This window comes from Neltuma alba, unplaced genomic scaffold (genome assembly GCF_004799145.2).
Source record: "Neltuma alba isolate B1F8T4 unplaced genomic scaffold, ASM479914v2 tig00005084_pilon, whole genome shotgun sequence".
NCBI lineage: Eukaryota > Viridiplantae > Streptophyta > Magnoliopsida > Fabales > Fabaceae > Neltuma > Neltuma alba.
The window spans coordinates 383,692-611,504 of NW_021633971.1; the positions used below are offsets into that span (position 1 = coordinate 383,692).

A 227,813-nucleotide genomic window follows, 5' to 3' on the forward strand; every position below is an offset into this window, starting at 1 on the left:
CGAACATTGCATGCATCCATCAAAAAGCATTCTTGGGTTGCGGGTGAAAGAGGACAAATTAAAAAGTAGCCTGCACAGTAAACCAGAGTGCAACTTGCTTCCCCCTTCGTTTTAGTGAATTTGGGTGTGGAACATGCAGCGTACAAACGGCAGGAACAGTATCGAGCAGCTGTTCGGGCGAGTGCAAATCTGCTTATTTTGTCAGTTGCACTAAAATTGAGTTGTGGAGTTTCTTGCGCGAATATATATAGATTGAACTTATGGGAGGAATAGTCAATAGGAACAAGCCCTCCAGCCTTCTTTTGGTAGGAAGTGTATATAATACTCCTCCGGTCCTTAATATAGGACCCAATTGTTGAGTTGATTTTGATCCTAAATATAAAACCCATTTCTCATATTTATCAATTTTCTCTAAATTAGCCCTATAGATATTTCCTCAACCATAATCAAGTAGAAGAGGGAGAGAGGTATTAAGAAATATGATCATGGTGTTTTAGGAAAAACATGTCACATTTTTTATAATTAACTAACTTACCTAACTTCCTTAATCTAATCAAATTAGTTAAATAGGCCTTATATTAAGAACCGGAAGAGTACGTAGTATGTCATCGAGATACGACCGACGGACTACTCTATATATAGCTACATTACAAGGGACAAAATGAAGTAAAGATTTTCTAATGTATATACACACTACCTTCGGTCATAAATATAATAACTAGTTGACTAATTTGAGTATATTAAAAAAATAAGTTAAGTTAGTTATTTGTAATAAATAGGTGTTATCTTTCTTAAAATATCATTGCTAATCAAATATATTGACCAGAACTACCATTATTAGAAGAAGTACCTTAGAAAAAAAATACGTCAATATAAGAGATAAAGTGGATTGGGATCTTATATTTAAGATCAGAATAAAAATCAAATAAGCTCTTATATTAAGGATAGGAGATACTCCTCCGATCTTTAATATAAGACCCATTTAACTAATTTGATTAGATTAAGGAAGTTAGGTAAATTAGTTAATTATAAGAAATGTGACACATTTTTCCTAAAATACCGTAATCATCTTTCTTAATACCCCTATTTCTCTTTTACTTGATTATAGTTGAGGGAGTATCTATAGGGATAATTTAGATAAAAGTGATAAATATGAGAAATAGATCTTATATTTAGGACCAAAACTAACTCAACAATTGGGTCCTATATTAAGGACCGGAAGAGTAGTATATATGAACTACTCTTGATGCTAAATAACACTGAGTAAGATTGACAGCCAGTTTGAAATAGCTTATAAATAGATTTTTAATCATAATTTACAAGATACAAAATAAGCATGTAAAATGAGTTTTGTCTTGACTTACATGAAAAGTACTCATCACTAATTTCAACCGTAATGCTAAACAGGGACCAAATGTTCACCGGGACAGTTCTAACGAAGAAGAACACTAGAGGCCACACAAGTACGATGTTAATTAATTTGAAGGCTTATGACAAGAGTTGCTGCTACTTTATATGTGCGTATCGTGAGAGATTTATGTGGGAGGGGGCAGCCTGGGGCGATTAGATTATATTCTCATTTGGTTTTGTTGCGACTTGAGCTGCAGCCGTTCCTGTCGCGTCCCTCTTATATATATATATATATATATATATATATATATATATATATATATATATATATTCTCCGCCTTTTTCTTTTTCCATAGCCTATGCTACTTTCACTTTCCGCTTCACAATTTTATTCTCCCCAACCCACACCCCCTTTTCCCATCTCCTCATCTCACCCACATGCATCACGACTTTAATAAATCACACAGTAAATTAAACTCCCCAGCACTCTATCGGTTCTTTTTGACATAAATAAAATATTTTGTTTCATTAAACTTACTATTTTTTTTACTTGTTATTACTCACTAACCATTATCGTAAAAATCAGATTAATTTCGCTAATCCCTGAGAACCTTATCTATCTCAAATTATATTCCTAAACAAGCTGCTGTACATGTTTGGAATTTTACATTATATCAGACTGCACTCCTTAGCAGCTGTCTCAGCGCTAACGGCTTACACGACAAAACTGGTGAATATTATCATCAATCTGTCCATGTATAAATAAAGTTGCCAACAGATTATATTATTATAGCGCGATTTTTCAAATATTTTTTTTACACGGTTCTATTATTCCTTTGAAGTTAGTAAATTTTGACACAAAAGTTCAGAATTTTTCAAAATTATCCCAAATGAGATTCATTAAACGTGTGCAGAGTCAATGTCGTCGAGAAGTTAGGAAATATGAAAACAAAGGATATTTAAGGAAAAAAATAATAGTATTTTAGACAAATTATTGAGGCTATTGTGATAATTAAAGACCGCGAAAAAGGGTTTTATAATGACAGGAAGGGAGTAATGGATAACACAACAAACGACAATACGTCATAAAGATACTGACAGCCAGGGAAAAAAAAAAAGGTCATAAAGAAACTATGCATAAAACTAGCCGTAATATCAATATAAAGCTATAAACGAAAATTATAACAAATTTAACAGAACAGCAAGTATAAGTACGTACGTACCATACTGGAGAATCAATGACGGCGAGCGCATTGCGGGTCGCAGTCAGAGAAGAATTATCAGACTAAATTCAGCGAGCATGCAATGCACAGTCAGAAACACATCAATGGAAGATTATGGAAGATACTTTAATTATTAGAAGAACTGATGCATGTATGCATGTAGCCATGTATCCAAATTTCGCCATAAGTGCCAAAGAGTCATGTGTGTGTAAAAAGACTATGCTGCCCTTGGAGTGAATATAGGCAGCTAGTGGGCAACACATGGAACCACCACTATAATCCCCAACCCTCAAAGCTTTTCACACTTGCCTGCTTTTGACACCCAACCTCTAGAAAGTGGCTGTCTTTCCTATCTCTCGGCACTCCATAGCTTTTTCTCGTTCCTCTTAATCCATGGACACAGCTCAGTGGGCACAGGTACACCCAAAGGCCTTTTTCTCTGTTTTTCTTCGCATATCAAAATTTCTTCTGTGAATAATCTCAATGAAAGATTTGCTTCGGGTTTTGCAATTTCTTTCGATTATTAATTCCCGAGTTCTGATGAGTGAGGTTTACTTTTTTCATCCACTTTTCAACTCTCAAGAGACCATATGCATGTTGCCAGGCTCGTCAGTCCCCCACTAAATTCAATTTTTGCTGCTAGGTTTGTGTCTTTTTAATTTAAGATCTTCACCTCATATATCAATTTTTTCCCTGTTATTGAAAGTACTGCACCTTCCTCTTTCTTCCCTTTTTTCTTCCTTTCCACCATCTGATAAAAGGACCCGAGAAAAAGCTAATAAATCTGTTTGTATTGTTGCTACGTACCTGTTGTGCGTGTAAATCCCTTTGTGAAGGAGCAGCGTCCTTGTTTGATCGTCTTGTTGGTTTCCTCTTTTGGGTTATATGTATAGGTTCTAAATTCTGGATGAATATATTTCAGGGGATTGGAGTGGTTAAACAGCCCGGGGTGGAAGGCTCAATTCCGAAGCCTCCTACGACAGAAAGAAAGGCGAGGCCTCAGAAAGATCAAGCTCTGAACTGCCCGCGGTGCAACTCAACCAACACTAAATTCTGCTACTACAATAACTATAGCCTCTCTCAGCCCAGATACTTCTGCAAGACTTGTAGAAGGTACTGGACCGAAGGTGGGTCCCTGAGAAATGTTCCCGTGGGTGGAGGCTCCCGAAAGAACAAGAGACCTTCAACTTCTTCATCTTCATCCTCAAAGAAGCTTCCTGATCTGAACCCCAAGATCCAGCAAGGCCAAGATCTTAACTTAGCATGCCCACCACCAGCACCCGAGGACTACAACAATAGCATATCAAAATTTATCGAGGTTCCTTTTAATACTGAAGACAAGAGTATAGCTTCTCATCACGATCAGTTATCCTCGATGGAGCTTCTGAGAACTGGAATTCCGTCGTCAAGGACTCTGTGTTCTTTGATGCCTATGTCGGCGTCGGATTCTTCCGGTTCAGCAATGTATAATTCGAGTGGATTTCCTAGTTTGCAAGATCTTAAGCCTCCTCCAGGGCTTAGTTTCAGTCTTGAAGGGTTTGCAAATGGGTACGGGGGTATTTCTGGAATGCACGAGGGAAGTAGTGGCGATGGCGGTGCGAGGTTGTTGTTCCCTACTGAGGATTTGAAGCAAGTTCCAAGTAGTACTGATCATTATGAGCAGAATAGAAGCCATGCGGATTCAACGGGGTTTTGGAATGGCATGTTAGGTGGAGGATCGTGGTAAAAATATTATTATTGCAGAAGAGAGTTATAAAGAAAAGCAAAAAAGCCAAGGGGGGGTTTGGTCTTCTAGCTGCTGCTTCATCATCTTCTTCTTCCTTTTCTTTTCCCCTAAAAATTTGGTGATCGACTGTTTGAATTAATTGATCAGATTCCGGACCACTAACATGAATAGGGTATATGACTTCTGTTTATGGCTACGTTCTTAAATCCATTTCATTTCTGGTGAAGATCTTCTTATAATTAATTTTTCTTTCCCTACTTTCACCTGTTTTAATTTTTGCATTTTGACCCAGAAGTTTGTGATCAAGTGGTTGCATATATGCTGAAACTCGAATTCTTTTCAGGATATACCTAGCTTCAAGATGTCATAAACTTTGTCATAAGTTTTGAGCTTAATTTACCTTACAAGTAGTATAACTATGTTTAGCTCTGGATAATGTTGTATATACCAGATATCCTTTCACAATTTGCCTCAACAGTTGCACCATGTGATGAGCATAAGCCCAAAGGGAGAGCCCAATCCCAAAAGACTAGCCTATTGGGAGGGAGAGCCCCTTGAACTTATAAACCCCACAACACTTGTGAGATTCCCCAATGTGGGACTCATAACAGAGCACCCCTCTCGAGAGCCGACGTCCCCGGCGGCTCCACTCTACGGCACTTCACTCGGTCTTCTTACCGGTCAGAACCCTCCGCAGGTAGCCCTTTCCGGTTGGTTAACTCTCAATGAAAGCACCATTGTGATGAGCATAAGCCCAAGGGGAGAGCCCAATCCCAAAAGACTAGCCTATTGGGAGGGAGAGCCCCTTGAACTTATAAACCCCACAACACTTGTGAGATTCCCCAATGTGGGACTCATAACAGAGCACTCCTCTCGAGAGCCGACGTCCCCGGCGGCTCCACTCTACGGCACTTCACTCGGCCTTCTTACCGGTCAGAACCCTCCGTAGGTAGCCCTTTCCACGCTCACCGCACCACGAGAGGGGTGCTCTGTTATGAGTCCCACATTGGGGAATCTCACAAGTGTTGTGGGGTTTATAAGTTCAAGGGGCTCTCCCTCCCAATAGGCTAGTCTTTTGGGATGGGCTCTCCCTTTGGGCTTATGCTCATCACAATGGTGCTTTCATTGAGAGTTAACCAACCGGAAAGGGCTACCTGCGGAGGGTTCTGACCGGTAAGAAGACCGAGTGAAGTGCCGTAGAGTGGAGCCGCCGGGGACGTCGGCTCTCGAGAGGGGTGCTCTGTTATGAGTCCCACATTGGGGAATCTCACAAGTGTTGTGGGGTTTATAAGTTCAAGGGGCTCTCCCTCCCAATAGGCTAGTCTTTTGGGATTGGGCTCTCCCCTTGGGCTTATGCTCATCACACACCATGGTTTGCCCTATCAGCACGTCATCGTACGCACATAAACTACTGTCGTTCTTTGTTGTCGGGTGCGAAGATACAGCAGTCGGTCATATGTAAGCGAGAGATTTCGGTCAAGTCACGATCTGCAAGTTAATCGTTCTAATAAGGTAACTAAACGATTTCGTAAATGGGATATTTCATGTATATATGTGGTTGAATTTGGTGTGTATGATATTTATGGGTTTAAAAATTAAAACCTCGAACATAAAGTGAGTCTGGAATGATGGGTGTCAAATCCTTTACAGCAAAAGTGGTCTCCCTATCTGTCCTTTTTTCTTTTCTTTTCACCCCCTCGTTATTATTTATTTTTGCTTGCCAACTGGTCAGAAGTATTGTCAGATCTTAATCAGTAACGTCTTGTTCTTACAGATTCTTTCCGCCCATTAAAGCAGTCTTCACGAATTAGCCACTAGGACATATCTAAATAAGAATGGCTATTAAATTAGTAATTAAGCATATACTCCATTACTTTCAAACCCGGCTAGCTAGCATGCATATAGCACCTTGACAAATTAGAGAGAGCATGCATATTCGGAAGCCAATTGTACTGGTATTCTTCTTGCTGATTGCTTTCCTTTGAGAGCGATTACTAATCGAAATGGGGTGAACAAGACGGGTGACAGAAATGTGAAAGCCAATGCGAGGCAGAACTTTAAATTTGAAGAAAGTGGGTTTCCATGTGTTGCTTGACCTACATGGTATAGATGTTGCTTTTTTCTGTTGTTGGGAGGGTCATTCAACCACATTTTGCTGCATTTGCGTAGATTATCATTAATTTCGATTCACTCCATATCCCCCACATGGGGGGCTTCCTTCTCCTTTTTCTTTCTTATGTTGAAAGAAAGCTAATTAAAGAAGTTCGAGCTTGACTCTCTAGTCCCCTCTTTTTCCACCTATGGGGCCCCACAAACATTCCTCTTGGTCCCCGTGCAAGAATAATATCCTCCACTCTGCAAATCCTCCGTCCTCCATACATATATGTAATTATTATACGGATATAGATAGACTTTATTCCCTTTGTGCTCTTATTATAATATACTAGATAGAGTAAACAATAGGGATTGTGGCTTGATTGGCTGGGTTAATTTACTCGGATCTAACGTGGTAAGCAATAAGCATATATTTAAACCATGGGTTGGAGCTTCGCATCGTGAAGGTCTTTTTCTTGCCAAACTCATCCATCTACTCCATTATTCTTGACTATCCATCAGAAAAATACCCACATATATTGTGAAATATTCCGAGATCTGATAGGTGATTATCACCTTCATCTCTCTGCATAACATGACGCTTTCGGACTTGACCTGTGATCACCTTTAGAACGCGTACTGTGAACCTCAGTGACAAAGTGGGGACAACGAGCGAAAGGTGATATTTACGCATAAAAAAATGTTTGGCGAGGGATCGAATTTTTTAGATCGATGAAACGGTGATTTCATATTTTGTTGGTTAAAGTCTGCACTAATGCAATATGATTGATTTAGAAATGAAAACCTACAAGCTGAAAGTGTTCCCTAGCTACAATATTTAAAGTTTGAAAAGTACGGTCTATATATTGACGATATGTATTCTACGCATTCCACTGCCAAGGGAATTTACTCATTCCTTATTACGCCAAATCATAGAGATGGAATTGGTGCATGTAGACCTAGAGGAGGATGTTTTTCTCAAACTGTGGTGCCTCCAGTAGTGACCGTATAAACTAGGGTTTCAAGTTTCAACGCGGAAGGGGAGGGGTTAATTAAGAAGGAAGGACGAGAAGGGTAATTATGAAGAGATAGAGAGGGGCGGGACCATAAACGTCATTGGGATCAGCTTCGCACCATCTGTTTCGCTACATTTGGCAACACTTTAATAAGTGATCGAAGTGCGCAATATACTGATGGGCTTTTAGTGTTGGGGTCTGTGGGGTTTACGTACTCCCTCTAATAATTCCTCGTCCTCCTCCAACCTCTTAAATTAATTCTGCCGCTGCTATGTTCTTCTTAGATGATCGTGTATATTTCTGTTGCTTTGAAAATGCATTATGACGTGAGATAACAATAGTGAAGCGACACCTGGAGCCTTCTGGGGTTTAATCATCACCTGAAGCTAATGGGGTCACTGTGTCATGCATATATTCAAAATTTCGTTAATCATCACTTACCACTCGTAAATTTTTTTCATTTTAAGCAGAAAAGACTATTTTCACAGGTAAAAAATTGTACATGGGAAGGAAAAAATCAATGACTTGTGGGAAGGCGTTAACAAATATGGTGCCGTTACTGAATAATGCTGCTCCCCCGGTTTCAGACCTTCATTAGACAAAAACTTTCGTTTCAAGACACTGAATGCTGAATATGAACAAGACTTCCCAACTCTGAACTAATTATCACTCTAATTTAGGACCATCACTTTTAGTTGTATGTATATATCCATGCTTCTGATCATGACATGCAGCACATGACGTTCTTTTTGTGCTAATTTTTTTAATTTTAAAACTTTGCTCATCGAATTTCATCCTGCCCCGATAATTTATTATATATTTTTCTTATGCTTCAAGTGTCATCAATTCAAGTGATATAATATGCCACTTATTTTGGAGGCTAAAACTGCTCGATGCCGAATAAAAACTTGTAAATGCAACAGAAGTTTTCTATTAATATTTATTTCCGAAAAAACGTTTTCCACCATATTAATATTCGCCAATCTTCGCTGAACGTCATTTGACGGGCAACTCTTCAATATATTATACGTTGGTTGGTTTAATATTAACATGCTACTCCTCCGGTCCTAAATATAAGACTATTATGCACAATAGTATAAGGGTCTTACATTTAGGATAGGAGGAGTATTTGCAAACATTATTCCTCATTGATTAGGCCACTTGGCATGGATTGAATTTGCACCTCTGGCCTGTTCTGTTTGCAACTTTCATTTTGATCTGTACGCAGATTCGTGACCGGATCGTCAGGTATTCCATGACAATCAATATTCACAGCTGGTCGCATCCTTGTGAATTGTCACCTTTACGGTCGCCTGTATATATCAACCTCAGCTTAATAAATATTACTTCCGATCTTAAATATAAGAATTAGTTAATTAATTTGAGTAAATCAAAGAAATAAATTAAATTAATTTTTTATAATAAATAGATGTTATTTTTTCTAAAATATCCTTACTAATCAAGTTTATTGGTTATAACTATCATTATTAGAAGGATTATCCTTAAAAAAATTGAAAAATTATGATAGACAAAATATACTGGGATCTTATATTTAGAATCAAAATAAAAATTAAACGGGGTCTTATATTAAAGACCTGATGTAGTATCTATTTTCCTGCTGATTATATATATACACAAATAGTACCAATAAATTTTTATTGATAGCAACAAATATACACTCATGAGGGAGATAAACAAACAAACAGATATTTTGGCCAGCTCGATCCGTGGAAGAACAGTCTCTCTGCGTGGCCGTTAATGCTTTTACACTGAGCACATGCGGAGACACCCTTGCCTATGACTATGATTTACTGATAATCCCCAGAGGGAAAAAAAAAGAGGGGGAAAAAGCCCGAGCGGCTTGACTTATGCTAACACGTGTGTACGTATTTTAAAGTCAAACGACATATGAGTATTTTGTTTATTGAAAAAAACCATGAATCAGTTACTGATGACTTTCTTTAATATTGCGTATCTAGGTGTTGCTACCTTCGATGTTTGCCGTAAGAACTAAAAAACTAATTTGAAGAACTTAAAAAAATTTAGTTAAATTAGTTAATTATAATAAATATATGTTAATTTTTTTAAATTATCTCTTCAATCATGTGCGTTAGTTGAAAATATACTTTGCTAAAAACTCCTTCCAATCAATAGAGATGTTTTAAACAAAACATTATATATTGGAGAGATAAAGTGAATTGATATTTTATATTTATGATTAAATTTAATCTTCAACTGGTTTTTATATTAAAAATTTTAGGTAGTATAATAGTAAGGTCAAAGTTTGATCCCCTCCAAGAACTGGCTATGCAGATAAAATATCGGGACAGCAACATGAAACAAATGACAAAAACAAGATGCTGAAGCAAAGGGTGGATCTAATTAATAACGGGATGAGTGCTGGAGAACTCAGCCATCCTGAAATTACATCATAAGTGAATGAACATATTTATAAGGGAAAATTACAATCAAATTCTGAGAAAAAAATTAGTTGCAAAAAAAATCTCAAAAGTTGTTATTATTTATTATGAAACTTGTTATTATAAACTGTTGAGGCTGTTATTAAGACTTATTAGTAATTATTTTTTCTTTCTTGTGATTTGATTCTAATTCTCCTTGTTTATAATTCAGTTCGAGAATAACTAGTTTTAGTACGCTTGCCCCTCTGATCTTTCCACGGAGGAACTTCGTTGACAAACTGAAGCATGAGGAACTCAATTATTTATCAACAAATAAATTCATAGAGATCTCTTGCTGATATATACATACTAACTCCATTATTTAATATAAGAGCTGGTTTGATTTTTAATTTGATATTAAATTTAAGACCTCATTTCACTTTATCTTTCATATTTATCTATTTTTTCCAAGATAGCCTCTGTAGTAATTGCACTTGTTAAATGTTTTGTTAAATAGTAGTTCCAGGATATACTTGATTAGCAATGATATTTAATAAAAGACAGCATCTATATATTACAAACAATTAACTTAACTATTTTTTTAATCTAGTCAAATTAGTCAACAGCTACCTCTAGTCTTTGATATAAGAGCTAGCTTGACTTTCAATCTGGTCATAAATAGAAGACTCAAATTCACTTTGTTTCTCATACTTATCTATTTTTTTCCAAAGTAGTTATTGTAATAGTTACACATGTTAAATATTTTATCAAATGGTAATTCTAACTAATATAGATAATAAGCAAGGGTGAGAATTCGACTCATATTTATTACAAATAACCATAGTATTAAAAACTGGACCAGACCGGCCAGAAACCAGCCGCTTGTCCAATCCGGTTGACTTCCTAAACTGGTAAAAATATGAATTGGTAGGACCCGGCATAAACCGGAATGACTCGGTAATAACTCGGCTAACCCACTAAGTTAGGCGGGTTGCTCGGGTTAACTTTTTTGCTCACCGAAAAGAATGGAGGGTGTTGCAAACAATGAGAGAAAGAAGAGTGAGAGGAAGAATACGAAAGAAAGAGGCAAAGAGCAAGTGGCAAGAGTGAATGCGTTTACATTTGAAAAGAACGGCACACGCTGTGGCATTACCATAGTGGATTCTGATGATGGAAGTGAAGACTGAAGAGTTAGCGCTGATCGGTGAATGGAAGAGGTGACCTCCATGGCTAGACGCAGATCTTCTTTTGTGTGAGAGGTTTGCGTTTAACTCCCAACGTAAAGAAATGGTGACTTAGAAGCTAGAAGAACGATGATTTGACAATAGAGTGTAAGTGAAGTGATGAAATGACACTAGGAAGAAAGAAAATTTGACAACGGATAAGGAAGAGTAGGTGAATGAGAGAGAAATAACAAGGAAAATACATTTTATATACTAATAATAAAATAATTTAAAATTATAGTTTTATTAGTAAATATTTTTTACACATTTTAATTTAATCACATGATTTTAATGATTACCGGTTTGACTCCGGGTTAATTCTGATCCGACCTACTAACCCTTAACCCACTATTTTGATCGGTTCACTAACCAGTCTGATTTTTCATACCTTGCAAATAACTAACTTAACAAACTTTTTTAATCTAATCAAATTATTCAACTAGTTATTATATTAAAAATCAGAAGTGGTACTTTTTATATTAAGGATAAGAGGCAGTAGATGTCATACTACACAAAATACAAAGCATGATGTTCCATCTATAAATTTATAAAAGTGCATACAAATATTACTGCACGCCAACCACTAAACAGTGTGATGTTATTTTCATCATCTCTTTTCTCTTCGTTTTTTAATCGTTTGAATTTGATTTCTGAATTTTCGCGCATAAAGTTCTATTTAGATCAAGATGCCGTTCCGCTCTATAGTTTTCTCGGGCCGAGCCTCGTGGATAATGTTTACTTTTTATGACATGCAAGCGAAGAAAATATAGTTAATGCATGTGTTACGGTCTCTAAACATGGTAGAAATTCAGCCCGCAGAGCCTCCATGTGTTTTTCATCCTTGTTGGGGAAATCTGGATAATAGTCTCTGTTAAAAAAGATATAAATTTAAATGAGTGCAATTATAATTTCTGAGTATAACTTTTCTTTTGTTGTGTGCAGTATATTATCAATGATGTGCGACAATTACAAATACAAAAGTCATTTACATACAACAAAAGATATGTTACGTACAACCAAAAAAAATTACACTCATAGATCATAGTTGTATACGTTTAAATTTAGGTCATTTTAGTTCATTAAGTTTTCAAAATGAGTTTTTTTCCAAATTTTTCTCAATTTTATAAACACAAATTTGAAATAAACAAAAAACCAAGTATCAAACTGACTATTTGTATTTTTTGTGTGCCTTCAACTAATTGTTTGTATTTGTAATTGTAAGAACGAAAAATGTTTTCTTTTTGCTTTCGGCCAATGATATTTTTTTGCAATGAGTGTTTTTCTAAATGTTGACAAGTGCCAGCCGAAGACTCAAACGCGGCGGTAAACGCATCATCAATCTCCTTCTCTCTTCAGGAGCTTGTTGTCTGTCCGTCCGACCGACTGTAACAATCCTCATGTCTGATGCTTACTGGAGATACAGCGACTCACGGCAGATGCCGTCGTCGATGCCTTCGATGGCCGGAAAGCGCTCGCGCACGGACTATGGTATGGGAATTGCTTGCCTCATGATGGAATATAGGGTTTTTAGATGCTGTGCATTATTTTAATTGAATTGCCTTTCGATTAGTCGCTGAAATGGCTAAAATTTGAGTTTTTACCAGTTGCTGATAGGCCATGTCAGAAGTAGAACGCATTGTTTTGCTAATGCTATTCGGTTTTCGAAGAATAATTGTTTTCCCCCTAATTCATAGTTTTGGGTTTTTTTTTGGGGGGGGGGGGGGGCGTTCGATGATATAGGCGTAGACGAGCTACAAGGTTTACGACTGAATAAAAAATGAAGAATGGAGATATTGCCTAATTTCGCGGGATCATGTATGTAAGGAGACATGGCAAAGTTGGAAATGGATAGCTTGGTTTGAGATCCAATTGAAATTCCAATGGAGGGCGATCTGATGGTCTAATAGACCTAGTGTCTGTTTAAATGATTCTAAACATTGAGAAGTCCCAGAAAAAAAAATAAAATCCCCATTCAATGTCCGTTTGTTCTTCTTGGTTCTGCTCAAGTTATGGTTATTTGCTTGGGAACTCTAGGGGAAAAGAGGCTGTTAATGATTAAATTGTCAGATTGGTCTTACTGTTTTGGGAAGTTCTAAGTCTGCGTTAGATTGTTTTCACCCAGATTCATAATCTTCAACAGATGTTTGAAATTTATATTATCCTATTTTTATCTTAGTAAATGAAACTTTTCTCATGTCACCAGTCACAATGCAAATGATTGTTTTCTCTCTTTTTCTGGTCTCCGTCTGATTGTTAATTACAAATATTGCTTGCCTTTGAAGATGTCTCTGGTGTTCATGACATGGCCAATTACTTTCCCCGTGATGATGATAGAGGCCGGCTCCAAGTAATTAGAGATACAGAATCCCTTGAAGCATCCTATGAGCGTTATCTTCATAGCGCGGTACTGTTTGTCCCTACCAATGATCGTTCCTACGCGGTTGAGAATATATGTCTTAATCTCTCGTGCCCCTGACTGGCATGTTAGCCTTTTTTTTTTTTGGGCACCAAGCACGTTAACTTTTAGGCACATAGGATGTATTAATTCTGTTTTGTGTTGATGCATATGGAAGCAATATAAATCTGTTCAATTTAATATTCTTGTTTTTTAACTTTTAACTGCTGGATAAAAAAAAGAAGGGAAAATCGCAATTAAAGACCCTGGAATTTGAAAAATGCAGATAGAGACCCGTGACAACTTCACTATGGCTTTTAACAATAATAACAAAACTCATAGTGAAGTTGTCACGGGTCTCTATCTGTGTTTTTCAAATTACAGGGTCTTTCTTTGCGATTTCTCCAAAAAATAATCCCCCATCGAAGAATATTTTAGATCTGAATGCCTGATGGGGAGATCTGGAGAAGGTGGGGGGTAAATAATTGAAGGAATTTTTCTCATAGAAATTCTTCAACAATTTTTATCCTGTTCTAATTATTGTGTAATAATCACAAGAATACAGCATTAAACCTTGCCCAGGCATGTTTAATCTCAGGGGAAGTCTGGTATACCAAAGGGGCCTATGAGGTTTATGTCTAACATTGTGTACATGTTTCAGCAAGTTTCCTCTTATGGTGCTGGGCAGCCTCCCAGAACCATTGGCGGGGTGGTTTCCAATCGTCCTGTTGATGATTCATATGCCCATAGTATTGGGGGAGTAGACCCAACAACAACTGCAAAAGACAAAACCCTGGGAATAAGCACTGGAAGGGCCGAGCGTCTGCTTCCACCTGATGCTACCAATACACTGTATGTGGAGGGCTTACCTTCCAACTGCACAAGACGAGAAGTAGCTCGTATCCTTTTATGTGATTCCTCTTATGTTGATTCTTTTTAATTGCATATTTGCACTGCCGACTTTGCACCACTTTTGTTCCTCTCATGTGCAATGCCTATTACAAAAATTTACCCATATTGTCTAATACCGAATATGGAATCATTTGTAAAGAAGTAGGTGTAACGAGTGATGTTAAAATGATGGTGTTAAATACTCTTTCTGGCTTCTTAACTTATATGTATAGACATTTTTCGTCCTTTTGTTGGCTACAAAGAAGTTAGACTTGTTAGCAAGGAATCAAGACAAGTAAGTTTAATTGTTAAATAGAAAATATATATCTATTGCATTTGATTGACTTTTGAATGGGATCACATGCAGCCTGGGGGTGATCCACTGGTACTTTGTTTTGTTGATTTTGTGAGTCCCGCCCATGCAGCAACTGCTATGGATGCCCTGCAGGGTAAGATCTGTTTTTCCATGATTCTAGAAATGACACCAATGAGCATCTGCCAGTCCAATGTCATGCATTTTTCCTTATTGCGCTGATGATAAAGAAATAGCACTCATCTGTAGTAGTAGTAGTAGTAGTTGTTGTTGTTGTTCTTTTTTGGGGGATATCACCAAAATAAGAGTGCAAAGGAATGATTTACATATGGAACTTCTTTATACTACCTTTCCTCTTTTGATTGCCAAGAGTATGAGACTGGTTGGAATGATGTATGCACATTTGGTTTTATGGTAGTAGAGACGAGCATCTATCGATCATTTCATGGGATGGATTGGGTCTAGGATGTGATTGCTTCTTGCGACAGCACAGTTGAGTAAAGGAATTACTCTAAGGTGCCTCAATTAGATTGGAGCTATTTTGCTTCTCCATTTTGTTGTTCACTTTGTTTGGCCATTGGGAGTTGGTTTGACTGAGATGAAAGTGGGACTGAAGCTTGGAAGGTTGCTTTATGGCTTACATGATGAATGTGATTCGCTTAACATTTCTGTTCCCAATGGTAAAGCCGACATCAATTTTCATTGATTTCTCGGGTTATATATTTGCGCGCACATATCGCTTTTAGCCCCAAATGCCAGCTGGGCAGATATTTCCAAATCATGGAAGCATTCACCTTCTTGGCCTAGTGCAACACCTCTTGTTTGTGTGGATTACGAAAAAGGAAATATACTGTTACTTGAAATAGAAGCCCATTTAACCATAGATACCTCTAGTTTAGAAGGCAGATCTGATTCTCCGTATCCTGCCAACTACTGACTAGACGGGAGTGTGGATAATATCCACTAAAACATCGTTTCTTGTTTCAGTGTCGCGTCTTCCTGAGGCTTGAGGATACACTTGTGCCGAAATTTGCATGTTCTGAAATTTGCTTGTTTCAATGTGTCTAAAGGTAGAGATAGTCCAATTGTGGGGAACTATTTAAGGTGGCTCTCCTTCTGCCTCTTTTCTCGTGTGAATTTTTAGCCCCTTTTGTAATGAGTGAGGAACTCGTATTTACGCATATGTTAGATATAGGGTTTAAACATTTTTCAAGTGTATTTCAGGATTAATATGTCTTAGACTGAGGTAAGATAACGCACGTCTAATGCATTCTGTCTTCTGACACCCGTAATTCGCCGTTGACGTGGCTAGTTGTTCAGCGTAAAACAGTGGGCCTTAATTTTGCAGGTTACAAATTTGACGAGCTTGACCGCAACTCGGTCAATTTAAGGTTTCAGTTTGCTCGCTATCCTGGTGCAAGGTCAGGTGGCGGGCACCGTGGCAAGCGTTGAACTATTTGTCGGCTGCTGATTAATTCTATTGTTTCGTTCCATGGACTTCTATTAATGACGGTCGTTTGGTGCTGACTCAAAGCTTCGTTTATGAATGGTAAATCGTACTGAATCATGGAGCGGCAATTCTTAGTAGGACTCGCTCATCAGATGTTAGAGACCCCTCTTTTATCTCAAGAATTACAGCCGCATTCGTTAAGACAAGCTGAATCTTGCGCCTATCCTATGCTGAGTGTACATTTGTTTGAGGAAATTGTCTAACTTATTAAGAATAAATTACCTCAGATTGTCTGTGTTCCCTAGATTCTCTCGTTATTGAAGGTGGATTTTTACTTTGGGTGTTAATTAGATGCATACTTTTCATGCTTCTTTGAGCCTTCTAGAATATCAAATAATGTCTACTAATTGTTTATATACCTAAAAAGACAAACAAATTGCGGCTAACAAGTATATTGCTTACATGTATTATAAACAATATAGATGCTCTAGCGAAAAACTTTCAACTTCTACGTATCTTTCCTTGTGCGTATGTACTCTGGGTGTCAAACAAGTATATTCCTTCTGCGTATACCCTGAGAGAAAAATATGTGCATGCTTCTCACAGCTAGCTCTGCCATTCAGGCTTGAATGATAGGGTAAAGGTAGCGTGGGTCGATTTGAATTCAGGATGCAATCTATTTTTCTGCTTAATAATGTCAGGTTATAATTCGTAGTTCATATTTAATGTCTGTATATATGCTTTTATGATCTATTTTTTTAAATAAGTGTTTACAGACATTCTTGGGAACATTTTCCTCAGATTGTAATTTGACTTTTGACCTCTTAATTTGTGTTTTTAAGTTATAGATTTAGATATTTGGCTTGTACTTATGGATCTTGCAGTGTTACAGCAGTAACTGGTTTGTTCCCATCGACAGTGGTGACCTTGACTTTACTGACATTGAGAAATTATGATTATTAATTTAATTTAAGGACATTATTTTGTCATTATGACCAGAATGGTAGAAATGTTGAAGGGTGATTATTAGCCATTTTTGGCATGTAACATTTTACAACTGATGCATTCAGTTATTTAGTCGTTGACATTAGCCTCAAGTCTGAAGCAGCTTCTGCGCCTGTTGTCACTTAACTATAAACAATTACTGGCCATTTTGGTCGTCCTTGCAGAATACTTTATGAATTGAGAATTTTAGGTTTTTTTAATCTGGGTTTAGGTTGGTGAAGATTGCCAAGTCATTGATCCGTACAACAGGGTTTGCAGGTGATTTTGTCTGCTCTATTTAAGTAATGTGCTTGGATGGGTAAAAACAATGCTGTATTTGGAGAAAGGAGATCTAGGCTTGACCTCTTTAGTTGATTATGTGCTTCATTGATGAGTACATTCCTCCTGTGACATAAGTTGGTTTTGCCATCATGTGGGAAGTAGATTCACAACTTCTGCTTCAAAGTATAGCACATGAAGTCGCTGTGTTGGTGGCTTAGCTATTGGCTTCTTTCTTCATTTGTGGCAACCATGGGCATGTCGGTCAAATTTCAAGGTATTCACTATAAATCAGGGGGTCAGACGGACCATGGGCATTGGCTTCAAAGTATAGCTACTGCCTCTAATACAGAGTTCTTTTGTTGCTCGTGGTCAGACGGACCAGAACTTTTCAAGGTATTCACTATAAATCAGGGGTTCATCCTAAACTAGACCATAGTCATATTGTGGCCACTTTGGTATTATCTTGTGGATTCCAATTGTACTGAAGTCCGGAATATCGTAGATGTTTACATGCAGTAGTAATATTTGGCTATAGGATAAATGAGATGTTTGGGATATGCTCGTACCCAGAAGGCAGTTTCTTAGATTTTTGAGCTTCATTTTTATGCTCCACATATGTCTTCAAACAGAAATTTTGTATAAACGATCATTTTGGTTCCTATGTTTCTATCGATAAACGAGCCCATAAATTTTCCAAGAAACAACCGCTGATTCACCGCTTTATTCAGATCGAGTTAGTTCTTGTTTCTGTCAAAGCTATATTATAAATGCCTACAGAAAAATACTTTATCCATGGAAATGCAAGACTTGTATGCTTGATGTTGATGGTGTTTTGTGTAAATTGTGTTGGTATCAAGGAATATATGGGGGCTGACTGTATTTGGTGGATACTAAGGTGCAAAGTGCAAATTAAAAAAAAAAGGGTCAAAAACTGAAATCAGTGGAATATAGGGTAGGCATTACAATGTGAATTTATCATATGTATATATAGTCTTGCTTAAAATGAAGAAATAATTAGCTGTATTTTGTATGGAAGAAATATTATCAATGAACACATAATATTGACAAAAAAGTTAACATTTTATAAAACTCATAACAAGTCATTTCATTCACAACTCATCAATATCATTCATCTATCAACGTATGTGCAGTGCTTGTCAAAACAAAACATGTATAGCTAATAAAAAACATTACTACCTCTGGTTTTTAATATAAGACCCTGTTTGAATTTTATTTTAGTTCTAAATATAAGATCCAATTCACTTTGTTTCTCATATTTATATATTTTTTTCCAAAGTAGCCTTTCTAATAATGATAGTTCTAGTCAATATACTTGATTAGCAAGGATATTTTAGAAAAGACAATACCTATTTAGGACAAATAACTAACTCAACTTACTTCCTTAATCTCCTCAAATTAGTCAATTGGGTCTTATAATTAGGACCGAAAGTAGTATTACTATAAAACATAATGTCCATATTAAAACAAAACATGTATAGTTAATTATAAACATACACATCTGAGTTGCAATGAGTTAAAATTTATAGACTAAACTGTAATCCAGTGAAAACTTTAAAAATTGAGATGTATTAAATTAAAATTTAGGAATTGAGTTATGAAGGAATCAAAACTATATAGGGATAGATTAATTTAGTGGTATTTAATTTATTAACGGGCAATATATCTTTGCAATTGCACGAGAGAGTTCAATGGGATAGCAAAATCGAACAATGGTAACACGTAACACATTATAACAAATTCTGGTCCCGCCACTCTAGTTAATCTTAGAGTCCAGTTCTTTTAGCTAGTTTCTCTTGTTTTCCTTCGTATATATAAAAAAAAACACTATTATAACAAAATTTATTAATTTTATTTTTATAAAATAACATGTTATTTTCATAATTCATGGGATTTGATTGAATGCACAAAATTCTGAAAGAAAATTCAAAGAGGCCCTTGAGTGTCATAAGGAAAAAGTAAGTGAATAATAAATATATGGTAATTATATCATCACATCAGATTCCGTGTTATCTTCTTTTTTCTTTTTTTTTCTTTTTGGCCAACGATTCTGTGTTATCATTATATACTAATAAATAATTAAATAATTAATAATGGAGTTATAATTCATCACTTTATTAGGAAGCTACGACCGTTATAAATGTAATTATATGGAATTACGCTTTTAATAAATAATGCATGTACAGCTAGATCCAAGCTGTAAATAATAAATTAAAATTGATTCGATAGCTAATCTTTTAGATATACAAAAGATTTGTCTAATAATAATGATACAATAAAGAGCCGGTAAATATATTATTATTGATATTGATTACAGTTATCTTATGCAATCGTAACTGAAAAGGAAAAGCGGGATATTCAACGAACTTCTACCTTATCCGATGTATAAGCAATATGATATTGGCAACTTTGTAGGCCGGGTTCATTCTATTTATTTCGCCATGCCACATTCACAGCTCCTGACAAAACTTCCTATTTATTAGTTTACGATATATCATACTTGGCGCTTCAGAGCAGCATCTCTGATCTGAGTTGAAGCCATGGATACGGCGAAAACTGTCGAGGATGGTGAGCGGAAAAAGACCCCGGAGGAGGTTGCCGATGAGTGTCCGATCAGACAAGTTGAACTCACAGTGCCCAAAACAGATGATCCGACCATGCCTGTTCTCACTTTCAGAATGTGGGTGCTTGGTATCGTTTCTTGTGTATTGCTGTCGTTCGTGAACCAGTTCTTCTGGTACAGAAAGCAACCTTTGAGTGTGAGTTCAGTCTGTATTCAGATTGCCGTCGTTCCGATAGGCCACCTGATGGCAAAAACGTTGCCTGCTCGTTCGGTGTTCAAGGATACACGTTTTGAGTTCTCTTTGAACCCAGGGCCTTTCAATATTAAGGAGCATGTTCTCATCACCATCTTTGCCAATTGTGGTGCTGGGTCTGTCTATGCTACTCATATCTTAACCGCTGTCAAGCTTCTTTATAAAAGAAAGCTTACTTTTCTTCCGGCCTTGCTTGTAATGCTCACCACTCAGGTACCATTCTAACTCGTTCTCAAATTAAAAAATAAATGATGGAGTTGATGAACTAGTTGCTAATCTTTCGCTGTCATTCTTTCCTTCATTCCTTTCTTTTTATTTTTCTACTCTATCATATCCAGTATTCCTCATGCAATCAGTATTTGCGGATCAAATCGTCTTCACTCGCATAGAGAATGACTTTTCGTGTTATAGGTGCTAGGGTTTGGCTGGGCAGGACTGTTCAGGAAATTTCTGGTCGAGCCAGCGGAAATGTGGTGGCCATCTAATCTGGTTCAAGTCTCATTATTCAGGTTTCTTTTTACGTTATGTGTGTGTGTGTGTGTGTGCGTGCCGCATGCACAACACTAGAACCAAGCTGATGTAATGTGCATGTAAATTAAATGCAGGGCTCTGCATGAGACGGGGGGAAGACCCAGGGGCAGTGCAACCCGAACTCAGTTTTTCCTCATTGTGATGATCTCTAGCTTCGCTTACTATCTGCTTCCAGGCTATCTTTTCTCAATGCTGACCTCCTTCTCTTGGGTGTGTTGGCTTGCCCCCAAGTCAGTCCTCGTCCAACAATTAGGTTCTGGTTTAGAGGGTCTAGGAATTGGCTCTTTTGGGGTCGATTGGTCTACCATTTCTGCCTACCTTGGCAGCCCACTTGTGAGCCCTTGGTTCGCTACTGCTAATGTTGCTGTGGGCTTCGTTCTCGTTATGTATGTCATGACACCCCTATCCTACTGGTTCAATGTCTATAACGCTAAAAACTTCCCCATATTCTCTAATCAGCTTTTCACCGGAAATGGCTCCATATATGACATCTCAAGTATCGTTGATTCCAATTTTCATCTTGATCGGAATGCTTATTCCACTATTGGGCCACTCTATCTCAGCACCTTCTTTGCAATGACTTATGGCATGGGATTTGCTACACTTTCTGCAACTCTTACGCATGTTCTACTCTTCAATGGAAGGTATGTTATAATATGATCACCGCTTTAATTTCTGAGTGTCAGATCCCGGAAAGATGGAGCTGATGATTTGCACTAATTTCGCTATGCAGAGAAATCTGGCAGCAAAGCAGAAAAGCATTCAAAGAGAGTAAAACAATGGACATACACACGAGACTCATGAAGAAGTACAAATCAGTACCCACTTGGTGGTTTCTCATCATCTTAGCGGTGAACCTAGCTCTAATCTTCTTTTCTGTCCAGTATTATAACGAGTCGCTTCAGTTGCCTTGGTGGGGTGTATTGCTAGCCTCCGCACTTGCCGTTTTCTTCACTCTCCCGATTGGTATAATCTCAGCCACTACAAATCAGGTGTGTGTATATCACTTCCATGCATCGCCAATGTTATATATTGATGTCACGCCATAAGCCCTCTAATTTCGAAAAATATATCATCAAAATAAGAATACCATGCATGTGAGAAGTAAACTTGTTTATACGAAATGTCTCCTGTAAGTTAATCGATCTCTTCCTGCTGAGCAGCAACCAGGTTTAAACATTATAACGGAGTACATCATTGGCTACATGTACCCAGAGCGCCCAGTGGCTAACATGTGCTTCAAGGTGTATGGGTACATTAGCATGACTCAAGCATTAACCTTTTTAGCGGACTTCAAACTTGGTCACTACATGAAGATTCCCCCCAGAACAATGTTCATGGCCCAGGTCAATTCTGCTTCCTCTGTATCTTTAAAATTATATATGAACCATAACATCACGATATACGTCATACAACAAAATAATGCTGAGCTTTCTATAATCAGAAGCTAAGCATGGCCAATATTAATTGCAGGTCGTAGGAACAATCTTATCAGTCTTCGTGTACACAATTACAGCGTGGTGGTTAATGGGGTCCATTCCTAACCTCTGTGACACGTCGAAGTTACCAGAAGACAGCCCTTGGACATGCCCAATGGACCGTGTGTTCTTCGACGCCTCTGTTATCTGGGGTCTGGTCGGCCCGCGCAGGATCTTCGGAGACCTTGGTGAATATGGCAATGTGAACTGGTTCTTCCTAGGTGGAGCCATAGCTCCCCTTCTGGTGTGGCTCGCTCACAAGGCATACCCGGGTCAGAAATGGATAAGGCTAATTCACATGCCTGTGCTGTTAGGCGCCACGTCACTGATGCCCCCGGCGACTGCAGTGAACTTCACCAGCTGGGTGATTGTCGGGTTTCTGACGGGCTTTGTTGCATACAGATACAGACCCGATTGGTGGAGACGCTGTAATTATGTGCTGTCTGGGGGTCTGGATGCTGGCACTGCTTTTATGACCATCTTATTGTTTCTTTCTTTGGGATCAAAGGGCATTGGGGTTGACTGGTGGGGAAACAACGTTGAAGGCTGCCCTTTGGCTGCTTGCCCTACTGCCAAAGGCATTGTTGTCGACGGCTGCCCCGTTCTCTGATCGCCTTCTCACACAATACCTTTGTTATTTTTCCAGTCATTTACCTGTATATTTGTTCTATTCTTATCTCTCTGGGATTTTTCATCCTTTCATCAGCTTAGTTTCAGCTGGAATCCACTTTACGTTGTTCTGTTAGAAAAGTAATGGCATGGCCAAGAGAGAGTCCACTAGATTACGTTTGGATCATTGACTAACATTAGAACGTACAGAACAAGAATTAAGAGTTGAAATAAAACCTGTAATTTGCAAAGTTAAAAGAGAATAAAATAATGCTTCAGTCTTATTATAAACAGTTTTTCTTCCATTTGCAAGTTTTGAATTTAAATTTGGAAGGAAAATGACGAGATGTTTACAATGTGGCCAACTCATTGGATTAATTAGAAAAATTGAGTGGGTGTGGCTGGTTGAGGGTGATGTGGATATTATGAGTCCACCGTATGAGGAGCAATACAATCGGATCTGTGAAAGACTCAACTAATTTGGTAGATGATGGCTCACACAATTAAGCAGCATGAGCTATTTGTGTAATCCTCAAGTTGACAGCTTCAAAAGTGATAAATGAAAGTAGCTAATATAGTTTGGTTCTTATTATTGGCTTCGGGGTCTCTTTCTGATGCCATTCGTGTTCACTCCTCCTACTGCTCTCGCCACCATGCAAATGCACTGCTTCTTCCTCTTTTGGTAATTGTTGCTCACACCCACTGGTAATTACCTTCTTCTTCTTCATTATTTGTTCCTTCCACCGCCTCCTCTCTCTGCCCTCAGTTATTTATTTGGTAGCGTATTTCAATTCCCCCAACCAAGTACATATCACGCGCTACTTAAACATTTCCATTTCTCTTATTTTATTTTGCTCTCTCTTAGCATCTGCTATATATATAATTAATAACATCAATTTTATTGAAGGGTGAAAGGTTCTTCTGAGGAGTAAATAAATTGAATCCCGCGTAGATTTTGGTTAAGGCTGAGACATGAGTTTTAATTAATGGAGTTATCAAGCTGCCGATTGGATTGATCTTCGTTAGAGTAAAATGGCCAAGGGTCAAAGTTTTGGCATTAATTAGGTTACTTCCTTTGGGTATCCTAGGCCACAGATTTTCCTCCGCCTAGCTGGAACCGGGAAATTGGTTGGGCCGGCCGCTGGCCTATATGGGCACGGAGTCCAAACACCCTCCCTTTTATTATGTGTAAATTAAATTTATTATTTTATTATTTTTCCCTAAACATTCACCTGAGCCTCCCGCCAGGGCAAGAACACCAACATTAACATGCACTTAAATCAGCTCGGCAGTTAAATTAAATATCTCATTTACTATTGATTCAGCTAAAGTTCTGCGATAATAGGACGGATTTTATAATACAAGTAGATTAGATATTTAAGATTTGTTTATCTAATCAATATAAACCTTCCTCTACTCTAGATTGAAAAAAACCCTGAGGAGTCTTCATCTACAAATACTTTTAAGTCCAAGATTAAAGTATGAGTTAAATGATTAAATATTAGATTATAATTGTAGTTGATTGTATGAAGCGATGATACTTCATGGCGTGAATGCTTATAAAATAAATATAATGGACAATAACAGAGGTGAGAATACGTAATATAATTCTTAATATTAAAATTTTATATTTAAAGTTAAATTCAACCTCAACTCATTTATGTACGAAGGGTAGAGAGAGTAGACGAGTAGCATATAAAAGGTAAGAAAAAGGGGGAAATTCATATCCTCAGTTTATTGAATGTGGTCATAAAAAATGCAAGTTAAGGAGCCAGCCTACCTGATGTTGCCCATCTTCAACTCAGTCACACTGACCATTAGAGTAAAGTTGGCAGCCAATAGATCTGATTACCCATTTTTCTCCACCTCCTCTTCATTAATGAGCTAGAAGAGAGCTTCGCAGGAAATATACCCAAATTTGGCAAGAAGATTGAAAACTTGAACAAACATCTCCTTATCACCAGTCGATGCAGGGCATTTAGGTTCAAAAAAGGAAGCAATACTCGTGTATCCACTCTAATTTTAACAATTAAATGTAAAATATTCAAAATATAGTAAATTTATCTATGATAACTCTTCTCCCTGCACAAGAAGATCCAAGGGGACTTGTCCGTATTAGGCAATTACCCCCAAGTTCAGAAGGAGGTCATTTTCGTCTAGGCGCTTCCACGCCCGTCTGCTGTTTTTGGCGTCTCTTTTGCAGTTACGAGAGGATTTCCCGTAGTCCTTATTATCCCCTTCCCTATTTTCAGAGCATCACCCGTTTTTCATTATAAGCCTTTTGCTCCCATTTGCCAATCAGTTGATCCACCGACTTCATTTAGTGACACCCACTGTCATAACAGCAAGTTGGTAGCCGGTAGGATTGAATTGCGCATCTCTAGATAAGGATCCTATCATCATCAATCAAATTTGGTTTTAGGAAAGATTTGCCCATCAGCCTGTCTGTGATTCTACCATAAAAAGTTAGAAGTTTCTTAAAACATGTCTATATTACTAATTTATAATATTTACCTCTTCACAGTTATTTTAAATTTTTAAACACAATTTTTTCTTTCAAATGAATTACCAATCATAAATTTTTTTGTGACGTAATAAATATAAAAAATTTGATATAAGTATTTTCTTAAGAAGAAATATGAGGAGTATAATAACAATATGGAGCTATGCGATTTCGTTAGAAAAATCAACACTCAAGGCGTTTAGGCATGCTGTATGGTTTGATTACATTACTCCTGCAAGTTAAATTAAATCACTCTATTTTTTTATTTTCGTTAGCTCGGCTATCAGATTTTGTCATTTTCATTCTTGCTTCCTTTTAATCTTTTATAGTTGCATGCCATTATTTATCAAATTAATGATTTCGCATCACTAAGTATTATTTTGACTTGTATAAAATATTCTTATAAATAATTTTAAGCAGAACCTGACTTTGCTTTGATGAGTCCACATGTACATTGGTATCCTACCAAGTACCAACGACTTCAGCTCCTATGATATTAAATGCCTCGTACTCTTTGTTGGATTTTCTCCGCTCCCTGTTGCTACTCTGTCCCATAATTATTTTGCAGCTCCATATCTTGAGTTCCAGTAATTTAGATAGAAATTAAATTATGATTTTAAAAATAATTTTTTAGTATACAAAATAAAGACATGAAGAAGTTTGTTTTGATTTATAAAAAAAATATTTTTAGAAAGTATTTTTAAACAAATCCAAACACCTTTTTAGATTTTATTCTCAAGTCGTGTAATTTTTGTTGTTGTTAAAAAAGGTTGCTATTTTAATAAAGAAAATAATTACTAACAATTTTTCATTTAAACCAACTATATCTCAAAATCAGAGTTGGTTGTCTTGACTAAAAATATAGATTAGATTATATTAGTTTATAACACTTCAACAATGCTGAAGGATATGGAAAATATATTAAACTACAAGAAGTGGCTTTCCCTTTCTACCTAGCTCCAGCTTTGTCTGTATTCCAGTCTGAATTGCACATGAGCTTTGCATTTAATGATGTTCTTTAGGTGAGCTGCCATAAGATTTTGGGGCAAGGTAACAGAGCCTATTCTCTGCACTCTGCAGCCATGGCTAGCAAAAGTGATGTTGAGGGAAAGCAGAGTGGTCACTCGGACTCGGAGGAAGCAAACGAAGACTGTCCAATACGACAAGTGGACCTCACAGTGCCCAAAACGGATGACCCCAGCTTGCCTCTTCTCACATTCAGAATGTGGGTTCTGGGTATTGCTTCCTGTGTGATTCTGTCTTTCGTGAACCAATTCTTTTGGTACAGAACACAGCCTTTGACTGTCACTTCGATTTCCGCTCAGATTGCCGTGGTTCCATTGGGCCATCTCATGGCCAGGACGCTGCCTAAACGCATCTTCTTCAAGGATACGAGGTTTCAGTTCTCGCTTAATCCTGGCCCTTTCAACATTAAGGAACATGTTCTCATAACCATATTTGCTAATTCTGGCGCTGGAACCGTCTATGCTACTCATATTTTGACTGCTGTCAAGCTTTACTATGCAAGGAGCCTCACCTTCTTTCCGTCCCTGCTCGTTATGTTCACCACTCAGGTTCTCTTCTGTCCTCAATATCTCCTCTTTGAGAATTCTGATCTTTCTAACTTGGATGAAGGCATGTTCGGGATGCTGTTACCAACGAAATGAATATGCCATTTGTAATTCCTATTGCTTGTTTCTTAATAAGACGCTAATTTGTGAGAATCAATGGTCTCACCCTCACGTGCTTGGAAAATAAGGTGCAGAGAAAAGAAACTTGATTTCGAAATAACCGTTATGATTAGTTAAAACCCTGTCTTTCTAATACCTATGTTAAAACTCATACTGTACAAGTATTGCTAATGCCTTGATTTATGCCTCCTATTCTTGTTCAATCCCAGGTTCTGGGGTTTGGATGGGCAGGGATCTTTCGAAAGTTTCTGGTTGAACCTGGGGAAATGTGGTGGCCCTCTAATCTGGTTCAGGTCTCTTTGTTCAGGTCGGAGAAGTGCATCTTTTCTTTTATAATGATACATGTTTTAATTTTTAGCTTCTTAAATTTGTTCCCATTAATCAAAAGCAATTCAAACTTCAAAGACTAGAGACATATATCTTTTAGGGAACAAAACTATATTTACTTGTTGGATTCAACTAAACTGTGCTTTGAGACTAATTCGAGTAAAACAATGCAGTGCCCTACATGAGAAGGAAAGAAGACCTAAAGGTGGCACAACCCGTACTCAATTTTTCCTGCTTGTCATGATCTCTGGCTTCGCTTACTACGTCCTTCCTGGCTATCTTTTCTCAATGTTGACATCATTCTCTTGGATGTGTTGGCTTTCCCCCAAGTCTATCCTGGTTCAGCAAATCGGTTCTGGCTTGAGAGGTCTTGGGATTGGTTCATTTGGCTTGGATTGGTCCACTATTGCTTCTTATCTTGGTAGTCCTCTCGCTAGCCCATGGTTTGCTACAGCTAATGTTATTGTTGGATTCGTTCTCGTTATGTATGTAATGACTCCCGTAGCTTACTTTCAAAATGCCTATAATGCGAAGAACTTCCCAATATTTTCTAGCAAGCTTTTTGCTGGCAACGGTTCTATATATGACATTTCAAGCATCGTTAACTCTAATTTCCATCTTGATCGAGTTGCTTATGAGAAGGCAGGGCCTATTCATCTCAGTACCTTCTTTGCAATGACTTATGGTCTTGGATTTGCCACACTTTCTGCCACTCTTGTGCATGTTTTCCTCTTCAATGGAAGGTAATTGCCACTTCAAGCACGCGCTTATATTGTTAATATCTATCTTTGCATGAATAATTCATTCTCATACACCTCGCTATAGACTCAATTTTATTTTGCTGCGGCATATGGCTCAACTCAAACATGCCAGCTTTTCTTTCTACCAGCTACTTGTTCATCTCTGTCGTGGTTTTCCCGCATCCATTTTTATTGATTGACTGTGACAAGGTGTTCTCTTACTAAAGACTGAAATACTTTTCAACTTTTATTAGACATGACATGGTGTTTCAAGACTTAAGTTCAAAATTGAAATAAAGATATTTCCTTCTAAATGTAGCACAAATAGTGAAGAAAATGCAATTTGATTGTTTTGAAATGGATCCGTTGGCTAAAAACCCACCAAAATCAAAGCCCCATGATAGTTAAGCTACAAGTTTTACGAAAGCTTAATTTCATTTTTACCCGTCTCATGCAGTGATATATGGAAGCAAAGCAAAAGGGCCTTCACGGGCACAAGGAAAATGGACATACACACAAGACTTATGAAGAAGTACAAATCGGTGCCCACTTGGTGGTTTCTTATCATCCTAGTGCTGAACATAGCTCTCATTATCTATGCTTGTGAGCACTACAATGAATCACTTCAACTACCGTGGTGGGGCGTATTACTTGCCTGCGGAATTGCCATCTTCTTCACTCTCCCCATTGGTGTTATTACTGCCACTACAAATCAGGTACCTGAACAGATTATTTACAAAAGTTCCTGGATTCACTTTCACATCTAAATTTGAGGAAAACTCTTCTAAGAGTTAATTTATTTCTGACGAACAGCAACCAGGTTTGAACATTATAACAGAGTACATCATTGGTTATATGTACCCTGAGCGTCCTGTGGCTAACATGTGCTTCAAGGTTTATGGGTACATTAGCATGGCTCAAGCACTAACTTTTTTGGCTGACTTCAAACTTGGTCATTATATGAAGATTCCACCGAGAACAATGTTCATGGCCCAGGTTAGTTATATTTTTGTTGAACATGCATAGCATGGTATTTTTTTTTTCCCTTTGTGCCAGAGACTGAACTTTGCATTATTTGCAGGTCGTAGGAACAGTCATAGCAGTATTTGTATACACATTAACTGCATGGTGGCTGATGGCAACCGTACCAGACCTTTGTGTTACCGCCGATGAAGATAGCCCTTGGACATGTCCTATGGACCGTGTGTTCTTTGATGCATCTGTCATTTGGGGGCTTGTTGGGCCCCGCAGAATATTTGGAAACCTGGGTGAATATGGCGGCGTGAATTGGTTCTTCCTGGGTGGAGCTGTAGCTCCCTTTCTTGTTGGCTTGCTCACAAGGCATTCCCAGGTCAAACATGGATAAGTCAGATCCACATGCCTGTCTTGTTGGGTGCCACATCAATGATGCCCCCTGCAACGGCAGTTAATTTCACCAGTTGGATAATTGCAGGATTTCTGTCTGGGTTTGTTGCTTACAGATACAGACAAGATTGGTGGAAACGCTACAATTATGTTTTGTCTGGTGGCCTCGATGCTGGAACAGCCTTCATGACCATCTTACTATTTCTTGCTTTGGGGTCTAAGGATATTAGCCTTAACTGGTGGGGAAATAATCTCGAAGGTTGTCCCTTGGCTTCTTGCCCTACTGCCAAAGGCATCGTTGCTCATGGTTGCCCTCTTCATTGATCACCGCAACATTCATCAAGCTGCTTGTACTTTGTATGATCGGTGCCGTTTAGCTTTGATTTTATCAGAAAAGAAGTGTTACAGTATTAGCTTTTTCCTCTTCTCAAAACCAAAACGGGTATGCCGTTGCGATGTATGGCATCCGTCCTATTGCATGGGCAGCAAAACTTGAAAAGGGGACTGGTTAGTTTAGGTTTTACTATGGAAAGTTAGAAACCTTTCAGATGCATTTTAGACTTGTTCAACATGAAACCTCAGCTCAGGGACACGAATTTTGTTGCTTCTAAAACGACAATCTTTAATTTGTGTTAAATGCGGCAATGGCATAATACTTGTATAAGAGAACTAATACGGAAAAAACCATTCCGTACTGGATTTATGTATGGTTATTATCCTGTGAAACATTTTGAATTCAAAATTAAATACTACATTTGCTACTTAATATAAAATCTGCCTAACTAAAAAAATAGTTGAATCGATTATTTGTTAAAAATATATATAAATTTTTCTAAAATATCTTTTTAAATTATTTGGTTTGAAACTATCTTTTGATGTAAACTTCTTTAACATATGCTGTTAATAGAATTAGTTTAATAAATAATGAGAACCAAATAAATTAGAATATTATATTTTTACGTATCATGTCCACTATTTTTTTTTATTCTTTTCATTTTATCAATGGGTTTTCCTTATAAGCAATGCATTAGAGTGGCAAACCTAACCAAAAGAAGAATGTCTCTATTTAGCTTGTTCTCTACTTCCCTCCATTTATTATCTCTACCGTTAGATTAACATCTAATAGATGAGATTTAATACACTATGGTAGTATTATTATAATATTAAATAATAAAAAATTCATATGAATAAATTTAATCTATATAAATATATATTATCATAATCATGATAAAAATAAAAGAATTATAAGATATTTTAATAAAAATTTACAGATTATATATGCATATTAATTTCTAACGCGTGAATATATATTTTTGTTTAATTAATATTATGATAATATTATTGTAGTGCATTAAATCTCAATTATTGAGTGGTGATTTAATAGTAAAAATAATAAATAGAGGGGAAGTTAAAAAGAAATTAAGAGATTTCTTTTTCGCCCCGGCCCCGCGAGCCGTGGCTCACTGGTCTAGATTTTAACGGCATGCCGCGGCATACTTGGCGCGGAAGGTCTTGGGAGTGACAATTTCAAAGGTCTTACATCAGCCGAAGCATAAAACCCCACTGGGACCCGAATCAGCTAGTTGGCGCCGAAGGTCATCTCAAGTTCCTCAGGTTGAAAAGACGAACAAGTAAAGAGCCAAATATTGGTTTTAAGGGTAAGAAGCTCAGATCGGATGTGATGATTCGATGCAAGACTCTGGCTTCAGTGCTCAAATTCTCTGTTGACCTCAGAACCTTGCTCGCAAACTCCGGTGAGCTCAGCACTTCGGGAATTCCTTCTAATTGTTTCAGTCCCCCCTCAAATATTTGGTTTTTATTATCCCGTAACTGCAGTTAAAGTTGTCATGTTCATTTTTCCAAAATTGCAGCTAAACTTGCTAGATGGCATTCAAGTAGTTTACTTCGGCCTGAAACTCCAGAAACTTGTATAGATTCAGATGTTCTGCCGGACGGCAAGCGGGACAACTTATATATTGTTGACGATAATAATCTTCTTTGTCCCAGTTTGAAGTCCAAAACTGGTCTTTATGTTCTGGATCTGATGGACAGTGGCTCCATCGAAGTGGACCGGACGCTGTACAATAAATTGCTCAAGAGATGTACACAACTGGGGAGGCTTGAACTGGGAAGACTAGTGCATTCCCACATTCTTGGTTCCAAGTTCAGGGATGATATTGTTATTCAAAATTCTGTTATTTACATGTATGCAAGGTGTAAGAATTTGGAAGATGCTCGCAAGGTGTTTGATAAAATGACTTCCAAAGATATGGTCACTTGGACTTCCTTGATCACTGGGTATGCCCAAAATGAACGTGCTGAAGATGCACTTGTGCTGTTCCCTCAGATGCTCCGCGATGGGTTGAAACCAAATGAATTTACATTGTCAAGCGTCGTAAAGTCTGCTGCTCTTTTGCCTAGCTACAGGGACGGGAGGCAAATTCATGCATGTTGTCTCAAGCACGGTTGTCACTTCAATGTGTATGTGGGGAGTTCACTTGTTGATATGTATGCTAGATGTGGCTACTTGTCTGAAGCACGGCAAATTTTTGATAAACTAGTGAACAAGAATGAGGTTTCTTGGAATGCTTTAATAGCTGGTTATGCAAGGAAAGATGAAGGAGAGGAAGCTCTGTCGCTGTTTCTCAAGATGCAAAGGGAAGGTTTTAAACCAACTGAATTTACTTATTCCTCTCTTTTTTGTTCCTGTTCTGCTTTGGGATCTTTGGAGCAAGGTAAATGGCTTCATGCTCATATGATGAAATCGGGCAGAAAGCTTGTTGGCTTTGCAGGGAACACTCTTCTTCACATGTATGCAAAAGCAGGCAGCATTGAGGATGCCGAAAAAGTGTTTGCTCAATTGGTAAAGGTTGATTTGGTGTCTTGGAATTCAATGCTCTTCGGATATGCCCAGCATGGGCTGGGAAAGGAAGCTGTGCAGGAGTTTGAAGAAATGATAAGGGTTGGGTTTGAACCCAATGACATATCATTCCTCTGCGTTCTTACTGCTTGTAGCCGAGCTGGACTTTTGAACGATGGTAAATATTATTTCAAATTAATGAACAAGTATAAAGTGGAGCCAAAAGTCTCACATTATGTGACAATGGTTGATCTTCTTGGTCGAGCTGGTTTTCTTGATGAAGCCAAGAGATTCATTGAAGAGGAAATGCCAATTGAACCCACTGCAGCCATCTGGGGAGCTTTGCTTGGTGCTTCTAAAATGCATAAGAACTTGGGAATGGGTGCTTATGCTGCTGAACGCATCTTTGAGCTTGATCCTTCTGACTCAGGGCCTCACATTTTGCTTGCTAATATGTATGCCTCTGCTGGTAGGTGGAGTGATGCAGCACGAATCAGAAAGGTAATGAGAGAGAGCGGGGTAAAGAAAGAACCAGCTTGTAGTTGGGTTGAGATTGGGAATTCTGTCCATATATTTGTGGCTGATGATAATGCCCATCCCCAGAAAGAGAAGATCCATGAAATGTGGGAGGAGTTGAGTCAGAAAATTAAGGAGATTGGCTATGTTCCAGACACTAGTCATGTGCTTCTGTTTGTTGACCAGCAGGAGAAGGAAGCGAAATTACAGTACCATAGTGAGAAGCTAGCTTTGGCATTTGCCCTTCTGAATACTTATCCTGGATCCACTATACGTATCATGAAGAATATTAGGGTTTGTGGTGACTGCCATTCAGCAATCAAGTACGTGTCGCGGGTAGTGAAGAGAGAAATCATATTGAGAGACAAAAATCGATTCCATCACTTTCGTGATGGCTCCTGCTCATGCGGGGACTACTGGTAGCGCTAATTATGATTTCAATATCCCAAAGGTGTTTGCAAAGATTAATCATAAGAGAAAGCTAAGTGAAGAAGAAATGCATTGGCAAGTGATATATGCCCAGCTGCCTTTCGAGGCTGAAGGTGAGATTATGGTATGAATCTATTTCAATACCTTATTCTGTGACAAATTTAGATATGTTATCTGCTTGTACTTGATTATCCTTAGACGCGTATACAAGAGAGTTTTTTTTTTTTTAAAAAAAAAAAAACTTCCGTACATAATTGAAGTGTAGGAGAAAGAAGATAGGTCCGAAAGGGAGGATAAGACATCACCCACTCCTTTTATTCGGAACACACAAGGAAAAAGAGACGTCTATTCCTTCTCTAGATCAATTTGGGAAAATGGAGATGAGGTGGAACCGTTGAGGATAATTTTAGACAAGGCACTCGGATACTATGAGTGCTTAATTCTTTTTTAATAAGTTAGATCCATTGCTTCTATGTATTGTCATGGACTTACGGTTGCATTTTGTTTTAAACTTGTCAAGATCTACAGTCCTTATCATCAGGTCATGCACAGAACAGACTGGGATCAAAGCGAACAGCAAAGAACATGAAATTGAGTAGCTTCGTGAAGGTACGACGCTCTTCTCAGTCTTCATGCTAGAGCTTGTAAAGGATGATCTGCATGTTGTAGCTGCGCCTCTGTAAAACAGAGTTTTTGCGTTCTTGTATATCTCTGCGTCTAAGGTTGTCAGGCCAGCCTTCACAGGTATCAGGAGAGGCAGCTCTACATACGACAGGTCTATGTGTTCGTTGGTGACCAGACGGGCAAAACATTATAGAACAACGTCAGCAACTTCAGATGCTAAAAGCAAAGGCATATTCAAATCTTTCTTCATGCACAAAGCTGTTTCTATGATAAATTCAAGTCTGATTTTTCATATTTGTGGAATCACCATTTAAATCTAATTAAAATATAATAGTAGTGATAATATAGATTTAAACATGTGAGTAATCATTTTCCATTAACATAATGGTGTTAAGATTTAGGAAAATTTGTTCAGATAATATTAAAAGTTAAAAGATTGATTTGAAACTTAATAAAGTTAAAAGAGTAAAGCAAAACACATCAAAATTGACGGATTAAAGGCAGGCCTTTATCATAATTTTAAGTTATTTTAACATAAAGATATAAATTGAATGCAACTTATTTCCTCAAATTTTGTATAGACATCACATAAAAGGGATAAAGAAAGAAAATGGGGAAAGAATGACAAAATTTTCAATGAAAAATTCAAAAATTATTTCAATCCTTCTCGGTCTCAGGTTGGCGGTAGCAGACAGAAAAAATAGTTGGAATGACAGGGAGTCACCACCTGCCACGTGGTGATCACATCTACGCTTGACGCGTGGTAGCATTGCTTTGCTTGTTCAATAGTCCGATTCCGATAGAGTGAGTCCTTATGTTATGCGGTCCAGAAAATGGCGAGCAGTTAAAAGTTTCGCCTTTCGCATTCTCTTATTCGGGGCCGTGGAAGTAATTAGATTTCAACCGAAGGAGAAAGTGAGAATCAGGACCGCCCACTGTGATATCAGAATCCGAGGAGACTCCATATACCCAGCCTCGCCTTGTGAGTGAACCTGATTACTCCCAAGTATCGTAGACTGTTTGGCGCATGAATTGCGTGCTTCTTGGAATGGAGAGCTTACCTGTGGAAATATGTATGAAGATATTTTGTTTCTTGGACTACCAACATCTTGTCGTTGCTCAACAAGGTTAGTGGGTACTATTGCAAACTCTGTTCCCTCGTGATTTGCCGATTGCTTTGTTTTCTCGTTGGGAATATGAAAAATTTTCGCCCCATTATGTGTTTCCGAAGCACCGGGCATCCGAAATAGTTTATTCATCATTCTGTTTATTCTGTGTGTCATCTGAGTTAAGGTTATTAGATCTGAAATGGGTATATTCTTCAATTATACCGCCCGCATTTCCTTTTCTGATTTATATCTGTCGGATCCTCCGTTTGCCGACATAGATGACCTTCCGCAATCTGTAAAATTAGTATTTTTCTGTTCAGTTCATGGCCGATTCTGAATTTTGACCACGAAAACTGATACACTTGGATCAGAAACAAATTGTTCGGAATGGAATGAAGGATCTTATAAACGTGGACTGTTGACCCTTTGAAGATTGATCCCGAAGCAACATGGCATATTGTCCAATCTGTTTCGCATGGTTCCTTCCTAATCCTCTGGTTCACACAGATTCGAATTGTCATGCTGTCATCAAGTATCTTGATGCAAACCAAAAAAAAAAAAAAGGTTGTAGCTGCATGATCTTGAACGCCAAATTTAACAGAACCTTGAATGGCAAGAAGATTTGTTTCCCAAGTCGTAACTCTTGATCATGTCTCTTGTGTACGACAAAATCAAGCGTTTGTTAATTAGCCACTGGTGGTCTTATTATGTGGATATTTAGTAATAAAAGCCATTCATCGCATATACCGTGTAACGATTCCCATTCAGTTTTGAGGATTCAGAGTTTCGTTGCGTTATTTTGATAAATCATAAATTTGACACTTGGGTGTACAGTGTGTAGGAAATGGAAGTTTTTGGCTTCAGATAATGGTCTCTGGTCTAACCTTTTTAAGGAGAGATGGGGAGAAGATCGTGCAGCTTTCTATGCTCCTAATGGTTCAAAATCATGGAAAGATGTTTTTGAGGTTCAAGATCGTTGTGATCGAGTTGGAGTGTAAGTAAATTAGACTCTAATTTATTTTCTTCTCTTTCCCTTTAACGTAAGGCAGACAGACATTGATGTTTGATTAATATGCAGTTCCATTTGTGATGCTGACATATTAAAAAATAACCCTTCTAGGCTTCTACTAAATGAATATTTCCAGCTGAATCTTGGTGAGCATCATTAAATCTAGGACGCAACAAAACAAGTAATATCCCAAAAGTTGTGTCAGAACATTTTAGCATGCCAGGGTAGAATTTAGTGTGTGGCAAAACAATCCTGGAAGTGTGTTCTAAAGGGAGCGTGTGATTTTAATTTTCGTTGTTCACAAAACAGGGGTTTGAAGATTATAAGAGAGGGGTGTTACTACTATCTTGTTCACCAAGGTGAGATACAGAAATGTCTGGGTTCAAGAAGAGACAAGGAAGAAGGAAGAAGCCTCATCTGCCATAGTAATGGTTTAGAAAGAGAATTCACGGGAGAACCTGGTTCTTGTTTAGGAATTTTGGACAAAATTCTGTTTTTCATTGGGGATTTGGAAGTTGCCTCTGCAGATGCAAAACGTAGCCGTCTGACATGATCAGCCCTAAATGTCAAGTGAAGTTGAATGTCCAATTTCTATGTATGTATAAATGCACGTATGTCCAATTTCTATGTATAAATGTCCAATTTACGGGGGTTTTTTTTTTGTTCCAATAAATGCACGTATGTATCTGTATCGTGTCTCCTTTTGTGTATTCAGCCGTTTATTCGATACCAGTTTCTCAATTTGTATCAAAGCAGGTAGTTTAAAGGGCTCTTGAATTCGAAAATTGTTGCGCATATAAAAAAATGAAAGTAAAATATTTAATGTTATTTTTATTTTAACGATAATTTGGATTTGCGTTAAAAACTTGTATGAAACTTCCCTAAATAAGAGAAACAGACAGATATATTTTCCCGCAGGCTTTCAAAGATGGGAAATCATTACATGCTATAATAGCTCCATGTCATGTGGGTGATTTGATAACGTTACTTTCGGCGAAGACTTGACGGGTGATCTATTATTTTGTTTCTTATGTTTTGAATTTAAGAAAAGTAAGCGGGAAAATAAAATATCTTTTAATTTTATTTGCCACTGTTTTCGTTTTTTTTTAAAATAAAGAATATTAATAAAATATAAAAATAACAAATAATCTCATTTAATTGCTTATATCCAACAATTTTCGTTCACACATGCATTGACCTGGACCACCCCCACAGCGTACTATCCCTTTTTTTTTTTTTTTTCCTTTTTCCGTTTTGTTGAAGTAGTAATACCATTTGAGTAAAACCAAAACAGATTATTTACACCAGCTTGCTGATCATTCGAGCTTATCAAAATTAAAATTACCATGACATGAAATGCTGCGTCAAATCCCAGAAGGTTGAGCAGATTCTGTAAACAGCACGAATGCTGCTTCAAATTACCATTGCAGCACATTTATTTTGAAAGGCTGAACTCCTCATGTTATTCTAACAAAATACAACCGACATTTTGGAGGGAACAATGAAGATCGAGAAGATAAATTGACTGAATGCAAGTCCAATTCCATTACAAAAAGGGGAAAAAGAAGAGAGAAATAGTATGCCATGTACACCATTAACCCCGCCCCCAAAGAATAAAATTAAACTACAAAACGGAGAATTCTCCTCAAGCAGTAGCCAATAGACATCTAATATACTACAACAATTATAAAAAAGCACTTGCGAAATTCTTCAACTTACCCTTTTTCCTTCCTCCCCTTCCTTTGCCGGGGAGATAACCATTCTTTCAAGGTGTGCCGTCGTCAAGTCACACTGTCTCTGACATGGAAACTACAATACGTTAAATGTAGCGGCTGATGACCGAGGCCCTCCTAAAAACTTCATTGTAACTTCTGTTAAATATTCAATGGCTCAGACTCTGTGTTCCTATCCTTCAATGCCCAGTCTTCTGTTTCTGTTCCAAACACAAGTAATCAACCCCCAGCGGCCAAAAACTTTCTATGCAGAGATTATACATGATTCTATAGGAAGCACGTTTTGTTTGACAAAAACTAAACAAAAAACAGTAGTCATCGAAAAAGAAAAGGAAAAGAAAAAAGTTGCGTGGAAATAGAACTTTTTTATGTGCAGATTCTTTTCTTCGTTGATGGCCTTTTTGTATTTTTGGGTTCGAATCCTATTGATACTAGTCCACGCAGAAAAATTTCAGTTCGCCTTGTGAGCGCAGCAGAATCAAGAAGAGGCCTGGTTTGGTGTTTTTCTGTTCCCCCCCGGGGGGGGGGGGGTTGGGGAATGGGGGGATCACAGGATTTGGCATGGGACTCTGTAGGTAAATACCGCAGCAGAGTTGATTAATCGTAAATCCTGGAATCCCTAGCACAGCAATTCTAAAACATAAAATAAGAAGACCATTATACCGAAAAATAAAAATAACAAGAAGGTCGTGTGGGGGAATTTTACTTGGCTTATCTGCAATCAGCATCAATCGCCTCTGAAGTATGCAAGCCACGAAAAGGAAAATTGAGCACATGCCAAACATGACAGTAATAGGGAATGCATTAACCTGCACAGACAACCGAAATAATTAGTCAGATACTCACTACACACTCAGATGGAAGGATTTCGTTTCTATGCATCTTTTTCTTCTCCTTTTTTTTTTTTTTTTGCCTTGTTTGCTTTTTAAACGGGGTGAAAGTAAAGACTAAAAAGGGAAGGAGGGAGAGAGGAGGGAGGATGGTTTTTCCAAACATGGAGCTATAGCTTTGTGGAGTTCAATGGGATAATGCCTGCCATTGGGTTTAAAAATTCTAACGTAAAACATTCCCAGCTCAAACCATACAATAAAATGAAATGTAAAATAGAATGTTGAGATCCAGCAATCTGTATCCACATGTACCGATATACAATATTAAGATCAAGCATTTTATCTAAGTGGATAGCGCAACGTACATTGTACAGCACAACACACACAAATATGTTGAGAGGAATGCGGAAAAAGTTCATAATGGTGCTCCTGGCCTCCTCGGGAATGTACTGAGATCTCATCTTCATAATGGACGGCCAAAATATGCCTACACAAGCTTCGAAAGTACAGAAGCCAAGAAGCTGAATGCAGCCTGAGAATGAGATGCTTCCGCCTTTCTCTTTGGAAGGAGCTACCAAGGACTGATAAACATTAACCAAGTCAAAATAACAGAATAAAAATGCATATAAAAAAAGACTCAAATCCTTTTTCAAGAAAATAAGGAATATACTGAAACCATAGCTTACAGAGGTCAGAATGGGAAGTAGCAGAGAGGCAGAAGATATTGCAAAAACAATCTGCATGTAGCTCTCTACTCTGGGTGATGTATGAGCCATCAACCGGGATGCAATTGAGCTTCCCAACATTGAAGCTAACATGAATGTTGCAAAAATAAAGCCATGGGGAATTTCTTCATCATTTGGGCTCAAAGCAGGAGTCCATAGGAACACAAAGGTATACATGGAGCCTTCAAAGAGAGACTGCAAAGCACCCAGCAATGCAATTTTTTCATCTGAAATGCAAAAACAGAACAAAAATGAAGATATGCAGGAAGCAAGAGAATGCAAGAAAATAAAATATGATCATGACATTGACAACAGAATAAGGATAGGCAAAGAATATATTTGTTTCCCCAATGTCATTCCATATTGCTTTAGACGAAAGCAACAGCTATAGGTTACAAAATAATTTTCCTCCTCTAAGGCCAGGTGCCCTGCAATTAGTTATGCATTGCTGACTAGCAGTAGATCAATCATTGAAAGGGGAGAAGCTTTTCCCTTAAACATCCCAGGTTCTTTAGTTTAAATTCTGGTCAGACAGCAGCTTCAGCACCTCAGAGATGTTTGGTTATGGTATGTTTCATCATAGTCATGGTAGGTTGAACAGATTGTCGGTCCAGTCCATATGCAGATAACATATAGATAACTTCACCGGAGTACTTTTGTGGAATTGACATTAACAAAAATGAGAATGTATGAAGTATGAACTTTACCAGAAGCAATGGCCACGGCAGCAGCCCTGAACTGGGTCAGCAAGTCCTTGCTCTCAGAAGAATCCCCATAATTTTCCGCCCATGATGATAGTATGACAGCCATACCAATTGCAAGAAAGCATGAAGCAGCATCAAAGGGAGCCACAGGTCCTAGAGCCAAAGTATCAACAAGGACATTTCCAAACAGCCCAGACAGGATAGCAACAAGACCATTTCCAAGAAATATAGCCTTTGAGAATGTTATTGATAGCCATTGTTGTTCAAATCCCCTCTGATAAAAATTTCAGGAATAGGTAGGGCATTATCATTTGGAATTAATATCTTCCCAGATTATATATTTGTAAGTGAAAAACTAACTTAAACGCAGCAAAGATATCAATGTTTCAGAGATTCAGATGGCGTCAAGATTCAAAAAGTCCTGTTTCATAGTTTAAGATTGTTTCGTAAGCAGAATCAATACACAAAATCATATCCATATGGCACTTAACAGAAGTAACAATGGACTGTTATAGTCCAAAGGTTGGCATTTATAGAAACCAAATCAGCTCGTTTATATTTTGCAATAACAACTTCAGAGTTTCACTTAATGTAATAAATATTATACAAAGCAATCATAATTTGAAATTCCAACCTTGAACCCTTATGTTAACATTTGAGAACAAAAAACTATTCTGCACTAGTGCCTTAAAACAAAAAACTATATTAATATTAATATAGTTACAAGATATCAGTGCTAGAGTACTTTGTGACTAATAATAACACGTCCAGAAGTAATTTCTTTTCCTAATCAAAAGCAGTCAAATCTTTAAAAGTCACCTTGTTATGCTCAGCCACGAGCCAGGACTCAAATGCTGAAAACAGGAGTGAGGTGGCAATGCCTCCCAAAATTCGGCCCACCATCAAGATTTTGTATTGAGGAGAATGCTTCGTAATGCAACTCAAGATATAGGTTATGCAGTAAGTAACACAAGCCCTCTTCCGTCCCCTAGTTATAAAAAAATAGCATGATATATTGAAAGTGCCATGAAACTAATGCACAAAATGAGACAAAGCAACCGAGGATTAAAAAAAGAAGAAGCATCTCACTGTTTGTCAGCAAGAGATCCCACAATCGTTCCAAACAGCATGGATGAACCAAAACCCGCAATGAAAAGTTGGCCTATCTCTCCTTTCCCATATCCATACGTACTGTAGAGGTAGTAGACATATGGACCTTGCAACCAGTCTCCAGCTATTGTCATAGAAACAGCAAACTCTTAGATTTTTTTTTTCCTGAAACCAGTAATCAAACAAAAATCTCTCTTTCTACAATATTTCATAAGCAGCTGTTGACAAACCAGGAACAAACCCATGCCACAATTCTAGTAACAACTTCTATAGGTTAATATAGTCCAAAAATAATTGTTATCTAAAACGTATGTTTTCCAATGAAAGTTGCAATTAAAAGTTGAACTAACTCAAGAAATATCATGCTAGCCAGCTCTTTTCAAAAGCCAACATTTAACATAGAAAGAGAGACTGATCCAGTTTGAATAATTTGAGTAGAAGCTCGGGGGCTGTCATCATAATTCGAAAAATCAGTGACGAAGTTTAGTTAGATATGATTTTCAATATACATAAATAAAAACTTCCGAACAAAGATGTGTCTTAGTGGAGTGAACTGTATACATCTATTTCGTACCTTAAATAAAATTATTTTAGAAAACAGAGTAGCATAACAATGCCGTCGCAAGCAATCAAGAGTACGCATGGCATCACTTCTCCATTCAGATACTGAGATCAATTAAGGATCCATCTCAGATGTTTAACTTCTCGCTTGTTTCTTTGTCACAATTAAGAGAAAGTAAGCCGGCTATAAATGCTAAGCAACATTTAAAAGTTTATTGGTAGCAAACCATCTAACGCCTTCTTTTGGCGAAACATCTAACGCTAGTCATTTGATAAACTGACAGTTCGCATTTGTTTTTGGCACTCGGTTTCGTTTGAACCAAGCGCTCACGCAATTGTGTGAACACCGAAAACACAGCGCTAGCATGTTCATGAAATCACGTCCAGATCAAGCGGCAAAAGCACAAGAATGTAAATGAATTCTGATCTCAAGAAAATGAGCAGTTTCCATTAGCGTTCAACTCAGTGAACAAGAAAATGCCAAGAGACTAGATCTAAAGCCACCGGATACGCATAAACACATACAAGGTCATGCAATAAGAACATTCAGGCAAGATCTGACAGTGGAAGAACAGAAGCACAGATCTAAGGTAGAGAGATGGCAAATATACCCATCATGAGCGAATAAACAAGGAGGTAGTTGTTCTTGAAGGAATTGAAAGCCGAAGAGGTATTAATTCGATCTTTGTTGGTCTTGCTGAGCTCAAGAGCTGCCACCACCGCGCCCAATGACCCAAACACCAGATAGTAAAACAGCTCCATTTTGTTTCAGCTGATGATTACAGAGTGCGATGCGAGAACAGAGAATCAGGCAAAGAGAAAAAGCGCGGGTGAGACCCCGAGAACTCAGAGTAAGATTTCGGAGCGAGAGAGGACATACATATATATAGCGGTTCCAGCTCAAGACGACGCTATGATTCCATGCGACGGTGGGAATTTATTATAGTATATGGACCCAATCCTTTCTGTGGTAATAATAAATGGGCTCTCCAATTCTAGCGTCCTAAATGGCAGACGCACAGTTGTATGTATGTACCTACGGCTTTGTTATTTGGTTTCTCCAAAGTCCTAAGCGCCACACTGCTTAAATGATTCGTCCTGTCCCATAAAACGCGTGGGAGGAGTGTGTGTGTGTGTGTGTTAACAATTTTAATTAGCTTAGAGTAATTCAATCATCCTTTGGGCGATATTTTTGGCCAATTTTTTTTGGGCAATTGGTTCTACCTTTTTAGCACAGTTTGTATTTGAATCACTTAGATGGAAAGAAAGCACGATAGTGAGTCCCAGCTAACGTACTAAAACACCAATTACACCTGTGCTGATTTTATTTGATGATAAGAATAAATTCTAAAAAGAATTATTTATTCTAATGTAGCCGTTATTATTACTTACTGACAAAAAACGATGATGGGGAAAAAAAGAAAAACTGAAGATTTGTGGTGTGGGGACGGAGTTACCAATCTCCGTTGAGGAATGAGGGGTTACGTAGGATGCTTCAGAAGCAAGGCAGAGCGTTAGAACTAAGAAGCTTGAATCGGGCTAGAGGGACGGTGCACATGAACATGGGGTGAAGGAAATCCCGAGTTAACGGATGGAGAGATATTGATTCAGATTATCGATTTGTGTGTATATACTACCTCTAGTTTTTAATATAAGACTTTGTTTGACTTTTATTTTGATTCTAAACATAGGACCACAATCATTTTGTCTCTTATATTTATGTATTTTTTCCTAAAGTAATCTTTCCAGTAATGGTAATTCTAACCAATAAACTTGATTAGTAAAGATATTTTAAGAAATTGTTACAAATAGCTAACTTAACTTTTTTCTTTAATTCTCAAATTAGTTAACTAACTCTTATAATGAGGACAAGAAATAATAATTAAAATTAAATTTATGATGAATTTTCTGTCTGAAGTAAGGTTTCAGATCCTTTAAAAATATAACTAATGAAAATGAAATATTATGCAGGTTATCAAATTAAACGACGTTCTCGACACTCATTCAAAATAATAATAATAATAGAGGGGCGTAGTGCATAACCACCCAGGCCTCTCAACTCGTGTCGGTGGTCTTATACGCAGGGCCCCACGTAGTATTCCATGCGGATTGCGTATGACCGTACCCCATTCATCTTGCCTCTCGGGAGTACATTCCATTTCTAATTCCATGCTCTTTCATTTGAGAAGTGAGGACCCTCTTACTGTCTTCCATCTCTCATGATCTTAATGCATTCACCCCAGTTAAACAAGCTTTTATCGTTGATTCCCGGCATAAAAACATTTATAAAATTTAATAAAATATTTATAATTAATCTTTAAGAATACCCCATCTCTTCTTTTGAGGTTTTAAATTTAATCCTCTCTCCCTAATAAGCTGTATCAATCAAACGCTAACTTAAAAATTTGTCAAAAATTTTAATATTTGGCAAACTTTCTTGATTTTAATTTTAATCTCGATCGAGGGAGTATCTTTCTCCGCAATGATCTCTCCGCTTTTATTTTATTTTATATTGGCAAGAAAGTCTGAAGTCGAGTCAGCATCCAAACTTATTCGGTCCATGCCACCTTTGGCGGCATCAATCAGTAGTTAAATTAGTTTCAATTCATTCGTTCGTTTGAAGATGAGGGGACATTGACCTCACCATGCTCTGTGTTCTCACCAATTGACGGAGCTTACTTTTAGGTACTGCAGGCTGACTAAAGGTGTGCTATCTCTCCTATTTAGTATTTACATTCGAATTTTTTTCAGTGCAACAGGTAAAGCAAAGGAATGTCATTTGTCTTGATTTACGGGAGGTTAGAGCCGCCACGTACGTCTCTGTTCCATGATGTCCGTCAATTAATAGTATCTTATCATGGGGATAAGATGCCATAGATTGATGTGTCTTTGAGAACAAATCGCGTCCCTTTTCTTTCCTTTGTTCTTAATATTATTTTCTGGGGGAAAAAAGCAATGACATATGTAACACTTAGTTCCCAGTGGTCGGGGACCAACCAAAGAAAAAAAGAAGAAGAAATTATGCTATTTTAACTGAATCACATTAGTTATACTGGGGCAGTGAAATTCAGATGGAATATATTTTTATGGGAACGTCAAACACCAGCAGGAACGGTGATAAACTATAATTTGGAAATTAGGTGAATATGCGTTAAATTGTTGTGGCAGGTTTGGCAGGAAATTCAACTCTCAAGACGGATGGGAATCCACAATGTAAGGCTCACAATTGCCTGAGAAGCGAATTCGACTTATTTAAAATTCCGCAAAAATTTTGCTTATACACTTCGGGTATATTCATCAAATTCACCTTCAAGTTTGGAGGCTTCACACAGAATGCTGGACGAATCGGCGGGTCAGCCCATGTTATGGATTAGGAGGGATTAATGAAGTTGGTACACTTGTTTGCAGAGGAATGCATGATGTTCATTTTCTTTTTGTCGTATTGTTAATTAAGACACCACAAATATGTATTTGCGACCTTTGATGGGTGTTTGTAGGATGATAAAATAATGAGTGGATATAGATTCCATTGAAGAAAGAGCAGGGAGGGCAAGCAAATGGGAAAGCAGCGGAAGGTGGGTAATGGTGCAATACGGGGATAGTGGCCCTCCAACACAGCCTTGTGAGGACGCAGCAAGTCATCATCATGGCCGACACTGGTTTCATTTATTCAAAGGGAATCTGTAATTGGCCCTCCGTTTATGAGTATTCACCGCTGTCATTGACTGGTCCACTGTAAGTATTTTTTTAAAAAAAGAAAAGGGGAAAAAAAAAAAAACCTCCCTTAGTATTCATGTTTCATGCCGACTTTTTGCCCGCAGGAGTCACCATTTTTGTTTTTAAAAAAAGTTTTTTGGGTCGGTTGACGTTCAACCTTACCGAGTTGAATCACTATGTTCAGCTTGGCAATCACGAGGATTTTGCTTCTGCAATATCTGCTGCAGGGAATATAAGGCTGGATAAATGTCAAAGAAAACAGAGAATTTTGAGGTTGCTTCACTCGCAGCAGCTCATGAGATGCCATTTGAATTACCCCTTCACAATCATCTGCAGATACAAAATTCACGTCAAATTGCTGTAGGGGGCCTCTTGTGTCCTGATAGGCTTCTTCTCTACATTTTCTTCCTTGTTTGTTTCTTGTAACTTTGTTTTTATTTCCTGCATATTATGTGTTAACCTCTTCGTTTAAAGACATTGTTACGTCAGATGCCCTCCCAGCCACAGACAGAGTCATACTGAACTCAGAATGTGAATGCAATCCTGAGTTTTGGGTGTCAACATCCGGCGGCTGTATTGTATTGCTGGGCTGAAGCTTGCAATATGAGCCGCCGATATCGGCGGCGACGATTGATAAGGTTGGGAGATATTGGGCCGCAATTACGAAGCCGCAGAAGTCCATGAACTCTGACGTAGCCATATATCATGGATCAAGAATGAACACTGAAGAGGAGTGGGATGGGTTAGGGGGCAGAATGATATCGGGGAGAGCTTTATTTTCAAATAATAATAATAATAGTGTTTACATAGAAATATAAGGGAGGGAATGATATCTGTAGCAATTAATGAACATAACATAAAACGAAGTTTTGCTCTCTTTATTACTTTAATTTTCAACTATAAAAATGATGCAATGAGGTTTTAAAATAAAATAATAAAGTTATTATGTCATGTTATTTTTATATTTATATATCACTTAATACATCTTCATATAAACATGTACTAGCTAAACCTGTTTACTTTAACGAGCTTGGTTCTAGGTTTGAGTTTGGTATTTTTATTAGACAGAACAGGTTAAACAAAGTTTTAATTAGGTCGTGACTCCTTAATAGGCCTCTCAGTTTTATCTTTACTTTTTTTTTTTAAATTCCATTCCCATTTTATTTCGTATTCCACTCAGTGTCCTATCATGCAGGGTCAAAAGCCTTGTCACTTCTAGCCTGTAGGTGCTGAAATGCAATTTTCCATTTCTCAATCGTTTTCCAATGCTTCGGCTGAATATATTGCAATTACAAAAAACAGTTTTCCGAACCGTTTCCTTCTCGGGGGGAGTCTCATTTCTCTTTCGCCAAACATTACCAGCTTCTTGCTGCGCCTATTATCAGGGATAAAGCATGAAATATATAATATGATACACCATTTATGACTCATTCTTGTTTTTAAAACTATACTCAATACTCTTCCAGTTCTTAATATATAATTCAATTCTTAAGTTGGTTTTAGTCCTAAATATAAGATCAATTTCTCATATTTATCAATTTTCTCTAAATTATCTCTATGGATACTTCTCAACCATAATCAAGTAGAAGAGGGAGATGAAGTATTAAGAAAGATGATTATGGTGTTTTAGAAAAAATATATCACTTTTTTTATAATTAACTAACTTATCTAATTTTTTTAATCTAATCAAATTAGTTAAATAGGTCTAAGGATCGGAAGAGTTCATAAAAAAGACATATCATCAAATGAGATTATGGAAAACAATGTACAGACGCCCAACCCAATAACTCCGAACTGATTAACCAAACCTTTCTCTCTGTGGTCCTATGCTCAGATCCGTGGGCCTTCTTTCTCTATGGGCCCAGAATGATCGTCTTTTCTCCTACTTCCTATACGCAAAAGCCCATAGAGATTTCGGAACTCCCTCATCGTGTGAACACTCTCCTGACATGCTCCTCCGTTGGGTACCAATTCCCCGCTATTCCGGCATGAACCGCCGTCACCCGACCTCTGTCCCCTCCTCTCATCGCCGCCGTTCCTTTGGAGGGCCGTGATGACGGTTTTCAAGGCTCTGCTGGGTGAACTCCGGTTCGAGATCATGATCTCACCGATCTCGGCCGGGCTCATCCTGGCGCCGGCTTGGAAAACCTCTTGCACCTGAGGAAAAAGCTTGTGATCCTTCACCCCCAAATAACTACTGGCCAAAACCCTGAAGGCGGAGAAATCGCATAAGGGGAAGTGTATGTGAACGTCAATCCTTCCTGGCCTAAGCACCGCCGGATCGATTTCAACTTTCTCGTTCATCGTAAACACCATCACCCGCTCCTCCCCACAGCACGATATAATTCCGTCCATGAAGTTTAAAATACCTGATAGACTCACAGCTTTTGATTTCAATGCAAGGAATCTATCGAGTGCTTCGATGACAATCACCGATTTACTCGTTGTTTGCAGCAATAGCATCTTCAAATCGGAGTCGTCCGAGACTTTGGAGATATCAATATCGTATACGTCGTAACACAGGAACCTTGCCATTGCCGCGATGAAACTAGATTTTCCCGTCCCTGACGCCCCGTAGAGAAGGTAGCTTCGTTTCCAAACACGGCCCAACCGATTATAGTAGTGCTTGGACTTGAGAAACAATTCGAGATCGGATTTGACCTTGTTCTTCAGCTCGGCATCCATCACCACCGTGTTGAAGCTCGCCGGGTGGGTGAATGGAACCGTTCGCCACCGCGAGTTCTCGTCACTTCCAGAGTTCACGCATAATTTAATCTCTTTTCTCTTCTGTTCGATTTCATCCGCCACCGTGAGGATGTGCTGGAAGTACTGACGGAAAATTCTGCGTTTGTCTTTCTTCTTGATTCTGAGTACCAGTGCAGAATTAACATCTCCTTCGGTTTTTTCCTTTGTCCAGGAAACTCTGGCTCCGAGAAAAGTGTCGCCCACCGTGTGGTTAGCACCTAGATGAAGGAAAATTTCACTAGGTTTGGAACCAGAGTAGAGTTTAGTGAAATCAGAGTCTTCTACGGAAGGCAGTGAGTTTAGGTACGTGATAGTTTTCTGGTACAGTTGATTTTCCTGGTAATGCTCGTTGTAGAGTGGGATTTTGAAGGACTGGTGAACATGGAGGTGGTTTTCAAGGGTATACCACCATCTCTGAAGAATGTATACTAGGGAAGTTTTGCGGAAGAAACGAAGGATTAGAAGGAGGGAGAAGAAACTGGAAGAGATGAAGGTAACCCAAATCATATTGATTGAAACAAGGCTAAGAAAATCTGCAAGAGCTTGTAAAATTAAATGCTACTCCATGACCATGCATGTGGATTGGACGAGTCAGAGAGACTTAAAAGCCGACAAGCAAGATAGGAAGATGGGGGCGTCCAACGGCGGACGGTCTTATGGATTTTGAAGAGAGACAGTGGGGGCGCTTGGCAGATTTAACAGGTCAATGCAAATTTTATTCTTTGTGCTTTTAGCTGTGAATATGTGACTAGTAGATGTCTTTGAATCGGAGAATAGATAATTAGGCGTTTGATTTTCAAGATTTCTGACTCTTGGCGGCCGATTAGTCTTTTTTTTTTTTTTTAATCCTGTGATATAAATGCTCTGCTTAGTTCTTGTCCTCCGCGTTTCTCTTAATTCTTAAGTTTGTTTTATACGTTTCATCCTTTTATCTTTCTGGCGGATGAGTTGATTAGCGATGATGTGTAATGCTATGGAAGTCATGTGATTCATAAAGATAAAGGCCAACCTCTGAGGAAATGATAGATTAGTGGCTGCCTGTTTTTGATTAAATTACGTAGCAAATGGCAAGAATAATACCGAGTCATCCGTTTTTGTTCTATCCACGACCACGAGCCTTTGTTTTCCTTCTCTTGCTTGACCAATCATAAATTTTATATATTCGTTGAAGTATCTGCATGTGGCCGTGGAGCGAAAAATATTAACATTTTTACATTACTAATTACATGGTAGATGTTACAACTTTTGAACAAATATGATATCACTTAAGTTTATATTTATTCAGTCCACATATTCATTCGTAGCATGACATTTGATCTGTTCAAAGTTAATTGAGAGGATCCAAATGTAAAGCTGACTATATGCAAGCATGCAAGTACTTATTTGATTCTGCGAAAATTTGTTTTATAAATAAATTTATACTTTAAATTTGCTAAGTGATTCAGGTCCCAAAAAAAACTGTTAAGTGATAACTTCAAATTATAAAACTTGAAAATTATAAAAGTATATTTATCTTACACTCTGAATTTAAAATAAATCATATTAAAAATATAAAAATCAAATATTAATCTAATTTTAATCTGGTTAATTTGCTAAAGCGAATGATTCATATTAGATTCCCTGCTCATCCCGATCACATGAATCACAAGCTATAGTTGTTGCCCCAAATTTAAGTTTTTCATAAACATGTATCGTATTTTGGCCAAAAAAAATAAACATGGATCGTAAAGATGCTTTAATCCTACACGATGCCCAAAGAAAAGATAAAAGAAAAAAATAAGATAAATATCCTTTTTGCTTGGGTAAAGTCAATTGGAATTAGGGAATCGTGACGACTCAAGACTAGAAAAGGGAATAAATAATAAATTAACATTGCATTCAAGACCCGTTTGTCGTATTTGAAAAACTGCCGGTTTTGGGGTGCTAGTTGATTTTCATGGTCAACCAAAAACTTTTAAAAGAAAAAAACTGCCCGAAATTGCATCTGTTCGCTATTTTTCGTCACCACTGCTGCAGGAGAAAATTTTTCGTTTGACGACATAAATCAGAGGGTGCTAGCAAACAGTCGGAATCATTCTTGTTTATGAACAGTAATAATAATGCGTTTGAATCAGCATCAAGAGTTTCTCAACGAAGAAAAAAAGAAGTTTTTGTCTAGCTCCAAAAATACTTTTAAAAAACATTTGTTCACCAGTAGAGAGACTCTTTCACATATTTTTAAAATTTTATTTCTACCCAAACATCTCCTAAAAGCTGCCATAAAATGTTAGTGGCCACAGGAAAATCGTCCACGAGGATTGCCTCAACCAAGCGTTGCGGACTACCATGACCTACTAGATTGCAATATACACGGGAAAAAAAACAAAAACGCAGTTGTTTTGCCCCTCTAATATTTTATCTGTGGATCGCGTGCAACCATATTGTTCGTCCATATGACCTACTGGCTTTTTGATAATAACGCTCGGATATTTATTTCTATTCCAATTGGTCACCTCACAAAATCCAAATCAGAAAATAAATAAAAAAAACAGCAGATAGCTTTCACTCGCTCAGTTCTCTAACTCCCTTTTCTTCATCAGTACGAAATAAGTTTGATCCATTATTCTTTTATTTCCTTGGAAAGGTTTTCTTTTAGTAATGATGGAGCCACGAGGTAAGAATCATTGAACACAGAAACGGGGAAAAAGGAAGGTGGCATGGGCATCGTTAAGGGTCCTACCTTCTTCACTGTAGAAATATATTTGAGATGAAAAAAAAGAAAAAGAAAAAAGGAAGTACAATACTTGGGTGCAGCGTCGTGTGCTTCATACGGACGAACGCAATATCGATAGCTTGCAACTTTCGAGGGCCAAGGTTAATCATCACCTTCCGCGAATGGGGTGGACCAGCAAGACTATCCAAGAAAGAGGACAGAAACAAGGATCACCGACCCCCATCGCTTTAAGAAAGAGAACCAAACCAAAGGCCTGCCCATCTCACTGCCAGGAATATCCCACGGGTCTCAATCATTGACGGCTGCTGGCAGCTTGCTTATTGCATCATCTTGAATCTTAAATTTACTCTGTTAAAATTGTTGGGTAGGTCACCGTTAGATTCAAGTCCAAGCAACTTACATCATGAATTTAATCATCTATGTAATATCAACACAACTCGTATATTGAAAAATGACACTGTTCTTGTCTGATTGAACTTCTTTTTCCTAATACATATTTAGCCAGTACCATAGGAGAAAGGATGTGGACACATATGAAACCGGAACAATATTGGATTATTATGGGCAAACCACAGAATTTGGACTAACTATGCCGTCACGGTTAAAAGACTATATGCTAAATGGATGCACCAGAACACAAGGTAAGTATGTTACGGATCCTGTGCATCTGATTGGAGGTTAATAATTTGAGAAACCACAAGCTTAGAGAGTTCATTGATTGCAGCTTGAAACTGATAATCACCTGACTCCCTGCGTCCTGGCCTTCTTGGTGACTGTACATTTAATCCACTGTATTCACCAGCAGCAACCTTTGTTTTCTGTGAAGTGGTGAGAGCCTTCTCCAAATCCGACTGTGACAAACACCTTGGTTCCTGAAACATGAAAAGAAGAAATATTCGAAGTTTAAAGAATGACTTATCCTGACACAGCCATTGAGATAACTAATCTGTTTTCAATTTCACAGCAACAATGACACACCAAATGCACTGTTCTGAGCCACCATCGTGAATCTGTAGCAATAAACAGAAGCACAGACTAGGCATTCAGATATTCAGAATCGACTCCAAATAATTTTTTGGAGGCGAGAGAGAAAGGAGGAAAACTGCAGATAACGGCTTTTTGACCAAAATACTATGCACAGTAAACAATATTACTCAGATGCTACATAATCAAAATTATTTACCTAAATACTACATCCAAACTCATTCTTTGGGAGATGAAGTTTGGAAACATAAAGAACTCGTCTTCATCATGTTTTTTTAAAATTTCTTTTTCATGAAAATGGTACTAGGCTACTCCTGCCACCTATTTAAATAGGCTGCCATCTATCGCTCTCTCTCTCTCCATTCTTCTCCAAAAGCTTCCCTCCACTCTCTGCACTTTCCCTCCCAGTCTATGGGGACCCACATATATAGCACTCCTCCAATCCTAAATACAAGACTTTTTTTATAGTGTAAATTATACTACAAAAGATATCTTATATTTAAGACCGGAGTAGTATCATATTACCATTTTCAATACTTATACATAGTATTCCTCCAATCCTATTAAGATTTAGTTAACTAATTTAAAAAGATTAAGAATATTAGTTAAATTAGTTAATATGATATATTTTTATTTAAAATACTCTAAGCATCTTTCTTAACTTCCTCCTTCCTTCTCTTACTTAATTATTGTAGGAAAAATATCAATAGAGTTAATTTGGCAAAAAAAATTATATGTGAAATAAGTCTTATATAAGGCCAATATCAACTCTCTAATTAACTCCTATGTTCAAGACAGGAAGAATATAATTTATGCAAAAACTAAAATTAAATAAAACAATTTATGCAAAAACCAAAATTTATAATTTATGCAAAAACTAAAATTAAATAAATGATTTATGCAAAAACTAAAATTAAATAAATGATTTATGCAAAAACTAAAATTAAATGAAATAATAATTTATTATTAGAGAGTTGATATTGGCCCTATATAACGTATTTCACATGTTTATCAGTTTTTTGTTCAAATTAAGCCTATTGATATTTTTCTCAACAATAATTAAGTAGGAGAAAAAAAGAGAAAATAAAAAAAAATACTTAGAGTATTTTAAATAAAAATATATCATATTAACTAATTTAACTAATATTCTTAATCTATTTAAATTAGTTAACTAAATCTTAATAGGATTGGAGGAATACTGTGTATAAGTATTGAAAATAGTAATATGATACTACTCGGTTCCTAAATATAAAACTTCTTTTGTAATATAATTTATATTATAAAAAAAATTTTATATTTAGAATTGGAGGAGTAGTATGTATGTGGGTCTCCACAGACTGGGAAGGAAAGTGTAGGGAGTGACGGGAGGCTTTTGGAGAAGAATGGACAGAGAGAGAGAGATAGATGGCAGCCTATTTAAATAGGTGGAAAGAGTAGCCTAGCACCATTTTCACGAAAAAGAAAATTTAAAAAAAAATGAAGAATATTTTTTTAAAAAATTTTAAAAAAGAACGAGTTCTTCACTTTTCCAAACTTCATCACCTAGAGAACAAGTTTGGATGTAGTATTTAGGTAAATAATTTTGTTTCTGTGGCATCTGGGTAATATTGTTTACTGTGCGTAGTATTTTGGTCAAAAAGCCTGCAGATAACCACTCAAACGCCATATCATCTGGAAATTTTTTCCCAACCAAAATGTTGATGAACCCTTAAAAAGACATACGACAAGCAGAAGCAATAGTCAAATCAGACACAAATAATTGCTTTCCACAGACCAAGAACGCAATTCAAGCATGCAAAAATATATCTCTGGGCTCATATAAAAATTTTCCAATAATCAAAGTCAAAATGTAGCTTTTCGGTTTTAAACAAATTTTGACACTACTAAAGAAGAAATACAGTCAAGGCAGCCCCATCGTGCTATTCACTACTGCAGAAGCAGAAAATTTAAAGGAGGTAAGGTAGAAGAGAATAATGAACAAACTCACAGGAGCATTTCTCCCTTGCTTTTCTTTATCCAGCAGCTCCCTAATCGGAAAATAGGCAGCCTTCTTACAGAGGTCAAACAGATCTGAACCAGTATATCCCTCACACAAGGCAGCTATATGATCTAAGTCAATGTTGCGTTCCACTCTCTCACCCTTTAAGATAACCTTCAATATCTCAGCCCTCTCCTTTTGGTCTGGTAGTCCAATTTCAAAGGCTTGAGGAAAACGCCGTAATATGGCCTCATCAAGTTCTGAGGGACGATTGGTTGCTGCAAGGACCATAATTCGAGCATTCACTACAGAAGGGGAAAATATATAACGGTCAAACCTGAGAAAACTACATCTACATAGCTAATATTGTCAAGCTTCAACTTAGTTTTAATGTTTAGTCCTTGAGAAAATTACATGATATGCTTGCAAACTTACCATCGGTGGTAAATCCATCCCATAAAGTCATGAACTCAGTTTTCATGTTTGACATTGCCTCATGATCTGTTGTACTACGCTGACCCAAAAAGCTGTCAACTTCATCAACGAATATGATAGCAGGCTGGAGCTTATAAGCCAGACTAAATACAGCAGCCACTGCCCCACCCCAAGAAAAAAAAAAAGACACCAGAATATCAATGATCAAACAAATAAAAGAGTCGCACTCCAAATGGAGAAAATAAGCTCATTTCACTGCAACTAAAGCTTATAAAAGTAAGTACAATGAATCTAATCATAACCGCAAGGTTAGGGAAATGAAAGTATAGTTCTAGCATTGAGCAGAACTATTCTAGTCAAATTTAATCATGATAGTCTCCTAAAACTTACGGGTTGCCATGAGTCACATCTTATGCATTTTTTAGCAATGAGAGAAACAAGACTCCATGACATTTGACTCATAAGCAACAACACATAAAAAGTATGACAGTTTCAATAATCTGATGCCAAGCTCATAAACAAGTAGAAAATAAGCAGCATGAAGACTGTCAACAAACGTATACATAATGAGCAATTACCAAGTTTCTGAGCATCACCAAACCATTTGCTCATCAGGTTCGATATCTTTACATTAATGAAAGCTGATCCAGACTCCTTTGCAATAGCTTTAGCAAGCATGGTTTTCCCAGTACCAGGGAGTCCATACAAGAGGACTCCCTTTTGTGGGCCAAGAAGTTTGCCATGAGAAAACAGTTCAGGTCGTTTAAGCGGCAGGATAACAAGCTCAAACAAAGCTTGCTTGATCGTTTGCAGTCCCCCGATAGAGTCAAACTTCACATCAATGTGGTCGGGATTAATAACATCACAGGCTATGACATCCTGTACACAGCAGAGGGGGCAATTTTAGATTAGATTTTGCATTTATCATACGCAAATTTACACAATTTTTATCTACTTGAAGTTCATCCAAACTAGAAGAGCAGAGTTCCAAAACCCCATGATTTTGGTTTCTTCTATATTGAATCACAAAACCAAAACTCTATCAATTGTCCACTGCAGAAGCCAAACATAAAACAGAAAATCTAAGAAAATGAAACGGCACCTCGTAAGCGTTTGTTTGAATGAGAGGACGACCAAGACGCTTTGCTATGTCTTTCTTGTGTTGAAGAGCTTTCTTTGATGTCTCACGATTGGGGTCGAGGTGTCGAAGCCCAGCGAACAAAACCAAGCAACTGAGCGCCGCACTGGCCGCGTACAAGAACAAATCTTGGACGAACTTCGTCTCGGACGAACCCGCCATCAGTCTATGTCCAACAACAAATTATTACGGTGATCGGACGAAGCATTCGACGTTGGAAGCCCACGTTTGCCTCGGGACTAAAACTCCGGCTCCGAAAGAATGCGAATGCCTAAAAATAAAATGATGACATAGTGAGGCCAGCCGGGTGATGGCGAAAAGACGCGAGCAATTCTCGATTCCTTACATTTCAGGAAAGAACCGGGAGAGAGATGCCTTGCATTCAGACGGTTGAAGTGAAACCCAGGAAAAGGGCCGCGATTCCGCCCAGAAGACCGGCGGCTTTTAAGTCAATCCAGATGACTAGGCCCAATAAGGGTAGGATGGGTAGAAGACCATCATGTATTGGTGATTAAAAAAACTAAAAGCCCGTTTCCAAAACCCATCGCTCGGGGCTTTGCAAGAGGATTGGAAGCTGGTCTATTTTCCCGGGTCGTAAAGGAAGTGGTCATATTCAACAACATTCGGTGAACACCTCTTTTAATTTGTAATGACATGTATGAAGATAAAAGATCGTATGCATGTCGCTGAAAAGGGTCATAATCAGAAATCCCGTACCCCTTCAGTTTAATTGGTTGGGCTGGCAAGTGGGGAGGAAACCCTATCTAGATATTGACTCTTCTTTTGTGGGGAGGAGTGGGTTTCGCTCTATTCAAACATTCTGGTGGTAGCGTGATGATCAGAATAATGATTGCGGAAGGGAGAAAAAAAATGCCGAGGGAATCACATCTCATCCAACTAAAAGGAGGGGACGGATGTCACTGAGCACCAAGAGAATACCATTTTGTCTCTGCTCCATCGCTCGAACACATTCTCACTCAATAACTGCTTCGGCCTTTGCGTTATCTCTTCAGGATGCCCCCAGCTTTCCGACTACTTGTTCACTTCTCCGTTCACAAAAACCAGCCAAAGCATCTCACCCACATCCTCACACTACGCCACAAGAAAATGCGAATTTCTTCATTTAGCTATCCATTTTTAATTTAACAGCCTAGATTTTATTTTTACTTCATCATTATCCATCTTGATTTTTTTAGTTTTCTTCCTTGAAAGATTGTTTCGGTTTTATGCATTACTTTTTACAAAAGAACTGATAAAACATTAAAAATGATTAAAAAGACCATATAAGAAACATTTGAACTGTGGAAATCGATCATTATTGAAGCGAATGATAATTACATCAACGAAGTTAAATAATAATGATGTGAGAGGACGACATTCCGTCATTACTCTTCTTTAATTTTAAGAGAGAGGGCGACAGAGAGAGAGAGAGAGAGAGAGGCAGAAGCTTATCCAAAAAGAATAATTTTGATTGAAATAGAATGATGAATGATGAAATTACGTGCACGTAATACACAAGTCTCCAAATAATATGTGCTCTGACATTTCGGTGCTGTGTTGCGTTATTTTCTGGCAGCAGAAGAGGTCAGTCCCCATTTGAAAGAGGTTTCTTGCCACAAATACTCGCCGCTCCTATATGAATCTGATCCACACGATACGCAACTAAATTAATAGCAGCTAATTTGTGTGTGTTTTGTGTGCGTGTTTCTGGCTTGTAAGAGAAACTTATTAGTTAACTACAAGTCTTTGGTAAAAGATTTCGTCAACAGAACAGGCCAGGCTTCCATTAAGAATGCAACTCATGTATAACGGTATGTTCCTCTGCTTAGGTTTTATAGCCTTCAAGAGCAAATGCAGCAGCATATGTTAATACATATTTTGCGGTCTTAAACATCCAGCACGTCAGAGAATCAAGTTTCTGTTCATAGTATTAGCATCATTAGCGCTTAGCCGCCCAAAATTACTGCGTCACTACTTCCTGTTAAAACACGTTGGACGAAAATGAGCTCTCACTGTTGTTGATTATATGTATGAAAGCTAAGACAAACACTAGATTCCCCCTACTGGGTCTGGCTAATACACAAATACCTCGTCACTTGCTTTAGGAGCAAAAGCCACCGTGACTTCAATTAATATAAGAGTTGGTAATACTGATTACACAGCCTTGCATGAGAATATACCAATTGAAGTGACCTCACCTTTATTATTAATATTATATGCGTCACTAATTCACTATCAACTCTATGCACGACACACGCTAGAACAAAAGTAGATACCCGAGCGTGAACTCTAGTTTGTTTGCAATAGGAATGGCATCAATCTATAGCCATCAAGTAGCAAAATTTCCACCCGCTAATGCATTTTTTTAAGTTATATTTTTAACGTTAGATTTGAAAAAAAAAAAAATCATAAATAGTATTTTTCAAAAAAAATTGTAAATATTTAGATAGAATCAAAACTATAATTTTACAAGTATTTTTGCGAAATAAATATGTGAAAAAATTTATCTTAAAACAAAAATTCCTCCAAGATTTGCTGGGGATTGCCCGTCAACAATCAACAGTAAAGAGCAAGAAAAATATATTATAATGAGTTAATAACATGAAAAGAATCTGATGGTATCAGCTAACATCGTTCTCACTCCTTCGTTGGCACACCGTCATAAATATTCATATTCCATCACATCGCCTCTCACTTGACTTATGCCATAATTACCCTTTTGTTTATTTCCGTAAATCAGTTTCCATCACTATTATTCTTTTTAGTAACGTTAATTGCATCCTATTTTGTTAATGTGTACCATCTTAATTAACCCCAATCGCTCTCTTATAAATACCCATCCTCATAAGGCACGGAATTTTTTTTTTAATAGAGCGTTTTTTTTTTTTTTGTGAATGAAAGCTGTATTCCACCAAAATCATAAAGCACGGAAATTTTAATAAATCACACACACCCACAGAGAGTATCTCAGTCACCACTCACCAGATCTGCTTCATAAATAAAACCATCACATTGATGAACAACAATTTGATGCATATGTCAAATTGTCAACCTTGCAGAGAAAGTGAGCTGGTCCTAGGTCGAGGATTTAAGCCAAACCACCATAATGTCCGTTACCGGCTTGCCGTTAATGCAAACTTCGCAGTCCCACGTTATGTGTCGTTCATTCTCTTGCCTTCGGTGTCCTACGCGATTTATCGCAGTTGACCTTTCAGGTGTCTTTGTGATCACTCTTTTACCTTTTGGATCTTTTCATATTAATGGCGCCATGTTCTGGCCACACGCCTTTGCTAGGCCAAAGAGGACGAACTTCGAAGGGAAGGGAACTCGACCAAGAAAGGCCTTTATTTCCAACCACATTAAAACAAGCGCCTGCTTGCTTTCTCCCTCTACCTCTCTTCTTATCTCTCCTCTCCCTGAGTCAACCAAACCAAAAGGGGTGTGATTTTTGATCTGTAACTGTACTTGAACATGTTTAACAAATTGTGGGGCTTTGGCTGGAAAGTTGCTCGGGGCACAAGTGTGGTACAAAAAGCATGGTTTTTTGGTCGTACCACCTCATTCTAGTTCTTGTAGGAGTCCATTCGGTTTCCGTCTGTTGCAATGGTTGATACAACTGTCAGGATTTGACCCGAATCTTGCCAGTTCAGTCTTGCTTTCAGCTGATTCCTGATTCGATTTCTGAGACCCCATCTGTGGGTATTTTGAATTCTCACGACTTTTTTGTCCCTTTTAACTGCTCCCGGTGATCAGATTTCAAGTTTCAGTTCACCTTCTGGTTTTGCCCTGTCGCATACCAGAAGCCATCTATTTGCTTATTTACAATTACTCATGGCATTTGGAGGCATCAGATGCTTGGATTGGAGAAGTTGATGAACTCACTTTTTCATTTTTGTGGTGGAGAATTTTTTTCCATCAACAACTGAAGCCTAGGTGTTTGTCAAAAAGCTTAAATCTACTGTCAGCATAAAAGAAATTGCGGCAAGCTAGGTGGGTTATATATTTGATCACTGACTCATGCTGCGATTTTGTTCTCCCGAACTTTTTCCTTGTTAAATCAGATGCTAATTCCTTTTTCCTGCTTTTCCGTGGGACAACCGAGCTAATGTCTTTCTAAAATGTTATTCAATCTAAGATACATCTCAAACATTATTTCTCATTACCTTATTATCCAATATGATTCAAAATTACGAGTTTCCCATTTTTGGTTGGATAGTGTTTGAATGTAAAATCTTGAAGTGAAGGATTCGAGAGTTCTGCTTACTATTTACTTATTCCCGCCCTTCCCGATTATATCACTTTCCTCATTTTCTTTTCTCTACTACAATGATTGATTCACTCAGAGTAGACTATTTGGAGAGTCCAATGGGTACTCTGAACAATGATGAACGCAGAGAGATTGAGAATTTGAACGCTGAAGAAATGGAAGGAGTTCGAATAGTTCCGGAGGATGTGAGTAGAATAGCACCATGGACAAGACAGATCACACTTCGAGGGCTTATAGCTAGCATACTCATTGGAATAATTTATAGTGTGATCGTGATGAAGTTGAATCTCACAACCGGGCTAGTCCCCAATCTCAACGTATCAGCTGCTCTTCTTGGCTTTGTCTTCATCCGAACATGGGCTAAACTGCTTGAAAAGGCTAAAATTGTTTCAACACCATTCACTAAACAGGAGAATACCATCATTCAGACTTGTGCTGTGGCATGCTATAGCATCGCAGTAGGAGGTGGATTTTTTTTTTTCCTCCTGATTTTTTTAATGTCTAATTAGAACTATTCCCCTTAATATCAGTAATGTTCTGAACTTTATTCCTCCAATTGCAGGTGGTTTTGGGTCTTACCTTTTGGGTCTGAACAGGAAGACTTATGAACAAGTAGGGGTCGAAACCGAAGGGAATACTCCTGGGAGCACCAAGGAACCTGGGATTGGTTGGATGACTGGTTTTCTCTTTGTGACAAGCTTCGTTGGGCTTTTGGCTTTGGTTCCTCTTAGAAAGGTGTTTCTTATTAGTAATTCCTCTTAAGCTTTCACGACTTAATCAAATACCCTTTTTTATTCACAGGTTGTAAGTTTATGCAATTTATGCAAACAGGTATTGATAATAGACTACAAATTAATGTATCCAAGTGGAACTGCCACTGCTGTTCTTATAAACGGCTTCCATACCACTAAAAGGGATGAGCTGGCCAAGTAAGGCTTTCTTTTGTTTTATTTTCGAGTTAATCAAGGTGAAAGATATTTATGATCTGATCCTAGCTCGACTTCTTTTGCAGGAAGCAGGTACATGGTTTCATGAAATACTTCTCTTTGAGTTTTTTCTGGGCTCTCTTTCAGTGGTTCTATTCAGGTGGAGATCAATGTGGATTTGTTCAGTTTCCTACATTTGGATTGAAAGCCTGGCGTAACTCGTGAGTGTTTGCATCTTGCCTCTGCTGTGTTAGTCTTCTTTATGAAAGAGTTTGCAGGGCCGTCAATGATAAAATAAGTTTGGATTTTGCAGATTCTACTTTGATTTTAGTATGACTTACATTGGAGCTGGGATGATTTGTTCGCATCTCGTCAACTTATCTTTGCTTCTTGGTGCTGTGCTTTCATGGGGTATCATGTGGCCGTTGATCAGGGGACTAAAAGGAGAGTGGTTTCCTAAAAATTTATCAGAAAGCAGTATGAAGAGTCTTAATGGTTATAAGGTCTTGAAGTGAACTGAAATTTATGACTATAAAAAGATGACATTTTCCTGTGATTCAAGCCTTATGTCCCCTCTCTTCACTTGCTGCAGGTTTTCATTTCCATTGCCTTGATCCTTGGTGATGGGCTTTACAACTTCTTCAAAATAATTTATTTCACCGCCGCAAATATCATTCTCAGAATGAAAAGGAGGAACATTAAAGAAGGTAAATAAATGGCCTCTTGGTCTTCTTTTTTTTTTTTTTTTGTGTCGTAAAGCATTCCATGTCGAGAAACATTTTTTGTGCACATAATCAACTAATGGTTATTGACCTTTTCATGCCAACCAAAGGTGATCTAATATAAACAGTGGACTATGATGTGTGCGAATATCACGTTAACATTCAACGATGAGTTGATTTCTTTGTGACTGCAGCATCCGACAACCAGAGGATGCCCCTTGATGATCTTCGACAGAATGAAGTGTTCATTAGAGAAAGCATTCCTATCTGGCTGGCATGTGCAGGATACACATTGTTCGCCATTGTTTCTATCATTATAATCCCATTGATGTTCCCAGAGTTAAAGTGGTATTACATAGTGGTGGCCTATCTGCTTGCACCTTCTCTTAGCTTCTGTAATGCCTATGGTGCTGGCTTAACCGACATGAACATGGCCTATAACTATGGGAAAGTGGCTCTATTTGTGCTGGCAGCCTTGGCCGGCAAAGAGAATGGAGTGGTTGCTGGACTTGTGGGTTGTGGCCTGATTAAATCCATTGTTTCCATCTCATCTGATTTGATGCATGATTTCAAGACTGGCCATCTCACCTTCACTTCCCCTCGTGCAATGCTTCTGACACAGGCTATAGGGACGGCAATAGGATGTGTGGTAGCTCCTCTCACATTCTTCCTCTTCTACAAGGCTTTTGATGTGGGAAATCCAGATGGTGAGTACAAGGCCCCATATGCCCTTGTATACAGAAACATGGCAATCTTGGGTGTCCAAGGCTTTTCAGCCCTGCCCCATCATTGCTTGCAGCTGTGTTACGGGGCTTTCGCGTTTGCAATAGCAGCCAACTTGGTGAGAGATCTGAACCCTAGAAATATTGGGAAATGGGTTCCTCTTCCAATGGCAATGGCGGTGCCATTTTTAGTTGGGGCTTACTTTGCAATAGACATGTGCGTGGGCAGTTTGGTTGTGTATGTTTGGCACTCACTAAACAGCAGGGAAGCTGGGTTGATGATCCCTGCAGTTGCTTCTGGATTGATTTGTGGAGATGGGCTGTGGATTCTGCCTTCATCTATTCTTGCTTTGCTTAAGATTCGTCCTCCAATCTGCATGAGCTTCTTGCCCTCTAGCTAGAAAGAGATGGAATTGCCTGGACCTTCGTTGCATATGGCATTTAGCTTATAGAGATTCAGTTCTTAGTCAATTGCGAATCTAGAATGATGTGTAGACAGGTTGAAATGGCCCAAGTAGATGGATATCAATAAAACTGTAACAGCAAAGCAAATCAAATGAACTATAATTAGTTATCTATTTATTTTTGTGGGATGTCTGAAGCTTCAGAGAGTGAGCAAGAGACTAAGGAGGAAAAAACTAAAGATCCAATAATGGAGGTTTTAAAGAGAAATCAATAATTAAATTTCATATAACTGCTGAACGCGATCATTGAGAAGAGGCAATGTTAACTATATTGTGCTCCGGTTTAATTAATTTCGCAACAACAGATGTCTCATCGGAAAACCTAAAAATTTGGAGCTGTGCTGCTTTCGGTTATGTGCCCCCCGGACATTAGATTTGTCATATGATTCGTCACGACGTTCTACTTTCTGAAAATCATTACACTCTTCCCTTTAATGGGAAAAAGAACTGTCACTATGTCAGCATCTTTTTTTTTAATTCATTTTCAATATATCTGAATTTATTTTATTTATTTATTTTTCACGATTACTTCCGTTGTTACGTATGAAAGTCAGTAAAGATAAGGTTGGCATTAAAAAAAAAAGTCAGTAAAGATAAGAGTATAATTGGAATGATAATAATTGTATTACATCAACCTTTAAAACAAGAAGAACTATTTTTCCCGAAGGTAGCAATAATTAAAAGCAGAAATAAAAGCATAAATGAATGTAGTTATTGAAGAAAAACGAAGATAAGGGTGATGGTATGCTGCATAAGTTATTTAACTTGAAAACTCAGGTTTGTTAAACCGATTTAAAAATATTTAATTAAACCGTCCGTTACTTCAGGCAAAAAAATAAAAAATAAAAAATAAACCGTCCGTTACGCTCAAATTAATTAATTTAATAGTCAACTTAAGCTTTTGGCCAAAAAGTAATCAGCTTAAGCATATGATATGAGGACGGGTTGGGACGAGGAGGGTATTAAATAATACTCCTTCGGTCTTTAATATAAGACCGTTCCTTGTTATAAGAGACATTTGATATTTATGGCATGTTCCTATATATAAGAGACACTTACAAGTTGTCTCTACTTTTTTTTGTTGATTTACTATTTACCCATATTTATCTCCAACTCACACTCTCTCTCCCTCCCACTTCTTTTTCTTTTAATAATTTAATTGTTCTCTCATGCTCTCTCTCCTTATTAATGAGGGTATTTTTGGAAAAAAATTATACTTTTTACACATTAATTGTTCTTAACTAATTTTAACTGTTTTTTTGATCAACGTACTTCGGTTATTTGTCTCTTATAATAAGGAACGGAGGGAGTAGTAAACAATGTTTATGGAAATTGACAAGTCACACAATTCGCGGTGACCACAACAGTTGGGCCATCACGTTGAATTCCACCATAAAATTAATCTCCAAAAGCAAAGAAATTAGATAACATAATTTGATCATTTTGCTTTATTATAAAAAAAAATAATATGAGCTGACTTCTTGCAAAAAGAAGAAGAAGAGAAGAATTTAGAGTACTAATTAGTACTCTTTCGGTCCTTAATATAATACTCATTTAACTAATTTGATTAGATTAGGAAGTAAGTAAGTTAGTTAATTATAAGAAATGTAACACGTTTTTCCTAAAATACCATGATCATCTTTTTTAATACCCCTTCTTCCTCTTCTACTTAATTATGATTGAGAGAGTATCATAGGAGTAATTTAGAGAGAAATGATAAATATAAAAAATGGGTTTTATATTTAACACAAAACCAACTTAATAATTGAGTCCTATATTAAGAAGAGGAAGAGTATTAATAACATTAAGCTCTTTATGTGTATTATGTCAAGCTTTTCAATCCTATTTTTTTAATACTATAAATTTATAATTTAATAATAATATTTTATTAATTGATACAAGTTCTTCCTACTTTCATTAATATGAACGTACCAATGCCAAAGTATATTTGCAACAGATGGCACTACTTGGAGAAGAAAGAGAAAAAGGAGGCTATGACATCCATGTGAGATTCAAAATGCCTCGAAATGAGCCCCTTGGTTCATTTCCAAACCTTTGGGCTGAGACATTTGAGCGCGGAGGGTAGGTGTAACCAGCCCACTGTTTTTTGTGGTAGTTAAAGGGTCAAGGGTGGTCCATATTTCTTTTTATTTTATTTTGTAATCAACAATGTACAAATGGGTTGGATGTAACAGAAAGAATTAGTCTTCATAATGTGACGAATCAAAGTTTAAATTTCTGTTAGAAAAGGAGCTCACATTTAGTGTCCAACAGTATCTCGAATAAGATTGTCTTCAATAAAAGAATACTTATGTTTTAGTTAAAAAAAATGCATTTCACTTAATGCAACGTCCAAAAAGTAAAACATAATTGTTCTTTGCGCCTGTATCCCAAAAAAAAGAAGTGAAACATGATTCTATCTATATATTTCAGGGGAAAAAATAACGTTTCATAACAAAATATAAAACTTATATATATTACGCATATGTACATCATTGAACCAATAGCTAATGTTAAAAATGTTCATTCTTTGTGACGATACAAACGAAAAGCATGAATTACAATAATATGTGGTCCTCAAGAGAACGGAATTTATTAAACGTGGTTTTATATTATTTTCAATTTTCAATAACTACAACATAATTATTTCCTTAAAAAATTCAATAAAAACACTCTCATTCTAGAAAGTGCCAGACTGCCTTCCTTTCAGTTCCTCACCTACCAACTATAGAAATAATAATAATTTTGTTTGTGGAATTCAATGTTACCGAAACGAGTTTGCAACTCTTCTAATGACAAAACCACCCTTCTGGCAGAATCACGACGACGGTTCATATGGTAATTTAAAGAAATGTTCAGGGGTATTTTGTGATAATCAAAATCGAACCACATATAAATAAAGCCACGCGCGGCCGGCCCGACATTACAGCGTGAGCGTGGCAGTATTTGACATCGCAATCGGGCGTGGGAAAGGAAGCTCCGAATCTGGGAAAAGCCTTCTCCCTGGTAGGCTCTTAACTAGAGTTTTGACCACAAATCTCCTCTAACAGAAATTTCAATGTTTAATTTGATTTCGGTAAAATTTCGAGGTTTTTCGTTGATCGGCTTCGACCTTCTGCTTTTAGTGATTCCCCTTTTGGGATCCCTCTTTTCTTGATCCTTTTTATCATCGTTCTTCGCGAATGGAATTTTGTTGACGTGACTAAAGACTTTACCGGCTCCTATGTATGTATCTCATTTTTGTGGCAGGTGGCAGAGTTAAAAATGGCTTCGGAGAAAAAAGTTTTCCTGTACGAAGAAGTGGCAAAGCACAATCAGATCAAAGATTGTTGGCTTATCATATCTGGGAAGGTCAGTTCTTCTTATCATTTGATGTTTTCCATGATGGTTTGTTTTCTGATTTGATTAACGCTGTGAGAAACGGTCGGAAGCTCAGGGTTCAGTCTGGTAGTTGCCGATTATTCTTGCAATTTGCTTTTTTTGAAGATTTTCGCATAATGAATGGCTTGGACATATACATATTAAATTATTTGTTGTCTGATGTATCCCATATTTTTATATAGTTCTGATTTCCTTTCACGTCTGGTCGTCTGCTGGCCATAGGGTTGTTTCTTTGATAGATTTGGTTATCGTTTGAAATTTTGATTCAGTGCTGCCTCTCTTTAAGCTAAAACTCAACATTGGGATTTAAAATACTTCATTTGTCTCACGTGGTGGCGTTTAATCCTATGATATTTGAACGACGTGCATGTCTTGTTGACTTATTTATCTTTCTACATTATGCGAGCTTTAGTTTTTTGGCTCGTAGGTTGGACAAGATAGGATGGAAATGATCACTTTTTCCTGCGACATGTTGCATTTGGCATTCTTGTTCAGTATTCTAGATTGAAATAACATCTCTCATTTCATTTGGTAAAATTTGCGCTGTGTTTTTATCTGCCACTGCAATTTCATAGTTAAAAAATTGACTGTAAGTGGGCTTCTGTCTATGCCCTGACTCATGCCTGCAATAGATGCTTAACAAATAAGGCTCTTGTGCCGATATTGATTCCCTTAGAATATTAACTTTACCATAGCTGCAGCACCTTTTTTCAAGTTTAAATGAATGTCTATGGTATAAAATTCTGTCTCTATTTGTACCTAGCTAATCAAAGGTTATAATAGATACTACCTCCGGCCCTTAATATAAAAGCTGATTGATTAATTTGAGTAGATTAAAGAAGTTAGTTAAGTTAGTTATTTGTAATAAATATGTGTTATCTTTTCTAAAATATTCTTACTAATCAGGTGTATTAGCTACAACTATTATTACAAAGACTATTTTGAAAAAAAATTGATAAATATGAGAGATAAAGTAGATTGGGGTCTCATATTTAAAATCAAAATAAAAGTCAAATAAAGTTTTATAATTAGGACCGGAGGCGAAGGTAGTGTTATTTAGTAGCTTTCACCGGACTCTTGGCTTTAGTTCAAGTGATTGTATGAATTAGTCTAAAACATAGTTTGCTGCCTTATAGAAACATGTCAATATGATATGTTGTGGACTTACAATTATTTGTCTCTTACAGAACATGCTAGTTTGATATGCACGTACATGTCTTGCATTAGAATCTCACTTTTCCATCATGGGCTGGAGTTTTCTGTTCTGGTTGTCAACGTCATTGTTTGATTACTGTTATCTGAGATGTTTTAAAAAGCTACTTAAGGACATGTACTAAGAACACAATCGTCGAGTGGGTGAAACGACGTTGGGTTGAGTGGGACAATACTCAACACCCTTTACATAAAAATCTCGAGTTTGAATGTTGTTAATGGAAAAAAACTGTTAGGAAATCTTTTTTTCATTTTGGACCAAATCCAACTCGAATTAATGGATCATGACTATAAAAAAGACCTCATCAAACCGATAGGGCACGACTGTCTCGTTTAGATGTTTTACTTGTATATGCGGTGGGTGAAATAGATTATTTTGCTTGTATGACGATAAACAACTATCCCTTAGATGTTTTATATGGTTTGATCATATTAGGTCTATGATGTCACCCCTTTCATGGAAGATCATCCTGGAGGTGATGATGTTCTGTTATCTTCCACAGGTATACTCATCGATTGCATTATCTACGGACGGTTGATGAATGTGCCAAAGATTATCATATTTATTTATCGTTGCCCACTTTGCAATTGACAGGAAAAGATGCAACCAACGATTTTGAAGATGTGGGACACAGTGATTCGGCTAGAGAAATGATGGCAAAATACTGTATTGGGGAGATTGATGCAACAACCATCCCCAAGAAGCGAAAGTACCTTCCACCTCAGCAACCTTCTTACAATCCCGACAAGACCAATGATTTTGTGATCAAGATTCTGCAGTTCCTTCTCCCTCTCCTGATATTGGGGTTAGCCTTCGCTGTCCGACAATACACCAAGAAAGATTAGAGAGACCCTTTTCGTTGATTTGAACTTTGGGAAGGTTTAGTTTGCTGTCTCCATTCAGCCGTTTAAAAATTGTGGTTAGCTTCTCTCTTGTATGGGCATTGGAACTGGATTGTTCATTTAGTAATTGTTTTCCGTCTTTAGTACGCAGCCGTATTGATAGTCAGCGACTGCAAGGTATCGTGATCTTCGTTGACATGAAAAAACCGTTTCCTCTCTTTACAAAATCTAGAGATATAACAAAACCAAACCGTTTTAAAATTACTGGCAGATTGTTTTGGAAGAAAATGTACAACCAAGTCGTTTCAAAAATGATTTCGTGAAGTCGCGTATTTTTTTCTCTGCAACTGAACAATTTGGTCTTGTCCGTCGCTTGTCGGAATCTCGAGGTTCACATCTCCCAGGTTTGAACATGGAAGTATCGTCATGAACAATAAACGAGAAAAGAATACCTTAATGTGCTGCTACCACATTATTTTGGATACTTATGATGAAATATAATTTTTATAATAATTTTAGAATATGCAAAGTAAATATTTAAGAAGAATTACTTCAATTTATATAAAAGTACCTTTTAAAGGTTTTTGTTGTTGTTAAAATTAAGATGAAGAGCAAAGTAGGATGAAAACACACACACCTAACTAACTTCCATCCCTACTGGCTCATTAACGGCAACCAGGGCTAGATAAAGCACCAAAGCTCAAAGTTGAATCATTTGCAATGCTCTTTTTTTGTTCTTCCTACTAGAGAGACTAAAATAAATAAGATCTTTAAAAAATATTGTAAATCATTTTAATGATCATCCGAATGCAATCACCGGAATGTTGTCTCTATTTTGTCATGAAGGGTTACCACCAAGTTATGTGCATCATCAAGCAGTTTCCAAACATCCAATTGTCCTGCCATGCCATTGCATTCCCTGATGATCTCATCCATGCTGCTATATTTCTCAATAATCAATTTCCTCTTTTGCAACACTGAAGCTGCTATTGCATAAAGCAATAAATCCTCTGTTGGGGGAGCACGCTGCCTTATTCTGCTCCATGCAGACTTCCCAATACCTGCCCTGATTGCCGCTTGGTCTGCCCACATCACTTCCCAGAGGCAAAGAGCCTGTTCGAATGTCAATTCCCTTCTGAACAATACCACCACCATCCGATAAACAAAAAAACAATCCCCAGCCTGGAGTTTCTCCAAGTGCCTATATAGGTGGGAATCCTTGAACTTGATAATTTTAGCAACAATATTAAGTTGCCTCCTTATACCTACCTCATCAAGCCTAAAATTCTGCCGTGCCTTTTTCATGAATCCAACAAAACACCAAAAAGCCATGTGATCCTCAGATATAACAGTTATGATAGGAGACAACAGATCACTCATGCCTTGACAATAGCCAATCTCAGGGTCATATAGCGCATATGCCTCAAGGATAGCAACTAGTCGAGCAGCGTGGAATACTCTGCAGGGCTCTAGGTGACCATAATCCTTCAAGCCTACCGCCTCAGCAGATCGTTGTGCCCTACTCTCCGAAACCACAGCCTGAGAGGGGGAGTAAGGCATCCATTCTGCATTAGCACGCACTGCATCAAGTCTAATGATACGCTGCCATGTCGCAAAATCTTCCTTACTTTTAAGTTTTGATGAGACTTCCGTTTGGGGTGAAGAATCCTTCTTGGAAACTATCTTGGGATCATTCTCCTCTTGACAAGGCCCAGAGGGGAAATTCTGAATTACTTCAGGACCTTCTGATGAATCTGAATAAGATGAATCAGTATCCAGTGTAGAGGCACCAGCATTGTTGATAGTGGCAACATCATCTCTGTCAACCAATGCACTGGATCGATCATCTGAGAACTCAACATCAGGGCTCTTCTCCTCACTAGAAAGGGATTCCCTTGCACTAACAACATCCTCAGAACTAAGAGAGGCAGAGTCATGAATGACAACCCCACTATCTCCTTCACTGCTGACTCCACCAGTTTCATTTACCTTGAAGCTCCCATTATTCTGATTTAGGAACTTCTGGCATCGCCTGCGGATCTTTTGATATTCATTTCTGCGTTTAAAAGGTTTGGAATTAATACTACACATAATTAGCTGGGACAAGAAGATAACAAAATGAGCTCTGAGAGCAGAGAAGCCCACACAACCAAGCAAGAAAGAATCATATAACACATTTAGATATCAGATTTGTACACCTACCTATTTTGACTTGTTATAACATCTCTTTCTTCTTTGGTGCTGTCCAAGTCATAGCTGTTTAAATGAATAAACAATCACCACCCATAATGAAGTTTGTCTAATCAAATTAATTCATTTAGAAAAGAATATGAAATAGAGAATAAAGACTCCAGTAATCCAAATCTAGGGAAAGAATAATCGATGTCCTCCCAAACATGCAATATGGAGAAAAGCACCAAAATTGAGCAGCTATGTAACAAAAATGTATGATCGATTTCAAGCATACAAGTACAGATGCAGTGATAGCTATCAGGAAGGGAACTAGGAAGAAAGCATACTTACACTCCAAGTAGAAATGGCCAAACTTCAGCCCTAATAGTGGGATCAACACCCTGCAAAACCATCGTAATTAATTCCAAATGGTGAAACAGAAACATGAGAATCATAGCTTCAAGGTCAAGTGCATCTTGTGTAGATACAATGATAGACAAAAAAGTAAACTTACTCCACTGCGAACTCTTTTCAAGAACTTAGCTCCACCATCACGGAGTCTTCCATCTTGCGTAAACAAGCTTTTCCACTGCTGTGGTGAAAGTGCATGTTTTCTTTTCCTGCGTGACCATGGTGATTTGAGGCGACCGCTGAAAATTTCCAAGAAACAATTATTCATTACTTCCTGCCATGCGCATGAGGGAGCTTGAAAATAGACAATAATAGCCAAAAATGATAGGAATAAAAAAAAAAAAATCAGAAGAATGAGAAAGCATAAACGAAAATCTCTTCTTCCTTCCATGTTAAAAGTAATGAGCATTACACAATGATAAATATCAGATGTTTCATGATTTTGTAAAATACTTTATTCCTACTTCCAAAGTGCTATAGCACTTCGCGTGTAAAACCAGATGCGCTCAATCTACAAAAGTTAAAACTGAAATAGTGTTAGCCAAATTAACGATTGTCGATCAGAATAGCCTGTTGAAGCCCCATGTAGAAGTGCAATTCAGTACTGCGTTCAATAACAAATTGTTTCTCTGTGTCTTGTCCGACCTCAATTTTAAGCCACCTAACTAGACTTCAGAAATCAAGATGGGAGTTTCCAACATGAGAATATAAGTAGACGAAAAGCTATAAAATTGGGATTCTTAAACTGAATATCAACATCCACCGTATGTTTGCTTGCTAATAAGGCCCACAATCTAGCATCCTGAACGCCCCATACCACTTGACAGGCCATCACTATAGTTCCCATAATGAAGTTAAAATGTGTCCAAGACATTCAACAACACTATCCCAACGGCTAATTCTTACACAAGCCATAAGATTTGACAAGAGCGATGGGGGTAGGCTATGAAACTAAAGGAGAGAAGAAAGGCTCCAACTCAAATTTTCTACGGAACACAGCCAACAGAAATATCTTTCTCCATGTCCCTCTCTCTTTCTCTCCTTTTTCTCATTATGCACTTAGAATGAAAAATGAATCTGACAAGCAATTATATCTGAATAAGACCAGCAGACCACAGCATCATCTATGAGAGAGTAAGGGTTAGATGGTAATGCTGCAGGGCAAAGACAGAATACTAAGAATATGGAAATCGAAGCAACGGTAGATGCATGCTGATTCAGCTAGGCTGATGGGGCTACTAAGGTTTGGAATACTTAGATGGAGATCTGTCCCGGAACAAACAGAAACTACATAGAAATCTAAGGTCAAACAAATCTTAGTCTTCGAAATAGGAAAAATGCGAGAGCAAGAGGAGAGAAGAACTCACCGATCAGAGGGTGAACAAGAAGAAGCTGGTGAGGAGGAACTAACAACAAATAGAACCGAACGCAAATGGATCCACGAGGAAGATGATGATGGCGACGACGATGAAGAAGGAGAGGAATTTGAAGGCGACGAAGATGAATTGAGACTTCTTCTAAGGGGATTCATCTATATATTCCTTATATACAGAACTTTCTAGTGCAACAAAATCGTAACGGAAAACAATATCATCTATGTCTGACTGAACGCGTCTAGGGTTTTTGGACGCTCTAATGCTGTCATTTTCAGTTCATCGGGTTTTTACCTACTGGCACCGTAGAAAATCACAGCGATGAGAGCCACCCCAGCCAAGGCCGTGACCACCACCGCCGAGGTGGAGGTCGTGGTAGGCACTGCCATTAACCAGAAACTGCGGCCGCCGCCGACGGAAATGATGGGAGCGTCGCTGTTGGTGTTCAAATGAGCGGATGCGAACATGGAGGAGGAGGAGGAGATCAAAATTACTAGAGTGCCCGTCTTACTCCTCGTCGTTCGTCTTATTCTTCGTCTTTAGCCAGTGGAATTTTCTTCCCCTTTTATTGTTTGTTGAGAAACAAACCTTAAAGCCAATTGATTGTGGTTCCTTGTGCTCTCCCACTTTGATTCTGTGAAAGAAGAGGAAGAAATGTTGGTCGCTCCCAGCGCAGAGAGGATGAGGGAAACTGGGAAAGCACTGAATTAGAAGATTGGCCCAGATTTCCAGCATTTGTAGAGCTTTGCCATGTGCCTTGCCCTTAGGCTTTGTTTGGTTCAACGGAGGGGAGAGGAGGTTAATTAAAGAAGGGGAAGGGAGGGGAGGGAAAAAGAGGTTATGGTTTTGTTTGGTTAGAGGGGACAGGAGAGGAAGAGAAATTTCTTATTTGGTTCATAAGAGGAGGAAAAGGGAGGTAATTATAAATTGATAAATATGTCTTTATCTCTATATTTAGACTAATTTATTTTTTTATTACAATATTTATGTCAAAATTATTATTTCTTAATTTATCAATTTAAAAAAAAACAATTACCTCATTTACATGTGATAAAAAATGATAAAACTAAAAAAATTAGAAAATATGATAAAAAATTTAATATTCTATCTCATTAATTTTATAAATATATGTATTAATATATATGATATGTATATATTATATAATTATAACCGCACATTATGTTATGATATGTATATATTAATATATATGGATGTTATCTGAAATTATAATACACACGCTATGATATATAATTATAATACACACATGTTATGATATGTATATATTAATATATATAATATGCATATATTATAATATTATAATTATCAAATATTATTAGTGGCTAAAAAGAAAAAAAAGTGAAAAAAAAGATTTTTAATAAGACAGACAAATTTCGAATATTAAAATGTTAGTATAGATAATTTGATCAATATTAGACATAATATTTCTCTCCCCTCCAAAAAACCCCAAATTTGGATGGGAGGGGAGCACTAACGCTATGTTTGGCTTGACGGAGGGAAGGGGAGGGGAGGGATTTTAATCAAGGGAAGGGGAGGGGAGGAAAGGGGAGGGTAGCTACAAAGGAAAGGGGAGGGGAGGGAGGGGGAGGGGAGGGAGGGATTTTAATGATCTCCTGTTTGGATTGATTGGAGGGGAGGGGAGGGAGCAATTTTAATAATACCTTATTTTGTTCTAAAAAAATTGACTATTTTAGCCTCATAAAATTTAAATGAATTTTCTCACTTTTTATTTTGTTAAGATATAACTATATATATAATACAATTCACTAATTTTGATTTACAAGATACAGTCACACACTTATAGAATATCAAGACAAAAAGTCACAAGTGATAGATTTCAATCAGATAAAAGACCTTGAAGGTGAAAGAAAATACCAACGGCCTCTTAGAATTAGAAGAAGAGAAAAAAAGTTTACAAATGCTCACTAATTTTGGAGATAATTATCTTAATAACCTCTTATTAGATGCTCAAAAGAACTCTATTATGTAGAAATGTTTATGATTGATTAGAGGTTAACAAATCGAAAGGGCATATAAGGAATTAAAATATAATCTCTTACCTCCCCTCCAAAAAACCCCACTTTTGAGAGGAGAACCCCTCACCTCTTTAAAAAACATCTTAACCAAACGAGGGGAGGGGAGCTCCTCCCCTCCCCTCCTAAAAAATTATACCAGCCAAACAAGGAGAGGGGAGCAACTTCCCTCCCCTCCCCTCCGAAAACCCCGTACCAAACATAGCGTAAAAGACAAATTTCTTCCCTCCCCTCCCTTCTATTTTTTCCAACCAAACACACTTATCTCCCCTCCCCTCTCCCCAAAAACCCTCCAACCAAACAGAGTCTTAGTTACTTGTTCACCTGACTTATACGACGTCGCTCGTCCCCCACATCAAATAACTAATCTATTCACTAAACCGCCCAATGGCCGCTCTCTTCCATTTATAATGTGCACTGAGCGGTTGTCCACGGATCCCCCCCCCCCAAACAAAAAAAATAAATATACAGATAAATTATCTTCACATTTATGGTCTTTAAAATCGATGATATGGAATAATTTGGAATTAGAAAGTGAATCTACACTAAAATATAACCCATCAATTTTAAATGTTTTAGTCAATGAACTGGCTGCATAAGATTTACATCGAGTTTCAATAAATAATTTTGGAGGTGATTATTGAGCATGTGATTATTTTACGGGTAGCAGTTTTCAAAAACACAGAATAATCTATACCATTAAAATGTGAAGGAGTTGAGATTGGAATGGGGTCACAATTGAGAGTAATCATATTCCATACAATGCACCGTCCGTCACTACACACACACACACACTCAATTGTTTTATAATTTGATATTACTATAAAAGGAATGAGGAAATTCGGGATCACACCAAGGAAGAATTGTATTATTACGTGAATTTGGACGTGAGCATGTGCCTAAACATTTTGCGTCTTTCCTCCCCACTTTTGTATACCATTTTGGTCCTTTTTAATTGTTACTCAGAAGAAGAGATTTTGATCTTTTTTATTTGTTACTTGTACTTTTTTTAGTGCTTCATTTCTAATTCCACCCTTATTAATTGAAGGAAACAAATGTAAAAATGAAAAAAATGAAAATGAGTAAAAATATATATACTTACTATTTAATAAGAATAAAAATAAAAGATTTTATGTATCTAATGCTCTTCTTGATATGCGAGAAACTACTACAAATAACAATTAAAAAGCACTAGAGTAGTATATGATTTGTGATGTGTTCGTAACAAATTCCGAGCACCAGTCCACATGTAATTTTTTTTAAAGTAAATTAACAGGATCTCATAAGAACACTGAAATACTCATCCGCAGATGATAATAATATATAATAATTATTACGTGAGATCTTAATCAATATGTTCCGTGAGGTAATAGAGCATACCACTGTTTATTCAGGCTCCCAAAAACAAAGGGGAGATGTTGCGGGAGATTGGGAGGAGCCACCTGCCACTTAAAAGTCAAATCCCAATGTTCACATTGCTGAGAAGTGAGAACGAGATAAATTCGAGTACTGATAGTTAATTCGCAGGCATACAGAGGGATTTAAAAGAGAAGCATATGGTCTGCGCTGCTTTAAATTACTCCATAATAATTAGTTATTAACGATATTACTTGGTCAGGCAAGATTTAAGTATTGCATAAATTACCGGTCATGTGGCTGTGGACGTAGACATGCTGTAAATATCATTTCGGAGAACAGGACTTAGAGTTCAGTGGTTAAAAAAATTAAATAAATAAAAGTCCAAAACTAGAATTTCGGTTCCTTCGCTTTGATTTAATCAGTGTGAAACGGGAGTGCCACTACAAATATTATAAGTTTTTGGAGATATTTCTGTCATGTGTTAGGCAGTATGAACTATGAATCCTAATTATAAGTGACACGCGTACCAGGTCAATGGTCAATCTAACGCCGCTAGGTCGATCATTTTCCCAACTTCTAGAAAAATAGAAGAGGGAAAAATCCAACCAACTGTGCCTGTGAGGGTCCAAGTTCATTTAAGCCTAGTTTGAATCTATTTTGTCTACATATGCGTAGGCATTTTCTTCCCGTATAAAAACTTATCGGTTAATTACTCGTGGTAGCATTTAGGAGATGTTTAGATGGAATCAAAATTATGATTTTAAAAGTGATTTTACAGTTTACGAAGTAAATATGTAGAGGAATTTGTCTTGTTTTGTGAAAAAATACTTGTAAGAAACACTTGTGAATGCTTCCAAACACCTTTTTAAGACATTTGCTTGTTGACACCAATCCTAACCAGTAGAAGGTAAAAATACAGTCAAAATGGATTGATCACTCCATTATGGCGAGACAGTAATGAGAAAGCCAATTGCCTAACATTGCATATTTTCAGTCAACATGGAACTTTAACCTACATAAAGAAAATTGCAAGTTCCGTCTTTTCTAATCCGGCTTCAATCCGCTTCTGCAAGATGCTGCAGACGGTAACGCAATTAGATATAATTAAAAGATTAATCCAGATCTCAAATTCTTCAATTTATACGAGGATTTTTTAGGCTTTCCCAAAAATGACTCGGTGAGATTCTTTGAACCGCCAACACATTAATCTTGTTGATTAAATTAATTAAGAAAAGATAAATTAACTTAAAGAGAACCTCAACGCTGCTGTGTTGATAACCGCTAACAGCAAACGAACAACTGACCCCACCCGGCCTTGTGTAGGCAGATATCTAAAAGTATCAGTCAACAAAAACAGGCGCAATGGTTTTGAAAACAGAGAAAGAATAATGCTAATGGTAGAAAAGTGGAACTCGCGCTGGAAAGCCCCTCACATGCAGTGTCATCTATCTTGTCTTTGATCCGACGGCAACATGCTGTTATATCATCGTCTGTATGCGAATGATTCTTTTTTTTTTTTTGGGTCAACTAATGTTCTCTTGGTTTAATTTAAGCTCTTTGCATATGCCATAGAGGGAAGTACTATTAGTGATCTCCATTCTCATCCCTAAAAAGTGGACAGGTTACTGGAGAGGATGTGGATATATTTTTGTCGTTCATATTCTTGTGGGCTCCCATGGAAACACTCTTCACTTTTCAGCGACTTCAGTTTCTCAATTAGAGAGAAATTAAAGACAAGGGAGGTGTGGTGCTTGGCTTTCACATCAACTGCCACTTTAAGATCCGACAACGGCGACATATGAACATTGGTTCGTACATTTTATCAAACATATTATGTGCATAGGTTGCATTGATTCAGCACTTTCGTTTGGATTGATCCAAACCCTTCAACTGTTCACCAGAGTCATCATCATGAAGAGGCAGCTTTAGGTATAGCATGAATTACTTTTCTCTATACACAAATCTTTAGACAGGGTATTAATTTACCAACCTGCTTCCAGCTAGTACAGCGATCCTTCAGAAAAAGCACACCAGTTGAGTCGGGCATAGGCGTTAGCATGCAAGGTAGATACCTTTATTGAAATAGATTACAAAAGGATTAACACAGAGAGAGAGAGAGAGAGTTGCAAAGACATTAAAACAATGGTCTGAGTAAGGCCCATGTGTTGAACTTTTTGCATATTTCATGCAATTTAGGTCCTTGTCATGATCTATCACAATGATGAAAGAGATATCAGAGAGAATGAACAATGGATCCAAAGAGAGCTGTGTCTTCTATGGGACAATTGGACAAAACCACCATCACCATGCCGTGTTATTCTAAAGAACCGCCTCAATAATGTCGAGTGATTGCCGTCAAATCTGCTTATGATGAAATGTTTCTTTTGGCCCGCTTTACCAATTCTAACAATTGATGATTGGTACTCGCCCTGCTCAAGCCTTTTGAATATTAATTGGATTATATTTTATATATATAAACTTTCTAAACTTTCGAGTCTTGAATTAAAAATTATTACAAGAGTCTTGTGTATAGTAATTTATTATCTTGTCCATGTCATTTTTCTAGCTTTGAGCTGCAAAGTTAATTTATTCACTCTCAACGAGCAACATGGTTAGTCTATTCATTCTATTTTATAACACAGTTAAAGGGCAAAGAATTAAGCTCTCTTAATACTGGAGAACTTTTTTTTACTAGTAGTAATCATTCCCAGTATTGTTAACAATAATGAATTGTAAACAGGGGAAGACAGTACCCATTTTAAGTAACAAAAAGGATCCTGCTGTGCCCCTACATCAGATAAGCCACTAATTGGAGGAGATGGGCCAACGTAGGTTGCGGAGCCACGGTGTGCTTAACAGGGAAGAGGAAAATGACACAGAAGCCAAAGTCACCTAAATAACATAACACACCCGCAAAAAGAGATCGATCAGTGTATAACTACAAAAGTATGAAAGACGAGGCAAACAGTAAAGTGCAATGCATTCCCCTCAATTTCTTGATTGGGAGTGGATGTTCTTTGGAGTGGTTTTCAAGTAAGGCATCGAAACCGCAAAAGACGGTCAATTTGGCCCCACATAGAGCATGCATGCACCCAATGCCCAGCTCTTGTATTCTCCATAATATTTTATCCCTCCAAACCGGTTCAGAGAAGGCCGGTACCCTAACGTGACCCATGTCTGTTTATTTCTCTCCTCATATATTTCCTTCTATCTCCTCTTAACTTTAGACTATAATTTCTTCTCGATTTTAGAAGTATCATTCAAGTTCCCAAGAAATAAATGGATCGTCGACATCCGATTGAAACAGAAGCTTCTCCCCCATCATGTTAGTTCGCGTACTCTGTCCAAACTTACACGACAGCCCTCCTTTGAAAAGGAAAAAAGGAATAGAACAAACAGGGCCCATACATGAGAGTTAATATGATTAAGAATAATGGCAGACCAAGCTCGCTTGAAGTCGAACTCTGCAGTTAATGCCGTCGTTGGGTTTCATCGGCTCCAGTGACGGGGCTCTTGTTAAAAGGAAAGAACCCTGCGGTTACCCGTGCCTTACATATACTAACGGGAGAATTATAATGAAATCCCAAACAAAAAAAATAATTAAAAAACAAGTCTTAGAAATTGTTATTTTTACTGTAAGACTTGTCATTATAGGTTGTTGAGATTGTTATTAGAACTTTTTAATAATTATTTCTCTTATGTGGGACTTGATTGTAATTCTTCCTATCCTAATTCACATGTAACACTCCACTTATATCAAACTCCACAACTTAATTATATGGCCGCTAAAGCCGGTATATATGTAGAGGCCGTCCTCTTTTATTATTTTTCTTCTTCTTCTTCCTCTTTTTTTTTTTTTTTAAAGAAAAATTGAAACACGCCGACACCAGAAGATCCTGTCAAGCAAGAATCTCCTATATTCTCAAATATGTGCTGGTAGTTTATTGAAAACATAATGTTTAATGTATGTGTATGATTTGTCAGTTTGCGAATAAGGAGGGTGCTATAGATCTCATCTGCGTTGAAATTAAACCAAGACCGGCGTTAGTTATTGACCCGACCAGCAGCAAGTTTTTGTAAATTGATGAGAAAAAGGGCACCCAGCTACGTCCAAGATGAGTGATGCAACAGTACATGATCCTAATTATGGCTGCATATATGCTTGCTGATTATTCGGATATATTGAAGCTGAGGCGTGGGCAGCAAATGAGATGACACGTGGGTCCTACTCCTTGAAGAGCTTGGAAGCAGCTCCTTTGTCCAGATACCACTTGATCTCCCCTCTTCTCGGTGACACCAATTGAACGGGCAGCTTGTCCGGCTTCTCCTCATCATCCTCCAGCGCAATCCGAACGGCGCTCGCCTTGCCGGCGCCCGCCACCACAATGGATATGTTCGACGCAGAATTGATGACGGGCAGCGTGTAAGTGATTCTCTCCGGCGGTGGTTTTGGGGAGTCGGTGAGGTAGGACACCCATTTCTGATCCTCCCTCAGAAGACGGTGCCCCGGGAACAGAGACGCCACGTGGCCATCGGGGCCCATGCCCAGCAGTATCAGGTCAAACCTCGGAATCCCCTCCTCCGACGAAGCTAACACGTTGCTCTTCACCAATCGTCGAAGATTTGTCTCGCAAACATCCGCTGCTCCGTCCGGTGGCAGGGCGTCATCGATGGCGTAAACTTGCGTCCCAGGAATTGGCACCTCCCAACACCACAGGTTTCAATTAAATCCAGCAAAAATTATCAAATTAAAGCCTGTGAAAACCACAGGTACATATGTATATACTCTCTACCTTGGAGATGAATCCATCGTAAGCAAGCTTGTAGTTACTTTCTAAGTGAGTCTTGGGTACCACTCTCTCATCCACCCAAAACACATGCCACTTGGACCACTCAATGGATTCCGCAAACGGAGCTTCAACCAATTTCCTGAAATTCCAACTTGAATAGATATAGCATGCAGTGTAAAAAAATTTTATGCGGATACATACATACTTGCGCTCATATATATTTCTTTTTAATAAAGACTGAAATTCACTTATATATATTTCTATTCAACATCCAATAAAATAATCAAGTAAGACCCTGACAGTTACGGTTAACGAAACGTCTCTGTACATGATGGGCATTTTGCACCAATAACATGAATTGAAGAGGATCACGGAGTGATGACTCGCCTGAGGTACTTGATCAGAGAGCCGCCGGACAAAGCGACGGTGAAAGCGCCTCTTTCTTTGATATACTTACTGGAGAGCTGAGCAACATCGTAAGCCAAAGAGACGGCAAGGTGATCCTTTGTAAACACCTCCACATTGGTATACCCTTTCTCCCACTTCAACGACGCCGTTATTGGGCTGGAGAATCTCTTTTGCCTCACCCTAATTGCAGCAACCCCTTTATCATACCTCAGAGGTTGATAAAGGAGCTTCTGATGAGCAAGTTGGTTGGGAAGCAACGACGTCGTCGGGGATACGGGATTTACCTTCTTCTGAGCACACAATAGGCTGCTCTGCGGACTGCTGAAAGTTGCGGAGAATGCCATTGTTACGGGGTGATTTCACTCTTACGAAGGCTAGGCGTTTCATTTGGATGCTCGTTACTCGTATTTATTTCGGGTGTTTCGATTCTTATGTTGGTCTTAGAAGCAAAGCACAAATTTGGATACTTTTGCCAGCCATGGAGGCAAGAACATGTTTTTTTTTTCAAAAAAAAGAAAGAAAGAAAGCAAGAACATGTTATTCACGTACGCACAGATCCATTCATGCTTTAGTTAAAACCTTACCTTGCAGACTAAATAAAGACCCAAAAGCTTCTATTCATTGCCTTTTAAAAATGTTGAAACATATCTGCATTTAGATTTGAGCCAAGTCTCTATGATATTCGCCTTGCCTTTGTCTACTTTTACGGATATCCTGTTGTAATTATCATCATATTTTATTGGAATAAAAAACATACTAACAATATCATAAAATTTAATAACTTTTTAATTTTATTAGTATTTAATATATTTTAAAAAAATACCAATAAATACAATAATAAATAAATAATAAAAATTATATATTCATATAAAAAAATTTAATCATGTAACTTATAAAAAAAAATCTTTTTACTTCTTTATCATAGGAGGACCCCCTATTTACATTATATATTCATGTGGTCAAGAGTTCTTTCACTCTGTATTAGGAGGGGTTATTTCTTAGATCAAGTAAATTATAAAATTGTATATTTATATAACTTTTGATTGCTTATAGAAGAGTATCTCAGGCCTTATTTGGAATGCCTTATAAATAAATTTTTAATCATAGTTTACGAAGTACAGAGTAAATATATTATAAGAGTTTTATCTCGATTTACATAAAATATGTTTATAAGTCATTTCTATTGTGACATCAAACCGGACTTGAGGATGATAAAGGAAGCTGGATCAGCGGTTTTCAGCAAAGACTTGGGACTGGATCTCCAACAACTGCAGAGCTACAAGTTATTCGTGCAGGTTTCCATTAAGAGATGAAATTCAGAAGCTGAGATCGCTAGTTTACTCAGGATGAGAGATCGAGATTCATCACTCTTTCAGAGAAACTATGAGATATAAAGGCTTCTTCTCATGGGTTATCAAAGGACCAAGTCAAACAGAATTATGTATCGATATATATAGGCATGCGTCTGACAGGGCGCATTGGAATTTGGAGACACGGTTTCTGCGTTTCCAAACATGGCATAATCTCATTGAACTTATTTACCCAGCAAGGTGAAAATCATTATCTTAAATATAAGACATGATATTTTTATTATTTAATAGTATCATTAATTTTATTTCCTGTTTAGAAATAAAAGTATTTTTACTCGGAAAATAATCATGGGTTTTTATCCTGTCGTTATATGATCTACGCGTGCTAATTGAATTTTATTTGTTTTTCCCTCTATACTAGTTTTTTTAGTCCCATTTGTTCATGCAGAATGCAAATGTCTATCATATGTTGGAAATGAAAGAAATGTCAATAAAAATCGCGCCAATTATAATTATATAAGATTTTCCGGCTTCTATCTCTTTTTCCTTTTTTTTTTTTTTTTGGGTGGATTTAAAAGCGTCCATTTATATATCGCAAGATTCAAACTTTCTCAGGATATCAACGGTGAAACTGAGTCTGTTGACTCCAATCATTCAACTCCGCGGGGGGGGGGGGGGGGAAAGAAGATACAGATATAACAGTATTAGATGGTAATTAAGAAATCATAATTTTATTCGTTATCGCTTGTGTAGGTTGAAATTATCCGGGATCCACTTGCACTAATCATAGGTTTAAAAAAAAAAAAATCTCATTGTTTCACACTTGCTTGGAGTCGAACATAAAGAAAGCAGCGCGCACACTCGTATCGGAAGGCCATAGGTAAAAGGTCCTGCATCTCCATGAACATTCTACTTGTACAGCTTTGAGGCAGCACCCTTGTCCAAGAACCACTTGAGCTCTCCCTCCGGCGACACCATCTGAACTGGAAGCTTTGGATAAGTCTCCTCTTTCTCGATCGCCGTGTAAACCGCATCCGCCTTGCCAGCCCCGGTGACCACCATGGCTATGTTGGAAGCTGAATTGATCACCGGCAACGTCAAGGTTATCCTCTCCGGCGGTGGTTTTGGGGCGTCCTTCACGTAGGTCACCCACTTCGTGCTCTCGTTCACCACCGGGTGATTTGGAAACAGAGCACCCACTTGCCCATCAGGCCCCATGTCCAGCAATATCAGATCAAACTTCGGGAATTTAGTCTGCGTTGACGATGCTATCACGTTCCCCGCCACCAAACGCCGCAGCGTTGTCTCGTACACGTCTGCTACTCCTTCTGCCGGAAGAGCGTCATCAATGGAGTACACATTATAAGGTGGAATTGGCACCTGTCAACACAAGTTTTCATGTCATCATGACACAGTGTATAAGCTGCAAATTAAAAACAAGCATATTAATCTACTTATTTTATTCTAAGATCCAATAACAAAATTATATAACATACCTTGGAGATGAATCCATCATAAGCAAGCTTGTAGTTGCTGTCAACGTGAGTCTTGGGCACCACCCTCTCGTCCACCCAGAAAATTTGCCACTTGGACCATGGGATTGTATTCACATACGGAGGCTCCACCAGTTTCCTGAAATTTGGTCAATTCAGAATGCGTCACTTCACGAAAAAATTTCTTTGCTTTGGGGAAACTTAGAAGATTGAATTGAACAGAGACATGCACGTGACAGGGCAAGAGACAGACCTGAGATACTTGACAGAGTTGCCAGACAAGACGACGGTGAAGTAGCCTCTGTCTTGGATAAACTGTTGGGAGAGATCGGCGACGTATTTGGCCAGAGAAACTGCGAGATACTCTTTAGTGAAGACCTCGACGTTACCGTCCACGGATGCCTTCACAACCAGTCCAGGCATATTTCGCCTGGGGCCCACTGGAGAAACGCCATTGTTGGACCTGAGAGGGCGAATGAGGGATTTGTGGCCAATTTGAGGCGAAGAGAGGAAGGCCATGGGTGGGGACTGCGGCTTAGACACCGATCTGGTTTGAGGATTGCACCAGGAGCCGGAGGCGACGGAGACTGCGGCAGAGGTGGCCATGTTGGTCTCACACTTCCACTCTTGCTACGTAGGATTGATGGAAATTATAAGATGTGCTGCGTTGTGGTTTGCTTCTTCTTCGCCTCTATTTATACTATTACTTGTATCACTTTGTTACCCCCACAAGCAAGGTATCGGTGCTTGAGAAAATACTTGAAGCAAATCATTTCTTTATAATGCAGTCTTCGGCGTGAAAATTGAATAATGAGAATCAAAATTAGATTCAATAATAACAATAATGTACAACTACAAATTGAAAATTTCAGTTAAGGGGTGTTTGGGAACCCTCTATGTATTTACTTCATAAACCGTAAAAACACTTCTGAAAATATGATTTGGTTTCCATCTAAATACCCTCTAAGAGGAACTGTGAGATAAAAGATACAACGTCAGATTGAAATTGTTTGGTTCATCATTATATTCTTAAAAGTAAAAATCAAACTCGTGTCGGCAAAGAAGTTAGCAAATCTTCTTTGCCGAGCAGCAAACGAAAGTCGTCATCTCCGCCTAAAAAGCCAAAATGTTTATATACCCTGCAGTTCAAGGGACAGGCAGACAAAACGATACTAATACAACAACTTATTTAATTTTTATTTTGATCTTAAATATAAGACATCAATCTATTTTGTCTGTCACATTTTTTTTAAGATAGTCCTTATGATAATAGTAGTTATAAACAATACACTTGATTAACAAGAATATTTTAGAAAAAAAATAATACATATTTATTACAAATAACTAACTTAACAAATTTTTTTAATATAATCAAATTAGTCAACTAGTTTTTATATTAAGGGCTTAACTGAAACAAATTATTTATGTCGCTACAATCACAAAAATCACACTCATTTCGCTTCGTAGTATTCACCTTAAGCTATGAAAATTTTAGCTATTTTTCAAAATTTTACGCTGAGATATGACTATTTGAAATTTATTGTTCAGGAATTTTTTTAAAAAAATTCCGTGTTAAAATTAAAAACAAGTTGTAAACTGTCATATTTTACTGTAAAATGTTAAAAATTAATTATAAAATCATTATATTTTTCCAGTAAAAAATTATACTTTTCTGACTATAAATATAAGACTTATTTTATGATATAATTTACACTACAAAATATATTTTATATTTAGAACTGAATAATTAAAATCATTATATTTAGATGTATGGATGAAATAAGTTTGTGAAACAATATGCGTTCAAATTTAGAATATGAGTTGCAAATTGACATGTTTATGTTTCAACGTGGAGTGGCAAAACAAAACCAAATTCATCTATCTCTCCAATTTATCTATCTCAGTTCCAAAAAATTATGATTGGGCCCAAAGGGCTCTCCTAACCGGCTAATGCCCGTTACCAAACGCGGAGCAAGGCATAGTCTGGAAATTCCCTTCTTTTTTTTTTTCCCCCCGTCAACCCAAAAAACCCTAACCTAAAAACTGGTGTGCAGGAGCAGCCAAACGTCATTAGCGGTTCGGCGGAAGTTGATAGAGAAGTGACAGGGAAAATCGAAGAAAATGCAGATCTTCGTCAAAACCTTAACGGGGAAGACCATCACCCTCGAGGTCGAGTCCAGCGATACCATTGATAATGTGAAGGCTAAGATTCAGGACAAGGAAGGTGCGTTTCTTCGTATATCCCCTGAAGAATACAATTGGTTGTGATTTTCTTTTTCTATTCATGAGTGGTTCCTGGTCATGACTTATACGTCGTTGTTCAGGTATTCCACCGGACCAGCAAAGGTTGATTTTTGCCGGGAAGCAACTGGAGGATGGCCGTACTCTTGCCGATTATAACATCCAGAAAGGTTAGTCTACTAATTTGGATGCTTTTCTCTTATCTTCTTTCAATATTCCTATAACTGTTTGGGCTATTGCCAGGAAGTGAGAAGAAAAATAAGGGAAATCCAGATTGATTTGTGATTCTAAGTTAACCGGTTCCTCTATTTTGCAGAGTCGACCTTGCATCTTGTTTTGAGGCTTCGTGGTGGTATTATCGAGCCATCTTTGATGGCATTGGCCAGGAAATATAATCAGGACAAGATGATATGTCGCAAGTAAGTTCATTCAGTGTAGCTTTTATAGGCCTTTTGAATTACAGTATTTACTTTAAGGATCGGCGAAATTAATTTTGGCGGTGTCCAATGTCGTTCTCATGCTACGGATTGTGATGTATGTTTATGATGACCTTCCCAGCGTAATCCTTTAATTGACTAATGAGCTTAACTATCATATTCGTACTCTCTGGATATAAATATCGTGTACTGTGACTGCACTTTTTGAAATCAATGATATATTGCAAATTGAACGTATAAATTATGTTTATCCCGAGAAAAATATTTGTTGAATTTATGACTGTTATGAAGTCAGTTTTTTTAATGGAGAATAGGGCCGGGGGTGTGCTTGGTCGAAAGTAATTACTATATAATCAACAGTTTTATGCACTGCCCAGCTTTTGTATGCTCATTTGGGTCGCTCGTTCACATTTAACAATCATCAAGTGCTGTTCATGATAAGATCATGGTTCAATTCTAGGAAGGAGTGTGATTTTACTGACATATCACATTTTGTTTTGCAGGTGTTATGCTCGTTTGCACCCCCGTGCCGTCAACTGCAGGAAGAAGAAGTGTGGACACAGCAACCAGGTATGCCATTTTGACTTATGGTTAGAGTATGTCAGCTGTGTGACAGTGTTTATCTTTCAAAGGGCGTGCTTTTTATGTATCGTCTAATGATGAATATGCTGTTTTATTTCTTTAATTACAGCTGAGGCCGAAGAAGAAGATCAAGTAAACTTTTACAATTGGAAGAAGGAACCTGGGTGTTAGTGGATTGCTGATGTATTTTGGGATCCAGAAAGCTTCATTTTATTGTCACAATTGTAGGCTTGATAAACTACATCTGTTGTTTTTAGAACCGCATTAGCAGTGTTTCTCTTGGTCGGTTGTTAATTTTTGATCTTTTGCTGGAGACGCATTTTTATCAATGGACTATCATGTCTCTGACTTATGCGATGACACTATCTATTTGATTTTTACGATGTGTCTTTTTTGCCCCTTAATCATTTGACCCCCAAGTTCTGCCGTGGGGAAGGAGCGAAGTCCTAAGCTATGCGCAAAGCCATAACTCATCCTTAACGAGACCAGAGGAGCATGCCACTCTGCTGTTTGTTTGGACAGAGCAATCAGCATTGATAATCCCCAGTTTCTGTGTCAGCCTTCATTAATTATTATTCAAAACCAAAAAGTCAACGTCGATGTTAACCAGGCTAGCGGTGTGACGCCTGCCATGTGAACTTTTGCAGCTTGTTATCCTTTCTTCCTCCGTTCTCCTCACGCACGCAGAATGTATCTCATTCCCGCTACATTTGCCAGAATTATTAGTTTAACGATACCTGATGCGATACGTTGTTGCCTGAGATTCCCAATCTCCCCCCCCCCCTTTTGGGCGTAAGATATTCCCTATCTTTTGTTTGCTTTTTTTTTTTTTTGACCAGACCAATCTTTTGTTTGCTACCAACATAATCAACCACTGCAATTACCCTCTTTGTCAGGCACTTGCATGTCACGTAACATTGCAGGACGGCCACAAAACAACGAAACTTCGTGTCTGAAGAGCTAAAAAGAAGTATAATTCAGGCCCAAAAAAAAGGTTGGGTCAGAGAAATTGATTGTCCAATACCATCATTCCAAAGCCCATTGGAGTGAGAGCCCAGAGCCCAAAACATAAAAGTAAAGCAGATGACAGCTGTGGGATTTGAACCCACGCCCTTTCGGACCAGAGCCTAAATCTGGCGCCTTAGACCACTCGGCCAAACTGTCATTTGGCTTTTGTGCACGTTAAGTAGTAATACTTTAGACGACACATCTGTTTTATCAACCTTCCTTGCCTTCCACTTTACAGGATCTCCCCTGCCCTATCTCGTAGTAAACAAACCCAAGGGTTTATTACTCTAACTCATAGTTATAAGATTAAATTTTATTATGATCCATATATTAATATGTTTTCCGATATAGATATTTATTTACGAGTAAGTCATTCAAATAAATTGAAATATGAATAAAAATATTTTATGCCTGAAAGATAAAAATGAAAAATTAGATCGTTATTATAAGTTTATTTGAGTAAAGTTTTACTACTCTTATTATCTGAATTGAATAGTTGATCAAAGTATGTCACTCTAATTTCGTTGGCCAAAAAGAACTAATTCGTTTCATACTTTGAGCATGTTAGCTACTCCTCTGGTCCTATTTATAAGATAAAGAGGAACTTTTTTTTTTTGTCTTATTTATAAATCACTTTATTAAATTTTCAGTATAAATATACTATTTTGTTATTCATTTATTATAGTGTAGGTAATTATTTCTTTTGAAAAGTATATATATTAAATATGGATAAAATTAAAAAATTGTTATATTTTAATAGAGTTAATTCATTTTAAGGCTTTTTCCTAAACTGTCTAAAATATGCTGGAAGTTCTTTATAAATAGGCGCAGAGTAGTACGTCCTAAAGATCACACGCAATCACTTTATACAACCTTATCAGCTCAAGTGATAAACTAGAACAGATCTGGTAAAAGAAGACGTAGTTGGATGGGATCATGGGACAGAGGTTGAAAAGGAATGCAAACATGAGCATAGATGACATGGTTCAGGCCAAAAAAAAAAAAAAACATAGATGACATGGTACATACTTTGTTCTTCTCAATCTATAAACAGCTAAATGAGACTATCTCAAATCTAGATCCTATATCTATCAGCTCAAGGTCTACAAAACTTCATCTTTGATCATCCTGGCCACTTCAATGTGAGTTTCAATGTTGTTCTTGGGCCAGAATGCTTTCAAACATTGGCTGCAGAAGACCAAACCAATGGCTTGATCCTTCTTCAAGGGAATATGCACAACTACGGTTCAATTCATCAATTCCAGAAATCTAACCACTGCGAACTGCTGCAAGATTGGTCTAAGAGACCACTCGGATCAACACTATGCCATTTTTCAATCGATCCCAATTCTCTTTTGTCATCATTCTTGGCATTCTCTGAACCTTCATTTGAGAAATTTGGTTTTGCTTCAGAGATCCAGTTGTTTTGTTCGCTGCCTGAAGCACCATCCTCTGTGCTATTTTCCATCCCGGCCGTGTTTTCCCTTTTACTACCATCATCACACGTCTCCACCAAATCTCTTAGCTTTTGTACCTGTTAATCATAAATACGTGACATAGTTATATATGGCGTTGGAAATTGCACAAGTACTCCATATAAAAGACGCATATTAATTACCTCAGCTTGCAAGGATTCCCTCTCTTTCTTTATCGACTCAAACAGAGATGCTAAATTGTCATACTCATCTCTGAGTTTTCTATACTCTTGTTCCATCCGTTTTGATTTCCATCTGGCTCTTCTATTTTGGAACCATATCGCAACTTGGCGCGGCTGCAAACCAAGATCTCTTGCTAGTTGCATCTTCTTTCTTGGCTCAAGCTTTGACTCTGATTCAAATATGCATTCAAGTGATCGAATTTGTTCATCACTAAACCTTCTCTTGTTTTCTATGTTGCTTTTCTTTTTCGGATTCTCAGGTGCCTTTGAGCCGGTGAAGCTTCCAATATCGTGTTCCCTTGATGCTTGAATATACTCACCACCCTTCTTCATCATTGAACCGGGGATAGCTGAAAAAAGAAGTATTTGGAATTCTATGGACGAAGTAGGAATAAAATCTCATGAAAGATTTAAAAGTCCGGCGAAGAGCATAGGCTGCAGAATATATAGTTGGCGATTTCTATTAAGCTGCTGGAACTTGTAATTAAAGGCTCATATCGGCCAATGAAATTAGGTAACTTGTGGTGCTTTTATTCTCGTTCACTGTAGAAACAATTATCCTTGGTTTTCTTCTTGTAGATTTCCTATAGGGCCGTACTCTTTTATTGGAACAAGGAACTGCCCATTCATCACCCCAAGGAAGCACACGTGTTTCTTTTCCTAAGATAAATGGAAAATATCTACGCCTTCTGCTGCAGCAAAAGAAATTAACATCATTAGTCTTTCTTAGGGTTTTTCCTTGTCCTGTGATATTTTTAACGTTGTGCGTTTGACATTCCCTAGTTCTCTCACCTTCTACACATTCATGGTAAGATCCTTGAGGCTTCATAACATTTTGTTTCAGAAGTACTTCTGTTGGGGGGTTTTTTTTTTTTTGGGGGGTGGGGGCTTAAAAGGAATAATCATTATGGCTATTCAGGTCATTAATTGCACAATAACCGCCATAAACTGCCTGTGATTGGAGTAAATTGTCACGTTGCCTGATTTGAAGTTCCAGCTGAATTCGATTTTTTTTTTTTAAGTATGGAAGAAACTGATGCTTATAAAAAGGATAGACCTTTCTTCCATTTTGCTGTTTGAATCTGCTGACAAGAAGTTCTCATGCTTGGTCAAACTTATCATGCATGGCTTAGTATTGAAGTGAGGACCGCAGTCATAAAGATGGAAAGCAAGTTCATACATGCCAGCTTCCTGACGTCAGATTCACTTCGAAGATGTAGACAAATTAAGAACTTCAATGCAATTATTTAAGGGGGAAAATGGGATGTGGCTCCACAGGTGAAAACTGCAGTGATTTCACTTCAAGCGCCGTTGGTATGGCAACTTTATTAGGTAGGAACGAAGCCATACGAGTGCTGCCAGCAAGAAGATGGGGTCAAAAAATTGCAGAAATAAAGCTATGATGTTACCGTAGTAAACTTTGTTGGCTTGGCGTTTGTGGAGTGGAGAAGGAGATAAGATGAGAGGAATCATATAATAATGAAGAGCACAGCTTCCACGACACACAAGGAAAAGGAGGTGAAAGAGGCTCAATTGAAGTCGCCTAATACAGACAGAACACTGTGGAGGTGTGGGGTTAAATGACAGAGCCAATAAATTGCTCGTTTTGTCTTGGAGCAGGGGCCAAGGATGATATGGGCACAAGTCCTGGTCAGATTAGGCTCGAACGTGGGGGAGGGTTAGCCTTATGTCAAGCTCTGCTGCACGGACGATTAAGAAATTAATAACAACATGTGTGTCTGCTTGTGGACGTTGGTGCGATGAATGAGGAGGGGCGGGTGAAGTGTCCCTTCGTCCCCATCAAGGAGGGGACTGCCTATTAATGTTTTCTTTTTGGTTTTTTTGGCCAAAGACTGCCTATTAATGTTAGGAGGCCAAAATTTGCACGCCAAGGAAAGCCTTTCTGAAAGCATTCCTCATAACTCAATAAATCAGAGTCCAAGGAGACCTAATGGAAAAGGTGGCGGGTCAGGGTGATCAGTAGCATTAGTGTCCACGTCCAGGAAACTGGGGCTTCTCTTTTCATCAAGGGGAGGGCTACAGGCCCCTGTATTATCATCGTAGGGTAGGGAAAGGCAGGGCGAAGGCTATATATGAACAGAGTAAAAGAAGATGGAAGGGTAGTCCCACAAGCCACGCCACCAATTGGAAGGCAAGCCAAGTAAGAGAGTTGGGCTCCTCAAAGTCGTACCAAAATGACTTGACTTTGATTCCTCTTCCCAATAATTCATGGGTGTTTCGTTTCATCACTTCGATTCTTTTCATCATTGTTCTTCCATTTTTTCCTTTCCTTCTCTTGCCAGTTTTTCTGCCTTCCCATATACCCTTTTTCTTTTTCTTTTCATATTTTTCCCAACGCTGCCATAAACAACTCGCCCATCCAACTACTATTCCTTGTCTATATCATCAATCAGTTTCCAGTAAAATAGCTGATTCATGCAGCGAAACTTCAAAACTTCGCTTGTCAGGGGTTATGTGAACTTTGTTTCATTTCTTTTTTTTTTGGTTCTCCACCCGATTCACTAGAGCTTTGCCCTGACTACGTCCGGATCTGACCCGCGTCGCGTACCTGGGTATGGTGGGTGAGTCTTCCAGCGGGGGTTTTCTGCATCCATGAGGAATCAAACTCGAGACCTCACTTAAGCGGAACCGAGCCGCTTAACACTCGGACCAACCCCTGTTGTTGGTTGTTTCATTTCTTTTTGTTGGTGAGACTATAAATATTTGTGTTGGACTTTCTTTCTCTGATGTGACATATTAGTTGCACTTTCATTCATAGAAACGTGCCTAGGTTTTCCGCAGGATCATATTAAAAACGAACGGGCTTATTTATGGGCTCCAACGATACCATATGTGGGCCAGACACTGGGCTTCACATCATTTTTCTTTTTAGGCTTATCTGTACTTCTGTTATTGTATGCACATCAAGGTTGAACTGAGTTGGCGAGTTTGACAACAATACCCGCTTCTCTGGTCGTTATATAAAGTGATGAATGAATCGCACCGCTCGTAATTTACGGGGCAAGAAAAAGAAAAGAAAAGGAAAGAAAGATGATAAGAGTTTTCCACACAGACATTAATTATTCCTGAGCACATGGAAAGACACAAATCAACGAATCATAATAACTCAAACATACGTATCCGAAATCTAACGGTAAAGGCTGACCACTTTCATTTCTCACACGCACTCACCGCCCATCATTCATGTGTCATAATTAAAAGAGAAAGACACGTAATAAGGGGCGGCTTTAACCCTCACCCAACCCCCTCTAGTTGGTTTCCAGAAAACGCCATGGCCTCTCCTTCTCTCTCTCGCGCGCGCTCTGTGCGTGCGCGTCGTCTCTTTTACTTTATGGTAAAACCAAATGATTGCGTTCATCATTCCCATTCGCATTCATTAATATTTAACAGAGTCCCCTCATCAGACCCCCTTTAGGGAAGCTTTCAAGTTTTGGGGGGAATGTTGTCTGGTCCAAGCAGATCTCTCCCACTGACTTTCACGTCTCATCCGCAGATTCTCTGCTAGTGTCTCCTCGGACCAGGCTTCATTCCCCTCAATCACTGCTTCCAGACTCCTCTCTCCAGCCTCGTTCTCTTCATATCTCCAGGTGAGTTTCAAGTAATTACGATCCATTCATTTCTCACCCATATATCCTCTCTTTTATTCTTTTTCATTTTCTCGTGGATCTTCCTTCACTTTCTCGGGAAGTGATGAAAATTTCTTCTGCTGTATTTGACGGAAGACAAAAAGGCGGCCATCTAGTACTTTGCATTCTCGATTTATTGCTGCTGCTAATCATGCTTCTTTGATGGCCATTCAGCCTGTACTTGAGTCTTGAGCTTGCTAGGCCGTGTTTTCTTTTTACAAAATATATGTGTGTGTATATATTCTCTGGTTTTTTAACTAGGGTTTTCATAAAAACGACCTCTTCTGACTGCTGAAAGTCTGAAACCTAACCATATCATAAAAAGCACTACTCGCACTGCTTGTCCTCTGCATGCCAGCAAGAAATTATCTCCTGAATCTCCCACAAACTCACATGAACTAAAGATTTATATATTGAATTGAGTTTAGCTCTCTGAGGCCGGGTCAAGCGGTGTTCTCAGTCTTTCCAGCTTCCGTCTCAGCTTTACCAATATATATAAGCGGCTTTTAATTGTTTCCTCCAAATAAGCCTGTTCAAGTGGAAGGCATGGACCTGACAGACGGATGGAGAAAGGTATGGGTCGTCATTGAGGCATTAATTGGACGGAGGATGACAAAATAAGCTCTGTAGAATTAGATTCTTCTTTTATTGCAATCTTTTCTCTTTATTGAAAGCACACTTCTTTCTATTGTCTTTTGAAATTCTTCCTTTTGATTCCATCCTTCTTTATTATATATTCTCACCCCACCCCCCGGGGTCAAAAATAATTATAAAATACAATATATAGAGAGAAATTTTATTAACTTGATTCATTTTTTAATTATGCGTACACTTTGAGAATATAGGATATATATAGCTTAAGCTTTCCGCAACACTGCTGCATATATTCCCAGTCTAACTCGAATCAATGCCATAGATATTGACATTGTCAGCGTGTGTGTGTCCCGGCATGTGAGAGAGTCGGAATTGGTTGAAGATGAAGAAGAGGTCTTGTGCTTCTTTGGAGACTGTGCAGAATACATCAGAGCATATTGATTTGTTATAATATATCCTTAGTGGGTTGCAGGCGAGCAGCAACGTAACCGGCGGACAATAGGAAGCCACCAAATCCTCGTAATTGTGCGTCCCCACCTATTTATGTACACGGGGGGTAGGGAATTTATCATTGGAAATGTAGGTTTAATTTCATTATATATGTGATCACAATATAATACTACCTCCAATTATTAATATAAAAACTAATTTGACATTTAATTTGATCGTAAATATAAGATCCCAATTTATTTTAATTATCTAAACAGTTCTTTACATATGTTGAAGCTTCTATTAAATAGTAATTTTAACTAATATATATTATTAACAAAAATATTATATGAAAGATAACACCTATTGTTATAAATAACTAACCTAATAAACTTATTTAATTTGCTAAAGTGAGTTAACTAACTTTTATATTAAAGACTGAAAATAATATATATGTATTGCCTTCCCCTCGGCAAAAAATATGTGTGTGTTGCCTTCTAATGAAATGGATAATTAACTTGCGGCTGGCACGTGTCTAACCATTAAAAATGCATGTAATCGTCATCGCGTAGTTGACGTAAACTTGATCATGAACGAAGAAGGTACACACATATATATATATATATATATATCTGTATATATACAATGAATACAACGGGGAATTGATATCAACGATGATCTGTTGTAATTCGTTGTCTTATACTAGAAATCTATATGCCTCTCAAGCCAAAAAAAAAAACAGAGAGAGAGAGAGAGAAATCTATATGCCTTGCTTGATAGTTGGAAGTGAATGAATGTAGTAAATATTTGCCGGCTGCCGAAAACGAAGCAGATCAATCTGCTTCGTGTGATAGGAAATTAAAGAAAGCAACATGTGCCTGCAGCTTTCAGGTTTTATTTGAACGCCCAAATATCCAGCGAGTAAGCGAGCAAAATCCCCACATGTTGAAACAGCAGGTCCTAATAATAAGAAGCTGAAGAAATGTCAGCGTGGCCTCATGTATAATTTTACATAATCCTATTTTGCGAGGGTCACTGTTATTATTTATTAATAAGGAATTAGAAGGATAACGGTAGTCCGAGAATGAAGGATGGTTACGGCGACAACAGAGCGTCACGTCTGTCATTTGGCGCCTTCTGGCGCTTCTGCTATTTGGGTCGTCTTCTTCCCTGCTCCCCGCCACTCGCCCTCCTTCCTTCCCTGATCCATGTTCTTAGCATTGCTCGACCTCTGCATCCTCTCCTTTGTCTCCGCCCTCATCCTCCTCTCCCTCCTCTCCCTTTGCTTCATCTTCCACCTCCGTCTCAAATCCAAGTCCCTCCTCCACCTCCAAGATTTTAACTCCCTCTGGACCGTCCGCTTCCTCCTCGTCCTCTTCATCTTCTTCTGGGCCTTATCCCAGCTCCTCCTTCCCCTCCGCCTCTTCTCCTTCCTCTCCCCTATCCCCCTCCCCCGGCAGGCCGAACTCTGTCGCCTCCACATCGTCCTCTCCCTCGGCTTCTTCCAGCCTGCCTTCCTCGTCACCCTCCTCTTCCTCCTCAACGCCTCCATTCGCAAGAAGACACCTAACGATTCCTGGGCCATCTCCTTCGTCCTCCTCACCTGCCTTCCCATCTCCCTCGTCCACCTCCTCTTCATCCTTCTCAGGCCGTACGAGCTCCGCTTGCCCCTCTCTTTCCATCAGACTTCCGTCGTTCGGACCATTGACGACTCCGGCATCGAGACGGTGCTCTGTGCTTACCCCTTGTTGAATAGCATTGTGTTTGCCGCTTTTGGGGTTTCCTACGGCCTGTGGTTCTTGTGCTCCACGTGGAAGGTGCTGTCGCTGGTGATTAATAAGGGCCTGAGGATTCGGATTTACGGGCTGGCGTTCGCCGTTCTGGGGTCCCTGACGGTGCAGATTGTGTTTCTCGGAGTGATGGCGCTGTGGAACCCCGACGAGGATTTGTACTCCGTGGCGACACTGGTGGTGTTCTTGAGCGCGCTTTGCTCTGCTACGGCGGGGGAGGGCATCTTGGTGATCAAGCCGATTTCCGACGCATTGGACGCCGGAGGGAAGTGTTGCCAGATTCCCAGTGAGGGCGGCCAGTCAAGGAGGTCAACGGCGGGCGTGGGATCGACTTCTGTGTAGAAAGGGGGGAGGGTAGGGTGGTAAATTCATTTCAACAGAAGGAGGGTGTTGCTTTAATTTTTTTTCTTCATTTCAAAGGCCAACTTTTAGACGAAGGAATCAGAGAGTTTGCTTTTGTGGTCGTCGCTAATGTTAAGTTGATACTAATTTGGCGTCTTTCTGCGGACTCCTTTTTGTCTTAGGGAGTGTTTGGATAAAAACCAAACCATGGTTTCAGAAGTGCTTTTACGGATTACGAAGTAAATATGTGGAGGAGGTTACCTCGTTTTGCGGAAAAGTGCTTCTGAAACCACGGTTTTGGAGCACCCAAACAGAGCCTTAGTCACGAAAGTAAATTTACCAAATAATCACACAATTAATGATTGTGAGGATGTTGTGAAAAGGGTAATTCTCAACCTCCCCGCACAATGCATCAATTGGATACATGGGCCGCCACTTGAGCCTAGTGCCGGGCTGTTACATTGAATTGCCCCATAAGTATAACCCGCTGTCAACCCAAGCCTGCTGTCGGATCCGCGCTCCGACTTCTAAAAAATTCTAATTCATTTTAGATGATCGTTTTTACATAGCACGTGAGATGAGCTTATTTAATTACCATCATAAAAATATTTATGGTTTCTTTTTTTCTTTGGCCTCAGTTAAATTTCAAATTAATTCACAACTTCTAAATCTAATATTATTCGTGATGATAAATATATTACTGGGGCCATTCATGAGCACGCAAAACATAAAACATATTTTCAACCATTCTCCAGTCTATTGTGTGCGGAACAGAAGTCATGTGCTAACAAGTTACAGCCCTCTCTCAGACTAGCCCGTAACATATGTGTTATGAGAGATTTGTGCTTTATAAGGGAGGTGGAATGTTCACACAAAGCATTTGGTAGTTTGATTGATAGTGGTAGAAGCAGGCGTAATCTAGATACTGGATGATGTGTTTTGGTTGATTTTATTTGTTGTTGTTTTTGCTGCTGTGTGATGTACTTGAACTCTATCTGCTTAGTTGTTTTAATGAAATCATCTGCTGGCAAAAAGAAAAAGAAGGTAGAGATACCAAACATTCCGATTTCTTAAAATATATGTAAGGCGGTCTAACTCTTTACAGTGCAAAAAAATACTAAAACAACTATTTATAGTTTAAAAAAAATCAAAACTACCAAAGTTTTTGGCAAACGATGCAGAATACATGCAGGAAGTAGGCGCCCCTTCAAGTTTCGAGCCTCCGTCTCTGGTAATATTCAAACTCACCGCCGTCGGCCTCTCCAGGCTCCAAGGTCACAAGCCTCAGCCTCTTCCGGTTTGTTTTTCTCACTTCCTTTTATTCGTATATATTTGTTCAGAGAGAGGAAAAAAAACTTTTTTTGGGGGGGGGGGTAACTATTAAAATTGAAATTGAGTTTTAAAGGTTACGTTTGTCCATAGAGAAGGAAGGAGACGCGGTGAGGATCCACGGTGTGTGGAGAAGCAATAATTTCAACACGGTTGCTTTGCTTTAAAAGCAGATACGAAACTCACCAAACCTTTGAATCAGATGCCCCATCTTTCGAAATATGAAATATCCATCCAAGCTAGGTCCCGCTCACACATCATCCCATATATAAATATACAGGTTGTGCTTTCGGCATGAACAAACAAATTCATTTCTGGAGTTATATATATAAAAACCTTTCATTTGGTTGTTTAGGATATAAAAAAGAATGGGCATGCACCAGAGTAGGCCACAGCAATCCTCAAAACCAGCTCATGACGCCCCCTTATCCTTACATTGCGGTCCATTTAGTTGTCCGCACTCTGTTAACTATGCCTAACTTAAAGCCAAAGGGGACACATGTTTGCCTGCAATCGCAATTTACCTGCCTCCCTTCCTTCCCCCTTTTTTGTGCAGCTCTGGTGAATGAATAATGATTCACCATTTTCGCTCAACTTTGTATCGTCAATTCCACACATTACGTTCATCATTCAGATCTTTATAACACTACTTTGTTTATCCATATATATGTATATTAAATTCATTGCCCATATTCTCTGGTCCTATGTGTTTTCCTGCACAGAGACAACTAAACGAAACGATTATGAAGGGCCGTGCATCCGCGGGTCCTCCTATGTAAAGTTGTAAATATCATCCTTCATTCAGGGAGTTTAAGCCAAACATCCCTTATTGGTCATTGAGACTGATTTTTCCCTTTTTATTTGTGACCTCATATTAATTGAAAAAACTGAGTAAATGCCAAAATTTTATGCCCTAATTAATAAATTTTGTTGCCCAGAAAATATTAGTGCTCTAATTATAAATTTTACATCATGCCAGTACTATAATCTAGGTGTTCTTCACCAATAAGGTGTTCTTCATGAATTTTTCCCATGAATATGTCTGTGACTGGTGTATGGCCCCAATATGTGAGTTGTCTTGTCACTTGAGCCTTCGAAGATTCCCCGAATGTTTCGATCTCGGAAGCTGATGCGCACTCTGTGAAATTAAGAATTAAGATTAGGAATAAGAATTAAAAAAAAATGCTACGGAGACGCGCAGAGATCATTTGACCATAGTTATTATGCGGCTGGAGTGGGATGGGCTCCCCCACCAGTCCAGCTTCATTTGACCTTTCGTCCAGTAATAAATACTCTTTTTATTTTATTTATAAATGACTTTTAATAGATTTTTCTTCCAGAAATAAATAAAGTGCTCATCTTATTTGCATTCTCTCTTATGAGATTATTCAAATTAAATCAATACAAATGATATTTGCATTCTCTCTTTCCAGTTTCCATTGAAGATTTTTTTTTTCACTTTATTTTTTTAACAATTGGACTACTTTTTTTTTTTTTTAGAATGATGTGATATGAGATCAATTTGTATTTGAGTTGAACTGAGCCCCAGAAAATATATGTAATAATTAATTTACTTTGAATAGCGAAAAAAGAAAAGCAAAAAGAAAAAGAAAAAGTTAAACTCACTGTGATTTAATGAATAAACTTAAATTATCCTGTGTGCTGTTTTGATTGGGCTTCAGCCTATTTTCCCGCAAGCTCGACTCATTAAAAAGAAAAATGAAATCAAACACGACAAAATCTTTTAGAAATTGCACACCTGGCAATTTGCCGGTCCATATCCTGAGTGTCGCTTCGGCATTTTAACCCTTATGTTTGTGGGATCCCACTAGTTATTCCGGAATGCGCAGTAGCGTGTGAAATTCCAGTTGTATTTGAAAAAGTGCTTACGCATTCAAAATTCTGGTTCCATACAGAGCTATAACTTGCTGGGGAAGGCTAATGAGAAAACCCTGGAATATTATTTGAGGAGGATGCACCCTGTGCTATTTAAATAACCCAGCCTCAGCCTCCTCCAAATCGTGCCATACACTGTTATGAGGGTATTGTCCGAAACTCACATATCATGAGCAATATCCCCAGATCTCTCACAGACTCTTGTCTCGCCCTCTTCATCCTCGCCATCTCTGCCCCCGATCCCTGGCCTTTCTCTAGCTAGCTCGCGTCTCCATGGGTGCGGATATGAAGATCGTCAACTTTCACGTCCACATGCCTCACCTCCTCCACTTTCATCACCACGACAAGAAGCACGCCAGACACACCCCAAAGGGATGCTTGGCCGTCCTGGTGGGACAAGGAGCCCAGCAGCAGAGATTTGTGATCCCTGTCATGTACTTCAATCACCCTCTCTTCATTCACTTGCTGCAGGAAGCCGAGCAAGAATATGGGTTCCATCAGAAGGGCCTCCTCACCATTCCCTGCCCCGTCGACGACTTTCGTACTGTTCAGGATCTGATTCATCAGGAGGAACAGCATCACCATCATGCCTGGTGCTTTAAAACTTGATGATTCTCTTGTATCAAATAACACTCGTGTTCATGTATGATGTAATTTTACTGTAAGAGAATTCCGCAGCTGCCGCTGATAATTATAGTCGGTGATGGTAGCTTGCTCATCATGACAATGACGAAAAAATTGGACTGCAACCTTGTATAATTTTTCTTCTTCTGGATTACTTGTTTCGATTGATGACGAGTTACGAATGAGAAATCATAATGTGGCGTTCTGCTAATGAAATGATTTGTTTACTGTTTGCTGCTCGATATATCTTCTGTTCATCAGTGATCCTGTTAATTAAAATGTGAACAAATTAAAACGGGAGAGGTAATTGCCTGGACAAAAGGGTGAGGCGTGGGGGACAAGGTTTGGGTGAGGGAGGGCACATATGCTTTCCCCAAGAGTCTCTTTCGGGTGCTGAAAAAAGCTCTCACTTGCAAAACTCGGAATTTTTAGTGATTCTGTTCATTATTGGTGGGCACCCCAGGAGATGATAGAAACGAGAATATATGCCAATACGGCCGGGGGCCCATATACAGAGTTATGGTGATGATCTTCTCCTCTACTTTCCTCCTGCCTTTCATTTTTCCTAGTTTGAATAATTATTACGAAATTTCGATCAAGCTAGCTAGTTTAGTGAATGACGAGGAGCTTGCCGATTATTAATGAATTCTTATTCACAAACAAGCAGTTAGGGGAGCCTTTCTTCATATGGCCGAGTCTTGGTCTACTGCCGCGTTAATCATGATATTAATTACATTATATTCATGCCAGGATCGAAGGTTTTATTATTTATCTAATGCGGATCGCCGAATGAATGAAGTGGAATATATAAATGATGAGGACAACATATGCAATAACATTAGCACATAATGGTTGGGAAGACTTTGATGGCATATTGGTTGCGTTGACTTTTGAGACGTGACAGTCTCCCAAAGCGCAATTGGTGGGGTGAGGTGCGGAAGCGGAACAGGAGGCGTGTGAACACAGGAGAGGACAGGAACATATATATATATATATATATATATATATTATGTGATGAATTAGGTTGCGTGAGAATAACTAAATAAGAACGAGCAACTCCCTTGAAAGCCGCAAAAGACATAGGAATGAATATGATGATGCGGCTGTTAAAAGGAAAAAAAGGGAATATGATGATGTGTAACTGAGCCAACAAAGACAGGCGGATTAATTACGAGTATGACGGTCACATTTTCAGGTTCATTTATATCCGCACATCCATTCAGCCAATTTCTTCAAACTAATAATTAAGACTAGTCTTTAAACGAACAATGCACCACATTTAGCACGTTCAAAAGAAAGGGGGCGGAGGGTTTCTTTGTTTAATACATTTTCTTCTGCAAACCTGATGTGTTACAGCTGTGCAAGTTGGCTGGGATTTCGTAAGGTTGCTGTTCGTAGCTGCGTGCGTATTTCTCTGCCTCGACCTTGCTTACCCATTCCTTCAAACCATGAGCTGGTCATCACTGTAGTCTATAGACGCGTTTTTTTATGATCCATTACACAAATTTTGACAAACATCGCGTGCGCGTAGGAACTAGGAACTGCATGTGCTCTCACGTGTAAAATCGGAGCCCCATTTTAGTTGGCCCACCCAAATCACGTGCCTAGCCCTCCACATCAAAGCTGTTTCCCCACTTTTAATTACACATATTTCCCTTTCAAAATCAAATGGGGATCGGAGGTGACCAACTCCTGCCGATTTTGATTTCTCTGCTTCATAACAGTTTCTTTGTTGTGAAAAATAAAAAACCAATAAAAAAATTATTAAAAAAACGTGTTCTTTTATTACATGTTCTGGAAGCACAAAAATTAAAAGTTGTATACAAATTCATTTTTTTCTCCTTCCATTTTACTACTTTATACATGTTTTTGTCAACTCAATAATTCAAACAGGTTTTTTTTTATTTTTTTTAATTTCAAAACTTGTTTTAAAAAATCACCCTACAGAATTCTTACTAGAACATAAAAATCAAATAAGCCCAACATTTTTCTATAATTAATCACGCAGCATTCTGTCGCTGTCTTTTGTTTGCACTGCGAACAGTGATGTCGTGCAAAAACTTCTTGTATCCAACAAAGCTGAGTTTTCCGTCCGATTCTCGGATCCAGTTGCCTGGTAAAGAGCATGATGAAGCACCCACATTCATCTCCTGAAACAATATTCCGAAGGTCAATGTGGTTAAAACTTAAAAACAACACAAGACCATAGGTGAACGGTCTCTTTCGAGTCAATGTGCAAACCTTTGCCAACCCCTCAACTGAAATGACTACGTTTCCTGCTTGTTCGAAATGCTCGAATGCTGTTTTTGAGATTCTGTCCCACTCTTCATGAACCTCAAGCTGGTACACACTGATTGCAGCAGCACAAAACTCTTCGAAGTCCATTTTTATGGAGGCAGGTGAATCCATCTTAATTCAAAAAGTATACAATTCAGTGTCTTCTACTATTACCAAATCTTGATAGGAAGAAAAGACATGCAATGTGCGATGCTGAAAGTAGAAGGGCAACAAAAAAAAGTCCAAATGGACAAGGCTAATTACGTCTAAATTGCAGAGCAAAGATGTCTCACCAAGTTTAAAATGTCCGGGGCTTCCTTCATGATACCAGTTGCATTTTTCATCAGAGCCTGCAATTTTCTTTGATTTCAAATGATAGACTGTAGGAATAGTAGCAGATAAAATCGGCTATAAAGTTTAGACAACATGACACAACTGGACTAAACTAGATTAGTTAACGGAAGTCTGCGGATGAGAATAGAATATTCACACCATTCAGGTCAACAAAACAAAAACAAAAACAGTATTGTAAATCAAGAAATTAAACACATTCGAAATGCCATGATGAAAAGGAATAAAACTGAAATGAGCATGCACTAACCGCTCGAAAATTGTCAAGCGAAACGCGACCATTTTTTGGTCCCAAGAGGCTAAACTGTGCTCTAAGGTATATAAGCTCATCTTCTGTCAACGCTTTAGAGAGAGCCTGAATAAAAAAAAAAAAAGAAACCATCACGTTTGTTACTTCATCCCCCCCCCCCCAAAAAAAAATTCCGATAATTCTGTGGTTTGTGGAAATGGAAGAATGTACAATGCAATAATAGCATTGAAAGGCGGTATGGCTAATAATGAGTACCTTACCTTGAGTGCTGCACGTCTTAGAGGCGTGGCATGCAAATATGATTTGACTTGCTTGTAGATAAAAATGTCTAATGGAATGGCTTGATTTTCATTTTTCAACCACGGGTGAGCTGCAAATAGGGAGGCGATTCTTCATCATAAAAAATCACAGAAAAGGTTTTTGTTTTTTTGTTTTTTTTGGGGGGGGGGGGGCTCTCAATTTCAACGAATCACTTCTTAAATAAACCAGGGCCCGAGCGAGCAGGACATTCTCAAGGAACATACTTAATGCTTGGGCAGCGGTCATCCTTTTCCTGAGATCCTTGTTCAAGAGTCTCTTTACAAAGTCTTTAGCCTCTGGTGATACAGACGGCCAAGGTGAATCATCGAAGTTAGGATTAGCTTTTAGCACAGACCGAAAGATTCCTGATTCAGAGCGTGCCCAGAATGGTCTGCTTCCACATAATAATATGTATGTTATAACCCCAATACTCCATAAATCTGCTTCAACACTGTAAGATCTATGGAGCACTTCAGGTGCAACATAGTAGGCACTGCCAACAACATCGCTCAGACGTTCACCTGGATATTTAATTACAAGAAGTAGATTGTCAAGACTGTAAGATGGAGAACAAAAAACCAAGAAGGCAATGACCGCAGAACAGCATAAACGAAAAACGTCTTGGAAAATTGCCTCCTCCTTTTGAAGAATGGAGACAACTCTATGACAAGAAATAATAAGCACCATGACATATTTCAGAGGAATTTGATTACTATCGGAGGTCAATCAGTTGTTACCTGGTCTCACGAAATCAGATAGACCGAAGTCTATAAGCTTCATCTGAGAATCATCATCTTTTGAGACAAAGAGAAAATTCTGCGGAACAGGCAAAGTGTATAGGATGACAAATTACAATGCAGATTTGAGAGCCAATAGACAATTATACAATGAGGAAAAGATTGTTTATCCATTTAAAGGCTTGACTGACTGATTCCATTTTGTTCAAAAGCATCATACCTCTGGTTTTAGATCACGATGAACAACTCCTTGAAGATGACAATAGGCTATTACGTTTAGAGCTTGAAAAAGAATAGTTTTAGCATCTTCTTCTGTGTATCTTCCCCCTCTAGACAAACACATCAAAATCAAATAAGACCAATTAGACTAATGAAACTTCGACTAGAAATTATCAATGGCAAAGAAAGGTCCAGTTGATGCAAATGAAGCATATCCTCCAATTTTACCTTGAGAGAATTCTGTCAAGTAGTTCGCCTCCATCGCACAATCTGGTGAGAACAAGAACACGTTATCACCTCAGAATAAATAGCTGGTTTTATAAATGCATAGATGTCATGTCTAGACTACTGTTGAGATCATGATTATGTATCGGCACATACTCCATCACTATGTAGACGTTATTGGCATCCTCAAATGCATCATGAAACTTGACTACATTTTTATGACCAGACAAGGCCTTCAACATTTTCACCTCCCTCCGTACATCTTCAATTGCTACGGCTGTTGTCATCTGCCAATTGGGAATCCGACAGTCAATAATTACAATCAACTATAACGACCAAAAATGATCAGGTGGGGGGGGGGGTTAGCTCGGAGATGATCTCCATTCTCTGTTCTCACACTATTATTAGCTTGGAAAATGATATTAACATGAATTGGCCAAACAACCAGAAATGCAACGCCTTAGCCCAGAAAACAGCCTTGGATCTCATCCATACGTTTGGGACGACCTCGAAGCACATCTACCATACCACAGGGGTTCCATAATGGGATCTAGATACCTATGAATACATAATACAAGGACTAAGGATGACCCGAGCACAGAAGTTCTACGTGATTTTTCCAATGTGTATTTTGTTTTTCAGGAATGAATCACCACGAATTTCCGTATTTAACAAGAAGTAAGCAAAAGACCCGTTCACCGCTAAGGGTGGCCAATTATACAAGAAAACAGTGCCAAAACAATCATGGGGAAAACAAGAGTCAGCAAAAATACCAGGCCTTACTGAAAACGTTTGGTTTGATCTCCATAGCTAATGCCAGTTTATGATCGAACGCAGTCTCACCTTAGCTTTGGATATTATTTTCACAGCCACAGACTGCCCCTTGAGCGCTCCCTTTTTTGCTTTGGCCAGGTGAGTATGACCAAAGTGTCCTCGACCGATTTCTTTTCCCAGCTCATACTTGGAGTCAATATTCTTGGCAAACCCAAAGCTCTTATCCAGCCGACTCTCACCCCCTGTTCTTTCCTCTGGCTCCTCCGGTATGTAGCCCTCCTTAGGCCGAGCCTTCCCCTGCCGTTTCAGCATTGCCGCCATGATCGGCTTCACGGGCGACGGAGGCGGCAGAGGCCATCGAAATTTCCTGCCGGGAGTCCCACCCGGAGACGGCAGCACTCCAGGCGGAAGGGGGCTGTTAAAGGGACTGGTAGAGTAGGAGTTGGCGTAACTATGGCGGGCAGGGGTAGCATCGGTGGCTCCGGAGACCGAATGGACAGAAGAGCGGGGCGATGCAGCGGAATGTGGAGGTTTCTGGTGAGGGTCGGGGTGGGAGGTTTCATTGTTGACGGCGGAAAGATTTTTGCTGCAGCAATGGCCCATGGGTGGCGTGCTAAGAAGCAAAAGAGAGAGAGCGTGGCTGGTGAAATGAGAAGAGGTTGGTGGAGAAGACAAGAGTTGAAAACTTGAAATGTTCGTACTTTTCAAAGTCAGAGGATGGAGATAACTCCTCCCCGCAATGAAACTCGATGCATTTAAAAGTCATCTTCTCTCCCAATTTCTTGGATGCACCCTCCTCCCTGCATTAGCTTATCAATTACACAGTTACGTACCTATGCATTATTTTTCTTCTTCCTTTTCTCCTTTTCTGGCTCTTGACTTGTTTGTACCTTACTTTATTTCTGTTTTTTTTTTTCCCCAGGTGATGATGGAACCATTGATACCGTCTGACTTTATTTCAACCCCGCTTTAACATGCCTTATTTTATTTCAATTCCCTTTAATGCAAACATTATGCAATCTCTCTTATTTTTTCCCCCGCAATGAAATCAATTCTTACATCCATGTACACGATTTTGTCAAAGAAAACACGATTAGGATTTTAAGTAAATTGGACTGGCTTTTAGTGTACGGTCTAATAAAATCATAGGAAATAAAACAGTTGTCGGGAAAACAATATTCTTGGATACTGCTTCCTGTAAATATGCGCCGTCTTTTCTTTTTTTTTTTTTTCCGGTACAAGAAAGGGGATCGAACCCCTACCCACACACCCCACACACACCCACCCATACCACTAAACCAAACGGTTCGGTGGTAATATGCGCCGTCTTTGGGCATGTTTTATCATGTGGTAATAATAATATTACCTCCACTACTAATTATAAGAGTTAATTAACTAATTTGAGAAAATTAAAAAAAATTAAATTAGTTATTTGTAATACATGATTGTTATCTTTTTTAAAATATCTTTACTAATCAAATGTATTGGGTAAAATTACTCTTATTAGAAAGACTACTTTGAAAAAAAATATATAAATATGAAAAATAAAATAGATTGAGATCTTATATTTGAAATGAAAATAAAAATCAAATAAAATCTTATATTAAAAACTGGAGATAGTGTCATATTTCTGGAATGATAGGTAGATGTGGAATGTGATGTGAGGACACGGACGACGCAAGGAATAAGGTGTCGCCAAAAGTGTCTTCGAAAGTGGAGGAACAATGTTTAGAATTATTAGACCTGACTTGGTCCAAAAGACGAATAAAAAACCAAAATTGTTGAGGAGGCGCCAAGCCATGAAATAAATCTTAATTGTCGGCATGATGAGCTGTACTCTTTATTTGCCTCCGTGATTTAGGGTGTGTTTGGATGACTTCAAACCGTGGTTTGGAAAAGTGATTCTGGAGAATAGATTCTGTGGAGAATAGATTCTGTGGAGAATAGATTCTGAGAAAAAGTGATTCTGAGAAGTGAGAGTGTTTGGATAGTTATTACCAGAAGTGCTTTTGACATGTGGAAATGACCAAAAAGGGTATAAGTTAATATGATAATTATATAAGGGATAGATTTTATGATTTATTTTGATTTGAAGAAATAAAATTGTTAATGAAATAATTTTACTAACATAATTAATAATATATAAGATAATATAATTAATACATAATTAATATGTGTACATATATTTATAAAACATAATATTAAATGTTTATAGAAAAATGATTTTTTTTAGAACAGAAAAATATTAATTTTGTTTAAAGATTGTAAACGTGAAATCCCATAACATTTTTTCATAACTACTTTTTGTAATAACATACTACATGTATAATAACCTCTGATGTTTAATACAATTAATTAATTAATTGTCACCACACATATATATTCATAAAATATTAGAGTGAAAAATATTTTTAGAGAAGATGAATTATTTTGTTGCAAAATAGAATAAACACGTCTTAAAATAATTTATTAATTATTCAAGTAAGTAATAATTAGCTTGAGAATATAAGGCATAATATTAATAAGAGAAATATAAATAAAGAAGTGTCATAATCATTAAGATGATGCATCGATACAAAGCATTTGTAATAGGTTTTGTTTTTAACTACATATTACAATCTATGATAAAAGGAAATAAATAAGACATGACTACTATCCTCGTATTGAATTAACAAGTTCGTCTCTTATGCTGTCACGAACCTGAGCCATGTAAGATGAAGATTGAATTGATGAATGTATACGTGAAAATCTAACCCCATCATCATCATCTTCTGCATAAGTACCTTCTTCTTCCAACTGAACGAATCAAGGATCAGTAATAGATGTCGTTCTAATAAAATTATGTATAGCCATCGTTGCACAAACGATTTTAACTTGTGTTTCAAAATCATAAGATGGCATGTTTTGTAAGATTGCGAATTTTTTTTTCCAAACTCCGAAAGTTCTTTCAATTGTACTCCTTAAACTTGAATGGAAATAATTAAAGATTTCATTGTCATTTTCAAACCCAGATGTCCTTCGAAAATCAGGCAAATGGTAACGCTCCCGTCTGTATGGGCCGAGATATCCATTCGGTGTTGGGTATCCAGCATCCACCAAATAATATTTTCCTATATAAAAAATGAAATTATTGTAAATTATGTTTCTATTGTTAAGCTAAATATAAAAAAAATATAGGAAATAAAAAAATACCTTCAGGTGGATGGGGAAAGTTCATTGAAGGAGTTGTGAGGGCATGATCAAATATCCGAGCATCATGTGCGCTACCTTCCCATCCGGCCAAGACAAAAGTAAAACACATGTCCCAATCACAAACCGCCATGACATTTTGTGACACTGTTCCTTTCCTAGAGATAAATTTAGTTTGATCTGTTGCACTGACAACGCAGGAAACATGTGTGCCATCAATTGCTCCAATAGCATGTTTAAAAAAAGGCCAGTATTTACCAAACCGAATTTTTGTATGAACATGCCGGAATGTTGGATCTTTTGGTTTGATATTAGACATGGCAAGTCTACAGCATGCCATTAGGACATTATGAAAATGTCTGCTAATTGTCTCCCCTGAATGTTGAAATCTTTCTTGCTGCATTCTGCTACTAAGTGCATGCCCAACGGTATGTAAAAACATTGCAACTGATTCATGTATCCCTATATTTTTAGTTTCTTTTAGACCATGTTGTTGCAATTGTTCCACCAGATTTAAGAACACATCCCGTTCCATCCTAAACATGTTATAACAACGACTGGGTTGCCATCTAAAACATCCCTTACCCATATGCAGCCTGTATAAGCACTTGTATGCCGAGGCTCCTTACACAAGTTCAAAGTAGCGTATGCACCAACCAATGCTGCAACTTTGTTAACTCTTTTTTTCCGTCCCTTAGCATGCTCTTCCACATGTTTAATTTCATCATCCATATTCGTTTTATCCTGTGCACATACACATAAAGTTTAGAATTCCTACGTAGAAATTACGAAACATTTATAAAAGTTACAGAGTTGTCTGATTCATATAACAATCCACTGGTCACATAAAACATACACATATGGAACTGTCTAATATAATAAACAAGTCATAAATCCCTAGTAAAATGCTCTAAAATGAGTAGAAGCTGTTCCTTCTGATCCTTTAGAGCTGCATACATTTCTCGTGCATCCTGCCGTTCCATAAGGAGTTGTGTGCACCGTCTAAAGAAATCAGGATCACTGACAACTTCAGGAACTGTTTTCAGGTGAGACAGGACTCCCCTAATTGAAACCTCATAAGCACGCGCTTCTTCTTCCAACCTTCTAGCTTCTGCTCGTGAAATGACCTCATTTCCACGCTCGGCCTCAGAAATATTTGTTTCAGCAATCTTGCTAATTGCATCCGCTATTTTCATAGAGGGAGATGTGCGTTTCTTCTTGACTTCACTCTTCCTTCTGACCCCCAGTGAGCTACTAGGTCGACTCCTACCTCTGCTTGTACCCCCACCACTGGTATCCTGCCTCAATTCAGTGTTGCCTCCACTACCTCCACTATTATCATTGAAGTTCACTGTGTTAAATTCCCCACTTATACCAGTTGGTGCACCTAAAATTTCATCACTATCTCCGGACCCTTCTTCCAAATCTTCATTCGGTGTTCCTTCACTTGGAAGTGTCATGGAAGAAGGTGCCCATGCTTGTGGTCCAGTTGCAGCCACACTTCCAAATAGTTGAGTCAATTCATCCCTAAATTGAAGTCCTCTTTCTCTGAATTTTTCGTAGTTTGGAACTTCCTGCACATTAGACACCAATAATATCATAAAATATTCCAAAAACAGTAAATATACACAAAATATTAACAAGTAGAGAAAATGTAAAATCAAAAGGTTCAATAATTACCCTTATTTTTCTCTCCCACCAATCATCAGTTGCACTGACAGTATTCCTTTCAGTATCCCATCCCAATCCTGTCTCACGAAGCAGCCTATCCCATGTCTGCCACTCCTTTCGTAGGGAATCATATTTATTCTTAAATTGAGATTTTTCATACACTCTTCCAGTTTTGGCAGTAAAGTTATCACTAAGAATATCCCAAGCTTTCTTTGTTAAGCTAGTACCTTTTCTTTCCCCTTGTTGCACAAGTTCAATGCAGAGGTCAATAAACACTTTTGTGGTTCGTAGGTCCCAGGAAGCTTTCACCGTATTCTTACGCATTATGCTATAGCACAATTATAGCTCTTCAGTCATCACAGGTTGATCAACTCAAAATCAATTGAAATAACACAAGAAAATTGTAATTTTAAATGGCCAGAAAAAATACACCCTTCCTATTCGGAACTTCATTATCTATTTTTGTTTAAAAATACTAACTTTTAAAACGTCAAAACTAACTAAATAATTATATATTTTTTCCTTTTCTTAACTATTGTACAAAGATGATTGAAAGACAAAATAATAAGATAAATCATATTTGAACCATCATGCACCATAAATCATATTGTACTCAACTTTTACAACAACTGTGTATTACAAATAATTTTCGAAAAAATTCGTTCATGTGTGTAATTAATACAAATATTCATGATGAATGTAATTATTGATTTGTCAACTGAAAATATAAAACACCAGCAATATAAACCTCTAACCAAAATACAAATCACTTCTTTCAATATATACACGGATTTGAGTTGTGATTCTATTTGTCCTGGCTCTCAAAAATTAGCCATAAATTTATCAAAGTCATTAATACAATAATTCACGACAACACATTCCTGCCTCACATTCCAAAAATAAAAGCAATGTCCCAATATATTGTTCGACTTCACAGGCTTCTTCTGGGCGAATTTGGACAGGAAAAAGGGATCCCACGCCAAGCAACCAGAGCAAAACGAATTTGCATTTTATATACCCAGTGGAATTCAATTCGCAGGCTTTCTCGTCTCCAAAACAATATCACCAAATATATTCCCTGCCTCCAGAACCACATTTCGTTTCATACAAAAATCAAGCAATAAACCAGCAATCAAATTTTCGGTTTACCAAAAGTGGGAGGAAAATACTGAAGCCAATCGTTCAAAATCAAGCAATAAACCAGCAAGCAAGCAATAATATCTCATTCCTTCGATCAACATGCCAGTCATCAACAATTTCAAAAGCAAAAGTGGGAGGAAAATACTGAAGCCAATCGTTCGGTTTAACAGGGAAAATACTGAAGCCAGCGATAAATTTTTTTTTTTCACCGGAGATAGCTTACCTGACCAACGGCGACCTCACCAACCCGAGGACGAGTTGCCACGATCGGGCCTTCCACTGAGCTTTGCCCCTATCGACTTCGATGCGGAGGTGCAGCACTCAGAAGATGAGTGAAGATCGAAGGCCTGACTGGGCGAACTACCGAGGTAAGAGATCGGAGCAGGGCCGGCGAAAGAAGGGGAAGAGCTCAGCTGATGAAGCTCAGAGACGAGCTGAGTGAAGATCGACGGCGAGCAGCGACGGCGAAGTGAAGATCGACGGTGAAGTGGAAGATCGACGGTGGAATTCGGAGCAGCTCCACGAGAAGAGCGAACCGGCGAGTAGAGAAAGAGGCGAGCTTCCTCTGATGAAGGTGCGAGCAGAGCGAGCTTCCTCTGAGGATGAAGGCGCGAGCGAAGCGGATGGCGCGACGAAGCGAGAAGAGCCTGAGGATGAAGGCGCGAGCGAAGCGGATGGCGCGACGAGAAAGCGAGAGAAGAGCCTGAGGATGAAGGAGCGGGCGAAGCGGATGAAGGAGCGGGCGAAGTGTCGGTCAGGGTATTTTGGGATCAGAGGTTGCCTTCAATTATTAGAGCCAGGAAGCGAAAAATTTTGGCTTATGCTGAAACCATGGTTTCACCGGTGGAAACCATGGTTTCAGCCAGGACCACGGTTTGCAGCTGGAGCAGGCCTGTTTGGATGACTTCAGGAGCAAACCATGGTTTCAGCTTCCAAACCATGGTTTGCTTGGTCATCCAAACGCAGCCTAATCATCCATCGTATGCGAATGCATACTGTAATAAATTCTATATGATTATTTTGTAACTCGCAATTAATATGGTCATTCTTAATCAATACTTGCGCCACACATGGAAAAAAAAAAAACTGTTGGAATGAGTTGTTTTTAATAAACGGGTTTTGATTACAATTTCATTTTAAATTTGTCACTCATAGTAGATAAGGGGTGTGGGTTCTTCCATGACCCGGGTAATGAATGGCATTTTATTTAATTTAAAATAAATTTATGGAATGATGTGCCAACCATAAAAGACTTTGTTTGGTTGGAGTGGAGGGTGGGGGAGGGGAGGGGAGGGAAATGAGTCCCTCCCCTTATTTAGTTAACAATTTTGAAGGGAAGAAAGCCGAAATATCTCCTCTCTCTCTTTTCCTTTCTTCTCTCATTTTAACTTCCCAAATTAGAAGTTTTTAGAGGGGAGTTAAATTTTGGACCATCACACTCTTGTGGTTTTTTTAATATTCTACTCCTATTCAAAAATATATTATTATAATATTTATTTCAAATAAAAAATATATTATCCTAGGTAAAAAATATATATAATATAAATTATTATAATTAAAAATATTATAACAAGAATCAATTAAAAATAAAAAATTATAATATTATAAAATTAATTATTTTTTATAAATATATTATTTATTAAGTATATTTTAAAGCTGAAAAAAAGATAGCCTAAAGAGAATAAAATTTTATTTTTCTTAAAGCATATAAAATTTGTTAATTTGATTATTTCAAATATATTATTATATTAATAGAATAAAAAATTACTGTACCAATTTTTTTAATGCACATATTAACATCATAAGATTGAATTTTCATTAAATTATATATTTAAATTAAGATATAAATTAATTTATATAATATATCAATAAAAAATATAAACTAATATGTAAGAGTAAAATGATAAATTGATTATTACTATCCCTCCCCTTCCTTGTTTGAATCAAATAAAGGATCATTAAATATCTTTCCCTCCCTTTCTTTTTAATCAAACCAAACAAGGTGATGATAAAACCTCCTCTTCTCTCTCCTCTCTTCCCCTCCCCCCTCAAACCAAACAGGCTCTAAGAATGGTTCACAAAATGAATTAATTAATTATTTTGAGGTGTGAAATGGCGAGGTCTCCATGGCCGTACGCACGCCTAATGGGGAATGGGGCAATGCACAACATGGTTTGCGCCCCATTTTTATTTGAGAAACTCGGAAGTTGGCTTTTCAAATTTAATATTTTTACGTTTTCGGTTGTTTTTAAACTTGTATTAACTATAAACTTGATAATTTAATTCAAAGAGTTTACTGTTTTTGCTTTTGTAGTTTATAAAATCATGTTAAATCCGATGCCAAATTTTATAAAAATTTCTTTATTGAATATGATAAATTATGAAATTCGATAAAATTAATTTTTATTATTTAGATTTAAAATATATTTAAATGAAATTATTATTTTTTATATTTTAATTATTTAATCATATATTTTTAATACTAATTTATTAATAAAAATAAATTCTTATAAATTTATAATTGGAGTTTACGACTCAAATTTATGTTCTTGTATCTTGAGCTCGCGACAACCTCAATCCATTCCCGCCTTGCAAATCTGGACGCGTCTTATGTGTCCCATATCTCCACACCTTTCATTTGTTTGTCCTCGTTCTCACCGCGTCCTGGCCCGTTTTATTTTTAAATTTTATTTTTTATTAATCTCTAACAGCGGAAGCAAAGAACGGACGCCCCGGTTCCCATCACCTCCTTGAGTTCATCGACTCCTTCGGACGCCTGACTGGTGATTTGCTGTCTCCCACAACGATATTTCTACTGTCTCGTCCTTTCATCAATAAAAGAAATTCACAAACCTATCATGCGTATATTCATAGATAATTCTCCTTTATGCTTGCAAAATCTAAGTCAATTACAATTAGGTCATAAAAATATTGATAACAAATGAACAGTTGTCATATAAGATACTTTTAATATGTTTCACACAATCAAGAAAAATTTAAATTTTATTAATTTTCATTTAAAATTTAATAACTTTTCAACTTTATAAACAACGTCAGCACAATAATAAATTAAGAATAAAAATTGTATATCTATGTAAAAAATTCCCGGAGTGTTCTATGAATAGGATTAAAAAATATTTTTTCTTTCTGTCCTATAAATAAAATGAGAAGAACATTGCTTTGAAACTTGTTATACTCTATTTTTAGTGAAATTTTTAAAATTTTTTTAATGTGCCAAGTATAAAGCGTCCAAGCCAATACTTTGATTGCTAATGCTAATACGCGGCAGTCTTCTGTCTTCTTTATAAGTTACTGTTAACAGGTTTCATATAGATCAATAAAAATTTTAAACTTTATTAACTTTTATTTAAAATTTAATAACTTCTTAATTTTATCCCTATTCAATACTCCTCCGATCCTAAATATAAGACTCTTTTTGTAGTGTAAATTACACTGCAAAAATGGTCTTATATTTAGAACCGGAAGAGTATATAATATACCTTATAAAAATAAAATCAACATGATAATAAATAAAAATTAAGTTGTATATTATATAAATTTTTTTTCTTTTTATTCTGTGAATATGACAAAAAATTTTGTTCTTCCTCTTCTTTATAAATAGAACAAGGAGGGCATATAATGAGCAACAAACCTCAAACACCTCTCCGCCCCAAGTAGTTTCAAATTCCGCCTCCCGCTATGCCTCAGCCTTCCGTTGGTGCTGTTTATCAACCTTCACTTCCTGACACAGGACCACAGTACATTCCATGCATCATATTCTAGTGCCTCATTAAGAAAAAAGAAAAAATAGTCACAAAAACCATTAAAATAGAAAAATTACAAATAGAGAACCATAATAGTATAAGTACGAGTCTAGACAATAATAGTATAAGCTTTTGATAATAATTTTATGAACCGAATTTTGTGTGTAATTTTTTTATTTCGGCAGTCTTTTTTAATGATTTAAAAAAAAAACATGTCCATTACTGTAAAAATACCTAATAATTTCTCATTATTAGGCTTAGAGTGCACACCAATTCCGTGGTCACTAGTAGGGTTACATTCAGGTTTTCTGTGAAATTAACTATTTATAAAAAGTATAGATTGGCCTTTCTAAAACATTTTTTAAATTTTTTTTTATTGTGAAACCATCTTTTAATGTAAACTGTTCTAACGTGATTAATATAGATAATTTAAAGAAAATACTTTTTTCAACTTTTAATATAAAACCCATTTCATAATGCAACTTGTACTACAAGCAAGTCTTAAATATCAAAGAAGTAATAAGCATGAAAGATAATATAAATTGAATTCTTATATTTAATACAAAACAGAATCCAATTGTATCAAAAGACTTGATTTCGCTTGGCTCTTATATTAGAAAAAGGATGGCCGTTTCTTTATCTGTACTCATGAATCCCAAATAGTTACAGTATCAAAAATTTGGATAAAAAAAACGAAGTCCGGTGTTCAGCGGCTGAAAAAACCACGTCATCCTCCGACGTGCGGGTTAATTACACATGAATCCCTCCAAAACCTTTTATCCTCCAAATCCCCCGCCTTTCTTCTTATCCCCCTCCCAATTCCATTCTGCATTGCCAGTGCCCTACTTTCGAAAGTTCCCAATTTTAGGGCTTTGCTAATGTTTTTCCCTTGAAAAATTCAGGGATTTTATTTTTGGGCGATACAGATTGGGTGAAGACGCGGATCAGTGTCTTCGATTTTTCACTCAATGGAGGGCACGGCCAGTGTTGCCACTGCCACCACCACTCGTGGCTCGTCTCTCCAGATGCCATCGTCCCGGCAGGAGTGGCGTGCTGTTGCGGAGCATCATTTAGCTCGAAACCCTGACGACAAGGTACTGATTTGGCAGCGGCTTTATTTTACGCATTTTTATTTGCTGGTCGCGATGTCGGAAATAATGAAAATCCAAGGTGTGGAATTCGGAGCTTAGCCATTGCCGGAGATCGAGAGAACGACAGCATTCGATCTCCAAGTCAATGCGTGTCTCTGAGATGTAACAAAACTTTCACCGTGCAAATCGGGGCTAGGGTTAGTATCGTCAGCTTGCGCACTTTATGTCCCCGTTAGTATCATTTTTTTAAGTTGAAGTGGTATTGGGTTTTCTGGGCACAAAGCCTGAGGCTAATGGATATCATGAGTAGTGTTTAGGTGGACAATGTGGTCCTTGTGCATCCCTCGTGCTTGTCTCTGAAGCAAGCATCTTGTCTTAGATGACTCAAGTCTATTTAAGATTTAATTGTATTTCTTTTCACATATCTGGACTGAAGCGAAATGCGTAATGTGATTCTGTTTCTAGATTTTATTTCTAAAACGTTCTATCTTTCGGATAGTGCATGGTTGTCTATAGTTTCAATATTTGGTTTGTTGAAACCTCACATTGTCCATCCTTCTCAACCGCTCAAGTTTTAGAGTCTTATTTGCTGTTACTGCGGTCCACCCCCTACCCATTAATTGTGCATATATTAGGAATTTAGCTCTTGACTTCTATAACTGAGAGCAGTGAAAGCAAATTGTTTGAGGCTGTTCAATCTCTATGTTGGAGCTATATTGTTTATTCATATATTCATTTAAAGAGTGCTGGCATTCCAGTTTTGGTGGAGGGGGCTACTTGTTTTCCCTATTCTGTTTTTATTTGTTGTTAAATGGACATATGCTATTTTGCAGGAGTTAGAACAGACAAAGTTAGGGCAATCAGATGAAAGAACTATATACGAGGTAAGGTTGATGTTGATGGTAACGGAAGCGTCTTTTCAGTTTCGGGGATTTAGGAACTGAAGATATTTTTTCTTTTTCAAGGTGCAGCAAGGAAGAGAGCCTCTTGATGTTGATTTCTGTTCAGTGACAGTGGATGGGACATTAGACAATGATATATTGCAGCAACGAATTCAGGATGTTGCTAGACAAAGAGAGGAGCTAGAAAACATCGAGATTGAGCTGAGAGCTCAAATTATTGCAAGAAATGAGATAATTGAAATGCAAAACAACTTTGATGTTCAACTCAAGGAACATTCTAACGCTGCCAGCAAGCTTCAGGTGTAAATTAAATATTCAGACTCTAAAATTTAGTTTGCTTTATTTAATTTAACGCAAAAAATCTGTTATTCTCCTTGTCTTGTGATTAATTTTTTTTTAATTGTCTATTTGTACCTTTTTTGGATAGCATCAAGTTGTCATTTGTGCTGGATCATTTGTTGATACTGCAGATTTTTGTGTTTGCAATTGTGAAGGGAATAAAACGAGAATTTTGTGCTGATAATCTAATTTATCTGAGGCTACCCGTTGTAAATTTTTAGGACGCCAATTTTTATTATGTTCTAAGCTTGTAAATTTGGCTTTGCAGGAGCAACTCCGTGAAAGGGGTCATGCAGTACATGAGCTGGAAAGGAAAATGGAAGAGAAAGACAGAGAACTGCATGCTATTAAATTAGACAATGAAGCGGTTTGTTGAATGGCTCTTTGTTATTAAAAAAATGTTTTTTAAAGGCTAATGTTAACCCTACTAATTGATTTATTTGATATTCTTATTTATTATTCTTTCAGGCCTGGGCAAAACAGGACCTTCTCCGGGAGCAAAGCAAAGAACTTGCAACTTTCAGGTTTTTCTTTAACCATGCACATGCTGCATTAGCATTGGTAATATGGGCAAGTATGATGAGGGTGTATCACGTATGTGTATGAATGTACTTCAACTTTGAAGCAAAACAATTATCTCTACTGCATTACATTGTTGCCCAAATATTTTTCTCCCTCAAATTGTATGAATTGGATGCTCGATAGGCCGCGAATCTTTTTGTTTTCAACATGATTCTATGAGTAAGCACTTCTGCAGAAGGGAGCGTGATCACTCAGAAGCTGAACGAGCACAGCATTTACAGCAAATACATGACCTTCAAGAACATATTCAAGAAAAAGAGAGGCAGCTGATGGAATTGCAGGAACAAGTATGTATACTTGAACTTTGTGTGTAATCTTCCGTGATGGCTCTATGTTGATAGTCTTGTGTTGCAGACATGTTTCTAATATATACATATCAAATTAAATGTCCTGTTTGGTATTGTCCTAATTCCAAATACTGTAAAGCATTTCCCTTTTGGCGGTGTGAGCTATACCCCTTCAACAATGACTATATGTGATTTTATTTTTTCTAGAACTTCATTTGAAAATACAACGTCTTTTTGGGTTTACATGTGCTGATAAGGGTTCTATCTTTCAGCACAGGGTTGCTCAGGAGACCATTATGTACAAAGATGAGCAATTGAGAGAGGCTCATGCTTGGATTGCTCGTGTTCGTGAGGTGGATGCTTATCAAGCAACGACAAACCAGACATTACAGGCTGAATTGCGAGAACGGAATGAGCAATATAATCAACTCTGGATGGGTATTATCAAAGACAGGTTGTTTTCCCATCCTTTCTCTTGTGCAGGGATTCAATTTTTGTTTGTCCTGTAAACAGAAACATATATTGTGTTGCATATGCAAGTGCGTGGCAACTATTTTTTTATGCGTGCATATTTATTTTTAATCTTTGTGCTTCAGTTGTGAAGATTCGTTGCTTGATCTATATTATCCTCACCCTAAGTTTTGGTGTTATAAAATCATAATTCTTAATTTCGTCTCTATAAACCTTTTGTGGGCCCTTCTTAGTACTGTAATTATTGTAATATTGTTTTATGTTTTATTAACAGTGGGTTTTGCTTCATTTTGCTTACTTTTTGGGTGGGTTGGTGATCTTAGTTTGCGGAGATGGAGAGAGATTCATTTGCACGCCATACAGCAACTTCAACTTGAGGGGCGGCCGAGGCAAGAGAGAGGAGTGGAACCTACAATGATAAGAATTCGTCTCAGTTTGGACAGGACAATGGAACCCAATTTGATACAAATGGAGGCAACACCTCTAATGAAAACAACGGCCTTCTTCCAAATGAGAATTCAGACGGTGTTCAACCTTTTGCATCTAATGGAAATGCAGCAATTCAGGTAAGGTGCTTTAATTAATAGTTTAGTAGTTAAACATCTAGCTATGAACATGTTTTCATTTTCTGAAAATGAATTTTTAATATTTATGTTTAATGAATTATATTATTCTTACTGTGTGTTAGGGAGATCTGAGTAAAGCTCTGAGAGATTGTTGTAGCTTTTTAGTCACTGTTATATAACGTCAGTGGCAGATTGTCATTAGGAATTGAATTCCTGAGCGGTGGCATTATACAGTTAAATTCTATTCATTTAATCTGCATGGTCTGTGAATGTAAAAAGAAATTTAATGGCAAAGTATAGCTGATTGGGATATGAGTTCATTTGGCAAGACCAATTTTGGAACAGGGTATTTACCTTCCTTCACTGGATGGGATTAATAGACTTGATGGTGATGTGACTCTGCTTTTACGGAACCAACTTGCAATACTAGGGGTGAGGGGAGTCTCTTATTTGATTGCTAAGATCTTGTCATTGAGGAAGTAGTAATGTAGAACTGCAGATGCATGGTGCATAGATGAAGTTATTAAGGTGGTGATATAGAATGCCTGTCATTGATGGGGAAGTATGTTCTATGATACTTAGAAAACCTTGGTGTAGTTTAGGTATTTGCTATCAAGATGTTCAATAGAATAGTAGCATGTGGAGAAACTTATTTTAAGGAGTCAATATTGTAATGCTAAGTCATAAAAAATTTCCACATATACGTTTATTATAGAATTGTGATGATCAGGTTGTTATACTTGATGACTTTTGTATGCCCTGTGAATATTTTCCCTATAGATTGAACATTTAAACATGATGAAAAATTGACTACATGTTTGTGATTTTTAGACCGATCATATTCCTGGTGTCCCTATTGCTCCATCATCTCTTCTTGGGATGCCTTCCTACCTCTCACCTGGTCAAGTGGCTGCGTTGCATCCATTTGTCCTGCATCAGCAAGGAGTGTCCCACTCAGTTGCACCACAGGTTGGACATTTTCACTCAGTACAGTCACAGTATCACCTATTCATGCAACAGCAGGATTTCATATTCATCATTCCATATGTATCATATCATCAGAGTATTCCAATATTCACACTATCTCACCATATTGACCCATGATTGGTGATAATTATTGGGAGAACGCTACTTGTTCCAGGATGCATCAGAGGGTTCACAAGTCCCATCCAGGATGATCCTTCCTCATCTCAAGCTGATCAAAATTCCTTGAGATTGGATGCAAAGTATATTATGAGAATTCTATTATGGACAAGTTCTGAAACTATTTGGATGTACATATCCGCCAAGGGGAGGAACCACAAGCTATGATGAAACATCTTCTGGGGAGACACAGGTTTTGAAACTTTATATGATGCTTATTGATTTTTTACCTCCCTTGATTATGTCTGTGATGCTGAATATAGCTTAATTTTTCCTTGGTTTTTCAGTCGACCGACAAAGATCAGCCTGTAGCTTCCCAACGAGATCAGAGCCTGCAACAAATTTCTTCCCATTTCCATAATGCCTTAAAACTGAATTCATTTGAACAGAACAGTGAAATCAAGGTTTATTGCTTCTTCCTGTATGAACACTACTTATTCGGATGGTCAAAACATTATTCTGATAGTCTGTCTTATATTGCTTGTCCTTTTGTGAAGTTTTCTAGAGGAGCTTTTCCTGTATTTACAGGAAAGCAAATATCTTAACATTATATTTTTGCAATTCTGAGGAATCTTTTGGTTGTCATTGCCGTATGATGCATGCAAAATAAAAGTACGCAGGTACTAAATGCATCTTCTATGTGAAAACTAACTTTTTATAGGTGCAGGACCAGAATGTTGTGGCTTCCACAAATTGCGGACCAGGGGATCAAATTTTAGTGGCTGAGCAAACAAACTCTGCTGCAATTGCATCATCCCACATAATCCATCTAGTTAAACACGGTGAGATGGCAACAGATGTTTCTTCTGATTTGGTGTCGCCTGAAGCATATGCCTCAAGTGGGCAGACAAATTTGACAGAAATTATAAGGACTTCTGAGGTTACTCTTCTTGATGAAAGAACACTATTAGCTTGTATTGTACGCACTATTCCTGCTGGTGGACGGATTCGAATTAGTTCAACGGTTAGTAATTCTTAACAATATTCTTAGGCTCCTCTATGGTATGGCTGTTTTGGATTTGAAACTGATAGAGTTGATATGTAATGCCTTTGAAACACAGCTTCCTAACAGATTGGGCAAGATGCTTGCACCTCTACACTGGCATGATTACAAGAAGAAGTACGGAAAGCTCGATGATTTTGTGGCCAGCCATCCTGAAGTGAGTATTAAGTTAGAATCTGTATGCATAGCGTCCATTCAAGTAATGTAATTGCTTTGTAATCTAATGATGTTTTTTGTCCCCCCCCCCAAAACAGTTATTTATGATTGATGGAGACTATATTCAGCTTCGTGAAGGAGCACAGAAAATGGTAGTGGCAACTGCTGCTGTTGCCAAAGTTTTTGCAGCAGCTGCATCATCATCATCATCATCATCATCTCCTTATTCGTCATATTTGCCTACTGTAGCAGTTACACCAATGGCCCAGTCTCATCGCCTAAAGAAAGTTCATTCAAGTGATTCCAAGAATGTTAAAACTGACAAGTCTGTGAAAGATTTTGCTCTAATTTCTCGAAATGTGACTGATGAAGCCCTAAAGCACGAGCAAACAAATGGTGTGAGTTTCAGTGTCACTGGTGGGCTTGCAAATGCAAAACTTTTGGGTAAATCTAAGGATTCTCAGAACATGAATGGCCCTGAAAATCGACCTGTCGAATCTTCTGTGCTTTCAACTGGCGGCAGTAGGGGAAGCCTTGACAGATCTAGTGTAGGCAGTGACCAAACTTCAGGCCCTACAAATGGGAGGATAACTTCAACCTATCCTGGAAAACAGCAGATCAGGTAACACTTCTACGGTCGGTGTGATGATATCTGTCATTATGCTTTTGTGCGTTGGTGTCCAACATTAAATAACTGTTTGAAAAGGGAATCTTGCTCACTTTATTTATTTTTTTATAGGTCTGTTGCTGGGCATGCTCCTCAAAGATAGCGAGTTGCCTTACTTGAATGCTACATTGTAAGTTTATTTTTGCTAGATGTGGTAATGCTTCAGTAAGACGAAAAAATTAGATTAGGTCTATATTCACTTTTGATTCACTAGATCTTGCTATAATATGTATGGCCATCAAGATGTCCTCTTTAGCCACAAGTATGGATATGTTATGTTTCTTATTCATGCAATAAGAAGTTGATTTTTGTTTCCTGTTGGTTATGGGGTCTCGTCAGTTGAATTTTTTCTGCTTTACGTGGGCAAAAGACCTTTTTCACTTTGGTGATATTTTCTTAATATTTGTAAATTAGCTATCTAACTCCTACATTTAAGATTAGAGAGAGTATTTTCTATTCTTAGGAATGAATCATGCTAAACAGGTTTTTTTTTTTTTTTTTCCTTTTTTACTCTTTTGTAATCAATTGTATAATCTTCAAATTTTGTCTGATAAAAAGAGTTGGAAAAAAATGGCAAATATGTCCTTGCAAATTGAATGTCCTGGTATTCCTAGAGCTGAGTCACCTTTTTCCTCTTGATTTTGCGCCATTTTTCCCATACGTATCTGAACTGTATTTAGATCGTATTACATTCGTAATTCTGATCATAGTTTATGTTTACAGGAAACTGAGGAGCAAGTTATCCTTTTGATATCAAAAGGGGGTTGCGTATAGAAAGATTGATGATGAATTGATGATTGTGGGGTTTGCGGGAGATTGTTTCCGAAGAATTTCCTTGCAATCTTCTGCGTCCTGAGCAACTGTGATTTAAATTGTCATCGCTTCGCTCATTTTTTGTGCGTTAATTTATTACTCCCTGCTGTTTCGAATTGTTAAAATTTTCATCAATATGCGGGCCTCATTTGCAATCCCTTGCTGTGCATTTGCATCTGATAGATCGTGGCCGCTAGTCTTGTGACTGCTTAGAAGGATCAAAACGTTGTTCATGTTTTCGGTTTACAAGCTCTCCCTCTCATTATACTGGTATTTCTTAAAATTCTGGAAGCACCCACGTAAAACAAATGCCCTAGATAATGGCAAATAAGGAGAAAACGTCCTAGCTCACGTTCTGTTCACTGGCATGAAGTGCGTGCTTGTTTGGAAAGGATAGATTAATTGTGATTTACAAAATATAAAATATATGAAGAGTGTTATCTTGATTTATGTGAATGTGTTTATAAGTGTTTATATTAAGTGCCTGTTTGGGATAGTGGTGGAAATTTTCTATAAGCACTTTTTATGTAAGTCGAGACAGAATTCTTTTCACATATTTGTTTTTTATTTTGTAAGTCACTATTAAACAACTACTTATAAACTATTTATAAGTTATTCCAAATGGGTTCTAAGTAGTTTCTAACAAGCACTAATTTTGGTTATTTGTTATTTCTTTGACTTATAGTCTATAGTATATTATTTTAATTTTTGTATTGTTAAATCAGATGTTCAAGTTGATATTTGGTTGTTTTTTAAGATATTATAGTATTATTAGTAGTAATAGTAGTAAATATTATAATAATAATTCTGGTTGTTATTACAAGCATATGGTTAAATCTGTTGTTGTAAGTTGCGATCGGCTTCAAGTATCCACCGAATAATCGGTGACTAGAAAATATGACAAACGAGTGGGGCGAAAGGATGGATGATAATATTTTGAATGAAGATAGAAAAAAGAAGAAAAATATTTATATACTCTTTTGGCGTTTAATGTAAAAGATATTTAATTAATGTAAAGATATTATAAATTATATAATTCAACTAAAATTAAAATGGCTTTTGCAAAATACTTTCACATAATATTAAATCGTGTATTAGTTTATATATTGGATAAATTAATTTAAAAAATAATAAATACGAGATAGAAAGTTAATTAAAGTTTTATATTTAAAAATAAAATAAATTTTACATTTTTTTGTAAACAAAACTTTATAAGTAACTTCCATATGAAAAAAGATAAAATTTATTGAAAGCCCATCATACTCATGTCAATCAATATATCCGCATTATATGAAGTTGCCAAGATTACAAGTTGTTACAGGCTCCTTCTGACTCTGAGCCCCAAACTAATAGTTTAGGACTTGTTTTAGTTTTGCTTGAGAAGCCGTCGGTAATGGCAATTTAGTTTTGGACCCATAAAGTTACCAGTATGATCAGCACAAAATTACTTTACAAGCATGTCATATGAATAAGTAATTTGTGAGAGTTAAATTTAAAGTTAAAATGGTGTACGGATGCTCCACTTATTATGTACAGTAAATATGTAATTTCATTGCAAACAGTTATACCTATAAATATTATAATATGCGAACCGGTTTTGTCATATACCAGAATCGGACACGCCTCTAACTTGCTGCGTTCTCCTGCGCAAGTCGACAGGAGGGGTTTTATCGACGTTGGAAGACGGTGTCGTTTGGCATTGTACGGAGTCGCTTTGCTAACTAGAAACAGGAAGGGAAAACAAGAGAGGAAGGACGGTACAATGGGGTATGTTCTGAGAGTGAGATTGGCGTCCTTCTTCACGGGCGCCGCATCGGCGTCATTTGCCGGTCTCTACATCCTTCACAGGGATTACAAGATTGCGCAGGAATCCTTTACTCAACAGGTGCCTTCACCTCCTTCTCTTCCCCCTTCGTCAAAAACCCCATCAATTATTTGTCCTTTGCATTAGGGTATTCCCTTGTATTCCTCTGGAGTTGGATGCCTCTGAGTAATAATACGTTGTTTCTGTTGCATTTAAGAAGATGTCTGACATCATTCGCGATGTCCATTTCTTATGGCCGGCGTTGATTAGATTCTCTTGTATTGCTTTGGTTTGTGTGCGAGGAATCAAGCTGTTAAGATGGTGATATCTGTTTATTTATTAATATTGGTCGGGAAATGATGCAAGGTTATCACAATTGGCTTGTGATATTTATGTGGCTATGGCTGCACAAATGTGATATCTTATAGCCATTTGTTGGTAGAATGCCCACCATTTCAGACCCATCTTAATAGTCGTGCAGCCCTAGTAAAGGGAACGATTGCTTTATATTTCTTCAAATTGAGATGTTACGTTGAATTGTTGCCATTTGATCGATGATGCCACAAAATCTGAGTACCCTTTTTTTTTCAATTTTATTTTTACACCTTCCTACTTGATTTCCTGATAATTGCTAGGCCTGTACATGTTGATCTTAAAGATTGAGAACTTCAAATTGAGACATTGCATGGGATTTTTGCCTGTTTGACTGCCGATACCATTAAGTCAGCCTACCTTTTCTACGTGTTCTTACTTGTTTTCGTGATAATATTGTTCATTGTAACTTCGTAATATCTTCAAGTTGTGTGGTCTATGGCTTTCTTGAATCTTGATTAGCCTGAGGTGGTGATTGAATTATGTTGCCTTTGACAAGCAGAAGAAGCTAGATTTCTACTTATGGCTTTTGATTGGATGATATAAGTAATATAGTCATTTTGGTATGTTATTTTCATGCCCCTTGTTGTGGGTGGTAAGTGCCTTACTTTAGGATGGAAATTAGCAATTTTGTGACAGTACAAGCAAGATTTAGGCATTTAGCCATAATCAAGAGTTGATAGGAGATGATGACAACATAACTAAATGGTGTTTTGGTGTCTTTTTTTCAAGTGTTGTCAATATTGAGATCTTACTCTTACATAGAATTGGCTGAGAGATCAGAAAGATAAGCTTCGGTTGTAAGATGACCAAAATGATAAATAAGCCCAGTATTATCAATCTCTCCTAAAAAATTGACGAGTCATAACTTGCAAGAGTTACAAAATGGCATGCGTTAAAATAATTCTCAGGCCTATAATGTGATGATATCCCCACACGTTAGAATTAGGTGTAACATTGTCGGATTGTCAAGACTTAATCAGACAACCAGACGATCAATATTTTAATCCTAGTGCCATCTTGTTTGATTTTAATCATTCCAGTTAAAGGTTCTTGCCTCAGTGCCTTAAGCACTAAGGCTAGGCACCATACACCTTCAACACCTCTCTCTCAATTTCACTGACGCACCAAAAGGTGCTTGCTTTTTGCTCTGTTTCCATGAATGGTCATGTGGCTTTGGCAGCTTACTCATGTGAACAATGCCTCGACATTTCCATCCAACCCTTTATAACATGGTAATATAGTAATGTTGACTCAAGTACTATTAAGGCTATTACCTTTCTAGGCTTTAGAGAAAAAAAACCATAAAGCAACATGTGACACAAACCATTACGAATGTTGTCATCGGAAGGGTCCTTGGCCAAAAAGCAACATTGGTAATGTCATTGAGGAAGAAGGCAAGACGAATTGATCCAGCAGTGTTTAAAAATTTATATGTAAAATGTTATTTTGAATTACCCGTCAACATATGTGTGCCTTTCTGGAACCTTTTGCCCAAGCGATTTCACAAGTCTAGTGCCTTGAGGTTGCTTCTCACCTGTGAGGAAAAAAGCAAGGAACAGAAAACCGGATCGGACATTAAACCGGTTGAGATAGTGGGTCAAGGGTTATTGGTCGAACCGAGGTTGAACCGGGGTCGGACCAGTCATATTAAAATAATATAATTAATTCATAATATTAAAATAAAACAAAATTCATAAATAATAATCACTAAAAAAAGATGAGAAGCTACAAAAGTAGTTTAAATATTTAATAGTACCAAGCAAACATTAATGAAATGTATATCTTAACTAGAGAAAATCAAAATCATCACTAAGATCATTTGCATGGGCTGAGATGTCAACAGCTAGACAAGAAAAAACAGGAGCAACAACATCATCTTGTAAAGGTGGAGGGTCAGCAATGTTCATATCTTCATCACCTATATAAGACAGTGACCAACATTAATGATTATACAAATAACTATATATTAGTATAAGAATAGAGTCTTAATTAAATATATAAACCTTCATTAGCACTCTTAAGAGTTGTTGAATTAGTAGTGCCGTCATTGTTAAGGACGCTTTCCAATGTATCCACATCTCTATCATCAAACTCTGGAGTGGGATCTTCTTCAGCCATCCAAAAATCCACCATATCAATGTTTTCATAGTCAATTGGATCATAACTTTTGCTCTTCTTCAATGTACTCCTTTAATGACAAACAAAATTTTAAATAAATATAAATCAATTAAAAAAAAACTAAAGTTATTCACTGTTTTCAAGATTACCTATGTTTCAATCACAGATTATAGTTGGTGAAAACTAAATCATTCAGTCTTTTATGTTCTAATCTGTTTTTTCTTTTCGTATGAATTCTTTCAAATAAGCTCTAATTTCTCTCACAACCAGAAGAAGCAGAAGTTTGACTAAGAATACGCATTGCAACACGCTGCAATTCTGAAACTGAACAACCATAATATGTCCACCATTCATCTACATAATAAAATATATTTAGTATCCAATACTATATAGAATTAGTGAATAATCATGAATATAATAAATAATAATAATACTTACAGGGGTCTAGTTTTTGAGCGGCTTTTTGACATGAAGGCCTGCTAAAAGATTCTTTGCCTTCGCGATAAGTAGTCGCTTGTTTCATCACTAGGAAGCCATCAATATCTTTATCTGAGTAAGACTCAACCACATCAATTAAAGGCATCATTAATTTTGACTTGCTAGGACAATCTGGACCATATGTAATTGCAGGATTCAACAAATATGATGCCGCATGAAGATTGGTCTTCAGATGTCTATCTCATCGAGTTTGAATGATTCTTGTGTAAGGCTTATACAATTCCTTGTTCAAAAAAGTGGGGTGGGTGGGGTTGTATTTTCTCGAAACAGCTGGGAGAGATGTGTAGTTTGCTAGAGAAGAGTATGATTCTCTATTGCAGATACTCCTCACGGTCCATTTGTAGACATTGGATAATGTCTGATGGAAGTAACTTTAGGGATGATATTCAGGATGAAGGGTAGCTTAATTTTGCCTCTTCTGCATTTGATGTGAATTAGGCTTGTTGTATTCTGTCCAAATAACCTTATTTATGTCTATCCGTTGCGATTTCTTGGATATTGACATATATTTAATTAAATTGGTCCGTTTTCTCCTTCCTTCCTTTTATTCCTACGAGGAAGGCAATGGCCGCATTGGGGGTGTTTTGGTCTAGCATTGTACTTGTTTGACTCTTCTATCCACTAGCAGTGCAGCTTCAGTTAGTGACCTTTTGTATTTCCAGATGAAAGGTGTCCACGACTCGTTAGACCGACGAATTTCTTCTCTTGAAAAATTGAAACACACGGAAGCTTTGGAACCAGCGGAAGCATCAGAATAGCAGCGTTAGCAGAGTTGAAGTCATTTATGTAGTTGATTGTTGTGGAACCTACACTGGATGGACTCATTATGCAAACTGGTTTCTCACTGTTTTCCTATCGTCCGGAATAAGTGCAATGTAACTCTTTCTTGTGGCACTTGAGATAATTCATCGTTAACGGAAAGAGCAAGGATTCATTCTGTATCCACTTGAAATTTGGAACCATTTTTAATGTTGTGTTTTGATTGTGTAGTTTCGTGCTTCCTTGTTCTTCTTGCGAGAACGTGTTTTGATATCCCTAGTGTGGAGGGTTGGCTTTCAACAACCGTGTTAATTTTTGGCAATTTATGGCTATCATCTAATAACGATTTTATGTTTGGTTGCTGATTTGCTGAATTGATTCCAGTAATTTGTCTGTCCCCCACCCGCCAACCCCCAAAAAAAAAACGCGGCTTCACCCTTGGCCTCCCATTACTTTATGCTCAAAGGATTAAAAATCGTAAAATTTCATTTGCTCCGTTACAGTTGGTTCTCAGAAATTTCGCTTTTTTTTTGGGGGGGGGGGGGATTTAATGTACAGAAGCAAGATTAAAACATGGTTCCGAATCCAAATCGGAAGCCCAAAACACTTTCTAGCAAATGTAATCATCACTGTAGTGTATAATTAAAATAATAAATAAAATATAGCACAATCACCAAAAAAAATACATTATAAAATGAGTTTTATATTTAAATACTATATTTATAGAATTGTTTATGATTGTTGAGAAATTTCAAATTTTTATGTTCACAGGGCAACATTGCACGTATCGAGGCTGACTAGTCTAGTAAGAGGAGATCGTTAAGTCAGTGCAACACGGGGGTAAATCGAGGATTGCTGGGAATTTACTCGTCTGATTGTGATATAGCTTTTGTCCCCTTTTTTTTTTTGGGTTTCTGTCGTATGTTTATAAAAATGATTTGGAAAGAAACGGGTTATGGATGGATATGAGGACTGATAATGTCCAAAGATAACTGGAGAGAACACAAACCTCCCTCATGGGAATAGTCTTTTAATTAAAAATAAAATAAAATAGATCGCGAATAAATTCACTGTAGGCAAAATAACAAGCATGTATTGGAAATGGAAATATGTGAAATGCGACTGTGTAGTAGACTGGAATGGGGAGGATTAAATGCACTTGCATAGGAATAAGGGAAAGAACGAAAAGTTGGTGGGGACGAAAGGTGGTCCCGTAAGATAAAAATGGTGATCCATATCTGTTTGGGTGGATTGAGGGGCGAGGTGGGCCCACATCTTAAATCATGGACTAACACAGAAATGCAGAACGACAGAAGCGACAGATAAAGTAACGAAATGAAATGCAAGGAATGGAATTGGCAAATCCTTGTTTCCGTGGCGGTGGCAGCCCTGCGCCATTGAATCCACCCCATACACATAATCCCCTTTCTTTGCACTAAAATACCCACAGCCTACTTGTATATCTCAATTGAAAGAGAGAGACTGAGGCGGGCAAAAAAAAAGAAGCACGAAGCTTATTTTGTTTGTTTATGCTTATTTCGCCTGTGACTGGGAAAGCAGGTGTGTTAAGGAGTCAAGAAGAATAATTACGAAGTGGAAACCCGAAGCAATAATATCAATATGGGAACATGTTGATAGCGACGCCAATTTCAATTCTTCTATTTCATGTCATGTGCATTTGTCCCCCTCCCCCCGGAATAAGAAGAAGATTGCCATAGATGTCTTCCTCCCATACCTGCAATGGCTGATTTTTAAGCTTTGATTTCGTACTAATGGTGTACTACAAAGTTAAAGCGGACGGATTTTTCACAGCGATAGAGGTGGATGTGGGTTGGACTTTCCTGAGAAGTTTGGTCACAGCTTTTGGAGCTCGTTACAGCATTGAAGGCTGCAACAATATTACCTTTGCGCATCATATTTTTTGGCCATTCCAAGAGACGCAGACACTGTGTATGGTACTTCACTTTGGTGTAACTGCAAGCTGCAAAGGATATCCTTTACAGGAATTAAAAGAAATCAATGGAAATAAATCGCTGGTCTTCTCTGCCCTCGTTCATAATGTTGAAATTCTTTTTTAAAAAATAAATAAACTCAATGAAGTGAATGGCTTTAATATTTATAATATATGCGCGCATAAAATAATTCGTCCATAATGATACAGGTATCAAAGCCTTTTTGCGTTAGTACCAGTACTACCGGCTGCCGCAACGTTACGCATTGGAAACGGTGGCCAAGGAAAGGAAAGAGTGGCCAAATCCAAGGCCTCTCTCTGTCCTGCTTCTTTGCTATCTTCCTCATAAAAATACAAAGAAGATAGAGGAGTGAGGATCTGGAGCCTTACAAGCAGAAAATGATAGATACCACAATGATGATGAGAGAGAAGGCGGGGTTAACTTTTTACTAATTTGTCTGCTAGTGTGTGGTGCGAATGTTGGAAGTATGGAAGCAAATCAAAGGCCGAGAATGGCGGCAACCCATTACTCAATCATAAATCTCACAGCAACCTCACCCCACATTTCTCTGTTATAACTTATAACAACTGCTGCTAGGAGATAGACATAAAGAGAGGAGAGAGATAATGTGTGTGTCATTTGGTGTAATACTCCCATAACAACTGTTAGATAGACATCCAATTCCAAGGGCCACAGAACAGGGGACATCTTGCTTACCTGAAAAGCTGGCTCTAGTTTAGAGCTCTGCGTGTTTGTGGGTGGGAGGGATTCTTCCGGATGACAAAGTGGTTTCATTAGTTTTTTTTCCTTTTCTAAATTTCTTTGTTTTTTTTCCTGTATGAGATATGGGTGAATTTGGCGTTTGGGACGAGGAAGCGGCAAAAAATAGCAGTAATGGTGGTGTTGGGGTGGGTATGAAGGTGCAGAAGCAGAACTTCGAAGCATTTTCTAGTAAGACCATGATGATGATGGCTCCTCCTCCTCATAATCATCACGATCCTCTGCTATATGGTCCGTCCTTCGCTGCTGCCGGTGATGGTGATGGTGATGGTCCTACAACTTGTAAGTCCCTGACTAATTATGCAAATCATTTTGGTAATGGTGCTTCTGCTTCTGCTTCTGGTGCTGCGCATGTTAGACCCTTGCAGCCTTTTCACGTTTCTGCTTCAACCGCCTTCAAATCCTCAGGTTTGTGTTCTTTTGTATTTTCTTTCAAGTCAATGCTCTGCAAATTTTGTGATTCGGAATTTCTTGCTAATATACACTGGCGTCCTTCGTTGTATAATATATAAAGAGAGGGTCAGAAGAGAGAGAGAGAGAGAGAGCAAAAAGACACTGAAAATATAACACTTGGGTGATGGTTGTGTTTATAGCAGGAGGGGCGATGGCGGCTTCATTGGGATTTCCTTTCACAACAGCACAGTGGAAGGAGCTTGAAAGACAAGCTATGATATACAAGTACATGACGGCTGCTATACCTGTTCCTCCTCAGCTGCTTATCCCCGTGCCTGCTTCTCGCTCTCACTGTATGTCTCCCTTGCTCATCCTTCATCATGTGCTCTTCCCTTTTTTCCCCTGTTCTAATACCTCACTCTTACACAGAGCCAGAGGAACATATCTCCCCATTGCCTTTTATGCCTTTTCAAGTTTTATGTGTGCTCTCTCTCATCAAAAGATCATGTCTTTAGCTAACCCCCCCCCCCCCAAAAAAAAAAAAGAGTAGTTTTTGCATATATGGCCTCTCTTGAAAGCATATGCCTGTGTCTGAAACAACCTCTCAACTTATTTCATGATGTGTTGCTTTCGTTCTTGAAGCAAGTGACGTGGGTTGAGTCTGCACTTTTTTTCTATTCACCCTTTTGTTGAAATTTGTAATTTAATATTCGTGGCTTGTTCTTGCTAGCAGTGGATACTGGTTTCAATCTAAGGTTTTCAAGCAGCAGTGATGCAGAGCCAGGGAGGTGCAGAAGAACAGATGGGAAAAAATGGAGATGTTCAAGAGACGTAGCCCCTAACCACAAGTATTGCGAGCGTCATATGCACAGAGGTCGTCCCCGTTCAAGAAAGCATGTGGAAACTCGAGGCACCACCAACAATAATCAGCAAATCAACAGAACTAGCCAAGATTATCTTTCTTTGCCTGCTCCTACCATGACTATCTCTAACTCTACAATCCGTACGCATGGATCTTCATCTCCGTTTCTTGCCTCTACTACGGCCAGTCAGCCGTACTTTGAATCTTCCCTTTCTCTTGATAAGCTTGGCGTCAAAGCTGCAAATTTTGATTCCCTTGCTTCTGTTCCAAGGTGACTAGAATTTTGGACTTTACTATTATGTCTGTCTTTATTGTTGGCTTCTTGATGCATCTCTCCCCTGGGGTTTCCATCAATTATTTCTGCTGAGTTTGTCGGACTCCACATTAACCGAGGCTTTAGATCATCAGAACTCAGAAGCCTCAGATTTTCATGAGAGCTGTGAATATCTGATAAAAGTCATTTTCTTTTGTCTCTAATCCATCCTTTGGTAATGAGAATTAAACTAAAGGGCTTCGTTTGGCAGGTCAAAATAGGTTGATGGGGTAGTGTATTTGTATTTTCTGGGAGGAGGTAGTTTTCTTTCCCCGCTAACTATGTTTCTATGGTGACCATGCTCATCCATTTTCTTTCTTCTTTTTGGGTCTGAAGACAGTCACATTAAAAGCTGGTGTGATATTGTTCAGTTCCAATAGATTTGACCCTTTCTAATTTGGTGAATCTGAAAATGTGCATAATGAAGAGGCGGGGACCGGATGCTGAAAGGAGACCATAATACCATGGATCTACAATGGCATCCTCTGATACAGAACAAACTTGCATTGAATACGGGAGTTTCTGTAACGACGACGCCTCAATTTCAATCACTCGTTCCAAAGGCCCTCTATGTGCGAATTCGTATGATGGTTTCAGTTCTGAACGGGACCTACACAACAAGCGCCCCGCTTTGCACCTCAATCCTCTAGCAGTTCCTATAGAAAATCCTCGGTCTGTAAAACCAAGAGCTTCCATTGATGCTTGGTCCAGTGCAGAAATCAATGCCCACAAAAGGAGCTCCGTTGCATCACATAACAAGATATCACTTTCTTCTCTTGATTTGTCAGTTGGCGGTGGCGGGGAGGAAGACATGGGTTCCGTTCGTGTGGGCTTGGGCCAAATGGATCACTCTGCAAATTGGGCCGCCTGTTCAACTCCTGGGGGTCCACTAGCGGAAGTGCTGAGGCCCAGCAAGGTGGCGACCACCGCCCATGAGAGCCCAATGGCAACAGTGGCGTCGTCGCCATCTGGGGTGCTGCAGAAGACGCTGGCTTCGTTTTCTGATAGCAGCAGCAGTAGCAGCCCCAGGCGAAGGGCTGGGTCTTCCAGGGCCAGTTCTGATATGCCCTTGCTCTGCTTTAATCACACCAACCTACCTTCTTAATTCCTTCTGAGAGCCTTGTTTCGGTTTAAAGTTTAAACTTTGGATTTGGATTTCGGGTATATGTAGGATTGTTTTCTAAGGTGGTCTGTACATCAAAAAATATCGGAACACCGGTGTTTCTGTTCTCCGGAATACCACTTGTTTTTGCAGCATTTTATCTTTTGTCTTTGTAAAGCTGCGCTGCGATTTATATATTTTCCATTTGTATCATTTTCTTTCCGTGTTGCGTCGCTGAAATATATCCAGCAACTTTAGCCGTTCCCGAACCCAGAAAAGAAATAGAGCAATCAGCTCGTCGAAAGGGAAGTAATTTGCAAGCGCTTGTTAACAATCCTCACCCTCTTTTTCGACTAATCACATCCGTTTATCCATTAGCATTTATTACATTTTCCCATACTGCTATTTATTTCCATCTCCGAACCTTTTCATAAAATAAGTTCATATACTTTGCTCCTTCTTGTTGTCTTTATTTTCTCATACGTAAAGGCAAGCATTAAGCTTGAAAAATTTACCAACATACCAATGAGTTGAAGTTCAACCATGCTTGTATCATTAAGTTGTGAGTATTTGTCATTCTAATTAAAAGAATGAAAATATACCAAGCAGAATGAAAATACATCAGAGGATGATGGTCCCGAAAAGGAAACACCTTTTGAATTTTAATCCCTGTCAATATTACAAAACTGTTGCATCCATTCAATATTTACCGAACAATCAAATATTTTATTGGGCAAAAAGTTGGAAAAAGCAAACTCTTTTTTTTTTTTTTTTGTGGTTGAGAAAATTGCTTGAAAGTTCTCATTTCACAATTTACGACCGAAAGGTGTCTGGTGCACTCAATTATTTGAGCAAGTATAACTTATTTTTAATGGGTGTAATTTGTGGGTAACATATTTTCAGCTATTGTATATAATTAAGTCACAAAAAATTGGTGCTGTCCCGTGCAAGTATAACTTGGTGCTGTCCCGTGCGTTGCACGGGGAGCAATTACTTTAAATGAGAACCTCACCCAAAATAATGTCTCTTTCTTTCACCTATGTGAATTGATTTCGTCTTTTGCGTAGATCCTTACAATTGGACAGAGAATATAGAAAAACCCCATCAGTTAATTTTGATATATTGTTTCAAATGCCAAATCAACAAAAACAGGTAAAATGAGAAGAGGAATGAGAAATACTTCTTGAGGTTTGGACAAAGCTTCTTGACTTGGAAAAGATAACAACACTTGCACTTGCATTGAAGAAGGCCCTTGGATTGAATGAAGGTCAAGTCTGTGGGACCATAATTGTTGACATGAAGTAGAAGCATTTTGTCTTCCGTTCTTTGATAGTGATCCTTATTCACTTGCAAACATTTCATACATCTCCCTCTCTCTGCTATGTCCCTTGATCCTACTGATCACATGTTCAAGGATGGAGAACCTAGAGAGAGTTGGTAGCCACAACACTGAATCTGGTTGGGAAAAAGATGAAATTTTGGCAGCATGAGAAAAAACGATAGCTGAAATATTGCTGAAATGAGGAAATATAAAATGGACATAGAGGATTACAATATAAATGTACAATCGCTATTATCTCGTAGATTCGCTGCCCTCTTTAATCTCCATACTCGTGAAAAAGAAGGGGGAATGTCATGAAGTGGAAACATCCACCATCCTTTTTCAAACGAACCTGAAGGCAAATGCTGCAGGTATGAAGGTCAAGATATAATGTAAGAAGAAGAGGAAAAATAATCATCAAAGAAAGAAGCCAAAAGCACTGCAAGCTGACTTTATCCGTCATATCCTCAGCGATTTCTCTCTACTGTCACATCCTTGCCTGAAAAGAATCACCGCGGATTCCTCTCATCTCTGCCTCCCAACTATCATGGCCATCGTGATCATGGCTTCTTCGTCGTCGCCAAGGCTGCTAGATCTCCCTACCATCCTTACTGAGAAATGAAAAAGAAGAATGCGATGGAATAGAGAGGGTGAGGACCAATGTGTAGCCCTCACTTCTGTCACTCACCTTCCTATAGCCATGATCTCCTCGTCTCTGCTTCCCCAGTGTCATCGCCATTCTCATCAGTGCCTCTCCGCTGTTGTCGTGGTCACCAGATCTCCCCACCATCTTCAATGTTTAGCTCCTCATTAGTAAAGACGTAGACTGAAGAAGAAGAGACCAACGAAGAAAATATGAGTGAGGCGGTTTGAAAAAGAAATTGACGGTTGGAGGCTGAGAAAAAGGATATGGGAGGAGTTGAGAAGTGAGCCGTACGAGAAAGAGAGAATGTGTGATGCCGAAGAAATAGAAAGGACAAGACAGTGTTGACAAGATTCATAAATGGGGAAGATTCAAATTTCAAAATATAAGAAATGAGGCGGGATTTGAAATTCAAAATATAGTCTTTGCACGCAGCCATTTATATGAGCCATATGACACAGAGCCGATAGGCTATTATTAAGCCAAAAATTCCTTATGAACAGTAAAATGAGTCTGAAGCCAAAGAATAAGCCATTTGAGCCGTGGCTTGAGTGGAATAGTATTAAAAGATATATTGATTAAGCATAGATTACATGCAAATGAAAGAGAGTTACACAATGAAAATAAGTTCCGCCTAGCTATTTAAACAAATTTCATCTACTGTTGACAATAACTTTCATAACGAGATATTTCTCAACAATTTTTCCAACTTTTTATAGCATGTTTTTGAGAACTAAGTTAAAAAAAAAAAGCATTAAAGCCTTGTCAGGAGCCCCACCAAAATGCACTGTTCGGTGCATGGTTTTGCAAACGAGGTTGGGAGCAACGGAGCCATTGCGAACCTTTAATGCTTAAGCTCAATTCTGCTTGCATGCCAGATGCTGCACCATAAGTGCATATTCTTCCGGTCCTAAATATAAAAATCTTATATTTAGAATGAGAGGAATATAATACAGGAATATAATGATATTTGATCTGTGTCCTTGCTGTTTAGAGCCTTAAAGTTTTGAGGTCAGGGACGCAGGAAGCTATAGATAGATCATCGTTTGAGCAAATCACGTTTTTCTTTGGTGATTGCGCTTGCACATGGCTCGACGAGAAAGCTTATAAAACAGAAGACGGATAAGTAAATACTCGTGAAAAATATTGAAATTAACTAGGCTTTGGATTTAGAGGTGCTTTGATTCTGATCCCACGACACGCCCAAGGAAATGCAGGTCTAGAGTTAGATGAAACCCGGTAACACATATTTCATCTTGGGATCTGTGAACAAAATATGATACCTTTATATGCGAGTACATTCTAGTAAATTCGAAATGGGATACTCCTACATGAGAAGTGCCTCCATTGTCAAGGGTCGAAACCATCACAAGAATTAGGAGCTGGGAACGAAAGGCATTTCCTAATGGATCCCATTTCATCCTCCTCGGAGGTTGAGTTCCTGAGGGCGCTTTGTGAGCGAGACCGAGCCTTCGCAGATGCAGTGGCTGCCATATAGTTTGGCATCAAAGTATTGGGCTTCACACGAGGCGTAGTCCTAGCTGAATGCATCTCAACATGCTTCATCTTCGTCGACGGTGATGTCATTGCCATTGGGATCTCGTAGTGGGCTTTGCTGGGCGAAATTCTCGGTGGTTTAATAAACTCAGGTTTATCAGTGGGAACATGATCAGAGTAAGGACTGTATGTATCGATTTCAACTATTTTGATGGGGTCTCTTTGATCACACAAAGCTCTGCCTCTGTTCCCTCTATACCTTCTCCTCCACCTTGGACCGTCTCTGTCCTCTACCTCTTCCTCGCTGGTGCATGTTTCCCGACCAGTTGTCCATATCTGCAACCAAAATTCATGGGAACAAGCTGGCTAGTGTGGAGCATTTGAGAATTTTGAATAAGAAAAGGAACTAGAAACGAACCTGATGGGAGAAGGCATCAGCCAGGGAAATATCACGTCTCAAGGCAGCTTGCCTTGTTCTTTGTAGAACAGCTCGAATGTTATCTACTGTTCGTGGGTGGTCATCCCAGCGCATCCGCACTTCCTCTGTCCCACTCTCGTCTGTGGAATCTGTGGCTCTTTCATGTTGTGAGAGACGCTTGGCTCGCTGTTGGCATACTCGTGTTTGAGCTCGAATAAGAGCTTGCATGCACTCCAGTGTTAGTTTAGCTCGTTTTCGCACGTTATGACCTCTCACTAATGCTTGCAGCTTCACCAATCCCTTAAGTGCCCCAAGAGCTCTCCTGGCCTAAACATTCATAACCACAACTACATGAATCTTAGTCATATCAAATGAATGTATGTTCCGGAAGATAGTTGCAAACGGCTTTGTTCTCTCATTACCAGATAGCCTCTGAAAGCTGTTTGGATTACGATGGCTGCCTTGCGTTGTCTGACAAAGAAGGAGGGCTTAGAAAGGCGAACGACCTCCACAGCCGCTTGAGCGGTTGCTAACGCTGCCTCAGCAGCTGCTGTGGTTGCCATGGCCACTGCAATCGCATGTCTTTGCTCTGCATCACAACTTGTTGCCATCACATCGGCTGTACTTGTTATTATGGTTCTTTCTAAGCAATGCTGCGCTGTTGTCTCTTGGCCGAAGGGGTTTCTGAACATCCATGTTCTTTTTCCCCTCTTCTGCACATTAAAGAAAAATACACCTTGTTTACACATCTCGGAATTTTCTTTCATCCTCTGGTCAATGAGAACAACGAACTCATATTATAGAGTAGAAACTAGGTTCAAATGAAGTCTGTGTTCGTGGGGGTACCTTTTCCTCCTCCTCCTGTTCGTGCTCTTCTCTTGTCCTGTTGCTTTTCTTGTCCTTTTCTTTGGTAGGAGACCTGAAAGCCCTTCTCACAGCTGCCAACCAAGAGCTTCCTCCTGCCTTCCCCATGAAAATGAAAATATGCACTGCACCAAAGCCTCTTTCAATTGCCGTGTAAAAAAATATCTGTTGCAGCATGTGAAGTTAAACATGGAAGTGTTGTATTTGAGTAGGTGGTATCTGTAAATGCAAAATGCACGGAGAAATAAATGAGGAGGGGGAAAGAAATCCATGGCCGTGCTGTCATTTTAAATAAAATCATGCTTGTCTGAATTCTGGAAGCGAGGGATAATGATATATGGCTAGTCCATGCATTTTGGGAACAGTTCTGCATTACGTAGCCCCAAAAGGTTAAGGGGAGTGCAGAAAAATAATGGTTCATGTTTTGGTGGTTTGCGAGGCGTGGTAATGGAGTTGGGCATCGGGTCAGGTCAGGCACTTGGAGAGCAGTATAAAGAGGAAATACCCTCGATGCTGCCGAAAGCTGCAACCCACACAGTAAGGAAAGGAAAAGAAGACAACAAAGGATCCCAGAGCTTTGGCATTTTTAGTATGTGCTACTTTCTCAAAGGGCTGGCTTTGCCCCCCAAGTCCAAAAATAAAAGTTTGTAAGGGGATTTTGAATTTTGTAACGAGTTCCAAGAATTCACATATGAGAGAATTGATCCAACCCTAATGCTAATGCAGATGCAACACTGGCCATGAGATTGAGTATGAAGGAATTTATTTGAGCAAATGACTCGAGATGAGATATATATAGGATACATCAAACGAAGTCATTAATGAGGGAATGTGGGAGGGTGGACCGATCAAACTACATTGGATTCTGTTGCCTGTTTGGATTTAGCTAGAACCTCTCATCCATTGTTGATAACATGCTGGGCTGCCAGGACCCATGTTTTTAATGATTCTGACTCGCTTTAAAGGAAAATTGTGTGTCGCGGCTTCAGTATTCATGCCGCACATTAGTGTGACAGTCTTAGAGGCAGAGATGACGAATACAAAGACAGCCATGAATATTACAACCAGCCATAGCCTGAAATGGGCTCAACATTATATTATTCCCACCTCAATATCTTCTTTCTTCCACTGTCTTTACAGATTTTCTGATAATGTGTGTCCGTCACTTCAACTGCACTACTCGTGACCTTTACAATGATGCGGCAGCATGGTCGAATTTTCATCAGCCCCTTTTTTTTAACATACAATGGTATATATCCTTAATAAAACTGCCAAACATGCAAGCTCAGTAAGATTAATTACCTCGGGAAAAAAAAAAACAACGAGTGACGATTTATGTTGTTCAGGTCTGAATAGAGTATCCTCCTCTTTGGTCCGCTTTGGTCGATCGGGACTGCTTTGATGGGAATTGCAAAGACCGTAGAAGTTTGCAGATTGGAGGTGCCTTCAGCTTCTACTTAAATTATGGCTTATATATATATATATATATATATATAGTCCTCTTAAAATAACTTATAAGTAGCTTTTTAATTATAATTTACAGAATAAGAAGTATGTACATGAGAGAAGTTTTATCCCAATTTACATGAAACTTATAAGTATTTTTAAATGCCATCCAATTACCCTTGTAATTGCTCCTTGTATTGTTCTCCTCAGTCCTCACTCGAAAGGTAATCTATTAATTACTGCATCAAGTTATTGGAAAATATTGGAATTTAAATATATACTAATATCATTAACATAGAACGACCAATCATGGATAAATCAAGCTAACTATATATTTGGTTATACTCCTCCGGTCCTTAATATATGACCCAATTGTTGAGTTGGTTTTTGTCCTAAATATAAGACCCATTTTTCATATTTATTAATTTTCTCTAAATTACCCCTATGGATACTTCTTCAACCATAATCAAGTAGAAGAGGAAGATGGGGTATTAAGAAAGTTGATTATGGTATTTTAGAAAAAACATGTCACATTTCTTATAATTAACTAACTTACCTAACTTCCTTAATCTAATCAAATTAGTTAAATGAGTCTTATATTAAGGACCGGAGGAGTATACTGTATGGAGTGCGGGCTGGCGCCCTTGTGATCTGTGGATACTCCTTAATCTATTTTTGATATGTGGAAATTGGCAACTGGCACTCAGTCATTGCATCGATTTTGCATCCTATAGATTAACATTAATTATTTACCTTATTTTTCTCTATTTGTGGTGTCATCCTTGTGCAGGAGTCATGCTAATATTCTCTGTATCATTCCAATTTTACCTTATTATTTACCTTATTTTTAATATGAGGAAAATGGAGGGAGGAAAAAACTTTTAATAAACCTAATTTAAAAAATTAATAACAAGAAAATATAAGATAAAAGAATAATAAAAACCAATTAAAAATTTTTAACTTTATTTTTTTAATTTTTTAAATCAAATTCATTAAAATTTTTCTCCTCTTCCTCTCTGTTTTATGTTCCTCGTGTCAAACAAACGAAGACTGTACTACTGTTGTCACTGTGTTAAAATACGTTAGTGGCTTCTAGAATTGTTCTTAAAGTTAATCAAAACAAGAAGTTAGAAATCTATCGGACCTGAACTTTCTTTTTTTTTTTTTTGGGTGACCTTGACTTGATCGATTGGAGATTTGTAGCACCCAAAAAAAAAAATGGTTGAATCATGGTTTGGCTTCATAATGAAAACCTCACGCATTTGATTATTAGATAGATTCATCCGTGTTTGGTGCACTGTGTTAGGTTTATCATGTTCACTAATAATTATATGTAAACTCGACTGTTGCCTGACACGTGCGATGCCAAGGTTTCGCAATTTTCTAATATCGAAATATCAGGAGTTTTAAAAATGCCAACCAACAAATTTTTTCCACGGTCAAACACAGAATTAAAAGTTTAAAAAAATCATAAAAAACCATAAAAATAAAAAAAAATATAAATATTACAATATGAGTATTGGTTTTACTAATAATTGATAAGTAATTGACAAAAAAATTTTTAAACAGGTTTTTGTATGCAATTTTTCTTTTGCTATTTACCCTAAAAGTTTCCTTAAGCATGATATGATTTAGAGGAAAGAAAAAAAAACCTCCAAAACTTTACATCATGAAACGTTTTCAGAAAATACTCCACTTGGTTGGAAGATGATTTTATTGAGGCCTAACTTCCAACTTTTTGTTTGTTTGGTGACAACCGCCCCCAAAATCAATCAACAAAGTGGCAAGTTACTATATCCCCCCATCAATTATTTGGTATCATACTATTGGCAGTGTTCACTTTATCTAAACAAGATTCTTTTGGCATACTTATTTTGTATATGAGTTATATAAAAATTAATTTTTCGTTTGCACCTTTGTCCTGTATTTAGGCCCAATATTTTTAAACCCCAGCTATCTAGCTAGAAAATAATAATTTTATTTCGAAGGTGTATTTTTAGAAACAATTATTAATTATATTTGTGACTTAGGATTTATACTTATAGACAAAAGGAAGGTAAAAAGTAGGATTTATATCCAAGAATGGTGAAATTTTTTTTTTCCTTTTCCAATGTGGCATTTTTAAATGAACCAGGTGGGTTAAAAAAAAAAAAAGGAACCAGTTTGCTTTATGCCCGGAGTTTTTAATATTTAATGATGATATGATGGATGACGTAACCAGAGATGATAGAGAGCGCATAACTGCCCAAAGCATTAATAATAGATTTTAGTGCCACACACCCACACACGCCTGTATGCATGGTGAGTCAACAGTCAATAACAACCTTGTGATGCGATTAAATTAATTAATTATTAATTATGCCAAATCATGTTTATCCCAATCCATAATTTAATAGCCCCACCAAAACCTTTCGCCTTCCCCTTCGGCCACTCCCCGGCCCATTATTGATCCGCTCCCGCTGACCCCCCCCCCAAAAAAAAAACATGCATTGGCGTCGGTCGTTTCTAAATCACGATGCAAACATCGAAGTATCTATAAAACGAATGAGTTGGTAGACTTTTAATATTTTTGGACTGAAAATAAAAATGAAATTATTGATCATTGCGGTCCATTTGGCTGGCGAGTATGTGCAATTTGCCTTATATATTGCGATATGTGTGAAATTAATTAAGAATGAGGTGTCTAAAGGAACGACAAAAATATGTTTGGCCAAAAAAAAAACGGAACGACAAAAATATGATTGGCGGTCATATGAAGATTTCAACACAAGTAATGGCTTTAAAATAAAATGTAATCAGAGTGTATGTGTCGTTTCAAGTTGAGATGTTTTCTACCTTTTTTTTGGGGGGGGGGGTGAGAGATGTCTTCCAGTAAAACTAAACATGCTGTAAACAAAACTGATCCGATTGTGAGTTGAATTTAAATTTTTTTTCAAATATGTTGAAAAAGACAACTCTAATATGATTGAACCAATACTTGATTCTTCAGTTGTAGATATTGAATCATTTGACTTGATTTTCTGAGCTCCACAGGAACATTCGGTGGAATAGCAGAAGCCTAGAAGTGGAAGGTTGAAGCTCTAATGGCAGTGCAGTGCCAAACTTCAAGCACAATCCTTGGCATGTCACAATCATGAGGCTAATTAATAGTCCCAAGTGTCGACAACTTTCTGTGGCAAATATCCATTCTACGCACCAAGGTCAGGAAAAAAACATTTAAGATGTAGCTATACCAGTAAACGCTGGTATCTATATATCCTTGTTTCACAGCCAGCAAAGTCAATGTTGGTTTTTCCTTTTCCATTATTTACGCTATGAGAAAAAGGTCAGCACAGCAACTTGGACTATTCTCTAACTTCAATTCAATGGCAGTGTTCAGTAGCAATTGGAATCTGTAATTCGTTCATATAATTAAAGTGACGGTTCTTTTGCCATGTCCCTTGAAAAAATACTGCAGTGGTTCTTCCCAAGACAGCAATAAACAACAATACTGGAGTGGTTGTCATTGTTACCCATTCCAGCGGCGCCCCACCAACAATTTGCAATTTTTATTCCTAACTGTTCCCTTTTAAATTATGGCAAAATCCATTTGTTTCTGAGGAACAAGACAATGGAATCGCCTGGCATTCAGTTAGTTTTTCGTCTTTCCTTCCGTCGCAAGTTATTCCTTTTGGATACATACTGCTCGGCTTGATTCATTCAAATTCATTAATGGACAAATTCTCTATGCACCGTCCACTGGGAACTCTGTACCTGTAGTTCTGTACCGTGTCTTCTAGTTCTGATTTCGCCGGTGCCTAATATAAGTAATATCATTGGTTGGAAATCATTATTCTTTTCTATATCTTCTTGCATGCAAAACCGAATCACAATAGATTGTGTTGCTGATGATCCGATCCAAACTTCAGTCTTGCAATTGCTTACTGATGGAAGGAGGGTCTTGTAGGATTGCTTATGATAATAAATCAAGTAGAATTTGCAAAAGTTGGAGAGTTATAAATTTGTAATCTTGTGCTGTTAATTTATGCATCCATTGGTCATGAATCACAACCCTAACAGGTGGTGGGAGGTTAAAGACATGGCTTCATGATTGGTTCATTCATATATACATATACAAGGTTCCATGTTTTCCTCTGCCTTCCTTTCTTCTTTCTTTCCTTTCAATCTCACCAAACAACCCGAAGCATTACAGCAACCGTCACAAGTACCACACACGAGAAAGAACAAGAACAGAGAAAGGAAGGAGCAGAAGAAAAGGTCCAGTACTCCCGAACCGCCAAAAATGGAAACCAACAAAAAACGAAAAGAGTCTTTGATGTATTTATAATGACATGTTACTCATTTCCTTCAGGGATGGAATCCAGTTGGGGCCTCCAGTTGCTTGGCAAATCAACAGTCCTAAATTGGACGTCCGAAAGTACATCCTCTAAGGAAATCTGTTTTGAGACTAACTGCTGAAGCTGCTGTTTGGTGATGACAATTTTGAGCCTTTTTGTCCCACTATCTTCATCCGTGTTTCCGAGAAAAGAAAGATGTGGAAGCAAGTAATACGACCTTCCGGCCTTCAATTTGTGATCTGGGGAGAGAGGCTCCGAGGCTTCTTTTGACACACAAACTATCAAAGCAGGAAAATCCTGCAGGATCTGCTTCACAGCAATGGGTGTGCTGAATTCAAGCATCTTTCCGTCGGGTTTCAGCACCCTCACAATTCCGCCCTGCTTGGCCAAAGCGGAGCCAAGTCTGGGGTCACAGAGGGCAACGCAATTACCCATTATGATATACACAACCGAAGGAGATGACGATGATGAAGAAGAAGATGGAAGTGTGTAAGTTGTGAGATGGCTACAGAGAGAGGTGCATGACGAAGCACGCAGAGAAACAGAGCAGGAGGAGGGAAAGCAGGGGAAATTGTCTCACGGGGCATACAGCCGCGACATGTATATATAGCGAAGAAGACTCTGTTTGGTGTGGGGTGGAGTGAAAAGCAGAGTTTGGGGTGACCAATGAAAAAGAGAGGGGATGCGATGGCTAATAGATTTTTGTTGTGGGTGGAAAATTAAAGGTTTGGAGCCACGCATCACACACCGCATTGAGGTCGGTTAGTTAAAGTCCCTTTATGCGCGCACACTCATTTTTCTTGAACATATATATGTTCACTTCTCTTTAATATTATATAAATGTGGAGCTTTACTAAGAATAAGAAATTTTCTGCCCCCACAAAATGTGCCAATAGATATTTAGGCCCTCCATAACCATCTTAATGGCACAGGTGGCATGCAACGGTACGCTGAGCAGCGCCACCCTGTCACGATTTAAAAGCACCCCGACGTCTTTGTGCCTCGTGTTTTAAAGGAAATATCTTGAATCTCAGCCCCCATATGATCTTGTTTTAATTCCCATATCCCCAGATTGCATCAGCAATTCAGCATTATGGGTTTGGTGATGTCAAGGATAATCTTCAGAAAAAAAAAGATATTTTATTATCTCAATCAAGTTGATACTTTAGTGTTTGACAAGACGTGGTACGGGGAATGGATAACTGTAAGTCAAGATAGATTAGAGGGGTAGTTCTTTGGTTAGTAACTGTACACATATTCTCTTGTCTGAGGCTGAAAAGATTAAGTTCTTGAAGCTGCTAACTGCTATTTGGCTGTTTGGGTGGAGTAAAACTACATGGCGTTAAGGTTTTGGGTAGTTTGTGGGACAGATTAGAATTATAGAATATAAATAAAGGGATGGAAGCATGATTGAACGGGGCAGCTAAAAGTGAGGGAAGCAAAATCAAAGTTTTATAGGGAGTGTGCTTATTTAAATGTTGGAGTGGGGTGAGGGATTGAATAGAGTAATGGGATTCAACAACTACGGCCAAACCACAATGAAAACGTCCTCTCACCCGTCGCATTGTTTAGTGGCATTGTCTCTTGAAGCATCCTATAGCGTGGGCAGTGGCCTTCAAGTCAGTTGTTTCCTCACTTGGGGCTCAGGGCCCTGCGCTAATGCCTCGTTATTGTTTTTGTGGGGATGGCACCATTTAAGTAGGAATGCGTGGGGACCACCAAATCACATCATCGCCCATATTCACCCCTAACGAAATGCTTAATATTGCCCAGGGGTCAGCTTCCCAGACAGCATGTCTATACAAAAATCTCTAAATAAATAATAAGCAAACATTTAAGAGCTATAAGTATAATTAACTAGTTGTTTCATCATGTGAAATGCATAGGCCATTCATGGATCAATGTAGAAACAGGGAGGCTTTTTGTTGGTTCAAAGTGCTCGTGGATGGCAGTTGGTCCCAGCTACATATGTCATTGTCTGCCTTTGGAAAAGAGAGCAGACAGAGATCTTGTAAATCCACCAACTCCCCCTTTTCATTATGAATAAAATTGCTCGACTTTGTTGACTTCCCCTGCTCGCCACTCTTCTCTCAAGTTGCTCAGTTCTATTGAAAATTTGCAAGATCGAGTTTGCTTTACAACTTGAGCACGAATGTAAAAAGCACGTTTCATGAAACATCAATTGAAACCAACTGCATGTAAAGTTAACCTAGGCGTGGCCTTTTTGGTCAAACAGTGATCGTATGAAACCAAGAACTGTGTTAAATAATATGGGATAGATCAATGAATGTGTTATGGTCACTAAAGAAAGAGGTGAGGGTCCACATCTAACCACTTAATATTTGTTTGGATGCAACAGAGGAGGGGCTGCCGTTTTTGGTCTTATCCTTCGCCCCCACCCCTCACATATCCATCTTTTTCAAAATAAAAAAAAGGGGGTGGATTAGTCCTAAAAATAGATGAAATGATAGTGTGGCCGTAAATGCATCAGATTCGATTCCACGTTAGCGTATTACCCACATAATATTAGTATATTACAATTAAGAAAAGAAAAAGAGATATGGGGTTACGTAGAAAGAAAAACGTGATTCCATAGCTATAAAGGAAGCGTGTGAGAGGCAGAGAACGAAAAGGAGCATCGGGCCGGCCGGACCTACAAGGAGCATCAGAGATGATATGAGAAGGTTGTTATATACTGTTACCCATATTCACACATTTCTATTTATCATTAAAATTAAATCCACAATACCCCAGACGTTGTATGTTGAATTTAATGCAAAAGTCTAATTACCGCTCCTGCCCTAGATGCAATTTCTATATGGAAGTTTTAGTCTTAAATATAATTTATTTATAGTATATTTCATGTTTGTTTTTCAACTTTATGCTTAATGAGAGAGAGAGAAAGAATAGAGAGATATCAAAATGATTTGTAAATGTTGATGGAGAAAAAACTTTATTACGAGTAAAATTAAAAAATTTCATCAATTTAATATATTTTTTTAGTACGTAAAAATATATTACAGATGACTCCTATAAAGAGTTGGATCGTGTTACTCCTGCCCCTCGTATCATATTTATCACTAATGATTCAACTTTCAAATTAATGGCAACCACACTGTTGCGCTTTTTTTTTTTTTTGGGCAGAACTTCTTTTACGCATTTTTAATATCTACTACTCTTTTTACCCTTATTTACTAATATTTTTCTCACACTGCTCTTATCAGTTTTATAGATTTTCTCATTGTTCCAAATTTAATACCTCGACTTAAAAGAGTAAAAATAATATACTATTTTTACATAATAACAGCAAATAGTAACTAATTTAATTATCTAATGTCAAATAGAGTACAGTTGCCCACTCAACAATTAAGTGCTGCCTATCAAGCACTCCCATGCCGCACGTCGGGGCCATAATATCTACCTAAAATATAAATATATATTATTTTCGATTATTAATATAATATCTCATTTGATTTTTATTTTGGTTCTAAGTAGAAGACCTCGATCCATTTTGTTTCTCATATATATATATTAAAAAATCTTTCTAACAATGATAGTTTTAGTCAATATATTTGATTAGTAAGGATATTTTAGAAAAAACAACACTTATTCATTATAAATAACTAACTTAATTTATTTTCTTAATCTTTTCAAATTAGTTAATTAACTCTTACAATTAAAATCGGAAGCGGGATGTTTTAAATATAAAGACGTCACTGATTCACGCAAGCAGCCTTCGTGTTTTGAAGGCTTTGGGCTCCCACTGGGCACCCCCCCAAAAAAAAAATCACTTCTATTCAGGTAACTTGATTTGATCTGATTGATTTTGGAGGTGTTTGGATGGAAACCAAACCATGATTTCAAAAGTAATTTTACGGTTTACGAGATAAATATATGAAGGAGTTTATCTCAACTTATAAAAAAATACTTTTAAAAAAGATTTTTTAAGATATCCAAACACTTTCTTCGATCCTTCTCACTCTTGGCTCCCTCATACAAATATCAATTAACCCAATAGTCTCCTGACCAAACGTTTTTAAGTAAGCAACTGAGAAAAGCCCACGCTTCTGGGCTCTAAAACAATGGGCTGCGCCCCGTAGGTTACATGTTACGCTCTTTTTAGAACCGGTCTTGGGAGGATTAGTCACCAACCTGTGGGATACCTTCTGATTTCCACCAATAAAAGAAGATTCCAATCTATTGCTTACCAGAAAATATCCATTGAAGGGCCTGAAGCAAAGTAAACTAAGGTCCGATCGGTCGCGGGGAGGAATCGAAATGGGTAGCCCAAATAGCAAAAATGAAATATTTTACAAAAAATTAAGCTAAAACGATTATATGCCAAAATTACTGTGCTTTTAAGAAAAAAAAATTATGAAAGTAACAATGAAATACTCAATCACTTCTCATGCAAAACAGAAACATACTTTTAGATTTAATGCCACTTGACGCAGCAGGTGACCCACCTAGGATGCTCAAACTGTGAAATGATTGATCCCATTTTGATTTTGATTCAAGGAATGCGGTTGCCCCTAACCCATCACAATCATTTTCACCTTCTTCTTCTTCGGGTCTGTTTCTTTCAATCCAATCTAAATCTAGGCAAATACCTCGTCAATTATTATCGTCATGTGAGTGCTACTTTATTGAAAAGTTAGATGGAACAAGGTACGCCGGGGCGCCTAACTCTGACCCCAGAGGAAAGGGCTCATGATTCCTTCATCCCATCGTCAATGCCTTATCCAGAGAAGAGACTTCTAACGCTCGGAACCCAAGAAGGATAAGGACGAACACAATCACCCAAATCGATCAATAGCTATATGGATTCAAATCATGCGACTCTCTCTATGTACTCACACAACACAAGAACACGATGGTTTTGTTTCTTCAAGAAGCAGGCAGTCAACCTCTTCTCTTGTTTCTTAAGTCGGGCGTAATTTCTCTGCGTGGTCCTGACGCTCCAAATGGCGTCAAGGCATTATTCCACGCCTTATTGTAATATATATATATATATATATATATATCCCCCACTATAATTAATATAATACGGAAAACGAATAATTATGTGCCGATTAAGTCAATGAAGGGCAAAGGCGAAAAACGCAACAAAGTTGAATCCAACGAGGCACGTATCTTCGGACCCATTCAGAGTTTCGGGAGCTCTGATATGGGCCAATTATATAAAGAAATAATGAGCACAATCATGTTATAAAGAACACCCCACATACATATATTTATATATATATATATATAGTATTCATAAATAATTCTTTTCGTTTTACTTGCTCCGATTGTCTTTTTGCCTACTTGTAAAGTTGTTCTCTCTGTAACACGAGATGCATAAATATTTGGGTTTTCACTTCCTTTTCCATGTTTCTCTTTCCCCTAATCTTTCAACCCTCTTGTCAGTATTCATTCAAGCTTCTCGTGAAGGGAATTTTAGCTGTAGAATCTGAGGAAACGTCAAAGAACCAGAAACGGTAGAGCACATGGTGGTGGAAGATTTTTTTCTGGGGTTGATTGGATAAATAACTGTTTCCCTATCGTACTTACAGGTTAAAACCAACCAAACGGCTCCTTGTGACCTCATTTTCTTCTCTTTCCGCCGTGTTTTCTTGATCCTATATTGCCTCTAGGCTTATTTCGCAGTGGTTTTAGTGGTTCAGGGCCGTGTGATTTGAACTGGCATGTCGCGGCAAAGCAAAAATAAAACGGCTAGTCCAAACAATGCCAAACAAGTTGGCGACACAACCTATACCAAGATATTCGTTGGCGGACTGGCCTGGGAGACCAAAAGAGACAGTCTGAGACACTATTTTGAGCAGTTTGGAGAGATCTTGGAGGCTGTTGTTATAAACGACAGAAACAGTGGGAGATCAAAAGGCTATGGCTTTGTAATCTTGCTCTTCCACCCTTTCTTGGCATCAAGTCTTAGTCAGACTCCTCTCTTTTACCTGAATCACGCTTTTATTGTTCGTTTTAGGTGACATTCAGGGACTCAGATTCTGCAGTAAGAGCCTGTCAGAATCCCTACCCTATGATTGATGGGAGGAGAGCTAATTGTAATCTTGCGGCTCTTGGTGCACAAAGATTCAATCCACATGCAACAGGTTTGTTGCTTCGTCTTCATCACTGTAGTGCCAGATATTCTTTACCTGCAAACATGTTCTCTAAGAAATTGCAGTTGCCGTTGCAGGAAAGGGGCAATTTATTACAACTTCTTGGCCCGTGGTTCCGGTTCCGGTTCAAGGAATCTCCTCTTGTTACAATCAACACATACCCCAGTATGCTTTTACTTATCCACCAGTCAAGTAAACAATCGAGACGTTTAAAAGTAATGTTTGTCCCCCACAAATTACTTAGATTCCTAATGAGCATTTTCTTTTCAATATTCAGGTATCCTGGACATCCGCCCACAGAACAAATTTACGCAATGGTTAGTTTGCTCATAAAGTAGCTGCTTCATGCAAGTCTTGAATACCCAAATTTAAGCGGACACGTGCTTCATAGTTCTAACTAGTATATTTGCACAAACATATCATCTCCTTCAGTAACAGAACATTTAGCCAAAGGAGTTAGCCCAGTTTGATTAGGCTAAAACAAGATCAACATGGCGGTTGGCTTTTATTTATCTTGAGATTGGCCAGCTAGAAAGAAGACATAGTATGGAGCAAAGTTAAAAAAGGAAACAGGTACATTGTAAGTTGGAAAGTGTTTGATTTGGACTATGTTGTTTTTGAACAGAACTATTATAATGTCTATGGAGGACAGCAAATTCCCATTCGTTGGCCTTCAGTGTATTACCATCCGTTTGATGGGGTTGGACAGTTGGTTGCACCAGCATATTTGAAAAAGGCACAATACCCTGACCCTTCATCTCGGGAATTGTTCAGACTCGTCGGCTTATCACAACCTATGTCAGCTTCGCCTCCAATACCCACCACAGGTTCACCATCTAACCGTGCTACATATAAATATGCATTATCTTCTTCTTGCTCCCTCAAGTTTTCCTCACCTTAAGTATTTTCTAGGAACAGGGGGTGCTGCTCCTGCAGCAGGAGTGGTCGGAACTTCCTCTGAGCAGAAATCTTGAACTCAAGTTACTGAGAAGAGATCAAAATGATGGGGACGAAGAAAGGTGGTTCAGAGCTGACAAACTAAGCAAGCAAGGAGATTTTACTTATGGAACAGGGGATCTTATCTGTAGAGGCCACTCGTTGATAAAATGAGTCACGGATTCATTGTCTTGCAATTTGTGTCCTTTTTAAAATCATCATTCTTCATATTTTCCAATTCCCTCTTGTTTTTTTTCTTTTTCTTTTTTTAATTTTGAGATCAGTTCTGGGTTATACTTGTGTTTCCCTGTTCTGACTGTTAATTAGAAAGGTAATCCTACCTGGCATGAACTAAGACCAGTTTTGGATATAGAAAGATGGGTGTGCTTTTTATATCTACACACGCACTCTACAGATTAAGTTTTCTATAAATAAATGAGATCACCCAGGAACTTCCCAAGTGTGGAGAATGGATAGCCAAGATTCTTCTTGTCATTTCAGAGGGGATATGTGGAGAAAAATTATTAGAATAAAAAATTTACACAGCACTTCAGAGAAATAACATTAATTATAATTTATGAATAATGACTCTTTTTTTATAAATTTTATATTACATATTTAAATTTATATTGATTGGTGAAGAAAATATAAAATAAAAAATAAACCCAATTCGTTTAGAAAATTTATAATTTCTTGAAACATCCGAGTGAAATCAAGAATTATATTATAAAAAATTTAAGTTAATTAACGCACAATACCTTGAATGTAAAAGAATTCAAAACTCGTCATTAAAAACTGAAAAATTAATACTTTAACATTTATATCTTATATGGAAAATGTTATGTTATTATAGCATATAGGTAATGTGCTTTTTATCTATGCATAAAAAAAAAATAGTCTAGAAATTAAATGTTTAAGTTTTCTTAATAAAACCTATGGTACGCTTTACAATTTTTGATTCGAGTCATACTTTTCTTTCATGCAGAGGCCAAAAAAAAAAGTGAAGGCACAAAAAAAAAGAAGGGAAAAAATATTTCCATACTCTTCTAGAGACGGTAGTTCTAATTCCGTTCTCAGTAAAAGTGCGATTACTTGGCGATTTTGCTTTAGTAGTCCGGTCTCATAGGGCCCATAGTACCCCAGAAACAGAGATGGTGTTGCTGATTCGCGGGGGGTGAAAACTGAAAACTATTCATTCATTAATGCGGTAAAATTATCGATTCAATTATGACGCGTGGTGATTTTCTTGGAATCATGATTTTTTTTTTAACCAGCATCTTGGAATCATGATTGTTATGAAATTAGAGCTGTCAAAATATAATGCCAATTAAAACAAACTTACTACATTGGAATGAAATTAATTAAATTAATTAAATTAATAAAACTTCTTAATTATGAAAGAAAAGGCCAGACTTACGGAATGGGCTCTACCCTCCTTATTATGAGGAAGAAGAAAATAAAACTTACCAGATTAACTGTCCCAATAACAGAATGTGTCGCAAAGCCTCTCTCTCTCTCTCTCTTTCCGTTTTTGCCCTTCTGCTTCAGAGCCTCATTAATATTCACTTTTTAACTTGAAATTTTGCCGCATTGAAAACTCAAGTTTTTTCTCTTTTGGAATAGAGAACTTGAGGTTAAGTACAAAGGAATGTGTATGCTGGAGAGGAGAGGAGAGGAGAGGAGAGACGAGAAGCGGCAGTTGCTGGCGGTTGGTGGGCATGCAAAGACGTCAAACAGCAGAGACAGGTCTCCTACAATCCATCAAGGAGTTGTCTGGAAATGGCAATAGATTTCCACCCCTAGATAGTGAGATTTCATAATTCAAATGTCTTGTTCGGTCAATAATCATGTAAAGAATTTGTAGAACTTTTCAAATATGTCCGTAACAGACGTCAATGCTAATTATAATGAAGTAATTACTTCTACTTTGTGTATGAGGGCAATATAGAAAAACAAATATTGACTACTTTATATATTATTAAAAATTGGACTTATATTTTAGGCCAGGCTAAGCTCGGTGAGCAAGACCTGCATTGTGGATAAGAGGAGTACGTAGATTCAAGGCAATATCCAAGCGCCCGGGAAACAGCTCACGACACGAGAAACAACAACGGCTTTCTATCATGTTTTCTCCAAGAAAATTCCAGATGTTAAAGAGACATCCAACCATAAAATTCTCTCGTCTCAAAGATGAATCCATCAGATTGAGTGTCATAAATTAAGCCATCAAAGATCCTCGAAGTGCCATCCCAGATCCAACTCTACAAGCTAAACAAGTAATCCATAACCCCTGGGGTTAACGGAGACCATACACCAAGACTCAAGGACACGGGCATAGACTAAAGACCACAGATACCTTGGACAATATTTGCTCCTATCTATGTATGTAAACATATTAAAAAAAAAAAAATGCAACCAACCCAAGAGACATGGAAGCATGACTCAGTGCATTGACCCACGTGGTGCACGAGACCGAACAGGTGTCTTCGATGGACTTACCCTGCACAAAACATAAAAATGGTTGAAGAAAGATCCACAGATATGCAGGAGGCTTTGTCATTGACAAAAGGGAAAAAGCACATTGTACCCCATGAACTATAGCTTCATCAGAATATCAGTACATGAATTCTTTTTTTTTTTTTTTTGGGTTTTCTTTTTCTTTTTCTTTTCTTCCTTTTTTTTTGTTTGGGGGGGGGGGTAAAAATTTTGAAACTAAAAGGTAATGATAATGCCGGACACTACTTTCATGCTAACGTACACTCCACCTAGCAGGGAAAAAAGAACATGAGAACTGAGAGGGAGGGAGGGAGGGACGGATCTGTCGGACTAACCTGATAGGCAGCGAACCCAAAATCACACCACTACAGTTCAGAGCTGCAATTGCACTTTCAGCCTGCAGGGTTGAGCACGTAAAATCTTGAGACAACCAGACAAATTAAGTACAATTGATAAACAAATAGTAATCCAAAAATAATGAAATAGACTGAGAATCAAAAGCAAAAAAGATTTCATTTTAAAAGATATATTCAACAAACCATTTATTAATCCTTCCACCACTCAAACATTTCATTAACGGAAATAGCAGGACTCAAACCACAGATTTACTTGTAATCAACATTTGACATGAGGGAACAGAGTATAAAACCACTGCTAACACAAAAAATCCAGAAACCCCTCCGAAAAAAGTTAATGGCATGTTAATGTGGGGGAGTTTTTGTTGCATTCAACAAAATAAAAATTTGCCAAAAAAGGAAAGTACACATATTTTTTTAGAAGAAAGAAAAATACTGGGCTAGCAACAAATTTGAACAGGTCGCAGGCACCAAAGTGAGTGCTAGCCCAGCTCCAGAGCAAAAAACTCGGCGTAGCTCATTAATTTATGTGGGTGAACGTAAGAAAAGGCCCAACCTAAGCAGCTGAAACAAGAATCATCACCATCCGATTCCTTTACACCAAAATGTTCCTCACCAAGGGAACCTAAAAACCACTATATCCTTCCAAGACCCAATGTAAATTTGAACCTTATATATCAGAAAGATAAGAGTTTCCGGGCAACTGCATTAACAGAGCATCATACTGAAACACATTTCAAGCTAACAGTAATAAGTAACTAAGCATAAACAACTGTTTGACTCTTAAAAATTGGGGGATAACCATCAACCACCTTTTTGTCACTTAGGACCTTACCCACAGGATATTAACATGAAATTTATCCTTTCCTTCCTCCTTTAAGTTGCCCCAGCTACAGGCAACCTTACTGCATTACTTGTGGCCAGAGTCCAGAACATGACACGTTAACAAAACTAGTTTTCCACCTGTACCTCACAGTACAGATATTCATAGGCAAGCCACTAATTAACTAACCCTATAAGGCCTAGATTCAAACCATGAATGAATAAAATTGGGCACGCAATCATCTCTCTTCCATCACACGTCGAGTTGAATATAATATAACCCAGAAGAAAAAGCAACAAGCCAATTAAATGACTACATTTGGCTATAACACAGCTTATGCAAAACTTATCAAACATGCAGAACGGCTGTCAAAAATAATGTATCAACAATTGTGATATGTGAAAATTCACCCTCTAATGCACTATGCATACATATATAGAGTCGAGGCAGAAGAGGCCCTATAATCCAAACAATATATTATCAAGATTCATCTTTGCTTTTCTTATTGATTCTTCTTTATAAACGAGCAAGTACTGTTGCCTGCTATGGTGAGGGTGGAAATGAAATCAATCATACAATCAGCCACAGTAAGAAATTGAAAGCAAAAAATAACAACGTGATAGACATGTATGAGTATCACAGTACACCGAGCTGATTCAGATGAAATAGTCCAAAAGTGAGCAATTACCATAGTGAACTCAACAAATGCAATGCGAGTTGAGTGATGGTAATCTCCAAGAAGCCTCAAGCGTTGAACCTAGATGAATTATCCAAAATAATGGGAGGGAAATCTCATGAGATGCTCAAATTCAGCCAATAAATATCAATATAAACTTATTAACATGAAAAGCTACAAACCTCTCCACAAAGAGATTCAAAGAAGAGTTTAACATCTGCCTGGGTGACCTGCATTGTCGACAAGAAAGGTTAAAGATCTGAGCCACCCATTTGCTGGAAAACCAGAAGTGGACAAACCTGAGTATAGAAACATTCTCAAATTAAGTATAATTCAACACTACCTAAATTAAGTATAATTCAACACTACCTTCTTGTCAATATTCGTGCAATAAATTGTTCTTGAGCACATCTCCCGTTCATCTTCAGACTATAAAACACAACACCATTATAGAGCCAAGTCAGAGAAATGCGACATTTTAGCGCCATTTGACCAGTTAGCCTCTAGGTTTAAGTATCTGAGCTTTAATTCCCATGCAAAGAGAACATGGAACAGGACAAGCCAAAGCAAATCATTACCCTGGGCAAAAATGAGGGGTTAACTGGTGCGATAGCAGTTTTTGAAGGCAGCACTCTCACTGGGTAATATCCAAGCATGGTGCCAGACAGGTTCAAAGCAGCCCTCGCACCTTCTGCAAGCATACCACTATTAATTAATATAGAGCAAACTACATTTCTATACTTTATACCAGAAATAAGTTAGTGAACTTGCCTTCGTCCGTAAACTCAATGAAGGCAAAACGAAGTATAGAATTAGGATCTCCGCATACTCGGCAATCAACAACCTTGGGCCCAGAAAAAGGAGCGGTTTCAATAACATGGTCGGCATTATCAAGAGGAAAAAAAGCAATGAAAACAGAACCGTTTCTACCTGTCCACAGTTAAGAAAGAGAGCTGCCAGCTGCTCTTCAGTGACCTAGATGCCAACAGAAAACACAATCTTTAGATGAAGGCACAGAAATTAAGAAAAACAAAAAAGACACTCTAGCCAGCTGAAATGAGAGAATTTACAAACCCGATATGAATCTTACCTGTTGATCAATATCAGACACATAAACAGTCTTCTTGATCATGTCTTCTCTCTTCTCCAAATCCATTTTATTATCAGCTCTTCGCTTCCCTTGATTGTATCCATTCTTCCTCTGCAATGCATTATCATAATAAGCTGAAGAAGATATTCATACGCTGATAGCATGATATTACTTAAAACCAAAACCATAGTACGAGCTACAACTCTCGGGTGAATTCAGAGAGCATTATAGTGAGCTAACCAACCGATATAAAAATAAAATTTGCCCTCAAGAATAAATGTAACTTCAAACCTCGAAATATTTAATCTTACCCTTCTGTTAGTATGTCCATTTGCATTGCCATAATTAGTTTGGGGTAGAAAGTTGTTAGGGTAGCTAAACCCAGCATCACCTAAGAATCCGTGATTAACGGTAAGAGATGGCGGTACAAATTCCTCGGCCATGGGATTCAGCTTTGACAATAACTCTTCCAAATCCCTCATATCACGCTTGAAACTCTCACCACCCTCTCCATCGTTCCTTACTCCGTTAGATATTTGCTTAATTCCGTAGCCGCTATTATTTAACACCATCTGCTGGTTCTGAACCCCATTTGCCTCGAACCCATTTCGCATCTGAGTGATTTGAGACTTGTAATTGCCGTTAGGGACCGACGGAGCTCTATCCTGATGGCCGAACACATCATTCAGACACTGATCATCGCCGTTGACAGGTTGAACGTCTGCTTCTAAACCATTTACAATAGCCTCGGTTCTGGGTTTCGATTTCTCCAGCTCATTGGTCACAGTTGAGTCCGATGACACTACACTGTCGTCCAAATTTTGACTGGATGAACCGATTATGGCTCCGGCATTCTCAGGTACCGCCATAATAAATACCAAACGCAAAAGAGCTGATCTTTTTGGCCTCTTCGAAATTATCTGAATTTTATCGCGTATAAAATTGATTAGGAGATAAGCATCGAGAGATTACATTAGCAGGGAAATGAAAGACAGGAACGACCAAGAAAGTCGTATTTGAACAAAGAAGGCATACCTGGCTTAATCTAGCAAAATCCCATTAACAAAAGATCAAACCGATCTCGAAAACCGTCTTGTTCCGGTAGTTTAAAAGCCCAGAAAGAAACGATTATTATGGATAAACAGTTGCAGAAATTATGAAGAGACAGGTAAATATTAGAGAGCAAGCTTTGAGTCACTAATTTTACTGAAGAAGAGAAAGATTATTGTACAAAGAGGCGCAGAGAGAGGGGGAGAGGGAGAGGAACGGAAAAGGGCCTTCTTCGGATCGTCCGTTTTCGCTGCAGTGGCTTTTTGGACCTTCCTGAGAACGTCCCAAACTGATGATGATGCACGTAGCAAGAGAAATGTGAATACCCTTTTGCCCAAATATTAATAATTTATTATTCATTGTTTAATAATAATAATAATAATAATAATAATAATAATAATGGGTAAATGCCCTCCATTTGCAAATGTCCCGATGCCCTAAACACATCATCCACGAGCAACGTAATTCACGGTAAAGCCGAGTTAAAGTTAATTAACCCCGGGTTTCATAGATAATATTGGCTTCAAGAATCGCATTTGCATGCCTTTTTAAAAAGAACCAATATATATATATATATATATATGTATATTGTCAGTGGTTAGGTGCAGTGGGGAGAAAAAAAGGGATACCTGGTAGGGGTAATAATTCCTGAACTTGACGTAATGTTATCATACAATACCAAAAATTAGCCTAAATATTTGTTGGGCACATTTTATTGAATTAACATCGTTATAAGGGGAAATGATAATTTGGTCAAATAATAAAGCAAGCTGAGAATGCAAAGGAGAAGACGTTGGGGGCTCCTGGTGTAGGTGCTTTTGAGTTTTGACGCAGTTCACAGTATATAAAAGTGGAATATTATAATTTATATCAGTTGTCAAAGGCCGCCTTATTTAATGGTGGAAAATCATGTCATTAATCGTATAGATTAAGCTGTGCCCTTTTATTAATTATTAATTAATAAATATTCCCCTCATCCACAGTATGAATACGTTTCTCCTGGCAATACGCTCCTTATTTTGCTGTTCTATATACCTAAACTTTTATCAATATTTTAAGGGGCTTACAAATTCTTTATATTTTTAATTTAATACTATACCTATTTTTTTAACTAATATTTTTATTCATATTAAGTGATTCAATTAAAATTATATTGTGGATCCAAGTGGGGGGAACGCATCCCGGATATTATAAAATGGATTTTTAAAAAAATAAAATAAGTTGAAGAATATATGCCGTGGAATATATATCTGATCGTGATATGACAACTGCACCAATGTTTTTCCCTTCTCTTCTAAATCCATCAACATCGTCAAAAATAAGAATCAGTTTAAGTGGGCCTAAAACACATCAGAAAATAAATACTACTATCCTAATTATAAGACCCAATTGACTTATTTAAGGAGATTAAGGAAGTAAGTTAAGTTGGTTATTTATAATAAATAAGTGTTGTTATTCCTAAATATCCTTGCTAATTAAGTATATTGGCTAAAACTATCATTATTAAAAGGATTATCTTAGAAAAAAATGCATAAATAAAGAGAGAAAATGGATTGGGTCTTATAATTAGGACCAAATAAAAAGTCAAATTGGGTCTTATAATAAGGACCGGAGGAGTATTTGAGAGTTAAACGAGGTGCTCAGCTGATAAATCAATGGGAAATATTTTTACCTACTAAGATATTTCACGGCAAGATTAAGTTTTAGAATATGGGGATACATGGATCCTTTTTTCTTTTTTTTCCCAACTTTGGGGATGTTGGCCGAGGCAAATGGGAGGGGCAGCCGAGGAAGAACGGGAGGGGAGCGCCCATGGGAGGGTGAGTATCGTGCACGGATCCACAAGTGCCACGTGTCAGTTAGATTTGTCGTTATTTTGGGGGGTGGGGCCGATGCAGGGCCCATCTCAATCTCGCACGACCGGCGATAATCAATCACGAATTCGGCGCTGAACTTCAACCTGCCAAACCAAACCAAACATAAGTAGTCGCTTCCTAATGCATCCACGTGTCGCTCCGTGGCATTCAGAAACGTGAAGCTTTCCGTTCCCAAACGCCATCGTACAATATGGGCCCACAGCTGACTTGCTGCTAGTGGATAAACTATATTTTAATAATATTATTTATAAATTGGATTAAACGCCCGATTGGTTTTCATTTACTTTTCGTTCTGTGTCCACGTTGATGGTAGCTATGTAAGTGCGGAGAACATTGCAAGCCCCGGCGGGGTTACGAGGATAACCATCTCTGTACACCATAAAAGTCAAGACCCATAGTATAATAAAGCATATTAATCACACCTCCATGTACAGCTCATGCAGCGATGTAAGGGTTAAATAAATTTTGTCTACGAAATGGATGATTAAGATTGTTTAAAATCAACATAGTGACATGGCACGAGAAAACACGTTTGGTGTTCGAATTTCTTCATTGGGCTCCATGCGAATATATATATATATATATACACACACACACACACACTCAAGTTAAAATCCAAAGCAAAATACTCGATTTTTATGTTCCGAATTGACGTTGCCGCTGAAAACAATGGCCTAAGGCTAACGAGGAATATTTAATAACCAATGAGTTTTAAAATCGGGTGTGTTTATTGCTCCCATTTTGTCGTCTCTCGACGAAAATCAGGTGACTTTTTAGTTTTTAATGGGTTACAAAAAGTAGGAGATGTAGATATGTAAAAGTAGGAGATGTAGATATGCATGAATCTGATGCTCGTGCCTTCCGAGCCCCTGATGTACGTTGCAAGAATATTTAATATACTGATAAAGTTATGGAACACCGCCTTGTTTAATTACAAAATTGTAAGGGTGTTTTAAAATGTCATAATATTATTTCCAAATGAAGTAACATATCCACGGGGTCTGAGCATGACGCTGCTAATTGGTAACACCGCAATCTGAATATAAGCACTTTTGTTTTTGCTTTTTTTTTTTTTTGGGGGCCGGGGGTGGGGGGAATGGGCCCGGCTCTGTTAGTCTCTGTTCTGTTCCCATGGCCCTCGCGCTTGCCTTTGGACGGGATATCAATAGCCTCGCGGGGCACACACCTCAGGGCGGCAAGAGCACCGTGTCGGTTATTTGCGTTAACTTTTTTTTTTTAATAACTTAATATTATCTATCCTTTAAAAAAATTATTAAAAATGTACGATGGAGTTGAAGAGGCTATGTATGGTGAGGAAAGTCAATTGAGCAGCAACGTTGTATTCAAAGGGCACTTGATGACACCTTTGACCAAGAATGTTTGAAATTGACCGCCCTAACCTCATCTCAATGAATCCGGTTCAACGTCTGCCACTGGCCGGTCAATTCAATCTAACTCAGCTACATGGATAATTATATTTATGATTTTCCCAGTCTGCTTTTCCCTCCGCAGCAAATGATGATACGCTGCAATTTATAAGGAGTCCAACAGTCCACCCAAACAGGGGATTTCTTCCATTCTCATATTCGATTACATTCAACAAGCTTGTATACACCTTAAACCGAGCTTGCTTAACATATAGATCCTAAGGAAATGTGTCACCTCTTCATTCTCTATTTTTCCCCCGGCCAAAGTCAGAAAGTCAAAAAGGTTGTGTGTGGGTGTGAGAGAGGGAGAGAGAAAAGGGGGGGGGGAGAGAGATTGTGTTTAGTGTATCGAATCGATGGTGCACAGAGTGCAACTCATTTTCAGAACGCTAAGACGAAAGCAAGCGTCATAGCCATTATAAATATAATAACATAATTTATATAGCAAAAGCAGTTAATCATTCTCATACATAAGTTGGCGAAAGTAGAAATTCCGGTTGTTGTCTCTGTAGAAGTATCCCACAAAAGGGACACCAGGGTTTTGCGGACACTGCTAGGGTACATGAGTTGGTGGAAGATTTAAAATCTACAGGATATGCAGACATTCTAAAGAGTGCATCTGGCGCCAGTCTAAAAGCTGACCTGCGGCAACATATACAGAACCATAGCGGAGCAATGGGGCAAACCTGCATGCTGGTGGCACATCTCAATAACCTGTGACGCTGGCCTTTGCCACTACTGTATTCCTCACCTGAGCAAAAACCAACCTCAGGTGATTCAAATGGAACATACGCTGAGCAAAAACTGCAACGCTCCGCTGCTAAATGTTCATCGGACAGAAGCCTGTTACGTGGACCAGATATACAACACTGTAATTAGCATTTATGAAGTTTTAAAATGCCTCTTCAAAGAAAAACGTCATCTGATTCTTACAAACTTAATAACAAGTTCGCAGCCAAAATCCACCATGGATCAGCAAATTAAAAGTTCATGCATGGAAAGCATTTTAAATATGTTCATGCTTCATTGATTGCAAAACAAGTTGGCTCATGAGTAGGGGAAGAAGAAAGGGAATGCAGAATTCTGTACAGTCAGAGGCCAGAAGTCTCCCAGATAGAAAGAAACTTCCGAAGTTCACCATGGATATACAAGAAATAATTGAGGTAATGATCTCCTAAATATGCTCACATTCTAAGGATCATTTTTCATCGAGTAGAAAGCTTGCAATAAAGTATAATTTATGTTAAAATTATGCAGCGTTTCAGCATCTTCTTTGGAAGCAAAATGAAACATATTAGTCATATAGACATATCTGGTTAGCTTCCGGCTCCAACAAGTCCCCGTGTATGAACAAAGCAATTAAATCACTATGGCAAGTGGCAAAAAATGGATCTGCGATCTGCACTATTTAAAACACTAAGGCCGAACTAGCAACCTGCACCTTTTCTCATTTGTAACTTCTGATGCAAGGACTTTCAATCGGTCACGTGCATTATCCCGATCTAATTCCACCCATTGTTTCATCTGTGTTACTCCAAAAGGATACCAATGTCCCGGCTGGGAAGGAGCTGCTTCTGCACAGGATAGGTTGGTTAGGAAAGCAGAAAAACTAAAACCTATTAACCTTTCACGGAGTTCTCTTTCACTTCTCAGAAGAATCTCCACCCACTTAGTTACTTGCTTTTCCTCGGAAAGAGTTGACCCTCCTGAGTTTAGAAGGCTGTTGTTTATTCTATTTATTTCGTCAACATCCAGTTCTGCTATCATCACACGTCTACAGACTATGTTGAGCAGGTGAAGCAGGCGAGAAGGAATATCTGACAAATTTGAAGAGACCTTTGCCAAAACCTTTTCAGCAGGAAGGTCCGTATGGGATCCCAGAAAGGACATTGACAGCCACTTAATCAGTATATGTTCTACATATATTGAATCGTTCTCCTTGAAAGCCAATAATGCTGCAATTATATCCCAAAGAACGAGGGGCTTATCAAGGCAATGATATTGCTCAAGGATGCAAATGATGTTGGATCCCCAGTGAGATAATTCTTTCTTTCGCAAACTGGAATATTTCTCAGCCGCATATGAAAAGGGTAATCTTGACTGAACATCCATTTGCTGCCCACCAATCCAAAAGTATTCAATAGCTGCCCTCAAAACCCTGTCAATATTCATAAGAAAATGTTAATTTTCTTATTAATAGATTTTTAATTAAGACTCTGCTTAAATTTAGAAAAAAGATAAGCAAGGGCCCAAAAAACTTAAACCTGGAAAATATGATTTTACCTTGCTTCATACATTCTGTTCAGTTTCTCAATATCAAAGCAACGAACCTGCAATGATAAAGCAAAATCAGACAGTGAAACTTCGCATAATATGGCTATTGTCATTAAGGTCGATTTTGAGAAAACGAGGGATGTATATATGGTATAATAATAGTGAGGCTATTAAGTGACGAAGGCCCATAATCATTAATTCTCTTAACAAAGGACAATGATTACTCTGATGAACTAATAACAATAACATGTATAAGTATCATTAATTCTCAAAACAGTAATAGAAATGGTAATCACAACATTTTTCTCATCAAACTTGAAAAGAGAAAAAATATATATATATATATATTTTGGAAGTAGCATATCATACTGTAGCAATGGCAAGGTTTCCGGGGGACGCTGCTGCACCAAAACATGAAGCATACAAATCTGTTGAAGGCTGCGACAAAGCAAAAGACATTTGGTCAAGCAAAACAAATTTATTCCCAATCAAGGATAAGAGGTATATAAGACGCTAGTGATTACACAAGTTGGATTGCTACTATTGAGGATGTCAGAACAGATGGTAACTTCATTGAGTTGTCTCTCATGAAGAATCCAGCTGCGTACTAAATTGTCCTACAATCATTTCAAACAAGCATCCATCAATTTCATATGGTTTCTTTGAAATTGACTTTCAGCTGCAGTTATTAGGTTGAATTTCCTGAAAATTAGTCATCCACTAATACGTCCCCTCTCTAAGTGTATTTTCAAATTGAAGCGAGACTGTAAATAAATCAGGTCTGAACAAATAAAGAATTGGAAAAAGAACACCACTGTGGAAGGCATAAAATGAAACAGATTAAGAAAACTCATTTAGTTGAATGGAAATGATCCTGCAAAGCAACTATGGAAGAACATATAGCCTTAACTACTATTACCTGGCTACAGCTGCACAAACACCTTCCATTAAATGCCCAGGTCAAACTGGTAACCTGAAGAAAATATTAAAATGTAGAAACCACAGGGGAATGCAACCTCATGAACTCAAGGAAAAAAATACTTACAATATGATCATGTGCATCATAGGATCCGAGCTTATGAAATTCATTACAGGATAAGTCACCCAGCCATATTTCAAAGGAGCCAGAACCTTTGCCAATGGCTAAGAGCATCTCAGAAGACTGAATTTGCATTGTTGCTGAAAGTACAGAAACTGGGACAGCATTGATTGTTATGACCTATTTAAAAAACAAAGATTGAATTATGGCTATAGGTATTATCCATAAAGAAGAAAAATCAAACAAAAAGAGCTGCAGGAAATAAGTAGGAAGTACCTCCTTCAGTAGAGAAAATAGAGTTTGATTCGCTTCTGATGACTTCAGTAATTTGTCATTGTTACCCAGCCAAACCTTCACACTGCCAACCCATAGGGTAAATGAAATGAGTGGAGAAACAATATAAAATTGGGTAAAACTGTACGCGCTGACACAAATGCCAGAGCGTCAAGGAGGTTTCAAGATCCAAGCATCTGAAGTTTTTAGCTTAGCTTCATCACTAGAAGTAAATATAAAATTATATAGATAGTACAAGATTTAACTTGTTAGAGGAAAAAACAACTGTGATTAGTCAATAATATATGGTACTTTATAAAGTCAATATTTTCAGTCACAGAACAAATTTAGTAATGCTTGCGGCACTAGGGTTATTAACTGGATGAGTTATTAGACCTGAGATTCTTAGCTAGAGGCTTAAGCTGTAATGTACAGGCCTAATAATGGTTTTTATCTGCCAAGCCTGATCACACAACAGGCTTTTTTGGGGGGCTTGAAGCATCAGCAAAAAACAAACCAACTTAAACCATGAACTAAAAAGTTAATGAGAATACGGTGGTGATGTTTGAACCTTGTTCATATGATTCCACATCAAGAATATCAATGACACCATTTTAGCTTAACAAGAACATGAAGATTTAACATCACAAGTTCCAAGTCAGGCTGTTAATAATTTCAGAAAACCAATTAGTGATGATTAACCAGAATCTATAAGGAAAATGGATGAATGTTGAAACAGATAAATTTATTTTAATAGCATTAGAAGCATTTCATTTTTCCTTAAGATGATGCAGTTTAAGGACAATCAATTGATCACAGCATGTAACCTCGGGACTTTGTTTTTACCTCAGCAAAATCAGATAACGAAGAACATAAATATAACATTTTAATGAGCATGCCTGACGCACCTCCCGTCAGAGCTTCCAGTAGCTAACAAAATTTGTGGATTTGAGAAATCAGAAGGAAATAACACCCAACTTATTGAAGTAACCCATGAACTATGTGCCTGTGAAAATCCAGCCAACTCCACGGCAGTCCGAATGTTGCTGTCCTGAATAGTATAGCAATCTGATATGTGAAATCTCCAGAAAGAAATTTTACCACTCTTTCCTCCAACAGCAAGTAGACTAACAGATGCATTGGTATTAGGAACTGGCTGAAATTCAGGTGTTTCATGCAGCAATGGAGACCAAGAAACAACAAGTCCATATAGCATTGCGCTTCGCAAAGCATATTGATCAGTAGTAATCAGTGGCAACATGTGGTTTTCAGATACTTTTTCCAAGGATTTCTCGTTATATTCAGACATGGATTCCACCTGATCTGATGCAGTTATCTGGAGGTCTGGTCCTATAATCTCAGACATCTGAAATCAAGAAACAACAAGCAACATGAGTGTTTCCGCTAGGGTTTAACCATGGATTAAAATAATTCAATGCTGTAAGGATGAAAGAACAACTATTGGCAAGCATAATTTGTACTTTATATCACCCAGCAAAGGAGAGTGATGAAATTCACTTTTTGTTCATACAACAGAAAAACACACAAAAAGATTAATTCTTAATTTTATCTTTTTAAAAAAAAAAAAAAAGTCCCATACTGCAGTCACTCTCTGTCCTTCCACATCATTACAGGGGCTAGAACAAGAGTTTCCATCCGTACTAATTGTAGGCAATAACAATGGATTCCCAGAATCGCTGGAGACATAATTGCTGCCACGCAAGTATTAAAACAGAGTTAAAAGTTGATTTTTGAACGTAATGTTGCATAGCATAATAAACTAGACACTTTTTACCATGTATTACATGAAGTTTGAGAAATAAGCAACAATATTCACGACTTTTAAATAGCGTGAGTTACTATAGATTTTACTATACATATATTCATAGATTAATTATAATGCATTAATTCCGTACACTTTTCTTTTCTTACGTCCCTTCCTTGAAACAGTGTCTAGCATATCGTCAGCTGGTTTCTGCTTTGCTACCTGCACCCAACAGAGGATGTCACAATGTTGATAATGTAATCAGGAAGAAATAGATTATAAACATGACCAATGTCATGTCAACTAAGACTCCACAAGAAGAGTTACAGAGTAAAAACTGACAGTGAGAATGAATGATTAAGACAACTTACTATACTCAGATCTCCAAAACCAGCACATTGGAGATATCCAAACAGCCTTTCTGTTAAGTCCAAAACCTAGAGTGAATAAAGAGAAAGGAGCATTATACTCTCAATAAGATACACAAACACAGCAGTGATTATTATAGAGACCAAGCAGAAAAGTAGATGTCCAACACTAATTTATATACGACAACAAGCCTTATCCCTCTAGGTGGAATCGGCTACATGAATCGTACGACACCCTTGTACTCTATCAACAACGAAATCCTTAGATATGTTGTTAATCAGAAGGTCTCGTTCAAAATGAGACACAGAAAATGATGAAGAGATATGATCTTCCTCCACCCCCAACCTGTAATTTGAGAGGCCAGAGCTCTCCTCACCATTCTCAATTTCAGACACAGAACTTGCCTCTCTCTGGACAAAAGGGAGGGGTTTAAAGACCCCAAAACGTCACAAAAGACTGAACATACCCTTAGACAGACTCTAACACATCACTAGGCCATGAATTATTTTTTTTCTTACAACCAGGACCCATAGGATAATTCCTCTGAACCAGCAGTCCCTTTTAGCCCCTTTTCTTCCTTGATTTTCTACTATAGGTCTTAATAAATTCAGCAGCTCTATCAGATCAGAACATTTTATTTCTTTGCAATGCTTAGTCCCATAGTTGACTATAGGGGCTTTGAATTTCACTTGACAAGCCATTACTGCAGCACATACCTCAACCCATTCAGCACAGAAATCACAAAAAGGTGGACGATAAACCTTCACATTTCCTTCTGTAGTACAAACAGCCATCAAGCACCTATAGCAAGTGAAATTATAAATACTGATTACATGCGTATAAATATTATTGATTTGTAAATGAACAACTTGTCATTCTTCTGCCTTCTAAAATCAGGTTAAGCCAAAACTTAAAATCATTGAAAAGTTGAATATAAAGTACATACCCCGCATTTGCAGCCAAGCCAAGTGGAGACCATGATAATGATCGGACAACAGGCTTATCATCTCGGGCCAAACATGTTGGCAGGAGGCATCCAGAGAGTAAGTCTACACAATTCAGTTTAAATGGCATGTTAATTCTTTACAGCTCACACAATTATGCGGTAAGTCTTCCAAGGTTAGAATATCTTTTGGTTCTCCTTGATTCAATTCAACCTTGTTTAAAGTGTGATTAGGAGCTGTTTGTGGCAACGTTCAGACTTTCTTATGGAGTGCTTTATCTGGACAAAATTAAAAAGGAGTGTTTTATGAGACATACACGGGAATTGATCAGTCTGGCTCCATCTTTAAGAAATTTAGTTCTTTACTCCTTTACACACACATACACACGTATATATTCCTGCTCAAGGAAAATGTGGTAAAAACTGAAAAATAAAAGATATCCCATGAATTTTAGATGCCACTTGCTATGGGCAAAAAGATCATGTTGGTTCACAAAATTAACATCCACAAATTGAAAGAAGCATATCAAAGTGAAAAAAGCAAGTTCGCCAGACAAGTCTGCTTGACAAATTTCCCATGCAATGCAATTGCATCAATACGGCAAGCCATTATTTCAAATTATCAAGTCTCCAACAATTGTCGCACAAGTAACGAACAAGGTAGCAAACAAATACCTTTTTTTTCTACGACCCCAATGGGAAGAGGTTCACTGGTTGAGACTGTTATCACACCATGTGGTCCGTGAGGCAACTCTGGTCTCTGAAAAAATGGGGGGAAACATTCTTTGACTCAAAAGTACATACTGTACGTACTATGCAGAGTGCACCAAGTAAATTTGTTTTTCATAGGATTTCCAAGGAATGGCAAACTCTCATTTTAACCTTGGCAGCAGAGCATATTAACCAGGGATCCAGGTCACCTCAATTGCTGTTCCCTCAATTGCCTCACAAGTGCGTCAATATCAGCCCTTGGATTAATCCCATGGTAGGGAGGGTATGTTAATTAAAACAGCGCATGGAGGTTAGCCTTGATTCCATCTTTTGGTGACATTCTCTCAAGTACACTTACTCATCTTCTCACCTTCCACATTATCCTCCTCATTCTTAGTATCATTTTCTGAAAAGCTGTGCTACTTCAAAACGTTTGGGATTATTTTCAAGATTACATTATTAGCAGGTTATTGGTGGTAAGCCATCCTTGGAATTCAGAAACTATCGCATCCAGACTTTTCTCCTATCCCTCTCTTACATTATCACAACAGGCTTCAACAACAACGGGAGCTCGTTTTTATTACCAGGTACATCGGCTTGAAAGCAGGGCTTTGGACGTGAATCAGACCAGGGCGCGTCCTTTTCCATATTTCAATCCACCATGTCTCCTTGCCTGTATTAACATGCACTCTAATACCAACAAATTCCAGGAAGATGCAACACTAAGTTGAACCATATTTCACGACAACAAACCCATTGATTCAAACATGCCAAAAGGACCCTCCGAGATTGGCCATAATATTAGCGCTTTGCAGATTTTGATATCAGTAGCAAGTCTATAACTCCCCATGATTGACAACGAGGGAGGAGACCCGGCGGGGGGCTTGGATTCAGCCCTGGAAGGTGGCAGAAAGAAGATGAAGGGAGGGCAAAAACCTTCAATTCAGACACGGCAGAAGGAACTTTCAAGCATTGATATGGAGAATCAACTCTTCACGGTTGTCCCGTCGTCACAGTCAAAATGTCATCGAGAGCTCACGGTTCCGTCCTTCAGCTACACACTTTGTTGTCTTCTTCGTTGGAGAATGAGCTAATGCTTATTTGCTTCGGCGAACTAGTTCGATGGCTTGGAACTAAAATGTTTAACACCTGGTTTGTTTTTGAAGTGCCCCGGTTGAGGGAACCGCAATTGAGGTGCCTTCTCTGTTTTAAGTCTTGCGTGGAGTATGTAATATTGAAGGAAGAGAAAGAGAGGAGGAGTCGTGGAGTAACCAAATAGCCATATACATATAAAAGCACTAGTAAACTAAGAACACACAATACATAGGATGCATGAACCAATGGAACCGGGACAAAATGCAGAGAGAAAGTCAGAGAATAGATTTCGCACCAGAACGGTGATGATGTGACCGGAAGCAACGGCTATCAAATTCTCCTCAGACCAGGCAATGGCATTGGGAAATGAAGGCGATCCGAGCAGCATTGCGGCCTGCAAGGGAGAGGCCATTGTTGTAGCGGATGATGACGATGCTTATTGTCAGTTGGAGAGGGAGGCGGGAAGTTGGAGTTGGAGGGAAACTTAATACGCAAAGAGAAAAATCAAAATAGAAGAGGAAATGGAAGCGCCGGATCAGGGATCGAACCCTGGTGAGGGGGAGAGGCTAGGAAGTGGAACCGAAGTAAGCGCAACAATCTGTAGCCGACAACTACGTATATTGGACTAAGAAACCCTAGGTTCGATTCCCCCGGTGGATGTCTTATCTAAACATGAGCACGCCTAACCTGGTTTTAGTTGTGAGTGTTACAAAAATAGTTTTTTTCCTGAAATAAAGTATTCTGTCTACTCTAAAGAGTTTGGAAAATTGCGACTTGATAAAAAAAAAACCCTAATATGCAGATATATTAATTATCAGTTTTATATTTCTTTGTGTATTGTTTTCCATATTTTTCTATTAATTTATTTTATTCTAATAACATCAATTATAATGTATTTAATTAATTTTTGAATACTATTTATTTATTATCATTTATTTATATTCAATTTGAATAATTTTTATGATACATGTTAAGTCTAATAATATTTTAAATAAAAAATCCTCCCTGTTATGTAGGGCATATTTTTTATTAAAAGATACAGATTATTTTCTCTCTTCCCTGTATTATTGGTATTAATAATACTGTATTATTAATTTTATTTATGTTATTATTTCTATTCTGATGAATGATATATAATACTTTCTGTGATCTATTTTAATCCTATAGCATATAATGATTTTAATCATAATTTGGTTGATTGTTTGAAAAATAATAATTTTTGGCTCACCATAAAATAATTCTCTCGCAAATCTAAATGAACCAATCTGTTATTTGAATCATTTGAATTTTACTAAATCAAATATCAAAATTTTTTTGTGCAAATCAAAGATCAGATTTGGCAGAGATAAGTAAGCAAATACTTGACAAATCAATTTCTACCCATCCAGAACAATAAAAGTAAGGAAAATGGGCCAGAACTGTAACTCCTATTTTCACCGGCTAAGACTTGTTTGGAATCATGTTTGCAGTCACTTATAAACATATTTCATATAAATCAAGACAAATTTTTTCTTACATAATTATCTTTTATTTCATAAATTATAATTGAAAAATTATTTATAAGTCTTTTCAAACAAGTCCGAGTACTTAAAATCAAGACAATGAGGAGAAGTTTTAACAAAAATAAACATTGAAAAACACCAAAGTTTGACAATAGATTAAACAATAACAGGACGATGAATTGGTTGCTAAGATTGATTTCGCTGGAAAAAATAAATCTCTTAAACAATAAAAACTCTAAATAGGATCACCCCTCAGGAACGGACTCTAATCAAACAAGCTGAAACCCATGTCATCATCACTCTTTTCCTTTGGCTCTTCCTGCAAGCACAAATTCGGAGCAACACAGGTTCAGAAGTGTGTCGCAAAAGATAAATGCTTAACTCATTTGTTAAGGTTATTCGATTTGTTATGAACTTTAATTTCTTTACTTTCGTGCATGATTTACGTCCAACGAAACATATATATTCGACATTTATAAAGTCTCAAATTTCCCCCTTTCTTTTTCCTTCTACCTTTCATTTCATTCGCTCTCAATTTTCAGTAATCCTCGTCTCCATCAAAGCCCTCTCTACGTATATACCTATCGAGAAAAGCACAAAACATCGACACAAATGAATGAAGTAACCATTTCCCCACTATATGCAAGAAACTTCTCATGCATCCTCCGGTGTATCTCAATGCATACGTTCAAGAAGCATGCTTCTTTCAAGACCACGAAAGAACAAAGAAATACGCATTTGACGAAATTAAATTGTCTCGCAGAATATGCATATAGCAGGGTAAATTCATAATCAGAAAGCGAGCAACGCCGTTCATTCTTCTCCTCGGCAGCGGAAGCAGCCACGGATACGGCAGGAGTGCCGCCAGAAGCAGTGTTCAAATGAGATCGTCAATATTTCGCTCATCCGCTAGCTTCTCAAACAGGCTAGGCCAGTACGACTCCACAGTCACATTCGACGCTTTTCTGCCTGCTCCATTGCTCCACTGGTGGTCAAAAAGAAATGTTCAGGGAAAATTATTAAACATTTGAATTTAGTTCAATTTAGAAATAGAATCCTCGTCTTTACTATTTTCACTTCTGCTATCACGCCTAAATATACATGAAGGCGCTTTCAAATAAAAAGAAAAATAAGTCTTACGGCGATTGGGATTCCGTAGTCGTGGTGTAGCAAAGTAGCGTAGGTACAAGCCAACTCACCGGCAGCCATTTCAGCATCAAAATTGAATTGCCAGCTGCAACTTGCAAGCCTTGGGGCAACTATATTAGAGCAGGGTTTTCGCTGGCCGAAAAGGATTTAAAAAACTTGGGTTTTAGAGGCCGGCGGTGAAGTAAATACCAATGGGGGCAGTTGCCCCAGGTGTGTCATGCCCAATTGGAATTAAATGATGCACTCCCTCCGTCTCTATTACAAAACATTTCTAATTATCTCACAAAAACTAAAGATATGAATAGTTAAGATTACCTTTGCATGGAATAAATTTGTTATTTTACCTATATTTAATTATAAAAATTTTATATTTTTATTATATGATCTCTCATAGTTAATAACTTTAAATGAGTAATATATAAAAAAAAATTAATACCTTATCAAGCCTCTCTTAATAAAAATAATCAATCGTTCTTAAAAATGCTTTATAATAAAGAGCAGAGTATTAATATTTTAAAAAAAAAATTCAATACAAAATTCTCCACCCAGCTCCCAGTTCCGCAGTACGAGAGCAGTGAAAATATCAACGAGACGCGAAAACCTCTAAACCAACCAAAGAGAACATTACGGATTTATTGCAATATGTTCACCGTTACACGTATATAAAACTATGGTATTGCACAAGAAACTAATAAAAAATCGACTCTCGCTGGTCAAAAATAAAAAATAAAAAATCGACTCTCATGTTGCTACTTACTACCGAGTATATACACCATATGTTGCCTTTCATATCCTGGACCGATTAGGTCTTTCATGGTCCAACTAGAAAAACAAGAGGTTCCATGACAGTTTCGTCCCAATATAGAACGTCTCAATTTTCCAAGCATACCCTGATCAAGTGATAACTAGAGAGATTATCAGTCATCCCAAGAAACAGGATTCCAGCGACTAGATTCTGGTGCTAGACTTTCGTTCTCCTTCCTAGATTACCAAATCTTCTTGCCACACCAAATATAAGCGTCTTAGTCACCAGTCCTTTGTCAAGACTACAAGCGAGAGCAATAGCTCCGCCTATTAAGAGCATCTTCGGTATGTTCACGCCTTGTGGTTTCTCAGACGTGGTCAAACTCTCAGTTTCAGATTGATCATCCGCTGCTCCTAAGGATTGCAGATATGATGTGCTAATCTTAGTGTTGATCTGAGCCATAAAGGCTGACCGAGACATCGGCTCACCAGCGGCTCTCGCTTGTTGGTAGGCACGCAAGCCAGGTTCAATCTTCTGGACCAATGTCCACATCCCTTTGCGAACTCCAAGCTTTGCAATTTCCCATGGGATGCCCATCTCTTCGTGATGGAAAAGCATAACTTCGCAGGCAGTCAACTGGTTCTGAGCTCTTTGGGATTCCACTGTCAAGAAAAACAACATAATTAGTCCTAACTTGTCCACTACAGTGAGTACTGCTGGTTTCAAGGGCAGAAAGGGAACACTCTGCTTTATGAGTTAACGGGCGACTTCACATGCAAATTCACAAGTCATCTTGATTTACTAGTTGACTAGAAAGAAAGTATATACCTGCGCGAATGCACCAGCTTGAGTAATAGAGATCAACACGTCTTGGTTTGTCCCGTTTTGGGATAGAGGGACAATCTACTCCCTAAATCAATGAAAACAAATGAAATGGTTACTTGGTATTTTTTCAATGAACTCCAAAGAAATTAGAGAGCAATATAGAGCTCAAGAAGGTGGCATAGCAGCATGATTCAGGAATCCTAATCATTTCCGAATAACTAAAAAGTCTTCTATAATTAACTAGTTGAGACTTGAGACACCAAGAGGAAGGATACTAATACCTTGCTGCTCCTATTTGTCCCAATTATTGCCAGACCACCAACATGTAAGAGCAAGACAATTTCTAAACAAACTCTTGAAAGCTTTACTTAATCTTTATACATGTAGAATGGAAGTTCTCATAGCTTTACTTATCTTTAGTAATCTCTTTTATCCATCCTTTAATTAACAAAAATTTGCCCCGATCAAAATGAATAATTTGAGCACGAAACATGACATTAAGGTGGAGCGCCAGCTGAAGCAGTCATCTTTGTTGTAGTATGAACTACTTTAAAGTATTTTTCTTGTTCTAAATCTAACCTCAGCCAATACAACATACAAGTTTACAGAGTCAACCTCCTTCTCATACCTTTGTCACACAATAGTATGATCTTCCTGATTCCCACACTCGTCGAGCAATTATGTATTCTCTGTCTTTACAGAAAAACGGAAACTGCAACACAGGAATTGACAAGCATCAGAATATGGAACCAAAGTATAAAAGAATTGAACATAAAGCAGAACAAAACGACAGTAAGAGTCAGTCACCTTCCGTATCCATTGAACTTTTGTGGTTCCTGTAGTGGGGCACTCTTCTGGTAGTTGCACTCCCAAGCATGTCATCCCACCGGGGACGACTCATCATCCAAGAAGAAGTCCCTCACTATCTCAGGGGTGGCACCTTCAAACACAGTTCTGCTCCGATATTGAGGAGGCCCCTCCTACCAATGATGAAAACCAACCAAAGAAAAAGCTAGGTTAATTACAGAAAACTAGATAGCATGGCTGAAAATAGAGAGACTTGTTTTACTGCATTATTGCTTACTATAAGCAGAAGACATCAACTAGATAAACCAAGAGATGTTACCTTGGGATCTCTTCGCCAGGCTTGGTAACTCATGTTAGGGGTGGAACGATCCATCATCTGTATCCAAGGAGGACCTCCATCTTTTACCTCTACGAGCTGCCAAAGATGCTGTAAATCCTCCAATATAATAGTATTAGATGCGTCTTCATTGATGGTGGACCCACTGCACAGTACAACAAAGTCAGCTATTTACCCTTCATGAAGTCATTTGGAAACATGACAGTAAAGCACAAAAAGGCATCAGGGGTGACAACTCGCACTGACTATATGCAGGGTAGCATATTTATGGCAAACATGACAGTAAATCTTAAAGGAAGTAGTCGTGACATTGTGCAAAACAACCATTCAGTTCATGCCAAAAGCTGAACCATTGACGTTCAAACAGATGACATGCATCCGGATTTTTGGTTTTTACTCGATCTTTCTTTCAAGGAAGATAATTACAAGAGCGACCACCACATTGAGAGTTAATCAAGTATGACCAAGGACTCAACAAAAAACACAGTTTGCTTTCAGCTACTATATTAGTAAGTGGCTCCAATATCATAATTCCAACCTGGCTAAAGATACAAGCAAGCAGCAGAAAACGACAAAAATGCAAGAATAATCGATAAGAACCTAAAAGGCGGTACCTGCTGCAAGTATCATATTCTGGAGGCGGCGAAGAGAGTGGCAGTTTACTCAAGCCTTTATCCACCACGAGCAAAGATTGTCGATTTTGCGACTGCAATTCAGAACCATTGAGAGACGAAAATACTTGCTTGGAAGGCGACGAGGATAGGGAGCACCATTCCAAGGATTTGGCCAGAGAATGGCTTAATTCTTCTCTCCCCAGACTAGCCCATTTCGGTTTCCAAACCCATCCGACAAAAACACCAACCAAAAATGCGACCCAGATAGGACCCAGAAACAGAACCATCCCTGTACATATTCCCGATAATGTGGGGTTTTCCAAGATATCGTAAAAATGTTGAACCAAAGACATAACAGGAAAACAGAATATCGAAAATCAAGCAGACGAAAAGAAACAGAAGGGGAAAAGAAAAACAAAAAAAAAGGTAAGAAAACCAGAAACCAAACCCGCCCCTTCAACGAAAATTCACTCCTGTGATTTAATATCTTCAGCACAAATCGAGGAGGGGGGGTTGGAGGGGTTTGCGATAAGGAACCCCTAGAGATTTCGAGGAAGAAAAGAAGAGGACGAGTTTGGTGAAAACTCTGAGGGAGAGGACGACAAAGGATAAGGCTATTGACTAAGACTCAAGGGATAGAGATAAGGGATGAGAAAGGTAATAAAACCCGGCTGGCTTCGGAATTATCTCACTACGACACCGTGGTATGGCGAAGCATCTTAGCAAGCAACAGACGGCGGTGGTTGCAGCAATATGGATGGTAAGAAACGCAAATTGCAAAGATTCCGAGGAACCAATGATTTTTTTTTTTTTGCCTTTAATTCTTTAGGCCTGAAGATGAGCCAATGAAAGGGAAGAGGAATCAGAAGGCTAATAAAAAGACGGGCGAAGAAGCAAGTTAGAGATGCGTGGGGGAGATTGAAAGCGACGACAAGGTGGAAGTCCACATATGTCAATGGACGGTTCTGGATCGTTTGCAGTGAAGCCAATAGAGCCGAGCGTGAGAATAATGGGCAGGGCACCTAGGTTTTGTAGTTCGCTTAGGCCTTGTTTTTCACGTTCCCTTAAATATTCTGGGCTCGTTTTTGTTTTGTTTTTTCTTTTTCTGTGGTGGGAAACAAAACCTCATGCAAGCAACGGCAACCTAAGTGGTCTTTCTCAGAAGCACAAAATAATGTTTCCATCGTCATCACCACCATACCTGTTTGTGGCACTCCGCCAAACCCAAAGGGACTGAGCTCCTGCAGCACCACCGACCAGTTTTGCTTGGGTTTTACAGTCAAGTGGTATTCGACTCCGCCAGCGAGACGAAAATTGGGGAAGATCCTTCTCTACCTGAATCACCAGACTCCGAGAGATTATCGGTGTAGTTTAAAGGAGTAAAATTGATTTATATTAGTTTGAGCCCTAGAGCGTGGTCGGTGCATGAGAAAACTTGAACGTTTTAAATGAGAAGGGAAATATTTATACTCTGTTTGCTTGCCAACATAGAGTAATGAATATGATATGCGTGTATTTGACGAAGATAAGTCAATAATTCAATATTAAGAAGTCGTACATAACACTTTTACTAATTCCAAGTTTTACCTTCTGTCAAATACTCTTAATTTTCCTGATTGCTCTCGCTCTCATTTTTTTAACGAAAACATTAGTATTAATGTCGGTGTTAAAATTCGAAATAGTTATCACTCATATATAGACAGTGCCATGTATTTTTGCTCACCAGAGCCGTTCTAATTTCACATTTGTAAAGGACTGGGCTCGGTGTTATTTTGGATTTTAAAGGCTTCGATTAATTATTTAATGCTTAGTGTACTTTTTAATTTTTTGTTATTTTTAAGGCGAGGGTGAGCTATCATCCAAATAAAATGGGAGCCAAAAAAACGAGGGAAGTGGTAAAAGTCAAGTATCACAAGCTGACAACGCGGCGTTCACCGGCCGACAACTTTGGAATTGACTTGTTCTTTATGCACTCGAATAATCTACGCTCATATTTTTAATTGTTGGTCCATTAGTTGACTGCTGGAATTCTCACAACATGAACAGGGTTTTTTATAAATATCACTCCCCCTCCAAGATTAATCAACTAGTTGTGTTTGCCTTTAAATGTAATATCTTACTTATTTTATGAATATAAATTTATATTTATTATAATTAACTAATTTATTTAGTCCTCCTTCACTAGCTCTTGTATAAAAAAACCGAATACAATAACTTTGTGTTCTGGCACATACAACTGCAAGTCAATCCTGAAACATTTAGTTTGCACGGAGTAAATTTAGCTAATGGTACTTTCAATTTAACATGTATGGTTGGACCAGAGACATTTACAAAAAAAAAAAACTTGTGTTGTTATTATTATTTGACCAAAGCGTAATGATGATGAGAAGAACAGACTTGGTGACGCGATATGTGGAAGGAGCGGGGTGGGGGCTGGCGAAAAGAAAGCGACGGCCTAAGTGTGAATTGAGAAGGGTGTGATGCATATGGGTAGTGGTTCATATTTTGGGGTTGGGTGGCTCCCCCGCAGTTTTGACGGGGGATTAGCCTCCCCAGTTCCGAGTAGGGAGAAAAGTCGTCCCTCAATATTCATCAACTCAACACACGGTTTCCTAATTTAATTAATTAATTAATATCATACTATACCGCGCCTCCCTCTTTCACCCAAACAAGGAACAACTAGAGTGGGATTAGATCAGAGAAACAGTAAAAAGCTTTGTGACGCACGTGACGAGAATGACAAAAACCAGCTTCAGTACCCACCCAGAATTCCGCCGTATGTTCCTGGCGGTAGACTGAAAGCCCTCCGCATGGATGGTCGGCATACTCAGGCACATACTTCGTTCGCTTGCCAACACCAAGAATGATACTCTCTCTTTGATGCGTACTGGTTAAAACAGCTTTTACTCTATACCTCCTTATTATCACTTCTCTATATGAACAGTCTTTGCGACAAATCTCTCCGGCATTAATTATTTTTTTTCCTCTGAAATGGCTCCTTGTTTTATTTTTTGCTCCTCTAAATGCCTAAAATTCTTGTTAATACTTTGTCCATATATTAGATAACCTTTTTTTAATGAAAAAAATGGTTATGATTGATTTTAGCACTATCTCAACAATCCTTGTGCGAAAGCCTATTCATATACTCAGATCAGAAACGTAATCATGAGCACAAATGACGACGGCGAGTGAGTCACCGAGCATGATTCATTGAAGCCTCTTTATCCCTAAAAACCCGAGTTGCTGGCTGACTGGGTGGGAAATAGCTAGAAATTGGATCTTGGCGAGTTGCTGGCTGACGGCTAACTAGAAAACTGATATTAACTTAATTCATAGATGCTACGAAATAAATGTAACTGTGCAGCTGATGAGAGGATGGACGGAATCAAAGGCGGCACTTAATAAAGAGGAAGCATTTCACACGAGTGTTGACTCGTGAACGAGAGGAAGGACGGAGTTTCAGGTGCACACGGAGGCGTGCATGTGATGCTCTATTTGTTTAAGAATGGACGGAATTATCGTTGCTGTTTCTCATTCAATTTATTACTGCGCGCGCTCGGACTTCAAACACAATTTAATACCATCACCTAAACTTCGCTATCACGCCCCAAGTTTGAACAATTTTGAACTGAGCCCAACGTATATCCAGCCTCACATAGACACATGCTCACATCCGAACAATCACTAAACAAACATCGAACCAAATTAAATTAATTGCACATCACACCATCGTCTAACCATATCCGTGGAAACCACAGATCTATAGAATGGGATATCCCCATATTTGTTCTCTCATTATTGGCGCCTGCTCACTGTTTTTTAAGGCGCGGAACAACGGGTGATCAAAAAAATAATCATTGAAAGGCCCGGAACAAGGCAACAAATTATTCAATCAAAATTATTACCTGTTATTAAAATAATACTGTCAAAGCCAACAGCCTTAAATAGAAGAGTATATTCTCGTGGCGCGTGTTCTGTCATCCCTCCAAAATCCATGACGTTATGAGAAAGTTCTGGTTAAAGTTGTTCCTCATCGTCACTGTGATATGATTCAAGCAAATCAAAATTACCCCATATGAGAAAGTTCTAAATTTTCAAACTTTACGGCTCTTATCACGTGAATATCAGAGTCAGAGTGCTTCCAGATTAAATTCGTCAAAGAACATTAGATTCAGAAAAAGGAGAGAAGAAACGGCACAAGCACATCGTTTTAAGTATGTTTTCCGCGGTCGCGAGGAACGGCCGGAGAGAAAACCCTAAAATGAAAAGTCGTACCGTTGGAAGAGATTTGAACAGAAAATCAAATAGTACTTTTTAATTTTTGAGTCGAGATTGGACTGGAACCACATGTTTCATGCTTTTTGCACTGTTAAAAAATGATCCGAAGGACATTTATCTCGCCCTCTCTCGCTCAGTCACCCTCTACTCCTGTACCCGGCATTACGCCACGTGTCATTCGCTGGCGACGCGCATCACGCGTACCCGTCTGTCCTTCACTCGCTCTGTGCCAGGACTGTAATGTGAATTTCCCTTCCCTTCCCCGCCGTTCACTTTCACCCTCCCTTTTCCTCCTCATCCTTTGCAGACTCTCGGGTTTCTCTAGGTTCTTCTTCCGATTCTAATAATGCTCTGCTCCGCTCCGGCACAAAAGTCCGGTTTAAACTGGCTCGACCGGCTCCGCCATAACAAGGGCATCCCGACAGGCGACGATGTCGACCTCGATTCTTTTCTCGCCAACCATCCAAACCCTACATCCTCCGATTCATTCCAGTCCATCTCCGAACCCACGCACTCGTCAAAAAATCGGACTCGGGGTTCCGAGATCTCCGCCGCCGATGTCCGCCCCCCATTGAGCAGCGTACTTGCTGAGCTCTTCAACATGGGCGGTCGCCTCAGCTCCGGGAAGAAGTGTCCCAGGAAGCAGACAAACCCCAAATTCTTCTTCGCCTCTTCGCTGAGGAACACTGGTATCGTCGACTGTGCGCGAAAAGACGACAATGTCCCTGCTCCGAATTCATTCAACAACGATACGGCGAAGCGGCAAGAGGAAGGTTTGGATTGTTGCGATGTGGAGGAGGAGAAAGAAAATGATGGTAACGAGTTGAGAGGGTTTTCCAAATCTGAGGTGACGATGATCGATACGAGTTGCCCGGGGTGGAAGGCTGAGAAGTTTGTCTTTCGAAAAGGTAATGTGTGGAAAGTCAGAGAGAGGAAAGGGAAATCGAAGTCTTTTTCCAAGAAGAAGAACAAAGGGACTCTTGGGTTTGTTAATCATGATAGCGCTGGTGCGAAGAAGGAACCCAAGTTTATGGAGTATCAGTTTGGATCGAATAGGGAGGAGAGTTTATAACTCCGTCCACCTAAGTAAGAGCTTACGATATATTTTCCTTCAATTAATCTAGCTGATTTGGTGTGCTAAACTCGGAAAGTTATTTGCAGCTATTATGAGCCTCTGTACAATATAATATATGCCTGCACTAATGCATGCGTAATTTCAATTGTTTAACTGATGAGCGCTGCCATTCTGTTCGTCTGTGTTTCTATATAATTAATGTGGCTTGTAAGATGTTTCGCATTATCGACGCTTTGCATTATTGCATGCTTCGAAAATGAAGCCGCCTTAATATTTTATGTTACTTTCAGCAGTTTGGTCGCTTTGTCATTCTGGGGTTCTGTCAGTGAGCTTAGATAGACACTTCGGTGTGTGTTTGGTGACTTCAGGATCTGAGGAAATGCTGGAATTGATTAGGGTGAGATAGCGGGCAAGTGTAAGTGACCAATGCCTTGTGGCAATACGCCAATACGGAAGAAGCTTTCCTTGGTTGTTGGGGCAATCGCATGAAATGTGAAGTACTTCTCAAATGGGGGCTTAGGTCTCATGTTTTCCTTGGGCTTTTTTCACATGCCCCCGCTTTTCATGTTCTGAACTATCATTTTAGGCTTGACAAGTCTGGTTGTCACTTTAAGCCCTTAAATAAGTCAATGCTAGAGTTTGTGTGATAGAAATAGTGCTGCTATATGTAACAGCAAGAATGACAATCCATACGTGGTGCCGTGTTCATGGATCAAACACCACGCTCTAAACATTACCGTGATAATGCTATGTATGTTTTACATTCTTCCATTGACTACTTTTATTCCTCTGGCCTTCTCCAGATTTACAATGGCTGGAAAGGTTTACATGTTCAATTATAATTCAAGTGTTTTTGTTGAACTCTGATATACCATTTTGGTTATTTTTACTGATGTTGTAAATAACAGAAATGTTGGTTCAATTTTACCCATTAAAATACTTTGGTAAAAACGCTTTTACGGTTAATGGCCACATCAAGCTTATAGGTACAATTTTAAGAGCAATTTCTACAACTTGAATCATGGGATATAGAATAAGGTTTGTGAGGTTCTTTATTAAAAAAAATTTGAGATGGGCTTGAAGTTCTGATAACAAGAACTAATGCCTTTATCTCTAGAAGATGTATTTGTGATGGTGTATATAATTTTTTGCCTGGTCAAATTGTTGTATATTATTAACAAAATTTCATGGTCAGAAGTAAAAGAGTAAAAAAGGAGAAGAAATCTGGGCTGATTATGTTTGTTAGTTTCCCTGTTAGGGGGCTCTGTAATATTCAGGCCTCTCATACTTTCTGTGGTTCGGAGGTGAACTTGTCGAAGCTTCCTTTCCTTTTAGTTTCTAGCTGTTCATAGTTAATTTTATGTTATTGATGCTGGCACTGATAACTTTTCTCAATACGGTTTATGCTTGGTTGCCCTTGCTGAGGTTATTTAATCTAAAAGAGGCAAAGAAATTAATCATTTTGCCGTAGAGTCTGTTTTAGTTCTTTCAATTTGAGTTTTTCACAGACGTCTTTATGTTGCCTGATGCAGTCACATTGTTCTTTGTTTGCACGCTTGCATTGTGTGTATATACGTGGTCGTTATTAGTACCTGCTATTTTTTTTTTTTTTTTGAGTCACTAGAGTGGGTTTCATGTATTTGCATAGAGTTTAAGATAAATGCTGCTGTTTATGGTTTATGGACAATGTGAATCCCTGTGCTTTTTATGAGTCACTAGAGTGGGCTTCGATTTATATTGGTATTTTGCTTTATCAGGCCTAAGGATGTTCGTTTTTCTTCTGCTTTCATATGGGGGAACAGGATGCTCAGCACGAGGGGAAAAGTCGGCGAAGACACAAGATGATCCGAGGCAAGTGCACTGGCAAGATGCTAGTATTGTATATGATCCTTTTCTTTTACTTTGATAACGCATTTGCTCAAACCTTTTTTTATCTTTGCATACAGACTGGGAAACGATACCTTACATGTCTTCTGTTTACAGGAACCCCCCAAAAATCAACTGAAGAAAACTCAATGTTCATTCTGATTAAAAGGCATTCCTACATAAAAAGAGCTAAGGAGCAAGAAGAAAATTTTCAGTAACCGTGATAGACCTTTCACTTCGCAATTCTTGATTGGCTGAAATTAAACCAAGAACTCGGCTGAAGTGATATGGGGTTCTCCAATCGCTCACCGTAGTCTCAAACCTTTAATCTCGTCACACACATCATTCTTTCCTTCAATAAATATGCCCCTTTAATTATGCTGTCGCACTCTCTTTCCATCCCGTGTTATTTATTAATTATGTTTATAAATTTGACTTGACTTGACCCATAAGCAGACCAAATTACGAATCAATAGCCGGCTAACTCATTAAATTTTATTACGCACTTCATACACAAATTCACCGTGTTACCGTTTGAACTCCCTAATTTCTAACGAAGGGGAAATGGATCCAACATTCTGCAGAATACTTGCAGCAGTGACGTGAAGTTCAATTATCAACATCATGGGATGACCACAAAATGGCGCCCCTCTCATTTTGTAATATCAAGCGATCGAAGATCACACCATATTTGAAAACTCGGTTCACACTCGACAGAACCGAAACTTAAGTAGCAGTTGCCTTTGCTCAGATCAGAGATATAACCATTTGGTATCCGCAAATCATATACAAGCTCTACCGTTCTTTCAAAAAGTTTTCCCAAGCGCAAATCATTCTGAGCGGGAGGGTTCTCTTGCTGCTTCAACCACCACAGGCTCCAATTTCTCCGCCTTGCCGTCTCCTTTAGGTATTATGAGTCCATAACCTCCTTCTTTCCTTCTGTACACTATATTTATCTCCCCTGAAGCAGTTAGACTATCAATTTAGAGATCACTGATACATAGAAAGGCACGTAATGGGGACGGAAACGAAAATAAGCTGCATTATAATTGCTCACCAGTGTCTTCATTTCGAAAACCATAGAAGTCATGATCAACATTTTCCAGCTGCTCAATAGCTTCGCTTACAGTCAACGGCGGCATCTCAAAGTATTTTGTGCGGACAATCTGCAAAACCCCTCCACGAAAAACATTGTAACTTATCTACCAACAAACAAAACAAAAAAGAAGAGAAGAGAAAAGAGGAACTGTTCATGACAATGTAAAATTTTCCACCCTGAAGCATGGAAGTAGTCCCAGGCCCCAGCTAGAACCCATGACAGCCGAGAACCAACCTCATCAATGAACTGTTCATCCTGCTGGGGAGGCGTGTCTGTCTCTGCCTCTGGCTCCGTGTCATCGATGGGCAAAGGAGTTACAGGCTCTCTGACTTTCAACCTGTTGAAGCCCTTCATGTGGCGACCACGATCTGATTCCTTTTCCTTTATCTTCCTCAGCTTTCTCTGAATGATCGAGGATACCAAATCTATACTCCCATACAGAGTCTCTGCTTCTTCCTCGGCCCTCACCACTCCATGCCTCTTCGTGAACAAAGTTACCTAACCAAGTACAGTAGAGCCCACATCAAGCCCTAAAATTGAATTATATATTCGGTAACAATTTCGAATCAACAAGATTGCATTTGCCAATTGCCTAGTTCTTAGAATCTTATCCCCCTCACAGTTGGTAAATGGCAAACTAAAATCTTTTAATATCCCAAATAAATGTAATGCCAGAAGAAAGTGGTACCTCACATCTTTTGGTGAGGGGTCCTTTCCCGAATTCTCCTCCTCCTCGGACGGATAGCCTCACATCCACCTCCCTAACCAGGTGACTATGGTTCTGAACTGCCTTCCCCACCTTCTCCTCCACATGCTGCTTTACCGTATCCGTCAACTGTACACAATTCCGCGTTATTTTCTCACTTTAAATTCCTCCACCCAGAACAACAACAAATCTATTTGTTCTCAAATGTCCAAACATTCAGTGCGATGCTTTAAGGACCCAATAATCTGAAAAATAATTCGAGCATAAACATCTCGGAGGGAAATTGAAGAACCGGGGTCGGGAAGGGAAGAGGGCAAACCTCAACATTTTTGGCCTGTGTGATCAGTTTGACCGAAGCGAGGGGTCCGTCCCAGGACACACGAACAAGGAGTGAACCTGCACGTTTCCTTCTGGTTCTGGGTGAAATAGCAACGCATCTGAGTATTTCAGATGGGCTAAAGAAGGCAATGGACTTTGTGGCTTGCCTCAGAAAGTGAGGAGATGAAGTGGGCAGACAGAGAGCGGAGGAAGAAGCAGGAGAAGAGGATGGTGAGGGTGGCGGGAGATAAGAGGCGTGAAAGGCGGAAGAGAGCGGAGTCGCCATTGAGTCAGACGTGAAGGTGAGCTTGTCCGAAAGAAGAGAGAGCAGCGAGGGAGGGGATAAGGAAAGATAGAAGGGGGGACAACGACAGAGGCGAAGAGTGATGGATCAGTCCCAGTGACGTGGCCAAGGTGCCTCAGATTTTACCCAAAAACTCAAAAAGTCGTGTGGTCCTTATTTCACATTTTCACTCTGCTTCTTTTATGAACTTTTTTGAGGTCCTTAATTGATGCCTCCATGGATGGATATTGTCTAAGATATTTCATAATATCTAATGGCAGATGTCAAACACTGCATCACCCTCTCCTGCATGCCTCCGCCCAGTAGTTCGTCGTCACATTAATTATATTTCATCAAAAAAGTAAAAAGATTTCATCTTTAATATATCAGTGTAGATATTTTTGCTGAAAACGCGCACCCACGCACTCCCACACGAAAACACTAGCCAGTTTTAAGGATGGAGGGGGGAATAAGAGTAGTAGATTCATACCACCAGCAAGTTATATATTTATGTGTGGAGCAGGGGAAGAAGATCCTAGTTAATGCCTCCGTTCCCGTTTTAGATGTGTTTTAATTCCCACTCGTACGGTATGTGACCGTGTTACCAAGCAAGCAAAAACAAATAAATGAATAAAGAAATCGGACGTGAACAAGATAAAATGCGGCTCCCATGCACATGCACGTGGCTTTTGATGAGGAGTCTAATTCGTTTAATTACCTGATGATGCTAAGCTATAAATTATAATGAATCACAGACGTGGGATTCTGGCTATGACGGGACCCTTCCAAACATGCGACAGTCACAATTGCCTCCACATGCTACTGGGGCTGAAGGGAGAGGGAGAGCTGAGCTATTGAAAGTGTTGCAGCACCCCCACCCGAATGGGGATTCATTGACCCATACGAATGAATCAATGAAGGAGGGGGTCAACTCAACTGCTCATATACTCCTCTGGTCCTTATTATAAGACCCAATTTGACTTTTTATTTGGTCCTAATTATAAGACTCAATCCATTTTCTCTCTTATATTTATGCATTTTTTTCCAAGATAATCCTTCTAATAATGATAGTTTTAGCCAATATACTTAATTAGCAAGGATATTTTAGGAATAACAACACTTATTTATTATAAATAACCAACTTAATTTACTTCCTTAATCTCCTCAAATAAGTCAATTGGGTCTTATAATTAGGACCGGAGGAGTATTATTTATTTTTTTTGGTAAAAGAAAAACTTACATGAGTTGGGTCCTGGGTACTTACCAAAATCAAGGCATGCTTTTAGGCTCAAAAAATTCTTACAGAGATACTTACGAATAGCTTATTAATAAAGTCCTCACATCAGCAGTAGAATTCAAACTTACGATATTATGATTTATGAGCTGACTCTTTAATAAGTAAACTAGCTGTTGTGGGTAACTGCCCATATATTATGATTGAGTGTTAAACTGAACCAGATGCGCAGAATGAGGGAATACAAGGCCCATTCTCATCCAATGCCTCCGCATGCGCAGATTTTAGTAGAATTATGTTGGTCGCATCTTTATTCTAAGAGACTATAAGCTTTTGTCTAAAGTATTATTGGTTAAAATTTTTCTTTTTTCATCGCTCTTTAACACGAGAGAGATATCATGATGAAGTAAAAGCCGCTAATTAACTCAATAAATAAAAGTCTGTTAAAGTTGGCGAAAAATAAGAGTCTTTAAAAACAAAAAGAATTTATGTTTGTGATATATTTATTGCATGGAAATAATCTTAGCTACGTTCCTTATTTCGACGGCTCTTCCCTTGAAAATTACAACTCCGCTCGGTGTCAATATTTTTCGGTGCAGTCCCTGTTGTGCTTTGGGCGGAGGAGACACGATAGAGTGAAGCCACACACAGTACGGACAGATGATACGAATAGTAGCAATTCAATCACGCGGTTTTCTAGACAAACTTGTGCTGTAATTGGGGGAAAAAAAAAAGGTGATAAAGCCATTTGAAATTGCAGCATTGATTTTTAAATTAATGGGCTAGCTGGCGTGAAGGCGAAGGCAGGAAGGACAATTAACTGTAGATTTAACCCGAGGTTAGGATCCTCGTCAATGCTATCATTTTGATTGATTTGGATTTAGGAATAAAATAACATGATCACAGCATCATAACATCCCCCCACCCATGGCGGGGACAAATGGAATAACGAGAGGTGTCATTGTATCTCTTATGTTAAATATAAAAATTAATTAATTAATTAAAAAAAATTAAATTAGTTATTTATAATAAATAGATATTGTACTTTCTATAATATCCTTGTTAATTAAGATATTGGCTAGAATTACTATTATTAGAAAAACTACTTTAAAAAAAATAAATAAATATAAAAAATAAAGTGAATTGAAACTTTATATTTATGGTCAAAATAAAAGTTAAATAAGGTTTTATATTAAAATAAAAACTCTATATATATACTCCTCCGGTCCTAATTATAAGACCCAATTGACTTATTTGAGGAGATTAAGGAAGTAAGTTAAGTTGGTTATTTATAATAAATAAGTGTTGTCATTCCTAAAATATCCTTGCTAATTAAGTATATTAGCTAAAACTATCATTATTAGAAGGATTATCTTGGAAAAAAATACATAAATATAAGAGACAAAATGGATTGGGTCTTATAATTAGGACCAAATAAAAAGTCAAATTGGATCTTATAATAAAGACCGGAGGAGTATTATATTCGTCACGCTCATTCCTGACCACGCACTCGTGTTAGGAACATCATCGTCATTTCGAACTGCGGGCAGTGGCCCCAGTTTTGCCGCCCTGCCCAATGCTTGAGCGAGTAGAGCAGGAGTCCTGTTGGAGGCGAGTGACAACGGGGCGCTCGAACACATTTTGGAAGATAGCTTTTGACAGCGCTCAATACCACAAACGGGAGATCCTAAAAGAACAACGCCACGTGTCGAAAACTAATCCATAAGATTGATTGGCAGACTTCGAACGCTCGAAAAATATCTTGGGAGGAGAGATTTTTAAAATCTCACTAATATCTTTGGTGCGGCGGGACCCACAAAGGGCCACTTGTCTCTCCCACAGCGAAATATCAAAGCCGAAAAGGAGAAGGGTAGCCGATGATGGGGATGTTGTTGACCCTTCAAGCCTCCAACTTTTTTATCATTTTCTTTTTCGAAGGAAGAACCTCAAACTCAAATATCCACCACCAAACAGGAAGCGTGAGGAACCCAATGGCTATTTTCATTTTGATCTTCAGCCAAAAGATCGATCTGCCTGCTGACGTGGATCGTGCGGGCCATTACCGTCAGGGAACAGATATTTTGTTGTGGAAGATATTTTCCAAGCCGTTGGATTTGAGGCGGTTCCCCGTGGAATCCTCATTCGACGCCATCGGATTTTCTCTTTTAATAACTTTCGTCTCGCTTACGAGGATTTCTTTTTACCCTCGCGTTTTCGTTTTTGTCTGATACTCCTGGGAATCCGCCTAAGGCTCTGCTCCCGCATTTGATTCCAATTCTATAGAGAGAGGGTGAAAGTGAAAGCCTGAAAGTGGGTGGTGGGGAGAAATGGGTGATTTGAAAGTACTGGAAGCGAAGGAGAGTGAGAAGGAGAAGGAGAAGGAGAAAACAGAGGACGAGGAGGAAAGTGGAACAGAGAGTAAAGAGGGTGAATTGAATGGTCTGATGAGGTGGGAGAAATTCTTGCCCAAGATGGTATTGAGGGTTCTCTTGGTTGAAGCTGATGATTCCACCCGCCAGATTATCACTGCGCTTCTCAGGAAATGCAGCTACAGAGGTCTGACGCCTTTCCTACTCAAGTTGTTTTCTTCCTTCAATTTTATGGTTTTGATGTGTTTTTCATTTGCCTTTGTCCTTTTCTTCCTCTCTGGATATTGATAATGGGTGTTGTCGTGAATGTTCAATATGAAAGGACAAGTGGGAGATTTCTATGGCCTTCTTGATTTTGCTTGAACTAGTTCGGATGGTCTTACTCCTCCCATAACCCCGATTAAAATGTCTAATATTTCTTGCTCTTTGGTTTTTCTGGAGCTTGGACTAAGAAAATTGACTTGTTCCACAAACTAGTTCGGTGTCTGTTTCATCTTTCTCTTTCCTGGTTTGCGGGCTTAAAAGCATATAGGTCTGATACTTTTTCGTCTTTCCTGGTACCAACCTTTTAGAGCTGAAATTATAGTTCCTTAACCTTCTTTGACCTTGACCTTCTCTGGGAATTCCGAGGTTTTAGCCTTTAAGGGCCTGGTTTAATCTCATACGGAGCGAACAAGCAGGCAGAGCAGATTAAAATAATATATATCTACATAACACGCGCGCGCGCGCGCACACACACGGAATACTCCCTTTCTAGTGTTATGTAATACATGGTTGCTTGGGACAATAAAAAAGAAACAAGTTTACCATTTTCTTCCAGGTCCGCCAGGCCCAAATTCCTGAGCAAAGGGTGGGGTGCTCAGATAAGGGAATTTGGGTTCCTAAAGGAATTAATAGCACCTTCCAACTAAGTCCAAATCTATTTCCATGATGTCGGAACTCTAATAAATTTTTCCATCCATTTTGGGCAGTGACTGCTGTTCCTGATGGCCTGAAAGCTTGGGAAATGCTGAAGGGAAGGTCGCACAATATTGATCTAATACTGACAGAAGTAGATTTGCCTTCCATATCTGGCTATGCGCTTCTGACCTTAATTATGGAGCATGAGATTTGCAAAATCATTCCTGTTATAAGTATGATACCGAGAGTAGAATCTCTGGCTGTTATAATTATTGGCTTCCTTTCCACTATGTCAACACAAAAGTTTAACTGTTCTGGCTTTTTCCTGCACTCCAGTGATGTCCTCGCAAGATTCGATTAGCACAGTATACAAGTGCATGTTGAAAGGTGCTGCTGACTATCTTGTTAAGCCCATTAGGAAAAATGAGCTGAGGAATTTGTGGCAGCATGTTTGGAGAAGGCGATCAGTATGATTTTTGCACCCACTGTTCTCAGTTCTGTTCATTCTTTTAAATACTTGAATGTTATCATTGATGAACCTTTTTTTTTTCGTTATTTATTTTTGTTTCAGTCAATAATCAGTTTAAATGGTCTCCAAGATGAGGGTGTTGCTCAACAGAAGGTTGAAGCCACTGCTGAAAATAATGCTGCTAGTCGTTCAAGTGGAGATGCCGCATGCATTCAAAAAAATAAGGAATTAATTGAGAAAGGAAGTGATGCTCAGGTTGGTCTTGCTTATCTTAAAAATTGGATGAAAAATTCATAATCCTTTCATGTTTTGAATGGTGAAAAATTGTCCTCTTCATTATTTGTGTTGTGCAGTGAAAAAACTAGAACGGCATTTAAGTAAAAGATAATCTCAGTTGAAGTTGATTTTTCTTGGTTATAGCATGTTGGCATCAAGTCTTTGTACTTATCGTGTGCCATCCCCTCCCCGCCTTCTCCGTTAAATTCATTTGTTGTTTATTACAAATGAAAAGTCTTTCCAAAAGCAGCAATGACATCTTTAGGGCAAGATAGGCAAGCCTACATATCAAAGTCTAAAATATCACAGATTTTTTTTTTAAAAGAAATTTAGTTACAAATTAGATAGAAGAGGACTGGGGAATATGCATTCTTTTTAATCTTTATAAGACTCTTGTTGAGTGGAATCTGCTTTCAGTTTGGGTTGGCTACCTGAAGTTTCATATAGAGATTGCACGTTGTTGTCTCATGCAGAGCTCCTGTACAAAGCCTGATTTGGAAGCTGAAACTGCCCCTACGGAAAATGTTGAAGAATTTGCTCATCTAAGATGTGGTGACTCGTGTCCGAGTGATGAAAAGATTCAGGAGGTTGAAACTTGCATTCATTTAGGCCTCACATCGATTGTGCATGATAATCATGCTGGAGGTAAATTTCTAGAGGCTAAATGCCTTGGTGTTATATATTTATTCTACTTTACAAGGAAGAATCTAAATTGCAGCAACTCTTATTCATCAGGATCAACTTTGGGCATCTGCAAAAATGGTAAGACAGGCACAGCTCATGGCACCAATGGCTGTCCAGAGAATAGGAGTGCTAGTATCGGTGGTGAAACTCATGATAATCACTATGTTCAAATTAGCTCTTCCCAGGAAGCTATTGACTTGATTGGAGCATTCCATGCTCATCCAAAATGCAGTCCCAAAAGTTCCACAGTCAATTGCACGGGCATGTTTGACTTCTCTCCACAGTTAGATCTTTCCTTGAGAAGAGATCATCCCAGCAGCTTTGAGAATGAAATCTCCAAAGATAGGCAAACCCTCGTGCATTCCGATGCCTCAGCTTTCAAATGGTGAGGACTCGAGATTTTTTTTCCGGGGAACTTCGAAAGATGGTTCAATCACATATAAGATTCTGAAAATTACCCCACAAAAAAGCTTTAAGAATCAAATTAAAATTAGCTTTGTTGAAGTATTTCTGTAAGTTCTTGGATTTTGTTAGGTTGCTTCTACGAACTCCCTCTTCCCAAATAGCTCTCTTTTCTTATTAATTAAATGATCTCTCATGCAGGTATACCAGCAGACAGTTGCAAGCACCACCAACAGGTCTCACTAACTTTTGTGATATAGAAAAAGAACAGGGAACAAATTGTGACAAAAATAACTCTTACGTTGCTACTGGCTATAACTCAGATAGTTCAACACCGAGTATGCAAAGAAGTATTGTGTCACCCACTACGGCCCAATCTAAAGAATCTAAACTCGCAACTTCATTCTCAGAGCAGCCGCGTTCCCTCCCAATTCCAGTAAGGGGAATAAGGTTCAACGATCTATGCAAAGCCTATGGTTCTGTCCCTCCTCCTATGTTTTCTACGCGGTCAGATCCACCATTAGGGCCAAATCCAACATCTGCTGTGTCTACCTTTCAAGCGAATGCATATTGTCTGTCTAATGGCAAAAATAGTTCAGAGCAGCTTTATGAAGCTCGAGGTCAAAGTGGAAAGAACCTTGCAAGCCACATTGTTTATGTGCAGGATCACAAGTTGGAACATGTGGAAGATCGAGGACATATTTCTCCTGCAACCGATCTAAGCAGAAGCAGTAGTTTCTGCAATGGAAATTTGAGTCGCATGAACAGCATTGGCTACGGCAGCAACTGTGGAAGTAATGGCAACGTTGATCAGGCTGTCATAGTCAGGACTGCATCAGAGGTGAAGAATGAAGATCTCACAAACAATGCAAATTCTCATCGATCCATCCAAAGAGAAGCAGCCCTCAACAAGTTTCGTTTGAAAAGGAAAGAGAGATGTTATGAGAAGAAGGTCCTCTACTATTAGCATCACCTTATGTTACAGTGCCATCATATTTCTGCCAAGACTTCCCCTTATTTATTTCCTAACTTCACCTTATACTCGTAACAGGTTCGGTATGAAAGCAGAAAGAGACTTGCAGAGCAGCGTCCCAGGGTGAAAGGACAATTTGTTCAAGTGCACCATGAACCTCAGGCTGCAGGCAAAGATGGCTGAGAATAAGAGCACCGTTGTTAGTATAAATAACTACAAATTCTTTTTTCTTAGGAGTCCTTGAATACCGGGAACACATGATCTGTATATGCTGTCTAAAGTCATTTCCTGGTTGACCCTTCTTCTAAATCTTGACATATAATGTACCTAATGTAACATATGACCGTTATTATATTCAGTTTTAGAGGGATCTGCCTGGCTAATTATTTATTTGTAAGTATTTGTTTACTCGCAAGAACTAGCTGATTACTCATGTAGGGGCTTCTTAGAAAATAAAAGGGCAATTTTCCAATACTCGTAAAATCAATCAACTTTTAGCTACTCGTTCGATATCATTAATTTCTTGATTTGCTTATCATCGTTTTATGTATGGTTGACAGTTTCTCAAGCAAGCTTTACTAAAGAGTGCATTTGAAAGTGTTTCAAAATGATTACTCTTCCACCACCATATTTGCCAAAAGGAGAAAAAGAAAAGGGAGGAAAAAGGAAGTTAAGTAAGGAATACTGGCAAAAAAAAAAAAACCAAATTGGCTGGTTTAACCGGTAACTCAGTCAATAGTCTAATTTGGTTTGGGTAATAAACTAGTCAAAAGTTGAATTGATGTCAAACCGATCAAATTGAGGGGGATAAACTGGTAAAAAAGGGCATGAACCGGTTTGAATAATTATGTTGATGTGGATCTTTTCCCCCCTTATCCAGCTCCTAATATCTTAGTCACTAAGTGATTATTAATTTTAGTTATTGATAAATCGTAAAAATTAAAATTCTCAATATTATTGAACTTTGTTATTATTACAATCAAATTATTATTATATTTTCTTATATTTTGTTATTAATGGTTATTGATGTTGTTGTATTCAATTAAATCATATTATTTTAATATGACTAGTTTGGCTGTAAATTGATCTTGTCTGACTAATTGACCTTTGAACCACTAACTTAATCGGTTTAGTGTCGAGTTCGGTTTTTTGTTCTTTAAATATTAGACTTTTCCCGGTTAGCTGCATAGAGTACGACGCAGCATAGGCAAAGCCACCATCCTTGTGGGATTTGCCGTGCTACGCTGAACTTGGGGATGAGGACGATTAACTATACGTTACTGATTTGGAGATTAAAGGGAAGCAAATATGTGAGCATTAATTAATTCCAGAACCTTAAAACGGTCATCATCCAGGGTCGGCTTCAACTTTCAAGTTGTATCGGACGATTTATCTCATCACCTGAAGCTTTCAGATGAATTGTGGGCAAATATAGACAATCGGACAAATGCGAGAAGCCGCCATCAAGGGAGCAATGATGCCAAAAGTTGTCTGAACAAGTGTTTTTCCTTTTTTCTTTTTCTGTCAAATATATGTATGCAATATACACTTCCCAACAGCCAATTTAAGCTAGCTTGCATATTTATCTAGAGACACAATTATCTATTTGGCTGCTTGCTCAGTTTTGCCAAATGTTTGGCGGAGATCCTTGTCCGACAGTACACAAAATTCAAGGAACTAACATATTGAATCCAAGCTTCAAAGACATTTCGTATTTCTTAGGAAAAGAAAGCAAAAGATCAGTTCTTTTTATTAATCATGAAGAAACTGCGGGTCCTAATGGTCCCAGATGAAGAAATGAGCACTAAAGAACTGCTGGGGCAAGAAAGAAAGTTGAGAAGATGAGAAACCAAACCACTAAGCTAAATGGGGTCATCCACATTCTCATGATTGAAAGGCCCCAATAATAACTGGAAGAGGCAAAGAAAAGGAAGCTTCAAAAGCAAGACTAATATTAGACGTCTCTGCATGCCTTTCAAACTCCTAAGCAATAGGGTAGGCTTCTTATATTGCCAAGTTACCATGCATTTATTCAACCACTAAGAAATAGTTCACTGACTGTATAATCGTTCGTCTGACGTAAATCACTCAAGCCAGTCCTCCTCAACTTCAAAAGCAAAAGAAGTCGTTTCTTAAATTTTGTAGATTTCCTTCACTTTCCGCTTGCTCTGTTGCCTTGTGAAGTCATAATAATTAATTAGACAATTAAATTAGAAATTCACAAGTCAACAATTACGGTGGACACGGGGAAGAAGGAAATGCCACCAAGCCGCTTGCTTGTTAACAAAGGCTACGTGGCCAAAGTTTCCCCATCGCTTCGCGGCTCTTCAAGCCATTGTTTTTTCCTTTCTGACCTTCGGTGGTTATAAGCTGAAAGGAAAATGAGGCCACAAACTCGGAAAAATTGCAACGCAAAACTAACAAATCAACCCAATCATGTATACAGGTTTAAGCACATCTAAATTTTCTTCTCTTAGCACTCACGTCGTCCGATGTAGCTGCACCCTCATGTATAATTAGAATTCTGTCACCTTTTATTTGTAGGAGTTCATTTATGCCACTAGACTTTATTGGCAAGTGGTACCAATATTAATATCTAGAGTTTGTCATATAATAATATAAAAATCTACATGTTTTGATTTGGTACAAGAACTTCAAGGATGTGAACTAGATATATTATTTCCTATTCAAATCCTATTGAAAATGTAAATAAATATTAATAATAAACTATATGAAAAAATCTTTAAAATATTTGTACTGGTTTTGTTTGTAAATTGAATGACGGTCACTTATGTTATTTTTAGCGAAAAAAGACCATAGAAGAGTACTTAAGAATAAGTGGGACCCTCCTGCAATTCAATGCGTGTCCTCTTTTGTATCCATGTGTACCCTACCCATTCTGTGATTACAGCTGGTAATCATCACCAGTGACATGCACATTATGCGGCTAATTGGTTTTATCTTTTCCCAGCACAAACATTAGTCCCTTCATTTGTCTAAAACTCTTGTGTGGCTTAATATAGTAGACTAATTCTGAGGGATAGAGCTCCCTCCGAAAGTATAACAAATCAAAGGAGCAAAATTTGTTCACCTTCTAGTTGCCAGTGCACAGCAACATGCCTGTAACTGAGTCTTTCTGTGAATTATTTATCATTCAGAGCTATTAATTAAGCATCAAGCTCATGGTTTTTTATTCGGTTTTAAAGTAATTAAAGTTCCGGAAGAAGTTCTTCAGTTTTTGTCTGCAATAGGAGTTTCAGGAAAGGATTGCGCACTAAATAGCACCAATGAGGGCATGCTGGATTAGGGACAGTTATAGCCACAGATTTGGATTGTAGCGTTTCATGGTGGTCTCATTCATTTCATTATGAAAAAAAGTAAGAAAGTGACCAAAGCGTGTTGCGGTACAAAAGCACTTATTCTACACATTTATCAGCAAAGTTACTTTTCTGCTCTTTCTGCACAGAGTTCAGGTGTGAAATTTTGCTGTTGTTGAGCTATGTACTTCGTATGTCAATCTAGTGGTGGCCCAAAGGCATTGCTTGTCCCACCGACACCTTCATCCATATAATCGCTCGCAATGAGCAACAAGCAATTGGTTAATGGTGGACGATGATGCAAGGATCAATAGCTTCACATGGATCAGATTGCACATAAACCTATCTCGACGGTATGAAATAGGTTTTTGTATGGTTCACAACGCTACATTTCCCTTAACTTCGTCCCGCAGGAACTTGTAAATCACTTTTTAATTTCTGCTATATTTCAGCCAACTACACAGTTCATTTATGCATATGCCTTAATGATGAATTTTCCAAGTCTTCGTCATCAAACGATTCAATATATGCAGAAATATCCAGAACACCTATATATGTGTGATGCGACAAGAAAGAGTTTGCCTTACATATACAAGAATACCTATACGTATGTACGGGTGTTTTCGAGTTTTGTAAATAGCGACTTAATAAGCGAAAAAAGAGTGGGCATGGGACAAATTAATTCAGGATTTTGCTCTATTTATAACCCATCCCACCCCTCTTGTGATTCACCAAGAATTAGTATCTATGCTGCTTTTTCTCTTCTCCTCACCCTCCCTCTCATCTTGCTCACAGTAATAACCCTCCTTCTGTCTAGTCGATGTCTCAAATCACAATAAAATCTCCAAAACACTGTGCTGAGCACAAGCAAGGCTTCAAGATTGAAAGAAACTACAAGAAGCTCTTTTGGGCCCTCTCTTCATTCATCACTGCAATTCTTCTACTATCACTCGCGATATGGGTCATCCTGCGTCCTGCCAAGCCTCAATTCTCCCTCCAACAAGTTGATGTCTACCAGCTCAGTCTCTCAGGTTCCCACATAAACTCTTCCATTCAGCTCACGCTGCTCTCAAAGAATCCAAACCAGAAAGTCGCCATTTACTATGACGACTTCCAAGTATACGCAACCTACAAGGGCCAGCTGATAACTTCATATACCTACCTGCCACCGTTCTACCAAGACCATGAAGAGAGCAATCTCTTGACGGCCTCTCTGGTGGGAGATCAAGTCCCTGCGGCTCCCTCACTTGGCTATGAAATGGGTCGTGACCAAACTGTTGGAAGACTGGCTTTGAATCTCAAGGTAAGTGGAAGGCTACGGTGGAAAGTGGCAACGTCGGTCACTGGGCATTATGGGTTCCAAGTTAATTGTGTTTCAGTCATGGCCTTCGGACCCTCCGTACCTCCTTCTGCTCCTCTCACTTCAAACCAGGCTGCTCAGTGTTCTACCACAGTTTAAACTGATTTCCATTAGTATAATGAATCTACTACTATCATTTCTGAGATCTGCTTTTGGTTGGTGTAATTAATTTACTTATGCGTGTATGTTTGAATGGTAAGACTGGAAGTTAGCATTTAACAAGTGTGAATTGAAAAGGAGAAAAAATAGTGCCTGTCAAATCCTTATCTGTGGTTCCCCTTGTTGTCATTCCTTCAGAGAGATTCTTTATCGTGTCATAAGGGACAAATTGGACGGTACATATAGACATCCATACTAGACGTAAGTCTTAATTCTATTTTTAGGTAAAAAAAAAAAAAAAAGTATTAATCTTCTTCCCTTTGGACTTGTTTTACGCCGTTTGGGAATTTCACGTCCGCGTATGTGCATGGGGAAGTGGATTCACAAGTATTGGGGTGCTAGGAAGAAAAGAATTTCACTTGAAGAATATGCAATGGAGATTCCAAGACAAACAAACAAGACCAAAATTGGTGGTTTTCTCGCCAAGGTTCTGCAGATTTCATGTCAATTCCCTACCTTTAAGAATCATAGACCATAGGCATGCCCAAGATATGGAATTGTACAGCCATGTCTGAAATGAATACACCCAGGACGGAATTTCAACACTTGGTTTTAAAGTGAACCATTTTTTCAAATGCAACACACCATGCCTCTTGAACCAACGAACCTTCTAACAACCTATATATTAGGGATGAAACTATTCTCTAATGGTTTCTCAAGGGCTTGTGATGATTTAATCAACTGTAGAAGCGGTACCACCTGCAAAAGTAAACCCACTTAAAGTCTGTTACCTAATTTCATATCAGATTGTTTCTCTTTCCCCCTTGTTAAAACCATATAAAATCATGATGTGGACAAAAATAACTCCACCACCATTGCCTTTTTTGAAGAAAAGCCCTGTACCGCAAAATCATAAAGTGGCATAACTTTTTGAAGATTTAAAAAGCCAGAACACTCCACTCTATATGCTGGTCCCCGATGCCATGGGGAGTTAGGGACGGAAATGAACAAGAAAGTGGCATCTCGCTTGATTAAAATGATTATCAAATGGTCTTGTGGATTCAAGTGGGTTTACTTTATCGCTAAGTATGATTTTACGAGGTCCATCGGAAGCGTTGGCCTTGGATGCAGAGGAAGCCAGGAAGGGCATGTCCAACACTTGTCCTACTTCCAATTTTTCTTCAGAATTAAATCACCAGCCTTCCTTTAAAGATATCCTTTTAGAAAGTAACTTTTAATCTGTCCATCTTGTGACAAGTAAAGGCATCCTGCTAATAGTTATTAATCGTTGAATGTGAGAAATTTTTTTTTTTTTTTATTTTTAATGACAAAACATGAAATCTTAAAAACCCTTTCTTTTGTTAAAAAGGTTAACAACATAGTTTCACCCAAACCAACAAATTTGCATTTGGCGAAACCGGTTCATAATTCCAAACACACTAAAATAACACAGAAGCAGCAGCAACAAACCTTATACCTATCAAATGGGATCAACTACATAAGTTATACAGTGCCATTGTACTCTATTATCGACCAAATATTCCAATGAGATAATAATTCCAAACACACTAAAAGAACCATGTTGGGCGCTAGGTTGGGAATAATCAACATTAGCTTTCAACCACGGGTATTGACTTTAGGGAAGGAGTCAACCAAAATTGTCGTTTAGCACATATCTATCTCCTGTCTTCTCCCACTCAAGCACCAAGCACCTAAAGAGAATAAACCATCTTCAGGAGTTGAATGAAGAATATTGCAAAGAACTGAGCAGATGAGCAAAATGGGTGCCCAGAATGCGATCTCAAGAACATGTTTGCTCTCACTAGTTAGATCACCCAGCACCCAACCAAAATACGCCTTCTACTATCAAATGCTCTCCCCACTACTCAGCAATAGCTACGAGGGCTCACGCGGAAAATGTCCGAAGAAACAAAAAACCTGGACGGAGACGTGAACACCTTCCTCATCTTCATGCTAACACCGTAGTCATTTGTTTTTTAATCTATATAAATTAATTTGGGTTCTGAAAATGAAGCCCACCCTAGATGCTAGCAGACCAAATTAACACAAAATTCTCGTTCACACAGAGTGTTTGGAACTTTGGATTAAACGAACAAACCCAAAGTCTTTCTAGCTTAAGAGTTTGTAATTAGACCTCTATTGTTTCAATGTTTCTTTAATCAAGTGCTTGTCACGCACTGGTTTCTCAATGTTTAATCCCCCCCCCCCCAAAAAAAAAAACACCCGAAAAGAGAAATAACGGTGGCAACGGGCAAAGGGCAATCGTACGAGGCACTAAATGTTTGGCATATTAGCGCGAACACACGTGTATGTGTACACAGGGGATGCACATGCATGTGCAAGACAAATGCTTCATTTTGCCAGGAAGTCTCCTCTGTTTTGTCAACTGCACAAGCACCTGGCACAATATCCGCTGTCAAAGAGAGGCACCCACCACGGCTTGGGCTCTCATTTTAAACATATCAATACAGACACCTTGAAGAATATTACAAAGAGTGAAAGCCTAGCCCGCAGCAATGTGTAGCTGAGGCTATGTCTTTGAGGGGAATCAATCTGCTATCTGAGTCATATCACATTATGGTCCTGTCTTGACACCTCACTCTTTGTTTGCAACCAAACCAAGTGTGCAGCTTCCGTAGACTTTAATACTTCTCTAGCAATAGACGGATGTATAAAAAAACCCTAAATTATAAATACATCACTAATCCCTATCCTTCGGATGACAACCTTTCATCACTTGAACAACCAGCGGAATTGCTGCTCGCGTAAGGATTACAAATCCAATCGCCTAAAAGATTCCGATCCGTAAACTCGAGTTGCAGGCTATTATAATTACATATCCACGTGAAGACAGGAGCACAAGAAAACAGCCTAAAGAAGTATGAGCTTAACAGCATCTCATTAAGCCCAGTTTCGAGCTGCAAGAAATTACTTCACTTCCATTGCCATCCAAAACTACCAAGAACATATTAGATCATTGACTCTACTAAATGCACACCGCCAACATATTGAACAAAGTAATGCCAATACAGAGCTTCAAACTAAAAATCAAAACTTAGCTTATGACTCAACTATATCTCGTGTAATCCCTTACAAGTTCGTTGTAAAAAAAGTCCGGGGAGAATTCGTTTATAGAATCTAAATCATGTCTTCAAGATTTTGCAAATGGATCTAACAAGTAATAGCCCAACAATAAACCAAAAGACACCTAACATGGAGTAGATATGATGATCAATAGGGATCATCAGTGCCCTATCACTGTACTAACCTATAATATCAGTTGAGTGAAGCAAGTTTTGAACCGCTGAAAAAGTTAGTACCCAAATCGCTGTGTCTATTTTTTGCCAACAAGTGATGGCGCGCATTCAAGAAAAGGAACCTTCGCGAAAACCATTGTCCAATTATCCGGTTTTACAACCAACGCTGCTAAAGCCGCATAATTACACAGAAACAAGCAAAAATCCTATACGTCTTGAAAACTGAGCTGGCCACAAAGATATCATGTAGTAATTGTAGTTTATCTCCATCTAAAACTATAATGGAGAATGATAACTCCATCTAAAACTATAATGGAGAACGATAATTATGGTATGAACTTATTTACCAAAACCTCACATCACTTTACAAGATGAAAATTATTCGTATAATACCGTATAAAAAACTTGAAGTTCGAATGTTAGCTTCAACTCAACTTCAAATCAAGATTCCATTGAATCAGCACTAACCCACGTCCAGTAATGCTTCTTCACAGAGACCGCCTTGTCAGCAACACTTTTTTCGTCAAGATTTCCATACTCGTCAACCTCAAACGTACAAAAATCTCCCTCCGGCAACCCCTCAACAGTTGCATTCAAGGTATGCAAAACGTAGCAACCAGGCAAACCGGGATACGAATCCGAATTCCGCTCCTCCACCTTCATCCCATATGAATTCGGATCAATCGTCACAATTTCACAGACGTCCACATCGGCCTCAGACCCAAAAACCACAGAGCCAAGCTCTTCTTTGATTGCCCTCATAGCAGCCGATTCCGGGTCCTCACTGGGTTTCATCTTCTCCGATAAGGGTCGGCCCCGTTTTCTGACATTACCGTCCGATAACTCCTGGTGTGACTCAACCAAAATTTTCCCATCTTTGCCGAGGACTCGAACCGTGACAACCTGAACCGTGCGAACCGGAGGAGTGGAATCAGCAAGAGAGGTTTCGCCTTCAGAGAGTTCGAGCCAGAGGTTGTGAACGTTCTTGGTGCCCGGCTTCACACCCCAGGAGGCGAAGGAGTCAGACGGCAAACGGGTCTTGAGCCACTCGGAGAGAGACTGCGGAGACGCGAAGTTGTGGCGACGAGGGAGCAGATTAATCTTATGGTTCGATGCGGAGTGGGACATGGCGGGGATTTTAAGAAAACGACGAGGGTTCAGGGGGAAAGAGAGGAAAGGGCATCTGGGGGAGACGGTGGACTTAGTGGACTTAGTGGAGGACGTGAAGAGGAAGCAAACAGAGAGAGCTGTGAGGAAGAGATCCGGTAAGGTGGGGAGTTTGTGGGGAACGGAGAGGAGATTTTCGTGGATGTTGGCCAGTGGCGACGGCGGCGGCGGCGGCGACATGTCAACAACGGTGGTTTCCAGAGTGAAAGTTGTGTTGTTGTTGCAGCAAAAGTTGGTCGTTAATGGTGAGGTCCATAGTGGGCGAGGTAAGGAGGGGGAAGGAGGAGGGCGAGAGGCAGAGTGGGGGCGATCGATTTGTGGGTAGGAAAAAGAACGAGAGGTGGAAATTGGAGTTTGTTTGGAACAAGATATCCTCGTCTTGACGAACCCTTTTTCATCCTAGGTCTTCATTCTTCAAGATTAAATTCATTACGTTCAAAATTGTTTAACCAAGGGAGAATAATCCAAGTGTTAAACGGCTTGGTACTGTTTAAATAAGGTTTCGAGTTCAAACCTTAACGTATGCAGAAATTTTCGTTGAGAGACTCACCAACCATAGCCAGATGAGCTAAAATTTTTTTCCAATTTCAATTTAATTAAATCCAAACCAACGTAGCTAATTATTAAATTATAACATTTTTTACCAGCATTAAATTGTAACATTTAGACTACTAATTTTGCATATAATGAATATTATTCAACTCAGTATTATTTTTCTAATAATTAAAAAAATGTAAAATAGTTTATTAAAGCTCTTCCAAATAAAATATATGTAGAATTAGGTGGGTTGACTATGATAATTGTTTAGGAAATCAATCCATATTTCTATATATTGATGAAGTTAGTTTATATGCATTTTACTTAAATTTTAGTTGCTTGAATTTGTTTATCAACTAATTTAATCAACTGGATTGAGTAATCCAAATAAAACTAATGAAAATTCCTAAATTTTAAGAGTTAAACCACCCTATATGTTCATGCTTAGGACTGGGTTTCCAGGCCATAAAAAAGAAAAATCGGCAAACCCCGCGGGGTTAGGTCGACTGGCTGGGGTCGTCCTAGCTTAACCACGGATGTCGGGTTCGAGACGTGGGAACGCAGCACTCCAAGGGGCCAGGGGGCGCCGTCCGTATGGATCCTTGCAAGCCCCCGAATCCGGATTAGTCTGGGGACGTTGTCACGGCTAAAAAACGTCTATTTCCCTGAGATACCGGATGGAGTAATCCAAAAAAGAAAAATCGGCCGTATACCAAGGATGGGTTGGCCTCCTGTGGTGCCGTTTCGCTAAGGTCCCCCGTGGAGAAATACAAAGGATCCACGTGGCACTTTCTTTTGGTGGAGCGGAATTAATCACCACGGCTTGAGTAGTGGATTCCGTCTCCACCCTCGCAAGGAATTTGAATGCTCTCAAAGTCAACTTAAGTAAAGATATAATAATACCCAGGAAAAAAAATATATATATCATAAGATGACTTGTGAGTCCCCAAGACTCTCCCTCTGAAGTAAAAGAATTAAAAGAATCTGATTTGCTCAGAAAACTCCGACCGGTCTCCTTTTACTAACAGAAAACTGATAGTGATTTTTCTTGCTTCCCTTCAGTATTAATGCCACGAAAGGATCATTTTGGGAATCATCTACAGACTTGCTTTTTTGTTCAAAGACTTAGTTGGTAGTTCAGAATCCATTACGGTGCTGTTAAGCATAAGTGGAAAATTAGGATATTACCATAATTCCTTGAACCGAACGATTAGCATAGACTAGTCGTCGCAATCATCTATCAACTTTTTACTTGTACATGACAAATAAATTTGGCATGAAGATGAAGGCGATGTCGATTTGAGGATGAACTTGAACAATTACGTCCACAACCAGCTAAATTTACACTGCAAATCCATCCAACCATCAGAGTGATCGGGTATTGCAGAAACAATACAGAATAATTCCAAGGACTTTTCTTGCCGATGTCTCACGTCCTCTGAGCAGATTCATCTTTTTATATTTTGGCAAACCTAATATGTCTCATAAACAGCTAACCTTGCAGTTTGGTCTTCATGGAGATACAGAGTATGCTAAAGTTTCAGTGGGAAGTCAGATTGCAATATATGCCAAGGAGCTTAATTGTGGTGGCCGATGCTTTAGCCAAAAGAGGTATATCCGAGTCTTCTATCTCGCCTAACTGTCCCGAGCAACTGAAGGAGGTTCTCCAACAAGACTGTTTGGGATTTAATTCCCTTTGATGTAATCTTTATTTATAGGCTTTAGGCCTTCTTTCTTACCCAAAACAATAAATCAACAAATAAACAGCTAACCTCTCCCTGTAACTATTTCAGACTTCAGTAAGTGGCCCTCTCATTATTTAGTCTATTAAATAGCCTCCCGTTCACTGCAACTCTGCAAGTTATTGTTTATCTTCATTTCGCAGTTATTGACTTCCTGATCTGAGTTTTAGGCTCCTCATCCAACAACTTGCCGAAAGCTTTGAAGCTAAATTTGAATGTGTCTATATGAATATCTAGAAGAGAACTCAAGACGGATTTAATGGGCCCCACAACAACTTCTATCAGGGGATTTAATGGCTGTTGAAATTGTTAAGACGTGCGGGGTACAAGGAAAAAGATACATCTTTTCAGCTGACTTTTTGCTGACACTATTCAAGCATGCGGCAGTCTGCATACCAATCTCCAATCAGTTGCTCCATATGTTGGCATTTCACTTTTCATTATACTAAATAAAACCCTAAACTAATAGTCTCTATTCGAATTCACAAGAGATGCTCTCTTCAATTAACGAAAGGTATTCTAGTATTCCCAGCTGTTAACAGTGACACTGGATAGTTACTTACCCTCTACTTCTTCACTTCTTCACTTCTAGCACCTAGATTACGTTATCTCACGAGAAGCCAAAAAAATAGCAGATATCCCAATATGCATTGATAATTACAGAACTGAAATCCTACGAAGTTCCATTACTTTTATCACCTCAATTGAACATATTGAATGTCGAAGAAACAGGTACATAGAATACAAAATGGGAGGCGAGGGAACAATCACAGCTACTCTATGCTATAACATAATCCAAGAAAAATTCAGTAGTCCAGAATCCTATTACCAGCCCAATAACCATATATTAACACATAAAAAGGCCATCGTTTTAGAACCAAAACATACCTTCCCAATCAAGATCAATTTCTATAAAGCAAGCTCTAATCTTAGTGAAACATGAAGCCCTGTGTCATGCAAGTGAGTCTTTACCTTCCAACTCGCATGAGGATATCTGCAGCATGAGGAAACAATAAACTGTAGTGAACAGAGCAGAAATGATAAGGGTGCTTATAATTTTGACAATGTAATGAACAACGGAGATTTTCCAATGAAGACATATGCAAAATGTAGCAAAAAAATATCATCAAAACATCTAGGATGCTAGGAAATTGATATTAACAACAAACAAAAGAGATGGAAAGCTAGCATACAGATAAAACGAGCACAATATAAAAAGCAGATGCAACAACAATGAGCAAACCCAAGTTAAATAACAATGCCTTTAATTACAGAAGAAGGTAACCTTGAGCAGATTAAGGAGAAGGGCATATACAATAACCAGACGAATCAAACTTTGAACAGGAATTACTGGAATCCTGTGATTTGAGCCAGTAAACAAGAATCAAATGTCTCGCCAATTCATCTGGTTTAGTTTCCATCGAGTTCCCGCATATTTCTTGTCAGTCACAAAGTTGGACCATTATTGACCAACTTTGATTTAGTTTCCAGCGAGTTCCCGTGTGTTTTATCGGCACAAAGTTGGGAAATTTTCGCCCAAGTGTGAAAAACAGATGACCGTTTTAACTCCTTTCTGTGAAGCTCAAAACAAATGCTGCGACACGAATTTCATTAAACCTTAGCGGCTTGGCTTTTAATACCTTGATCGCTTTAAAAAATCCAACGTGCCATGAATAACGAGTGCCACTTCACATCGCTCTTCCATTCTCAAAATTTTGCCATCAAGAAACTTCTAATCCTCTGATTCGGTTACCTGAGTTGTTTCTTTCTACTTTCTACCAAGAGCTTGTTAGTGATTGTGATTCGTGAGACTTATGGTTAAGTAGTTTTGTCACATCTTGAGTAAAATCTGCTTCCGCTTCACATGCAATGCATACACCGGCGCGCACATCATTTCTGACTCCTACAATTTTGATTTAATTTTTACAACTCACAATTCGGAAATTACCCATCTGATTTCTGACTCTTGTCATGATTAAATAATGAGAATGGAAGAACAACTTTGGGAGGTAATATTGGAACAAAATCTTGCGATCATTCCTTTAGTAAACACCAAATTTACTAAGAAGTCTGATATCTTCTCCATAAAGATGGCGAAACACATACCCAAAAAAACAAAACGTCACCAAAATGTCCTGAGGAATGGCATAGGCTGAAAGCACTAAGAATTATGTAAGAGCAGAAGAAGATATTCTAAGTTAAACGAGCCCTTTATATGTACAAATTCATGCTTCAGTACATTGTAAAAATACTGTTCTATCGGAAGTTGTTCTCTCACCTCAAACCTTCAAAAGCTGCATCTTGTTCGCAAAAGCAATGGCAATCCAGTCAGGCTGAGCAGCAGACCATTGCAGTTGATTAATTTCAGAGGCAGCAGAATACATAGACATGGGATCAATTCCATTAGGTCCAGCCACAGTAGGCAACTCCCAAATAAGGGCCTGCGAGTCATCCCCCGCCGAACAAATATGCCTTGAACTCTGAGGAGCCCAAGCAATAGCATTCACGCAGGCACGATGCCTCTCCAACTCCGCCACCGGCATGGTCGGTGATCTAATATCCAATATCACAATCTTATTGCTATCCATCAGTATAGTGGCCATGTACCTCAGGTCCTGCTTATTCCAAGCCAACCTGAGCAGAGGCGTATCTGGCTGCGGACTCTCGTATATAATCGTGGAGTGCTCCTTGTCCCTCAGGTCGAAGATTCTAACAGAACCATCCGCCGAAACAGACGCAAACACTCTAGCCTCGCCCCAAGCAATATCATAAACCTCCTTATCGTGCGCAATTAACTGCGTTTCGACAACCCCCTTTTCGATATCCCAAATCGTACAAGTAGTGTCGATGCTGGAAGTCCCAATTCTCTTGGGTTCGATGTCGTTCCAATCGAAGGAGGTCAAGGGGGCACAGAACTCGCTGGTCTTGCTGTTGTTAAGAAGTGAAATTGTGTCGACGGAATTTTCCCGAACCTCCCAGAGGCGAAGATAGTCACCGGAAGTCGCGAGGAGGTCGGAGGAGGACTTTCGAAGAGTAGAGTGGGCGTTGGGGTGGAACATAAGTTTAGTAGGCGGGTAGGGGTGGTCGAAAGAGAGGGAAGGTTGGGGTCGAAGGGAGGGAGAGTCGGCGTTGAAGGAGATAATATCGACGCGGTTATTGTAATCTTCAATGAAGCTACCCACTGCGATTCGTTGGTGAGGAGAAGCAAGAGAAGGGGCGGAAGAGAAGGCCATGGCATAGATTGGATAAGGGGAATCATAGGTGACGGAGTGTTCGGATCTGAGGCGGGATTCCTGAGCGGAGCTATCCATTTCCTTGCTCTTCCCGGGAAAGTGATGGGAAATGGGGATTATAAGATGGGGAAGCGTCGAACAGAAAAGTTAGGTTGGGGGGGGGGGGGTTAAATTACGATCCGCAGAGGCAGTCAAAGCGCAAGAAGATTTCACTTGACTTAGTGCCACGGCACAAGAGAGAAGAGGACGTTTGCCGGAGGGGGGAGCACGCCGAGATTGACGACGGAACTTCCTTTGATTTTTCCGCACTTTGGCCTTTATAATTTCTCGACTGAATCGAATCTCTACAATATTATTGGCAGAAGATGGACGTTGGATGGGGATAACGGTCTTGACCATTCCAGCCCCAAATGCAGGGCAACATTTCTCTGCCTGAAGTGAAAGCCAGAGAAGAATAATAAAACCTTTATAAATGAAGAAGTGTTTAGGCAGAAACAAAATCATAATTTTAAAAGTGATTTTATGATATACAAAATAAATATATAAAAAAATTTATCTCGATTTATAAAAAAATATCTTTGAAAAACACTTTTATAATTTCTCGAACACCTCTTTAATATTCATTACGAAAATCATTGCAGGCTAAAAATATGAAGACGGATGCTGGCACTGTTTTAAATAGCATCTTTAGTTGAGGTTTCTTTTGTTATAAAAAAAAAGAAGAAGACGGAAACACTTGCTCTTTGAAACAGGAGAGAGAAAGCAAGCTATTTGGAATCATGATAACACTCTCAAGCCCACCGCAATAAGCCTGAGATTGGTTCTTATTGGGCCTGTCCTATATCTTTTATCCAAACAAACGGCCCAATTCCCAGACCCCAGTGACCATCTTGATTCTCTGAACAGAGGCCCGACTTTTATAGGGTCTAATAGTAAAAAAAAAAACTTATTTTTAATCTGACTTCTAGAAAAATCAGATTAGATAAAATTTAGATTGGCTAATGTGATTTATGTTTGGATTGACTTTTGTAAAAGTGAGTTTGTAAAATAAAAAAATTGTTTGGATTATGATTGAATAAGTAAGTTTAGTTTGTAGAATGACTAAATGGGTATGATTTTTATTAAATGATAAAAAATAATTAAAAATATAATTTTACAAAATATAATAATTTTAAATTATTATAATAATAAAAATTATATATAATGAATAAAAATATATTTAAATTAGAAATTATAGTAATGTGAAAATTTTTGAACCAAATAACATCACATAGTTAATTGGATGATATACTTTCCATAATTTATGTAAATAGAAAATGAAAAATAATATTCAAAATTAAGAATATTATAAAAACTATTAAAAATTATTTTCATTTAAAAGAATATTAAAAATAAATAACCAAAAGCTGATTGAGAAGCACACAATGTATATAGAGAGAAGCATAAAAATAACATAAACATAGGGTAAAAATGTCTTTTAATTCTAAAAAGTTACTACTGTGTAAGTCATAAGTAAATTTTTGGTGCTTTTACAATCGTGTTTAAAAAAAAAACTTTTGATTCACAAATCAGATTGGTCAAAAACCATAACAAATAGCTTTCAAATCTACAAGTTGACTTATGGCACTTATAATTGACTTTTACCTCCCAAAAAGCTTTTCCAGAGAGGCTGATAAAAGATTTGAACAGACAAGTAGCGGTGGCTTCAAGTCTCTGTCTCTTCAACCTTCACGAGTGAATAGCAGCAAGGAAATGGGCAGGCATGACGGTTTGGAAAAGGATGTGAAGTTATTAAATAGGTGCGACGTTGAATTCAATTACAAACCAAACCCCGAATTGCATGCCAAGCGTGAAATGTGAATTAACAACGATGAGAAGCAGCATGTTTCTGAGAATGACATCACGCATTGTGTGTCAGATTTCACGCATCAACAACATTTTATTCTATTTTATGAGGACGAGATGGATGGATGCCACGATGATTTTTTCATTTTTGTGGTTTCCCCCCGGGGGGGCCCTGGTCGCTTGGTCTTGTAGATTTGTTCTTGCTTGCACGATTCCGCCACTGCTGATGCATATGTTCTAAATTAAACAAGCATTTCAGTGAGCATTTCTTTTCCTCTCCTGTTGATGATGATCTGATTGAAGGATTAATGATTAATAACTTCCCCGCACAAGTGAGTGTTCTCTTTCCTATTATTTGTACGGTGCTGTTTGAATTACTTTATTTTGAATGATTTTGTGCTGTACGACGCAAGCATATAAAGGAAATTCTATCAAAGTGTTGTAAAAGAGCTTCTTTTTTTTTTTTAATAAGGAAAAAAAGTAATTATGGGGGTTTATCAAACAAACAACATTTAAATAATAGATTATTACATTCCTTATTTATTAGTATAATTTTTTTCCTATTCAATATTGATGTAGAAAAATTGAAAACTTTTCAAAACATGTCCTTACTATGAATAAGCGCGAAACTTATTTAATTTTAATTTCAAAGGGGGACAGTGGATTGTAAAGCGTCGTCATAGTTATTATGAGATATAGTAGAGGTCATTTATGCATAAGAGGGGGCAGTATTCTTCTCAATCTTATATGATACACAATTTTGAGGATAATCTCTTCCTACTTATGATATGTGGTTTGAATTAAGTTATTATAAATTATCTTGTACCGTGCGAGATTAAAATATGAAAAAAAAAAAAACGTTGTCTTACACAACAGTAAAAATTAATTGATTCTCTTGCTCTGTAAACACATCTAGTGGATATTTTTGAAACTACGATTCTAGTTAATTAATAATCTATATGATTTGATTACTTGTAAGACCAGAGAGAAAGTATGCCCCCGTGAGCAGACAACATCTTCAAACGAGAGAACAACGTCTGAAAAGCGACTGACCGAGGCGTGAAGGGTGGGGATCCTTTTATTAGCCTCCTCTGCAAATAAAAACGGACATGAAAGTCTGGGGGAAACTCAGAAAAGGCTGGTAAGTCGTGGTGGTTGGGTCACGAGGGCATTCTTGTTGGCTGCGTGGTTGGATTCTGCCCGTGAGTTTCCTGATACTAGACAGTTAATTGAGTTTATGAATTATAATTACTCAAAGGACGCGCATGACTTGGTCTAAAATATCCCCCCCTTTTCTGCCAAATAGGAAAAACCTTGTTTGGGCAATTAACTAAGAAAAAATATACATGGGATAACATAGGAAAAATGTTTATCTGGAGAAATAAAGTGAATTAAAATTAACGTTTGAAATTAAGATGCAATTGTGAGCGAGGTTGTGTGTTTATATCATGTGTAAAATTCGCTAGCTGATATATCATATCTTTTTGAATCATAAACAATGCGATTTATGTATCAAATTTTACACATCACGCAAAATCTGCGCACTCGTTTGTGCCAAGTTGCACCATGGAGAAATTATTTCCCAAACAACCGTGCAGCCGGGGGGGGGGGGGGGAAGAAGAAAAAGTGTGGTGTTAATTAAAAGAGAGGGCTAGCTATGATGGGTTACGACTTGGGCACGGGGATTTGGCATCCAAGGCTGGTCCATCTCCACCGTAAAAAGTCTAAACTCGGATCCGAGTCAGATGCCATGGCTGAAGGTGATGACCCGAACCATATAAGATGCATTAATTTACTGTGATAAAATGCTTGAGAGAAACTATAAAAAAATCTTATATCAACTATCATTAATATAAAAATTAGTTGGACATTTAATTTTGTCCTAAATATAATATCTCAATCTACTTTGTTTTTTATATTTATTTATTTTTTTCAAAATATTCATTATAATAATTGCACATATTAAATATTCTATCAAATAGTATTTTACTACTTTTAGCTAATACGTATGATTAATGAAGATATTTTTAAAAAAATAATATTTATTATAAATAATTAACTTAGTAAATTTTTTTATCAATTCAAATTAGTTAACTAAAAAATCATATTTGCTTCGATCGCGTGTCTACTGAAAACACAAAATGCATTTCGTTTTCTATTTCTTATTTTAGTTTATTCGTCGTATTAGACAGGTGCTGAGTTTTTGAAAATGTCAAAATACGGATGCAACGACATGAGCGTGATTAATAAGACGAATAGATGGATGGAGTACGTTTGATGTTGAAAAAGATGTCATTTTTTTCTTTTCCTGGAAGTTCTTACAGTCTCTTCATGTTTGGCTGTTTTCAATTGTTTGATGCGTCATGGAATCAAAATCAATACCGAATCCAAAAAGTTCCGCCAACTGTGATTGCAATCGACTCAACGCTGACAATTTGCATGGATTTTGTCACTTTGAATTACTTCATATCATATATCCTTTCACAGCATATTAACTCTGCTATTTAATATAAAAATTAATTAATTAATTTAAATAAATTAAAAACATTAGTTAAATTACTTATTTGTAATAAATACGTACTGTGTTTTTTAAAATATTCTTATTAATCAAGTGTATTAGTCAAAACAACTATTATTACAAAGACTACCTTATGAAAAAATTGATAAATATGAGAGATGAAGTGGATTGAAGTCTCATTTAAAACCAAAATAAAAGTCAAATCAGCTTTTATATTAAAAAATAGAAGTAATACTCCTCCGATCTTAAATATATGACCCTTATACAAGTGGGTATAAGGGTTTTATATTTAGGATCAGATGAGTATATCAGAATACTTACATAATTTGTCCAGAGATAATTTAACTGGATTTTTTTTTTCACGTGTGCGAGTAAGTGGTTAAAAATTAAATAGTTCCGTGATTGGAAAAAAAAAAAAAAAAAGGGTGACATTAACATCGAGGAATGAAAATGATGAGAAAAGGGAGCACGGCACAATGATGGGAGGAGCAAGAAAGAAGTGAAAGGGTGGAAGGTTGGAGAGGGAATTGGGAGTGGGCATTGTGTGAAGCGTACACCGTCTGACGAATAGGAACCACAACGCACATTGAATGAAAATGGCTCCACTCTATTTATTCCCAGAAAAGGCCACCTCCCTCCCCCATTTCATATCCTCTTCACCACTCATTTCCCCCATCTTATCCTTTCCCTGTCTCCTCTCTTTCGACCCCTTCTTTACTCACTCTTCTCATTATTTCACACAGCGTTACCTTCCTCCATTACCCACTCAGACCGATAAACGGCTCAACGACTGGTCAACTTATTTTATCTTGGACGGCTGCTAGTGCTCCATAATTATTACCAGAGGACGATACAATGCACGATGATATATTTAAAATTCAGAGGAATCTTTTTTTTTATAAAAAAAATACATAAATCTGAGTACATTTTGAAGTGTGAGCAGGAAGGAATCCTGTTCCGGCAATAAAATTGGCATTCTCTCCTTTGAAAAGGGAAAAGTGCAAGCAATCATAAATGACGATTTTTAGGGGGTGTTTGGATAGAAACCAAACCATGGTTTCAGAAGTGCTTTTACGGATTACGAAGTAAATATGTGAAGGAGGTTACCTCGTTTTGCGGAAAAGTGATTCTAAAACCTAGGTTTTGATTTTGTCAAACACCCCCTTAGTAACAAGATATTTTGCATTGCTATGTTCTGAAGCATGCTGTTTAATTATCTAATTTATAATAGACACTCTTAAAAAAAATTTCTGTATCTGTATCTGACTCATTAACGTGGTAGGCCCGCGATCCCCATGTGGCGAACCAAAATACTAATTAAAACAAATTTAAGGTGGCGATCCACGGATGCCAAAAGAGTTTGAATCAGAGTTTGATTGGCATTGTTTTTCATTTTCAGCATTTCTTTCACATGCCCACTTCTTTAGGCCGAAATATGCATCATACACAGGACAGTGATGGGCAATACATTGCATTTATTCCAGAGAGGAATGTATATTTGTTGTAGTCAGGAGCGATGCGATCACTTAAATGTGAAATGTTGGATTTCAGTATGTGTAAATTAAAAAACAAAAAACTAAATTAGATCCCAATTTTGCCTGAATCCAAAGTCTAGTTTTGAATAAAACATGGTTTGTCAAAAAAACGGAAAAATAATTTTACCAATACTAAACATGTAAATCAAATAACTAGTTTGCATAAATTAAGAAAATTTACCAAGTTCTTTTTTTAATAAAAAAAAAGTGGGTTAGTTTTTCTAGAATACTAGTTTCAATTTTTAATATAAGAACTAGTTTGACATTCAATTTGATTCTAAATATAAAAGAGCAATTCACTTTGCTTATTATATTTATCCAGTTTTCAAATTAATTATTGTAGTAGCTGCACATGTTAAATATTTAATCAAATGGTGGTTCTAGCTAATACATATAATTAATAAAAGTATTATAGAAAAGACAATACATATTTATTGCAAATAACTAACTCAGCAAACTTTATTAATTTGCTCAAATTGATTAATTAGCTCTTATATTAAGGATCGGAGACAGTAATATATTCATTATGGTTATCTGTTTTGAAAACTATTACCCTGATAGAAAATAATTCAAATATACACCATTAATAAAGAGTTAGGAAATGACAACTTTTGAGACTTATTTTGTAATTAATTTTTTTCTTGGGATTTTATTATAATTCTCTTTTAAAAGACTATAATTTAAATATTCATATTTATTTTTAATTTTAATCTGTTTAGCAGTGTTAATGTGCGTCGCGCAGTGTTAAACAATATGCACCTAATAAAAATTGAACACCTGTTAAGAGCTCCACTGCAGAAGTCAATGGGAAAAAAAAGCTTGACCCAAGGGCGTTAATGGTGTCATGTTTATAAAAATGTGCATGCTGATCTTGGGAGCTCATCTCCGCCCAGGCAGCTGATCCTCTGTCCCTAGTTCCCACTTCCTACTTGTACGCAGAGCAGCGGGGCTATTAGGTTCTTGCTTTTTTCTTTGCTTTTGGTTTTTGACCCCCTTCCCAACCCACCTCCAAAGATTCAATTTTTATATTTCCCAACCTCTAAATTATGGAGACCAAGGTGCTGTCCTCCGGAGCCCCCTTCTCCACCTTGCCGGCCAGTTACGTCCGACCAGAATCCGACCGACCTCGCCTGTCCGATGTTTCCACCTGCGAAGATGTTCCCATCATCGACCTTGCTTCTCCCGACAGAGCTCTTCTTCTTCTTCAAATTCGCGAGGCCTGCAAATCCTATGGATTTTTTCAGGTCTTCTTCAACTAGTACCATAGACAAATCATGTTGGTCACGTTTTCTGATCTCACCACAAATTTGGATGGTGTGTATATATGTTATGCAGGTGATTAATCACGGGGTGCCTGGAGAAGTTGTGAACAATATGTTAGAAGTGGCATATGAGTTCTTCAAGCTGCCGGTGGAGGAGAAGATGAAGCTGTACTCAGATGATCCGTCAAAAACAATGAGATTGTCAACGAGTTTTAATGTGAAGAAGGAGAAGGTCCATAACTGGAGAGACTACCTAAGGCTCCATTGTCACCCTCTGGACGAGTATCTGCCCGAGTGGCCTTCCAACCCTCCTTCCTTCAAGTAAGTCATCTATCTCTCTCTATTCTAATTTCTATCATTCTCTCTCTCTTAAACTTAATTAACCAATAAGCACGTGTGACCCTTCTAATAAGCCTTCTTTCAAGCAAGTCTCTCCCTCTATTTTGAACAACAAGGCAAGCAAAAGCTTGAAAAGTTCAGAACAGCGGCATCAGTCTGAATCTTGGGAAACAGATTCCCTTGAACTACCTACCCAAGCGAGTCTCCAACCTTCAACATAATTCTGTCTCTGCCCTCAACAATCAGCATGTGTGACTGTTCTTTTGTCTTGTGTGGCATCTTTTCAACTTTCTCATGCTTTGATAATGAATCATCACACTTGATTCTCCCTTTTCCTTTTAATTAAAATGCATCACCTTTTGCAATCATGAGGACAATCACTATGTTTTGAATCCTGTCACTCGTATGTTAATTGTAACACCTGAGTTTTGGAAAATGAAATTAAGAATGTTACTTTAATAATTGGGACCACTTTGAGTATCTTCCATCCACTCACAAGATTGTTTGCTTGTCATCATATTTCAGAACATTCTCTGACACATTCTTAAAATCTCTATTTAAAAATCATAGTTTTTAAAATAGAGTATAAATACTATTGGCTCGTTTTTTAGATTCTATACATACGGATACGCGCCTTGTACAAAAATTGCCTATAATATTTTTATGGTCAATTTAATATTTCTTTTTTTAATTATTTTTAAAAAGAATAATGTAAAATATCTTTTCTCAACAGTTTTATTAGGTGTTTAAGTATTGTTGAGTACTTGAGTAGATGGCCCTAGGAGATAATTTAGTCTTCCTTCGTGATGGCACGGTGCAAAGGAGAATTATTGTTAAGCATGGGGTGAATTGGATCACACTCCTCTCGTTATAATGGGCAGAAGCGCCAAATGTTTCTCCAAGAATTTCATCAACATGTTCCATTTGGACGTCTGTCTTCTTCGGGACTTAAAATAGAAGTAGTACAAGGGTGGGAGCAGGGACCTGGAATGGGAAATGGTGTTGGGTTAAGTCTTAACAAGAATAGCATAAGAAACTAAAGAAAACCAGTAATTGACTTTTGCATCCAACTTAGGATCCTTTGCCATGTGCGCAACTGCGATTCTTAAGGCGGAATTGTCAGTTGCTCAGAGAGACATCGCAGTGAGGGAGTCGGCGCGTAGCAGTTCGAATTAATTAACATCAAGGGTGACCAAGTTTGGTTGCTGGCTCTGATGCTTGCAATTCTTAAAACACTGTAATAATAAAGCAGAAGGGGAGGGGTTCCCATGGAGCCAACGATGGAAGCGTTCTGCGTTGTCGTATTGAGGGTTAAAATTGCAAGCTCTGTTTTCGTCGTTTTCAAGCACCAGTCACCGCCTAACGTTTTGGCTGTACTACTCACATTATGCTATAGATCGTCTTTGATTTTGTTTTACTGTATTGGCTGTATTTCTCCAAGCACAGTGCAATAATGAGGACGTCTTCTCCTGCTTCGAGAAAATTAAATCGAAATAAAAAATAATACCCAGAGACATCTATTTTGGAGCGGCTAGGTGATGAGCGGGGTCATTGGTGGGGACCAGAACAGGGAAGCGTGAGGGTTGCGACTGGAGACCAGGCTATCAAGGGAAGACGACAAAGTTGGCAGGCGTGCAGGCTTACGTCACCCCTCCCCTCCGCGTTGACGTCATCCCATTTCCCCCTGCTCTCATCATCTTCTCATTCTTAGAGCCCCCCACAGCACCCGCATCTCCACTTATAAATAACCCACTAATTGTCCACATCTTAATTCCGCAACAAGCGCACATGGCTCCCCTAGTTGTCCGAGGTGTGGGGCTTCAACCTGCCTTTTTTTAATTCGGGCCATCATGTTCTTATTATTTAATTGCCATTTGCTTCTAACCTTAGTAGCATATCTTGACTTTTGTGCGTTGAAGTTTGAAGCCATCCTTTTACTTGTTTGTTTGTTTGGTTTTTTTCCCCCCTTTGCACGAAACATCGGAGTAGAAGCCCAAATTGAAAGAAAGAAACTACGTAAAACATGGGGGGCTGAAAGCATTCGGCCCAAATTAAAAGGAACCACAAATACCCAACTCTAGGCATAGCAAACATTTAATATGCGGGTGACTGAGCAGGAGGAATGTGACGTGGCATGAACAGGGAAATAGTGAGAAGATACTGCCTGGAAGTGAGGGCACTGGGCATGAGAATAGAAGAGGACATAGGGGAGAGCCTGGGACTGCGCAAGGATCACATCAAGGAGGTGCTGGGAGATCAAGGGCAGCACATGGCCGTCAACTACTATCCCGCATGCCCTCAACCCGACCTCACCTACGGCTTGCCGGGTCACACTGACCCCAACGCCCTCACTATCCTCCTCCAGGACCTCCAAGTCGCCGGCCTCCAGGTCCTCAAAGACCGCCGGTGGCTCGCCGTTAATCCCCACCCTCATGCTTTCGTCATCAACATCGGCGATCAGCTCCAGGTATATACATATAAATACACACACGCGCATATATATATATATGTATATATTCATCTCTATTTCACTTGCGAGGCTTTTCATGTTGTTTCGCTTATTGTGGAGTGGTTGCATCAGGCGCTGAGTAATGGAGTTTATAAGAGCGTGTGGCACCGGGCTGTTGTGAACGCGGAGAAGCCCAGGCTTTCAGTGGCTTCGTTTCTGTGCCCATCTAATGAGGCATTGATCGGTCCCGCCGAGCAGTTGACGCAAAATGGATCAGAACCCATATACAGGGCCTTCACCTATGCCGAATATTATAACAAGTTCTGGAGCAGGAACCTGGATCAAGATCACTGCCTGGAGCTCTTCAGGAACCAGTAACTGTGTCCTCTCATTCCCTCAATTTCTATGTAACATAAAACTTCTTGGTAGGGTGTGTGTGTGTGTGTGTGTTTTATGGGAGAAGTGGAGTGATGGCCGTTTAAACATTATTTTTATGTTCCCATATTGAATCTGGTCAGTTGTATGTACTGCCGCGGATTTCTAAATGCAGGGCAGTAAGCAGTTGTTGAAATGATCATCAAAGGAGGCAATGCCTTGAGTTCCGTGTTTGGTAAGACAGAGCCGCTTGTTTCTGGGAAGACGAAAAAGAAGAGTGAAAGCGAGAAGTGGTTCTTTTTAAAAAGATTATTTTTGCGTTGACGATGCCACAATGGTTTGATAGGTAAGAAAAATTATTTCACTTCAATGAGGGAGTTTGATATAAAGCAATCAAGAAATTACTCGAGGCGATGAAATTAAATTATTGATAAGACGATCAGAATCGGTCAGGACTAATGAAATAACGTGAATGCCTCTCGATGGCCGCTCAGAGACAGAGAGAGAGGGAGATGAATGCCTCACATTATCAATGGACCAGACTAACATAAAATAAAAGGCTAGTGTTTTCAAGAGAAGCAACATTTATTACATAAACACAGTAATATTTCTAAAAAAATTAAGATATTTTAAATAGAGAATGGACAAATGATCAGAATGCTATATAACCTGCCATAAAATTAGCGGTACATTATTTCCTCTCTTTGGAGAAAACGCATTCCTTAATCCATGGGAAGGCTGCCTATCTCCCTTCCCTGAATGGAATTTGACATCAATCTGGTTTTTTTCAGGCCAAAATATCAGTGTGATTTTCAAGTTAGCTCAAATAATAAAGATATGATAAAGCATGGGTTGATATTAAAGATTCAAATCTATGTATTTAAGAACCTTTTTTGAGATTTTCCCCCCTCTTTTTGCTAGGTAGGGGAAACCTTCTTAAGGTTTTTAGGCAACATGTGACAAGTCCTTCAAGAATGAACCAACAGGGGTTAGGTCTAGCGGAATGAGCTAGTTTCTCATAACGTGTGAATTAAGATTCAAATCTCCGCTCGGAGAGACGTTCACATTTCGTGTCCGATAGTGCCTTGAATAAAATTACTTACAATAGGAGGATATCTATGCTTTAGGGGAAAAAAAAAGAAAGAAAAGAATGAGCCCCAAATCCCTGTTTTTGATTCCCCCCTACCCCCCCCCTCCATGAACCGCGTCCAGAGTGCTTTTCTCCCACACAGAACCTTATCCAGATCTATCACCGAAAAAATGAACCTTGTCCGGGGTTGCTAAAACATTTTGGAGTAACGGCCCATATGACCCAACAAAGCCAAATATATGGACTCTAATAAAGCCCAAAGAGTTGCGAGCTTTTTTAGACTGGGTTAATGAACGGCCCAACTTTGCCGCCAATAAGCAATAAAACGTCTTGACGTCAGATAAAACATAAAACCCAAAATCCCGAAGAGGAGTTTTCGTCTGAGAGTGCCATCCCTATCGACCGCCGTTTCGAAGACGCTATGTCGCCAGGTCCCGTTGTTGAGGCCGCTGCCGATGAACAGCTTCTATCGGCCGAGGAGATTCAGAAGAAGAACCATGAACCCAAGGTCCTATTCGGCTTAGTTTCAGTTTCCCTTTATCCGCTCTTCTGTGTTCATTTCTCGTCGTAGTCTCTCATTTCCGTGTGTGATCTGTTTCCCCAGGATGACGATGCTCCTGTTGTCGAGGATGTGAAGGACGACGACAAAGACGAAGACGATGATGAGGACGACGACGAAGACGAGGATGACAAGGAAGATGGTGCTCAAGGTCTTCGCTTGTTATTCGTCTTTCTTTTTTTGGGTCCTTCCTCCCTTTCACAGTGTTCTGGGTTTTTATTTCATCGATGCTTACTGCCTATTTGTGCTGGTGTTTCATGTTTACTGTAGATATTGAACTGATTTGTAATTCTCCACTGCTGCTCTGTTTTTTCCCCTGAACGGTGAATAGTATTACACTCTTATAATAACACCAGCAATAAAATAATACTGGAAGCTGGTTTTTGGGTGCTCTGTGCGAAACTTGAATTCGTATCGGAACTGTAACCAAGCTGTTCTTAGTTATGTGATTAGATTGTGATGATCAATCGCAACTTTCGCGCACATACTGATAATGCTATATTCATAATGATTAGGCACAAACTTTTATCCCATTGGTTTTCTGAATCCTGTAGGATGCAAGAAAAAGCATAGATGATTTTGAGCTGCAAATTTGTAGCTTAAGGCACCTGGTTCAGTAATGTTGCGTATGCTTGTATTAGGTGCTAAGTGGATATGATCTGGATTGTTGTCTAGTTAGCTCCAGGTAGCGCTTAAGTCTTAACTTTGGTTACATGATCATTTAATTTATGAGCTGATGATATTCATCTGCTACTTTTCTGTCCTCATGATTTTTATGCTGTTCTAAATTAGTACCGGTGGTGTTGAAGGAAGTCATATGATCTGTATAACTGTATTGACACTATGGACAAGAAGATAACTTTGATGGATTAATAGGCCGTTTAATTGTTGTTGGTTGTTGTGTTGTGAACTTTGTTCGTTTGTTCTCCAGCCACTATTTGTTATACTCCTCCGGTCCTAATTATAAGACCCAATTGACTTATTTGAGGAGATTAAAGAAGTAAGTTAAGTTGGTTATTTATAATAAATAAGTGTTGTCATTCCTAAAATATCCTTGCTAATTAAGTATATTGGCTAAAACTATCATTATTAAAAGGATTATCTTGGAAAAAAATGCATAAATATAAGAGACAAAATGGATTGGGTCTTATAATTAGGACCAAATAAAAAGTCAAATTGGGTCTTATAATAAGGACCGGAGGAGTATTTAGGATTCGATGCACCCGGGCTTTTTAATATTTGTCTTTGCTCCTGTTGAATCAATCTCTTATTGGACTTTGAGATGCAGGTGCTACTGAGGGTTCAAAGCAAAGCAGAAGTGAGAAGAAGAGTAGGAAAGCCATGTTGAAGCTGGGACTGAAGCCTGTTACTGGTGTCAGCAGGGTCACAATCAAGAGAACGAAAAACGTAAGCCATCATCTAACTTGCTGTGTGGGTGATGATGCATCTGGTCTTGTGGATGGGACCTCACAAAATAATTTATTTGGTGGCTCAGGTTCTTTTTTTCATCTCAAAGCCTGACGTGTTCAAGAGTCCAAACTCAGAGACCTATGTCATATTTGGGGAAGCCAAAATAGAGGACTTGAGCTCACAGTTGCAGACACAAGCTGCTCAGCAGTTCAGGATGCCAGACATGGGATCAGTGGTGGCAAAACCAGATGCTGCTGCGGCAGCTGATGCAGGAGCACAGCCTGATGAGGAAGAAGAAGAGGTTGATGAAACGGGAGTGGAGCCTCGTGACATTGAATTGGTCATGACGCAGGCTGGGGTTTCGAGAAGCAAGGCCGTCAAGGCTCTCAAGACTCACAACGGAGACATCGTTGGTGCTATTATGGAACTCACTACTTAATCAGCGCCTTATGCTGTGTTCGTGTTTTTCTGACGTTTTTCCATCCCTAAGTTCCCTCGGCGCTTACCGTGTTAACTATTGGTATGGTTGGTTTTATAATTTTTTGTATAATTTTGTTGAGCGCTCAAAATATTTGGGAGACAATTTTATTATCCGTTAGATGTTGTTAAAATCAGTTTATTAAGTCTCATCTAAACTTATCATTCAAATCCATTTTAATTCGGACCCCGTCCCATTGCAGTTGTAAAAATGGGAAAAGTAAAAAAAAAAAAAAGGGCGAGCCAGCAACGTTTTTCAATCATTATTATTTAATTAATTTTGGAAAACTGCGAATTTCTTTCTTGTAGGGTGTAGCTGAGAAATAATCCAGCTTTTCTATCCTCCGTCCCATGGGGCTGGATGCAATTCGCCATAAATATTCTACCAAGCTTAATGATCTATTTTACCAAGTAAAAATATTAACCGCATCAAACCTAATTCAATTTCGTCTTCCATTGTGGGTTATGGATTTTTTTTTTTTTTGGTTGATGAAAATGAAATTTTCCGTTAAATAAACAAGTCACGGCAAATAAAAGGACAGAGAACAGAGTCACGTCTTCCAAAGCGGGAAAATTCATGCCAGTGTGTATTAAAAAATAGGCAGATTAAGCCCCCAAAAAAAAATTAAAATAATTTTTGGTACAATATGTATTTATTTAAACATTTGCTGCTTGTAATGAATCGCATTTCTCGATTGTAAATTAACGACTCACAATTGTGTTACTTGTAAGGTTATCCACATTTAAATTAACGACTCACATTTGTGCTGCTTGCAATATTATCCGCTACCGCACATCTATGGGACCATGCATGTAATATATATAACAACTCACCGAATCAGAGAAAATAATTAAAATATACAACAAATCAAAAACTCAAATAAATCATATTTATGTCCAAGGAAACATCTACCTTGAGCACAAATTCCGTCATAGGCATATGTCCGCTACTCATAATGCTAAAATATCTAGGTCAAAGAACTCATCTAGTCATTTAATGCTCCTCTTAAACAACTTCCCAGTCTGATGTCAAATCATCAGAATCATCGGTAACAAGCCCATTGTCAAACCTTTGACAGGAGCTAAGTTGGATTTCTTGATTATCCTCCAAAACCAAATCAGACTCCTTCACATCAGCATCGGAGCTGTCCCGCGTCTCAGGTTTCTTATCGTCCGTCAAACTTAAACTCTCCGATGCACAAGTTTCATTTGGGTTCTGAGCCTTTAGACTTTCTGTTCCTTCTAATGCTAATATGAGTGCCGTGTCACGAGCATGAGAATCCATGGAACGTGACAAGTACTCCTGACTGGCAATATTGAAGCTATCCACGCTGTGATTGGGAGACACCTTTAAGCCAGATGGTTCCGTTAAATTGACACCATGTAGGGCTGATATATGCTTAGGAGAATGAGAATTGCTCACACTGTTTACAGAATTCTGATATGAGCTTAACTCAAAATCCGCCTTTGTTTTTGATTGCTCTCCCTGAACTGAATCATTATCTAATAAAGAGAAAACAGATAGATATTAGCTTTATAACAAGTCAAAAAAGTAATTTATCCGAATAGTTAACAAATGGAACCAAAGAAGATATGCTAACCTCCATGCTTAGATGAATATTTTTCCAATTCAAAGCGAGCTCTATAAATGAGGGAACGTAATTGAGCTTCAGCCTCAAGCCATAAACTCTTGTACAGCAGAATATGTGATACTGGTTCCTCTTCGTCACGGAAATTTTCACCAAGAATCCTCTTCATAGCCTGTTATAATGAAACAAAATTAATATTTGTTAATAGTGTTTATCAAAAAAGAAGAAGAATATTTGTTATCAGTACTAAAACAACACAAAATACTATGTATAAATGCACCTTAGTCACGTTATCTACTTCTCCATTTCTGTATAATCACCACTGATGCAAGGGGAATCTGAAATCATCCCACGTTCTTTACCTTGCTTAACATTAGCGCGCTCTGCTCCTACCTTACTCATGCGGGATCCTTAACACTCGAGCTCTGAAGAATCCTCATCATGAAGACATACAGACATTGTAATGTAAGACTATTCAAATAACTAGCACAAATATAAGAAAAGCACCTAGTGCTTAAATAAAATATGAAGTATGAAATATCATACAACATGAACTCAAATCGCAAGTGTCAGTAAGCCTACTTAATTATCTGAGCATTATTATCGAATCAAAGAAATCACATTTTAATCAGCATTTGAATGTCTATTTTTGGAGCTGGTACTTTAGCTGATGCCTTTTCAGGTGCAGCTGCTATAAAAGAAGGCGAAGACGAAACATTTTCTGCCTCCTGAGACGAATTGCATTCTAAACATTCACTCACATTAAAACCAACATCTTTGCAATGACAGAATGAATTCTGGTTTTGAGACATAAATTTTTTTTCTTCTACTTGTTTCCCAACATCAGAACGTCCATCATCCACTACAACATCTGAATTGCACTCTTGAGACACAGAGTTTGATACCGACAACTTCGTAGCAAGGCCTGTCAAACCTTTTTCCTGGCTGCTAATTTCATTCCGCATTTTATTGATGTTTGAAATTTCGCAAGACTCTCTCCCATATTTTGCTATTTCAACATGGAAATCTTTAGGGCCTTCGAGACACTCTTCAATCTTATCGATAAGCTCTGGATGTAAAGCATCATGATTTTTAAAAAGAACAGCGGGATTGCATTCATCTGCCGCATTCAAAAAATTATCGATATGTAGATTCGCACGAGAATTTGGAATTCTGGGTCTTGCTTCGGATACTGGGACATTCCAATTGGAAAGCATTACGTTATTTGATGAGTTGGGTCCAAGATCTAAATGCCGGTTGAATTGACCTGAATCAGAGAAAAATGGGCGTTTAGCAAATGGTATGGGAGAAGTCTCCTTTAATCTAGAAAAACAGTTACTGTCAAGAGCATCATGATCATTTAAGCCTTTAACATGTCCTGCATGCAGACATAATTGACAACACAACACATACAACTAATCTATATATATAAATATATGCGTGCCCATAAAAAATCATAAAAACAAGGCTAAACCACACAATGCCAGCTCAATATATCTTGAGATGTGTGTAATTTTGATGCTGGGTAGAATATAGTTGTCTTAGAAGGTTAATAGCTGAAATCAGTCAGTCATCAAGTAACGTTATTTTATTTATCTTTGCTTTTAAGGTCGTAAAATCCTATCCTTAATTACTTACGCTTTTATCTCTCTAAAGGATCAAAACCCATGGACATAATAATGAAGATTAAATTGAAGCAACTTAAGAAGTTCCTGGCAGCATGCATATTTGAACATTAATTGGCATACTCATAATGAGATATAATTGAAACCGCAGCCGCAGCGGTGATTTGTGATTTTAATCCACGATTGGCAAAAGGACAGCCATTTACGTATTATAAAGACCACAATCATATTACGTAACGGATATACAGGACAGCTTAAAAAAAGGAACCACAGCAGCCTTTGTTGTATATTCCAAGACAGAAAGAAGGAAAGGAACAGAAAACGGGAAAAAAATAATAGAGCCACCAATAACCTAAACAAGAGGTCATTAAGGATAGAGGTAAACACAGCTTGGTTACCTTCGCTGAAAACCAAAAACTGATTCCCCGAGCTCGGACTCTGACACGGATGCTCTATCTCGCGGGGCTTCGTATTGAGAGAGGACCAATCTAGTGTAGGAAATCGTGAAAAGAAAATACCATCATTAGTTCAAGACTAAAGCACTTAGTTTATTGTTATCGCGGCAGTAATTATGATGATAAGCAAACGCATTCTTAAAGAAGCCAAACCTGGAGAACTAACACGAGGGTCCGTAAATGGAAAGCCAGAGTATCCATGACTACAAGGCTCGGAGAAAGGCGCCGAATCCAATCCTCCGAGCGGCCTCGAAAAGGAATCATAACCGTTAGCCCCTTCAAATTCGGCGAAATCCACAGATGGGACTGAAGCACCATAGGCAGAAAATGGCGGCGAAAAAGCGGACAGCTTTGAGAAGATGGCAGATGAAATGGCCAGCCCTTGCAAGACCAAGTACCATCCGTAGCCCGCATGATCCTGAGATGATCGATTGAACAAGCCAAGAGCAGTGAAGTAATATTAAAATAAAATTTATGCCTCCAACAAATTCATCTCACTAACTAGAATATGTTATGCCAACATTTAAAAGAAAGGTGACCCTCAGAAGGGAATAGCTTGGGTGGAATTCCCATCTCAAAGTTTTGATCTTAACCAAACGAAAAACAAAAACGGATATGCAGTTTTTGGATTCGAAAAAGTTATACAGTTTTGATCCTCTGCGGATATTACTCTCAGTATACATATATTTTTAAAAACATCTCTGAACATCAGGAGCACTTTTTGCGATTCAGTAAATTCAAAAAATATATTTTGAACTAATTTTATTTATACATTTTTAAAATCCATACAAAATTCAATATTTAAAGGAAATATTTATTTTTCTCAAACCATCTATAGAAGAGCCCTCGAAACCAATTTTTTGTTTTTTTTAATTATTACAAAATTTATAACAAACAATAAGACATCAAAAAGTAAAAACAAAATTCATAAAAAATAATTAACGTATTTTTCTTTTTAACTCCTTACGTTATAATTTCAAACTCTTTACTCTTCTTCAGTTAAAATTCATTCTCATGTCAATTATTTGAAAATAATGAAGTGAGGATAATAATATGATTACTAATATAAATTTTTAAAATAATCGATGAGATCTAATATTCACTGAGAAATATCTAGAAAGAATCATAAAAAAAGACCGTCAAAATAGAAAAATTACAAATAGAAATCTGTGACAATATTAATATAAGTTTTGATAATAATAGTATGGGTTTTGATAACAATTTTTATGAATGAGTTCCTGTGTACAATTTTTTTATTTTAACTGTCTTTTTATGCGATCTTCCCAAATATCTAATTAGATATTCAATGTAATCACATGATATGATTTGAATGAGAATTCGTGTTTTGCTGTTTTCTAAATTACATACTACACAAATTTTTAGTTTATTATACTTATTGTAATTATATTATAACAATGGTATAAAAGTAAAGTGTCAATGCAATGAATACGGCCTTGGTGAAAAAAAAAGAGAGCAATGAATACGGCTAACTCACCGCAATTCCATGACAACGATATTAACTAGGCTACTGATTAGACTGAAGAACGAAGATAATAATTAATCCAGAAACGAATTTTTTAATAAAATATATTCACATTAATTATTATAAATATAATTATTACTATATCGGTTGGCCAAATAAAATACTTCTAATTTCTACTGAAGTTACAACTAGTATGCTCACATTAGCTATAAGGTTATAATTATTAATTATAAATCTCCGACTTAATTTTAAATTATAACTTCTGACATAGTTTAAAACATTTCGGAGACATAATCAAAATACAGCATAAATAATAACATGGCTTTTGATTGACATTAACCACAGGTTTTTCATAGCGCAAATAAGCAAATTGCATGGCCTTTGCCAATCTCATGGACTGGGCGAGACTTTTTTCGAATCCAAAATAAAAAAAGAACAAAACAGGAATTGTGTCACAAGAAATACTACCTCACATTCAGGCAAAAAAAAAAAACTACCTCACATCCCTAATGTCAGTTAGTTAATTAATTTGAATAAATTATAAAAATTTATTAAGTTAATTATTGATTTAAATTTTTTAAAATATCCTTACTAATTACATGTATTAGTTAGAATTACTATTTAATAAAATTTTTAATATATATAACTATTATAAAGACTATTTTAAAATAAATAGATAAATATGATTAATAAAATAAATTAAAATTTTATATTTAAATTAAATTAAAAATAAAATTATGTGTTTTTTTTTTTGGTATACAAAATTATGTGTTAAAGATCGAGTAAACATCAAATCAGGAAATTCTCTTTTTCTTCGTTCAAAAAGCCTAGTTCGATATTCCCGCTACCGCAGAGGAAACAATGAAAGACGGGAAAAACCAGCGAGGGAAGGGCTAATCGAGGCGTCGTGTTTCATACAGATGTAGAATTTTCTGAGATGCACATGCAACAACGGACAGATTAGATTCAGAGCCTCACTGTTCTCACTCAATTCAAGGCTCAAATTGCAACAAATCATTGAATGAAAATTCTTCCTAAAATATCTATTCTAAGTTTCGATGATAGCTAGAAATAAACCAGAAAGGAAACAGAATCGGATGGCGAGGATGTCGAAGCAAAGAGAGGGTTCCTGAGACCGCTAAAACTTGTGCTCCGCAGCGTCAAAAGCAGCTCCGTCACCGTTGCCACTGCCGACGTTAGTTCCGCCATCATCTCCGTCATATTCACCACCATTATCATCTTTCCTGATTCGTTTCTCTTCAAATTTAAGAATTTCTCCTTCCGACTCTGGGCCTTATATAAGGTACTTTCCGTGTCTGGGTCTAGTATTCTTAACGTGTGGATTTCTGCCTCTGGAATTTGAATTTTGGGATCACGCAATGTGTATAAATGACATGGATCACTAGAGGCTTGATTGATTGCTGACACTTTCTATCTGCTGGTGTTTATGTGGTACAATTACAGCAATGTAACGATCTTATAGCCACACGCTGTTTATTTGGATGAGCTTAATCAGGGTTGAATCGTAACTTTGTAATGATCATGGATATACATGAGTCAATTCAATCACTATTTGTGAGGCTCTGTGGGGTCTCATCATAGCTTTTCGAGAGCTG

At 38.1% G+C, this 227,813-nt stretch overlaps 37 protein-coding genes, 1 non-coding gene and 4 pseudogenes across 67 annotated transcripts; 21 read left to right on the forward strand and 21 right to left on the reverse strand.

The window, feature by feature from the left end:
• The first annotated feature begins 2,851 nt into the window (after window positions 1-2,851).
• On the forward strand, window positions 2,852-4,618 carry LOC114746710 (dof zinc finger protein DOF2.5-like). The gene is made up of 2 exons (XM_028934980.1): window positions 2,852-2,990; window positions 3,496-4,618. The coding sequence occupies exons 1-2, from the start codon at window positions 2,967-2,969 to the stop codon at window positions 4,297-4,299; spliced, it is 828 nt and encodes a 275-aa protein (XP_028790813.1). The 5' UTR covers window positions 2,852-2,966; the 3' UTR covers window positions 4,300-4,618.
• Window positions 4,619-12,355: 7,737 nt separating this feature from the next.
• On the forward strand, window positions 12,356-18,069 carry LOC114746720 (RNA-binding protein 1). 3 transcript variants are annotated; one of them, XM_028934998.1, is made up of 6 exons: window positions 12,356-12,519; window positions 13,314-13,435; window positions 14,088-14,325; window positions 14,551-14,612; window positions 14,685-14,766; window positions 17,335-18,069. In XM_028934998.1, the coding sequence occupies exons 1-6, from the start codon at window positions 12,429-12,431 to the stop codon at window positions 17,364-17,366; spliced, it is 627 nt and encodes a 208-aa protein (XP_028790831.1). In that variant the 5' UTR covers window positions 12,356-12,428; the 3' UTR covers window positions 17,367-18,069. The 3 variants fall into 3 exon arrangements, with proteins under 3 accessions (XP_028790831.1, XP_028790832.1, XP_028790830.1); XM_028934999.1 differs by having other exon boundaries at window positions 17,344-17,618; XM_028934997.1 differs by lacking the exon at window positions 17,335-18,069 and adding an exon at window positions 15,979-16,452.
• A 1,835-nt stretch (window positions 18,070-19,904) lies between these two features.
• Window positions 19,905-22,799, forward strand: LOC114746640 (oligopeptide transporter 6-like). Its single transcript, XM_028934871.1, has 6 exons — window positions 19,905-20,393; window positions 20,592-20,689; window positions 20,786-21,355; window positions 21,445-21,703; window positions 21,875-22,057; window positions 22,185-22,799. The coding sequence occupies exons 1-6, from the start codon at window positions 19,905-19,907 to the stop codon at window positions 22,797-22,799; spliced, it is 2,214 nt and encodes a 737-aa protein (XP_028790704.1).
• A 3,502-nt stretch (window positions 22,800-26,301) lies between these two features.
• On the forward strand, window positions 26,302-30,017 carry LOC114746661 (oligopeptide transporter 6-like). The gene is given in 7 exon segments (XM_028934892.1): window positions 26,302-26,875; window positions 27,202-27,299; window positions 27,493-28,062; window positions 28,517-28,775; window positions 28,873-29,055; window positions 29,141-29,384; window positions 29,387-30,017. Coding segments are annotated over 7 exon segments (2,208 nt in total). The 5' UTR covers window positions 26,302-26,383; the 3' UTR covers window positions 29,749-30,017.
• Window positions 30,018-30,931: 914 nt separating this feature from the next.
• On the forward strand, window positions 30,932-33,280 carry LOC114746663 (pentatricopeptide repeat-containing protein At3g24000, mitochondrial). Its single transcript, XM_028934896.1, has 2 exons — window positions 30,932-31,178; window positions 31,296-33,280. The coding sequence occupies exons 1-2, from the start codon at window positions 31,106-31,108 to the stop codon at window positions 33,221-33,223; spliced, it is 2,001 nt and encodes a 666-aa protein (XP_028790729.1). The 5' UTR covers window positions 30,932-31,105; the 3' UTR covers window positions 33,224-33,280.
• LOC114746669 (uncharacterized) lies at window positions 33,279-34,463 on the forward strand. Of its 3 annotated transcripts, none has more exons than XR_003740296.1 (3): window positions 33,279-33,342; window positions 33,758-33,838; window positions 33,974-34,147. XR_003740296.1 is itself a non-coding variant. In XM_028934908.1 (3 exons), the coding sequence occupies exons 1-3, from the start codon at window positions 33,316-33,318 to the stop codon at window positions 34,165-34,167; spliced, it is 324 nt and encodes a 107-aa protein (XP_028790741.1). In that variant the 5' UTR covers window positions 33,279-33,315; the 3' UTR covers window positions 34,168-34,463. The 3 variants fall into 3 exon arrangements, 2 of the variants coding, with proteins under 2 accessions (XP_028790741.1, XP_028790740.1); XM_028934908.1 differs by having other exon boundaries at window positions 33,952-34,463; XM_028934907.1 differs by having other exon boundaries at window positions 33,285-33,342; window positions 33,771-33,838; window positions 33,952-34,463.
• Window positions 34,464-34,530: 67 nt separating this feature from the next.
• On the forward strand, window positions 34,531-36,723 carry LOC114746667 (uncharacterized). Its single transcript, XM_028934905.1, has 3 exons — window positions 34,531-34,980; window positions 35,797-35,956; window positions 36,281-36,723. Exons 1-3 carry the CDS (start codon window positions 34,881-34,883, stop codon window positions 36,522-36,524), a joined length of 504 nt encoding a protein of 167 aa, XP_028790738.1. The 5' UTR covers window positions 34,531-34,880; the 3' UTR covers window positions 36,525-36,723.
• Window positions 36,724-37,458: 735 nt separating this feature from the next.
• On the reverse strand, window positions 37,459-46,340 carry LOC114746664 (molybdate-anion transporter-like). Of its 3 annotated transcripts, none has more exons than XM_028934898.1 (8): window positions 42,246-42,505; window positions 41,053-41,197; window positions 40,783-40,951; window positions 39,967-40,237; window positions 39,221-39,486; window positions 38,900-39,115; window positions 38,411-38,513; window positions 37,459-37,904 (listed from the first exon to the last, which is right to left on the reverse strand). In XM_028934898.1, the coding sequence occupies exons 1-8, from the start codon at window positions 42,394-42,396 to the stop codon at window positions 37,846-37,848; spliced, it is 1,380 nt and encodes a 459-aa protein (XP_028790731.1). In that variant the 5' UTR covers window positions 42,397-42,505; the 3' UTR covers window positions 37,459-37,845. The 3 variants fall into 3 exon arrangements, with proteins under 3 accessions (XP_028790731.1, XP_028790732.1, XP_028790730.1); XM_028934899.1 differs by lacking the exons at window positions 37,459-37,904; window positions 42,246-42,505 and adding exons at window positions 38,074-38,323; window positions 46,328-46,340 and having other exon boundaries at window positions 41,053-41,219; XM_028934897.1 differs by lacking the exon at window positions 37,459-37,904 and adding an exon at window positions 38,074-38,323 and having other exon boundaries at window positions 42,246-42,516.
• A 733-nt stretch (window positions 46,341-47,073) lies between these two features.
• On the reverse strand, window positions 47,074-49,031 carry LOC114746665 (AAA-ATPase At2g46620-like). Its single transcript, XM_028934902.1, has one exon. It carries the CDS (start codon window positions 48,601-48,603, stop codon window positions 47,182-47,184), a length of 1,422 nt encoding a protein of 473 aa, XP_028790735.1. The 5' UTR covers window positions 48,604-49,031; the 3' UTR covers window positions 47,074-47,181.
• Window positions 49,032-50,673: 1,642 nt separating this feature from the next.
• Window positions 50,674-55,749, reverse strand: LOC114746666 (ATPase family AAA domain-containing protein 1). Of its 2 annotated transcripts, XM_028934904.1 has the most exons (6): window positions 55,309-55,745; window positions 54,785-55,085; window positions 54,207-54,365; window positions 53,781-54,076; window positions 51,552-51,681; window positions 50,674-51,157 (listed from the first exon to the last, which is right to left on the reverse strand). In XM_028934904.1, exons 1-6 carry the CDS (start codon window positions 55,504-55,506, stop codon window positions 51,153-51,155), a joined length of 1,089 nt encoding a protein of 362 aa, XP_028790737.1. In that variant the 5' UTR covers window positions 55,507-55,745; the 3' UTR covers window positions 50,674-51,152. The 2 variants fall into 2 exon arrangements, with proteins under 2 accessions (XP_028790737.1, XP_028790736.1); XM_028934903.1 differs by lacking the exon at window positions 50,674-51,157 and having other exon boundaries at window positions 51,190-51,681; window positions 55,309-55,749.
• Window positions 55,750-58,465: 2,716 nt separating this feature from the next.
• Window positions 58,466-62,574, forward strand: LOC114746662 (metal-nicotianamine transporter YSL3). 3 transcript variants are annotated; one of them, XM_028934893.1, is made up of 9 exons: window positions 58,466-58,962; window positions 59,098-59,334; window positions 59,688-60,076; window positions 60,174-60,346; window positions 60,413-60,540; window positions 60,624-60,758; window positions 60,851-61,040; window positions 61,130-61,244; window positions 61,454-62,574. In XM_028934893.1, the coding sequence occupies exons 3-9, from the start codon at window positions 59,710-59,712 to the stop codon at window positions 62,380-62,382; spliced, it is 2,037 nt and encodes a 678-aa protein (XP_028790726.1). In that variant the 5' UTR covers window positions 58,466-58,962; window positions 59,098-59,334; window positions 59,688-59,709; the 3' UTR covers window positions 62,383-62,574. The 3 variants fall into 3 exon arrangements, with proteins under 3 accessions (XP_028790726.1, XP_028790728.1, XP_028790727.1); XM_028934895.1 differs by having other exon boundaries at window positions 58,466-59,334; window positions 60,443-60,540; XM_028934894.1 differs by having other exon boundaries at window positions 58,466-59,334; window positions 59,693-60,076.
• Window positions 62,575-65,342: 2,768 nt separating this feature from the next.
• Window positions 65,343-68,103, forward strand: LOC114746668 (cytochrome b5). The gene is made up of 4 exons (XM_028934906.1): window positions 65,343-65,451; window positions 65,695-65,796; window positions 67,475-67,541; window positions 67,634-68,103. Exons 2-4 carry the CDS (start codon window positions 65,710-65,712, stop codon window positions 67,882-67,884), a joined length of 405 nt encoding a protein of 134 aa, XP_028790739.1. The 5' UTR covers window positions 65,343-65,451; window positions 65,695-65,709; the 3' UTR covers window positions 67,885-68,103.
• A 336-nt stretch (window positions 68,104-68,439) lies between these two features.
• Window positions 68,440-74,690, reverse strand: LOC114746722 (GTPase-activating protein GYP7-like). 3 transcript variants are annotated; one of them, XM_028935001.1, is made up of 6 exons: window positions 74,680-74,690; window positions 72,132-72,528; window positions 70,568-70,703; window positions 70,405-70,454; window positions 70,084-70,137; window positions 68,440-69,937 (listed from the first exon to the last, which is right to left on the reverse strand). In XM_028935001.1, exons 2-6 carry the CDS (start codon window positions 72,302-72,304, stop codon window positions 68,695-68,697), a joined length of 1,656 nt encoding a protein of 551 aa, XP_028790834.1. In that variant the 5' UTR covers window positions 72,305-72,528; window positions 74,680-74,690; the 3' UTR covers window positions 68,440-68,694. The 3 variants fall into 3 exon arrangements, with proteins under 3 accessions (XP_028790834.1, XP_028790833.1, XP_028790835.1); XM_028935000.1 differs by lacking the exon at window positions 74,680-74,690 and having other exon boundaries at window positions 72,132-72,598; XM_028935002.1 differs by lacking the exon at window positions 74,680-74,690 and having other exon boundaries at window positions 71,832-72,264.
• Window positions 74,691-79,164: 4,474 nt separating this feature from the next.
• LOC114746701 (probable 6-phosphogluconolactonase 4, chloroplastic) lies at window positions 79,165-80,797 on the reverse strand. The gene is made up of 3 exons (XM_028934969.1): window positions 80,425-80,797; window positions 80,041-80,176; window positions 79,165-79,949 (listed from the first exon to the last, which is right to left on the reverse strand). Exons 1-3 carry the CDS (start codon window positions 80,787-80,789, stop codon window positions 79,473-79,475), a joined length of 978 nt encoding a protein of 325 aa, XP_028790802.1. The 5' UTR covers window positions 80,790-80,797; the 3' UTR covers window positions 79,165-79,472.
• Window positions 80,798-82,459: 1,662 nt separating this feature from the next.
• LOC114746702 (probable 6-phosphogluconolactonase 4, chloroplastic) lies at window positions 82,460-83,886 on the reverse strand. Its single transcript, XM_028934970.1, has 3 exons — window positions 83,502-83,886; window positions 83,252-83,387; window positions 82,460-83,135 (listed from the first exon to the last, which is right to left on the reverse strand). The coding sequence occupies exons 1-3, from the start codon at window positions 83,852-83,854 to the stop codon at window positions 82,665-82,667; spliced, it is 960 nt and encodes a 319-aa protein (XP_028790803.1). The 5' UTR covers window positions 83,855-83,886; the 3' UTR covers window positions 82,460-82,664.
• Window positions 83,887-85,280: 1,394 nt separating this feature from the next.
• On the forward strand, window positions 85,281-86,893 carry LOC114746704 (ubiquitin-60S ribosomal protein L40). The gene is made up of 5 exons (XM_028934972.1): window positions 85,281-85,472; window positions 85,573-85,659; window positions 85,806-85,908; window positions 86,430-86,496; window positions 86,618-86,893. Exons 1-5 carry the CDS (start codon window positions 85,370-85,372, stop codon window positions 86,642-86,644), a joined length of 387 nt encoding a protein of 128 aa, XP_028790805.1. The 5' UTR covers window positions 85,281-85,369; the 3' UTR covers window positions 86,645-86,893.
• Window positions 86,894-87,592: 699 nt separating this feature from the next.
• Window positions 87,593-87,672, reverse strand: TRNAL-UAG (transfer RNA leucine (anticodon UAG)). The gene has a single exon. It is a non-coding gene; the product is annotated as a tRNA-Leu (tRNA).
• A 703-nt stretch (window positions 87,673-88,375) lies between these two features.
• On the reverse strand, window positions 88,376-89,691 carry LOC114746703 (homeobox-leucine zipper protein ATHB-12-like). Its single transcript, XM_028934971.1, has 2 exons — window positions 89,135-89,691; window positions 88,376-89,050 (listed from the first exon to the last, which is right to left on the reverse strand). Exons 1-2 carry the CDS (start codon window positions 89,507-89,509, stop codon window positions 88,772-88,774), a joined length of 654 nt encoding a protein of 217 aa, XP_028790804.1. The 5' UTR covers window positions 89,510-89,691; the 3' UTR covers window positions 88,376-88,771.
• Window positions 89,692-95,051: 5,360 nt separating this feature from the next.
• On the forward strand, window positions 95,052-95,975 carry LOC114746641 (uncharacterized). Its single transcript, XM_028934873.1, has one exon. The coding sequence runs from the start codon at window positions 95,052-95,054 to the stop codon at window positions 95,973-95,975; it is 924 nt and encodes a 307-aa protein (XP_028790706.1).
• A 3,498-nt stretch (window positions 95,976-99,473) lies between these two features.
• Window positions 99,474-99,809, forward strand: LOC114746642 (auxin-responsive protein SAUR32-like). The gene has a single exon (XM_028934874.1). It carries the CDS (start codon window positions 99,474-99,476, stop codon window positions 99,807-99,809), a length of 336 nt encoding a protein of 111 aa, XP_028790707.1.
• Window positions 99,810-101,552: 1,743 nt separating this feature from the next.
• Window positions 101,553-105,728, reverse strand: LOC114746705 (CDPK-related kinase 3-like). 2 transcript variants are annotated; one of them, XM_028934973.1, is made up of 11 exons: window positions 105,027-105,728; window positions 104,340-104,470; window positions 104,187-104,228; window positions 103,960-104,068; window positions 103,740-103,818; window positions 103,227-103,523; window positions 102,963-103,072; window positions 102,703-102,807; window positions 102,395-102,451; window positions 102,066-102,233; window positions 101,553-101,974 (listed from the first exon to the last, which is right to left on the reverse strand). In XM_028934973.1, exons 1-11 carry the CDS (start codon window positions 105,558-105,560, stop codon window positions 101,825-101,827), a joined length of 1,782 nt encoding a protein of 593 aa, XP_028790806.1. In that variant the 5' UTR covers window positions 105,561-105,728; the 3' UTR covers window positions 101,553-101,824. The 2 variants fall into 2 exon arrangements, with proteins under 2 accessions (XP_028790806.1, XP_028790807.1); XM_028934974.1 differs by having other exon boundaries at window positions 101,557-101,974; window positions 104,957-105,038.
• Window positions 105,729-115,538: 9,810 nt separating this feature from the next.
• Window positions 115,539-123,006, forward strand: LOC114746654 (uncharacterized; annotated as a pseudogene).
• Window positions 123,007-124,423: 1,417 nt separating this feature from the next.
• On the forward strand, window positions 124,424-128,660 carry LOC114746655 (uncharacterized). Its single transcript, XM_028934884.1, has 2 exons — window positions 124,424-124,626; window positions 128,199-128,660. The coding sequence occupies exons 1-2, from the start codon at window positions 124,504-124,506 to the stop codon at window positions 128,292-128,294; spliced, it is 219 nt and encodes a 72-aa protein (XP_028790717.1). The 5' UTR covers window positions 124,424-124,503; the 3' UTR covers window positions 128,295-128,660.
• A 2,285-nt stretch (window positions 128,661-130,945) lies between these two features.
• On the forward strand, window positions 130,946-133,874 carry LOC114746656 (growth-regulating factor 8). Of its 3 annotated transcripts, none has more exons than XM_028934885.1 (4): window positions 130,946-131,435; window positions 131,621-131,773; window positions 132,151-132,553; window positions 133,023-133,874. In XM_028934885.1, exons 1-4 carry the CDS (start codon window positions 131,093-131,095, stop codon window positions 133,243-133,245), a joined length of 1,122 nt encoding a protein of 373 aa, XP_028790718.1. In that variant the 5' UTR covers window positions 130,946-131,092; the 3' UTR covers window positions 133,246-133,874. The 3 variants fall into 3 exon arrangements, with proteins under 3 accessions (XP_028790718.1, XP_028790719.1, XP_028790720.1); XM_028934886.1 differs by having other exon boundaries at window positions 132,154-132,553; XM_028934887.1 differs by having other exon boundaries at window positions 131,624-131,773.
• A 3,055-nt stretch (window positions 133,875-136,929) lies between these two features.
• LOC114746643 (protein IQ-DOMAIN 14-like) lies at window positions 136,930-138,548 on the reverse strand. Its single transcript, XM_028934875.1, has 4 exons — window positions 138,423-138,548; window positions 137,999-138,289; window positions 137,577-137,903; window positions 136,930-137,494 (listed from the first exon to the last, which is right to left on the reverse strand). The coding sequence occupies exons 1-4, from the start codon at window positions 138,546-138,548 to the stop codon at window positions 137,012-137,014; spliced, it is 1,227 nt and encodes a 408-aa protein (XP_028790708.1). The 3' UTR covers window positions 136,930-137,011.
• A 2,083-nt stretch (window positions 138,549-140,631) lies between these two features.
• On the reverse strand, window positions 140,632-140,721 carry LOC114746728 (uncharacterized; annotated as a pseudogene).
• A 3,163-nt stretch (window positions 140,722-143,884) lies between these two features.
• On the reverse strand, window positions 143,885-144,920 carry LOC114746658 (uncharacterized). Its single transcript, XM_028934888.1, has one exon. It carries the CDS (start codon window positions 144,656-144,658, stop codon window positions 144,221-144,223), a length of 438 nt encoding a protein of 145 aa, XP_028790721.1. The 5' UTR covers window positions 144,659-144,920; the 3' UTR covers window positions 143,885-144,220.
• Window positions 144,921-149,514: 4,594 nt separating this feature from the next.
• LOC114746712 (RNA-binding protein 24-like) lies at window positions 149,515-151,485 on the forward strand. 3 transcript variants are annotated; one of them, XM_028934986.1, is made up of 6 exons: window positions 149,515-150,117; window positions 150,207-150,333; window positions 150,420-150,507; window positions 150,620-150,659; window positions 150,968-151,169; window positions 151,255-151,485. In XM_028934986.1, exons 1-6 carry the CDS (start codon window positions 149,911-149,913, stop codon window positions 151,314-151,316), a joined length of 726 nt encoding a protein of 241 aa, XP_028790819.1. In that variant the 5' UTR covers window positions 149,515-149,910; the 3' UTR covers window positions 151,317-151,485. The 3 variants fall into 3 exon arrangements, with proteins under 3 accessions (XP_028790819.1, XP_028790817.1, XP_028790818.1); XM_028934984.1 differs by having other exon boundaries at window positions 149,517-150,117; window positions 150,420-150,534; XM_028934985.1 differs by having other exon boundaries at window positions 149,517-150,117; window positions 150,420-150,534; window positions 151,261-151,485.
• A 1,877-nt stretch (window positions 151,486-153,362) lies between these two features.
• On the reverse strand, window positions 153,363-158,061 carry LOC114746713 (polyadenylate-binding protein-interacting protein 12). 2 transcript variants are annotated; one of them, XM_028934987.1, is made up of 11 exons: window positions 157,755-158,061; window positions 157,031-157,639; window positions 156,720-156,830; window positions 156,560-156,604; window positions 156,401-156,473; window positions 156,208-156,320; window positions 155,999-156,058; window positions 155,812-155,859; window positions 155,642-155,710; window positions 154,110-154,171; window positions 153,363-153,778 (listed from the first exon to the last, which is right to left on the reverse strand). In XM_028934987.1, the coding sequence occupies exons 2-11, from the start codon at window positions 157,586-157,588 to the stop codon at window positions 153,721-153,723; spliced, it is 1,197 nt and encodes a 398-aa protein (XP_028790820.1). In that variant the 5' UTR covers window positions 157,589-157,639; window positions 157,755-158,061; the 3' UTR covers window positions 153,363-153,720. The 2 variants fall into 2 exon arrangements, with proteins under 2 accessions (XP_028790820.1, XP_028790821.1); XM_028934988.1 differs by having other exon boundaries at window positions 157,031-157,646; window positions 157,755-158,060.
• A 3,409-nt stretch (window positions 158,062-161,470) lies between these two features.
• On the reverse strand, window positions 161,471-170,107 carry LOC114746682 (uncharacterized). 5 transcript variants are annotated; one of them, XM_028934935.1, is made up of 16 exons: window positions 169,838-170,107; window positions 168,412-168,496; window positions 167,740-167,842; window positions 167,510-167,594; window positions 166,796-166,861; window positions 166,576-166,646; window positions 166,260-166,371; window positions 165,568-166,025; window positions 164,663-164,744; window positions 164,393-164,566; window positions 164,267-164,320; window positions 163,872-163,964; window positions 163,717-163,785; window positions 163,357-163,403; window positions 162,509-163,231; window positions 161,471-161,916 (listed from the first exon to the last, which is right to left on the reverse strand). In XM_028934935.1, exons 1-16 carry the CDS (start codon window positions 169,952-169,954, stop codon window positions 161,538-161,540), a joined length of 2,718 nt encoding a protein of 905 aa, XP_028790768.1. In that variant the 5' UTR covers window positions 169,955-170,107; the 3' UTR covers window positions 161,471-161,537. The 5 variants fall into 5 exon arrangements, with proteins under 5 accessions (XP_028790768.1, XP_028790767.1, XP_028790766.1 ...); XM_028934934.1 differs by having other exon boundaries at window positions 162,515-163,231; window positions 166,576-166,652; XM_028934933.1 differs by having other exon boundaries at window positions 166,576-166,652.
• Window positions 170,108-171,309: 1,202 nt separating this feature from the next.
• Window positions 171,310-172,253, reverse strand: LOC114746644 (60S acidic ribosomal protein P1-like; annotated as a pseudogene).
• Window positions 172,254-172,795: 542 nt separating this feature from the next.
• Window positions 172,796-176,546, reverse strand: LOC114746683 (uncharacterized; annotated as a pseudogene).
• Window positions 176,547-179,904: 3,358 nt separating this feature from the next.
• On the forward strand, window positions 179,905-182,724 carry LOC114746691 (uncharacterized). 5 transcript variants are annotated; one of them, XR_003740299.1, is made up of 3 exons: window positions 179,905-180,885; window positions 181,165-181,289; window positions 182,632-182,724. XR_003740299.1 is itself a non-coding variant. In XM_028934948.1 (2 exons), the coding sequence occupies exon 1, from the start codon at window positions 180,146-180,148 to the stop codon at window positions 180,869-180,871; it is 726 nt and encodes a 241-aa protein (XP_028790781.1). In that variant the 5' UTR covers window positions 179,905-180,145; the 3' UTR covers window positions 180,872-180,885; window positions 182,632-182,724. The 5 variants fall into 5 exon arrangements, 2 of the variants coding, with proteins under 2 accessions (XP_028790781.1, XP_028790782.1); XR_003740298.1 differs by having other exon boundaries at window positions 181,168-181,289; XR_003740300.1 differs by having other exon boundaries at window positions 181,243-181,289.
• A 494-nt stretch (window positions 182,725-183,218) lies between these two features.
• On the reverse strand, window positions 183,219-185,232 carry LOC114746689 (ribosome-binding factor PSRP1, chloroplastic). Its single transcript, XM_028934945.1, has 5 exons — window positions 184,865-185,232; window positions 184,528-184,674; window positions 184,074-184,337; window positions 183,798-183,906; window positions 183,219-183,701 (listed from the first exon to the last, which is right to left on the reverse strand). The coding sequence occupies exons 1-5, from the start codon at window positions 185,147-185,149 to the stop codon at window positions 183,571-183,573; spliced, it is 936 nt and encodes a 311-aa protein (XP_028790778.1). The 5' UTR covers window positions 185,150-185,232; the 3' UTR covers window positions 183,219-183,570.
• Window positions 185,233-188,538: 3,306 nt separating this feature from the next.
• Window positions 188,539-192,846, forward strand: LOC114746684 (two-component response regulator-like APRR3). Of its 3 annotated transcripts, XM_028934941.1 has the most exons (9): window positions 188,543-188,936; window positions 189,721-189,882; window positions 189,986-190,116; window positions 190,221-190,373; window positions 190,868-191,039; window positions 191,130-191,463; window positions 191,682-191,716; window positions 191,804-192,432; window positions 192,532-192,846. In XM_028934941.1, exons 1-9 carry the CDS (start codon window positions 188,708-188,710, stop codon window positions 192,634-192,636), a joined length of 1,950 nt encoding a protein of 649 aa, XP_028790774.1. In that variant the 5' UTR covers window positions 188,543-188,707; the 3' UTR covers window positions 192,637-192,846. The 3 variants fall into 3 exon arrangements, with proteins under 3 accessions (XP_028790772.1, XP_028790774.1, XP_028790773.1); XM_028934940.1 differs by having other exon boundaries at window positions 188,546-188,936; window positions 191,682-192,432; XM_028934939.1 differs by having other exon boundaries at window positions 188,539-188,936; window positions 190,868-191,463; window positions 191,682-192,432.
• A 787-nt stretch (window positions 192,847-193,633) lies between these two features.
• LOC114746692 (NDR1/HIN1-like protein 26) lies at window positions 193,634-197,842 on the forward strand. Its single transcript, XM_028934950.1, has 2 exons — window positions 193,634-193,644; window positions 196,513-197,842. The coding sequence occupies exon 2, from the start codon at window positions 196,591-196,593 to the stop codon at window positions 197,227-197,229; it is 639 nt and encodes a 212-aa protein (XP_028790783.1). The 5' UTR covers window positions 193,634-193,644; window positions 196,513-196,590; the 3' UTR covers window positions 197,230-197,842.
• A 2,789-nt stretch (window positions 197,843-200,631) lies between these two features.
• Window positions 200,632-202,032, reverse strand: LOC114746690 (uncharacterized). The gene has a single exon (XM_028934946.1). The coding sequence runs from the start codon at window positions 201,852-201,854 to the stop codon at window positions 200,949-200,951; it is 906 nt and encodes a 301-aa protein (XP_028790779.1). The 5' UTR covers window positions 201,855-202,032; the 3' UTR covers window positions 200,632-200,948.
• A 2,557-nt stretch (window positions 202,033-204,589) lies between these two features.
• LOC114746685 (protein TRANSPARENT TESTA GLABRA 1) lies at window positions 204,590-207,575 on the reverse strand. The gene is made up of 2 exons (XM_028934942.1): window positions 206,232-207,575; window positions 204,590-204,947 (listed from the first exon to the last, which is right to left on the reverse strand). Exon 1 carries the CDS (start codon window positions 207,262-207,264, stop codon window positions 206,233-206,235), a length of 1,032 nt encoding a protein of 343 aa, XP_028790775.1. The 5' UTR covers window positions 207,265-207,575; the 3' UTR covers window positions 204,590-204,947; window position 206,232.
• A 6,394-nt stretch (window positions 207,576-213,969) lies between these two features.
• On the forward strand, window positions 213,970-217,611 carry LOC114746686 (protein DOWNY MILDEW RESISTANCE 6). 2 transcript variants are annotated; one of them, XM_028934944.1, is made up of 5 exons: window positions 213,970-214,040; window positions 214,121-214,328; window positions 214,420-214,667; window positions 216,828-217,152; window positions 217,267-217,611. In XM_028934944.1, exons 2-5 carry the CDS (start codon window positions 214,131-214,133, stop codon window positions 217,510-217,512), a joined length of 1,017 nt encoding a protein of 338 aa, XP_028790777.1. In that variant the 5' UTR covers window positions 213,970-214,040; window positions 214,121-214,130; the 3' UTR covers window positions 217,513-217,611. The 2 variants fall into 2 exon arrangements, with proteins under 2 accessions (XP_028790777.1, XP_028790776.1); XM_028934943.1 differs by having other exon boundaries at window positions 213,981-214,328.
• A 1,342-nt stretch (window positions 217,612-218,953) lies between these two features.
• LOC114746647 (nascent polypeptide-associated complex subunit alpha-like protein 2) lies at window positions 218,954-221,118 on the forward strand. The gene is made up of 4 exons (XM_028934878.1): window positions 218,954-219,107; window positions 219,204-219,309; window positions 220,447-220,565; window positions 220,654-221,118. The coding sequence occupies exons 1-4, from the start codon at window positions 219,021-219,023 to the stop codon at window positions 221,005-221,007; spliced, it is 666 nt and encodes a 221-aa protein (XP_028790711.1). The 5' UTR covers window positions 218,954-219,020; the 3' UTR covers window positions 221,008-221,118.
• Window positions 221,119-221,881: 763 nt separating this feature from the next.
• On the reverse strand, window positions 221,882-223,251 carry LOC114746708 (uncharacterized). 2 transcript variants are annotated; one of them, XM_028934977.1, is made up of 4 exons: window positions 222,915-223,251; window positions 222,647-222,806; window positions 222,469-222,548; window positions 221,882-222,393 (listed from the first exon to the last, which is right to left on the reverse strand). In XM_028934977.1, exons 2-4 carry the CDS (start codon window positions 222,801-222,803, stop codon window positions 222,052-222,054), a joined length of 579 nt encoding a protein of 192 aa, XP_028790810.1. In that variant the 5' UTR covers window positions 222,804-222,806; window positions 222,915-223,251; the 3' UTR covers window positions 221,882-222,051. The 2 variants fall into 2 exon arrangements, with proteins under 2 accessions (XP_028790810.1, XP_028790809.1); XM_028934976.1 differs by having other exon boundaries at window positions 221,882-222,548.
• Window positions 223,252-225,152, reverse strand: LOC114746645 (uncharacterized). The gene is made up of 3 exons (XM_028934876.1): window positions 224,868-225,152; window positions 224,658-224,747; window positions 223,252-223,901 (listed from the first exon to the last, which is right to left on the reverse strand). The coding sequence occupies exon 3, from the start codon at window positions 223,849-223,851 to the stop codon at window positions 223,252-223,254; it is 600 nt and encodes a 199-aa protein (XP_028790709.1). The 5' UTR covers window positions 223,852-223,901; window positions 224,658-224,747; window positions 224,868-225,152.
• Window positions 225,153-227,813: the final 2,661 nt, after the last annotated feature.

Excerpts from the sequence above, each read along its gene's own strand:
- LOC114746702 (XM_028934970.1), bottom strand. The coding sequence starts at position 83,854 with ATGGCCACCTCTGCCGCAGTCTCCGTCGCCTCCGGCTCCTGGTGCAAT. Across the intron at positions 83,388-83,501 it reads AACTCTGTCAAGTATCTCAG|GAAACTGGTGGAGCCTCCGT; the intron begins GTCTGTCTCTTG and ends ACCAAATTTCAG. Across the intron at positions 83,136-83,251 it reads ATGATGGATTCATCTCCAAG|GTGCCAATTCCACCTTATAA; the intron begins GTATGTTATATA and ends TTGTGTTGACAG.
- LOC114746642 (XM_028934874.1), top strand. The coding sequence starts at position 99,474 with ATGGGTGCGGATATGAAGATCGTCAACTTTCACGTCCACATGCCTCAC.
- LOC114746640 (XM_028934871.1), top strand. The coding sequence starts at position 19,905 with ATGGATACGGCGAAAACTGTCGAGGATGGTGAGCGGAAAAAGACCCCG. Across the intron at positions 20,690-20,785 it reads GTTCAAGTCTCATTATTCAG|GGCTCTGCATGAGACGGGGG; the intron begins GTTTCTTTTTAC and ends AATTAAATGCAG. Across the intron at positions 21,356-21,444 it reads GTTCTACTCTTCAATGGAAG|AGAAATCTGGCAGCAAAGCA; the intron begins GTATGTTATAAT and ends TTCGCTATGCAG.
- LOC114746722 (XM_028935001.1), bottom strand. The coding sequence starts at position 72,304 with ATGTTCGCATCCGCTCATTTGAACACCAACAGCGACGCTCCCATCATT. Across the intron at positions 70,704-72,131 it reads ATTTTCTACGGTGCCAGTAG|CGGTCGCCTCAAATCACCAT; the intron begins GTAAAAACCCGA and ends GGAAATTTTCAG. Across the intron at positions 70,455-70,567 it reads TGAAAAGAGTTCGCAGTGGA|GGTGTTGATCCCACTATTAG; the intron begins GTAAGTTTACTT and ends ATGGTTTTGCAG.
- LOC114746641 (XM_028934873.1), top strand. The coding sequence starts at position 95,052 with ATGTTCTTAGCATTGCTCGACCTCTGCATCCTCTCCTTTGTCTCCGCC.
- LOC114746665 (XM_028934902.1), bottom strand. The coding sequence starts at position 48,603 with ATGATTTGGGTTACCTTCATCTCTTCCAGTTTCTTCTCCCTCCTTCTA.
- LOC114746643 (XM_028934875.1), bottom strand. The coding sequence starts at position 138,548 with ATGGGGAAGGCAGGAGGAAGCTCTTGGTTGGCAGCTGTGAGAAGGGCT. Across the intron at positions 138,290-138,422 it reads AACAGGAGGAGGAGGAAAAG|AAGAGGGGAAAAAGAACATG; the intron begins GTACCCCCACGA and ends TTTAATGTGCAG. Across the intron at positions 137,904-137,998 it reads CAGCTTTCAGAGGCTATCTG|GCCAGGAGAGCTCTTGGGGC; the intron begins GTAATGAGAGAA and ends ATGAATGTTTAG.
- LOC114746663 (XM_028934896.1), top strand. The coding sequence starts at position 31,106 with ATGATTCGATGCAAGACTCTGGCTTCAGTGCTCAAATTCTCTGTTGAC. Across the intron at positions 31,179-31,295 it reads AACCTTGCTCGCAAACTCCG|CTAAACTTGCTAGATGGCAT; the intron begins GTGAGCTCAGCA and ends CCAAAATTGCAG.
- LOC114746682 (XM_028934933.1), bottom strand. The coding sequence starts at position 169,954 with ATGGCCTCTCCCTTGCAGGCCGCAATGCTGCTCGGATCGCCTTCATTT. Across the intron at positions 164,567-164,662 it reads TATTTTCTCTACTGAAGGAG|GTCATAACAATCAATGCTGT; the intron begins GTACTTCCTACT and ends TTTTTTAAATAG. Across the intron at positions 163,404-163,716 it reads GAAACCTTGCCATTGCTACA|GTTCGTTGCTTTGATATTGA; the intron begins GTATGATATGCT and ends TTATCATTGCAG.
- LOC114746655 (XM_028934884.1), top strand. The coding sequence starts at position 124,504 with ATGGGGTATGTTCTGAGAGTGAGATTGGCGTCCTTCTTCACGGGCGCC. Across the intron at positions 124,627-128,198 it reads AGGAATCCTTTACTCAACAG|ATGAAAGGTGTCCACGACTC; the intron begins GTGCCTTCACCT and ends TTGTATTTCCAG.
- LOC114746692 (XM_028934950.1), top strand. The coding sequence starts at position 196,591 with ATGTCTCAAATCACAATAAAATCTCCAAAACACTGTGCTGAGCACAAG.
- LOC114746708 (XM_028934976.1), bottom strand. The coding sequence starts at position 222,803 with ATGAAGAGGATTCTTGGTGAAAATTTCCGTGACGAAGAGGAACCAGTA. Across the intron at positions 222,549-222,646 it reads ATATTCATCTAAGCATGGAG|ATAATGATTCAGTTCAGGGA; the intron begins GTTAGCATATCT and ends TCTCTTTATTAG.
- LOC114746710 (XM_028934980.1), top strand. The coding sequence starts at position 2,967 with ATGGACACAGCTCAGTGGGCACAG. Across the intron at positions 2,991-3,495 it reads ACACAGCTCAGTGGGCACAG|GGGATTGGAGTGGTTAAACA; the intron begins GTACACCCAAAG and ends AATATATTTCAG.
- LOC114746713 (XM_028934987.1), bottom strand. The coding sequence starts at position 157,588 with ATGGCGGTACCTGAGAATGCCGGAGCCATAATCGGTTCATCCAGTCAA. Across the intron at positions 156,831-157,030 it reads ATGGACATACTAACAGAAGG|AGGAAGAATGGATACAATCA; the intron begins GTAAGATTAAAT and ends AATGCATTGCAG. Across the intron at positions 155,711-155,811 it reads TTGAATCTCTTTGTGGAGAG|GTTCAACGCTTGAGGCTTCT; the intron begins GTTTGTAGCTTT and ends TAATTCATCTAG.
- LOC114746656 (XM_028934885.1), top strand. The coding sequence starts at position 131,093 with ATGGGTGAATTTGGCGTTTGGGACGAGGAAGCGGCAAAAAATAGCAGT. Across the intron at positions 131,436-131,620 it reads AACCGCCTTCAAATCCTCAG|CAGGAGGGGCGATGGCGGCT; the intron begins GTTTGTGTTCTT and ends TTGTGTTTATAG. Across the intron at positions 132,554-133,022 it reads TCCCTTGCTTCTGTTCCAAG|AGGCGGGGACCGGATGCTGA; the intron begins GTGACTAGAATT and ends TGCATAATGAAG.
- LOC114746667 (XM_028934905.1), top strand. The coding sequence starts at position 34,881 with ATGAATTGCGTGCTTCTTGGAATGGAGAGCTTACCTGTGGAAATATGT. Across the intron at positions 34,981-35,796 it reads TCTTGTCGTTGCTCAACAAG|TGTGTAGGAAATGGAAGTTT; the intron begins GTTAGTGGGTAC and ends TTGGGTGTACAG. Across the intron at positions 35,957-36,280 it reads CGTTGTGATCGAGTTGGAGT|GGGTTTGAAGATTATAAGAG; the intron begins GTAAGTAAATTA and ends TTCACAAAACAG.
- LOC114746705 (XM_028934973.1), bottom strand. The coding sequence starts at position 105,560 with ATGGGCCATTGCTGCAGCAAAAATCTTTCCGCCGTCAACAATGAAACC. Across the intron at positions 103,524-103,739 it reads ATCTGATTTCGTGAGACCAG|GTGAACGTCTGAGCGATGTT; the intron begins GTAACAACTGAT and ends TTAAATATCCAG. Across the intron at positions 102,234-102,394 it reads CCCCGGACATTTTAAACTTG|ATGGATTCACCTGCCTCCAT; the intron begins GTGAGACATCTT and ends TTTTGAATTAAG.
- LOC114746669 (XM_028934907.1), top strand. The coding sequence starts at position 33,297 with ATGCATTGGCAAGTGATATATGCCCAGCTGCCTTTCGAGGCTGAAG. Across the intron at positions 33,343-33,770 it reads GCTGCCTTTCGAGGCTGAAG|GTCATGCACAGAACAGACTG; the intron begins GTGAGATTATGG and ends CCTTATCATCAG. Across the intron at positions 33,839-33,951 it reads AATTGAGTAGCTTCGTGAAG|GTTGTCAGGCCAGCCTTCAC; the intron begins GTACGACGCTCT and ends TCTGCGTCTAAG.
- LOC114746704 (XM_028934972.1), top strand. The coding sequence starts at position 85,370 with ATGCAGATCTTCGTCAAAACCTTAACGGGGAAGACCATCACCCTCGAG. Across the intron at positions 85,660-85,805 it reads CGATTATAACATCCAGAAAG|AGTCGACCTTGCATCTTGTT; the intron begins GTTAGTCTACTA and ends TCTATTTTGCAG. Across the intron at positions 85,909-86,429 it reads GACAAGATGATATGTCGCAA|GTGTTATGCTCGTTTGCACC; the intron begins GTAAGTTCATTC and ends TTTGTTTTGCAG.
- LOC114746690 (XM_028934946.1), bottom strand. The coding sequence starts at position 201,854 with ATGTCGCCGCCGCCGCCGCCGTCGCCACTGGCCAACATCCACGAAAAT.
- LOC114746662 (XM_028934894.1), top strand. The coding sequence starts at position 59,710 with ATGGGTACTCTGAACAATGATGAACGCAGAGAGATTGAGAATTTGAAC. Across the intron at positions 60,347-60,412 it reads CTTTGGTTCCTCTTAGAAAG|GTTGTAAGTTTATGCAATTT; the intron begins GTGTTTCTTATT and ends TTTTATTCACAG. Across the intron at positions 60,759-60,850 it reads TTGAAAGCCTGGCGTAACTC|ATTCTACTTTGATTTTAGTA; the intron begins GTGAGTGTTTGC and ends TGGATTTTGCAG.
- LOC114746686 (XM_028934944.1), top strand. The coding sequence starts at position 214,131 with ATGGAGACCAAGGTGCTGTCCTCCGGAGCCCCCTTCTCCACCTTGCCG. Across the intron at positions 214,668-216,827 it reads TCCAACCCTCCTTCCTTCAA|GGAAATAGTGAGAAGATACT; the intron begins GTAAGTCATCTA and ends TGGCATGAACAG. Across the intron at positions 217,153-217,266 it reads ACATCGGCGATCAGCTCCAG|GCGCTGAGTAATGGAGTTTA; the intron begins GTATATACATAT and ends TGGTTGCATCAG.
- LOC114746689 (XM_028934945.1), bottom strand. The coding sequence starts at position 185,149 with ATGGCGACTCCGCTCTCTTCCGCCTTTCACGCCTCTTATCTCCCGCCA. Across the intron at positions 184,675-184,864 it reads CACAGGCCAAAAATGTTGAG|TTGACGGATACGGTAAAGCA; the intron begins GTTTGCCCTCTT and ends AATTGTGTACAG. Across the intron at positions 184,338-184,527 it reads CCCTCACCAAAAGATGTGAG|GTAACTTTGTTCACGAAGAG; the intron begins GTACCACTTTCT and ends GTACTTGGTTAG.
- LOC114746691 (XM_028934948.1), top strand. The coding sequence starts at position 180,146 with ATGCTCTGCTCCGCTCCGGCACAAAAGTCCGGTTTAAACTGGCTCGAC.
- LOC114746720 (XM_028934997.1), top strand. The coding sequence starts at position 12,429 with ATGTCTGATGCTTACTGGAGATACAGCGACTCACGGCAGATGCCGTCG. Across the intron at positions 14,613-14,684 it reads TTAGCAAGGAATCAAGACAA|CCTGGGGGTGATCCACTGGT; the intron begins GTAAGTTTAATT and ends GATCACATGCAG. Across the intron at positions 14,767-15,978 it reads TGCTATGGATGCCCTGCAGG|GTTACAAATTTGACGAGCTT; the intron begins GTAAGATCTGTT and ends TTAATTTTGCAG.
- LOC114746645 (XM_028934876.1), bottom strand. The coding sequence starts at position 223,851 with ATGCTTTCCAATTGGAATGTCCCAGTATCCGAAGCAAGACCCAGAATT.
- LOC114746647 (XM_028934878.1), top strand. The coding sequence starts at position 219,021 with ATGTCGCCAGGTCCCGTTGTTGAGGCCGCTGCCGATGAACAGCTTCTA. Across the intron at positions 219,310-220,446 it reads CAAGGAAGATGGTGCTCAAG|GTGCTACTGAGGGTTCAAAG; the intron begins GTCTTCGCTTGT and ends TTTGAGATGCAG. Across the intron at positions 220,566-220,653 it reads CAATCAAGAGAACGAAAAAC|GTTCTTTTTTTCATCTCAAA; the intron begins GTAAGCCATCAT and ends TTGGTGGCTCAG.
- LOC114746658 (XM_028934888.1), bottom strand. The coding sequence starts at position 144,658 with ATGGGTAATTGCGTTGCCCTCTGTGACCCCAGACTTGGCTCCGCTTTG.
- LOC114746712 (XM_028934984.1), top strand. The coding sequence starts at position 149,911 with ATGTCGCGGCAAAGCAAAAATAAAACGGCTAGTCCAAACAATGCCAAA. Across the intron at positions 150,660-150,967 it reads CAGAACAAATTTACGCAATG|AACTATTATAATGTCTATGG; the intron begins GTTAGTTTGCTC and ends GTTTTTGAACAG. Across the intron at positions 151,170-151,254 it reads GCCTCCAATACCCACCACAG|GAACAGGGGGTGCTGCTCCT; the intron begins GTTCACCATCTA and ends AGTATTTTCTAG.
- LOC114746666 (XM_028934903.1), bottom strand. The coding sequence starts at position 55,506 with ATGGCGGGTTCGTCCGAGACGAAGTTCGTCCAAGATTTGTTCTTGTAC. Across the intron at positions 55,086-55,308 it reads TTCAAACAAACGCTTACGAG|GATGTCATAGCCTGTGATGT; the intron begins GTGCCGTTTCAT and ends TGCTGTGTACAG. Across the intron at positions 54,366-54,784 it reads TGGTGATGCTCAGAAACTTG|TGGCTGCTGTATTTAGTCTG; the intron begins GTAATTGCTCAT and ends GGGGTGGGGCAG.
- LOC114746684 (XM_028934939.1), top strand. The coding sequence starts at position 188,708 with ATGGGTGATTTGAAAGTACTGGAAGCGAAGGAGAGTGAGAAGGAGAAG. Across the intron at positions 191,464-191,681 it reads GATGCCTCAGCTTTCAAATG|GTATACCAGCAGACAGTTGC; the intron begins GTGAGGACTCGA and ends TCTCTCATGCAG. Across the intron at positions 192,433-192,531 it reads AGAGATGTTATGAGAAGAAG|GTTCGGTATGAAAGCAGAAA; the intron begins GTCCTCTACTAT and ends TACTCGTAACAG.
- LOC114746664 (XM_028934897.1), bottom strand. The coding sequence starts at position 42,396 with ATGGAGCTGTTTTACTATCTGGTGTTTGGGTCATTGGGCGCGGTGGTG. Across the intron at positions 39,487-39,966 it reads TGCCGTGGCCATTGCTTCTG|ATGAAAAAATTGCATTGCTG; the intron begins GTAAAGTTCATA and ends TTTGCATTTCAG. Across the intron at positions 38,514-38,899 it reads TGTGTGTTGTGCTGTACAAT|GTTAATGCATTCCCTATTAC; the intron begins GTACGTTGCGCT and ends TTGTCTGTGCAG.
- LOC114746668 (XM_028934906.1), top strand. The coding sequence starts at position 65,710 with ATGGCTTCGGAGAAAAAAGTTTTCCTGTACGAAGAAGTGGCAAAGCAC. Across the intron at positions 65,797-67,474 it reads GGCTTATCATATCTGGGAAG|GTCTATGATGTCACCCCTTT; the intron begins GTCAGTTCTTCT and ends TGATCATATTAG. Across the intron at positions 67,542-67,633 it reads TGTTCTGTTATCTTCCACAG|GAAAAGATGCAACCAACGAT; the intron begins GTATACTCATCG and ends TGCAATTGACAG.
- LOC114746701 (XM_028934969.1), bottom strand. The coding sequence starts at position 80,789 with ATGGCATTCTCCGCAACTTTCAGCAGTCCGCAGAGCAGCCTATTGTGT. Across the intron at positions 80,177-80,424 it reads TCTCTGATCAAGTACCTCAG|GAAATTGGTTGAAGCTCCGT; the intron begins GCGAGTCATCAC and ends TTGGAATTTCAG. Across the intron at positions 79,950-80,040 it reads ACGATGGATTCATCTCCAAG|GTGCCAATTCCTGGGACGCA; the intron begins GTAGAGAGTATA and ends TGGTGTTGGGAG.
- LOC114746703 (XM_028934971.1), bottom strand. The coding sequence starts at position 89,509 with ATGATGAAGAAGGGTGGTGAGTATATTCAAGCATCAAGGGAACACGAT. Across the intron at positions 89,051-89,134 it reads GGGAATCCTTGCAAGCTGAG|GTACAAAAGCTAAGAGATTT; the intron begins GTAATTAATATG and ends TATGATTAACAG.
- LOC114746685 (XM_028934942.1), bottom strand. The coding sequence starts at position 207,264 with ATGGATAGCTCCGCTCAGGAATCCCGCCTCAGATCCGAACACTCCGTC.